This window comes from Labeo rohita, chromosome 20 (assembly GCF_022985175.1).
Source record: "Labeo rohita strain BAU-BD-2019 chromosome 20, IGBB_LRoh.1.0, whole genome shotgun sequence".
Lineage (NCBI taxonomy): Eukaryota > Metazoa > Chordata > Actinopteri > Cypriniformes > Cyprinidae > Labeo > Labeo rohita.
The window spans coordinates 4,162,753-4,384,840 of NC_066888.1; the positions used below are offsets into that span (position 1 = coordinate 4,162,753).

Sequence of the window (222,088 nt, forward strand, 5' to 3'; positions counted from 1 at the left end):
ACTTCACGTTTATTTTATTAAGTATACTTAAGTAAAGTTCAAGTATACTTTTTAAGTATACTTTATGTAGTAAGTATACAAATATCAGTGTACTAGTAGTATATTTTTAAGTGTACTATTTTAATACTCATTGGGACTAAATTGGCCCACTTTCTAGTATATAAAAGTATACTTTTAAGTATACTTCAAGTATAACAGTAGTAAACTTTGAGTACACAGCTAGTTTACATCTGTTGCACTGCAAGTATACTAAAAGTGAACTAATAGATATGCTGATAGTTTACTAATTAAATACTTTTTTATGCATTTTTAGTACACTTTGAAGTATAGTCTGAGTAAACTACTAGTTTTGCAGTTTTATACTGCAAGTACACCCATAAGGTTTTTTTTTTTTTTTTTTTTTTTTTTTTTTTTTTTTTTAAAGTAAATTTTAAGTCATACTTTAAGTATACTACTGTGTCTCCATTTAGGTATTAATTTGTATATATCTTGTTATATGAATATCTGAACATACAAAGCATTGTGAATATCTTAGTCCAATAGGTAAATAACATTGTCTTTGTTTGTAAAGCATTTTACAAAATTAAGATTACCCACTAACAAATAAGTGAATATAAATGGATATAAGGGCTTGAAAAGAATCTAGGCCTCAAAACTAGACACACAAACCTCAAGAACAGTGGCAATCAGCAAATATTAAAAAGATGAGCTCTTTACATCACAGTACAACAAATAACTAACAATAATGATAAAACAAAAACAAAACAGTTTAAATGAAGTCAGCAAACAACAAAACAATAATCCTATAACAGTAACTGGATAATTTATTTATGCTGCAATGCATGCTGGGAACTTACAAAGCCTTAAAATTTTAGCAATATGAAATTCTTTGCTCAGACAACTGTGTTTGACTAGTTGGGTCAACATTTGGGGTAATACTGTTGGTCTGACAAGGGTTTTATATAGTTTCAAGAAAATAGCATTTTTTAGTATTTGAGACTTAAAATGATTTGTAAAATGGAAAATACGTATTTGCATTTTTTACAGTGTGAAAGCATCTGTTTTGGTTTCTTCTTCACTTGTGTTTTGGAAATTCTGTACAGAAGATGTGTAATAGCATCTCTCGTGTATAACAATGAAAACAGATTCTCAGAGAACAAGTATAGCTCAAATATATTTAGACTTTTTCTAAGTCTAAGTCAAGTATACTTAAATGTCATTTTAAGTATATTTCTGATAAGTATATAAAGCACATTTCTGAGAAGTACATAAAAAGTAGACTGAAAGTATACTTTTCTATTTTTAGTTTAAAAGAAGTATACTAATAGCACACTTGAATTAACTTCTTTTTCGTAAGGGTAAACATGCATCATCGTTTTCAAAAGCCTCCGTTTTCACAGTCCACACTGCAACGCAAAAACGGCATTTTCAAATGTATCCACTTTGGAGAGCGTTTTCAAAAAGTGTGGACGAAAGGCAGAAACGGAGGGAAAAAGTTGCGTTTTCAAACGAGTGTAGACATGGCCTAGGAAGTCTCTACTAATGAGCTGATGATCTGAAACAGGTGTGTTTGATTAAGGAGACATGGAAAACATGCAGTGTTGGGTGGGGACATCCAGGAACGTGGTTGGGAGCCACTGGTCTAGAAGAGACCTCTGCTGTTACTTAATGTAATCAACAAATAGTTAAATACTATTAAATATAAAGAGTCTGTATAAGTTGTGTTCTTTTATTAATGTGTAGTGCATTTTTGTGTGTTTGAGTAAGCCTTTGCAAACTAGGTCAAACTACACATAATAAATTAATTAAAACCAAACTTAATCAAAAACTTTACCAAAATCTGGAAAATTTAGACTCTTATTTATTGGTCACTAAACCAGAGTTTCAAAGCTTCATGAATTTGTTTCAAAAGCATCAATCACTATTAAGTATTACTTTAATTACTTAATTACTTAATATTTTCCAGCAGCATTCTTATTCCCCCAAGAGACAATCAAGTGGTTCTGACTGTACTGAGGGCTGAAGTATGAACCAGGTATGTAATCACACCTAGAAATTTTCTGATATCCTCCTTTTTTAAAAAAATAAATTAAGTGACTTCACTGTAAATTTGATGAGCTTTAGGTTTACTTTGAGTCACCTCAGGTACCTTGAAGTCTGACATAACTGTTTTAATATACAGTATGCAATGATTCTAAAACAGTAACTGCATAAGGTAACATGAGGTTATTTCACTAGGAAATGTCACAGCAACATGATTGAAAATAGGGTTGAAGAGAGAATACATCAGCAGAAGCAGAATTCAGTTAGTGTTAGATTTTTCATATAATCCATTTAAAAGGTGCTGAATGGTGATGTTGGTTAATATTCTGATAAAAAACATTTATTAAAAAGTAAAAAGTGTTGCATGTTTTCCAATATCTGAAACCTTTCATACTTACTAAATAAAATGCTTTATGTGTTTAGATGAATTTGTTTTAACAAAAAGTAATAAATTGTTCAGCAAAAAGGACATGCAATTAAAACATTATCAAATAGTTCATCAATTTGATTTATTGGTCTGTTAAGACTTTATAATAAATATACACTAATAAAGTACTTACAAATCTTTAACAAACTATTACAGCTCATTTATAGTTTATAAATTGTATACATTAATATACAAATAGTGAGTTCTTCATTCATTATCACTGTAATTAACACAATTATTATTGTTTAATAAGCTCATAGTAAAACGATCACTATTTTACAATAATATTTTTTTAATTATAGTGACAATGAATGAACTCACTATTTGTATAGAGTCTTTTAATGTATCAACTACAGTTAATAAACTACTAATTAACTAAATACTAATAGTTTGCATAATATTTTGAAGTGATTTATTAGTATACGTCTTATAAAGTGTTACCACTGATCTTACCATACACTCAATTAAAACTAAATAACTTTGTATTTGTTTTAAATCTGGTATTGTATGATTTATGATATTTGTATGATATGTTTATTGTAAGATATTTTTCATTATTGGTCTTGATGTAGATTTTCATGTTCACAGTGATCCGAAGATCTCATTATTGAACTTGCAGTCAGTTACGCCCTCTAGTGGATTCATCTGCACAGCTCCGTCTCCGCCACTCACTGTCTGAAAGCAAGACTGATCAAAAAACAAGGTACGTGACGTTGAAGGTTTTTCCTGTACTTCCAATTACAAATTTGTCATGAAAGACCTTTTTAGTAGGGTAAAATGGAGCTAAAATATATCACAGTTTTTCATTAAAATAAATGCAATGCTAAGTTGCTCTACTTTTAGTAGCAAGAATAGTAAGTTTTCCTACTGCAGGATCCTCTAACATTATTGGTGACCATTTTATTTCTTTAACAATCATAATGCATTCCATTCCATGCCGCTACTTTACTCTACCTTACTATTACATGGTCTAATAAATAAATTAAGTGAATAAATAAAAAAATCTAATAAATAAATTAAGTGAATAAATAAAAAAAATGAATGAATGAATGCATAGTAAATGTGCATATATAAATATGCATGTATACAATACATTTAAAAAAAATTATTAAGGCAGCAAACTGCAAATTAATAACAAATAACAAAAAACATATACAGTAAAATAATAAAGTAAAAAATTAAGCCAAGTTATTTATCATCATAAAATAATGTTAACAAATTAATGGCTCTGTTTTATGTGATTTTTTGCAGATAATGATGTTAGGTGCAATTCAAAATGTGCCATGATAAATATACGCCGTAACATAACAAATCCAACTGAATGCAAATCCGACATAAAGGATTTGTGTTGTAAACCATATTTGTTTAATATCATCTAGATTTTGTTTTCAACATCTGAGAATAATAAGTATAGTAATGTAACATTACTTTTGTATATATGCATACTTTTTACATATTTTATAGGTTTAAAATCAGAATTCTGTAAAAAAAAAAAAAATCAAAATCAAATACATTGTTTTACTTAAGAGCTTTTTATGCATTAATTTTTCATGGCAAATACATAATAAAATAATCATTTAAATTGAGGATTGATCCTCTTGAAAGTATCAATCCTCTGTCTTCCCTTCCCTGCTGTTTTAATGAATGAATTTGCAAAAAAAAAAAAAAAAAAAAAGAAAGAAAGAAGAAACATAAGTTAACTGGCAGAATACAACAAATAATGTTATACAACCTATGTGGATAAGAGGGGCTACACAGTGGTTATTTATGTTGCTTTCAAACATTGTAGTTCAAAATATATTTTCTGTTTTAGACTCATGCTCCCCTGTTTAGTTTTTTGGTGTTAGTTCTTGCCCATAGCAGTAAAGCAATAGATGAAAAAAAGGGGGGAAAACTGTCACATGGTGGCAGAATACACACAGGAATTGATTCTGTTATTGCCTGCAGGGAAGTTAAACTCCATTTGTCATAATGTCAAGTTGAGCGCTAAAAATACACCACTTCAACATGACACACCTGCAAAGTGACCCCTTTTAAATGTGTTAGATCATTTAGCTCATTATGGGAGACAGATGGAGAAGCCTTTGTGTTCAGCCTCGCAGGAGCAGTTCTCATATGCAGCCCGTCTGAAATAACTGCGCTTTAGGAGGTTTGGCAGCAGGCGAGCTCAACTGTTCACAGTAGAGGTCACTAATTAAGTGATTTTCATATCTTACAAATAGCTTGTTTGCATCGTTTCATGATTCAGGTTCATATTTTAGGTTGTCCTAAAATAGCTTGGAATGAAAGCAAAAGAGATTTTTTTTTTTAATAAAATAAATAATTCAATAGATAATTCATTAAATTCAGTAATGAAACTATTGATGCTTCAATCAAACATTTAGACATAAAAAATACTTTTTTTCACATTTGATATATCAGTTTTTTCTGGTAATTTGCTGGTCTCAACATTATTGTTTTCTTTTGCATTTTTATTTTTGTTAGTCAAAACAATTTTTTTTTTTTTGCACCCTCAGATTGCAGTTTTTCAAATAGTTGTATCTCAGCCAAATATTGTCCTATCAAACCATACATCAATAGAACACCTATATTCAGCTTTCAGATGATGTATAAATCTCAAATTAAAAAAAAAGACCCCTATGACTGGTTTTGTGGTTCAGGGTCACACACAAATTAAAATTATATTAAAAAGTCCTTCTGTAAGCACAGCAGTAGTAGCTTAGAATTTTGTATGCTTGGTAGGTTTTTTTTTACATATTGATCATGTTATTGATCATGGACCTAGAAAACCACAAATCAAATATGAGATACACAGCTTTAGAGTTAAATGTTGTTCTTTTTTTTCTTTTTAAAGTATAACACAACAAACTTCATTGCATTCATGGAAGGTGCCGTGTAAGAAGAATGAAGACGTATACTAGAAACATGAATATGTCACTATTGCTGATCCCAAGAGCTTATGAACACAATGCGGCACAGCTTCTGTTCTTTTGATGAGTCTCTTACTCTCAGCATTTGAATTGTAGAATCATTTTCAGCATCGTGGTTGAGAATAAACAATGTCTCCATCTGTGTAAACAAAGCACATGTAAAGTAGCAGATGAATATGACAGCTGATTTAACCTTAGTCTGATCAGTAAGAGGGGGTGTGTGAAGTGTGCCTGGCTTAATCATGAATGCTGAGTGAAAAAGTGGCTGCACTGTGTGATGGGCAGTCAGCTGTGTAAATGGAGCTTATTTGATGCTTGAATTCACTCACGGAGAAGTATGCAGATTCTCATCTGGACAGGCCTGACTCCTGGCCAACGCAGCCAACCAAGACACCTCGTACCACACACCCCCCCATTATGAAGAGGCATTTGCAGTCAGATCACGAACTCACAACAAAGAGGGAATGATGTGAAATAGACGAGCCAGTTGTACAAAAAGTCACCGATGTGAACATTAGCTCAGAATGGGTGGAAATTAGAGAAGAGAAGGTGGTGTTACACTTGTGTTTATCAGAGTCACTACATGATAAAAACAAACATTCTTGTTCTGCTGTAATGTACAGGCATGTGCTTTAATAGTAATAGGATTTGATAGTTTCACATCATTACTGGCCACACATCAGTTTGTAAATTCACTAAATGAAGCCCTTTCAAAATGACAAATTTAACACAAAACAACATTCGATATAGTCAACATTCGCGGTGTCATGATAGAAGAAGAGCTTTTAGCAAAAGATAGCAAGTATTTCTCCATCATTGTCTTTCAAAAATAAAACATGTGCTGATATAAACAGACTCAGGGCTACGTTCACAGTACAAACCAAACCCAATTCTTTTTTGTGTAGTTGTTCACATGGCTTTTTACATGTTACCTGGACTCAGTCGGTGGAAAACACCCTTCCCTTTCCTTCATCATAACATCAGAGTTGAGATTTCTATTAACAAAAATATATTTAAAAATATTTTTGCACTCTTTTGTATATTACTTTACATAATGAAATCAATTATTTTATTATTCACGGCAAAGGCTGATAAAATAACTTAGAAGATAAATAAAAAATCTGAATGTTCTGATATATTAAAAATCACAAGAATTACAATCATAATCTGTTCACAACAAAATCACTTCAAAACAAAATTCAATTCACATACAAAAAAAGGCAAGAGAGGAGGTGAAAATATCTGAAGCAATGTGATAGTTATACGACAGCTATATCTGTAAAACCCGTATGTGACCCTGAACCACAAAAACAGTCTAAAGTACCACAGGTATATTTGTAGCAAAAAGGCCGAAAATACATTGTCAAAATTGTCGATTTTTCTTTTTTGTCAAAAACCATTAGGATATTAAGTAAAGATCATGTTCCGTGAAGATATTTTTTTCAAATTTCCTACCGTAAATATATCAAAACTTTTTTGATTAGTGATATGCATTGCTAAGAAGTTCATTTGGACAACTTTAAAGGCGATTTTCTCAATATTTCGATTTTTTTGCACCCTCATATTCCAGATTTTCTTGTATCTCAGCCAAATATTGTCCTATTCTAACAAACCACACATCAATGAAAAGCTTATTTCAGGTGATATATCAGCTTTCAGGTGATATATTAATCCCAATTTCAGAAAATTATGACTGGTTTTGTGGTCCAGGGTCACATATATGTCAAATGATAATAATTAGTTTTGGCCCACATTCAACTTTCAGTGTGTGAACGTAGCCTATTGTTTGCAGTCCAAACATCTGAGACCATAATGGAAATCTGAGATTTCTTTGTCATTGAAAATAAAATGCAAGACTTTGAAACAAAGAAAAATCATAACAAAAAACCTGAGAAATTATATTTAGTCTAGGTAAATGTCTAGGATAAATTTTTTCACTCACTGTTATGCTTATATAATTTGTTAATATAACAATAATAATGTGTTGATACCATTTGATTTAATTTATAACAAAAATATATTAATTTAGATTTTCATCAGTGGACTCAGATTTTTGGACTCAATGACTATATCAAGCGTACAATACATGCACAATAAAGCAAGACATGGTCCATTGGCACTTGGTTTTGCTGCTCTCATCCATTCTGTCAGTTTCTAAAGCATTCTGTACATGTGTATCAAACACAAAGAGTGATATGTGTGCTTATATGTGAGACAGAAATGTAAGGCAGAAAATGTCTTGCTGTGTCGCCTCTCTGGAGACAATAGGAGCCCTTGACCATCGTTACGACGGAAACAGCACAGACAATAACACTTAGTATTAGCTTGAATCAAATGTGGTACAGTATATCGTACATTGCTGCCTTCCACTGACTCTTAGAAATAACATTGAATGGCTTGACTGCAAGTAAAAACAGCTTAGCAATCAGAAAACACTGCAGATGGTTTGACCGATTTGAGTCGTAGACCAAAGGTGTAATTGTTGCCCAGCGGGGGAGTCTGAAGCTACCGCTGAGATTTCTGTCACCTTGGTTCTACTTTTTGACAAAAGTGTGAACAGCGTGTTGCCGCGTCCTGTTTGCCCTAGAACAGGACCAACTGCACTTCCTGCAGGCGCGACACACTGGCGCACAACATCATGATGATTGGGTGCAAGCCCCCATTACCCTTCTATCAGGAGTATGAGGGAGGGAAGGAAAGCTTATGTGTGTGTGTTGGTGTATCTGTGCCTGCCCGCAATAAATGAGCACTGTGCACCCATCCGTAGCGAACCTAATGGAAAAGCAAAGAGCATCATTACCTCAGACGATCCCTGCTGCTGTGCCTCCCCCCAATCACCATTCTTTGAAAAATATGGACTGGACACATCAAAATCCCTTTTCTGAAGGACACGCACCATTTAATGGACAGCTGATGGGGTGAAGCATCCTCAGGTGCAAGCTTGATTATCGCCTCAGTGCTTTCACAACTGCAAGCTATTTTGTGGCATTATTAACTGCATTATCTACAAACAGCATGCACATACTGGCTAATGTATCATCTACAAGCTTCTGAATTAAAACTTCCATTTGCTAAAAGGCTGATAAAATTGCTTGTAGAACTCTCGAGTGTTTGCGTTAAGGTAATAAAATAATGGGGCAGCAATAAAATACTCAATTTTATCAATCCAATGCACCTTCAGAACTTTTCTTACATTAATATCTTAAGGAATTCCCATGTCTCATGTTGTATTTTTTTATGATACGTCACAGTTTGGCCTCCTTTCAACTTGTAGTTGCAATAAAAACCATGTACCCAGGATTCACAATCCTTACTTGTCTGTTCCGTGGCTTTGGAAATACCTCTGCTGTTTCACTGTAAGCGAAAGCACAGATGAGAAGGGTTGATAACACCATCAAAGTCATTATTCCTCCTGCTGCTCCGCTGCTTTTCCCCTCCTCTTTTTTGCCGCTCACAAAGAAAGGCAGTCTGATAATCAAGAACACTCTAAATGCTCCTGGAGCTGATGACTGTTGTTTACACGTAGTCGTGCAGACTATAGACGGCCTTGGCATCTTGATTTCGGGTTCGGGATGGAGAATAGTACTGCTTGTCCTTCTCCAGGTTCAACCTGTCCGGCACCGACTTCTCTTGCTGACGATCGTCCGCTTGTAGCTTTTCCTGGTGTAGCTTCTCTCGATGCGACTGCTCTCGTTCCGGCGATTCAGTCTGACTCTGCTGTTCGCGGTGCTGCTGTTTTTGTTGGTTGCGGGTCGGCTGCTCCTGGTGCAGCTTCTGCTGTTTTGGCTTGTCAGGGTGGGACGAGCCCGAATCCAACGGACCGCCTCTTCTTCCAGGACATGATAAGCAAAAGATTACGCCTGCAGCTAAAAGAAATCCTGCCGACACAAATGCCACATACACCGCTGCGCCTGGCTCATACTTGCTGCTTTTGGGCACTTTGGAATCCATAAACGTAGTGATGACCTCATTGGTGAACCAGGACGCGGGCACCAAACACAGGACCCCTGCTATGACGAAGCAAGCTCCTGCGGAAATCGCCGTATGTCCCTTAGAGCGATAACTGCCACCCCAGCGAGTGCATTTCAGCCCTAGGGCGGCCAAACAGAGTCCCATTGTCGCCATCATGCAGGAAAGCACCATAGTGGTGCGTGCAGTTTGGAGATAAGCCGGCAACGCCAGCACCGAGTACTTAAGCGAGCAGCTGAAGACGCCGGTGCTGTACCAGGTGCAGTCCATCCACAGTCCCTGCATCTGCGAGATGGCAGTCATGATATTGGAGCCCACATCCGCACTCACCTTCCAGTTGGGTAGCAGCGTGGCCACCGTGGCACTTACGACTCCCAATACCGCCAGAATGAACGCGAACATTTGCATGGTGGAAGACGGCATCCTCGGTCCCTTCCCCCTGCGGCCGTCCCTCTCACCTTGCAGTGGCCCTCGGTGCGCTGCTTTCCCTATCAGCCCGGCGCAGGACCTGACAGCAGATAATTCCTCCGCACTGGCTCCGCAAGGCTGCGATAAAAACGGAATGAGAATTGAACTGAGCGAACAAGCGTGACGGTCTGACAGATGAGGCACGGGTCTGATGACTGAAAGGAAAAACCGCAATTTTTTCCCACCCTATCCCTATTTGGGACGCTTATGTTTTAGTACACCCTGAACCAGTCAGCGGTTTGGGGGGGAAGCGACTTGAAGCGGTTGAAAGGCTAATTGTTTTTTGACTTCGCCGCTGCAGAAACACCCTTTGGCATGGGCGATGCTGTTAAGAATGCACAAAAATGACACATAACTGCTGCAAGGTAGAAATTTAGCCAATTATCTGAGCTGTTTTGTCTGAGTTAATTGATTTTTTTCCTTATCTCTGTAAACCATTTGACAGCTTGGAAATTAGAAAGGGAATGAAAATTGCTCCTATCTTTTGTTGTCCTTCAAACGGTGATGAATCTCATGAATTGATCAAGACAAGTGCATTGTGAGAGTGCATTCCGTTTCATTCATCTCAGAACAAACAAAAACCTTTACTTACCCTTTCACTGGTGCACTATGGTGAGTCAAGCAGTTCTGAAGAGATTTCCTTTAGCTGCTGAAGAAAAGAGAAAGAAAAGAGAATTGCTGTAAAAACAAGCAAAAACTACAGTAAAACTGCCTCTTTCTCTTTCAAATAACATCTCCTTGGAAACCCAGCACAAGTCTGAAAGCTTTTCGGTGTCCTATAAAAGAACCCCCACACCTTCCCATTGTGAGTGACTGGATGTTTCACCATGTGATCAGTAATCACTGTACCGCTGGACTCCTCACTTGAAGGTCATTCAGTCAAAGAACACGGAGTAGGGAATGTCATTTCAGGCAATATGCAAGGAGATGTGATGAAGATAATAAATACCCTTTTTCAGCACAAAATACACAATGTGCAGCTGGAAAATCAATTCTTATTACATGTGGCAGGCAATTATCTATGGCTGCGCTATTATACGGCAAGTAGAAATAGGTTACTGGTGTGATTCATTTTTGATAAGTAGCAAAGGAGGAAATTGCATATAGCGTTGCTACAAAGAAATATGTTTTCTGTCACTCTTTCTGCTGCTGCTAAAATGGACAAAGACAGGTATAATCTGCAATAAACATTTATGTTTAAATCTAGTGCAATGCTGTGTTCACACCGGCAGCAATTTTACACTGGAGGTCACTGCATTGTTATTTACTAGTAGGCGTTCTTACGACTGGATTCTCTAGTGTTATTGGTGGACTGCACAACTGCCTTTTAAAGATCTGATAACAAATGAGATGTATTACCTGTAAAAAAAAAAAGCAGATATTCTATTTTGACAATGCATCAATGACATACTGTAATGCAGGGGAAAATGTTCGTATGTAAATTGCAGCGGTGCATAATACATCATATCATGAACAAGGTGAATGATTATTAATGCATGAACTCACTCATAATGCACATGATTTTTGACACCGTTTTCCAAGTATTATTTTTATGATGTTGCTATATGTGAACAAAGACAAATCATGTAGATGAATCTTGTCTATAGCATCTTATAGAAAATTAATCATAGTTTATATGATTATAATTTATGCTGTCTACTGTGTGTACCCTCCAAAACAATACAATTAATGTGTTTATGCTACCATTGTCAGTGTACTGTTTATTTGTTTCATCACTCACATCTGAACAAAGTGCATACTGCAGAGAACAGCAGCAGAGCATTATAATGTTGTGCAATGAAAAAAGAAAAAGAAAAACAGTAGGTCACTTGGATTTGTGGTTTATAGTAAATGTGACACTGCATAAATCCTTTGCAAGTGAAATTCAAAGTCTTTCTCATACTCCTTCTCATAGACTTTTCTGAAGGTTAGTTTAGAAATGTTTTGAGTTTAAGCACATGTGCAGAATGTCGGAGTCTATTTCGTTGAGTCACAGGACTGAGCATGTGTACTAGCAGCATATTTAGCCTCTAGCTGTTTGCAGGGCGTGGGAAGAGAAAATGGAAATTCACTTTTCTCATGGGGATGTTTTTCACTCAACTCAGATAAACATTTCCTTTCTTTTTATGGACGTCATATAATCTGTATTTTCAACACCTATTAAACAAAAAATGTTAAAGCTAAAGAAACAGCTGTTGAAAATTTGAAAAATAAAGATAATGGACTACAAAACTTATTATAACAGTTACTAAACAAATGCAGTTGAAATCATTTTGAGTAAATAAAACAAATACTCACCAGTCAGCAGTTTTAGTAAGACTTAAAAATTATGTTTTAAATTTAATTGATGTGAAAAAAATATATATATCATGACTTGCATACAGGTGACAAATATATAATCGTAAGTTTACTATGCATAACATTTTTGTTTTTATCCAGGAGCTGACATGTGAAATATACACTTATTAATAAATTAATAAAAATATAATTATTATATTATAACAAGTAAATTTGCATTCCACTGTCAGAGAGACCAAAATTATTTTATATTAATTTTATGTTTTTTGTAAAAAAAAAAAAAAAAAAAAAGAAGATTTTATTTTAATAAAAGTGATGCAAAATACAATTTAATTTCTATTTCAATATGTTTATAGCTGATAAATATTCACAAGTTACTCTTCATTAGCGGGGTGGCAAAAGGTTTCATTTTGGACTCTATTGATTTTTCATTTTTCTTATTAAGCACAGTGTAAAGACATGTCACATCCGCAAAACAAGCCATTTAAAGCTTTAATTATCCAGGATGTGTTTATATTAGTCTTAGTTTTTAGCATTATTTCCTTTTATTATTGTAAAATGAGTATGCAGTAAATAAATGGTTTTACATTTGTCAGAAATCCAATTTATAGATCTTTACATTAAATAAACATTAATTTTTTTGTTTACTTATAGGTCACATCTCATGCAACCAGTAAACCTAAATTAGTTTGTCTGAAATTTTTAAACGTCTTGAAATCTAAGGTGAATAGGGTCAGTAATGAAAGAGCATCTCACAATAGCGGCCCACAAAGCAGTGGCACAGGCTGAGGCTGTATATCTGTCATTAAACAAAGAGGGCTGCTTGTTCTAGCCGGTGGTGGAAGCACATCTGCACAGCCCTGCACCATCACTGCATCTCCACAGTCACAGACTCATTTGAGGAAAAACAACGCATTTACTTCCACTGTCACTGTCACCTACGGTCAGATGAGAAGCAGCATTGTTTGTACTGATCTTTAAATGTCTAAATTGTGATATATACCTACAAAATTCTTTGAGATGGTTACAATTAAGACATCTTACATCTTACCTAGATACAAACAGTACACTTCAGTTAAGCTGTATATATTTGTATATGGAAAATCTCAACTGTTCAAATGCTTGTATCAACGCAAAATGTAAACTGTACTGCTGAATGCAACCATACAGCATTTTTATAGTATTGACATTAACATAATGATTTTCTGCAAAGCTGCTTGTGCACAAATAAATTTGACTTGATGTTGGACAAACTTAAATCATGATAGTGTTGTTTGCCCATGCAAAAGTCAATTGGCACCACGATGTGAGCTGAGTGGGTTTTTAACACATTGTTATGTGGTTTTTAAAGGTGTTTGAATTTTTTTAACGTGTTGCTATGTGGTTTCTAAAGTGGTCTGAGTGGTTTGTGTAGACACAAGGTGTTCTTTTTAGCACGCCACTGTGCATTTGCTATCGTGTTCACAGTGGTTTTTAGTGCACAGAAGTGTTGTAGCAAAGGTGGTCTGAGCAATTTGTAGCGCACAGTGGTGTGATTGCTAATGTAAGGTGTTCTAAGTGTTTTTTAACAAGTTGCAATGCAATGGTTTGAGTTTATTTTATTTATTTATTTATTTTTGTATGCTGCCATGCTGTTTGCCAAGGCGTTTGAATTAGTTTTAAAAATCATTGTGGTGTTCAGCTTGATTTTTTAGTGCAACGCTATGAGTCTTTTTTCGCATTGCTAGCTGAATGCTTACTGGTCCAACCTCTCTTGGTCAACCATGTTTGGAATCTGCTGCATATCCAAGGCTGCATATTTGATTAAAAAAAATATAATAATAAATAAATAAATTCTTACAATTTTTACAAAATGTAGTTTATTCCTATGATAGCAAGTCTACTTTTTCAGCAACCATTACTCCAGTCTTCATTTTTACATGATCATTCAGAAATCATACTAATATGTGATCCTGGACCACAAAACCAGTCATAAGGTTCAATATTTTGAAAATTGAGATTTATACATGATCTGAAAGCTGAATAAATAAACTTTCCATTGTATGGTTTGTTAGGATAGGACAATATTTGGTCAGGATACAACTATTTGAAAATCTGGAATCTGAGGGTGCAAAAAGAAAAATCTAAATATTGATAAAGATGCTTTTAAAGTTCTCCAAATGAAGTTCTTAGCAATGCATATTGATCAAAAATTACATTTTGATATATTTAAGGTAGGAAATTTACAAAACATCTTTTTACTTTACTTAATATCCTAATGATCTTGGCATAAAAGAAAAATCAGTAATTTTGCCCCATACAATGTACTTTTGTAGTCCTAGTTCACATATGCTGATTTGCTTCTCAAGAAACATTTCTTATTATTATCATTGTTGAAAGCAGTTTTGGCTGCTTAATATCTTTGTGAAAACCATGATACACTACTATTCAAAAGTCTGGGGTAGGTAAGATTTTAACAAACAGACAGGGAAAAAAAGTAATTATTTTATTTAGGAAGGATTCATTAAACTGAAAAGTAACAGTAAAGACATTTATAATGTCACAAAACATTTCTATTTTAAATAAATGCTGTTCTTTTGAACTGTCTGTTCATAATAGGATCCTAAAAAACTAATGGTTTTATTTTGCATATTAAGCAGCAAAAACTGGTTTTAACATTGTCAATAATAAACATTATAAATAATTTAAAACTAATAATAATTAAGCACCCCATTATCATATTATCATATTATCATTATCAGAATGAGTTCTGAGGGATCAAGAAAGTAGTAATATTTGCTTAAAAATCAGCTTTGCCATTACAGGAATAAATTACATTTAAAATACTAATAATATTACTGTTTTTGTTGTACTTTTGATCAAAATAATGCAGCCTTCATGAGCGAAAGAGACAATGTGAAATCTCATATTGCACAGATTCCAATCTAGATGAGTACATTTTGCCTTTGACTCCACCTTAAAGGATAAGTTCATATCCAGAACAAAAATGTACAGATAATTTACTCACCCACTTGACATCTAAGATGTTCTTGTCTTTCTTTTTTCAGTCGTAAAGAAATAATGTTTCAGGATTTTGAGTTTTGAATTTCCAAAATGCAGCTTAAATGCAGCTTCAAAGGGCTCTAAACACTCCCAGTGGAGGAAGAAGGGTCTAGTGAAACAATCGATTATTTAAAAAAAAAAAAATGATAAAAAAAAATTGACCATTTATATACTTTTTAACATCCAATGCATGTCTTGTCTAGCTCTGTGTGAACTCTGTGTACTTCGGCTAAAGACAGTTAGGGTATGTCAAAAAACTCCCATCTCATTTTCTCCTCCAACTTCAAAATCATCCTACATCGGTGCAGAAGTACCAACCCAGTGTTTACAAAGTGGACAAGCAAAAAATATCAAACGCCCTTTTAAAAAAAAAAAGTAAAACAGCTATGTAGGATGAATTTGAAGTTGGAGAGGAAAATGAGATGGGAGTTTTTCTACCTACCCTAACTGTCATGAACCAGAGAGAAATCCTGAAATGTTTTCCTCAAAAAACAAAATTTCTTTACAACTGAAGAGAGAAAGACATGAACATCTTGGATAACAATGGGGTGAGTAAATTATCTGTAAATTTTGTTCTGGAAGTGGACTTCTCCTGTAAAACTTCCTAAATTCAGGCCCCTCCTTCAATTTGTTTTTTTTTTGTTTGTTTTGTTTTGTTTTGTTTTGTATGTTTCATCCACTAGACAAACACTTTAAGTCTGATAGCTTAAAAACAAACAATATTATTCAGTATTACTTCAATTAATATACTGTAAAAAGAGAGAAAGAAAGAAAGAAAGAAAGAGAGAGAGAAAGAAAGAAAGAAAGAACAAAAGAAAGAAATAAAGAATAGTAAAATTCATTGTCTCACTAACCTGTATGTCTTGACAGCTAATGCCAGAATATGCCAACACACTTACACATGTGCAGTCAGCAAGAGCACACACAAAGTGTGTGACGTCCAGGTAGTGGGCGAGAGGGGCACTCTAAGCGTGACACAGGGAGGACGTCAGGCTGAGCACAGCACATTCCTCGAGCTCCGCACAGGCGGTCATAGTGCCCAGCCTGACATGTTCCCACTCCTTTTACTGCCCCTGTCAAGACCGAACCAAAGCCAGACTCTGGACTAACACTTTCCCTCGGATATCTCCAGTTCTGGATGCAACATGTGTCATGTCTTTGCTCCTTGAGTCCAGAAGGTCCATGAACTGTGAGTGAGATCCAAACAAGTTGATTTGGAGAATGGCAAAGCTGAAAACCCAATAGCTCTCAGATTAGTTTTGAGAGAGAAAACTCGCAGTGGCTCTTGGCAGTGCCGAGTCTGTTCTGATTACTTCAACACTCAGTCAGTTGATTTCAGAGCAGGCAGAGGGCAGGGAAAGCCCAGCTTTGGGATCCGTGTACTGCGAGATAGAGCTCTCTACACTTCCCACGCTTTTCCATCATTGCTTGTAAAGATCCGTCCCCTGAGGAGTGTTTGCTCCCTTCCTCTGGCTGCTTCTGTTGATAAGGATGGAGTCTCATTCACAGTTGATGTGCTGGAGAGGTGGGCCGTCTTTATGGTCCTTCACACAGGTGTTACTGTGGCAACAGGAGATTGGGCTTCTTTGCAATTTCCCCAACATTCATTTTCTTTTTGCTCGGTGCTCTCCAAACATAAATTCAAATTATGCTTCGTAAAAGGCATACTTTGGCATTTCAGTTACTTAAAGGGGAACTTCACTTCCAGAATAACAATTTACAAATAATTTACTCAGTTACCCCTTGTCATCCAAGATGTTCATGTCTTTCTGTCTTCAGTCGTAAAGAAATTGTGTTTTTTAATAATTTTTTTCCATATAATGGACTTCAATGGTGCCCCCAAACAAGTTTAAAATTGTTTACTTCATTACTTTTCTCACTCCAAAAGAGTTTGTCCGTATGTCTTGTACATATTTACATCAAGTTTATTTTTTATATATCAGGATATGTGCATTGGAAATTGCTTACGTGTATGCATATGCCCATTTTGTGCATATGCAGCATTTATAGATGAGAACCCTGGTATACACTCTCACACACACACACACACACACAGACACATGGTGTTTCTCCATGTTTTATGGGGACATGTCATATGCGTAACGGTTTTTATACTGTACAAACTGTATTTTCTATCGCCCTACACCTACCCTACACATAAACCTAGCCCTCACAGGAGACTGTGCACACTTTTACTTTCTCAAAAAACTCATTCTGCATGATTTATAAGCCTGTTTCCTCATGGGGACCTAAAAATATCCCCACAAGGTCACACAAGGTTTGCTGACTTGTGCACTTACATTTACCCAAATGATTCCAAGAATGTTTTAATCCAGAGAAATAAGCTATTTTAATTATTGTAATGGACCGTGTCATTGCGTCGCCTGCCAATGACATCATACACCCTCGATTTTCTGGTTTTATTTTGTAGAAAACATGGAAACCTTAAAGATGATTTAATATGTAATGCCTTTTTTTTAGACCGGTGACGAACGCACAGAGTGGTATTATAACACACTCAAATGTATCTAGTATGATAAAACAGCTCTGTTTTACCTCACATACGTATGACCGGAAGGCGCGGAAGTGGTCAACTGTGGCATAATATAAACTCTGCTGTTTTCGAGCCATGTATCGAGCTCGTCCTTCATTAGCAATCGCTCCGGCGTCCCCGTTTCTCTTCCACAGCTTTCAGTCCCACCCTGCTTCATACTACAGGGATCTCAATAAGTCTTTAATACATTAGCTCATCCATGAACATAATTTCTGCCTGAGTCCCGATGGATTGCATCGGCTGTGGGGATTAAGACTACAACTCCCATGATTCCACACTCACTCACTGCATCATCAAGCTACTCTTTAGTTCTTTGTTTGTTTTGAAAATGCATCCTCTAGTGGTGAAAACTTACATATTGTGCCTTTAACATCCTGGGAGATAATGTAGTCAAGTGAAGGCAGAAAACAAGTAGAACTTTTCTTGATGGATCATGTGAGCTCTGCTGACCTCATAGTGGTGGCTGCTATAGAACCAGAATCTGTATGAATCAAACTTAACTTGTTCATGCTATTAAAAATGAACAATTTGTGTTGAAAATGAATGACTTCCAGTTGCTTAGTTGCTTCAAATTGCTGTCATTGTCAGTGAAGCCATATAACATTGCCAACATGGGTTGTGTTTCTTATTTGACGCTCATACACAGTCGACATTTTGCATCACAACAACTGCATTTCGTGTACAAAGAACCAAAGACTAAAACCTAAGCTTAGCCAAAACTTCACCACTATTCCTCAGCTGCCTGCCAATCACAATCACAGCTTCTGGGAATGTAAATCAAGCTTTTTTGTAGTACAGAACACCCCCTCCCATCTCTTTTCAATCTAAGAGACAAAGAAATGTGCTTTCAAAGCCCACGTACACAATGAACATCGCCCACGAAAGTCCTCAACAAAGAAATGTAGAGAAAAAGGGTCGTAATTATGACTCAGTTGAGCATAATTTTTTTCTGTTCATTTCTCTGTCTATTACTTTTAAAATAAGGTAGGTGTTTCGAGAGGCAGTAAGAAAGAGTAACTGAAAGAGTGATCTCTAAACCTTTCCAAAGACATGGCAGAGTACAGGGTGATCATTAAAAAAATAAATAAAATCTGCTCCATATAACTGCATATTAAATGCAAAGTTTTAATTGTCTGCAATTGTGTTGTGTCGGACAGCATTTTTGCTTTCATTACGGAGAGAAAACGAAGTTGCTGAAATCTTGTTTCTGCCCGTCTGACTGAATATGGTTTATGCTGTAGGTGATCAATATTTGCAAGATTTTCATGATATCAAGGCATATTATAGAACACAGTCTTTATTAAATATTAAAACAAAATCATTTTCACAAAGTATGTTTAGTTAAGTCATTTAGAGAAGTATATTTTTACAAATAAATTACAGGAATTAAAAATAGCCAAAACTGACAACAGAGCATATCAACATTCATATCTTAACAGTAATAACAGTATTTTCAAGCTTAAACTATAACAAAAACTTAAGTTTTTAACTTAAGGAATGTAAAACATGCCTTTGAATAATATTTATATAAAAAACAAAAATCACACATCACAAATGTGCCCACAACAATTCTGTAAGAAACATATACAAGCATAATTTAAACAAAATATTCTATATTCAGACTTCAGGTTTATCAAAACTTATCTAGCTCAGTGAAATCAAGCCATTTCAGTCTTGAGCTGAGAAAAGCCTTTGTCAAACAAGTATATAACATATACAGATGTAAAGCTACAGCATTCACTTACAGTGAAACAGTCTTTGCTCCTGTATTAGTAATACATGTGTCAGCACATACTGTATGGAATGCTCTGAATAAGTAAACTATGCTCTGAATTTAAGGCAGGATCATCCATTTGTTCAGCCACATAATGGCTCTGTCCCAAACCCTAGTGAGCTGACTACCCAGTGAACCAAGTGACTAACTTGGGAAACTCTTCTCAGTCACACATAAAACAAAAGGCCCCATTTGTCCACAACAGTAGGTTTCCATTTGTACATCTGCTGTAATGACATTGTTTTTAATTTTTTTTTTTTTTTTAATTTACAGAAACTGTCAGTGTCTAGAGATTAAAATAACTATTAATTATAAAAAAAAATAAATAAATAAATAAAAAATTAGAATTCCAAAAGTTTCATGTTCTGAATGTTCTTTAGGGATCTCACTCATTTTAAACAACAAATTTACTAAATTTATTGGATGTATTTATTTAATGACTTTTCCAGTCTTTCATGATTTACATGATTTTAAAATTTTAGTTTACTCACAATTTGACCTGATAAAATATTTCAGACCTTGGTATACCTTAAAAATGGATAAAAAGGATATAAAAAGGATTTTTTTAAATTAATTTCCATGAATTTTCCAGGTCTATAATTTTTTTTCTTTATATTTTCCTTGTGTGTGTGTGTGTGTAAACCATAGATTTTTTTTTTTCTTCCAAAAAATCATTAGGATAGTAAGGATCATGTTCCATGAAGATATTTTGTAAATTTCCTACTGTAAATATATCAAAACATAATTTTTGATTAATAATATGCATCGCTAAGAACTTAATTTGGACAACTTTAAAGGTGATTTTCTTAGTATTTTGATTTTTTTGCACCTTCAAGATTCCAGATTTTCATATAGTAACAAACCAAGCTTTTAGATGATGTATACATCCCAAATTTGACCCTTATGACTGGTTTTGTGGTTTAGGTTCACATATATATTATTATATATCATCATACATTCAAGTTTTTCCAAGACTATAAAAAACCTAGTTAAATTTAACTTTTAGTATATACTACCAATCAAAAGTTTTTTAATAATTAGAACCAAATCAGCATATTTTATTAATTTACTTTAATGAAGAAAATAGCTGCTAAAAATTTAGCTTTGCAATCACAGGAATAAACAACATTTTAAAATATATTAAAGCAGTTCTGAAAAAAAGAAATCAAATGTTTAATTTAATGTTTTTACTATAATCAAATCAAATAAGATCAAATAAGAATAAGAGACTTTTGTTTTTTTTCAAAAGGGAGGCAGCATAATTATAATACCTATTATGCATTAAATGGCATCCAGGCAGGCAGCTCACTAGATTTTGCAACAGAGCTGTTCAGACATAAGACTGGCTATGTAAAAGCTGTTCATATCAAGGCACGATAATCATGTTTTAGTGCATTTTAATCTTTATAGCACCAGCTTCCTCTACAGGGTGGGAATGGCAGCTTTTTGGATGCCCATGACCGTGTCGTAAAAACAATCCTCGTTGACTACCGAACCAAAGCTCTGCACGCTGTAGTCCCTGGCCAGCAGGGTGTTGAGGTCCAGACCTGGAGTGTCGTCCAGCAGAGTCACCTGACTGCCCTGGAGGCTGCTGGTACTGCTCTTGCTCATTCCTTGTGGTTCCTCTACAAAGTTCAGTCTCTGAAGTTGATCTTCCAAAGCGCTGGTCAGGGAGCACATGGATCTCTTGCTCAGAGTAGAGTTCTCACCTCTAGAGGGCCTGAGGGGGGGTTCGGAATGAGCGTATCCGTCATGCAGTCTGCCCTCATCTGAGTCTGAAACTTTTGGCCCATCTGACTGTGGCGGCAGCCGCTGCCAGGAGTTTGTTCTGAGCGCTCCTGGGTGGCTTCTTCTGGGGAAGGTGAAGTTAGAATTTAGATCTCTGAATCGTCGCTCAACTGGAGCCGTCCGCTTGGCATTCTCTCTCAAAAGAGTGCGGATGGCCCTCACCGCATTAGCCTTGTTCTCCAGATTACTGCACACAAAAACAAGAGGAGAGAACATTTAAAATCTGCATTTAAAAGCTTATAATAATGCAATAAGTCATAAGAAGAATATATATCCCATGGGAAAAAGGAGTGCGCTTAATTGTATTAAACATGCACTTGTTGTGTACATTAGATCTTGAAGTATGTTTTAAAAACTACTTTCAGATAAAATGTTTTTAATAAAAAAGGTTAACTATGTGTACTTGACACACATTTAATAAGTGCAATTTTTACTGTAAAGTACATTTTAAGTAATTTTGTTGTGCTTTGAAGTATACTTGCGGTATTCTGATGTTGACTAACATACTAAACCACATGTAAAGTACTTAATATGCGATTACATACATATTGAATATATTTGAACTACATAATTCATTCACAGGTGAAAAAAGTGCACTTCCATAAATATTTAAAGTGCTCTGTTTTCACAATTTCGCAATTTTGTACTTAATATACTAAAAATTATAATTTAGCTCTCCTTAAGATAATCTTAATAACATCGAAGTGTACTCAACTGCTATTTTGAGACCATGAATATAAACTAAAATGTGCTTTTAACATACTGTCACTGTATAACAGTGTATTTAGTTAACACTTGTAGTACACTTGAACCATCTTTCATACACTAGTACACTCAAGTGTACTACAAGTGGTAACTAAATACATTTTCTGTGCAGACAGTATGTTAAAAGCACATTTTAGTTCATATCCATGGTGTCTCAAAATTGCACATTTAAGTATACTTAGATGTTTTTAAGATTATCTTAAGTACTAAAAATCATTTTTAGTATGAGTTTAAAATTAGTGTGTGAAAATAGAGCATTTTAAGTACATTCTGAAATTGTACTTTTTATTCACAAGGGTTTTTATTTTAAAAACATTACATTCAGTTTGCACTTATGTATATTCTATTAAAATGTATTATTTCTGTAATAAATACCCTTTTAAAAAGTATGCTAAAGTGTACTTTTTTTCTCAAGGGATTACAGTGATTTAATCATGGTTAAAGGAACACTACACTTTTTTTGAAAACAGGCTCATTTTCCAGCTCCTCTAGTGTTAAACAGTTGAGTTTTACCGTTTTCGTTGTTTATGTTGACGGAAGTTAGCCTATTTTCAGGCACTGCGTGATATCATTGCGCCTGTTGCACTCATAGTTTCTTGATTATTATGCTGATCTATGCTAAGTTATGCTAGAAGTTCTACCGCCAGACCCGGAGATCGGCTGAATGGATTCGAAAACTGTAAAACTCAACTGTTTAACTCATTGGACAATAAGCGTATTTTCAAAAAAATTGGAGTGTTCCTTCAAGGAACATTTGAATATGTAAAACTCCCGTAAACTGATAGTTCAACCCTGACTGAATGTAAAACTCATGTAATAAATGAAATTTTATGTCAATTTTTTAATTTTTGGGTGAACTATTACTTTAAGAAGAATCAGCTCATGGTAAATAAGGTTGTACATTATTCATGTTTATTAGTAGTAGTAGTTGTAACTAAGTGTTTTTATTTCTTTATTTATTTTTGTCTTTCAGTATAGGTTACCTGCTGCAGAGCTGAAAGGACATTTCTGGTCGTCCCTCCACTTCAGACTTGGTGTGAACAACCTCCCAAACACAGGGGTTTTCTGAACCTGAAAGAAGAAAGCGTATGGAGTTAGAGCAAGTTATGGACAGGATTTTAATTTTGGCGATGTTTGGGTCTTTTAAAAAGGCTTGAGACTTTTTAGACACACATTTTTAAATGATTAACTTTGATGTGACATGTTCAAGTGGTTCTTAAAATCCTCCCTTTAAATACCATACTTCTCCTGGTCTGTCTTGGATCTACACTCTGACAGAAACTGAGCTCCTCTGTTTAATCCATGTCAAGCTCATGTTAGTTTACACAGGAATATCATGTTACACACACCTGCTGAATTTCCAGGTCGGACCTGAAGGGATGATACAGGAATGAGCCAGCGGAATTTAAAAGGATCCAGATCCACGGGCCGTGAAGAAGTCTAGTCGGAAAAACATACAAATATCTGTTAGCTGTAAGAACTTACGAAAAGCAACCAAAACATGGCTGTCAATTTAATGTGTTACTTAAAACACTATTAATCATGACCTCAGACCTGCATGGCATTCATACATGCCCTTTGTTGAAAGGTTTGAGGTCAAGAAAGATTTTAAGAAATTAAACCCTCAAAATTTTGACTTCTAAATCAGTTTTTTATTACGTCTATATATATATACCTCATAAAAATACATAATGTACCACATTCCGCAACTCACCATTCTTTTCTTTAACTTGCTTTCCCGATACACCAAAATGAGTGCTCTCTTGAAAACTGGATGTATAAAAAACACTGACTTAGTGCACTGACTTTTCAATATTATACGTATATTGCACAGCATAAACTGCAAGGTTTTTAGAGTTACAGTAAATCAGGTCTGACTTACGGAAGAGGGTGAGTTCAGGGTCTTTTCTCATGCGGCCCAAAGAGGGCAGAGGGTTTTGCCAGTGTGCTGAACTGTGAATGATGAACTCTCCCATGGAGATCTCAGTAACCTGAGACACAGAACAGCCAGGCTTGATATTGAAGTCATAAAGGGAAAATATACTGCATATTATATAGTCCTTGTATGCTTTTAAAAGTAATTCTAGGTATGCACCTCCTTTTCAGGGCCACTCTGCTCTGCTACAAGTTGGTCGAACACTGTGCCGTAGTCCTCGTAGATCTTCTGCATCTCATTTATGTGACTGGCCACCTTCTCCATAGCCTTCAATGCCTCTGCACCAGAAAAAAAAAGACCATTTATGTTACTAACTCACAGAATTCATAACTGCATCAGAAAGGAGACCATTTATGTCATTACTAAATCACTAAAAGTTTAAAGGCTGACTGAATTTAAAAGAATTTCTGAGTAAATAATGACAGTTTTTTCATTTTAGGTGGTCCCACACCTGTGAGGTGGCTGTGCTCGTCGCTCTCGGGGTCGGTGAGAGACACCAGCTCCCTCAGCAGCAGCGGGTACTTCAGAACTCTCTGCACAGGTTTAATGAGGTACGACTCCAGGGTGGACGAGTGCTGTTTGGTGGGGTTCCTTGCCTCCAGGAACTCTTTGAACGCCCGGTCTGTTTTTGCTGCCATCAGAAAAACCAGAAGAATTATATAAACCAACCTCATCTTCTTTTGGCTCAAGATGCTAGTTGAAATATGCCATGAGACATTAGGCTTATGTTTATGTTTTACCTCTTTCGAGAACTTTCTGCACCTTAATGTGATTGGCACAGAAGCCGCTGTAAAGCTTGAAGTGATCTGCATAGTATAAGAAAGATCCGCCCAGGGAGAAGAGGAGTTTCTGGATGTGAAATTGAAAGAGAAAGACTCAAAATGTGCCTCAAACTGAAAAAAACATCATTTATTAAATGTAAAACCAATTAATAGTCTAATTCAAATATAATGTCTGTATAGTGGACAGATTTTGTGATATTATGTCCAAGAAACGTAATTTTTGATTGGTAATATGCATTGCTAAGAACTTCATTTGGACAACTTTAAAGGCGTTTTTCTCAATATTTTGATTTTTTTTTGCACCCTCAGATTTCAGATTTTCAAAGAGTTTTCAAACAGATTTCAAATAGGCTTTCAGATGATGTATAAATCAGTTATGTGATTTCTAAAAATTGTTTTTTTTTTAAATATTATTAATTCAGTGTTTTATTTTGATTAGTAATTTTAAACTTTTTCAGCTGCTTGCCAAAGCAACATTACAAAATAAAAAGTTATTCATCAAATATTATGTTTCAGCTTTATTTAAAATAACAACAAAAATGTTTTTAATAGTTTTAATTAATGATAACGACACTGCTTGGACTTGACCCTTGCCCATAATTCTGTATGACAGACCTATTTATGTCATTGTGTTTTTTAATTTACAACAAAACATATTCAAAATGCCTGACAAAGTACTTCTGGAATATCTTTTATTCCAGGTGATCCAGATTAAGAATTAGTGATTTTATAGATAATAAAATAAAAGGGTTAATAATACAATCTGGCATAATTTCATCACCATATTTTACCTTGAGTTTCTCAGGGCTCTCTAGTGCATGGTACTCCGGTGAGGAAGTTGTCCTCTCTTCTAGGGTTTGTAGGAAAACCCTCTGGAAGTCCAGCATCTCTGGCAGGCTGCCAAACAGAGACTCCATCTGCAATTTCGAATATAATGCGCAAAAATTAGCAGGGTCCGACTCAGTTTAGTTAAGTATAACTAAAAGTAAAACACATCATATCAAAACATACCTCATCATGACTGAGGAAGGTTTCTCTTTGCAATGGCTTCAGATAGATCTCAAACAGAGACCCTAGGTCCTAAACAACGGGAAAGAAGTAATATGATAGTGTAAATACAGAACAAGGTATTACGCATTATTTAATGTCTCCATAAAAACAATAAAAACATTTAAAATACCACAGCTGTTGGTTTTGTACCTTAACGTAAGATTTCTCTGTGTCCACCAGCTCTTGAATGACCATGCGCAGGCGCTCTGTGACAGACATGTGACGGGGAGAGGATCTGGCAAGGACATTTTCATTGGAGTAAGGGTTCCTGTGGCTCTCCGGTACGAGAACGGAGCATCCAGGGAACGTCTGGTAGAGGTTACACACCGTCTCTGGGTTCTACAAGGTAAATGAAAGTAGAAGATCAATGTCCTTTTGTTCTTTGTTTTTCAACAGAGTGCTGCAGGGATGACACATTTTTGTATAGGGCAACAGGTTCCCTTAACAAAAAGCTGCCTCCCAAAATAAGCTCTGTGACCACCAAAATCTTGTGATTCTTAACATTATCAAGATAATCTTTGCAAATTAATTTCTATTAAAGGGATAGTTCACGCAAAAATGAAAATTCTGTCATTACAGATAATTACAGATAATTTACTAAGATAAGATAAGATGTTCATGTCTTTCTATCTTCAGTCGTAAAGAAATTATGTTTTTTGAGGAAAACATTTCAGAATTTCTCTCCATATAATGGACTTCTATGGTGCCTACGAGTTTCAGCTTCAAAGGGCTCTAAATGATCCCAGCCGAGGAAGAAGGGTCTTATCTAGCAAAACGATCGGTTTTTTCTAAAAAAAAAAAAAAAAAAAAAATTGACAGTTTATATACTTTTTAATCTCAAATGCTCATCTTGTTTAGCTCTGCGTGTACTCTGCGTATTCAGGTTCAAGACAGTTAGGGTAAGTTGAAAAACTCCAACATTTTGATTTTCTTCTTCAACTCCAACAAAATCGTCCTACATCACTGTTTTAGCTTTTTTTGTAAAGACCGTTTGATCTACTTTGCACGTTCACTTTGTAAACACTGGGTCGGTACTTCTGCAGCAATGTAGGATGACTTTGAAGTTGGAGGAGAAAATGAGATTTTCTCAGAAGTTTTTCGACATACCCTAACTGTCTTTAACTTGAATAAACAGAGTACACGCAGAGCTAGACAAGATGAGCATTTGAGGTTAAAAAGTATATAAATTGTCAATTTTTTTTTAGAAAATAACTAATTGTTAAGACCCTTCTTCATTGGCTGGGATCGTTTAGAGCCCTTCGAAGCTGCATTTAAACTACATTTTGGAAGTTCAGATTTGGGGGCATCATTGAAGTCAACTATATGGAGAAAAATCCTGAAATGTTTTCCTCAAAAAACATAATTTCTTTACGACTGAAGAATGAAAGACATGAACATCTTGGATGCTAAGGGGGTGAGTAAATTATCTGTAAATTTTTGTTCTGGAAGTGAACTCCTCCTTTAAGATATTTTTGATGAAATCTGAGAGCTTTCTAACCCTCCATGGACAGCAAGGGTCCAACCAAGTGGTTCAACTATAATTTTATGAAATAAACACAGAAATAAACAAAAATAACCTCTCGCGACCACAGCGTATGTGCACAAAAGTATTCTCATAGCTTTCGTAAAATTCAGGCTGAACTGCCGATGTCACTTGGACTATTTTAACAATGTCCTTACTACGTTTTGGTGCCTTGACCGCGGCAGGACCCTTACTGTCTATGGAGTGTCAGAAAGCTCTCAGATTTCATCAAAAATATCTTAATTTGTGTCTTGAAGATGAACAAAGATCTTATGGGTTTGGAACAACATGAGGGTGAGTAATTAATGACAGAATTTTTATTTTTGGGTAAACTATCCCTTTAAGGCTATAAATGAACTATAAGAGTTGCATGACTTTAATGTCACTGTCATTTACTTTACCACAATAGGTCCTATAAGTTTGAATTAAAATAGTTTGAAGAGGGTGAGTATAAATATATAATGATAATGATAATGATGTAGATGAGTTAAGTGTGGTGAGGTTTAATGTCCCTACAACCTCCATAGTCCCATTTAGCTACTTGTTAGCAAAACATTTGCTTAAATGTTTTGAACGTCTCTTCACACTGCTCAAACATACACAAAAACGGCATAAAAATATTTTAAAAGTAGTTTTTCCCTGAAAATCGTTCCATATGCACCTTACAAATGTGAGATCAAATGCCATCAGTTCTTATGTGTCCTGTCACAAATCAAGTTTGCATATACTAAAGTGTGAAAAAGATTTGAGCGCTAATGCAAAAGGGAAGATTATCAGCAAATAACTACATTTTCAGTCTATTATTCGTTGTATTAAAAAAGCAGAAAGAATGGTGTGGACTGATGAATTAGCACATTGTTTGCCTTTAAGCAAAGACACCAGATAGACATGTAAACAGCATTAAAAACATGGTTTTTACTACAGGGGGTCTTTAAATGGTGTGTTTCGATCTTTACACATTGACTAAATCAAACTCTATTAGAATGAAAGGGATTTTAACACAATGCCTGTGCCTTTATGAATAAAGCTCTCACCCGCATTCACTCACTGAATGCTGTATCAATGACCTGCTTCTTAATCAATACAATCCAGCACTGCTGGATAAAACACTTGAACCATTAGAAAAAGGCTCCAGCGGTGCCCGAGGGCAAGAAATGTTGACTCGAAGCTTGTCTCAAAAATGCAAACGCTCTCCTAAAGGCTTTATCTCCAGAGCGCATGTGGCTCCTTTCACCGGGGTGCATAAAAAACAGCATCACCGGTAAAAATTCAAGCCATTTGTCATCGTAATCTGTGCTGTCAGAGTGTAATAAAGTGCTGACAAACTGATAAATCCCTCTGGGCGGCTCTGCAGAGCTGCTCTCAACACATACAGGATGGAAAAACACCTACTATAAAACCCATATGAAATGATCATTCTTTTCAAAACTCAGTACAGTCATAGAGTGTATAATCATAATGAAGTGCAACTGAGAGTATTTGAAGGTCATAGGAGATGCGTTCACAAACACACTCATCTATTCTGACACACAATGCACAATCAAGTACAATCCACAGTAATTACAGACTACAGGAACACAACAGCATGAGATAAAACAGTCCAGGGTCTCTGTGTGCATCCGATAGGCAGAAATACAAGTTATATAACCATAGAGGTAACACTTTATTATAACTCTATTATGAGGGAGGGGGACTGTCAAAAGACAGTGAGTCAGGGCCCATATTTTCTGAGAAAAATATTGAAATGAGTTTCTTTCTTATGAAAAGATAATTTCTAAGAATTAGATTATTCTGTAGAAATTGTATGAATTAAATGTTTAATTCCTTAAAATTGTACACAAAATGTCATTGTAAAAACAAAAGTTTTTTAAGCATGAAGTTAAATATTTTTATTAAGATAACTAAGTTAACTCCATTTCTACCAGTAAGGATTAATAATATAAAAAGTAGTTTACATAATAATAATATACAATTTTAAACAACTGTGTTTAAGTACTTTTTTTTGATATATTATAAATATATATTTTCTGTTAAATAGTTAACAAGCATAGTGAAACTTTTTAACCAGTGCACAATGTTTAATCAATGTAAATGGACAAGTATTCCAGGAATAATACATTTTGTATGAAATATTACTTTTAAATATTTAGATAAGTGTTATTTAAGATGAAAAGATCCTATACATTCATATATGATTATATATGAAAATCTGTTTACATCTAAATTTCTGCCATTGCTCAGTAAAACAGAAAGTGTACAATCAACTCAATGTATTAACAATGTATTAACTAACATAAAAAAACTATGAATATTACATTTATTACACTATTTATTAATCCTTGTTCAAGTTAATAAAAATACAGTTGTTCATTTGTTTGTTTGTTCAGAGTGCATTAACTAATGTTAACGAATGAATATGAACCTTATTATAAAGTGCTGATAAATAATATAAAATGTAATTTATTATATATATATATATATATATATATATATACACATATATATATTTCTCAATGTACAGTCTAAATATGCAAGTTATTGTAATTAAATATCACTATTAAAAATTTAGAAGTTTGGAGTTTTATATAATGAACATATTATGAACACACACACACACACACACACATACACACACATATATATATATATATATATATACATATATACATATATAAATCAATTTTCTGAATCAAAGATCTGCCATTGGTTGGTAAAACAAATAGTCCTGCCCCAAATGCATGCAATCTACAGATGGCTTTCAGTTGACTCATGCTTTAAAGATATTTTACATAATGTATAATAAACATATTATATTAATAAATGTTATGTTATAAAGTGTTACCATAAATGTATGTAAACTATCACTATATAGCCACAGAAACAAAGACAAATGAGAAACGTGTCAGTACCAGCGAGACGCACTCACACCTCCCACACGCGCTCACGTCATCCAGCAGTCCCACCATCATCTCCTTGAGGGTCTGATGGAGTGATGACAGTGGGAAGAGCGCACAGAATTCCTCTTCGTCTCCTTCTGCACTGTTCTGTCCCACCACCCGACACATGACCTCTGACCTCTCCTCTATGCATGTACTGCACTATAGAAACCAAAACACTCAGTCTACTGCAGGGACATGCTAATCTCTCTCTCTCCACTGTCTTTAAGCCTGGATTAAATCTAAATGACCACATGCTGATCTGTTACTGACCTCCCATAAAGCAGGAGAGAAAGTCAATCACTCATTTTGTTCACTTAGATGTCATACTACGTCTAACCTTCATAAAAACAACAAAGGTCAAAGAGAGAAAGCTCAATCAACACGAGCTGTGGTGTTCAAAATTATGTTTTGAGACTTCATAACCTTTTATCTAGTGCTGTCAAAATAAGTGTGTTAATGTGATTAATTTTTCCATTTTAACAGCGTTAAAAATATTTAACGCAGTTAACATTCATCAGCGGAAGCTCTTAAAGTAATAGCAGCCAAATAACCTAATAACACAGCTGCTGTGATGTCTATTAATCAGTACTTTTTGTTGCTTTAAGAATTCATCTATATTTAATTTAGTATTTGATAACTGAAATTTCTGTATATTTCCTACTTGCTAAAGGGCACAGGTAAATAATGTGTTTATGTGAAGATTGTTTTAAGTTTATTTAAATTAGAAGTTTTTTTTTTCTCTAATAAATGTTCAAATTAATAGCTCTCAATTGTAGTGTAATGTTAAATGGTTATAGTCAATGGTTAAGTATAAAGAAAAAAAGTACAATTTCCTAGAGCTGATGTCTGTTGGTACCAGTGGTACCTTCAGTCATAAAAAATGTTTTTAACAAATATTAAAATATACTATCTTTATGTTTTTTTCTACATTTATTTGAAGATCGAATGTATAATTATTGCAATGTAAAAGTATATTTAAAAACTTTCACGTTTAATGTAAAGATGGGATTAATCGCGAATAATTTCAGAAAACAAAATGTGCGATTAATTAATTTTTTTAATTTTCTTTTTCTTTTTAAAATCTTCAGCATTTGTCTGAGGAACAGCAGGCAGTGTAACTGTTCAGGACAAACAAGGAAAAAAATGTGCAATTAATTAATTTTTTTAATCGATTGACAGTGCTACTTTTAACATATTTTATATACTTTTTTTTATGTATTGCCCTACAATGACAATTGTTTCAATCGGAGGAAATATAATTTTGATCAAACAACCAAAATAGACTGAAAAGGTCTAATGCAAAATGTTTCCACAGTGTTTAAAATATATATTTGTAAATATGTTTAATCAAATTTTATATGTATGTCTCAAAATAACTATGCATGGTCATAAACAGCAAAACACTAAAGTTAAAATGTTTTTTTTTGTTTTTTGTTTCTGTAAAAATTCTCTTATGCTCACCAAAGATTCATTTATTTGATTTGAAATAATAACAGTTATACTGTAAAATTTATTGCAATTTAAAATAACTCTAATATAAGTTATTCCTAAACAGCTGCATCATTACTCCAGTCTTCAGTGTCACAGAGTCCTTTAGAAATGAAGTTTATTTTACTATTTAAGAAACATTTATTCTTATTATCAATGTCCAAAATGTTATTTTGTATTTTTTATAATTTTTGTGGAAAACGTGACACACGTTTTTCAGAATTCGTTGATGAATATAAACTTCAAAATTTATTTGAAATAGAATTTCATAAACTTGTGAAAGTCTTTGCGAGCACTTTTGAACTTAAACTTGAATATTAAAAATTATAGATTTTTAATGCATGTTTACTTTTAATTCAAATACTGCCAAGCCCTACATGTCATGACATGCCAAGACAAACACATTTTACACTGTAAATCTGCCAATGCAATTAAATGCAAGTATTATTGTTTGCTGCTGCCAAGTGTGCAGTAAGACTGTGGAATTCTGTTGAGCACGTCTCTCTCCACCTCTGACCTCATAACACCGACCGTAATCCTGCTCACACCAGCCAGTCTCTCAACACAAGCAGCTCACACCTTCTAAATCTCTGACAGCACAGCCGCTCATTCCCTTGGCTTACCTTTCCGCCCCTCTCGCCCTTATCGTTCACCTCCTCCAAAGAAGGTGCCACGGAGCCCTCGGGAAATTCTTGCTCTTGAGCTGGATCTAAGGGAGAGAAAGAGGTGCAAAAGATGTTATTGAAAGAGTGGGCTGATTACTAAAGTGAGACGCGTTAAGTCACGGTGATAGAGAGTGAAATAAACACACTCAAGGCTCATTAGCTTAGCGCTCTCTCTCTCTATAGGCTGACCCATGCGAGAGTTTGACCTTTATTAACCGCCATTGATCTAAACTCACTAACTCTGCATGCAGGTCCACTTCAGCAGACCTCTTGTTTCTCATTCTACAAAGGTTGGCATTGCACCAAATGGGAAACATAATAGGTACTGAGTTTACAGTTAGAATAATGTTACAAACCCCCCTACAGGAAACACCATCCTGTAGGAAATAACAGTCTTGTTGTCTGCAAAGAGCCCTGTGGTATAATAGTTTATGTCTGGGCATTTTGACAGCGCCACGCTGTGAAACAAGCTGTCCGTCATTAGGTTCTCATCATAAAAACAGCGGGAGTTGTTTCATTGTTTGCAGTATGTATAAAGAGCCAGGGGCCGCCCGCAGTCACAGCCCTTTGCAACCCTGCAGGCAGTTTCTTCACTACTGCCCATTCAAACTGAGTAACCAAATACATTTTAAATGCTATTTGCCAAATAAAATAAAATAAAACGAAGCTGATTAAAGTTTACTGATGATTACTGTAGGTAACTGCATGATAAAGTAAAATGTTTTATTTAAAAAAAATGTAAACTGAGATTTCAATATTAATTTATTAATTTTAATATTTTTGTTTGTTTGTTTGAGAAAAAAGGGCACCGCTTGAGCCAGGACCACTGGTGCCCCTCCAAAAAATGAAATAAAATAAAATAAAAAGGCATACAGTGTGACACACTGGAAAAAGAATGCAGAAATACAGCTGAGGTCAAAAGTTTACATACACCTTGCAAAATCTGCAAAATGTTCATTATTTTACCAAAATAAGAGATATCATACAAAATGCATGCTATTTTTCATTTAGTACTGACCTGAATAAGATATTTCAATATTTCTTCATAAGAGAAAATAATAGCTGAATTTATAAAAACGACCCCGTTTAAAAGTTTACATTCACTTGATTCTTAACAGTTACCTGAATGATCCACAGCGGTATTTTTTTGTTTAGTGATAGTTGAGTCCCTTGTTTGTCCTGAACAGTTAAACTGCCCGCTGCTCTTCAGAAAAATCCTTCAGGTCCTACAAATTATTTGTTTTTTCAGCATTTTTGTGTATTTGAACCCTTTCCAACAATGACTGTATGATTTTGAGATTCATTATTTGACAACGAGGACAACTCAGAAACTCATATGCAACTATTACCGAAGGTTCAAATGCTCACTGATGCTCCAGAAGCAAAAACAGTGCATTAAGAGCCAGGGGTGTAAACTTTTGAACAGAATGAAGATGTGTACATTTTTCTATTTTGCTATATATATATATATATATATATATATAAAATATGTGTGTGTGTGTGTGTGTGTGTGTATATATATATATATATATATATATATATATTTTTAGTAGTGCCCAGAAGCTACGTACCTAGAAGACAAAATAAGTTAAATATACCCCCCCACGCCCAAGCTTTTAACGCATTGTGTACCTTCTGCATATGAGTCCTTCAAATGTCCTCAGTGTGAAAGGATGGATTTCAAAATAATACAGTCATTGTTGGAAAGGGTTCCAATACACAACAATGCTGAAAAAACAAAGAATTTGTGGGACCTTAAGGATTTTTCTGAAGAACAGCGGGCAGTTTAACTGCTCAGGACAAACAAAGGAACTCTTGAACAACTATCACTAAACAAAAAAAAAACACAGCTGTGGATCATTCAGGTAACAACACAGTATTAAGAATCAAGTGTATGTAAACTTTTGAACAAGGTCATTTTTATAAACTATTATTTTCTCTTGTGGACTATATGTAAACTTCTGATCTCAACTGTATATACCCAAGACCACAAATAAGAGTCAAATGAAAAATCTGTCACCCTCTGCAGGTCATGTATTTTTACTACAGAAAAAGCAGGGGACATGCAGTTTTATGTGCAAAGACATAATGGCAACATTCACTACTATTCAGAAGTTTGGGGTCAGTAAGATTGATTGATCGATTGTCAAATGAATACTTTTTTTCAGTAAGAATGCAATCAATTGCTCAAAAGTTATGGTAAAGACTTTTATATTGCAAATATATGTATTTCAAATAAGTGTTTGAAGATTAAATTGATCAAAGAATCCTAAATTTGTGTATCAAGGTTTCTTTAAAAATATTTAGCAGCTCAACTGTTTCAGCATTGATGATGATAATTAGAAATGTTTCTTGAACACCAAATTAGCTTACTAGAATGATTTCTGAATGATTGTGTAACAATAAAGACTGGAGTAATGGCTGCTGGAAATTCAGCTTTGCATTACAGGAATAAATTACATTTTAAAATATATCAAAATAGAAAAGCAGTGCATAATAAAGACAGCTGCTCTTCTACCTGAGGTCCACTGCTCCAGGTGAATGATGTTGCCATGAGAAGGTTGGGTTTGATCGGGTTCACTGAGGTCACAGTCTGGCCAGACAGAGCTCTGGTCGTCTGAGCTGTTATCCTCACGTCTGATGACAAGACTGAGTTCTTGTTGGCTGAAGAAGCTCTGCATGAGGCCGAGGTCGAGAGAGGCCACACTCATGCCATTAAGACTCAAGATCTCGTCTCCAGCTTTCAGACCTACAAAGACAATATGCATGCATACAAATAAATCACAGCAAAACCAAAAATAACATTTAAAATCAAGACATAGGAAATGTTAAAATATTACCTTCAGTAAACGCCAGGCCTTCAGGATGCACCTCACTAACATACACATGACTTCTCCTGGCACCATCCACATGACCTGTGACTGCGAAACCTGCAGAGAACCGTAAGATTAAATTAATCACTGCCAGATTTCTGATTAGAGTAAAGTAATATTCACCTGTGGATGAACTATTTATTTTCTTGCTGATTCTGCTGTACAGTAACTCACCAAAGTCTACAGTTGTGTCCAGACGGGACATGTTTATGTTCAACACATTGACAGGCCAAACTTCCAGTTCATCATAGACCTGTTAAACAAGAGCAGAGCATCATTGTTGCAGTGTGTATAAGAGGAAAAAAACAACTTAGACCAAGCTGGGACATGCTTATATTCTAATCCAGCTAGTTTTAGGGTGTGTTCACACTTGTAGTTCAGTTCGTTTGGTTCACAAAGAGCTCATAAAAGGGACTTTACCTTATCATTGCTCCATGTTTGCCCTCTGCTCATTTTGTTTTGGATACACCGCTTGTTCTCTTCGTGAAATCATCTTGTCATTACTTGCTGTTTTTGGTTTGTTTATAAGTATTAGGTCCGTGTTGCGTTTATACTTTATTTGAAACACACCAGAGTTTGCTTGGAAGCGAACCGAGACCCATCTTTTTAGCACCAGGATTCGGATGGCAGCGTTCACACTTACTCAAACGAAGCACACTAACAGATCAACCGCACCAGAGTTCATTTTAATCGAATTAAACATGACAAGTGTGAACACACCCTTAGATGGACAATTTTAGGCTGGTTCACAGAACAAACTAGTCAAAACAGTGTTTAGCTAAAAGAATCCACTTTATAAAGTGTGTTTTTGTCTCACCAGGTTTCTCAGCAGGTCTGTGGGCGCTGGAGTGCTTCTCTCCACATCTTGTCCCAAATGTCTCCTCATGTGTAGGCAGTGCAGTGCTGGGTCAAGTTGCTTTACCTATAAAAGACAATGATTTCCACTATTACATTCATTGCAAATGCATGACTTTGAATTGCTCATGTTTTTTCTGGTTATTGTCAGTTTAGGTCACTAGGTGTTTGACAGGTGACTGCTGAATTACCTTGCATGCCAATGACAGAACGTCAGCGACCAGAGAGTCCTGTTTGACTGGCACACTGATGAGCTGACTGTCCGGCATAAACACATACACCCGGCTTTCCAAACTGCAGTCCCATTGGTTACCTTCAGGTGGCGCTGTTGAATGCAGTTTGTTATAGGCGTCCAACTTCTGCTGACATCAGGCAAGAGGATAAGAACAGAAATGAAGAAAAAGAACAAAAGTGAGTTTAAGTTAGTTCTGCATCTTGCTCAGTATGAGGTATGACATTGATAATTTACATTATTAATAATAGTAATAATAATTCATCAACGCCCACCACACACCAGCTTATTGGTGGAAAGGAGAAAAAGTGATGAACCTCAACTCTTTTCGAAAGACATCCTGGGATTTTTAATGACCACAGAGAGTCTGGACATCGGTTGAATGTCTCATCCGAAGGACGGGACATTAGATAATACCAGTTGCTTTATATAACTTGTTTGCATTGTTTAAAGGATTAGTTTACTTCCAGAACAAAAATGTACAAATAATTTACTCACCCCCTTGTCATCCAAGATGTTCATGTTTCTTTCATCAGTCATAAAGAAATTATGTTTTTTTGAGGAAAACATTTCAGGATTTCTCTCCATCTAACTACGGTGCACCCAAGTTTAAACTTCCAAAATGCAGTTTCAGTGCAGCTTCAAAGGGCTCTAAATGATCCCAACAGAGGAATATCTAGCAAATTATGCAGTGAAATGATCGGTCATTTACTGAAAAAAACAAAAAAACAAAAAAAACAATATATACACTTTTTAACCTCAAACGCTCGTCTTGACTAGCTATGTGTGAACTGTTTTTTTTTCGGTCATGACAGTTAGGGTACATCTAAAAACTGCCGTCTCATTTTCTCCTCCAACTTCAAAATCGTCCTACATCACTGTTTTTACTTTTTTGTAAAGGGTGTTTGTTCTTCTTTGCATGTTCACTTTGTAAACTCTGGGTTGGCACTTCTGAAGCGATGTAGGACAATTTTGATGTTTTTGAAGGAGAAAATGAGATGGGAGTTTTTAGATGTACCCTAACTCTCATGACCAGAAAAAAACAGAGTTCACACAGAGCTAGATGAGACAAGTGTTTGAGAATAAAAATTATATACATTTTAATAAAATACAATAAGACCCTTTTTCCTTGGCTGGGATCATTTAGAGCCCTTTGAAGCTGTATTTAAACTGCATTTTAGTTCAAATTTGGGGGCACCATAGAAGTCCATTACATGAAGAGAAATCCTAAAATGTTTTTTCTCAAAAAACGTAATTTCTTTACGACTGAACAAAGAAAGACATGAACATCTTGGAAGGGGGTGAGTATATTATCTGTCAATTTTTGTTCTGGAAGTGAACTAATCTTTTAATTATCACTTAAAATAGTAAAAAAATAAAGTCTCTCTGCATTCAGTGTGTAGATCCAGAACCATGTTCTGTCTGCTACACCTAAGCAAAAAACTTTTTGCTGCTTGATATTGCAAACTGGTGTATCTTACAATATTATTTTAATATATTTTAATGATGAATATACTGGTTTGTAGTCCAAACAGGTTAACTGTTTACTGCACTTTGCTATTTTTCTCGTTATTTCCCAAGAACGGCTAATGAACCGGACGTCCTGAAAATTCACAGAAAATAGCTTACTTTCGTGTTGAAAAATAAGGTGGATATAAAATGATAAATGTTTTAACTGCAATGTGTTGCAAAATTAAATCTTGAAAAGTAAACAATCCTGTTTGGTCTTCCTTTGCAACTCTATTCTGATTCTACATCTATATGCATACAGATAGTACACTAAAAAAGTAAGATATAGTTTTGGGAAGTACCTTGATTTTGACAGTATCAAAATAGCATTTTCCAACAACAGTATTACATCACAACTGTATACTAAAGTATGCTTAATTGTTCCAAATGAACACTTGTAGTCAGTGTTGCCAAGTCCACTGTTTTCCCACGGAATTGGGCTACTTTAAGACTGTTGCCGCGGATTGTTTTTCATGTCCGTGGGTTGAAGTGATCCCAAAAATGTATCTATCCACTGGAATGGGAATTTTATCAGGGGGACCCTGCCAAGAACTGCATATTTTACCCTGTGATATGTGATTTTTAATGGGGGACCCCCCTCTAAACGTGATTGGGCTAGTTTTGAACTAGCAATTGGGTGGGTTTTGTTGTAAAACCCTGGCAACCCTGCTTGTAGTGTACTTCAAATGTTATAATATATTTTTAAAACTGTATCTGCAAATAATATAATATTTATACATTAAGCGTACTTAAGAGATTACACTGTTATGAATTTTTTCTTTTAAAAATGTCAAATTGAAAGTTTTACAGTACATTTTAAATCATGTTTTACTGATCTTTTGTCGCATTTTAAAAAACAAATATTTTGATGTGTTGACTAGCATACTAAAGCACATTTACAATACTTGATGCTTGTTGCTGAAATATAGCATTTCATTTTTTCAGCTGCCTTTTTAATAAACAAAGCATGAGGAAAAATCCACTCAATCTTTCCTGTCCTCTTGTTCTGAGCCAGCATGCTGGGTCAAAGCCAGGTGCCAGCAACACTAATATGGACCTTTAGCGCACTCCTTATTCTGTGAGAGGGAGAAAGGGGGGTCACGTCCCTTTTCACTGACTCAACTCACACAGCTGTCACAACAACCTGCTGATCTGTTGACATTATGCAGTGCAAACAGATCGGGGGTGGAGAAATGGCCAGAATGGGGGAGGATCTTTCAGTGCAATTCTATTGTCCTTCAGCTGCATCCTCAACATGGGGATTTGACATTGCAAGAGCTGTTGAACAATATAAGATGTCTTAACAGACTTTGGGGAGCTATTTTTAAACTGTAACTTGCTAAGGACAATTTACTGCTAAGTTTATAATAGTCAAGCTACCTAGCTTAGAGACGTTTATTTCTTTAAAAAAAAATAAATAAATAAAATTGAAAAAAAAAAAATATTGAAAGCAAATATTATAAAATAAAATAGATTTTAATGTCATTTTTTATAGAAACATGTAGGTTGTGTATTTAAATATATTTTAATAACTCAAATAATTTAACTTTACATTATATTATCTGCAAGTACAGTTTTCAACATTTTTTAGATGTGAAGTGCACACTTAATACAATTAAACACCTTTTTTCCCATAAGGGAAAAACAGAGAATGTGATTTTCACTTGTTAAATTACAATGTGTAGTCATTTTAAAGTGGTGTAATTACCTCTGAGCTGCTTTGTGTGGATGGGTGACCAAACGATCCAGAGGAATATCCTTCAAATATCTGCATCACAAACACACATACAGAAACATTAGATGCACATCGTAAGAACTGCATAACAGCATCCAGGCTAAAAAAAGCAACATGTTTCTATCTCCGTGCCTTAATTAGAAGCCATCAATTGGAGGCGCCAGCTTTGATACTATTCTGATTGTAGATCACAGCAGAAATAACCCTGAGGTTTTCTGGGAAATAATGAGAGGTCTGGAAGATGCTAAAATTATAGGTCTAAAAAAGCTGACAGATGCATCAGCCTTAATCATGAGGGCAGAGTGGGAGACACAGTCTCCCCTTACCCAAGACACCCGTATGCCCAAAATCCTTCTGCTAACACATAAACACATACTTATTATATGGATGTAGTATATACAAACAGACAATGGCTTGTCCTCTGCAGTTTATTGAAAAAGCAAAACCCAAAACACCAAAAACTGACATAAGCTTTGTTGTCACTATACACAGACAGCTAGCTACTTACTACCAGCCTAAGATGGATGGTTGGTTTTAGCTGATCTTCCAGCCTGGTCATAGCTGATTTGCAGGCTGGTTTTAGAGTGGTTTGGGAGACCAACTGACCAGCCTGTTAAAACTATTGTTTTAGCAATACCTTTCAATAATTAATGCAATAAACTAATTTTTGAAACTCACTTCCATCTTAATTTTATTTTTTTATTTTTTTCACAGATCTTGTTGAAAACTGGTGTTTTCAGTGACAAAACATTTGTCTGTCCACACTGAAACTGTGACATGATGTGATGCAGTCAAAAACAATCAGAAGATATTTAACATCTAACGTACATCAGATATAAGTTATGAGAAATACGATTTTTTTGAGTGGGATTTCACTACTGGTGGGTTGAATCAACACTACACCAAAAAAAAAAAAAACAAACACAAGAAAGCCCAAAGCTATGGAAGTCTGTTTCCGCTACTAAATTAAAAAAAGAAAGAAATTTCAACTTTTTATCTCACAATTCTGCCTTTTTTTCTCACAATTGAGTTTAAATCTGGCAATTCCAACGTTTTTCCCTGAATTGTGAGATATAATCTCACAATTGCGAGTTACAAAGTCAGAATTGCAAAATATACACTCAAAACACTGAGAAATTAGGTAAAAATTGTATAAACTTGCAATTGCGAGTAATAAAGTCAGAATTGCACTTAAAATTCTGTGAAATTGTCAGAATTACAAGATGTAAACTTGCAATTGCAAGTTATAGTCAAAATTGTGAGATATAAACTTGAAATTCTGAAAAAAATTAAGTCAGAATTGTAATTGCAATTGTGAGTTATAAAGAATTGTGAGATATAAACTTGAAATTCTGAAAAAAGTCAGAATTGCAATTGCAATTGTGAGTTATAAAGTCAGAATTGCGAGATATAAACTTGCAATTGCGAGTTATAAGTCAGAATTGCGATATAAACTTGCAGTTGTGAGTTATAAAGTCAGAATTGCGAGATATAAACTTGCAATTGCGAGTTATAAGTCAGAATTGCGATATAAACTTGCAGTTGCGAGTTATAAAGTCAGAATTGTGAGATATAAACTTGAAATTCTGAGAAATAATGTAAAAATTGCGAGATATTTTTTTTCTCAGAATTGTGAGAAACAAACAATTAAGCGGAGTAAATACTCTATGACTGCTAGTTGACATGTAGTTGCAAAGTCACTTATAGTCAGCAGAATGTCTAAAGCAAACTATCAAAATAAAGGATTACCAGCGAGTCTGGTGGAAAAGAGCTATAAAAAGTACAGAGGTAGACATCAACAAAACAGTAGCAATACCTGAACTGTTTATCTTAGTGACGGCATTTCTGACTTGACTCTGACTAAAGCATCTAAGCCCTCTGGAAACAATCACACCGCCCCCCATAACCCTGTTGAATCACACAGCATCAGACTCTACATCTGTGCAGTAGAAGCTGTCTCTCTTCTTTCAGACTGCTTCCAGCTTGCAGCAATTAACCGCATGTAGCTCATGGTAATTCCCGTCTTTGGAATCATGCACTATTAGGGCTGTTTTGACCAGATTTGGTCCATTTAAGGATGGATGATTACGAGGCTGGAACCGCTGAGCGATTGGCTCCAAACTCACGTGAGGCCGTCTACATAATCATACATGTGGATTTAGAGCTCATGCTCTGTGTTAACACAAAAGCCCTTCAGAGAAGGAATGCTGATCTGGGCTTAATTACAAAAACTGATCCAGAAACAGCATTTCCAAAACAGCCCCCAAACACTTTGACGGGAGAAAGGAACAGGACTGCTGTGTGTTTTCCTGCCATTTGACCTCCAGAGAAAGCTTTGATGAGTGAGTCAGTGGTTGTTTGTTTTATCCGCAGAGTGTGACAGTGTTTCCCACCCTGACACCTGTGGACAGCATTAACACACTACTGTGAGACTAAATGAGTAAAACAGGCCTGTGTCTTATATGACTATTCAGTAGTGCAGTCGTAAACGCAAGGCAGTGAACCTCAGAGTAAGACTACTAATCCGAAATCACAGCTCTTTTAGTATGCAATGATTCAATGCAATAAGAATTAACATTAAGTAAGGGCAAGCTAGAGAAAAATGATTATTACATTTTAAAAATTGATATTTTTCTTACAAAAACACATCGATTTGCTAAATGAGGCCTTTATTCACCCCCCCAGAGCCGTGTGGAGCACTTTGTATTATGGATGGATGTGCTTTATTGGAAGAGCTAAGACAATTATTAACTCTGATAACTCTGATTGGATTCTGCTGATGAAAAAAAGTCATGTACACCTAGGATGTCTTGACGGTGAGTAAATCATGGGCTAATTTTCATTTTTAGGTGAAATAACCCTTTAATTTCTTTGCGGCAAAAGTGTACGTCTTGATCTATTTCAGTCTTACCTGGGACAGGGACTGTCTCTTTTCCCGGTTGCGTTTAGTCAGACTGTCTAGACCCTTCTGTGAAGAAAAGAGTAGTCCTCGTTTGTTCCGCATGCCTCGAGGATGCGAACGAGATCGTCTCTTCAGGGTGGCTTCATCACGAGTGCATATCTGTACAGACACAAGCTCATTAAAAACATGTTTCATCTTAATGCTGCATCATCTTAATTTAATTTTGTGTCATGCCTTGAAGGTAAATTGTTTTAATGAGGTCTTTTTTGGTATCTTTCAGAACTCCCTCAAAGCATGTGACAGATCCTCACCAGAGCATGAAAGGACGAAACAGAGAAAATTCCCAGACGACCTAGCACCATTTTAGATGGGCGTCCAGCAGTGGCAAGAAGGCTTTTCGGATTGGGCAGCTCAGTGCCCTGCAGGCTTGCCAGGTAACAGCGCATGCGGAAGAGCTCTAGGTTAAACTTCTCTAGATTCTGTTCCCATTGCAGGATCTGTGGGCCAGAGATGAAGAAGAAAAATGCATTGAAATAACTTGAGAAAGCTGTAGAAATTTTGAATATTATAGTGTTACAACAACCCACAACATTGGCCGTGACTTATACGTAAGCACCCCTCACATTTTTTTAAGCATAAAAATCTAGAAATAGATAATGCAAATCAGCAAGATGGGAAGGGATGGGGGTCAAGTCTGAATGCATGTACTATATATTTGGATGCTCTGAAGGCACTGTGGTGTGGTTTCTGTTCAAACACCAACAGCAATGACTTAATTGCCCAATTTAGCAAACCACTCATCTGAACTACTTGGTCTCAGCCTTTAATCTTTCAAAACAAACCACACACATATGCATAAACATCACCACACATCCGTTTTGTTCCTCACCTGGCTCTCAATAGCCTTCCTGTTCTTCTGGTCGCTGATGACGGACAGCTGCAGCTCAGCCATCTTCTTCATTTTGCCATCCATGTCGATCTTCTGCAGGAGAGCTCTGCTTTGGCTCTTCAGCAAACGTAGAGTGTCCTCCTTCCCTTGACGCTTAGCTAAATGTGATGCGCTGGCAGAATGGATGGCCGTCACCCAGTTCTCCAGGTCTGTTTGGTTAGCAGCCTGAAAGAGATAGACATCTCCATATGCATTGCTGAGGCAGAAGACATGCTCTTTCTTGGGATGCTCAGGAACTGCCTGCACAATGCTGTCCTCAGCAAGCACTGCGTAACGTGGGGTGCATTCCTGCTCAGGGGAGGTCTTTCCATTGGATTCACCCAACAAAAGTGTACAGCCTACAGGAGAAAGGAAAACAGGCAGAACTTATAATAATGAAGAGGAAACATTATCCATTACAGCTAAATTTAATTGGTTGTGCATGTTTTACTTGCTTACAAATTCAACATTGCATTTATTGTCCACATGTTCTCAAGACTACCATTTTACCTTTGAGCGTGACCCAGTACTGCCTCCACTTGCGTCTTGTTACCAGTTCCAGTTTGCGGTCCTTGTGAAGGGTAATTAGGGGCTTAAAAGCCAACCAACCAGCCCTCCGCACAACACCTTGCTCCTTTTCAAACAGGAAGTCCATTTGCTCCAAGGAGCCCATTGAACCACTGCTGCTTTCTCCTTCACCCTCCCAGACCTGGAGACCATCAGCAGTTCCACTGCTGCTGCCAGTCTCGAGTCCCTGCATAAAGTTCTCATAGATGTTCTGCCTCAAAGCAGCACCCTGGTTCTGCTGCCCAAATGGGCCTGTTGAGGAGCCAGAGCAGTCCAACTGTGTCTGGGAGGACATGGGATTCCAAAATGGTTTGGATTCTTCTAGTGTTCCCCCAGCTCCACAGCTAACAACATCTGTAAAGTCCAGAGTACTAGGTTCCTGAGGTTGGGTAGACATGAAGTGAGAAGAAGATGGCAAATGTTAACATGTACATGTTTTACAAGGTTGACACAATGTTGTGAATCCTTTCACATCCTTTGCTCAGTCTTTAATCTTCCTAACAACTCCTAACAAATTATGGTCAATCCAACAAGCATGTTATTTCGAAACAGCTGTAATTTGTTGTTTCAGAGAGGTATGCCTTCTAAGAATACTTTACAGCATTGAAAAATGTCAAGTTCAACTAAAACAATTTTGCTACCAGAACACTGAACAGGAAATGAAATTTTAAGGAAGGCCTGCTCTGATGACAGATTTACACTAATCCCCAATACACACACAAAAAATTCTTACCTGCAGCCTTCGCTTCTTCCTGCTCAGACTTCCCGTCCAATCGCTGAGGCGGCGGATGCGACTCTTGAGCGAGTCTTTCCTTGTATTGCCATCAGGAACCGGTTTTCTGCATGGCAGAGTTTGTGAGTTGTAATTCTGGGTGTGTTGACTCTTATCCTGGGAGTTCACATCCAGGGACGAGGTCAGTGAGGCTTGGAGGTGAGGACTGTCCTCGAGCTGATCCGCCGCTAGGATGCCAACGGTAGGAAATGGCACAGTCATGTTGGGGTTTGTGTAAAGGTCAGATAATCCATTATGTTCCAAATGAAGGAGCACAGAGTCTCCAATACCACTGTCCTCCTCAGCTCGGTTAACATTGTACCCATTACTATTGCAGTCACTGCTGGCATACTGACTGCCATGAACCGTGGTTTGGCAAGTGAGGTTACCTATATGGTTCTCAGACGGTTCTGTATTGTAACCATTAAAACATCCAAAGTCCACAGTACGTGTGGATGAGAGTGTGGTATATCCACTACTGTTGTCCGAAGGTTGTCCGGTGGTGAAGACGTTATCACACAGATCTTCCGTCCCATTCCCCCAGGGTGAGTCATACCATGAGCCCTCAGAGCTAAGAGAACTTCCATTACTGGCCCTTTGGGTAGCATCAACGGGTCCACTGAGACAGCTGCCTAATGACAGCTCAACATCCGGCTCCCTTCGTGCATTGGTAAATTCTACCCTCAGACTTCCATCCTCACGAAAAAGAACTTTGGGACTGCTCTTACTATCTTTAAGCTCAGAACCGGTGCTCCTCATAGGGGCCTGGAGGCCTCCAGTCTGTTGTCTGTAGCCTACAAAGAATCCATTTCCTTGAAATAAAAGGTTGTCATAGTCTCTTTCGCTCTCTAAATGTATTTTGTCACTAGATCCCCCCCTTAATGCAGTCATAATGATGGGAGATGTGAGGTTGGCTGTTGTTGTGTGGTGATCCATTTTTGGCTTTGTATCCAGAGGTGCTCTCAGAGCTCCTCCACCAAGAGTGTGGAGAGAGTGCCTCCTCTTTAGAAGTGTGCAGCTTGAGGGAGCTAGACTTTCCTTTACCAGGGATGATGAAATTGCTGTACTGACTATCTGTGTTTCCCATTTTTATCTGTGAGGAAAATGGTAAAGAAACATCAAGGTCAAATTTACATATTCCATGCATTCCATGCATTTAACTTTCTATTTATCCATGTACCTACACATAAAAACATACGCTTTTAAAACAACAGTATTACATAGTAATGGAGTTACCTGTTATAAAGCCAGTTGTAAGAGCGCACAGTCCTTCATATTTCGTATTCCAATGCAATAGTCATCCTCTTTTCCTAACGTTGTCTACGGTTGACTTCTGTCTGCTCCTGCCTGGTGCAGCATCTGACTCTCACTGAGATCCTCCTCCCTTCACCGTCTCTCTACCACAGCTGTTCCCCTCTCTCTCTCTCCATCGCTCATCTGTGGAGAAACAGAGGAAGGGAGGGGCATGTGTCAGTAACACACAGTCAGCTCTTGTGTGTGCAGTCTGCAGTGGGAAGCCCCACTCCAACCCCCAACCCCAAATCTAAACAGACCTCACGCTTCTGTCCTGCTGCCACATTCCATGACGTAGCGCCGCAAGCTTTTACAAGAGCAGACTTCATACAACCTCACTGTTTATTTTCAGAATAGGAAATTCTTCACAATTTTCTTTATTTTTTGTCTGAACCATAATGGTTAAGTAACTCAATCCCTTCAAGCAACGTGTTTGGACTGTACACAAAATCTTTTGAATATGTTTGGGGTAGCATTGTTCAGTCTCAAAGCCAGAAGAGAATTTGCAAAAGATCCATAATGAGAATTTTATTAGTGGCAGAATGAAATTCTCCTGGCTGCTTGGGAATTCTCATATCCTGTGAACTTTACAGAGATTTAGGGGTGAGAAGGGACTTTGGGGCTCAGAGGCAGCCAAACAGTCTTGCCAGAGCAGCTCAAGAGGATATGGATAAGGAGGGGTCGGGGGAGGACTTAAGCACACACCACCCTAACCATGACCTCTAACCCTGGAGTGAGCACTGAATGCCGCCAACACCATCTTCTTTCACACGACCAAGCTTCAATGAAGCAAGGAACAGTGCACTTGAGATCCAGCAGGGAGGCGGACGGCTGCTTCATTATGAAAAGTACCAGCAGGCGGTGTGATGTTATGCTTCCAACACTGTGGCTTTGTATGAGACGGAACACAGAAGCAGCCAATAAGCTTTGTCGGTTCCAGACGCCGGGCCACAGAGGGCTGAACCAGGGCATTGTGGGATGTGTGTCCCGTTCCATTGAGAAAAGATGATCTGAATGGCAGTCGCTCACATTGTGAGCTTCTTTGTGTGTCTCACTGGCCATCTGCTGCCCCAAGGAGTGAGATCAGTCACCCTCGACCCGCGCAATTCACTCATCCCAAAAGAAGCACAAGACTGTGCAGTGCCAAACTTTACTAGAATTCAACAGACTGAGCCAAGAGCTACTATGTGATAAGTCAAAGGCACTTGTTGAAGGATGCATGTGTGGGTTTTGTTATGTATAGGTATTTTCCATCTGCTCTTGACACTGAACGTCACAAACCTTTCAGGAACTGAAATTGTGGCATATGTCTGCCACTTCTCATTCTTAGTTGTTTGGTTGTTTGACTTTAGAAGACTCTGAACATTTCCCATCAGTCATATAGACTGCTTATATGATACTTTTTTTCAATTATTGATCCAACTTACAATTTTTAGCTGATGTACAATGGTGAGAAAATCCCTTAGGCCTACACTCAAATGGTACAAAAACCATATCTAGAATAACTCATTCCCCTTTTCCACTAAAGCAGTTTGACTGTTGGTTCAGAGCCAGAGCCTAGTTTCAAATCGGTTCTTTGTCTTTCAACACCCAAAGCACCAGCTCGCAAACAGGAAAAGCGGTTCATAAGTAGCAACAAAACATTGAATTCACTGATGTAAATCCGCGAAGCCATGAACATCAATAGCAACGCAACATCAACCATTGTTGATATTAGGCTTGCTTGGGTTTTCGTCAGCGTGCACATCTGCTCTCCATTCCAGTATTAATTTCTCACCAATGAAAATGAGACAATAACAAAACAAAAACTCACTTTGAATGACAAAAACTTTTCGTCAACGAATAAAAACGAGACATGTTAGGGAGAGACAATTTGGGAAGAGATTCATTTAGAACGAATCTGCTGCGTGGTTAAGAGTTTAGATGTGCACATTAGAACTGTATCATAGCCTACTGATCTATCCGGTGGGACATAAGCTAGCGTACACTTGCTGCACATCTCATAAAATGTTCAAAAATGTCAATATCTTGGAGTAAGAGAAGGGCATGGATAAATTTGATGACACAAAAGAGAACTTCTGACGCACACACTCAAGCAGCGCCTTTCACACAGCACACGAGTACTCTTTTGTGTCTCATGAACAGAGAAATACACACAAAATTATACTGAATTGTCCGTTTTGACGAGTATTCATGTAAACACAGTCAATTATGTCTTAAGTGAGCATAAACAGTAGGGAGAATTTTGGATGTGTATCAGTACATTGTATCCGTGCATTCAGTTTTAAAAGGACGGCAGCAATTTAGTTGCTATTGTCTGTGGCACTGATGTTTACCAAGCAACAAAAGACAGACAGAAAATCAGTCACTGCTCTTGACTGAATCACTTTAGTAGCCCTAATACAGATTAATCTAAATTTAATTATATGAATAAATATATCTGCTTGAAAGAATAAAGAATGTGGTAAACAAGTTGTTATAAAGACTGCACAATTAGCCTATATAACCACGTTTCATTGAAAAGAAGACCATGTTCATATTTCTTTACGAGAAGTGATTTCAATTAATTTTAAAATAAAGGCATGTTGCATGTCACAGCAGTTAAATCTGTGTCTATCATGATAAAACCTTAAAATCAAACATACAATGAGTTTGGTAATTTTAGAGAAAGGCTTCATAAATGCATTACACTGTGACTAAACCCATTATTAGATTTTAGCTGACTACAACTACTGTAGATTTAGTCGACTAAAATCTTAATTGACTAAAACTAGACTAAAACTAAAAACAATTCAGATGACTAACATACTGTATGACTAAAACTAAATGCCATTTTAGTCAGAAGACTATGACTAAGACTAAATCAAAATTTGCTGTCAAAATTAACACAGCTCCATTCGCTGTCACGGTGCTCAGATGCCACGCGCCAGTCGGCCTGTGTGGTGCCGACACATCCTGTGCAAGCCCGGTGTGTTTGTGTTTGGCGCTGCCGAATTAGCTTTGCTGGAAAAGATGAGACGTATTCAGTGACCTAAGACCTGGCTCTGTGGTGGCTCTCTACCTCATGGAAAGGCAAACCGGTTCTTAGAAGGCACGCCAGTCAAACCAACTCCGAACCGACAATAGCACTGGCTCTGAACCAGCACCCAGTTCATGCTGGTGAAAAAGGGGTAATACAGACATGGGGTGGGCAAACACCCAGAATCCTCTGAAACTGTGGTGGTGAGATTTACACAGGCAAGTAGCATTCACATTTAATTTAAAAAGTATAAAGGTATAGTTACAAATTAAATACAAATTAAAGCAGGACAGTTTTATTGATTTATTATTTTCATTTTAAAGGATACCAGGTGCACATTCACATGAGCTTACTGTAACAGCCTAAGACAAACAGTGAATCCAGTCTTGCTGCTCTAAACCAATGAGCGATTATAGTTCTGCAGCCTGATATAAAACACGTGCACATTTACAAACACATTACACTCTGTAAACAGTGATTATGTCTTCCTGGCTCGAAGAATGAGGGCATTATAAAAGTATGTATTTTTATAAAGAACAACTCTAAGCGGTTTTGGGAGGGGTGGTTTTGGGTGGTGGAGGCAGCTGGCCGCCTGGAAGACCATCATGACTGGGCCTCTTGTTTGACCCAGCATGCCATAACTACCAGCACACCACGTTTAAGACAAACTACCACACCAAAGACAACATACAGCACCAAGGAGAAGGGACAGAGAGAAAGCTTTGTTGGTTCCAGGTGTTGGAGTGTGATCGTTTGATAAAAGCAAGAGGCTGGATCAAAGTAACAGACAGGAAGTGTGGAATTGCTCCTGCATACTTAGAACACACACACACACACACACACTTTGATTCCGAGATAATATTTTCTGAAACATAGGGGTATTTTATGTTTCATGGCATCGTGTAAAAGAAGTGTGCTTAATTGTACTTGTAGTGTATTTATTATTATTTAATAATATACTTAATATTAAAAGTATATAAAATACAAATACAAAATACAAAAAACTTCAACATTAAAGTATATTTTAGTTTACCATAAACCTTACATTCAGAAGTGCACTTTAACAATGAAAGTAACTATAAATTTACATGTAAAGACGTACTTAAAAGGGCCAAAAAAGCAATACTAATTTCATATTATTTCATTTAAAGGTGAAGTTCACTTCCAGAACAAAAATTTACAGATAATTTACTTACCCCTTTTCATCCAAGATATTTGTCTTTCTTTCTTCAGTCGTAAAGAAATTATGTTTCTTGAGGAAAACATTACAGAATTTCTCCATAATGTGGATTTCTATGGTGCCCGCGAGTTCGAACTTCCAAAATGCAGTGTCAATGCAGCTTCAAAGTGCTCTCAAGCATCTTACCTAGCAAAATGATCTGTTATTTTCTAAAAAAAAAATTTACAATTTATATACTTTTTAACCTCAGATCCTTGCGAACTCTGTGTAACCCGTTTTTTTTTTTTTTTTTTTCTCTTGTGTGTTTTAATTTTTCTGATAATCAAATACAGGCATTAAATATTTATTTATTTTTAATGAAATGAAATTTATTTGTTACCAGTTGAGTTTTTATGTTATTTCTGTTATTATAATTTCTGCATTTAATTGTTTAATTAAATTTGCCAGAAATAGGAATATTTAAAACCTACATTATACTGTACAAAAGTAATACAAGACTAATACATTTCTGTTACACGTTAAACCGTACTGTTATTTTGACAGGTTGCCGGTTAGTTTTTGTGTGTATGATGCTAACTTTCTCAAATGAAACGGTAAAATTTACATGAAGTGACTCTCACAGCAGTCTGGAGATGAAGTTCATGCGTTTATGTCGTCATATAATGAGACGCAGAGGCCGAAAATAACTGCGAAGCGTCACGTGTGCTTCATTATTCGTGTAGTAAACAAAGCTGCGTCTCTGCCATTCATTCATACAGAGCCAAGCAGAACATGGAGGATTCATATTTAAACCGTCTTGTTGCGTTTTAATATTCACAGACGTTAATCTATATTGCGATCTATAGGGGCCACCCCCAATATAATATCAGGGAAACACTGGTTAGGGTAGGTCGAAAAACTCCCATCTTATTTTCCCCTCCAACTTCAAAATTGTCCTACGTCGCTGCAGAAGTACCAACCCAGTGTTTACAAATTGAACGTGCAAAGAAGATCAAATGACCTTTACAAAAAAAGATAAAACAGCAATGTAGGATGATTTTGAAGTTGGAGAAGAAAATGAGATGAGAGTTTTTCGACATACCCTAACTGTCAGGAATGTGAGTTCACACAGAGCTAGACGAGATGAGCATTTGAGGTTTAAAAAATATATAAATTGTCAATTTGTTTCGAAAATGACCCATCGTTTTACTAGATAAGACCCTTCTTCCTCGGCTGGGATCCTTTAGAGCCCTTCGAAGCTGCACTGAAACTGTATTTTGGAAGTTTAAACTCTTGGGCACCATAGAAGTCCACTATATGGAGAAATTCTGGAATGTTTTCCTCGAAACATAATTTCTTTACAAAGAAAGATACGAACATCTTGGATGACAAGGGGGTGAGTAAATTATTTGTAGATTTTTGTACTGGAAGTGAACTTCTCCTTTAACATAAACATAAACTGTACCAGTTTTTAAGGTCCAATTCTCAGTATTAACTAGTTGCTTATTAGCATGCATATTACTAGCATACTGACTGTTTATTAGTACTTATTAGGCACATATGCATGACCATGTTATAGATCCTGAACATGGTTCTGGAACCTGAATCAATACCTAAACTTGTCAACTACTTTACTAACTATTAAACAAATTAGGAGTTTGAGGGAAAACAGTTAATAGTGAATATGTGTTCCCTAATCTAAAGTGTTATCATGTAAACTACAAAACATTTTAATTTAAATTTACATAACATGCAATTAAGTGTCCAAAAACATTACATTAAGTTTTTTAAAAGTATATTATTTCTGTAATAAGTTCTTTTTAAAAAGCATGCAAAAGTGCACAGCTTTTTCACTGGGGAAATCGTAGCATAATACAACACTATAGTACATTTTCATTTAAATTTAAAAAAGCAGCTGTGTCAAAAAACATTTCATTCGGTTGTTTTAAAGTATTTTATTTTTGTAATAAGTACTCGTTTTAAAAAAGTATGCAAAAGTGTACTTTTTCACAGGGGAAATCGCAGCATAATACAACACAAGGCAATACAGGAAATAGCTTTTCCATTTGCTTTGGCTGCTGTTACGTCAATAATGTCAACAATAATTGACAAAGAGATGTCATGGGCCAAGGTCTGTGTGCTATCAGACACAGCGATTACCTAAAGCAGCACCAGCATCAATACTAACTGAATATACTGTAAAAGTGCATCAAACTGCTGCCAATTTCCAGTAAACTGTTTTTGTTGGCGCTAGACAGCAGTCCAGTCAAAAGCAATTTGTGAGAATACGCCGCAAAAACGAGGATGGCAGTTTCCTTGAGAGATTTTGCTGATGTCAGACTAGTGAAGAATTTGTTTAGCTTTGAAGTTAAAGGTTCACTAAGTAACTTAAATTTTAAGAAAACATTGGGAATGGTGCTTGCCCATACAAAACTCACCACCTTGATACTAGGGTGGTATAGGTGGTTGCTAAAGTCGACAAGCCACACAATTTGAGGTATCTGTAGCATTTTGAAAAATACCACTACTAATTACTTTTACCTAATGTTTAAGTGTACATATTACAGGGCTCACTGCTTTTTTTTAAAAAGCACCAAAATACTTTAGTTCACACCAGAGCCGTGAACCGTTTGCTACTTTCTATTGCTAGTCACAGCAGGTGGTGTTAGTGAGAGGGACATTCTAATTCTAGAAAGCATGTGATTCTCATAAGCACAAGAGTTTCATCGCTATTTTTGTTCTGATTTCCTGAAAGAGAAAGGAAGAGACTGTGTGCAAGTGTAAAAAGTAAAAACACTAGCATAAAAGCTCAGACAAGGACTAAAAGGCATACAGTTTCATTAAAATGATCCAAAATACATATACATATCATACAATGGAAATATATAATGGTAGAAATAAATATATGGTAGAAGGTGTGTTGCATGCCTTTTCCTGACAGGAAAGCAGTTTTGTGCGTCACAGAACAATCCATAGCGGAAGGAAAGCACTGTAGGCCACTGTGAGCAAGCTCACAGGAAAACCAGGCCGAAAGGGGGTAGATATGGGTAGGGGACAGCATCTGTGTGCACTGGGCCATTTCTCATGAGAAAATGCAGGGATGCTTGGATAAGGCAGGTCTGGAGGGAACGGCACTAGGACACAGGAAGCCAGACTCGACCTGTTTCCTCCCACTTCCTGAGACAGAGACTCTTATAGCCTGCCTGTGGGCAGAAAGGCAGAGCGCTGCACTGGGTCAGCACTGGGATGGGTGTGTTCTTCCAGCTGCTTCCTCTGTTCTGTTTTGTAATAAACATTCAGCACTCAGAACCAACTGAACTAAATGTCTATGAGGAGTTTGTCTTGGTTTTGCTTCATCATTTCTGAATTACACAACTTGCTGGAATTCTGTGGGCATCGTAAGCATCCTTTATAGGATGTCAGTCCAAACGGCTTTACTATGGCAAACTAATGCTCTAGTCATCACCTACTTGCATTCAAAAAAGACCAAAATCTACAAATGTCAGTCAAGATCATATTTGTGACCCTGGACCTGGGTATATTTGTATCAGCTGCCAAAAACACATTGAATGGGTCAAAATTATATTTTTTTTCATGCCAAAAATCATTAGGATATTAAGTAAAGATCATGTTAAATATATCAAAACTTAATTTTTGATTAGTAATATGCATTGCTAAGAACTTTATTTGGACAACTTTAAGGCATTTTACTCAATATTTAGATTTTTTGGGCCCTCAGATTCCTGATTTTCAAATAGTTGTATCTCGGCCAAATATTGTCCTATTCTAACAAACCATATATCAATGGAAAGCCAGAATCAGAATAAATCTCAAATTCAAAATGTTCACCCTTATGACTGGTTTTGTGGACCAGGGTCTCATTTCAATTATATAGTTTACACCAGCATCATAAGTTTGGCTTCTTTAGTTCAAATCAGACCAAAATCATTTTGTACAGCTAATGCTATTAGATGATTTCAGTTGTAGAAACCACAGGATAATGATGTCCACTTAAGGGGGTCATCAGATGCCCATTTCCCACAAGTTGATATGATTCTTTAGGGTCTTAATGAAAAGTCTATAATATACTTTGGCTAAAAATTCTCAATGGCAGTGTAAAACACCCTTTTTACCTTGCCAAAATCAGCTCTGCAAAAATTTTCAAAAATCATGTTTTTTCATTGTGCATTCCAGTTAATCTCAAACTGCAATAACTAAAAAATACATCTAGTACAAAAAAAAAACACAACCAAAACATGATAACATAATAAAAAACATGATTTTTGAAAATTATCTGTTTATCTGTTTTTGTAAATAAACTTCATTTATAAAAATTAATTAAACTTTAACATTTTTGTAACTATGAAGTTGCAATATAGTATTTTTAAAATATATTAACCTTGAATGTAATATCAAAAAACACTACAGTAAAATTATAATCAACTACATTACATGTGTTTTAGTCAACATATAGTAAGTGTACTTCTTTAAAGCATGACAAAATATTATTAAAACATTATGATTAAAAATGTACATTAAAGTACTACATTTTCTTATGAATATACTTCCAAAAACACTACAAGTGCACATTTATTTTAATTAAATGCTCTCTTTTTTTCACAAGGGATCTCTTGACTTCTGACCACACGGCATTCTGTTTTCTGAGGCTCAGAAGACGTATACATAAAATGGCAATGTACGTAGATGTAGTTTTTGGATTATTCTCATGTTTTTGCAGTTTTTGCAGTTTATTGCAAGGCTGTATTCATTGGGACAGTACATTTTACTCTGGAGGACTAACATTTGGCCACTGCTATGTTTTAGCACCTGACTCGCACCAGCTAACCACACAAACACACAGTTGCTGCCCACTAATAGGCAGGATGCTGCGGTTACAGCCAAACCTAAGCAAACACAGCAACCCTACACCTTAAACAAACTGAAACACAAAAAACCAACAAACTCCAAATGCATCTTTCTTCAAAAAATTCCAAGTATTTTATTATTTGCTTAGATTTCATTACTAGTATTATCAATGGCCATTAATAATCAACAATAACCATGATTTGTTTTCATTAGTTGTTGCAGTGTACAAGTCTAAAGCTCTGTTTTACAGCTGGTATGTACATCCCTCTCAGGTAATCCGATCACAACTGATCAAGCAAAACATTTTGCTCTTTAAACCTGGTAGTAACATACGTCTCAAATGAGTCTCCTCGTGGTCAAATTTCAAAGAGATCTCTGATTTCATGAGTACATACATCATTTACGTCAGGTTATTGGTGCATGATTAGGCCAAACATCGAAAAAGTAAAAAACAAGGCACTATTCAAGCTCAATGATTAGTTCATTTGCTGTCTTGTGAGCAGTGATACCTCTGGAAATGCAAAACTGCTTTCCTGAGTCTAACATTACACCAAAGACAAATTTCACCAAGGTACGGAACTGAAATGCCCATTCTCTTCACCGATAACAGACCAGCCTTCCAAGTATTTCTCTCTCATACTGACAAAGAAAAGAGTTATTTCCTTTGGCCATAGACTGTTCTAGAGCCTTTTCCTGTCAGTGGGCCACTGACCAATCAGAAAGGGCCTTTTCTTTTTAAATGTCACATAAAAATAAGTCCACCCTTCCATGTTAGTTCCGGTTAGGTAGTTTGGGTCAAACATGCATGGGAACAAGGGTGGTGGACTATTCCTTGCAACACTGATGATGGCAGTTCTGCATCTTACAGGATTTATACAAGGTGCTTAAAGTACTTGAATTTGACTTTTTGAAATTTAAGGCCTGGAAAATCCTTGAAAATAGGAATATTCCTGAAGAAGTTCTTAAGAGTGCTTAAATTATTGAAAGACAATGTATCTATGAAATAAGTGTTTAATTTTTCATATATCTTTAATATCTTTTAATGACAAATTCACACAAATTAAAAAACAAAATACTTTTTTCACTTATTGCAGTTAATAAAACTAGCAAGCTAAGCCAGTAGTAGTACTGACAATTCACTGTTTCAAAGCGCTCCAACTGGATCACAAATCATTTGATTCAAATCAGAACTTTAGATTGCATATTACGAATCACTTGATTCAAACTGGGACTTCAGATCACGCATCACAATTCATTTGATTTAGATTGCGACTTTGAAGTAGGTTCACAAATCATTTGATTTAGGTTGGGACTTCAGAGTGCGTATCGCGAATCATTTGATTTAGATTGGGACTTCAGAGTGCGTATCGCGAATCATTTGATTTAGATTATAACTTCAGAGCAGGTACGCAAATCTTTAGCTTCACATCGGAAATTTGGAGCGCAGGTCGCGAATCATTTGATTCAGATTGGAACTTCAGTGCAGGTTCACGAATCATTTGATTCAGTTGATTCGATTCATGAATCACTTGATTTGATTTCAGTTAATAAAACTAGTAAAAAAAAAGTAACAAAACATAAAACTAGCAAGCTTAGCCAGTAGTAGTACTGACAATGTCCTGTAAACATGGCTGAAGATGCTAAAAGACAAATCAATTGAGTGAGTAATTTATGCTGCAACCACTCTGACTGGTTCAAACTTGTAACTTCAATCATTCATTTCAAGTGATTCACTAGCAAAAAAAACAGATCAAATTAAAAGAGCCAATCATTTTTTAATTTTCAACACTGCCTGTAATAATTTTAACTGATTTTTTCGAAACTCTGAATCATTGCGTCGTAAAGTGATTTACTGTTTCGAAGCGCTCCAACTGGATCGCGTATCACAAATCATTTGATTCAAATCAGGTTTACAGATCGCATATCATGAATGATTGATTCAAATTGGGATTTCAGATCATGTATCATGAATCATTTAATTCAAATTGGGACTTCAGATTACCTATCACGAATCAGTTGATTTAGATCGGAACTTCGGAGTGCGTTTCACAAATCAGTTGATTTAGATTAAAATTTTGATTCAGTTTATTCAGTTCATGAATCACTTAATTTGATTTCAGTTAATAAATCTAGTAAAAAAAAAAAGTAATAAAACATAAAACTAGCAAGCTAAGCCAGTAGTAGTACTGACAATGTTCTGTAAACATAGCTGAAGACTGTCGGTGCCTCGTGGACCTTTCCCGATCCCACTCTCTCTCCCCCTCATTTCTACTGTCCTGTCAAGAAAAATGGCAAAAAAAAAAAAAACATGGCTGAGGATGTGAAAAGAACAGATGAACCAAATAAACTGAGTGAGTCATTTATGCTGGAATCACTTTGAAGCTAAGCCAGTAGTAGTACTGACAATGTCTTGTAAACATGGCTGAAGATGTGAAAAGAGGAACAGATGAACCAAATCAATTTGAGTGAGTCATTTATGCTGGAACCACTTTGATTGATTCAAATTTGTAAAAACAGATCAAATTAAAAAAATTAAAAAATCATTTTTTACTTTTCGACACTTCCTGTAACGATTTTTAAAAGCACCTAGTGATGGGTGAAACTGAGTTTTTCTAAACTGAATCATTGCGTCGCAAAGTGATTCACTGTTTCGAAGCGCTCCAACTGGATTGCATATCAGAAATCATTTGATTCAAATTGGGACTTCAGATTGCGTATTGTGAATCATTTGATGTAGATTGGGACTTCGAGGTGGGTTCACAAATCATTTGATTTAGATCAGATCTTCACATATCGCAAATTATTTGATTCAGATCGGGAATTTGGAGCGTGTATTGCAAATCATTTGATTTAGACTTCAACTTTGGAGCAGGTTCGCTAATCTTTTGTTTCACATCGGAAATTTGGAGCGTGGACAATTAATTATTTGATTCAGATTGGAACTTCGGTGCAGGTTCACAAATCATTTGATTCAGTTAGGCACTTCAGAGCGCGTATCGCGAATCATTTGTTTTAGATCAGGATTTTGGAGTGGGTTTGCAAATATTTTTTCCATTTTTTTTTATTATTATTATTTAACAGTAGAAAACATCAAACCATTAAGGCAGTACAGTTACAAATCCCTTACAAAAATTAATCGTGGTTACATTGTTTGATAAGTGAGATCTCTGATTGAAGTCCTTGAAAATCAAAAAAGTAGTGCTTGAAAAGTCCTTGAAAGTCCTGGAATTTCATTTTACAGTATCTGTACGAACCCTGATCTTAAGAATTAGCTTAGAATCTCGGTTCTTCTTCTTCCTAAACAAGAACATCCACTAAGGGTTTAAGTATGCTTCATTTACTATGTTCTGCTCTGCCTAGTCACAGTTGAGAGTGCAAGCCTTTAAAAATGTCCTCCATTCATTGAGTGCAAATGGATGTTTGGTGTGCGCAAACTAGTTAACTTTAGTTTTTGAGCACTTGATACGCTCACATATGCACTGCTGTTTCCACAAACACAAAAATCAATTTGATCATGAAAATGACATCACACAGACTGTCAGCGAGCCAAAGCGAAAAAGAGACAAGGGAAGTATACGTTGGGCTAGTGAAAACTCATCTTCGGATCCAAAAGACACCTCTGTTGGTCACATGGAAGTTTGTAGAGTCAGCCGCACCCTTGTCGGCTGGTGCTCATTAAATGCTTCATTTCTAACGTTTACTGAAGTAGTTTTCACATTCAGTCATCCTCTTCTGCAAAAGAACCTCCTCTGGGCTGAAAGGAACATGTAAACAATCCCAAAAGGACCCTTCGCTCTTACATAACAGAGCTGCATATTGTGGTTCCTGTCTACACCAAAAATCTGATCTCACCACCGGGAATTTAGGAGGCGTGCCTCTTACACAACAGCACGAGCGCTGGACAGAATGGAAAATATTGCTGGAGAAAGACTCATAGGCATAGTCAGAGGAGAACACGTTGCATGTCCTTTTGCAGACTTCAAGTGTCCTGTACACATCCGAATGAATTACTAGGTAGTTGTACTTGCTAAAGCAAGTGTCACAACTGCACATAGTGTTGATGCGACATCCGCTTGAGAAGCTGACTTATCTTGTGATGCATGGAAAACTAAACTTTATTGTTAAATATAGTTGCAATGATGAGAAAAAGTGTCAGTTACAAAAAATAAAGTTGCAGAAATAAAGTCATTACGCAAAATAAAGTCTCATCATGAGATATGTAGAGTTCCATAGCAATGTTGTTAGATATAGTCGCAATGAATAAAAATAAAGTTATAATTCTGACTCACTTGACAAGTCATAACAACAAGATGCAATTATATGAAATAAAGTCAAAGTTATTTGATATGAAGGCTTGGCTTACATAGCAATGTTGTGAGATACAGTCACAATGAGAAAAAGTGGTAAATACAAGAAATAAAATTGCAATTCGAAGATACAGTCACTTTGTCATCATAATGACGAGAGATAAAGTCACAATTACACAAAATAAATTCGCAATTGTGACATTATTTGACTTCCATTGCAATGTGACACACTATACTCAACTTAAAACTACTTTAAACTAATCGTAATTTTGCAAATACAGCTTTTATGAGCATATATTGATTGAGAGTCTACATGTAAAATTTGTAACTACTCATTCATTATGAAATCATTTGTAGGGAAAATTGTTTTAAATGGTTAAAAAACACAGTATGCATCAACTACAGTTAATAGGGGTCATTAGATGCCCATTTTCCACAAGTTAATATGATTCTTTAGGGTCTTAATGAAAAGTTTGTAATATACTTTGGTTAAAAATTCTCAATGGTTGTGTAAAACAACACTCCTTTTACCTTGCTAAAATCAGCTCTGCAAAAATCATTATGTTCTGGTCGAGGCTGCTTTAAATGCAAATAAGCTCTGCTCGCCCCGCCCCGCCCCTCTCTTCTTGCTGTGGATTGCCGCGCCTGTTTACTTTAGCCGCATTTAGCCGTGTTTAGCCGCTAAATTTGCTAACTAGCACATTATTAGGAAAGGTGATCGCAAAGATTCATAAAAAAACCCTTATACTCACTTCTGCTGTAAGTGAAGCTGGATCACAAATGATTTGCGCAAACATAGACGGATATATGTAGATCGGGAGGCGCATTCCCTTCACAAACAAACGTAATCCACTGCATCTTCAGCAGCTCAGATGTCGGGAGTAAATGACGACCACTATGTTCATTATTACATCCAGCAACACAACACCTCAATCGCTCAATCAGAGATATTCTTGTCTAATTTACATCCCTGCTCTGGCATCGAAACAAAGAGGACGGACTCTGACAGCTGATCTGAGGTAAAACGCTCATGTCAATTAACTATCGTGGGAGCGGCTTCTGTCAGTGTGACGCCACAACGACAGGCATCTGAGAATGGCTCGATTTGAAAAACGGGATATTATTTTTACAGATTAATTAAAAACCACTGCATGGATTTTTATCATTACAGGGTAGATTTGTACATGCACTGCCAACACACATTAATGTTCAAACAACATGTAAAAGTGAACTTAGCATCCAATGACCCCTTTAAGAACTTAAACAAATGTAGGGTATAACAGGGTAAAAGGTGCCTTTGATATTATTTTCCTCGAAACCACTAGATGGCAGAAAAATGTGGCGTAGCACTTTCCAAAACATTCGCTTTTCAAGATGCACGTGCAAATTTGTCTGATCCTTGATGAAATTGCGGAAATCAGTGCAATGTTGATTTTTTAAATTGCGGAAATCAGTGCAATGTCGATTTTTTAAAATGTTGTAGATTCGCTAAAATTAATGCATGTATATTGAGAAAAAGCTGTTCACAAGCTGTTCCTCTCAGCGCATCCTCATCTGGACTAAATACAAGGCATATTCTTCTCAGCGACTTCTTCCAAAAACGAAAGTATCCAACGTAAAAACGTTGCTGAGTTGATGTGCGCATCAAACCAAACAGCGCATGAGCATGATCTAATTAGACGTAATGAGCTCAGAGGGGAAAAACAGGACATGGTATTGGTTTCATACGGATTACTTAAACACAGAATATGTGTTTTCGATTAAACTTGCTTCATTTAAAACTAGACATTTCAAGCTTTCCATGGATATAGCTCTCATGTTTGTGTGTCATGTATTCGCTGAGTTTTAGTTCATTTTAGTGACGCATTTCAACTGGATATTCACGGAGACTGAGAAGACTGAAAGGACACCCTGTATATTTTATTTATTTTAAAAAAACCATGAACATTTGTGGATATGTTGAGCGTACACAAATAAAAGTAAACATTCTACAGATTCAGGTGATGTATTACTTTTATGTGTCCAATTAAAATTGAGGGAGCAATTCAAGGTCTTTTTGCTGTCATCTGGAAAATATGCGAGTGCTCCCGCCAGGACCTTAGCCGACCCCAGGACGTTAAATAATGAAAGAATATGTAAAAGTATGGTATTTGGGTAAAAAGCACCCCTGCTGTTTTGGCTAAAAGGCACAATAATTAACATGATAATTAATAGAAGGCTGACTTTTCCATTTGTTGACATGACACAGTTTGATTCAAATGGTAAATATCATATGTTATGCTGGGTGTCCATCTTAGAGATAATCACCAAGTTTAAATGAAACCATCATATTTAAAAACATGATATTAATCATATCATATAATAAAATATAATTTATAGTTACTACTATACATCTATATTAAATTATTATGGGATCTCCTTCAATGCTTTTGGCCCCCTATAAGTGCTTCTGCACTTTTTACATGGAAGCCAATAAAATGGGCAAAAACATTCCATGAACTTACACTGAATGAAGGACATAAACCATATCCATGGACCAGACACTGATCAGGGCTGGGTCTTTTTTGACTTGGACAAGTAAGTAAACACCCAGAGCATCCAATTAGTAACACCCACAACACCCTAGCAACTTCTGTATGAGCAAACAGCACTTATATGTCTAGTTTTACTGTGAATTATGGGTCATAGAAGTTCACAGAAAGTCTTCATGGGAAAATGGGCTCTGTTTAATGCACATTAAATCCTTAATCTCGCAGGATTTCAGAGCTCCCAGTTTACCGTTCCACCATTTAAGACTATGGATTAACTAGGTTTCTCATAGATTTTAATCATTATTTAAAACAATATTCTAATGATATCTGTGATAAGAAAAACAATAATAAAGTGATTATTGCCAATGCACTGTTTAATGTAAGTGCTGATTTAAAACACCAGAGAGTAACTATTGCTGTGATTACCAGCATAGGCTAAAGACACTGTAATAATATGTAGTCTGACTAACTTGTAACCAAATGTTTGTGGTTTGTTTGAAAATGCTGTTGCAAACCCCTTTATTCACACCCTGCACTTCCAGCAAACATCGTATTTCCGCAGGCTGGCCAAAGCCCTGGTAAACACTTGTCTGGATGAGGGAGAGAATAAGAGTCGTCTGTCCTGGAAACTGCAGAGAAACGCTGCATGTGTAATTAAAAGCAGCTGTGGCTGAAGGCTGATCATTATACTGGGGGGAGGCCTGGGAAAAGTGGATGATGTCATGAGGAGCCCATCTTAAAACCGTTATATGTAGCATTCTGTGTTTTACTTAGCAGTTCGGTAAGGGATGAGAAAATGTTTCTGTTTATCACCAGAGGGTTGGAGCATGCTGGGAATAAAATCATCTCTTAGTCTGTGGTAAATCTCATTAGAGAAACCAGAGAAAACAAGCCGTTAAAATAGTGATGTCCTGTTAATTTTCTCTGACTGAAAACAGAAGCGTTTCTCTTCGAATTCGTAGTCATCTTTTGAGTTTACAGCAACTCTGAAATTATCTAATAACGAGGGGCACAAAGACGACACACAGGCGCACAGCTTTCCCAAGGTCCATTATTAAAACACAAGCGGGATGCTGATAAGATCATATTTTACATTTAAATAGCAGAGCGGCTGATTCGAGGTCCTTGAGTTTCCAGTGTGGTGTGACCACAGTAAGCCCCCGAACCACTCAGTGCCCCCCTCACCCAAATGGACGCCTAGACTAACCGACCTACGGCTCCCAAAATTACAGTCATGGGCACACAGCACTCCTCATTACTATGTGCTATATAACTAAATCTCCCCATTTCTTGGAAGCTCATGAGTCCGCGCGAGACAAGAACACCATAACTATACAGGCTGATGTAAATGCATCCATGTGTTAGATAATAAGACTTTGTCTTTACCATAATGACATAACACAGTATCGAGGTTTTCACTAAGATGGTAGTGTCTCCTGTCTGGATACGTGCATATCTATTAACGCTTTTCCACAGAGGCTGGTGCCAGATCTGGAGCCCAATTGGGAACCGGACTGCACTTTTCCACTCAAAAAATTCCAGATCCTGGTCCCAAAACCTCTTGAACAAGGAAACATATGACATCAGTAGGTGGAGCTTCCACTACAGACCGCAGTTTGAAAGGAATCATTTTTAAAAGCCACTGGAGTTCAGGTAAATTAACAACATTAACAATTACAATTAATATCTAATTTCTGCAGTGGTCGGCAGAAGAAATCAACGTTTCTGCAAGAGATAAAAAGCAATTCCAGTCGTATGTTGGTGATGTAGAGGGTTCTGCTCCTTGGCAAACGCAAGCCGGTTCTGAATGAGTGCCACTCTTGGCTGAGCACCAGCTCCAGCTCCGGCACTTGCCCCAGCAGAAAAGCAGTATAAGATTAAAGGTGATCAAATTAGTGTGAGAACGCAATGATGGGAGTGGAAGGTTCTGCTGGTGATCTAGTACTGAAAGTGTGCAAATTAAAGAACAGACACAGTTGGATCATTTCCATAATGACCAACACAATCTACCAAGAGCAGCACAAATTCAGCCAAGGGTTGCAAACAAGCAGAGCTGATAACGATCCGGTGCAAATAATCTCCCGGCACAGGGGCCAGATGAGTTAAAGAAGAAGTCCACTTCCAAAACAAAGATTCACATATAATGTACTCACCCCCTTGTCATCCAAGATGTTCATGTTTTTCTTTCTTCAGTCGTAAAGAAATTATGTTTTTGAGGAAAAAAATTCAGCATTTTCCTCCATATAATGGACTGATATGGTGCCCTGATTTTGAACTTCCAAAATGCATCCCAAATGTGGTTGTAAACAATCCCAGCCGAGGAACAAGGGTCTTATCTAGTGAAATGATCGGTTATTTTAACAAAAATAATACAATTTATGTACTTTTCAATGTCGAATGCTCATCTTGTCTTACTCTGCCTAGACTGTTTTTTTCCGGTTTATGACAGTTAGGGTATGTCGAAAAACTCCCATCTCAAGTTCTCCCTCAACTTTAAAATCGTCCTATATCGCTGTTTTACCTTTTTTGTTAAGAGTGTTTGACCTTCTTTGCATGTTCACTTTGCAAAGACTGGGTCGGTACTTCTGCAGCGATGTAGGATGATTTTAAAATGACTTTTGAAGTTGAGGAAGAAAATATGATTGGAGTTTTTCAACATATCCTAACTGTCTGCCAGAATACACAGAGTTCAGGGAGAGCAAGACAAGACAAGAGTTTGAGAATAAAAAGTATTTTAATGTACTTTTTGAATGAAAATAACCGATCGTTTCGCTAGGTACGACCCTTCTTCATCGGCTGGGTTCGTTTACAATCATTTGGGATCATTTGAAGCCGCATTTAAACTGCATTTTGGAAGTTCAAAATCGGAGCACCATAGCAGTCCATTATATGGAGAAAAATCCTGAAATATTTTCCTCAAAAAACATAATTTCTTTACGACTGAAGAAAGAAAGACATGAACATCTTGGATGACAAGGAGGTGAGTATATTATCTGTAAATCTTTGTTTTGGAAGTGGACTTCTCCTTTAAGACCTGCTTTTTGGTCATTAAATAAAGGTGCAAATAGCATATTGACCACCATAAACCTTGCATGATGCATTTAAATACACTCCTCCCAATAAATTGTGTGTCTGAAAGGGAAACTCCTACAAATGCCATAAAAATAACTGTGTCCACACCTTTTTATCATAAATTTTTTACTGCATGTGTGTAGTAAATCCTGACAGTAGTTTTGTAATGCCAAAAGAGGGTTCGTGCTGGGGTAAGCTGGCCCTAAATGTAGATTTACAATATTTTATAGTTAAAGAAAGAACATATAGCAGCAGTAAGTATAACTTACTGAGATGTCAGCAGTATTTAAATTAATAACTCTTATTTTGATTTAAAAAAAAGCATAGTCTAAAAGCATAGTTATGGTACAGCAGGCAGTGCAGCAAGAAATATAGCTATATGGTTTTCAAGTTAGGTCAAAATAAAACACAAGAAAAACAGAGACTTGTTCAAGTGCTTCAGGGATGACATTTTTATAGACCAAAACCTGGAAACGAGTTTGCATTTTAGCATTTCAGTTACATTGTCCTGAATTCAGGTGGTTTTTTGAATTGATTATTGGTAATGCAAGAATCATACATTTTTGCTGAACACAGAACTTATTTTCTGCAACAATCCGAAGGAAAATTTCTATTGGGTTTATGTAGGTGGTGCTAACTTCCGGGCTAGCCTACAAAAATAAGTCATAACCAAAGCACTCTATTCAAGACACATTTAAAATCATAAAGTACGTTGGTTAAACATCTAGGATTGAGTATCTTTTTAAACTATTTGTTAACATTTTACACTGTATGTCTTTAATTTGCTAAAAAGAATTGGCTCATAAGAGTCATTTGTTTGTGAAACTGACTACGCTGGTTGTTATTTGTTTGTCTTTTGTGGACTGTGATTATGTACAGGGAAACCATTCCCTTTCAAAAAGAAGAACACATGAACCTGAATAACTAGGAGGTTAAACAGAAGCAAAGGTATCGACTACTTGAACGCAAACTATTCTTGCATTCTGTCACATTTGCACCTTTTCACTTAAGTGGTTAGACTGGGTTTGGTCCAGACTCCAGAATCAGCAAATTCACCTTAATCCGCACATGCCAACAAATTAAAAAGGGGGTTCGGGTTTGCTAAGGACAATGTTGGCCCTGTTTGAATTGGACTAATGTGAATTCCCTTTCACCATGTGTTGACTTTCCACATACGATCCCCGCTGGATGTTCAATGGCTCTTTGGCTTCCAGAGCTGTGGGTGTTCAGCTGAGCGGTCGGGCACGTGCTTGAGCTATTTGGTTTCATACCGGTGTTGAATGAGAGGAATGGATAAGATGTCAGACTTTCTACTAAATACAGGTTTAGTTTGGCTTTAATTTAAGTTTAAGTTAAGTTTGCATCATTGATTCTGTTACTGTTTAGTCATTGTGTTAACATGACAATTTTATACCATTTAAAATATTTCAGGCTATTGTCTGCCTTAAAAAGCACATTTTAGGCATTTTATTATATTTTAAGGACCTGTAGGAAACATATTCCTTTAGGAAATACAAATTTAGTTGAAGATGTATAATGTGCAAACACCAAATTAGTTTTCAAAAATCATGATGCACTCAACTCAATTATACAAATTTTCAGTCACAAATTTAAAAAGCCACTCTGTTCTAGTAACCGGCCTCTATAAATTTTGGCAGCGCTGGTCTGAGGGCATGTGGTGACACTAATTGAGTTGAGCTTGGCTAAAATAAGCTGTGAAGATGTTATCACGCCTTCTCCAGTGTTGTATCGTCTCCGTGGCCTTTGTGCAATTACATGCTTCTGCTGGGCCTCAACAAGCGGCCCAATGTTGAGCTTGAGCCAGGCTTAGCGAAAAACAACAGAACTCAAGGAGCACCAATGCCTATCGCATTCCTCCATCACAAAGAAATTGGGTCTCTGCACATGAAAATGGGGGTTAATTAGGGAGAAAATCCAACAAAAATTCCATACCGCAGCAGTTCAGACAGCTGGGAACAGAGGGTCCTTCTTCCAGCCCACAGCACAAAGGCATCAAGGCACTTTAGAGGGTGGATTAGGGCTGAGAGCCCGCAATGACTAGCAGTGGAAAAATGAAAACAGGAGAGACACGTGATGCATGCCAGGTCCAGTCTCTATTCTGTTACTCTCCTCTCTCCTTTTTTCAGATAAAAGCCAAGCGGCATGGCAATAATTACCTTTTCCAAAGCAAAACAAACAAAAACAGCTGGCTAACCTAGTCAGCAAACATTTCACACAAAAAGCCAAATGTTTGTTTGATGGATAATTGGCAATTCATTCTGACCGGTCAGTTAATTATCCTCGCATCAAAAAAATAAATGTTCCCTGACGAGAAAAATCTTATACCTTCAGTTTCTTCAGCACAGGGGCTGTGGAAAAAGTGCATGCCACATTTTGCTAATATTTTCTTACATATATATGTTATAAATTCAAAACTTAGTATTTCCATTTCGCAAAGTAGTTTGTCCTGACAGCAAAGTGTTTTCAGATACAGTTGAGGTCAAAAGTTTACACCCCCCTTTCAAATGCATGTTATTGTTCATTTAGAATTGACCTGAATAAGATATTTCACATAAAAGATGTTTACATATAGTCCCCGAAAGAAAATAATAGTTGAATTTATAAAAATGACCCTGTTCAAAAGTTTACATACACTTGATTCTTAGTTCTTATCGAATGATCCACAGATGTGTGTTTTTTATGTTTAGTGATTATTGTACATGAGTTCCTTGTTTGCCCTGAACAGTTAAACTGCCCACTGTTCTTCAAAAAAATCCTTCTGGTCCCACAAATTCTTTGGTTTTCCAGCATTTTTGTGTATTTGAACACTTTCCAGCAATGACTGTATGATTTTGAGATCTGTCTTTTCACACTGAGGATATGCAACAAAACAAAGGATATGTTACAAAAGGCTCAAACGCTCACTGATGCTCCAGAAGGAAACGCGATGCATTAGGAGCGGAGGGGTGAAAACTTTTTGAATTTTGAAAGGGTAAATTTACCTCAGGGTAAATTTAACTCATTTTGTCTTCTGGGAAACATGTAATTATCTTTTGTAACCTCTGAAGGGCAGTACTAAATGAAAAAATAAGATAATTGTACACATCTCCATTCTGTTCAAAAGTTTTCACCCCCTGGCTCTTAATGCATGGTTTTTTCTTCTGGAGCATTACAAAATTGCTGAAAAAACACAGAAATTGTGGGACATTAAGGATTTTTCTGAAGAACAGTGGGTAGTTTAACTGTTCAAGATGAACAAGGGACTCATGAACAAATATCACTAAACAAAAAAAACACAGCTGTGAATCATTCAGGTAGGAACACAAGTGTGTCAATCAAACAAAATGCATCAAAAAGGGTAAGAGGATTATGATTTATTGTTGGGCATTTAATTTAGTTTAACAGCAACTGTACTGGGATTATAACAAAGACTCCAATACATTCATGAAAAAAATAAACAAATAAACAGTAAAGCAAGAAGTTGTGTATTATGTTACCGTGAAACATTTTATGACCTGTTTTTTTATGTATCATTAATTATTTAATGATTTGATCTGTCATACTGCTTCTATTGTAGCTAAACAGTTCATTGTTTTGTTTGATTTTGTGATCTATTGTAACATTTATATTTAAATTTCATTTATATTTAAAGAGCATATATTTTTTTTTTTTCACTTGAAGTCCTGTGGCATGACATGAATTTTTTAAAGTCTAAATTTTCCATGTAGCTTCTCAGTGAATATGAACTCATGAAATATGAATATTATATTTAAAAATATACTATTAATTAAATAAATAGTTCTGAATAAACAAAAAAGAAAATAAAAGCTGCGTTCAGGTAATTACATTTAAATTTAAACTACAATACATCTTGATTTAATTTCAGTTAAGCATTGATTTCAATTAAACATTAGTTTTAGTATATTCTGTTAAACTACTCCTTTTTAAAACAGTAACTTCTTTTTCACAAGGGAAAAAAACTTAAAACCTTGCCCAAAAGCAGACTAATTAAGGTGTGTGCTGTTAAATCAATAAGACAATGACAAACCCACTGCCCTTGCTATCAGTGTAATGTGACCTTTGCAGCTGAGAGCTCACAATGCTTCATTAGTATTCTAGCGGAAAGGCGGCATGAACTCTGTAGCTCAAAAGGTCATCAGAGAATGCCACATTATTATGAACAAGCAAACAAAAAAAATCAAAATAATCTAATTTTACCTTGCTTTAGAGAAGTAACCTGTTAGAAATGTAACAAATGCACACATTGTAAAATGCGATGACACTTATATAATGCCAATAGGCTTATTCCTGACCCTTCAAGTAGTCTTTGTTAATCGAGACAGGTCTGACAAGCACACTAGTTCAAACTGGTGGTTCATGACCCAAAAACCAACCGCTGTTTACAATAGCATAAAATAAGGAGAATATCCTTACCATTTATTTAGATTTTTTTAAACACTTTTTACACTTTTATATAAATCATTTAGGTAGTGTTGGGTTGCTGCTTGATGCCCAATGTAAAATCTGCGTCCAAAAGCAAAACCATAACTAATGAATTAGTAGACAGAGCTTAACTAGCAAGGCCATTTTTCAAGCAGTTATAATCATTGCCATGCGTGCCGTTTGCATGGTTGTCACATTCTCATTGGAAGACACTGTCTCGTTGACAGAAACTTTGGATGGAGATCATATGCACAAAGACATTACAAGCCCAAATGACGCCTGGACCTGAATTCAACCTCAGAAACCAACCTCAACATTACGTTTCTACACTGCAGCTCCATGTGCTTGCAATTTACCAACAATTATCAGGTGCATTAGCATCACTGAATAAACTTGGCACGCAGATGCCACACTTTCAAATGTCCAGGTGCAGTTACCTGGCTCTTACGCTCAATTGAAATCAAACAACAGAGCAAATTTGTCACAATCAAGAGATGAAATCAAACCGCTTGTAAGCGGTAAATTTAGTGTGTAGTGACTGCAGTAGGCATGAGGGTTCTGTGCCAAAAGAGAAATGAGAATGTGTCACGATCAGTCACAAGAACAAATGACGTTCACTGATGTCATACTTGGATTAATGCATCGTAAAAAGCCAAGTGTGAATATGCGTATGTGGGAATGTGATTTGAAGTCAGAAATTCAGAGTTTCCAGTAGGAACTTTTGACTAGAATGCCTACTTAAGTCAAGTTCAGACTCGGAAACTTGTAGGAACCGGAACGACCCTTACTACTGAATCCAAGATACCTGCTCAGTCCATCAACAGAAGTGAAACAGTAGTAATATATGTGACCCTAGACCACAAAACCAGACATAAGGGTAAATTTGTCAAAATTGAGATTTATACATCATCTGAAAACTGAATAAATAACCATACACTGATGTGTGGTTTGTTAGGCCAGGACTATTGTTGACAACTGTTTGAAAACCTGAAATCTGAGGGTGCAAAAAAATCTAAATATGGAGAAAATCACCTTTAAATTTGTCCAAATGATTTCTTAGCAATGCATATTACTAATCAAAAATTAAGTTTTGATATATACATTACAGTAGGAAATATACAAAATATCTTTATGGAACATGATCTTTACTTAAAATCCTAATGATTTTTGGCATAAAAGAAAAATCAATAATTTTGACCCATACAATGTATTTTTGGCTATTGCTACAAATATACCTGTGCTGCTTAAAGGGTTGGTTCATTCAAAAATGAAAATTAGCCCATAATTTACTCCAGACATCCTAGGTGTATATGACTTCCTTTTTTCAGACGAATCCAGTCGGAGTTATATTAAAGATTTTCCTGCCATTTCCAAGCTTCATCATAGCATGGGCGGGTGATTCTCTTCATCAGTCCAAAACAAGTCTAATAAAGTGCATCCATTCATGAGAAAACGGCTCCAGGGGGTGAATAAAGGCCACCTGTAGCGAATCGATGCATTTTTGTAAGACAAATATTAATATCTAAAAAGTAATAACCCCTTAAATCTGGCTTGATTAGCTAGGTCGTCAAGGCTGGTCGTACCCAGAAGCAGCGGGAGGATGACGTAGGACATGGTGGTGAGTCTTGTGAAAACATGTGTGTACAGGAGCAAAGCAAGCAAAGTTTCCTTACTTTAGCAAAGGAAAACCAGTCTCGTCTTGGTTTATATCAAAATTCTTCAATATTTTCCTTTACAAATCTTGAACTCCTCTACAAATTTTAAACTTCTAATTCATGACCGTTGTTCTGTTTTGATCTCTCCACGACGTGTTCGCGTTCGTCACTTCTGCGCAACACCAAAGTATTACGTCATCCGCCTGGAGCTGCTTTCGGGTACGACCAGCTGGCGCAAGCTAAATTAAAGTGATTCTTATGTTTTACTTATGGATACTTTTTTATTATGGATGGATGCACTTTACTGGACTTGTTTTGGACTGATGAGGAGAAATACCCATCTATGCAATGATAAAGCTTGGAAATGTCAGGATGATTTTTAATATAACTCTGACTGGATTTGTCTGAAAGAAGGAAATAATGTACACCTAGGATACATCATTACCAACTTCGACATCTGACTTCTGAGATAAATATGACAGTTTACAGTCAAACTCAGCATATTATGACATTTTACAATCTGAACAAAGCTACCAAATTGCGTCCAAACATTTGGAATAATGCACACAAGTTGTATGGACTATATTTAAGATATTTTTAAGGAGCTTGTTGGCCCCGGGTCACCATCTACTTTACTTCTATGGAACAGGCTTTTTTGGTAACCAAACAGTTGCTGGTAGCTATTGACTTCCATAGTATTTTTATCACTTTTATGGAAGTCAATGGCTCCAAGCAACTGGTTACTAAAATTCATTAAAATATTTTTTTTTCTGTTCAGCAGAAAAAGGAAATTCATACAGGTTTGGAACAACTTGAGGGTGAGTAAATGATGACAGAATTTTCATTTTTGGGTGAACTATCCCTTTAACTAGCCATTTTTAGAAGACTATCCTAAATATAGTATTTCTGATGCATACTGTCATAGGCTTAACTCCAATTATAGCTTAAAATATATCAGAGTGCACATTCCATTATGATGTGGCCGCTCTGATCAAAAACCCAGTTTGGTTGGATGCCGGAGGAGTGTGTGCTGGTGATTATGGGGTAGTGTTTCCATGACAGAGCCATTTTGATATAAACCTTCTGCTGCTGCTAAAGACGCTTGTGTACTGTTCTGAAATGAGCTTCCTCTACCAAATCCTAGGCTTTATTTGTGATAGAAAAGTCTGCAGCTGATGCTTCGAGCCTTATTCGCCTCAGCACTCTGGGAAACCAGCTGGTCTTTGGATGCTCTTTGAGATCTTGAGATCCATAACAAACACTATGAGGCGGCGACAACAAAGAAACGCACACACAGCCTGCAGATGGGGGGTGGTTAAGAGTCTTCAAGATACAATAAAAAGGCATGAAGACTCCTCATGAGCAATATGTGGCAGATTTCACACAGTGTAAATCATTAATAGGTCTGTCCTATTAACTTAAAGCCCTTGCTATTAAAGAACATATGGGAGGAGATTATACTGATCAGCATCACTAATTAGCTATCATTACAACAAACTGAGGAAAATTTCATTAATGCAGTAATCTTATTTAAAACTGAGGCAACTGGGGGAAGAACTGTGATATTTTAATCTGAGCTCTCAGTGATCTTTCTGTATATCTTATGAATGTAATCCTACTTTCAACAGTAGAAAGGTTCTTCATCATATTTAGTACATAAGAAGTTTGACTAACCAAGTGATTTGAAACAGGTTTCCCAAACACTGCATTTGGCCATTGGCTTGGAAAACAGATTTCTATGATATGATAATCAGGATGCTTAAAGAAATATAGCATTTAAAATTGAGAAAAAATACACACTTTATATTTAAAGGGATAGTTCACTCAAAAATGACATTTCTGTCATCATTGCCCACCCTCATGTTGCTCCAGTGATGAAACTCTATGAGTCTCATTCTTCTGTTGAGCACAAAAAAGATCTTAATATATTATAAAGAATGTTGACTACAAAACAGTTGACGGTAGCCATTGACTTACAGAATATATTTTTCCAATATACTGAAGTCAATGGCTACCGTCAACTGTTTGTTTCTCAACATTCTTCAGAATATCTTCTTCAGTGCTCAACAGAAGAATCATATAAACATACAAATACAAATTTGGAACAACATGAGAGTGAGTCAATGATGACAGAATATTCATTTTTGAGTGAACTATCCTAAAGTTTAACAACCAGAATATTTTTGTCTTCATTTTGAAAAGTAGGATGTCTTCCTAACCAGCATCCGTTTGGAAATATTGTGGTGCAGGTATGTTTGTGCTATCTTTCTTTAAAATAAAAGACACTTGGTTTGACAGTTCTAATGAAAATAAAAATCATACATTCTTAACTGTTGCTTAAGTGAGCAAATATTTTGGAACCACTGTCATTGATGTTTAATATTCTTAGAGTAACAGAGTGACGCGTTTCATAATATTGTGACATGCAATATTGTGATATATCTAACATAATATCTAATATGGTTTTTAGTTAAAATCCAAACTAAAATATAATCTAAAATATGCGTAACAAAATCTGTTACGCTCAACTTTGACAGTTTCAATCTCAAACTGCACATCATTTGCACTGAACCAGATATCAAACGCATCGCAGAAATACTAAGAAAAGTTATCCACTCACCGCAGCTGAAATGAAGACAACAACTGGACAGTTAATAATTGTCATAAGACAACACTATCTTTAGACAACAAAATCCTTCAGTGTGGCATTATGTTCCAGGACAAGTACATATCGTTCCCTCCTCGGGCGCAGAACGCCAAATGACCAGGAGCCAAAGCGCGGGCTGAAACCACACCTCCACCCTCTCCAAACTCTCTCTAAAACAGCCCAGTTGTTATTCACATTCCTGATTATGTTGTTCACTTATTATCCAGCTTTAGAGCAGTTCACGTGAATAATGTGACTACACGCACTGTTTCCATCCACTGTGTCTCAGCAATGTTCCATTGTTTTTATTATTCGCATCTTTTCATTGAATCTGATCAACCGGCTTACAAAATTACACTTTTTCATCGGACTTAACATTTTCGACTCTTTAGAAGTGATGAATGAACTAGTCAATTTGTATTGGATCTAGGGGATTGATTGATATCTGGCAGCAAAAGTTACTTTAATTGCCAAAAAAAAAAACAAACAAACAAAAAAAAAAAAAACCTAGAAATGTGTTAATGAATGACAAATGTGCAAAAACCAAGAGATGTTTTAGCATTTGTTGAATGAAAAAATATTTTAGTATTGTTAATATTGCTGAATAAATCTAAATACATGAAACCTAAAAACTACTTTATATATGTTAAATCAAGTATAAATCTATTTAAAGTTTTTATTTTTTTTATTTTTTATTTTTTTTGCAGTGTGACACATGGAATTACAATAAACACCCTTATTAATAACATTCGGGGAAAACACACATTAGCTTTATTAGAAATGTTACACTATATCATGGCAATTCATAACTATTTCACCTTTTTCCCAAATTGGTGGCAAACATTACACGGTCATTCAAAAGTTTGGGATCAGTAAGATTTTTAATGTTTTTGTTTGTTTGTTTGTTTTCCAAGAGGTTTCTTATGCTCATCAAGGCTGTATTTATTTTATTAAAAATACAGAAAAAAATATATTAATTAATATTGTGAAATATTATTTAAATGTAAAATAACTGTTTTCTATGTGAATATATTAAAATGTAATTTATTCCTGTGATGCAAAGCTGAATTTTCAGCATCATTACTCCGATCTTCATTGTCACATGATCCTTCAGAAATCATTATAATATGCATATTGGAATGATTTTTCAAGGATCATGTGACACTAAAGACTGGAGTAATGGCTGATGAAAATTCAGCTTTGCATCACAGGAATAAATTATATTTTAGAATATATTAAAATAGAAAAACATTATTTTAAACTGAAATAATCGTTTTTTTAGTTTTTTTCTGTATTTTGATCAAGTAAATGTGTGATGAGCATAAGAGAATGCTTTAAAAAAACATGAAAAAAAGTACCGATCCCAAACTTTTGAACGGCAGTGTATATGAATTTGTACCATCTCATATATATGTTTTCGTACAATCTGCTGGTAACACTTTAGAATACTGTTCTGTCATTAATGAATAACTACACAGGAACAAATGATTAATGCACTATTAACATACCAACTAACAGGAAACTCTGATTAATTAATTTTTTTCATATCTATCAGAAAACTACAAATAACTACTATATACAGGGTCATAATTAAAAGTGAAGATCATGGTAACCCACTGTAATGACTCAGCTATTTTCGAAAGAATTACTAATTACTTGGATTAGCTTCTTATTAGTTGTTAGATAGTACTGTAGTTAATAGAGTGCAAATATCGCATTACTCATGTGTTCATGTGTTCATGTGTGTTATTCACTAATGCACACCGCCACACTAGAACAATAAACACTAAAATAGTAGTACTGTATGTTCAAATTCATAAAACAGGCAAAAACTACTTTTCAGATGAATGCACATCCAGTCGACACTACTATCCCATGAGTTGTCAATAGCAATGATGCAAGATAACTGACGCTGCAGCTCACGTGACAATGACACCGTGACAAATGCAGTATGTCCGGATTACATTCATACTACACACATTCATTCTACTGTATATAGAACATAGCTGCAAAGGTTTCACAGTTCACAGTTAGTGATTACTTATTTTAAAAAAGTGCCTACTCAGAGAATATGTCAAGTTGGCGCAGCCTTTGTTTTTTTATAACTGCTTTTATAAACATTTCAAAGAAATCAGTCTGCCTTCCCATGACATCTGTCCCAAAGCCAATATAACCAACATGAGCTTGCCCAAACCAAGAGCATTTTAAAATTAAAGTTCTGTAATCATCGAAAGTTCTGTGATCATTTACAGAATTGTATGACTTATGAAGACGAAAATCAAATCTTAAAGTAGTTCTTTTTTGCCATGTTGAAGCTTAAAAGCATCAAAACCCAAATCACTTTTGTTTTATTATATAAAGTGGCATCAGTACTTTTTAAAATGTTCCCTGTTCGTATTCAGTGAAAGCAGTTGTGTTCAATGGAATTTGTGATCCATTATCCGTTATGTTCTTCAGTGTGTTCTTAAAGGAGAAGTCCATTTCCAGAACAAAAATTTACAGATAATGTACTCACCCCCTTGTCATCCAAGATGTCCATGTCTTTCTTCAGTCGTAAAGAAACTATGTTTTTTAAGGAAAACCTTTCAGGATTTTTCTTCATAGGCTGCTCATAGGTTGCAGTTGCAAATGATCCCAGTCAAGAAAGAAGGGTCTTATCTAGCAAAACGATGTTATTTTCATTTAAAGACATACAATTTAAATACTTTTTAATGTCAAACGCTCGTCTTGTCTTGCTCTACCTGAACACTGTGTATTCTGGTTCAAGACAGTTAGGGTATGTCGAAAAACTCTGATAATTTTTTCCTCAACTTTAAAAATCATTTCAAAATCATCCTATGTCGCTGCAGAAGTACCGACCCAGTATTTGCAAAGTGAACATGCAAAGAAGATCAAACACCCTTAACAAAAAAGGTAAAACAGCGATATAGGACGATTTTGAAGTTGAGGGAGAACATGAGATGGGAGTTTTTCAACATACCCGAACTGTCATGAACAGAGAAAAACAGTCCAGGCAGAGTAAAACAAGACGAGTGTTTGCCATTAAAAAGTATATAAATTGTATTATTTTTATGAAAATAACCAATCGTTTACAGCCGCATTTGGGATTGTTTGAAGCCGCATTTAAACTACATTTTGGAAGTTCAAACTCGGGGCACCATAGAAGTCCACTATATGGAGAAAAATGCTAAAATGTTTTCCTCAAAAAACAGAAAACAGAAAAACAGAAAAAAAAAAATCTTTACGACTGAAGAAAGAAAGACATGAACATCTTGGATGACAAGGGGGTGAGTACATTATATGTGAATCTTTGTTTTGGAAGAGGACTTCTCCTTTAAAGGCTGACTGTGTGCAGACGGGACATTCCACAGGTCTTCGTAAACACATATTAAGATATCTAATGTCTTAACAAGAGAAGCCTGATTTTAATTCCTACAAGACACGTTGAGCTTTTTAAAACAACTTCCAGACTGTTTTGTCCAAAAACACATGAACCCCTTTAAGAATGTTAACTACATTACTGCCATGTCTAATGGTCAACAACAAAGTCAAGCAAGCTTCAAACACATACTCACTGACTACAATGCTTATTTATCACTAAAATGGAGTAAAATAAAATATACCTATGTCAAATTCCATTTGTATTCTTTCAAACAATTATTGAAACATACACGCGGGATTGTATGATATTAGGCAGTGTACATCTATGCCAACATTTCCTCTCCTTAGTTTCCACAGGCAGTTTAATTCTCTGTCAACCCTTTGACCTCTCATCTCAAAGACTCAAACCCATTCAGCCAGCCAGACTATTAGGATGCATGTTGTCCATGCCTGACTGGGTAAGTCTTTTGCTGGAAATAGAGCATTGTTACTCCCGCCTTTGCATTTCTTTTTCCACTGAGGTCACGTCTGTTTAGAGGGTCGTCCTCATTCACACAGACACGCGTGTGTTTTGTCGTAGCCTCCAGCTCTAGTGGTGGGTGCTGATCACACAAACACCATTACACACGCCATTATTACCCCGGCCTCCCCGCTGGTTTGCCCGCATTGCAATCTCAGTGCAACATTTCACATCTCGCAGCTCCTTGTTAATGACAACAGCGATCGCTCTCACCGCCGAATCATAGCCGAGGGGCCCGAAAGTTTGAGGTCTCAAGTGCAGAGAGACATATAATCATATCATGCAATGGAAACAACATCAGACACCTCATGGGATACGAATCGCCTGCAGTAGATATAACCAATCAGCATTATTATTCATTTCACTCCACCGAGGCAGAAAGAAACTCATCATGAGCCTTATTGACACAGAGGATAAAGGAAGATTGAAGTTTACACAGTGGGATTTGAAGACAGATTAAAGGAAAAGTTTAATAAAGGCCCCAGAAGGGTGGGATTTAAAGAATTGGCTTCTTGTTCAGAACTAGTTCTATTAAAAATAATAATAAAAAACATGAGGTATGGTTCCATTAACAGTTTATAAGTGTATACATTGTGGACCAAATCCTAACATACTCATTCAGATAATAGTCTGAATTGTACACAACACCTAAAACAATTTTTTTATACCGCAGAATTTCCTCATTTTTTTAGATTTTGTATATCTAAACCAGAGGTTGCGCTAGACTTTAACATTGCCCGTCAGGGTCATAGAAATTCTGTCATAATCTATTATTACCCCTCATTTTAATTTTCATATTTTAATTAGAATAAAACATTTAATTGCTTTTATTTTTGTTTACATTTTAATTTTTAATCATGGACCTACAGGACGACAGCGCAGTGTTTAAAACCAACAAAATACACTAGGGCTGGGTAAACAAAAAACAAACAAACAAACAAAAAAAAGGATTTCTCGATTTTAATACATTCTTATTTTAATGAACCAAAATCTATTCTTAAATCACAATCAATCTTTTGGTCTATGCTGTCTTCAGTTGTTAAATAAACAGGGCATAGTGTGTCTTCCTTATAAAAATAGCTTAAACCAGCTTAAACCAGCATCAAAACATACCTAACCAGCATCCCAGCATCAAAACATAGCTACCAGCATATGCTGTGTTTTTCACCAGGGATTCCAAACCCGTAAGACCTTTGTTCATCTTCAGAACACAAATTAAGATATTTTTGATGAACTCTGAGAGCTTTCTGACCCTACATAGAGAGCTTGTTCAAGGTTTAGAAAGGTAGTAAAGACATCGTTAGAATTCAACCTTAAAGCTATATGAGAATACTTTTTGTGCGCAAAGAAAACAAAAATAACAAAATTATTTAACAATTTATTCTTTAATTTCTTTCACTGTTCTGACGTAAAACCTTGCAGCAACAAATCACATGTTTGAAATCATTTCCATCATCTGGAAAATGGCAACTGCTTCCACACTCTAAAAACTGCTGCATTAAAAACAATCCATCGCTGAGTAAAATATGGACAAATCCAGCAACTGGGTTGTTTTGACCCAGAGTGTTTAACCCAACCTTCTGAGTAGTTCAAAACAACCCAACGCTGGGTTTATCCATATTTTACCCAGCGCTGGGTTGTTTTTTTAACAGCATGTAGTATGTAGTTTCATTTGAGCTGACACTACCTTTCTAAACTCTTTGAGACAATACTTCCTACACTAGATGACAGAATACAGAATGTATAGTACACATAGTGTAAAAGCCCAGTGGCTACATTTATATGCAACCGAATAACCTGTTAGTAATCAGATTACTGGCTCAATCGGACAGAAAAGCCTTCATGTAAATACTAGGGCTGTCAGTCGGTTAAAATGTTTAATCTAATTAATCACAAAATAAATTTGACTGTGAAAATACCCACAAAAGATTATTTTTAAGCTATTTTTGTGTTAAATGGGAAAGTACTAGGCAGACATTGCAAATTGCAGCTTTAGAAAGAAATATTTTATTTGATTCAACATATACTTTATTACACATAAACATTTAGGCTGCAACGGTGTAACGTAAACTATGGAACATAAAAGAAGATCATTTGAGAAACATCTCTATTTTTATTTATATAATGAAAGTCAAGATATCCAGCTTTGTTACCAACTGTCTTCAAAAAACTTTTTATGTTCCACAAAAGAAAGGTTTGAAATTACATGATTGACAGAATGTAATTTTTGGGGGGTGAACTATCCTTTTAATATTATTATTATTATTATGATTATTATTATTATTATTACTATTTTATTTTTTAATGAAATGATACTCTAAATAAGAAAGCAAATCTGCCAGCAGGTGGCGGTAAATGTCTTTATGAGTCATTCACTGGATTTGATTGTTCAAACAGCTGATTCATTCAGGAATGAAGTAAATGGCTCTCTTTATAAATGGGCCTTTGAATCATTGATTCACACGATTTGTTCAAAACGCAGATTCGTTCGAAAACAAAACACCGCTGTGTTGCTCGGAGACGTGCAATAATTCTGCTATGGCTTCAAATGTAATATGTTCTCTGCAAAATTCAGCAAAAACACTTAATATAGTGTTTAAAATAACACAATATTAAGTTCTTATTTACTGAACTGTTGTATAAAACATTTAACAAAATCAGGGGACAAAATCAGTAAACCAAAACAGGAAAGTACTTTGCATGTGCAATGTCATAGAAATTGATGTTGTCTTTAACTTGCTTCGCCCCGGTTTTGTTCGGCACATAACGGTGTACCTTCCATGTTGGTGGCCATCGGCACCAGAGTACTGAAGTTTGAACGGCAGTCGGGCGCTGTCTATTTGGGACACATGCCTGAACCACTGCAGGCATCTCTTCTGTATTGCCTCTTCGTTCACTGACTGGTTGCCACAATCTTGATTAATAGTTTAGTTTTGGAGTCGGTTGAACAGAGATACGCTTTGATCCGTAGAGTAGAATCGAAATGATCATGTCCAGAAAAGGCGCATCTTGGTCACGATAGTGTTGTTTGCCTTGAGCCATTTGAGCAATGCAAATGCTGCAGCTGCAATGCAAAGCGCTGCAATCTTCTTTAAAGAAGAATACACTGAAAAGTGTATTATGGAACACACACAGCTAGAGACAAATGTTTATGGGAAAGATAGAATATTATAAGAAATATGCTATATGGAGTCTCACCCTTAACCATGGAACTTTTCCCATATAATTACAGAGCTTCAACAACAATTCCCTGGAAAACGAACAAACCCGTCACAGGCTTTTATAGTTTAGTTAGAATGAGCAACGGATTCTCTTATATGCTATTATGAGTCAAACCAGAAGAATGAGTGGTGAGTTTTCTGTGCTGTGGTTTACAATGAGTCACAGCTAAAAACCACGTTCCCTCTGAAGAATGCGCAGGAACCTCAACATCTCTCCAAAACAAAGTTTTCTACCAATGTCACATCCACAGAATGAAAGAGGAGGAACATTTACAGTAGTTCATTTATGAAGCTCTGGGTTAGTTTGTGGAGCTCGATTTGAATGATGCTCTTAAATGCTTACTGGAACATGGAACTGGGAAATGTCACAAAAGACAGTCTCATGATCAGAAATAGATTACTTTTATAAATACTTAATATACAGTTATGCAGTGTGGAAAGAACAGCTAGCCAGTAACTTTAAAAATTGTATGCTGTATGGGTGGCATGAGTCATTTTAACGATTTGTCTGTTTACACTAAGTGCAAACAGCCTGCCTTGTTAGCACAGGCTGTTTACACTAACTCCGCCCACTATTGTATGGGTGAGCCAGACATAATTACAAAAAGAAACCTGTCTGGTAACAGGAGCAGTGGGATAACAATAGCGGATGTACTTTTGATGCAAATTTGAATCCTCCTTTTTCCAATCCCATTCTTTCCTTTTAATCGCATAGCGTTTATTTTGAAAACAAAGAAAATATCCAGAAAGTGCAATTATTTGCCTAACAGGCATTTATTAGGCCTATAATTGATATGCTGTCCTTGTGATGATCAGACAGGCTGTGTACTGATTTGTAGTCTACTACAGTATAGGTGCAAACAGTCTTTACCGCATTTTAAGTGATAAATCAAACACATAAAATTTTGCTTACATTGATGTTACACTACAACACTAAAAAATATCCAGTTATACTTTATTTTAGGTGTCCTTATTACAGTGTAATTATAATTAAGTACTGTGTAATATTAATTAACCACATGTAATGCAATAAATAAATAAATAAATTCACACATTGGCCAAAGTTTTATGATTTATTTATTTATTATCCTCCAGCTCTCTATGATGTGAAATCAATGTAAACGCAGTCAGGTGCAGTATGGATAACATACAGGATGGGACAACATATTAAAATTTATGTTACTGTATATTGATCTGTGCATTAGTGTGAATGCTGCCTATTCGATCTATTTGATCCAACAATCAAAAAGTAATAATGCTGAGAAAAAAAAAATGAATAAATCACTCACATCCCTTGATAATGATAATGACACTTTTTATTTATTATTGCTTGTGTTGGGTTTCTTCGTTATTCTTTATTACTGTCTATTTGCTTGTATGTTTCAATGTTACAGTGTGGAAAATAGTTATTTGATCCCCTTCTGATTTTGTACGTTTGCCCACTGACAAAGAAACGACCAGTCTATAATTTTAATGTTAGGTTTATTTTAACAGTGAATGTAATCCATAAAAATGCATTTCAAAAAAGTTATAAATTGATTTGCATTTTAATGAGTGAAATAAGTATTTGATTCCCTATCAGTCGGCTACATGAGCTGAGATTAGGAGCACTCTCTTAAAGGAGAATTCCACTTCCAGAACAACAATTTACAAATTATTTACTCAGCCCCTTGTCATCCAAGATGTTCATGTCTTTCTGTCTTCAGTCGTAAAGAAATTATGGTTTCTGAGGAAAGCATTTCAGGATTTTTCTGCATATAATGGACTTCATTGGTGCCCTGAATTTGAACTTCCAAAATTCAGTTTAAATGCGGCTTCAAAGGGCTCTAAACGATCCCAGCCGAGGAAGAAGGGTCTTATCTAGCGAAATGATCGGCCATTTTTTTCCAAAAATAAATATGTGTATACTTTTTAAGCACAAAAGCTCATGTAGCACAGGCTCTGGGATGCGCGTCCACTGGTCGTTCTTGAACGAGTCGTCTTGGGGAGTAATTCATTCAGTCGTGCATGCGCAACATCCTATTAGGTTCTGTACTGGAATTAGTTCACCTGTTTCGAGTTTTCTGTTTTTTTTTTTAATTATTCGTTCATCTTATGGGGCTGTCACGTGATGCTGATTTTGCTAAAATGAACTAAATGACTCGAAAAAAGATTTGTTCATTTTGCTTAACGAGACTCAAAGGTCCGAGTCGGTAAAATGATCCGAACTTCCCATCGCTATTATGAATCACGTCTTCGATTCACCACAAGTTCATCATCTGTGTACTTTTTTGTATGGCGAAAAACTCCATGTTATTTTCTCCTACAACTTCAGAATCGTCCAACATCACTGTACCTTTTTGTTTGTAAACAGTGTTTGACTTACTTGCACTTTCTTAGTCTTTGGTTAGTCTGTGGTTCCGCCTACGTTCTGCATGACCTTTCGACATGATTCAATAGTAAGTGAACGCGTATCCCAGAGTCTGTGCTACACAAGCTTTTGTGCTTTAAAAGTATACAAATTTTTATTTTCAGAAAAAAATAATTGTTGTTCTGGAAGTGGAGTTCTCCTTTAAAGGGAGTGCTCGTAATTTCATCTTGTTACCTGTATAAAAGACACTGGTCCACGGAAGCAATCACTCGATCAGATTCCAAACTCTCCACCATGGCCAAGACCAAAGAGCTGTCCAATGAAGACCTACACAAGGCTGTAATGGGCTACAAGACCATCGCCAAGCAGCTTGGTGAGAAGGTGACAACAGTTGATGCGATTATTTGCAAATGGAAGAAATACAAAATAACTGTCAATCTCCCTCAGCCTGGCTCCATGCAAGATCTCACCTCGTGAAGTTTCAGTGATCATGAGAGCGGTGAGGAATCAGCCCAGAACTACACGGGAGGATCTTGTCAATGATCTCAAGGCAGCTGGGACCATAATCACCAAGAAAACAATTGGTAACCCTACGCCCTGAAGGACTGAAATCCTGCAGCACCCACAAGGTCCCCCTGCTCGAGAAAGCACATGTACAGGCCCGTCTAAAGTTTGCCAATAAACATCTGAATGATTCAGAGAAGAACTGAGTCAAAGTGCTGTGGTCAGATGAGACCAAAATCAAGCTCTTTGGCATTAACTCAACTTGCCGTTTTTTGGAGGAGGAGGAATGTTGACTATGATCCCAAGAACACCACCCCCACCGTCAAACATGGAGGTGGAAAATGTTTTTCAGGACAACTGCACCATGTCAAAGAGAAATCTTGGGTGAGAACCTCCTTCCCTCATTGAAAATGGGTTGTGGATTGGTATTGCAGCATGACAATGACCCGAAACATACGGCCAAGGCAACCAAGGAGTGGCTCAAGAAGAAGCACATGAAGGTCCTGGCATGGCCTAGCCAGTCTCCAGACCTTAATCCCATAGAAATCTGTGGAGGGAGCTGAAGGTTGGAGTTGCCAAACGTCAGCCTTGAAACCTTAATGACTTGAAGAGGATCTGCAAAAAGGAGTGGGACAAAATCCTTCCTGAGATGTGTGCAAACCTGCTGGCCAACTACAAGAAATGTCTGACCTCTGTGATTGCCAACAAGGGTTTTGCCACCGAAGTACTAAGTCATGTTTTGCAAAGAGATCAAACACTTATTTCACTTATTAAAATGTAAATACATTTTTTTTAATGCTTTTTTTCTGTATTTTTTGTTGTTATTCTGTCTCTCACTGTTCAAATAAACCTACCATTAAACTTATAGACTGATCATTTTTATGTCAGTGGGCAAACTTCATCTTTGCCTAAATTTGCCATTGAAATTGGTAAACACATCGACACTATGGACATCCCGAGATTGAATCCCATGCTTGAGGACCTTTTTTGATCCAGCCACACTCTCTCTTTCCCACTTCGCTTCCTGTCATCTCTATACTGTCCTGTAATAATAATAAAGACAAAACGCGAAATATAAATCTTGAAAAAAAAAAGAAAAAAAATTATAATCCAGGATGGTTTTATGATGTGTTCAAAAATTCAACTCGCCACTGAATACTTCAATTCATATAAATATTCCACATTTATGTTTTATTACATATTAAGAAGGTCCTGTTCTGCAGCGGCTATTGCAGAAGAATACACACACATGCACTATTACGAACGTGTAGACAGCACACTATCATTAAGTTTCATTGAGCTGGCCGCATATGACCGCTCTGAAGAAATATGGCCTCGCAGGACACATAAAAAGATGTAGTATTCCATTCTCCAGCCAACACAGACACTTTCGTCTGTTTACAGTAAGTGTCTTGCCTTTTCCCTGACCTCTGCTGTGTGTTAAACCGCTGTCTGTCGCGTAAATAGACAGTAACGTTGTTATTTTGAGCCCAGGAGACATGAGTTTACCCTCCCTTCACCTCACAAGAAACAATAACACGTTTTTCAGGCTGCCTCTTAACACTAGCTAAAGGCCTGTTTGCATCCCAAATCACATACTCTCTATTCTAAATAGCTTGCAATAGTATTAGTGTACCCCAAATCATTTGGTGAATTTAAAACGCATGCTAAAGGTTGTTTATACTTTTTTTCTGGTGGATTTTTGAAGTGTACATTTGTACTATAGAGCAGGGATCCTCAATTATGGCTCGTGAGACACTTTCCTGCAGAGTTTAGCTCCAGCTCTGATCAAACTCACCTACCTGTGATTTTCTAATGATCCTGAAGGCAATGATTAGCATGTTCAGGTGTGTTTGAATAGGGTTAGATTGAGAATCTTTGCTATAGAGTGCAAAAGTTGGGTCCTGAAAGTAAAATTCCCATTGATTTTCTCCATAGTGAAATTGATTTTAAACAGCAAACTGTTAAAAATATACCAAGGTTGTTCATCGATGGTACATGCTTTTGGTAAAGCCATCAGCCAACATTATTTAAACCTATTTTTTAAATAATTGTGTTCAACAATGGAATTCCTGTGGAAAACTACATTACCCATGATTCTACAGAGAAATTTCCACCAATCAGAGAGCTGCAACAAGCAATCAGAGAATGCAAGATGTTCATGTCTTTCTGTCTTCAGTTGTAAAGAAATGATGGTTTTTGAGGAAAGCATTTTAGAATTTTTCTTCATACAATGGACTTCAGTTGTGTCCCCGATTTTGAACTTCAAAAAGTAGTTTAAATGTAGTTCAAAGGGCTCTAAATGATCCCAGCCGAGGAAGAAGGATCTTATCTAGCGAAACGATCTGTCATTTTTTTCGGAAAATAAAGATGTGTATACTTTTAAGATCAAAAGCTCCTGTAGCACAGGTTCTGGAATGCACGTTCACAATGTTACATACTATTGAATCATGTCGAAAGGTCACGGCGAATGTAGGCGGAACTACAGACCCAGTGTTTACAAAGCGAACTAATCACTCCCCGAGATGACTCGTTCTTCGCGAGTCACATTAAAGATTCGTTCAAAATGAATGAACCGTTCAAGAACGACCCGTGGATGCGCATCCCAGAGCCTGTGCTATGCAAGCTTTTGTGCTTAAAAAGTATACAAATTTTTATTTTCCGAAAAAAATGACCGATCGTTTCACTAGACAAGACACTTCTTCCTTGGCTGGGATCATTTAGAGCCCTTTGAAGCTGCATTTAAACTATATTTTTGAAGTTCAAATTCGGGGGCACAATTGAAGTCCATTATATGGAGAAAAATCCTGAAATGTTTTCCTCAAAACCATAATTTCTTCACGACTGAAGACAGAAAGACATGAAGATCTTGAATGACAAGGAGGTGAGTAAATTATTTGTGAATTGTTGTTCTGGAAGTGGACTTCTCCTTCAAATCAACAATCTTCTCATTCACAATGCACCATTGGATTGTTCTTTTTCTCATGAAAGTACAAAGTCTCGTAAGTCTCGTTTTTTAGTCCGCTTTTCAAATAAATCAAATCGAAGTTGTGGTAATGTTGTGAATTACCTCAAAGCTGGTTGGTTCATGGATTGTAACTTCTTAACAAAGACTTCTACAAAAAATCCCTTTGGGAAAAATTCACCGGAAAAATACTTCTAGAACCTGCTGAAAAAGTGACCAGGCTCTGTTGTACTCCATTTGGGCTGTAATTACCCACAAACCCACTTAAATAAAAATGGTGATTAATTTGAGGTCAAAAGATGCTTTACTATATAGCAGTTTGTAAATGTACAAACCCCAAAGTTCAGAAAAATAAAGAATTACCTGCTAACATTTATATATAATTGGAACATCTGTCTGGCTAGATAACAAAAGGGGTGTGTGCTATCAAGACACAATTCAGCGTGTCACAATACTGACGTACTACCTCACTATGCATCTAAAGGAAAAGTAATCTCCAAATTTCCATCAGAAAATTGCAAGCAGCAAGTTATGTAAAAAGAACTCTTTAAAAAAAAGAGCTTATTCTTTTTAATAATTATTTCACAACTTAAAAAATGTAGTATGAATGTGTGCAGTATGTACATTTCCCGTCATCAGTCAGGTACATAGTTTCAATGAGTAGTAATGAGTAGTAGTATTATGAATCTATAGAAGTAGCATAAGGATATTCAGATGTCAAATTAGACATTTTACTCTATGGGGCCCCCTACTGGCCTTCAGCTGAAAGTGTGCAGAGTCTTCTGTTGTCATGTAAATCGGTGTCGGTGGAGGATAACGGGACAGCAGCCGGATTAACTCTCTTTGTGCTGGGATACAAAGGCCGGCAGCAGATGGCCGAGTGTGATCGGTGTGCTGGACTCTTCTCAAAAAGTTTCTGTCTGAGTATACATTCATACACTCATCGCTCACAGATGGCATGAGAGAGGACCCCAACTCTGTCTGGTGTCATGGTGAGAAAGACATTTTTGCATTTCTATTAATTTAAATCAAAGATGTTAAAGGGTTAATTTACAAAATGAAAATGAAATTTCTGATATTTTTACTGTGGTTTCATACTGATAAAGACTTTCTTTGAAACACATTATTTTTTCACCAAGTGTGTGCAAACACACAAGGAATTTGTTGTGTGTGTGTGTGTGTTTTTTTTAAAGATGCTCATTGTTTATGCATGCATGCATACATACCTATATAGATACATATCTGATATGAGAACAAAAAGAACATTTAAAAAGACAAAAAAATAAATAAATACAAACAATAAATAATAATAATAATGTGGTATGAAAGTGGAACAGGATTGGAAAGTTGTATATAGAGTAAATAATGCACAAATCATTTTTAAGAGCTTTATTTATTGATTAATTTTAACTTAGGCTTTTATTCACATATAAACAATGCTTCGTGCATAAACATAGATTTCATCAAATACTCAAATACTGGGCTGAATTATGTTTGTTATATTTATTTTAGCCCTACAGAAGTAAACCAGTTCTTTGTTCTTATAATGAAAACCTTGATCATTTATCTTCTGGATATGTTGCCAGCTCTATTATATTGTAAGCAAAATGGTTTATTCAGAACTAAAAATGTGTAAGTCTTTATTTTCGTTCCCACAGAATTTCATCCCACAGGCACAAAATTGTAAAAATGCCAGATTTTTGAAGCAATTATTTACAGATGTGATTTAAAATGGTTTCTTCTATATCTGTATGCATATTCATATATTTATTCTACTTTATTTTTATGTTGTCATTGTGGCATATTTTAGTTATTTCTTCGTTGTTCTTGTATATATGCACTTACTGTGTGTTCTGCTTAAAAAATGTGCATCAAGCATGTTTGAGCTTCTGTTTACCATATTTGATAAGGCTGCAACAATTCCTCGATTCTATTCGAGTATTCGATTTTTTAATTGCATTTTGATTGTGTCGAGTAATCGGCAAAGTGGGGCATTCCACATATTAAACCCATTTAAAAATTATAATAAAGCATAATGCTATTAAGAAATCATGAACGCTAATATTGAAAATAAATAAATATATGCTATGCAGGCTTAATATATGTGCTTTAATTATTTAGGTGTAGGTTATGCAGGGCTCCATTTACAGTAAATATTGCTACAGATCATTACGTCTGGAGCTCTTAAACTCCATCTCTGCTTTTTGAGTTTGGGTTTATCATAACGTTCATCTGGGAACGTTCATCAGATTTGTAAGGTAAATAATTAATAAACCTACACAAACAGAATGCATCATTACCTTTCTCAATATGCTCTGAATTTACGTTTTGATGTCCACATATTAAGAAATTACAGTGGCTGTAACTTTTCTATCCTAAAAAAAATTGTCAAATATTAAAGATTAAGTGGACATTTAAATTAAATGTTGTTAAGCCAATATTAAACAAGGATTAAATCCTTAAGTAAAGTGTAAATAAAACAACCGTCAGGCCCTTGGCGCCCTCTGCAGGCAATTGTTATAACACGTAATGTACATTAGCTCTATTGTTTATAATACATTATGCATTTTAACAGTTTTGTTCAATAAAACCATATGATTACTTGCTTTTAATACTTAATTTTAACTAATTATAATTGCGTCATTGCTATGTATTTTAAGTCATTTGCCTTCTACTCAACTAAGTGGATGCGTGAAATCAGATCCCATCTAGTTCACACGTCCTTAAACAGTAACCACAGGTATAGATAAGCATTAACACGAGCATATTTCACCAAGTTTGATGACCAGAAAGTGGTTAAATGGATGTGCTGAGCACTCCAATTCCTCAAATGCATCCTAGCAGATAACACAATTTTGAAAGAAAATTTTAAATCGCCATTTTTATTTCCTTTAGCACACCTTCAGCATGAATTACTCCCAAAATATAAAGTGAACATTTATACAGTAAAATTAGACATTTATACAAAAATGTACAATACCCAAGACGTTAATTTCCAGTTGTAAAAGGCTAAAATATGTACATCTAAAACAGACCATCATGTTAAAAACAGGTAAACAAGACACCTAAAAAGACCAAATACAAACAAGTTTAAGAATAGAAGAGAGAACGGAGATTTGTGTGTATAGTCTGTGTGAACAAAGGGTAATGTAAATGCAGAAGTGTGTTTGTCCACAATTTGGTGAAAATCATGTATAGACTGCATTAAATAGTCAAACATAGTGATTCAAAAATCTCCAAAACACCATTTCATTCAACGGTCTGATAGTAAAGCATTGCAGAACATCTACAAACACAAGCACTGTGTTGCATTGCAACATGCTTAGCATTTTTCTCTCACACTTTTCTTTATCAAAACACTGCATAATGTCAACAACTGACAAGAAATACATCTGTTATTTTACATTTGTTACAATATTCTAAACAGCAAAGGCAAAATGCAGTAACTACATGTTTCAGAAATGAAATACGACTGAAATTGGGTTTCTTGTCTTGTGACAGATGAGTTCTGTGCTCAAATTCAGAGAAAAGCTGAGGTCATATGATGTAGTCACTCTATTCTGCCTCTGCAGGCTATAGTATCTGTTTGAAGTGTTTCAGAGAAGCTTCATTTGCGTCCAGGAAACCAGCCCTTGATGTTTCCTGCTCTGTTTGTGCTCCTGTCATTGTCGAACAGGCCCCTGTGGTCGTCTTCACTCAACACACATCTGTTTCAGTTTGTTTTTTCCTCGTTGATCTCTGTAATCATCCTCTCATTTTCACAGGCTGGTCTCCGTGTACACAGTGACGGCAGGGAGCGCAGCGTTCGGGCTGAAGACTGATTGACGTTGAGGCTGAGTCTGAACCAGAGGTTCCTGGGCTTGCGGCTCCACGGCACTCTTGTGTTTCTCTCCGATCTCCTGCAGCAGGAGCACATTAGCATCTCGCCACTGTCTGTATTTACCAGCGCTCAGAGACGGTTCACTCAAGACCTGCTCGATGGCCTGTAGATCGGCCTCCTTCGCCTGAAATAAAACAGACATATGATGGTTTCTCCTGAAATAGATCTATAACTTCCAACTGTTACAGTGAAGCTGCTGTTTTTGTTTCATCAGTACTGCCCTCTAGTGTCTGTAGGCTTCAAATTATTAATATTTTAAATATCTTAAATACATATCTCAAATGGTTTTAATCAAGCATCTTGGTCCCCAAGGCTGCATTTATTTAAACAACAATACAGTAAAAACTTTAATACTGTGAAAAATTATTAGAATATGAAATAACTGTTTTCTATTTGAATATATTTTAATGTCATTTATTCCTGTGATGGTAAAGCTGAATTTTCAGCATCTTTGCTCCAGTCCTCAGTGTTACATGATCCTTCTGAAATCATTAAAAAAATCATAATATGGTGAATTTTTGCTGCCTAATATTTTTCATTTTTTAAACATTTTTCAGGGTTCTTTGAAGAATGGAAAGGTTTATTTGAAACAGAATGTTTTTTAACACATAATACGTTCTTAATTTTACTTTTAAATATTAAGTACCACAGCTGTTTTTTAACACTGATAATAGTTTCTTGAGGAGCAAATCAACATATTAGAGTGATTTCTGAAAGATCCTGTGACACTGAAAACTGGAGTAATTATGCTAAAATTTCAGCTTTGCATCACAGGAATAATTTTTTTTTTTTTTTTTTTTAATATTTCACAATAGATTGTGGTTGTTTTAAATTGTCATAATATTTCACATTATTACTATTTTTACTACATTTTAGAGCATAACAGGCTTCATTAAAAACATTTAAATTTTGTAGCTTGCAAACTCTTGATACATGATCCCAAAATGTAAATGTTCGTCACTGAAGCTATATTTAAGTAATTATGTTGAAATTTGAAAGATTTTAACAAATACATCTGGGATTAGTGTTGTTATTGCCAATTAAAACAACAAGTTTTCTGTTAGTTGAACTTAACTTGATATAAAATAAAATTTCATACATTAGATTTATAAATTTAACCTTAAAAACTGAAATATAAATTAGACATATTAATTTAAATTTACATTTTTAGTTAATGAAACAAAAAACCTAAAGCACTAAAATGACAAACTAAAACTGAAAAAATAAATAAATACATAAATAAAAAAAATAAAATACAATGCGTGATAAACAACAGTATATCCTGCAAAAAAACAATAAAATAACACTGAAAAAATTTGTTTGTTTACATAATATGTATATATGTGTATATATATATATATATATATATATATATGTGTGTGTAATATATACACAGTACACACACATATTATGTAAACAATATATATATATATATATATATATATATATATATATATATATATATATATATACACATATACACACACATGCATAGATTTATGTTATATAAATTATATTAATATAAATATATACACTTAAATACATCTAATTATTTTCAAAATATATACTGTGTGTGTCTACTTTTATATTCATAATAAATATACACAGTATACACACATATATTTTATAAACAAAAACTTATTTTGGATGCGATTAATTGTTTGACAGAACAAAAATTAAGTATGTTGTATCTGTGGCTCTTGCCTGTATGTCAACAGAGACATGACGTCACATCAGTTTGGTTTCCACTGTTTCTGTCTAGTTTTAAAATACAGGCTGGCTTTTTGTATGAACATGTGCAACAAGGAGACATGTTTATGTTTTTAGCTGAATCAAGACAACTACATGCTCAGCTCAATGTAAACAGCAATCATATTACCTCATATTCTATCTTTATTCAGAAGTTACTGGGTTTAGAGGCTCTATGTATGGCATTATGTCATCATGACAACAAAGCTGGAAGTTGTAAGTGTTTATTTAAAGTTCATATTAATAGATACAAATGACACAAACTGGTTAACAAGCATTTATCAGAATAATCTCATGTTAACATAATTTTGGGGCTTTCTAAAGTATTGAAACTGGAAAAGAATACAACTTAAGATCTATGTGCAGAAATAACTGACTCATCCCTCAGTTTCCTACACTTCCTTGAACGCAAACATCCCCCTCCCCTCTAAATTCTAACTACCACCTGCCTCTGACTGAAAATGCTGTACACGGTGCAAAACAGATCATTTGGTGAGTCAGTGTAGTTTCCCTTGATATCACAGCACAGACCACAGATAATATTCTACTTTAATGCACTATAGAGGAAGTCAAACATCTTAAACTGTTTGACAAAACTGCACTGACAAGAAGAGAACACAACCTTGCAACGCACCAAAATATATCACACGCTGTCCAGCTACAGGTCATGATCATTACTAAAACTGATCATGGTTTTACTGTAGTAAAAGTAACCGGTTTTACAACAGAAATGTTATAGCCCCATATTGAACCAGGAAGAATCTAGACCAGACCTGGGCATTGTACGGCCCCGTGCCACATCCGGCCCTCTGCCTATCCTTGACCTGCCTGCATGAGGTAATTGGTGAATTAAATGTCAATCGCAAATGGGTGTAATTATGTGCAGGAAATACAACTGCACTGCTTTTATTTTCAGAGTGCTATTATTATTATTATTATTATTATTATTAACGATTACGTCTGTTCGTGTAACCGTATCTCAAATATGTTCGTGATCATGTTTGGTCTTATTTCCTATCATTGCATGTTAAAAATAATGTACTTTGTTAAGCAGATGCTAAATGTGAAACTGCTGTCTTATTCGCATAGGCTAGCATTTTAAAAACAGATTTTATTTTTTTAAAAGCCACATCTTGTTGGACAACAACTAATAATGATCAACAAGCGGAATCAGTCCATAAGATCATTTTAAAACGTCAAATAGCCTTCAATTTAGAAGTTATAATTGCATCTGTCTCGGATGTAGACTGGTCAAAATTTATTTTAATAAACCGGAGTGTGCGTTTTTTATGCAGAGTGTGAGATTCACCTAATGTAGGGGCCGGAAAATAATTTTCCCAAGGGGCCACATGATAAACTTAGGGGGTTGCAGAGGGCCGGACCAATACACTTAACTCAGTTCTGCCCAATATATGTTATATCTCTTTATAAAAAAAAAAAAAAATAATAAACATTAAATGAAACATTACAATCAAACAATGAAAATGTGGAGCACATATTTATATTACTACTTAATGAACATTAACAAAAACGGTTAAAAAAAATATTGCAGTTTTCAAAAACTACCATCACAACTTTGTACAAAAAAAGCAAGTATTAGAAAGATTAGCATGACGCAGTTTCAGCGTTATGGACGTGACATTTGCAGTCAAAACCTAAAACATAAATTCTCACAGAATGTATTTATATCACAATACACAATATATTACAATCTATTTATATTTTTCTAAAACCCTGAGAAAAGTATCAGTATGAAAGCAACAATATTTGCCGAATGGAGAAAGGTTGGCGATTCACAACACATAGGCTATATGCCTTTCTTGTTTTCTTCAAGAAATTCGTTTTTTGTTTGAGGAAAATATCGAATTTATCCGACTACGGAAATCCGTATGAAATGCTTTAAAAACGGAGACGCCTTTAGAGAAAATGCAACCTTTATACAGATTACTTAATCAGGAGGTATTTGATATCGTTTTGAATTTGTTCGTTTTAAAGTAGACATTTTAAACTTTCTATATTTCTCATGCATGTAAGACAGTCATACGATGAGTTTCAGTTCTTTATTTGTGACGCGCTTCAGAGACAGACGGGAGAAAGCGCGTCCTGACTACAAAAGCAACGTTTCTTGTTATTATGAGTTTACAGAAATAAAATTAGTTTCATTATTAGGAAAAAAGCACGTGATCGCGCGGACGCTTCTCTGTCCTGCATTAGGTGAATCCCACACTCTTGACCGCATAAAAAACGCACACTCCGGTTTATTAAAATAAATCTTGACCAGTCAACATCCGAGACAGATGCAATTATAACTTATAAATTGAAGACTATTTGACGTTTTAAAATGATCTTACGGACTGATTCCGCTTGTTGATCATTATTAGTTAATTGTCCATCAAGATGTGGCTTTTAAAAAAATAAAATCTGTTTTAAAAATGCTAGCCTGTGCGAATAAGTGCAGTTTCACATTTTGCATCTGCTTAACAAAGTACATTATTTTTAACATGCAATGATACGAAATAAGACCAAACAAGACGTGTAATGAAGAAAAATATTTAGATACAAAGAAAAAAGAAAGAAAAAGAAAATCTCTTACGGCTGACGGCAAACTCACATTTCTTGAAAGCTATATGATCACGAACATATTTGAGATACGGTTACACGATCGGACGTAATCGTTAATAATAATAATAATAATAATAATAATAATAATAATAATAATAATAATAATAATAATAGCACTCTGAAAATAAAAGCAGTGCGGTTGTATTTCGTGCACACAATTACACCTATTTGCGATTGACTTTTAATTCACCAATTATCTCACGCAGGCCGGTCAAGAATAGGCAGAGGGCCGGATGTGGCCCGGGGCCGTACAATGCCCAGGTCTGACCTAATGCATGACAGAGAAGCGTCCGCGCGATCACGTGCATTTTTCCTAATAATGAAACTAATTTTATTTCTGTAAACTCATAATAACAAGAAACGTTGCTTTTGTAGTCAGGACGCGCTTTCTCCCGTCTGTCTCTGAAGCGCGTCACAAATAAAGAACTGAAACTCATCGTATGACTGTCTTACATGCATGAGAAATATAGAAAGTTTAAAATGTCTACTTTAAAACGAACAAATTCAAAACGATATCAAATACCTCCTGATTAAGTAATCTGTATAAAGGTTGCATTTTCTCTAAAGGCGTCTCCGTTTTTAAAGCATTTCATACGGATTTCCGTAGTCGGATAAATTCGATATTTATCTCAGAAACAAAAAACGAATTTCTTGAAGAAAACAAAAAAGAAAAACACTATGTGTTGTGAATTGCCAACCTTTCTCCATTCGGCAAATATGGTTGCTTTTATACTGATAATTTTCTCAGAGTTTTAGAAAAATATAAATAGATTGTACAAGTTATTGGTAATGAATACATTCTGTGAGAATTTATGTTTTAGGTTTTGACTGCAAATGTCACGTCCATAACGCTGAAACTGCGTCATGCTAATCTTTGTAATACTTGCTTTTTTGTACAAAGTTGTGATGGTAGTTTTTGAAAACTGCAATATTTTTTTTAACTGTTTTTGTTAATGTTCATTAAATAGTAATATAAATATGTGCTCCACATTTACATTGTTTGATTGTAATGTTTAATTTAATGTTTATTTATTTATTTATTTATTTTATATAAAGAGATATAGCATATATTGGGCAGAACTGAGTTAAGTGTATTGGTCCAGCCCTCTGCAACCCCCTAAGTTTATCACGTGGCCCCTTGGGAAAATTAATTGCCCACCCCTGATCTAGACTGTGTGTTCAGAATTCAGGTTTATAGTGCATTTGCAATATATCTTCTGCTATTTCTCAACATTTTTCTTGCAACATCAGGGTTTCTGCATGTTATATGAAGGTAAAGACCTTTTTAAGACCAAATAAAGAAAATTTAAGGAATAAATTGAATGGAACACTACATCATTATGGTCTCTAAATGTAAATGTCTAGTATTAACAACACTTCACTTCAGTCTTAAAACTCACTTAATTTTGTGCAGTTTCTCAGAGAAAAAAAAAAAAAAAAAAAAAACACTTTACATTGTCATTTTGCATCCTAAAATAGTTCAATTCCAGAACAAAAATGAACAGATAATGTACTCATCCCGTTGTCATGCAAAATTTTCATGTCTTTCTTTCTTCAGTAGTAAAGAAATTAAAAGGAAAACATTTTAGGAATTATCTCCATACTTCTATGGTGCCCATGAGTTTGAATGCAGTCTAAATGCAGCTTCAAAGGGCTCTATAAATGATCCCAGCCGAGAAATAAGGGTCTTATCTAGCGAAACGATCTGTTATTTTCTAAAATAACCTTCTTTCACATTCACTTTCTAAACACTTGGTCGGTACTTCTGCAGCGATGTAGAGTGATTTTGAAGTTGGAGGAGAGATGGGAGTTTTTCGACATACCCTAACTGTATTGAACTGGAACGCACTGGAAGTTACAGTACATGCAAGCTAGACAAAACGAGCATTTGTGGTTAAAAGGTATATAATTGTATTTTTTTAAAATGACCAATCGTTTCACTAGATAAGACCCTTCATCTCGGCTGGGATCATTTAGAGCCTTTTGAATCTGCATTTTTGAAGTTCAAACTCATGGGCACCATAGAAGTCCACTATATGAAGATAAATCCTGAAACGTTTTTCTCAGAAACCTATCTTCTTTTCAACTGAAGAAAGAAACACACAAACATCTTGGATGACAGTGGGGTGAGTATGTTATCTTTAGATTTTTGTTCTGGAAGTGAACTTCTCCTTTAAGTTAATATATCTTAATTTAAAGATGTTTAGATATTTGTATTGGAAAGTAAGATATTGAGGAAGAGAATGCTAAGCAGTGTATGCAACATTTAATGTGCACGTTTATTAATAAACCATATAAATCATAATAATGTGCCTTTAATTGCATACACAGCCTAATAAGAGTTCAAGTGCGCACAAAAAAAGCTTGCCACATCGCAGCGGCAGATATAATAATTACGAATGTGTCTGGTGCTTTCTCTGGTTTTTGTCTGAAGAGATGAAGTCAGCGACACTTACTCATCATGTCCACAGAAGTGATGCGCCCGTATGCGTTTCATACTGATTACATAATCTGAGAATATTTGTTTTCTATTTGAATAGGTTAATTGAAAAGTAATAGTTTCACTCTCTATAGATATATTTTTCATTTCTGTAAGGCAAGTGTATACAGAGTTTCAAAAGTGACACGCTCAAGTTCACAGAAATCGAGACGGCAGAAAGCGCATCCTGTTTGCTTTCATTATTTTCCAAAAGCGCAACGCTTTGTTGTTACTGTGAATGCACACAAAGAAACCTAGAGTCTTTACAGACTCAAAAGATCAGTTACTTTTATCTGTATGACCAAAAATGGAGTATTTTAAGAGCAAGTGACTGCACCAGTGCCTCCATCTGTCATGAAGCGAGCGAGCTACTATTCAGCTTCCACACTCCACACAGACACTTCAATAGCGCACATTTTTCTAGGTTAAAGGAGAAGTCCACTTCAAAACAAAGAATCACATATAATGTACTCACCCCCTTGTCATTCAAGATGTTCATGTCTTTCTTTCTTCAGTCGTAAAGAAATTATGTTTTTTGAGGAAAACATTTCAGGATTTTTCTCCATATAATGGACTGATATGGTGCCCCGAGTTTGAACTCACAAAATGCAGTATAGATGTGGCTTCAAACGATCCCAAATGTGGTTGTAAACGATTTCAGCAGAGAAAGAAGTGTCTTATTTAGTGTAACGATCGGTTATGTTAATAAAAATAATACAATTTATATACTTTTTAATGCCAAACGCTCATCTTGTCTTACTCTGCCTGGACTGTTTTTGTTCCCGTTCATGACAGTTAGAGTATGTCGAAAAACCCCCATCTCATGTTCTCCCTCAATTTCAAAATCATCCTACATCACTGTTTTACCTTTTTTTGGTAAGGGTGTTTGATCTTCTTTGCATGTTCACTTTGCACTGGGTTGGTGATTTTTGAAGTTGAGGGAGAAAATACGATTGGAGTTTTGACAAACTGTCTTGAACCAGAATACACAGAGTTCAGGGAGGGAAAGACAAGATGAGCATTTGAGATTAAAAAGTATTTAAATGTTATTTTTTTTAATGAAAATAACCAATCGTTTCGCTAGATAAGACCCTTCTTCCTCAGCTGGGATCGTTTACAATCGCATTTGGGATCATTTGAAGCCGCCCTTTTCACCATTATATGGAAAAAAAAAATACAGAAATGTTTTCCTCAAAAAACAATTATATGTGAATTGTTGTTTTGGAAGTGGACTTCTCCTTTAACATTAGATTGAGTGGCCATGTAAAGATGCTACTACATAGATCTTTCAGATGAAAACCCATATTTGTGGTCGATGAATGATAGGTGAGCCTTTGGATGTCCAATTACCACTTAGACCTGCTGTTAATGATCTGTCCACCATGGATGGCATGACTTCACCACTTCCTGTGATTTTTTTTTCTGTGACTAAGCGACTAATAAAATTTTCACTAAGCCTCTTCTCGTTGACACCGGTTAGATTGGTCCACTCAGCCCTATGTGAATTACTATTTTGAACAACACTTAAACAGGACACTTCCAACTTTGAACGGCCACACCAATGTCAAACTCACCTTTAAAGTGCTGTTTAAAGCTCGAATCAGGTGCAGTTTCTCATTAATGCTTTCATTTTTGCAGCGTCTGATGAAGGAGGACCTGAAGTCACGTTTGGTGGTCGGCTGCAGGGCTCCTGTAGGGGAAAGACTCGCCTGCTTGAGGTGAAGATACAGCATCTCCATCTCATCAGATGGGGGGCCTGATCAAATAATATTACAAGAGTATTTGGTTATGAACCAACTTTTTTCAAGTAGTAGGTTATTATGACTTTCCAAGAGTTCGCAATAACTGGATAATGATTTTTTTAAAAATCATATAAACAAATGGTTGATTTTTTTGGTCATTTAAAAAAAACTAAATGGCAGAAAAAAAAAACAGTTGAACGTGTTTAACGTGTCAAGAATTAGCATCTATATAGAGCACATCAAAAACAATCAACAGCAGCTCAAGCAACTGTGTCTTTTCATAATACTTGGATTAAAATGTTCAGTAAGGATTACTTTAACATTCTCTTTATGAACATTTTGAAGCTTATGAAGGTCTTAACGTCTTATGGGTTTGGAACAGAATGAGGATGAGTAACTGATGACAGTTTGCATTTATGGTGAACTATCCCTTTAAACAGTTATTTATTTCAGACTAAAAGATTTCATTTCAGAGTTCACTCACAGTCATTTCCTTTGAATTCCTGGATTTTGTGGATGGGGTCTTCCTCTGAGCTGATCTCCTGCCACGACTCACTGTCTGCACTCTGAGTCTCTGTGCGGTAACACACCGGAGAAACCAGCGGGATCGAGTCCTGACATGGAGAGGAAGAGGAGCGGGGAGGTGGGAGACAACCCTGAAACATCCACACACAAATATACACAAATTTCAAATATAATCAAATCAACCTTTCAAAATCCCAAAGGAATTAATAAAAAAAAAACAAAAAAAAAAAAAAAAAAAACAAACATTTATTTCAGTGAAAAAAGAAAAGAGAGAGTATATAAAGTATATAAGTACATAAAATGGAAGTCCAAAACTCTCAATTTCAACATTTTGAACAATATTCTTTCTTTCTTTTTATTTTAGAATTTTTTGTTTAAATACTTCTGATAATCAAATGAAGGCATTAAATATTAATTTATTTTTAATCAAATGAAAATTAAACCCTTTTATTTTTGGGCAAACAAACAGAGGTTTATTGTTAAAATTAATACATGGAAGAAAATTTGTGTGAATATTCTGTTTTAATAATAACTGTAGAATTTTTATATATATATATATATATATATATATATATATATATATATATATATATATATATATATATATATATATATTATATCATATATACATATCATATATTTGAATAAATATTTATAACTGTGATGTAAAGCTGAATTTTCAGCATCATTACTCCAGTCTCTAGTGTCACATGATCCTTCAGAAATTATTCTAGTATGTTCATTTGCTACCCAAAAAACATTTCCTATTATCTCCACTGTTCAAAGTGGTTTTATATATATATATATATATATATATATATATATATATATATATATATATATATATATATATATATATATATATATATACACACATACTGTCATTTTTGATTAATCTAATGCATCTTTGCTAAATAAATTTCTTTTAAAAAAATGTTACTGGCATTAAACTTTTGAATCAGATGCATATATATTCTGCCATTGCTTTTTTTTTTTTTTTTTTCAAACCAGGCATTACTAGCACACACAAACCACAATGAATACAAGAGCTAAATGCATACAGTTAACGAGTCCGGACAGAGTGTGGTTACTCACATGCAGAGAGCTGGGGGTCAGCTGATCCGTGAACTCTGCACACATCTCAGCTGTGTCTGCTTCATCCTCATCGTCACTTTCCTCACTGTAGCACTCTGTTTTCACACAATCAGAGTGTCAATACCAGAATAATGCAGCCATTAAAGCAGAAGGTGTGGCTTTGCTGAAACCCATGAAATGGATTGAAATAGACACTTGGTATTAACCAGGTTTCTATACACATATGCAGTGTGAATCTTTACCTCCATCGGCTGAGTCTGTGGGCTCAGGTTCATTTGAAGCCTTGATGAGTTTAGCCAGCCATCTAGGTTGAAAAGAACATGAATTACAGTAAATCTACTCTCATCAGGTCTGTGGAATAATTGTAATGGATCATCATGTGTATCCTCTACCCACGCAGTTTGATAGCAGCACACCCACAGCATTCTCTCAATGTTTTTTCCACTCATAGGCTTATTTCAGTATGTTTCAATAAATCTAAAAAAAGAAATTTCTACGTGTTGTTCCAAAACCATTTGATTTTTTCATTCCATGGAACAAAAAGGAGATATTTTGAAAAATCTCAAGGCTGTTCTTATTCATACAAAAACATTTAAAAAGTTATTAGTCAACACATCTGTCAAGTACTATTATAGGATTGTAAAAACTGGTTCATATGAATGATATGGTAAACTCACAGCTTTGCTAGAAATTCCAACTGAAATTTAAGCCATTCACTATAAATGAGTGGCTCGCTCATACTATAGACAGCACACACTATAATAAGAAATACAAGTTAAAGTTTACTCCAGTTGGCATCCACAGAGCAGTTTTTGGCTTATATCTCCTAAAATCTGTAAATAAATGGAAGATTTTTGGCCCTGCTGCTAATTATTACAAATTATATATAGTCTATTTTGTTTATCTATTTTTATTTTTATCTATTTTTGTGTTAAATGAGAAAGTATAAAGTAGACATTACAAAATGTAGCTTTAATAATAAATATTTTATTTGATTCAACATAGGATTTATAACAGATAAACATTAAGGCTGCCACGGCCTAACGTAAACTATGGAACATAAAAGATAATTTTAGAAATATCTAGGTATTTCTTGTTCATATAATGAAAGTTATGGTAACCAAAATTGCTTTGTTACCAACAGTCTTCAAAATACTTTCTTTTATGTTCCACAAAAGAAAAGTTTGAAACAACATGAGGGTGAGTAAATGATGACAAAATGTAAATTTTTAAACGTTTTTATTATTATTATAATTATTATTATTATTATTATTATTATTTAATGAAATGCTATCCTAAATACGAAAATAAATCTGTCAGCAGGTGGTGGTAAATGTCTTTATGAGTTATTGACTCATTCGATTTGATTCATTTAAACGACTGATTTATTCAGGAATTAAGTAAATAGGCTCTTCATAAATAGGCCTTTGAATCATTGATTCACACAATTTGTTCAAAACATGGATTCATTCAGAAACTAAACACCGCTTTGTTGGTCAGAGACGCGCAACAATTCTGCTACAGCTTCAAAGGTAATATGTTCTCTGCAAAACTGAGCAAAAACACAATATAGTGTTTAAAATATAACACAATAAAACTTATTTACTGAACTGTAGTATATAAAAAAAAAAAAAAAAAACACAATTAGGCTTGTGATAGATGGAGACAAAATCAGCACTCCTGTCATATTGCTCTTGCTGCCCATGTGACATTGTGTGAGATTCAAGATATTTGTGCAAAAAAATGCCCCTGTATATTTATAATATATATATATATATATATGCCCCTGTATATTTATAATATATATATATATATATATATATATATATTATAAATATACAGGGGCATTTTTTTGCACAAATATCTTGAATTTTAGGGCATAACTGCATTTATGGAGTTGTTACCCTGCATCATATTTGTCATATTTTTTAACAGTATGAAATATAAGACGATGTACAAGTCTGGAGGCTGGACAGTGTGTTAACTTTGTTAAAATATTTATTTTATTTTTTCAGAACTAATTAATTAAGTTAACACAACATTATTTATTTACTATTATATATTCTTTTAAATAAAATATTTATAAATTAGTTGCAATAAAGCACATAACTTTTTGGACACTTTCTACCAGCAAAAGCTAAACTGTAGATTTAGTAATGGATGTCTGCAAAACCCTGTATTTTCATCAAACATGCTCATTTGCATGGTGTGCTGCAGACAGCTTTGGTCACAATGAGGTGTCAAAGCACCCCGCCACACTGCAATGCAAACATGTCACGTTGAGCCAAAAACCAGACCCACATGGTTCACATGTATGCGTAAGTGCTACATGACTAAAAAAGGTAGTTTTGTTTTCATAAGTGTAGCATCAGCATGCACTTTATCTCTCACCACATTTACAAACACAGTAAATTGTGTCTTCTCACACTCACTTGTTCATGTCTTTCATGTTTTCAGCTGCAAAGTAGAGTGTCAGCATGTGGAGGTGGCTTGCTTTCATTGCACTGGAAAATAAGAATGAAGTGAATGCAAATTAAAACATAAACAACTCCAGCAGTTCTCAGAGATATTATCTTTGTGGATGTGTGGTTACGTGACGTAGTGGAAGCATTACACAAAACCGAAAACGTGTTCGACACCAAAGTTTGTCTCCTGTCTTATCTTATATCCAAACATAGTTATCAAAGTAAAGCAGAGTTACTGTATGTCCTTATGAAGGAAGTCTGTGAAACAGAAGCTCAGACCACATACTTAGAGCAGGCAGTTTCCTGTGCTCTAAGCACATATTAAGAGGGGTATAGATGACACACTTCCAGTGTGAAAAAAAAAAATCAGTTTTACAGCCTGACATTTCACACTATGCGCTCAAAATGCACCAGTCAAATAACAACCCTATAACCATTTTACATTCTCTGCAGAAAATATACTATTTATGCATATTAACATCTGATGTGGGTTGTTGCCTGCATGGTGTGTTAAAAGGGCTACAAAGCGAAGAAAACAAAGTGCATTGCAGCCATGGAAGCCAGTAAACGAACTGGGTGAGAGATCACAGATTCTACCCAACCTAAAAAAAAAAAAAAAAAAAAAAAACATAACTAACTTATTAAGGCTTGTTGTTCTGTCTTGTTGCGTGTTCTCTATCTGGCAACCCCAAAGAGCATTGAGTTTGGACTGCAGTATGCAGTATTTCAACTGCTAGCTGTCAATATTAAATATTGCACCTTTAAGTGTATTGCTGTGAAGCTATTCTGGTGTTGTTGGTGTTGCTGTGCAGGCCAAAAATTGTTTGTCTTGGTAACCTTCTAAATAGAACAACTTTTTGCTTCAACTCTGGAATGGCATTTCTTCTCTGATGATGTTTGTTTGGCAACTTGCGAAGAATATCTTAGTTTTACTGCATATCTATGGCTGCAGATGTTCTGGGTATCTAGGACACTGCTAAGATCTGAGAGACCATTGTGAGTGTATTCTGGGTGGTTGGTAGGATGTTGCTAGAATGTTCTAGGAGGTTGCAATGATGTTTTGTGTGGATCCAGTGTGGATCAAGTAGTTTTAATAATTTGTGTGGGTGCTGCATATTAACCCAAATGCTGGGTTCAACCTGCTGGGTCTATTATTGGGTTATTTTAAATATTTTTACCCAGGTGCTGGGTAGTTGTTTTCTAACAAAGCTACTAGGTCATTTGGGTTATTTTTGCTACACAACCGCTAGGTTAACCCTGTCTCTAAACACGTCAGCAGCAGACGCATGATGGACGCATGATCAAAACATCTTTTGCCTTGCATAACAAATTGATTTTATTCGCTAAAATACTGAATTTAATTTAACTTGATGTTAAAATATGCTCGCTAATCTCAGTGCTGTTTGTTTATGGGCAGGTTATGGAGTCAGTCACGACATCTTTCAGCTACAAGTAAAATGCAAAGCAGCGGTCTGAGGTTCACAGTTCCCCCGACGAACAGCAGCCCATCACTAGCTCAGATTTTAGCAGCACACCAGCACGAGAATCGGCAAGAAGGTGATTACAGAGAACGCTTGAATACACTTTAGTATGCTGTATTCACCCAGATAAATTGAATTTGTCTTATATTTTTGTCCATTTTTGCTTAATAATAAATGTTCACCTTTTGATTATCGCTGTTGCCTCTATAATTCTGTGGGTGATTTTAAATTTCCAGCCCATTTTAAGCCAGCAATATAATCATTTTTAAACAATAGTTTAGTTAAATAAAACAACCCAGCATGTGTTCTGTCCAATATTTACCCAGTGCTGGGTTGCCAAATAACCGAAGTTGGGTTGTTTTTAACCCAGCATTTTTTAGAGTGTAAGGTTGCTCTATGTTGCCAAGTATGAGCAACAGTTATAGCGATGTAGGCTGGATATTACAGCAAGCAGTAATGAGGCCACATGGTGCAAATAGGCATGTCCGTTTTTTTTTTTTTTTTTTTTAAACCACAAGCGGCCAAAAATCTCTCTAAATAAGGAAGATGAACTCACAACTTCTTCTTGCATTCGGTAGCTTGTTCTATGGTGAAGTCTCTCAGGTTGATGTAGCCTTCGGCCTTCTCTGCCTGAAAGGAAACAGAGAGAATTTGTCTCTGGAAAAAGACTACCCATTTAAGTTTGAGTTTAGGTGTTTTTTGGTTTAGAAGAAGGTGGATTGGTTTTTAAGCAGTGTTCATTGTCATGATTACTACACTACTTATTACACAACTAACCAGGGTTGTGTTACCCAAAAGCACCATAAGTCTAAGTACATTGTAGAAACCCATGGTCTCTACAATATACTTAAAGGGAAAGTTTACCCAAAAATGAAAATTGTTTATTCACTCTCAAATTCTTCCAGACCTGTATGAGTTTTTTCTTCTGCTGAACAAGAAGATATTTTTTAAGAATGTTGGTAACCAAACAGTTTCTGTTTTTTTGTTTTTTGCACACTGTGGTAATCAATGACTACCATCAACTGTTTGGTTACCCACATTCTTCAAAATATCTTCTTTCTTGTTCCACAGCAGAATGAAACTCATACAGGTTTGGAGCAACTTGACAGTAAGTAAATGACAGATTTTTCATTTTTTTGGGTGAACTACCACTTTAAGACAGCCATGCTTTTTTGAAACTTGGCCTGTAATTTGGAGCTAGTTTTATTCAGGATATGAGATGGCAAACTGAAAATGCTGTTAGTGACATTTCTTCATTTTGAAGTCACTCCCTTGTATTTCTTGCTCCAAATTAAAGCAGAATGAGAATTTTAAAGACAAAAAATATTCTGGATTTTAATTACTAATTAGATATTAAAGCAATAAGCTTCAGGGTGCTTATTGCTTTTATAAAACGCTAACGTAAAACAGAAGGTTTCGCAAAATAAAACAGAGCAAATAAAATGTAATGCAGTGTTTCCCCTGCCATTATATTAGTGGGACGACCCGCCCCCCACCCTCACGTGAATGTGAACTAGCATCATATACTGTATAAACAGAAACTTCAGGGCAACCTGTCAAAATTAAAGTACGTGTAACAGAAATATATTACTCTTGTATTACTTTTGTGCAGTATAATGTACATCTTATGTTTATGTTTTCTGACAAATGATAAAAATAAATATTACAAACAGATTAACCACTTAATTGTAGAAAAAACAACAGTATATTCACATAAATTTTCTTCCATGTATTAATTTTAACAGTAAACCTATGTTTTGTTTTTTTTTTTCATTAGATTTTTTTTCACTGAAATAAATGTTTTTGTTATTATACAGAGAGTAAAGTACCGGAAAAAAGTACCGTTGGGTACCAGCAAGCCCTGCCTCATCCATCAACCCCCCGACCCCCCGACCCCCCCACCACCCCCACCCCAAAGCTGTGAACGTGGGAGAAACACTGTACTGACACTGATAAAAACATTATTCTTCTTCTAACAAACAATGTAGTTCCTCAAAAACGGTTGTGGTTGCAACCATAGATATATATATGTAGATGCTCATTGGTGACTGTTTCTATGGGCCGCCCGCTACATTGTAATGGTCAACTTGACGTCACTCACCATAGTAATCACTGAATATTTTTAAAATGCCACAATCCTGCACAGCCGTTGGTCTGCGAACCTATAGTATAGCATGTCAAATTGACCGTTCCAAGATTGCGGACACATCTATGAGCCTGGAGTGGTCAAATGGGGCATCTATACATATCTATGGTTGCAACAAAGTGGTTGCTGAGCAACACACAGAAGTAAACAAAGGTGTATGTTTGTAATTTCCAACAGCTTCGAACGCAGCTCAACCAATCAGAACCAAAGACTGGAACTATCCGTTTTATACCAATTATATACTTACATTTTATCCTTAAAGCATGCTTAATGGTTAATAAACGAACATAAGAAATTATATTCTGACAATTAAAAATACTTAATTATCTTTGGCTAATTATTTATAAACATGAACTAGCTATATATATATATATATATATGGGTTTGTACAATGACTAATCTCACGTTACATGAGCTCTTCATAAACTAACTATATAACTACATAAATTATGTACTTGTCATTCGCAGCCAGATTTTTTTTTTTTCCTCAAATTTGTGGCAGCAGCATTGGTTTTTATAGCCTTGTACTATCATAATATCCAATTTTTTTTTATCAGAAAAGTGCGTTGTGAATCAAATGAGTGCTCAAGAGACTGTCTGTTCATTGCATACTCTGTATCAAACCCACAACACTCAATTGATATAGTTTGTTCAATATGTTTTGCTTCTGAATACTCATTTCCAACATAAGAGAATAGATGAACTGTCAAGACATCAACACACTTGTTCACATTTTCTGTAGCGAGGTCACACTTTATCAGAGGAAAACCACATAACTTACCATGTCCGATGTGTACCAGTAGAGTGAACATTTCTTGAGCACAAACCAAAATTTTTTCCACCTCCAGCCCAAGAGCCCTTTGCTCTCCTTTCTTTTGTACAACCAGCCCTGACAGTCGCCCTGGCCCAGGTCTTTCACTGAGACCCTTCTGCGGCTCATCACACCATCTCCTATAACAAACAAACACATGCAAATGAGGCAACAGCAGTCCCTCAGCAGTGCCGCTCTTACTTAACGGTACTCTGAAACATCAATAGCGAAGATAAAAGCATCACGTCTACATGATGCGATCAACAGGTTCATGATTATGTTAACACATCTCTTTCTACATTGTGTAACTGCAACAACTATAATTTGTCTCTGTTAAAAAAACGCTTTGTTTGGCTTACCTTGAGACTTCTCAGCAGCAAAGTCTTCTAGAGGGTACTGAAAGTGCAAGCGAAGAGAAGACAGAAGTGCTGTAAATTACGCAGTGAACTCAGCCATCAGCGCCCACAGCTCAGAGAGACAGCGCTAATAACACAGCTGCCTCTAAAGAGAGGCTTCACTTCCCCGTACCGCCACACACATGCCAGTAAGAGAGTTCAAGTACATGTACACACCAATACTGATATCCTCCCTCTCACTCTTCCAAGACGCACTCACATATGATGCTATATAGGCATGTACAGTAAACAGGGAAGTCCCACAGACTGAAGTTCGTTTTGAAGCTACAGTAATTGGACAGCTGATATGACGTGTAAAGCAGTGTGACATGTTATTCGTCATATTCCAAAACAGGTTTTTCCTCAGTTAGTTATTATCAGTGTTGGGAAGATTACTTCGGAAATTTAATAGGTTGCAGATTACAAGTTACCCTATTTAAAAAGTACAATAATAAGCAGTGCAACTTTTCAATTACTTTATTAAAGTAATGTAACTGATTACTGTACATTTGGTTACTTTTCTAAATTTCTAATGCTTTTAACTGTTAATTATTTTTAAAACATGCAAACCATGGGTTAACGTACAGTATCCTCAACACTAACTCTGTAACTCTTTTGGAATCCTTCATCACTTGTATTGAGATTATAATAATTTAATTTTAAAGCTCAGTTACCACACACACAAAAAAAAAAAAAAAAAAAAAAAAATCACACTTATTTTGAGATCATTCTGAGGTTAAATAAAGATTTAAAACCATAACAAGAAATAGTTTAATAGCTATAATAATGTTTTGCTATAACAAACTTTGCATAGTTATGACAGGAAATCCAACAATGGCTTTTAAAAAAACAAGTTATTCTGAAAAATAAAGCAAATACATGAATCCAAATAGGAAATAAAATAGTTATTGAGTAAATGTGTCTTATTCTGTGTCCTAAACTCCTGAAACAATGGTCTCATATTTTTTTCATATTTTAGATCAGTCAATGTAATTTATGGAGAAATCAATTAAATTCGTATGTGGATGTGTGTGAACAAAATTCAGATGTAACCCCCTTTGTAATTCGTATTATTTTTAAAAGTAACTGTAATTTAATTACATATTTTTTCGCAGTATCTGTAATTGATTACAATTACATTTAGTTTGCAATTAAATTACGTAATCCTGTTACATGCAACTAGTTACTTCCCAACACTGGTTATTATATATTTCATGAGTTCATATTCACTGAGAAGCTACATGGAAAATAAAAAATAAATAAATAAATAAATAATAAAAAAAAAAAAATCATGTCATGCCACAGGACTTCAAGTGAACTGCAGAAAAGCTGATTAAAAAGGTGAAAAACCTTAAATGGTTATTTACCAACAAAAACTTTTACAAATGTCAACTTCAAATCTTGATTTTTTGGTTCACATACATGATATTTTTCAATTAATCTCTCCAAAAAATTGATTTTAGATGATATTATAGTTTTTACTATGAGTGGTTCATCCATGTAATCGTTGTTATTTATTTATTTTTTTTTTTAAATAAATTAAATTATTATTATTTAAAAAAATATATAATAAAAAAAAAAAAAAAAAAAATCACCGGAATATCCAGTTGTGAAAATGACAGACGTATGCAATCATTAAATCCTGAGTTTTTTTTTTTTTTTTTTTGATAATCCAAATGTATGTAATAATATAAAAGAAACATCACAATCTAATGGCAGTTCTCTGGCAAACTAATTTATACATTTTCGTATGATTTTAATTTTTATATTTTTTGCAACCTAAGTTTGTTGACATTGTACAGATTTAAATGAAATTGCCAGCTCCTAAAAAAAAAAAGTGATGTTTTCTACTGAGATTGATTTGGTAGAAACGATCTGTCTTGATCTATACTTCAGTTTCATCAACTTTAAGCTTACCTGCTGATAATGGGTCTGACCTTTGTTATTCTGGAGTTGTTAGTTTCAGTTTTAAATCTATAACCTTGCTGGTTTATAATAACAATTTCAAAGCTGTGAATTTAAAGTAAAAAAAAAAAAATAATTCAGATAGTCTAGATACTCCAATCGAATAAACATTATTTCATTTATTCAACTACTTTGCAGAAGTTTCTAAAAGAAGGTTGTCAAAGTTAAGCAGAATTTGTATAGACAGATAAACATTCTGCTGAGTAATATGTAATATCTAGATGATAGGAAGTGGTTTATGATTGCCACACGAAAATTAGAAAAACTGATAATATCAGCTCAGAAATAACACGGAATGTAGAGAAAACAATCACACTCACACTGACTACATTAAAATATAACATTATTATAAGTCAGTAAAAGAACATAGTGGCTGGCCAAAAAAAAAAAAAGTTTATTATTTTATGATATCTTTGACATTATTTATACCAACTTTTGAACTGAAACACTTAGATTTTTTTAAGTATTTGTTTTATCTAGGCCTATTTGACAGAAATGCCTTTGGTTATATGGTTAGAAAGCAATTATGTCGTTAAAAAGAAAGAATTAATACGTGACATACTTGCACAAAAGGTCATTTCAGAGTCAAAGTAACTGTGGATCCCAAAAACAACAACAGGAATGAAGTGAACACTTACTGACTCTGTCCGGCTCATTTGATTCACTTCTGCTGCCTTCAGATAAGAGACCAGTATAAATATGTCCTCTACCAACTGAACAAAGAAAACAAGTCAAACATGTTCTAGTTAATAATGATAAAGAAATCTAAAAGAAATGTAATGTTTTGAAGCGTCTTTGCCTGACAAACTTATGATACAGTTAAGTTTGGTTTTCACTTTTCCTTTGTGTATTATGTGTATTTCTCATTTCTTTTCTTTTTCTTACCTGTAACCAGCATGTGAAAACCTGCAGGTACTTTATTCCTCTGAAAATCACCCTAGCAGACATCCCAGATCCTTCACAAGCTGTTTCAGTGTGTTTGTTTGTGAAGCGCCTCTGGACGTTGAGTTTGACTTGCACGAGCGTCTAATAACGCCTTTCATTTGCATAATTGATTTAATCACTTGCGTCTCTTCATCACGTCTTTTGTATTCACCTTCATTAGATTATAATCAGACTTCTTTCTGTCATTATATTCAAGTGTAATCTGATGGTTTGCTTTAAAGAAAGACTTGGGAAAGGTGCTTGTGTGTGTTGTTGTCAGATAAAAATCCTTGCGCTCCAGTTACCGACCACTGCGCGGCACTATTGCATTGCATAGAAGATGAACCTAAAAAACTTTTTTCAACATGTTATGCTTTGGAGTATATTTGTGCTACACAATAACAAAGTAAGGTATAGGCTCTAGAATAATGACAAATAAAAACGGGCGGAACTTTGTAGCCTGGCTGTCATGTCTAATTGGTCAGGTATGATAGGTTTGGACAAAAATAATCCATAATAATAAATAAATAATAATTGTGTGTAGCATGCTTTTTTTTTTTTTTTTTTTTTTTTTTTTGGCCTTTAGGCTTTTAAATGTGGCGTGTTTACATGTATATGTTACGTAGAAAACGTAGGAATAAATAGATTTAAACAATTACTTGTTTTGATAAACAAATAACTCCAATAAATCAGATTTCACTGTAACCAAAGAGCGCCCTCTGGAGGAAAAGCATGATAGAAAATATTAGATAGCAGACCGCATTTGCCCCGCACAAGAATCCATGGAATTTTTTTTTTAAGCATTCTTTATTAAAAATGTTTGACAACATACACGAGTATCTTATTGACCTGGTGCTGTATGAAAAAAAAAAAAAAAAAAAAAAAAAAAAAAACTTAATTAAAGACTTAATTTGAAAGTGCTGAGGTTAGTTTTCTGAAATATATCTAGTCAGAATAAAGCATGTTCTACTTATTAGCCATGATTAGTCAAATTGTCTTGGATCACTGGAATTTTATTGGATTGCTTTTCAGTAAATTCCGCTTCCTGTCATTTACATTCAAATCCATTTCTACTTCCTGTGGGGAGTGACCAAATTCATTAAAATTCAGCCTCATGCATTAAAAGGGAGCCAATTTAAATTGACCAAACCCTGAATCATACATTTTGAATTTTTACAAGAACTTTCTTGCCTTATAGATTCACCAATGTGCACATTTATTGCAAAAGGGATGTTCTTATTAAAAACTGTTTAAAAAATGTTTGTTTTTTTTCTTTTGACTGTACAGTATCCTTTCTTTTTCTCTTATTAAAAATTGTTTAAAAAAATGCTGGTTTGTTTTTTCTCTTGACTGTACAGTATCTTTTCTTTTTCTCATTTCAAAGAGCGCCCTCTGGAGAAAAACAATAGCTGACCGCATTTGCCCTGCACAAGAATCCATGGAATGAGAGGGTTTTTCCATTTATAGCATTCTTTATTAATAATGTTTGACCACATACACGAGTATCTTATTGACCTGGTGCTGTATGAAAAAAAAAAAAAAGAAGAAAAGAAAAGAAAATCATTTGACTGTTAATTTGAAAGTGTTGAGTTTAGTTTTCTGAAATATATTGTATATAGTCAGAATAAAGCAGAATAAAGCAATTTTAATTTACAAAACCCTGAATCATACATTTTGAATTTTTACAAGAACTTTCTTGCCTTATAGACACACCAATGTGCATATTCATTGCAAAAGGGATACTCTTATTAGAAATTATTTAAAAATGCTTGTTTGTTTTTTTCTCGATTGTACAGTATCCTTTCTTTATCTCATTTCACAGAGCGCCCTCTGGAGAAAAACCATAATAGAAAATATTAGACAGCTGACCGCATTTGCCCTGCACAAGAATCCATGGAATGAGAGGGTTTTTCCATTTATAGCATTCTTTATTAATGTTTGACAACATACACGAGTATCAAGTAGTATCCTATCTTGCTCAAAACTATGACTTGCTCTAGTGTTACAGTAGGTGGTTTTAAGACTCAAGAGTGTTCTTGTTTATAACAGTTTTTTTGCATCTGATATGGTTGAAATGATTCAAGCATGAATAACACTCAAGACCATTTATATGATCTAAGACAGTCAGTAATTTGCACAGTGAAATGTTAGTAAAGTAAGAAAGATTTCTGACCTTATTATTGTGCTACTGTAGCACAATTCAAGTCTGTTGAAAGCAGACACTTCACACTATGATATGGCAAAATGTACTCAGCAGGGTTCTGTGTCATTCAGAGTTGAATTTAAAATGCCTTTTAAATTCTATTTCATCTTCTGAATTTGAACCGAGGTAGCGAATGGAATGCAGAATTGTAATTTGAATTTGAACATGAATTTAAGGAAGTAGAATTAAAATGGAATTAGAATAACTGCTATATATGTAGTATTTAAAAATATTAAAGAAAAAAATAAAGTATAGCTTACGTATATACACAGTACCATTTAAAAGTTTGGGGTCTGTTAGAAAGAAGTCACTTATGCTTATCACAGCTGCATTTATTTGATCAAAAATAAAGACGGTATTATTTTTACAAAAAACAGAAACATTATTGCAACCTAAAATACTATTTTATTATATTTAAAAATGCATTTTTAATCTGAATTTTCAGCAGCTCTTCCTGCCATATTCAGTGTCATATGATCCTTCAAAAGTCATTCTAATATTCTATTTTGCTGCTCAAATAATTGCAATTCTCACAGTTTAAAACAGCTGCTTAATATTTAATATTATATGCTTAACCTATATTTAATATGAACAATATAGAACTATCACTTTTGATAAATTAAATGCATTCTTACAGAATGAAATAATTTCTTTAAAAAAATGTATATATTAGCTGACCTCAAACCTTATTGACCTGGTGCTGTATGAAAAAAAAAAGAGAGAAAGAAAATCATTTGACTGTTAATTTGAAAGTGTTGAGTTTAGTTTTCTGAAATATATCGTATATAGTCAGAATAAAGCATGTTCTACTTATTAGCCATGATTAGTCAAATTGTCATTGGAATTTCATTGGATAGCTTTACAGTAAATTCCACTTCCTGTCATTGCCATTCAAATCCATTTCTACTTCCTTTGGAGAGTGACCAAATTCATTCAAATTCAGCCTCATGCATTAAAAGGGAGCCAATTTTAATTGACCAAACCCTGAATCATACATTTTGAATTTTTACAAGAACTTCCTTGCCTTATAGACACACCAATGTGCACATTTATTGCAAAAGGGATGCTCTTATTAAAAATTGTTTTAAAAAATGTTTGTTTGTTTTTTTTCTCGACTGTACAGTATCCTTTCTTTTTCTCATTTCAGATATGACATAGCTTTAACTTACATAAGGCATATGTTAAAAAGTGGGAAATATGCTGGACCTGTATGCACAACATATGCACAAATTAAATAACTTATTGATGATACAGTTTGAAGTGAAAATCCTTCTAAAGACCTGATTTATCAGAGAAAGAGTTTTCAGTAGTGTCCTTAATGCTGATGAAACGTTAAATAAAGTAACAGGCGATTCACTGAGGATGTCTTTAATACTGGCCCAACAGATCCTCGTCTCAGATCCTGTGGAATATTCCGGATCTGAAGTAATAACACTGCACACGGATATGAAACAACCAGCAGCAACTCGTTCAGTGTGTGAGCAGCTTGAGTCGGGCGATCCAGCTACTGAACAGTGAGGGTTCTGAAGGAGGTCTCTTGGAAGATTTCCCTGATGACTTCCGAGCGACGGCCTCCTGGTAGGGTATGGTGGCGCTGTTGTGTAGGTCTGCATTGATGAAACACTGGCTGCCGCGGATGTGGTCGACCCCTCGGATCAGCTGGCGTTCTCCTGCGGGGCGGTAGGGCAGCGGGTAACAGGGCGACTCTTCTGAGATTGTGGGGATCTGTTCGTTACTCAGATACCTGTGCAAGATCTCATCACCTGAGGACAGATGAGACACATCATGTAAGGATGGAAACACATTTAATGATAGGTATTTACTAGGGGTGTAATGATACATGTATTTGTACCGAACCGTCACGGTACGGCATCTCGGTTCGGTGCATGAGGCCTTACAACGAATACAGGCAATTCACCCTCATTCCAGAAGGAGGTGCCCACAGTGATGCAACTGTTTGATAACTGCTGGCAGAAGAACAGCGAATGCCAGGAATTGCACACTTGAAAACAAAGCCCACTAGACAGTGACCATGTGCTGATTGTGTACACAACTCTCACTGACAAAGGAGTATAACGTTACTTTAAAGGCTTGCATAACTGTCTGCTAAATGGAGCTTTGTGCTCTTGTATCCTACCTCTCTCATTCGGCACAAATCCAAATATTCCATAATATTTCCATATTTGCGATGCATTCAAATGCTAAACTATTAGTTATTATGTAAATTATAGACTTTGTTCTTTAGTCACGTTCTAACGGTGACACAGTGAGACGGGCGCACTGATGTTTGGTTCACTGTATTTTATTTTGAAAAAGTACCAACTGCGCTGTCAAGTTAGCAATGCTAGAAGCCTGGAACTGATATGTTTTGTGTTTGTGCCGACGCGATTACTGCAACTTTCCTCATACTAGCAAAATCAACTTAAAAAACAAATAGAATGTCACTTTCTGCCGTTTGAGTTTCCTTTCTGTCACAAAACTGAACTGAAACTCAGCAAATATAGGCTATGTTATATCACAGTTTTTTCCCTTATCTAACAGTTAACTAAATTAAATATATTTCAAGTATTTATTCCTTGTATGTATATATGTACTGCAGATTTCATAGTCTATATATGACATTATTTTGATTTAATATTTAGTATTTATTTTTTTGTAATTTGTACTACTGTCTGTTTAAAATAAATGAAAAGAAACCTAGCATAGTAGATTTGTTTGTTTTTTTTTCCTGTTGTACTGAAATCGTATTGAACCGTGACCCTCAAACCGAGGTACGTACCGATCCGTGACATCTGTGTACCGTTACACCCCTAGTATTTGCCATAACTGAAATCTTTTGACAGCTTTTTCACTTTTTGAACTTTAGTCAGTGTGTGGTGTGTATGTTTGGGCATAAAAAAGATCTACAAAGTTACAAATCTTAAAGTCCACTCCAAAAGCAGATATTTTGTTTTTTAAAATATTCCTTTTCAAGAACTACAACAAACGGGTCCTTTGGACTACAGTGTTGTTTTCTGGGTGTTATGATGTCACAATGTAGCCCATTTGAATATCATTAAAATAAATCCCGCCTCCGCGATGCAACACAGACAGACGCTTCTGGGACGCTTCCATGAGCCGTGGCACGGCTGGTGTAAACACAAGCACTGACTAGAGTGGCTGCGATCAGCTCCGGTGGCCGCGTCAGAGCCATAACGCAATGCAGACGTGTGCAGTATAGGGGGTCAAAATACATGCTGAGACATGGCGGGTGTAAACACAAGTATTGACTAGAGTGGCGATCAGCTCCAGTGGCTGTGTCAGAGCTGTAATGCGCCGCAGACATATGCAGTGTGTGGTAAGAGATTTATTTATCATACAGTCTAGATAGCTTCACTTATAACGTGAGTGTTTTTTAAAATGCATAAACTTGCACTAGACTAGACTAGGCTAATCAGTGATTATGTTCTTTGATAATGTTAATGTTTTTTGCTCGTTTTCTGTAGCTGCTTATTGAATAACTAAGGAATGTAAACATTATAATTAGTAACTTACAATGTTTTCATTTAGTTGTTGTCATGTTAAATACAAATTAAGTCATATTAATAACATTTGGCTGCTTTTAGTCTTATGCTGGAGCTGGTTTCAGGCAATGAAACTAAATATGTGAATAAATAAATTAGCACAATATTATCATGTATCGGCAATCTCGCAGGCTGACGGTAGGACCCAACACTACTGTAACAACAACTATACCTTAATATATCCTTAACTATAACGTAGCAGACTGAACTTATTGCTTTGGCAAGGGGCGTGGGTGTACTGAAACACAGTCTAAGCTGTTTGCCAATCGCAACGCAGTGGGACAGCTAACCAATCACAACACATTTAGTTTTTCAGAAGGCAGGCCTTGATTAAACCCGGAATTAATCAAGCCATTTGTGGCAGACTGGGGAGAAAGATTTAGCAATGATGTAAATTGTGTGAGAAATATTGCGTTTTTCTAACCACCAAGCATGAGAGCATGTTCCAGTACACCCCCAAAATAAAATCAAGACAAGCATAATAGAACCCATTTAGGGACCTTGAGGGCAAAGACAAAAATGACAAAACCTTTTCATAATTGCAAGCTTTAATCTGATTGGCTGACTTCAATGGTTTTTGTTAGTTTGCCGGTTTTGATTGATTCTATTGTCCTCATTTGTAAGTCACTTTGGATAAAAGCATCTACTAAATGACTAAATGTAAATGTAAGTTTAAGTTACATTTTGGAATTTATGTGAATTCATGCTTAATTGTCTGGCTCTGCCAGACTACAGACTAAGCAACAATGTAAAAGAAAATTCATGATGCAACATGATGACTAGCTTTGGACTAGCTATGATAACATCTTTCATTCAGGCATTCTTTAGTAGCAAAAAGAAAACAACTCTGCAGTGTTTATAGTCTGTAAAAACATTGCACATGTTTACTGATGAACTATGGGTATACAGAGATTAGCCCTTGAGCTACTGACAAACAGAGGCAAAAATGCAACGCGAACTGCGTTCTCTGACCTTTGCCTGCTCCTGCCCATGTAATTGCGCTTGTGAAATGTTTACGCTGACAGCTGGGGATTAACTCGCTTCAGTGGTAGTTTACACACAGGCAGGTGTTGTGCTTACCTTTTCTTCCAAGAGCCCAGGGTCTGGAGGGGGAGTCCGACACGCCCAGGCAAGTGTCTACCGGCATGGACATGGGACGTGGCTTCCCTAAAGCACATGCACAATGAAAGAATCAGTCTAATTGAGTCTTTGAGCCATGCTGGCTAAGACATTTATTTAAAGGCTCAGAGTAAAAAGGATGCAGACATCATTGAACCATACAAGTCTCTGCTTTTATTTCTGTGCTGGTTTTATTTGATTTTGTTTTGTATACAATGCACTTAAATGCCACCTAGTTCACTATATGCAGAAAAGGACTGTGTTTAGAGAACTTTATTAGAAACTTATGTTCATGTCTTTCTTTTTTCAGATGCAAAGAATCTAAGTTTTTTTAGGAAAACATTGTAGGATTTTTCTCCATATAGTGGACTTCAGTGGGAGCCAATGGGCTGAAGATCCAAACTGCAGTTTCAGTGAATCTTCAAAGTGCTCTACACGACCCCAACCAAGGAATAAGGGTTTTATCTAGTGAAACAATGTAATTTTCTGAAAAAACTAACTTTTTTTTTTTTTTTAAAAACCGCATATGCTGGTAGGTATGTTCTGATGCTGGGATGCTGGTTAGGTATGTTTTGAAAACAGTTTGTAAATACAACAGTTAATAAACAACACATTAATCTTAAGTGACTTACACTGTCTGACTATAACACTATTGCCTGATTTTGCTCGTCAAAAATAGTTTGAAACAAGTCACAACTGAGCTGCTGTGCATCTCCATTCAAACACAGCTGTTTTGTTTATGAATGAACTTGCCTTTTTTTTACTAATCTAGCGAGTCAGTCACTTGCTTTATTTCTGAATGAATCAGTTGTTCGAACGAATCAAATGAATGAATGATTCAGTAGTTAAATCAGTGACTTGCTGCCACCTACTGGTAGTTTTAGTTTCATTTAAGTATCTTTTTAGTTAATTAAATCATTTAATATTTCTATATTCAAAATTTTATATTTAAAACATTAATCTCAACATGAATTTATATATTTGATTGCACTCATGCCACCTCTGAGCCTCATTAGACAAATGAAAATACACCTACAAGCCATTTTTGTGTTCTCCTGTGCCACCTCTGAAGTACAAATTAATTTAGTTAATACGGTTAATTTCATTTGATTGGTAACTTATTTTTATTCAACTTGTTGTTTTAATTAGAAATTTTAAAAATAAAATATATATATTTAAAAAAAAATTACATTAAAGATGACATACTTTTAATAAAGTTAGAAAATTGCCATTACAAAGGTAAAAACAAAATTCCCTTGTAAATCACTTTGTAATAGGAAGGCTAATTTTTGATCAGATTTTTTGATTATTGATTAGAAGGTGCTCCTGAAATTTTGTAAGTAAGCGTAGAGCCATGGATAAGACACTTATTCCTCGGCTGGGATCGTGTAAGATCCCTTTGAAGCTGCACTGAAACTGCAGTTTGGACCTTCAACCCATTGGCCACCATTGAAGTCCACTATATGGAGAAAAATCCTGGAATGTTTTTCTCAAAAACCTTAAATTCTTTTTGACTTAAGAAAGAAAGAAATTAAAATCTTGGATGACATGGGGGTGAATAAATTATCAGGAAATTTCATGTGAAGTGACCTTCTCCTTTAACTGGACAATCAGTCAGTAATGCTACCCAGATAACAAGGAACGTTCTCAGAATTTTGGTCAATGTTCTTGCAAGGTTCTCTCAAAATTATGAACAAACGTTCTTCCAGTAATGTCAACACTAAATGTTAGTATAACATTTGTTCAAAGTTATCTGGTCTTTAATAATGTTCTCAAAAACATTATTTATACATTGTTGTTTATAGAATGTTTTATTTCTGTAACATTTTAGTTGGATATTCATCTAACATTCTTTTTTTTTTAAGTTTAACATTCACAACATTCACAACACTTTCGTTCCCAAAAATTTTATTTTTGTCGGCTGGGTATTAATTTGATTTTCACTAACAACTTGCTTTAGCAATGACTCATTCAGTGTAATGAGTAATTCAGTAATGAGTTCATTCAGTGAAGGATTTGTCAGACTCATTCAAACCAGTAACTCGTGGTGAGTTTTTTTCTATTATTTATTATTAACCATTTATTATTTAAACTTTGCATTAGCATTTGCATTTGTTCATGAAGTGGACCAAACTGGCCATTCTGTTTGTTACTGCATGTAGCCTAACAGTTCAATAGAAAGACATTTTCCTATCACTATATATTTTTTCTGCTGTTCAGATTATAAACAACAAACAGATTTGAGAAAAACAAAAGTGAATTTTGCTGTCTGTCTAATCACGAGTTATCAGTGAGGCTACTTTGAAGATGTTACAAACGAAACAGGTACTGACCTCTAGATGGGGTCCGCTGTCTCAGCCGCGCTTGTGGGACGGCGACCTCCGTTGGGTTTACGCTAGGTTTGCTGTTGTAGTCGCTGATATTTGACCGCCGTCTACTAGCTAAATCCAAAGATGAGTTGGGCGACTCTGAACCTTTTGGTCTCATCTTTACACCTGCATATTCACTCGTCTCTGCATCCCTACACACATACAGAGATAAAGAAGCATTACTGACAAAGTTAAAAGAAAAGTGTAAAGTTTGTATTCATGAGTGAGGAAGACATAATTATGACATCAGGTGTGTTCAAGTCACTTTGCCCAAAGCAAGAAGGCAATGTACCTTTTCTACAAAAAAATCCAGCAAGTTTTCTACAACCCAACTTGTACAAAACGATGAATAAAGAACATGCATTATGATTGTTTTTGCTTTTTAAGCAATTCATGAAGGTCCTGTTAAATTGAATCGTTACTGTATCTATTCAGTCACAATTGTATTTGTACATGACACTTAGCTAGTTTTATTGTAAATGGGGAAAAAATGTTAATTTTGACAAATTTACCATTGATGCAGACACTGCTTTGTAATATGTCTTACACGTCCCCAACTCGAAAGCCTCCTTTCAACTCATAACTACATCTTTGTGGTGTAAATATGATCTTTTTAACATGACTTGAACACACCAGTAGTGTCATTAGCTTAGCAAATGCTAACATAAAAAATGTAATTAGAGTCTCCAGTGTACGTCACATAAAGTCCATTTTACATTGCAGTACGTTAAGGTATGTGAACAGTGCACATAGTGTAAATTTCGTTGTAGCACGGGGCACAAACTAACGCGGGGTTAGTTGTAACACACATGGTTTAAATATTTCCACACATGCTAGCATAACCAAATTTAAGGTATTCACTAGTTGCCAAAGCAACACTATACAGAGAAAAAAGTGCGCCAAAATTCAAAAGCCTTTTGAAGATATTGCCGAATATTTATTTTAACATAGTGAAAGTAAATTTCTGGCTTTAGTAAATTTTTCATCAGTCGCGCTGATGAGGAACGTTGTAACACTGCGTTACAATCTGCCCCGCTATTATTAAACTATGCTATTGTATAACATTAGCAATGTCATTTTCACTATTTACTTTTATGGATTTTAATAAGAAACCACAAGAAACAGGTGAATAAAGACTGACAATTGATGTTAAATGTTGAGAAATTATTATTTCAAGAAAAGCATTTTGGCTCATTTTTGTCTTGTGTTCTATGAGAGCTGTGTTTGGAGGCAGAGGAGTGTTTTTTGGAAAGTCTGAATGTGTTTTATCTATTTGTGCACATTGTTTTGAACTATACTGCATAGCTGTGTTTTGCGATCAGGGCCGTCCCCACGCATGGTTGCGATGTGTTCATTGTGAAACTCAAAAATTAAATCAGTTATTTTATGTGAAAAAGTGAATCATTTTATTTTATTGACAAAATATTTTAGTTTGTTGTGTATATTTTTATTTTATACATTTTAAACATTTTAAGCTGTCATACGGTCATGTTACAATGTGCCCCTCACATGTTACAATGTACCCCGCCTACAGGGCATGTTGTCACATATCACTTCCTTTCTTTTGAGGTAAATAACTAAAAACATATACATTGTAATTAAGAAACAAAGTGACATATTTGTACTAGACAAGTGTGAAATTTACATGGATAAAAAATTATACTCTGAACCCCACATGGATTTACACAAACTGAGAAATTCAAAAGTATTAGGTTGTACCCCGTGCTCCCCTAGTATCTGCATAGCGTACGACCAATTTTTCTAAATACTCTGTACGCTCAGTTTGCACATGCGGCTTGATTTTTTAAAAACTGTTTTCACAAGGTGGTAACTTCACCTGGCAGTGAGATGGACCAACAACAAACTACTGGAGACAATAATTCAAACAGCCACATTGACAAGCATTTGTGTGATGAAGAGATTCTCACAACTCTAGTTTAAATGAGTATAACACATTTTAGTCAGTCATAAATTCTAGAGAAAAATAGCGCAGACACTGGACAATGATAAAAACTGAAAGTCTACTTTGAGATAGGTGAGCTTAGAATTTATAATGTACTGCAAGGCAGCTCACTACAGTATGTTTTGGAACAGAGCCACAGAGTAATTGAGTTAATGAAGGAGATACGTTATCAGAGAAACACATACTGACCGTGGGCTATATGGCATGGAAGGAGGAGGAGGAATATAGAGATCTAAAATTGCAGGTTTCTCCGGACGTTTGATTTGCACAGGATTTCTGGATGGCTGGGCGGCAGGCACATACGATGGGCTCTAAAACAAACAAAATGATTAGTTCATTATTCTGCCCGGTTTAAGATATATTTACATATGATAGCTGTGAAAAACTAAAAAACCTGTGCTAAATTACATCTTATATAATCCTTTATATGAGATTAGTTGGATCACAGAGCTTATTATTTTCACTCTGAATCCATAGACCTCTGATCTCAACACCAAATTACTACAAGACACTTTGTATTGAAGTATTTTGCTTTATTTTGTAGGACTTGTCCATTTTTGGTTAAACGTAGACTTTCTTTAAGCCTTTAATCATAGATTTTGCTAGGGCAAGAATGGACTTAAACCCACATTAAGAATCCAAGATAATAGTCTTTACACTCAGCAAGTTCCTGTAAGGATTATGTGAATTACATAAACAGATATTAAGAAGCACATTTGTTGGCAAGCAAGGCTTTCATTTTTTGAAAGGTGCATTATGTAAACCAAGTTTTCACACTTTCTGAAATGTGAGTGGTGCTTGTCTGTGCAAAACTTGCCGCCGTAATGTTTATGCATTATGCATAGGTGCTATGGGCTTATATGTAGTTTGTAAAAATAAGTCACACCTCTCCTCAAATAACATTCATGTTCATAACACAAATCAAAGCACCTCTTTATCATGGATTTTTTACATTAATAATGTTTTTTTAGTGAAGGAAAATCTTTTTTTTCTTGAGCTGTAGCCTACAGTCTGACCTTTAAAAGAATAGCGAGGAGTTTGGGAGAGTCCATATGGACTAATATTAGCTACAGTATTTCTAAAATCAATGGCTGTGTGACATTTGGACCGGGAGTTTAATCAGGTGGAAACACACATCCTGATGTGCAACCCTGCTGCTGGTCCAGCAATCTTAACTGCTGTTAATCAGCACAAGTCAGCTGTGGAAGATGTGTGACATCAATATGCATTTTCAAAGGCTTTTTAGTGTGTGTTTGTGTGGAGGGGAAGAAATGTTTCATTGTTTTAGTTCTGCAACACCCATGCAAAGCATGTTGACCCATCCACTCATGTTGAAACAATGAAAGTTCATGGACTTTGTCCAGATGTGAAACACAGAGAAACAGTATATTAAACGCCTTACAAGCTGTCATTTGCATACTACTAACTACAAACAATCTACATTAGTATTCAAAAGTTTGTGTTTGGTAAGAATTTTAAATGTTTTTGCTCACTAAGTCTGCATTTATTTGATTAAAAATACTATAATGCTGTGAAATATTACTGCAACTTAAAATAACTGTTTTTAAATTGAATAGATTTTCAAATGTAATTTACTTCTGTGATGGCAGAGCTTGAATACTCCAGTCTTCAGGGTCACATGATCATTCAGAAATCATTCTAATATGCTGAATTGCTGCTCAAGAATCATTTAAGTAATTATCAATGTTGATGCCTGTGCTGCTTAATAAATCATGGTACATTTTTTGTACAAAAAGCATCCTGAGAGGCTGGACTGTAGGAGAATGAGGGCAGTACCTGGACGACAGGGGGTCTCCAGCGCATGTTCTTCAGCGGTGCGGGTGTGAAGCCACAAGTACCTGATGGTCTTTTCTTCACCATCAGTGTCACATTCTGAGGATCTCCTCTGAGCTTTTCCACCAGATTCTTCAACTGCCAGCCCACCTGAGAAGAAAGCAGTACATCTGCCTTTATTTCTTGTATCTACAATTATGTAACTACTCTCATAACTGTTTCTATATTGCTTTTAATTGCTTAATTTATTGTTACTGTGATTTTATTTCTTATAATTGCATATACTTTATTTTTTTCAATAAATAACTTTATTTTTCACAATTGCCACTATTTTTTATAAATGTGATTTTTGTCTCTACATGTGACTAGCATTTTTGAAAGTTATTTTATTTATAACAGATTTTTTTCTCTAAAAAATAAACTAAAATATACCTAATGATGTTGTTTCTACTGAAACTTGTATGTCATGTATTTACAATGTACATGTATTTATTTGTAATAATACAGCTGTAATTTAGTCAATTTAAAATGTGTTCAGTGTAATTGTAATATTAGATAAGACACTGTAGTTAAAAATACAATTAAATAATTAAAGCTGCAAGCAGCGTTGAAAGGGCCCTCGCACCTGGGCTCATCACCACCCGGTGGCTTTAGGAAAATATAACTGCATATTGTCATGCAGATGTCTTCAGGCCAGGACTCAGGCAGATTGGACGTTGCATATTTTACTTAGTATAAAACATGACATTTCCTGTTGCCAAAGGGGCCTATAACTATAACTGTATATTGTCATTTAGATGTTTTCAGGCCAGGACTCTTACCAAACATGCGAAGTTTGGGACTGATCGGACATTGCATGTCAAGTTAGTGTAAAACAAAACTTTTCTTGTTGCTAGCAGGTGAAGTTATGATTATGACAGAATATTGGCCTGTAGATGTGTTCAGGCCAGGACTGTTATCAAATGTGTGAAATTTGGGGCAGATTGGACTTTGTATGGCTGAGTTACAACAACTCCTGTTCCCGTGGCGAACCATCAAAGTTTGTCAGGCCGCCACGGACACACCCTCAAGATCTTCACAATTTAATATCACAAAGGCCTTCAGAGTAGACTAACCAAATATAATGTTGATGTCATTAAATCTCTAGGAGGAGTTCGTTAGAGCATAAAACATGCCACTTCCTGTTGGCAGCACGTGAATATGGGAATAGGGCATGTGTTCAGGAAAGGACTCTTATCAAACATGTGAATTTTGGTGCAGATTGGACATTGTATGCCTGAATTATAACAACGTCCTGTTTCATGGTGAAACATCAAAGTTTGTCAGGCCACCACGGACACGCCCTTTAACGAAAACTCAAGATTTTTGCAATTTAACGTCACAAAGGGCTTTAGATTAGACTGATCAAATTTGGTGTAGATCTGTTTAAATCTCAAATTTGTTTAAATACAGCGCCTGAAAATGCCAAAGACAGCACAAAACTTACAGAGAAAATTAAAAAAAACAGACTTCCTGTTGAGTTTCGGACTTCGTACCGAGGGACTTTTTTGTAGGTACTGGTGTGTTATATGTGTCTACCCAATTTCGTGCGTGTATGTTAAACATAGCTCGAGAAGCACTTAAAAATGTGATTCATTTTGGAGAAGAGGAAGAAGAAACTGAGTAATTCCAAAAGGGTCCTCCACAGGTGTTCGGGCCCTAATTAAATATATAACTTTTAATGTGCTGTATGTTAGTCAAGACAATAAAATAAGTATAGCCTACTTCTTCAAAACATTACAAAAGATCATTACAACAAAGATTTAACATGTATTTTAACTTTTAGCTAACTTATAATTGCAAAGTACATGTTTTCAAAGTGTAATTAAGTGTGTTAGGAAACATAGTCATGAAAGTGTACTCTAAGTATGCTTAAGTGGCCTTTCCTTCATTTATATTATGTCATCTGCAAGCACATTTAAAAAAAAAAAATTATAAAAAAATTATATATATATATATATACTACAGGTGTATAGTCAATACAATTAAGTGCACTTCTTTTTTACAAGAGTGGACTTTCATAGAATTGAAACCTGGAAATAAATAGGGGAAAGTTGATCCTACTGTAGCTGAGCAAATGTAGTCTGATTAGCTTTATGTTGTACAAACACAAATGGGTCGGCACCAACCCAATGCTTTCTCTGTAAATATGAGGTGAATAAAAAACAGCACTGATGCAAAACAATGATAAAGGTGTTCATAACAATATGGTTATCTAAAAGGCCTTTCAGCACTGCCATATCTCCCATTCTCTCCCATGGATCAGGTTTACTCAGTCCAACACAAAAGCTCACCATCTTGCCTCCTTTCACTCTTTTAGGACAGAACAATTACCCATAATCCTCCTCACTATCATGTGACAGATGGATGGACTCACCACTGTTTGTCTGTTGACTTGTATCACCTCATCGCCTGCATGAATCCTCTGAGTTCTGTCTGCTGGAGACTGAAGGGTGAAACACAGACAGACGTCATGAATCAATTGAAGCAATGCTTGTGAACTCTGTTTTTTATGGATCTTGGCAATCCATTAATCACAGGCTGTGGCTTGAATGATGCTGGACATTGATTCATTAGCAGCAAACAACAAGTCAAAGCGATCTGTTGTTCTGTTGACTCACATTTTCTGTGGTTCCGGTGATGACGTGCAGCCCATCGTAAGTGGATTTGATATACATTCCCTTTAAAAAAAAAGCAAACAATATGCAGTTGTTAAAGCAAAACAACACCAACCAGTAGAAATGTGCGAAAGCTGTTGACACTCACCAGTCCCTCGCCTGCTTTAATATTACTGATGGTGACTTCTTCCAAACAGGTCATTTGACTCTTTAATGGGTCAGAGGTCATCCTCATGGTGGAATCACAAATTCCGGTCAAAACTTGTGACTGAAATTAACAGAAAGAATAGTGTTATGGTATTTATGATTCATTTGGTCATAATAACAGGACTGCAGGAATTCGCAAGTGACTGATATGGACAATCCAGGCTCACTGAAAAAAAAATTATAGGGCTGCCCCCTAATAGTCAACTAAGTATTAGTCGACAAGAAAAGGGCTTGGTTGGCCAAAATTTTATTAGTCATAGAAAAAAAATTTTGAATTCCAAAGGAAGTGGCGAAGTCACACAGTCTGTGACGGACAGATCGTTAACGGCTGGTCTATGTGGTACTACAGTACATCGGGCAGGACATCCAAATGATCGCCTATCATTCATCAACCTTAACTATGGCTTTTCATCTGAATGTAGTAGCAACTTTACATGGCCGCTCAATCTAATGTTAACCTAGAAAAATGTGCGCTATTAAAGTGTCTGTGCAGAGTGTGAAAACTGAACAGTAGCTTTGCTGCATGACAGATAGAGACGCCGGTGTGGTCACTTGCTCTTATAATATTCCGGCATTTTTGGTCATACTGATAAAAGTAATACATCTTTCGAATTTGTAAATCTTTCGACTATACGTTAATTTGTGTACACTCAGAATAACAGCAAAACGTTGTGCTTTTGTAAAATAATGAAAGCAAACAGGATGAGCTTTCTGCTGTCTCAGTCTCCGTGAACTTGAGCACAAAACTTCTTTGATACTCTGTGTACACTACATGAACCAATTCGAATAGAAAACAAATATTCTCAGATTATATAATGCGTATGAAGCATGCATACAAGTGCATCACTACTGAAGTCAGTGTCGCCGACTTCATCTCTTAACCCGAAAACAAAGAAAGCACTAGTTTAGTAATAAATTATTAAAACGTTAATGCAGTCTCCTTGCTGTTATTCCCTGACCCATCATAATGATATTATTCGCCGGTGCGCTGTGGCAAGCTTTTTTTTGTGTGCACTTGAGGGCTTATTAGGTTATGTAGGAAATAAAAGGCTCATTATTAGGATTTATATGGGTTAATATACATGCGACTAATAGTCGACTAATGCTTAAAATGAATGACTACTAGTCGACCAGAAAAATCTTGGGCAGCCAAAATGTATTATTATATTGGTTCTTCCATGCTTCATGACACACACAGAAAAATATCCAGTGAGTGGCGCTAAAACTGGTTGTTGTATATAAATACTAGTTTGCAAATTAAATGTCCTGTGATTGGTGCTGAATGATTACTGCTTGTTTAAAAATTTTCCACTTCTCTACACTACCTGGTTGAAAGTAGCTATGTTTCCATAACCCTGTTTTTATGCTCATTTTTAAGTATTTCATCAGAAACGATTGATGGAAATGCCAAATTTGGGTAAAAAAAAAAAAAAACTAAATTCGCAATTTTTTTATGCTTGCTTAAGGTGGTTTTTACTTGTGTGAAAAAGGGTTGCAAGTAATGGGAGAATGAAATGCTTTTGCCAAATAAAGTGACTTTGCACAATGGGAAGGCATAATTGGACCTACCAGTAGACCGATACCATTGCAAAGTATCTGAAATGTTACAGTATTTCTAAAATTCACTGGCAAAGTCTGTTTTCAAAGGATTTTCTGTATAATTGCCTCCGAGAACTGTCTTACATGACTCAAAACTGCTGGCATACACCTCCGAAAGCAATGACCGCATTTATATTTATTGTGTTTCGTCTGCTCACTCAAGTAATGTATTAGTGGATTCTATTTTCTTAGTCATATTTAACGCCGGTTTGTTAGGAAGTGATGATTTTGTTCTCTTTGTTCTCTTCTCTTTTAACTCTCAGAGCAGACTGTTAGGTTTAGGGTTAGTAGAATAAGTTGGCATATACTTGCAAAGTTTAGAAGACTGTTAGAAGATATTAAGCAGACAGTCTACTAATACTCCAATGACTAGTTGGCATGCAGTTGCAGTTGTTACTTACTGTTAAGTAGAATGTCTAAAGTGTTACCCTCTTTTATCATGATTCATTTCACGGGACTCCTAAACATGTGCTTTGCATTGCAAGTACAGTGTTGTACCAGGTGGGCTTCCAAGCACGTTTACTATGTCAGAAAAGCCATACATATGAAAATGATAATGAGATGAAAATGTCAAATCGTATATATTATTTTTTTTTTACCTATGTACTGTCTACTTTGTACTTTACTATGAGGAGTATTGTGCAAGGAACTGTGCAAAAATAAAGCTGCTTTTCCACTATCGGGCCAAACGGTTCTAACAATGACAGCCTGGTCTCATGACGAAAATGTACCTGTTGGAACTTGAGACGCAAAATACGTACTAATATGTATATATCACTGCAGTTTCCAACAGGAATGGACACCAGAGGCGGTAAAACAGCGAGCACTTCTAATCATTTTCGTACACAGTTATAATTACAGCTCCATATGTTTCACTTTCCAGTGTTCTAACAAATAATGCTACCTATCAGAATAAGGTACCAACACTTGTACATAGACACTGCACAGTCAGACTGGAACTTTAAGGGATAGTTCACCCAAAAAGGAAAACTCTGTTTTATGTTCTTCCAAACTTACATGACTTTCTTTTGACATGACATGACATGTTTTTGTCCATACAATAGAAGTCAGTGGGGTCCAAAACAACATATTTTAAAGTGATATTGGAGTGACTAACTGATGGCATTTCTCATCATTATGGAAACTTGATTATTACTTATTCTATCCTGTTGGCCTTGAAGGCTGAGATACTATAAATAACATCAACTAAAAATTATAACTTATCTGCATAATACACACACTGAATAATAAGCTAAAATATGAGCATTTTGTATATTATGTGTATTTTAACATTCATTCCACTGCAATGCCTTGCCCTACAGACTGCCATTGTAAGTATAACCCAATTTATGCTTGTTTTTACAAGCTTGAAATTATTGTATTGCATCCGGAACATTCCTTTAATGGAGATTGTGAGATACTGTTATCTGCAACAGGACGTTCCAGTGGTTCCTGAGGAACTGAACAATAGAGTTGCATCTCCACACTTACAATGAACCCAAATGCATCACAGATAACAGCTGAATCTCTGACCTGAGAGACGTTTGCATGCCCGAATGATAAATATGCTGTGTGTAAAATAACTGACGGCAAGACTTACCACTTCTAATATCTTCTCCTCCATTTCAAACACTGCGCAGTCCTGCAATTATAAAGGGAGGATTCGCATGAGATGCCACATTACGTTGAGTTCCCACAGGAAAATATGGAATGGTAAACATGAAATCAAAATACCAAAGAAAATATTTAAGAAATGTAATATGAGGATTCGAAATATGGAATGTGCCGACAAGTAGATGGAGAACGGCCTATCGCCACTGTTTAATTATGATTTAAAGACACGTTTGACGGGATAATTGCTGCAGAGTTTGAGGGTTGTGGCGCTTGAGACTATGAAGAGCAAAAACATAGCTGAGACATCGATCATAGTTATGAGCCGCCCAACCCCACTGAGCTCCGGCTCAGTAAAACCATATGTTTCTCTGTGCTTCAGGAGACATCTGTGTGCTTAAAGAGTTCATCAAGACATACCTTAATGCACAACTCTTCAAAAGTTTGAAATGCTGTTTTTGAAAGAAACTCTTGCTTTTACCTTTGAAGAGGTTGCATGTAATTAATCAACTGACATTTTTACAAATGACTATTACTATTTTAATTAAATTTTGTTTACATTTTCGGTTATAAAACAAACAATCCTCCTAACCATGACCATATAGGCTGTTCACACAGGACACAGGTGTTTAAATGCAGCTAATAAATATACACTTTAAATATTTTTTATTTAAAGGCCTATATTATTTAAAGATCATTCAATCCTCATCAATAGTGACATTAAAACATATTTTAGGCCTAATATTAAAACAATGTGCATTGTGCACAAGTAGCACTCCAAACAAAGTTTAATTATAATTTTTTATATCAGTAAGTCTCAAGCGATATGTCTATTACTTTTTTACTAGGGTAGACATTTTAATTTAATAGGATTTAATGTATGTGTCTCAGGAAGTGGTCAGTCTGTTTTCTTAATGGTCAATCCAGGAAAAAAGTCAAATTCTGATTGATTTATTTTTATTTAAATAAATATATATATTTATTTTTATTTATTTATTTCAGTTTTAGTGACTTTAATACATTAGTACTTTGGCAACCACTATATTTTTATTTTATTAAAGTTAGTGTTTATTTTATTTCAAGTAACAAAAGTATTTTTATTTTCTGATTTTTGTTTTAGTTAACAAAAATAACTCTGGCAAGATGTGCATTACATTTAATTACCTTTTTATAAAAATAATAAATCAATTATAAAAGTAATTACAAAATTAATTAATTAATAATAATAAATTATTATTATAATACAGTTTTTAATGTTTTTTTATTAGTTTGATACAAACTTGGTGAATGAAATTGTGTGCATGTTGATGTATATAATTTGCTTGAGTAATGTCAAATAAATTTTGACTTTAATAAAAGTAGTTCATTTAGATGTTACCATTTTTTTTTCGGTGTGCATTGAATGCTTGCAAAGCTTTTATTATCAGATCAAAGCTGATGAATACAGTAACAAACCTTCTGGACGGTTGTGGTCAGTTCCAGACAGAGCTGAATGATCTTGTTTTTGGTTGAGGTGAAATCACTGACTCCTGTGAGTGGAGTCCTGCAGACAAAAACAAAGAGAACAAAGTGTAACTCATGCAAACGCTCATGAGATGTTCACACGTCCATGAATTCTGGTATGTATTGTTTCAAGCCCAAACATGCAGTGTACGTATATATGTACGTGTGTGTCTGTATGTCAGCAGTCTGCATGACATCACAAGGAAAGATTTAGGGTGTACTGACTGAACTCAAAAAACAAAAACAATAGTTGGTGAAACAGATGCCAGTAAAAATGTGATGTTGAAATTTATTCCCAGTCCTTTAAAAACCCTGTCAGCGACTTTCAAGGCCCTCTGTATTACATGGCATTTCTAGAATAAGAAAATGATAACCGAATTTTCATTTTTGGTGAACTATCCTAATATTTGATCCTAACATTTACACATTCTTTGCATAATGTTAGCCAAAGCTGTTAATTTAGCATCAAATTAAATCCTAAACATTCAAATAAATCTACATTTGAGGACATTCAAGAATTTTATTGAATAATAATATTAACAAGATGTTCTGTTAGCATTATTTTAAGAACATTACTTCCAACAGCCTTTACATGATCTTAGCCAAAGTGTCTGGAACATTCCTTGTAGGTGAAGTCTGTAAGAGAAAGAAAGAGTGTGCTTGTGTGTAAATCTCACATACCTGTCAAGCCAGGCCAACATGCCCTTGGCAGCCCCTATCAGCTCCACCACAGCGGTGAGGAACACGTTAGGTGGTTTGTTTGGACTTCCTCCATCATAAGACGGGTTTTTCCTGCGCTCTGACGCACAGTTGTGCAAGTTGTTGGATGCTGCTCGCATCTGACCCACCAGAGTCTTCAAGTTATCAGTCTCCACGCCACAGTTCTGCAATAACAAATAAGCATTTGCATTAGTCATTTTAGATTAAACTAGATTTTTACGTCTAAAGATGCAGTGCTAGGGTATTGGGTGTAACCAAAGTGCTATGAGTGTTTTTAGCAAGTTGCTATGCTTTTGCTAGGGAGTTTTGGATGGTTGCTTACTGAGAGAGCCCAATTCCAAGTTTCTATGAAAGATAGAAACAGAGAGAGATATTCTGTAGATACTGATTGTATACTTTAGCCTACCTTAGATTTAACTGTACATAAAGTGCAGTTTTTAAAAATATACTTTTAAAGGAGAAGTCCACTTCCAGAACAACAATTTACAAATCATTTACTCACCCCCTTGTCATCCAAGATGTTCATGACTTTCTGTCTTCAGTCGTAAAGAAATTATGTTTTTTGAGGAAAACATTTCAGGATTTTTCTGTATATAATGGACTTCATTGGTGCCCTGAATTTGAACTTCCAAAATGTAGTTTAAGTGCAGCTTCAAAGGGCTCTAAATGATCCCAGCCGAGGAAGAAGTGTCTTGTCTAGCGAAAAGATCAGTCATTGTTTTCGAAATATAAAAATTTGTATAAGTTTTAAGCACAAAAGCTTGTCTAGCACAGGCTCTGGGATGCGCGTCCACGGGTTGTTCTTGAACAATTCGTTCATTTTGAATGAATCTTTAATGTGACTTGGGAAGAACGAGTCGTCTCGGGGAGTGATTCGTTCAGTCGCGCATGCGCAACATCCTATTAGGTTCTGTACTGGAATTAGTTCACCTGTTTCGAGCGTTCGGATTTTTCGAGTCGTTTGTTCATCTTATGGGGCTGTCACATGATGCTGATTTTGCTAAAATGAATGAAATGACTCAACAAAATGATTTGTTCATTTTGCTGAACGAGACTCAAAGGTCAGAGTCGGTACAATGAACCGAACTCCCATCACTACTACGAATCACGTCTTCGAATCACCACAAGCTCATCGTTTGTGTACATCGGTTCAAAAAGCCAGAGTATGTTGAAAAACTCCATCTTATTTTCTTCTACAACTTCAGAATCGTCCAACATCGTTGTACCTCTTTGTTTGTAAATAACGTTTGACTTGCACTTTCTTAGTTTTGGTGCGTTCGGTTTGTAAACACTGGGTCTGTGGTTACACCTACGTCCACGTGACCTTCCGACGTGATTCAATAGTATGTGAATGTGCATCCCAGAGCCTGTGCTACACATGCTTTTGTGCATAAAAGTATACAAATTTTTATTTTCTGAAAAAAAATCACTGATCGTTTCACTAGATAAGACCCTTCCTCCTCGGCTGGGATCGTTTAGAGCCCTTTGAAGCTGCATTTAAACTGTATTTTGGTAGTTCAAAATCAGGGCACCAATGAAGTCCATTATATGGAGAAAAATCCTGAAATGTTTTCCTCAAAAACATACTTTCTTATGAGAAGACAGAAAGACATGAACATCTTGGATGACAAGGGGGTGAGTAAATTATTTGTGAATTGTTGTTCCTTTAAGATTTGAAGTACTCTACTTGTGAAATAAACTGAAGTTTAAAACTTAGGTTTAAATGGTTTGTTCAAATCCATAACCGTAACTATACGTAATAACATAAGTGATGCTAACAAGTACCACTAATAAATGCCTCGCTTATCAAACACTAAAGTGGTTTCCGTTTATGTATCTTCCACTTTACTGATATGAAATGTGAAGTATGTGGTATTTGTAATGTCATGTGACAGAGGCTACAGCTCCTGGGTCATTCTCACAACCTTTCCAGCTAAAAATCCCATCACATTCCATCGCACCGGTCAGAGTCGACACATGAACATGGTCACTGCGTGACTTCAAAGGAATTCCAGAAAGCCGTCTCTGCCCTAAACCCAGCCAGACACTGACCGACCAACCGACTGTCTGCATGGACTTAAAGTTGGCCAAAAAGTGCAGAGACTTTGGCCTGGTCAGCTACGATAACACAAAATACAGGTGTTTGGGAGAAATATTAACCTGCAGTGAGTTCAGAAAGGATGCAGGTGCTCTTCTGGAATCTTGTTTTGTTGTTTTTGAATTATAACAAAGCTTTAGCTTTGATGAGTTCATGATGGTTGAATTATTAAAGGAATGATAAAGGGAAATCCATCCACCAGATATTCATTTCATGCTGCCCTCCTCGAAGATGAGGAGGAATAATTGTGATAGAAATTAAAAGCAGAATCTCTCACAGACTGTAAGATCTAATGAATGTTGAATGAACATGCATTTAATTGTAACATTTCACCTTTAACATTGCAATTCACATGCAATTTGACACGCCAGTACTGCATGTGCGCAAATTTTGAAAGCAAATTACCAAGTTTTCATTTTGTTGTGAATCAGCCAGACAGATGTTAAGCATGACTCTGCCCTGCGGCAGCTAGTCTCAGACATCTGCAGCCACTAAAATCATAAATACAGACACCAAAATACCTGAGAGAAATTAATGAGAAGATCAGACAGGAGCTGAAAGAAAGTCAGAGAAAGTTGAAACCGCAAGACATTAAGTCACAAAAAAGAAATATAAAAAGTTCCATTTGTGACAAAGATGCTGTTGTGACATAGTTAAAATTGTGAGATATTAAAAGTCACAAATATTTCACATTTAAAGGGGTCCTATTATGCTTTTTCACTTTTTGAATTTTAGTCAGTGTGTGGTTCTTTTCAAGAACTACAACGAATGGCTTCTTTGGACTACAACCTTTTTTTCCCGCATGTTATGATGTCACAATGCGGCCTATTAGAATATCATTAAAATAAATCCCACCCACTGAAATTCAAATGGTTGGGGGTTGATTAACTAAGAAAATAATTAGTAACTTACAATGTTTTTATTCAACTGTTCTCATGTTAAATACAAACTAAGTCATATTAAAAACATTAGGCTGTTTTTGGCCTTACGCTGGAGCTGATTTCGGGCGATGAAAATAAGTATGTAAATAATTAAATAAATTAGCACGATAATAACAGGTATCAGCGATCTCGCAGGCTGACGATAGGACTCAACACTACTGTAGCGTATTATTTACTCACCCTCCATGCATATATGACTTCCTTCTTTCAGATGAATCCAATCAGAGTTATATTAAAAATTATCCTGCCACTCCCAAACTTTAGAACGGCATAGATGAGTGTTTCTCTTCATCAGTCCAAAATAAGTCCAAAAAAGTGCATCCATCCATAATAAAAAGTGCCTCACAAGCCTCTGGGGAGTCAATAATGGCCTCCTGTAGCAAATCGATGTGTTTTTGTAAGAAAAATATCCATATTTACAACGTAAGAATCACTTTAATCTAGTTTGCACTAACAGTTGTACACAGACCTTGCAAGGGGTGTGGCAGGACTGAAACACTGTCTAAGCTGTTTGCCAATCAAAACTACACTGGAACAGCTAACCAATCACAACACATTGTACTTTTCGGAAGGCGGGCCTTTATCAAACCCGGAACTAATTGAGCCATTTGTGCCATGCTGGGGAGAAAGGTATTGCATTAATGTAAATTATGTGAAAAATAATGCTTTTGAGACCAAGTAGGAGAGCATGTTCTAGTACACCCCCAAAACAAAATCAAGACTTTGAAAAAGAGCATAACAGGACCCCTTTAATATCAAAATTGAAAAATGCTAAATTACAATAGTAATAGTAGTTAAAAATGCACAGTACCAAGTCCCAGTTGTGACACATGAAGTCATATATATACATACTGTAGTTAAAACCATGAATCGCAATAGGTGCGCCGCGCACCTTTGCACTTGTGCTGATGCGGCTAGTATAAACCAGGCTCTACATCCAAAGTGATCGCACTGAATGCGCCTCTCTTTACATGATCACTGAATTCAGACTCCTGCTGCATCACACGCTTTATAGAGCGGCGCACACCATGCACTTGCACAAATGCAACCATGTTAAATTTTAACTATATAAAACATATTTTGCAGAAGGCATGAAGTTTTGGTGGGTGACTGGCATACATATGCTGGTAGGTATGTTTTGATGCTGGTTTAAGCTTGTCCTTTGCTGGTTTATGCTGGTCCTTGACCAGCAACATGACCATCTTAAACCAGCAAAGGACCAGCATAAACCAGCAACATGACCAGCATAAACCAGCAAAGGACCAGCTTAAACCAGCATCAAAACATACCTAACCAGCATTCCAGCATCAAAACATACCTACCAGCATACGTTGTTTTTTTCACCAGGGAAATTACACAAAATAACTGAGTTGAAATCATTTGCTGACAGCTTGGTTTTGGCGTCATTTTTGCGATAGGTGAGCTGAAAGTTTTGTTTTTGACAATTATTGATATTCACTGGTTTGGTTCCGATCAGGTGAAAAACCAAGGACTAGCAAAAGTTTGGTTTTTCAACTGACGGTTTAAGTTTTTCATACTTATTTTCACTGTAGCGCCCCCGTCAGGCCGATTGGGGTGAGCCTTGTTTATGTTGTAGGCAGTATGATTACTACCATACCTCCTAGTTTAAAGTCTCAACGACTAATGGTTTGATCTGCACAGTCCGTTTTTTACATGAAAAATTGCTGATCCGTGACCATTCGCTTTTTTTTTCAAAACGGCAAGATCCCAAGTACAAGAAATGTATAAATGAAACTGTTTTATGTATATATACATATCTGTGTGGAAACAGGCTTGGCCAACAAAGTGTCATTTAGAAAATACAGCTTCCCTTCCCTTGGTGGTCTTAGACTTTTGGACCCCACAAAAATATAAATAAAAAAATATTACTGGCTTCATTAGAAATTGCACAGACTCTTCTATCAATGGACATGCAATGGATTCCAGATGAAATGGTGTCCACGGATCACACATATTTCTGAGCCTGTCTTCTATTGTACTAAACTATGGTACTTTACCGCAGTGGAACCGAGCCAGAGAGAGTTGGGGAGTTAAGCACATCCTCTAACACTTCTGAAAGCGATTTTAAAAATAACCAGAGACCTAACAGATACACAGAGTTAAGATGAGGCCGAGTCAATCCGCTGGGCGGAAACTACTGGAACAATGGCGTGACATATTTTCCTGCACTAGCTGGACTGTGTGTTTGTCTGTATGGGTTTGTGTGTGCGAGCGCTGGGCAGGGGGCTCTCTGACAGGTGGGTGGGTCACATCTGTTTCCTGCTCTCCAGGAGATATCTTCCAGAACATACTACCCACGAGTGCTAGAGCTGACCTCTCACAAATTCAGCACCGCAATGTCTATTCCAGCTTTTAATGCTACCCTTCCTCTGCTCACTACTGCTTAGAACAGGTGATGATTAAAAATAAATGGAAAATGACTGAGGTAAATCTTTTCTCAACCACATCCTGGTGAACAGCCACCCGGTCTGACAGGTAGAGCTCCAACATGCAACTCCAAACCACAAAGTTTGCTGCAGGTGTATTCTTCCAATACAATTACAGACGGATGTAAAGGATTAGTTCCAAAAAACTCCAAACTCCAAAAAACACCATAAAATAAGGATACAATAATATTAGTAATATTACTGATATTATTATATTACAATTTTACACAAATTAAAAATAAAACACTAAAAACTTAACTTAATGCATTTAATTTAATACATTAACATTTAACATGCATTTAAACTGCATATAAAATTTCCATCCGTTTGGACAACACATTTTTAACATAAACTAATAAATATAAAACGTAATGCATATTTGTTATAATTAAATATAATGGATAAAAAAGGAAAGATTTCTGTAATAATACTCTGAAAACACAATAACAAAATTCATATATTTATCATTATTAAATGCAATTTCTTTCATTCTCATACATTTTTAACTAACTGATTTGAGTGTGTAAATCTTACCTGTTTCTTTTTATGTATTAATTACAATTACACGTTTATTAGTTAATCAAATAGATGGAAATTTTATATGCATTTCAAATACATAAATCAAAAATGTAAGCCTATTCTAGTGTTTTATTTATTTTTTGTTTAGACAAAATAGTATAGAATTATTTGAGAGCCAGATTAATCATTTTAAGTGAATTTACGCAACATAACATACAGTAAAATATGTACAATAATGTACAAAATGGATATTCATTGTAAGATTTGCTAAAGATTTTTTCTACTTTAAAAGTGGTAAAAAATTCATGTCATTTTTAAAGCTTTAAAACATCATTTTTGTTCCAAGTTAGATTTATTATATTAATAATTATATTAATTAATATTAATTATAATAATAATATATGAATTTAAATAATTCTAAGTGATCTTATGACCCCCTTGGAATTTTTTTACATTTATTGGTAATTTCATATCCATACATATTGGTATATATAATGCAAATATGGGTAAATTTAAATAAATATCTAATATTAAAGCTATTATACTAATATCTTACAAAGAAAAAGTATATCACAAATGTGTCCATATGGTTCATTAATTTTGCCTAACAAATGTTTGTACAACAGGTTTGGAAGGGGAAGTAAGTAATGATGTAACTTTAATTTTTTGGATAAACTATCCCTTTAAGACACAATTGGTGTTGTTAGATATTGTATACCCCTCCTTACTGAAAGTTCCATTTCACATACAAATAAACTGCATAGAAAACTGTCGATAGAACAGAAAGCATCTGATCAGTGCCTCTTTAGGTTGCAGTCTCCTATTATAAGGTCCTGTGTCAGTCTCCTGTCCTGACAGAATAGACTCTGAATGGACTCAGTGGACACTGTTTGTTCCAACTGACCCTCCCTATTCATATCCACCACAATGTTGGGACAGAGCGGCAGCTAGCACGGCTTCTGCGATAAAAATCAGCACTGTCTACAGCTTTGAGTCTGCTAACTGCACACAAAAACACACACACAAACAACCTTCTATACAGGCAGAATAGTTCCTCTAATCCACCATGTGTTTTTAAGGTGCACTTTATGGTCATTAATACTGTCTGAGAGGGGAAAAAAAAAAGGGAGCGGGGGAAGTCGAGAAGAAATCTTGGGAAGGAAGTAAGAGAAAACAGCTGATCGGAATGCTTAGGAAATCTCTGCTTTCCTGTTCACGGCAGTCTCCACCTATAACACAGCTCATGCTGGGGAGTAACTTCTCTTTCAGTGCTAGATAAGGGTGTGACAATGTTAAGCTACGTGTGTCCAAACAGTTCTTAATATGATAACAGCTTTATGTAACCTGATTGACACTAAAACAAAGCTCTTTGGAGAAACTGATGTGCTTGGCTTTCACCACTATGGCAATGCTGGGAATAGCATATTACGATTACTATTTCTGTAGCAGTTTTTCATCCAGTAGCATATTACGATTACTATTTTCATCCAGTTATGCAGTTTCCTGCATAACTGGATACAACTATATCACAACCACTTTAGTCCACTTCACAAACAGATGATTCTTCAGAGCCAATTCTTTTAATGAACCACAAAAGAAATCTGACTAAAGATTAACAGTTGACACATTACTGGCTTGAATTAGTGTGACAAACCGTTTACTGAATGATCAGATTGGCTCTTACATTCTGTAGTAGATGATGCTGTTGCTCAGCACATATGTACTGTGAATAGCATGCAGTCTTATTTATGGATAGCATATACAGTATGGGACATTTTACAGCATTGGTGCAAAGTCAGAGTTGGAAACGTCTTGAAAAGAACAAATGGTCTTTTTCCACAAATTTTGATTGTATGCAATTTGCATAATATCCAAAGTACACATTTCTAGCAACTGTGAAGTTAATTCTCATATTGTATATTCAGAAAGTTTTGGAATATTTGTCCTCTCCCCAGATTTGTTACTACCGAAACACAGTAATATATACTTTAATAAGAAGGGGTATATCGACCTATTATGATTTTATTTTCATCTTCCTTGTAAATATATATTTTTTCTATTTTATTAAAAAAAATTCAGAGGTAAATCAATAATAGTTAAAATGTACACAATATTTTGAGTGTGATTTATGAGATTTTTTGTATTTTGAATCCAATTGTTCTTTGTAAAAGGCAAAAAGTTGATCATACTAATTTCAAACTTAAGGACTCATTAGTTTGAATATACACTGAACCAAACACTATCATAACATCTTAGTTGATAATTCAGTACACTCTATTTTTGAAAAAACATCCCGTTTCGGTAGTGACAGCACATTTTCGGTAGTGACAGTAATGTTTTGTTAGCGACCACATCATTTCGCAGAATTTGTAACCCAGATACTAAAGCATACTAAAGTACTAAAAATTTGTTTATTTTCCCCATTAGAATGATGTGTTCTTTTTTGTCACTACCAAAACAATGATGACTTGTTTATGTTACAGAAGTGAAAATTTTATGGGATAACACCTGAAAAAAACAAAGATGTTTTCAAAACAAAACCTGCCCAATTGCTACTCAAAACTAAATACTTAAATAAAATAATAGTTTTTTGTCAGGATTCGCCTGGTAAATTCATATTTCATGAGCTAAATATGATGTTATTGGGGTTGCTTCAACCCGCGGACATCAAAAACAACCCGCAGCAACAGTGTTAAAGGAGCCCAATTCTGTGGGAAAACTGCAGACTTGGCAACACTGGTTGTTTCGGTAGTGACAATTTTAAATAGTTTTAAAGCTAGCTCAAAGATACTAATGATTACATGGTTAGCTAGCACAATTCTGAACAGTTGTACACATATAAAAACTAAATGTTATGGAATAACTCCCAAAAAAGTGTTTAATTATAGAAAAATGGTGTTCAGTAGAGACATTCCTTAAAGATACACAAAGATTTTTCATACTTTTGATCACATTTATCTCAAAATGATGGGGCCTATCTACTCACCATGTAGCTATGAGAGAGAGGGACACAGGAATATTTTCTGATTATAAATGTATCAGCCAATGGACTAAAACATACACCGTTTTGGTAGTGACATGAATAAAATGCGAAAATTATTTTAAGCTCATGTTCATAAGTTGAAATCTAGGGGTTAGGATTCAGCACAGCTACCTCCCAAATGCAAGTACCCTCTAAATCATGACATTATATATATATTTAGCTTACTGATATTTTAAATATTATTGTGGGTTTCAATAGATAGTACACTGTAAAAAACAATTTGTTGAGTCAATTTAAAATATATGGTAACCTGGCTGCCTTAAAATTTTAAGTTCAGTCAACTCAAAAAAAAGTTTATTCAACTTGAAATGTTAAATTATACTAAATGACAACTTAGATATTTGAGTTGAATCAACTTAAATTTTAAGGCAGCTGGGTTACTTACCCATCTGTTAAGATGGGTATAATTAGCAGACACAAATATCTAAGTTGTTACTTAGTACAACGTAACATTTCAAGTTGACTAAACTTATTTTAGTTGACTGAATTTAAAATTTTAAGGCAGCATGGTAACAAATTATTTTAAGCTGACTCAACAAATTGTGTTTTTTATTTTTTACAGTGTAGAAGTAAACATCTAAGATTTAAATACTTAAATGCTTTTTAAATCTATTTTTTAGTTGTGGGACAGCAGTTTGGCCCATATGGCCCATATATATAACGCAGCAATAGACCTAGGCTAAATACTAAAAAAGTAGGGCAAAGGTTAGCGCCTATATATATATATATGTATATATATATATATATATATATATATATATATACTTCCTGATGGAGACAAATATGATTGGACAAGGTTTCTCTGAGAGATCTGACTGGATGTATGGCAGGAAAAGGCATCTGATTGGACAGGAGTGATCTGTTGGGCAGCTGAAGTACTGACCAGTGCGCAGAGGAGATCCACAGCCTCCAGAATCAGCTCCTGATGCCCGACGCGGGTCATCGTCAGCTCCTCCAAATCCTGATGGGAAATCTTCAGAAGCTGCTCTCCACTGATCTTCTCTCTCTCAAAGTTGGGAATATACTGCTGGAGACTGTCGTCCAGCCCTGAGAGACAGACAGAAAGTGAAGGATGAGAGGCAGAACACAAAGAAACTCTTTCAGGGAGAGTGTGGATCCATGTGTTTTGACACCACAAGCGTCTGTGCAAACACTGAGACGTTGAGTCAATATAAGACATTTGCGCTAGCCTGGTAAGTCCCGCCCATCAGTATTTCTCATGTACAAGTGCCAGTTATCTGATCTGAGAACAGATCATTGCTATATAAGGGTAAACAAATAAAGCAAGACCTATGAGATCACAACATGACAAACATGTATGGTTTATGTGACTGGACTCCATGTGTGTGAGAAAATGCAGTCATGCTGTTATTAATTCAACAAACACACACACAACACACAGTTGTGTCTAACAGATGGTACAGCAAGTGTTTGCTGAAGAACGATGTCTGTTGTCAACTTTGCCTATTTTCATTGTATGATTTTCCAGTACAAATGATGGCAAAATTACACTTTCATACAATTTTATGTAATGCTGAGATGCCAAAATGAATTTTAAACATATTTAAGTCCTTCTACTTCAAAATTCAATGTTTACTTCTCAATCTAGCTATTTCTATTTCTGATTGAAAATATTTTCAAAATAAATCTTACAGCAAATTTTATCTTTAATTTTCTATGCATTTTACTACATTTTCTTTTTATCTTGGAGAGAAATGACCTGGACATGTTTTAAGATTCACCCTCATTTGATTCATTTCAACGCATTTCACCAGCAGACTAAAGACTTACAGTACTGTGCAAACCAAGTCTGGGAAAGACACAGACACTCTTTTTTCCCCCCTGAATATTAGCTGAAACTTTTTGTCTGAAGCAGGGGAGGTGAACTCAAAACACCCTTCTGTCCACTGTTTGCGAGGCTGCTGCATGAAAAGTGTCTCTTTGTGGGGGGTAGACGCCCCTTTTAAATCAAAGAGAAAGCGAGGAAAGGAGGCAAAGAGGGGTCAAAGGGCAAAGTTAGGGACTCCTGAATACCCTCCACCCTCAGCGCCCCTACTGAGAGACAACAGCTGCATTTTCTGAGCTCAAAAAGAGAGACACAGTGTCAATGGAACCGGCTGAGAAAAGCTGCCACATATGAGAAAGTGTCAACAATAACAGTTCACCATGTAGTGTGAGCTAACTAACATCAGCTTTTGTTATTGCTAATTCTTAATGTATTTCTGTGTTAAATAATCTGGTGAAGCTCAAGGGATGCAGGCATGTGCCATTCAGTTTGACTGACATGCACATTTGGTGATTAAAGCTCGACTATGAACTGTGGATGTCTGTAAACCAGTGTAGTGAAAAGGCAGGTTATGTCTGAGACAGCTTAGTACTTAGTAAGCTAAGTAAATCAGAGTCAGAATATGCTTATACACAAGGGATTCGCCTTGGTGAAGCTTCTAGTAAACAAATGAATAAATAATAGTAATAAACACAAATACAATAAAATACAAAATTAAAATAAAATAATAAAATAAAATAAAAGGATCCACAATTAATTATTTGACTAGTTTATCAACTCTTAAGAAAAATGTGAAAGTAATAATAAAATAAAGAAATAAATAAAAACAATAAAAGTTGTTACCTAAATGATTCACTGCTGTGTTTTTTGTTTAGTGATAGTTGTTCATGAGTCCCCTGTTTGTCCTGAACAGTTAAGCTGCCCACTGTTCTTCAAAAAAATCCTTCAGGTCCCACAGATTATTTGGTTTTTCATCATTTTTTGTGTATTTTAAACCTTTCTAACAATGACTGTATGATTTTAAAATCCATCTTCTCACACTGAGGACAACTGAGGGAGTCATATGCAACTATTACACAAGGTTTAAACACTCACTGATGCTCCAGAAGGACAACAAATGTTTTAAGAGCCAGGGGGTGAAAACTTTTGAACAGAATGAAGATGTGTAGAATTTTCTTATTTTGCCTAAATATCATATTTTGTCATTTAGTCCTGCCCTCAGAAAGAAGGGCCCAGAAGACCAAAATAGGTTAAATTTGCCCTGATCTTCAAATTCAAAAAGTTTTCACCCCCCACCTCTTAATGCATAATTTTTCACACAGTCATTGTTGGAAAGGGTTCAAATTCACAAAAATGCTGGAAAACCGAAAGAATTTGTGGGACCTGAGGGATTTTTCTGAAGAACAGCGGGCAGTTTAACTGTTCAGGACAAACAAGGGACTCATGAACAACTATCATTAAACAAAAAAAAAACAGCTGTGGATCATTCAGGTAACAACACAGTATTAAGAAACAAAGGGACGTAAAATTTTGAACAGGGTATTTTTATAAATTCAACTATTATTTTCTCTTGTGGACTATATGTAAACATCTATTATGTGTATTTTATCTTATTCAGATCAGTACTAAATAAACAATAACATTCATTTTGTATGATCTCTCTTATTTTGATAAAATAATTAACATGTTGCAGATTCTTAAAGGAGGATGCAAACTTTTGACCTCAACTGTACATGAAAAAAAAAAAAAAAAATCTGTCTCCTCTGCATTTCTATTTCCAGCTCTTCCAATTTTAGAGGTTTGACAGTCTCACGGTTCATAGGAGAAAGATGAAGAAAACAGAAGATAAAAGAGGATGTTTGTGGGTGGAGATCTGTTTACATGATCACTTGCTCTGCAAGCCTTCAAATTAAGCATTAAAGAGATAGTTTTCCCAAAAATGAAAATTACCCCATGATTTACTCACCCTCAAGCCATCCTAGGTGTAAATAACTTTCTTCTTTCAGATGAATACAATCAGAGATAAATAAAAAAATGTCCTGGCTCTTCCAAGATTTATAATAGCAGTGAATGGCTGCCAGATTTTTTGAAGTCCAATAAAGTGCATCCATCCATCATAAAAATTGTGTGTGTGTTTGGGGAGGGGGGGGGTGGGGGGGGGTATTAAAGGCCTTCTGAAGTGATTCAATGGGTTATAAATCTCTGTTATACTGTTACACAAAAAATACAAAAAATGTCATTCTAGCGGATGACGTAGGTGAACACGGTGGCAAATGCTGAAGCACAGTGGAGAAAGCCAAACAAGACACCAGTCATGAATTAGAAGTACAAAACAAGGATTTCTAAAGAAAGATTTCGATATAAGCCAAGAGCAGATTGGTTTTCCTTTGCTGAAAACAAAACTTGGTTCTCGCGAGACTAGCATTTTCTCATCTTACGCTGTGCCTAAGTCCTATGTCATCCGCTGAAACGCCACTCTCTCGTGAACCTACAGTTTTAAATGTAGATATTTTCTTACACAAACGCATCGATTGACTTCAGAAGGCCTTTATTAACTCCCCGCTGCTGTATGGAGTACTTTTTATGATGGACGGATGCACTTTACTGAATTTCTCTCATGAATGCAACGTACAACAATCATTGGAAGCTAGAGATTATGGTTCATAAAGTTTTAAATATGGATATTTTACTTACATAAATGCATCGATTCACTTGAGAAGGACTTTATTAACCCCTGGAGCCATGTGGAGCACTTTATATGATGGATGGATGCCCTTTATTGGATTTCAAAAAATCAACACCCATTCACTGCCATTATAAAGTTCGAAAGAGCCTCGACATTTTTTAACATAACTGAAACTGTATTCATCTGAAAGAAGAAAGCCATATACACCTAGGATGGCTTGAGGGTGAGTAAACCATGGGGTAATCTTCATTTTTTGATGAAGTATGCCTTTAAAATATAAAAAAAGACAAGAAAACACCATAAATACCTCATAAACATGATCCATTTGATTAATTTTACAATTCATTTTAATTATTCCATAGCAGTAAATGCTTGTGAAAAATTGTAGCTGTTATTCACTAAAAATCTTCTCTGCCGCAGAACAAGTAATGACAAACTGAATGATTATAAGTAAATAATAACAGAATTTTCATTTTGAACTCTTTAAGACAAACTATTAAGAATTAACGTTAAAAAACTGACAAAATATAAGTCCTAACTGAGCTGAACACTCAGCTATAGCCCAGTGGTTCCATGTGTATCTTGTTTAGAAAAAGGCCGCAGATATAAACACTTACCCTGGTGGGTGAATTTAGCAGACATAAAAGTATCTCATGCTATAACAGTTACAAAACTGAGAAAAAAGTTGGCTGCTTTGACTATAAATGCATGAGGTCTTTCTTGTGGTGGGAAACGGACACCGCAAAGCCCACTAATCGTATCCACCGACCCCGCTCACATCCAAATGACTAACAAGCTTAAAAGCGCCGTATTAGAGGGCCGAGGCACCCGAGCTTCAGTTACAAATGAGAGGGTAGGGTGTCTCTCTCTCCTCCACAGCCTGTCTTTCTCTCCCCGTCCCCTGTCCCGATGGAGTCTCTCATTGACAGTGCTGGCCTGCTGCCCTGAGAGAGCGGCACTGAGAAAGTCAGCGTGTGTACAAAAGGCAGTAGCAGTGTGTATTTCTAAAGCTTTCCTACTGGGCCTTTGGAGACCTGAAGAATGTTTATTGTTCTCCGTGTGCGACTGAAACTCCTCCAAGATTCCGAAACGGTGCGGAGCGTTGCTCTTCCACTCCATATCTAGGCTTGCATGAATCAAAGGCCATTCCATTTTTGCCCTTTAGTAGACTTGAAAGAAGGGAAATATGCAAACAAAATATTTTGTTCTAAAACAAAGCATGCATCATACTGAGGACTTGAATGATGTCACAGTCTGTCTGCACTCCTGCCGGATGAATTAGATCAGAATCCCAAAAATATCTTAAACTCTACAGTGACTGAATTCATTTATATCGCAGCCACATCAAAAGTCAGATAACTTCCATCAACAACAACACCACCAATGCATCCCTGGTTGCAAATCCAAGTTGTATTTGCATTAGGCAGCACAACAAAGAAACAATAAACACTTTTCCCAGGTGGCCAAAATCTCTATGCAAGTATGCAAATGAAGATGCGATGCTACCAAAGCTATGGAAGTGTGTGGCCAACTTACAAGTCTTACAAACCTCACTAATGGGGAAATACACCTGATAAACCCAAATGTCTAAGACATTAAATCAGAATATTATTGTTTGAGTAGCCAGCTATAAACATGAAAGTTGAGTGGCTCCAACTTAAAATAATTTGTTACCTTGCTGGTTTAAAATGTTAAGTTTAGTCAACATTTTCAAGTGGACTAAATTAAACATTTTAAGGCAGCCAGGTAACAAATAATTTTAAATTGATTCAACAATTTTTACAGTGTATTAATTTAACTATAGCATCTAAGAATGCATACTATAAAGAAATTATATTGAATGTGCACTTGTAGTGTACATCTAATCTTTTATATTTAAAAAAATGGTATTTGCAGATAAGATAATATTAATAAAATAAAAAGCCACTTAAGTGTACCTAAAGGCAGTCCACATTCATTACTGTTTTTTAAAGTATTTCATAATAATGTCAAATTAAAAGTTTAACTTTAAAGTAAGTGTACTTTTTACTTATTTTACTGTTAAAGCGCATGGACTTGATTATAATTTTAACTGTAATATGTTATTTCAGTATTACATTTAAACGTAATATATTTTAAATGTACTAAAATTCAACTCATCATTATACATGTGTAATTACAAATATATTTGAATTCATGGCACACAGGTTTGAATAGAAATTACATTAAAATATATTTTAGTTCACCATAAATGCTTGTAAGTATATTTGTCACTACACATTAACCACATTTTAATGACAATAGAAATTATGAAATTACATATAAAGATGTACTTTGAGTCATAAAAAAAAGTGAGTCATCAATGCACTCAAGTAAAAGTAATTGCATTTAATATAAATGTAATAGATTTCATTTAATTGTAAATAAATAACAAACAGGTTGTACTATATTATTATGTAATATGCATAATTTTGTAAGCCAACCACTGATATCTTACCCTATAATCTATACAAATGTTCAGTTATACATAACATATTATATGTTTTTGTTCGATCAGTTATTACAACTAATTACTACATGTGGTCTTTGCCTCAGAATTGTTGCCAGAATTGTCTTGTTTAGCTAAAACTATATGCCTTCACATAGTTGCAAAACACATCTTTTGGAATAATGCAGAACCATCACTGTTAAACTTAAAGGTATATTTTTTTTACCAGAATAGCAAAAGCCAATCCAGCTTTTTAGCGATAAGTAGCACAAAGCTATTTACTATTAAACACAGACTATTCTGCTTAGCTGGCCTTGTCATTTACTAGTGTATACATTGTTTAGTTAGCCTTCAGTATGGCCAGCTCATCACTGTGGACACGTGCTTAGTTGTCTGAGCTGTGAATAAGTGAAGTTTGGCACACATTCCACAGCCTGGGGGGTCAATAGAGGGAATGTTTGCTCCGCCCCTCCTCTCCCACCAGAAACAAGTGTTCGCATGGAAAGCAAGAGTGGATGAAAGAAACATTTGGTGCATTTAGTGTCCCTCTCAATGGTGACGTGACATCAGTCTTCTCCATCGGCAGGAGATGAGAGACAACAAAAGCAGTAGTGGGGGGTGGGGGAGAGAGAGAGAGGGATGGAAAAGAAAATTTCCTCCATCCAAACCCTCCAGAACTCAACAAAGTGCCCAGATAGTCATCTGTCGTGCTGTTCCTGAAACTCTGCTTGTGTATTCTGGGGTAATTCCAGCAGTGATATAACAGCTTCCTGTTTGAGAGTTTGAGCTCATTGAGACTCAATTACCCTGATTAAATTCACTGTCTGACTGCTCCCAAATGGTACCTGAATGATACTGTATATATAATAATACTGAATAAGAATGGAGGGATCATATAATAAAAAACTGGATTTATTTCATATGCGAAAAAGTTGACCAACAGAGATCATTTACATACAGAAGTCTTAAAGGTGCAGTAACACAACCTGATGCAAGATACCTTGACTAACATTATAAGAGGAATTTCTTGGGGAATTCCAATTAAGTTAAGTGGTGCTAATCCATAAACAAGTGAAGACCAGTGCCGGTCAGTGAGAGTACAGCAGTTTGCTAATAAGTCATCTTAAGTAAGTCATCACCTGCTGTAAGCAGCTGCAAGTCAAGCCGAGGCATTTCTCTCAGCAGTTACATGTGACACAGGAATGAGACAAGCTACATGAACTTGGAATGAACTGTAACGGACGGACAGACAGACAGACGGACAGATTGATAGACGTTTAGACGGTTAGACAAATGGACGGACAGACAGATGGACAGATGGACAGATAGATAGATAGATAGATAGATAGATAGATAGATAGATAGATAGATAGATAGATAGACGGTTTAGATGGTTAGACAGACGGACGGACGGACGGACAGATGGACAGACAGACAGACAGATGACAGAGACAGATTGATAGATCGACAGTTAGACAAATGGACAGACGGATGGACAGACAAATAGATAAATAGACAAATAGATAGACAAATGTTTAGACGGTTAGACAAATGGACGGACGAACAGATAGATAGATAGACAGACAGACAGACAGACAGGCAAGACAGATAGACAGGAAAGAAACAGATAGATGGACGGTTAGACAAATGAACGGATGGACGGACGGACGGACAGATGGAAGGACGGACAGATGGACAGACAGACAGTCAGAAACAGATAGATGGCCGATTACACAAATGGACAGACAGATAGATGGACGTTAGGCAAATGGATGGACAGACAGATAGACAGATAGATAGATAGATAGATAGATAGATAGATAGATAGATAGATAGATAGATAGATAGATAGATAGATAGATAGACAAACGTTTAGACGGTTAGACAAATGGACAGACGAACAGATAGATAGATAGATAGATAGATAGATAGACAGACAGACATGCAAGACAGATAGACAAGAAAGAAACAGATAGATGGACGGTTAGACAAATGAACGGATGGACGGACGGACAGACAGACGGAAGGATGGACAGATGGACAGACAGACAGACAGTCAGAAACAGATAAATGGCCGATTACACAAATGGACAGACAGATAGATGGACGTTAGACAAATGGATGGACAGACAGATAGACAGATAGACAGACAGATAGATAGATAGATAGATAGATAGACAAACATTTAGACAGTTAGACAAATGGACAGACGAACAGATAGATAGATAGATAGATAGATAGACAGACAGACAGACAGACATGCAAGACATATAGACAAGAAAGAAACAGATAGATGGACGGTTAGACAAATTAACGGATGGACGGACGGACAGACGGACAGACGGAAGGATGGACAGATGGACAGACAGAAACAGATAGATGGATGTTAGACAAATGGATGGACAGACAGATAGATAGATAGACAGGCAAGACAAATAGACAAGTAAGAAACAGATAGACGGTTAGACAAATGAACGGATGGACAGATAGATAGATAGATAGATAGATAGATAGATAGATAGATAGATAGATAGATAGATAGATAGATAGATGGAGGGACAACTGTCACCTCTGTCGTCTCTTGTGGTGGCGGGGCGGGGCTAAAATGTGTTTGTGTCTGCATGTGTGTATGACTCAGAGTCAACGATGCTAACAAAGACGAAACTGTCGTCTCCACCTGATACACAAACAGTCCGACCACAGTAACGCAACTCACTCATGTGTGTCAATGATTTGCAAATGAGTCCCGAAAGTACCTACAATACAACGATGAGAATGTGATACAGTGATGATGTCAGGGAAGCGGTGATGTGGCCAGGATGTACATTAGAGATTTAATCACAAAAAGGGAAAACATGTCTACTGTACTGAGTGAAGTGTGTCAGTCTGCTGAAATATGCGGGCGTGTTACTGCATGACTCCTGCTGATAACAGACAATCACATCAACAACTTCAGGCAATATGGCGTACTTTCAGCCGAACGTATTTCTCCACCTATTCCATTTGAATTGCACTGGGAGATATATATGCAGTGTGTTTAATGTGAAAGCAGCGCCTTTGTATTTAACTGAGGAGGGGACTCGTATTTGTATTACTAAGTCTAAAGGTCATTGAAACTGCAGTCACGTTTTGCTAATTATCCACAGATTTCCTGCAGATAGCTTCAAAAGCAAACACATATAGCTTTTATAGCTAATAAAATACATACCACGCTGCAATAACCTGGCGACAACGAGCTGGCGTGTGAATGGTTGGTGTAGCGTGACATAACAGGAACATAAAAAGACAGTAACGGCTCATGCTGGTATCAGTGACTCATGTGAACACAAGGCCATGCTTGAATCCTGGATCTGTGAAGTTTGCTGACCCGCTGGGAAACTAAATATGAGAACTGGTCTAGGATCAGCTACCTTTCCATATTATTAATAGTGTTTATTAACTGATCAAATAATTGCAATTTAGTACTTGCTGAGAAAGCCCCCAAATGAAGGCATTATTGTGGCAGACAAGTAAAGCATTGAACAGACAAAAAAAGTGATTATAAGTGATTAAGTAATATTTTGTGCTTTTTATATATATATATATATATATATATATATGTATATACATATTTGAACATAAGCAGTCTAGAGCAGTCTTTTATACAATCAAGTCAGTCAGTCTGTCTGAGCTAAACTTATGCCGCCGTCTCACAAGCTGGTTTTTGTAAGCCTCATTTACATAGTCTCCGATTGTTATCCATGATGGTGGATTATTTCTACAAAAATCAGGGCACAATGTACTCTGTTAACATGAAAGCATTTTCTACATGATGGTTTACAAGTATTTTATCTGTATTTTTAATTTTGCACAGCGCTGCGTCATGTTTTAACAGAAATATCTGTAAAATTATTGGATAATGTCCCGGCAGAAAATCACCAACACATTTCCCTTTTTTTAACTTTGAGGGTTAAGCTTAAACCAGTAATTAAATAAGAAGGCAGAGGTAGAAGTGTACTGAATTCACTTCATTTTATATGGAAACTAACCTTCTTTTTATATTGAATTAACCTTAATTGTATGCAATATCTACTCAAAATTCACTGAAAATTTTTAAAAGTGTTTGTTCAAGGCAATTGGTTACAATGATGCCTACGCCTATGGGTGAGACTTCCGGTTCATTAACCATGGTTGGGAAATAACGAGAAGAATAACAACATGCAGTAAACAGTAAAACTGTTTGTACTACAAACCAGTGTGCTCATAATTAAAATAATATGGTAAGACACGCCATTTGCAATATCAAGCAGCAAAACAATGTTTTGCACAGCTAAAAACAGCTGGACGCTGATGAGACCTGAAGCCGGACCCATAAAATTGACAAATGTCTGCATCCAATCTTACTGGAAGAATAAGATGGATAGGCTGATATAGACCTTATGTAGCTCCGCCCCTTTTCAGCATTGCACTCATTGTCTTCCTGTTTGTCTTTCCACAGCGTGAAGGTAAAATCGTACAAGTTTAATATTGAACTCCTCATTTTTAAAATCCACGGACATTTGTTATGACATTCGCTTCAAACATTCCAATGCACATGATAACTTTCGTTAAATCCACTTCTCCAGCTTATTAGTCTTCAGCAGTGATGCTATAGAGCTACAGCAAAAACAAAAGTTCAAAGACAATTTTAAAATTCTCAGTTTCTAAAAATGGCTGCGCACTTGTTTCTCTACAACATAAGTTCTGTACTTCAGTAAGTCAGTTTAACAATGGGAGCTGATCTTAGATCAGTACACATACCGTACAGACCAGAGTATACCACATCTGTTCACTTCTTCATTGTCTAACACAGCTTTTATTGTCTTAAACTGGCGTCAGGAGACATACGCTAGTCCTTCATTAGCACGAAAGGCCAACTTTTACCCAGAGTCTGAACAGCAGGTTTGAAACTTTCAAGGTGGTTCAGTTTATAATTAGATGCATCTGCTGAAACATTGTCTGTGTTTAGAAGTATGTGAATGGCTTGGACCCAAACCATCTCAGAAGTCTTTCACATCATCATTTCTGGTTAGCAGAGAATTATACGTGTTTCGTATTGTGGTGGACCTTGACGATTTACTCAAGGTCTCTGCTAAGTGAAAGTTTTTATGATGTTGTTTCAGGCAATTGGAACAAGATGGAGAGCAGAAACGCACAACTGAGTCAACAAAAACAAGCCACAAATAATTGCAAAGACTTACAGAATTAAAAATGTGGTAACGATCCAGGGATTGAAGTATTTTGTCTAACACAGATAAATGGCATTCCTAACTTCATCAGTCTTTCCATCACTATTTCTAATTATAAACTTCATATCCGCTATAAATCTTACAAGAACTGATGATGGATAAGATGGAAATGCTAAGCAGTCTGAATGAGAAGAGGATATCCAAAACTACCCATAATGATGTATAACAAACTTTACTATATTGAAATGGTACAGTAGCTAGAATAAGATCACAGTATAAATAAAATGAAAAACTATGAGACTTTAAGTGCTGAGCATGAAAACAACTTTCAAATGTAAATGACCAACCACAAGACGTCCAACCTACACAAAGTAATTTGCTTATGGAAATAAACGATTGACTGTTCAGAGGAAAAATAATATGGAAGTAAAAAATTCCATTGCTGCAATGCATCACTTTTTTGAGAAATGAAGAACTTGTCTATTATTATTGCTATTATAAATTTAGGTGTACACTTATGTTTAACCAGCATAACTTACAACAGCTGGTTTAATAATAATAATAATAATAATAATAATAATAATAATATATATATTAATATAATAATACCTGTTATTAAATGTCTCTCACATATTTGTTTTCAGAAAGCAGTGGTTTGGCAGAAGTTTAGTAGACTTTTCAAGCTGTCAAAGCTTTCCCAGTTTCGATCATGCTCAGGGAAAAATAAATAAACATTGAGTTTCTGTATTTGGCTAGGGATGTAGATGTTGGCTTCACAAACATTTACCATAGTAACCATATTTTCTGACAAAAGTTACCACTACTTACACTAAAACTGTGGTAATCGGTCATATTTAATTTAGCAATAACATACCGATATATAAATAGTAATATATATATATATATATATATATATATATATATATATATATATATATATATAAATAATACATATTCATTTTAAGAGCAGTTTATTTACTTAAACTGTTAAAACAAAATAAAATGATTTTATTATTTTATTTATTTATACAAAAGTAACACTCACTGTAAAGCAAAATGTGGGTATTATGTTGCATTTTGTAATGAATTGAAAAAAACAACGATGTATTATGTCAAAAGGGTTTAAACTGTAGAAACAAGAGTTCCTACCTCTGATCCAGTCCACAACCTGAGTCGGTGTCCACTTTGTTATCGGCTCCATTATTTTTTTTAGATATTCAGAAAGTTTCGGCCAAGTTCTCAAACTCTGTAAAGTTAAATAAAGTGTCCTACGCTACACTTGAGCGTCCTTTCTCATGTCTAACCACTGAACACTAATGATCAGATCACAGGAACCGCGCTGAAGCTCTACCCACAGACCGAAACTAAACACTCGCGCTCACAGAGAGAGAGAGAGAGAGAGAGAGAGAGAGAGAGAGAGAGAGAGAGAGAGAGAGAGAGAGAGAGAGAGAGAGAGAGAGAGAGAGAGAGAGAGAGAGCGAGCGAGCGAGAGCGAGAGCGGATCATGTTACACACTAACAGGTCAAATTTATATCGCTGCTAAATCGTCTGTAGGGGCAGTGCGGGTCAAACACATGACTCGATATATCCCAGACATCTGAGGTCAAATTAAATCTGTTCTAAACACACTATTTAACTGTTTGGCTACTTTTAGAATTTTTAGAGTCACTGTAAGTAAAAAAAAAGTGTATATCGTGTACATGGCATTGATATCAGTACTGTGTATTGGTACTGTATAATTAGGATGATTGCAGACAGTCTGGAATGTACAATCTACAGAAGGTATAGATTCTTTATTTTCCCCCTTTTTTATTAGTTTGTTACATTCTATACTGTAATAAAGTAATAAAAAAGGCGGAATAAAATGGCACATTAAGAAATACCTTACTTAATATATGTAATATTACTATACAGTATATAAATACATACCACTCAAAAACAGTAAAAACAGTAACATTTTGAAATATTTTTACTAGTAAAATGAACTGTTTTCTATTTGAATATTTTAAAATGTAATTTATTCCTGTGTTTTCAAAGCTGATTTTTTAACATAATTATTCCAGTCACATGATCCTTCAGAAATCGTTCCAATATTCTGATTTGCTGCTAAAAAAAAACATTTATTATTATTATTATTATTATTATTATTATTATTATTATTATTATTATTATTATGTTGAATAGCAAGTTCAAAAGAACAGCATTTATCTGAAATAGAAATCTTTTGTAACATCTTTTGTAATTGTCTTTATCATCATTTTTGATCAGTTTAAAGCATCCTTGCTAAATAAAAGGATTAATTTCTATATCCCCCCAATCAAAGAATCCTGAACAAATGTACTCAATTGTTTTAAAATTGATAATAATAACAACAATAATAATATTAATAATAATAATAACAATAATAATAAATGAACAGCAATTTAGCATATTAGAATGATTTTCTGAAGGATCATGTCACACTAAACACTAGAGTAATAAAGTAAAGATCACAAAAGTAAATTACATTTTAAAATATATTCAAATAGAAATTTTTAAATAGTTATTTTAAATAGTAAAAATATTTTAACATTGTACTGTTTTTGCTGTACTTTGGAACAAATAAATGCGGCCTTGGTGAGCAAAGAGACTTCTTAAAAAAAAATAAAATAAAAATCACTGTTATTATTTATTTATTGTTGTTGTTGTTGTTGTTTATCACAGCATCTCACTTTATTTACTAATTATTACTAATTGCCAGTTCGTGTTGTTGATAGTTTTAATTACAGGATAAAATACTGATCTGTTTAGGCAGAACAAGCTATTTTTTTCCGACATACAAATGAACAGGAGCTAAATACAGGTAAACATTTTTAATTATGTTCATAAACTTGTTCATAAACTTAGAAATAACTGAAACTGATTTTTAGACAGGTATGGATATTTGTGTTTGAGGTTTACGTGTGAATGTAATTTATTTTCTAGCACGCACTGCCCTCTACAGGCCAGTATTTAAAAGTGTAATAAGTAAACCTGCCTCTGATACATTGTCCATCAATGTCCATTTCTTTCTTTTTCTTTTTTTCTTTCTTTCTTTCTTTCTTTCTTTCTTTTTAAAAATAAAAGCAGACTTACATCGTCATTAGGTTTTTTAAAATATGTCTGTATAGTTTTTATTTTTTATTTATTAGTTTAAATAGCTAAAATAAAATGTTTTTTTTTATATTTATATTTTATTTCAAATTACTTTATTTAAAGTGTGCAATTGTTGTTTTAATTTCAGTTCTAGTTAATGATAATAACCCTGGCTCATAACATTCAGCGGTACATATTTAGGATAATCACTCACTGAAAAATGAAAACAAGCAATGTTTATTAAAACATAGTAACATATAAAGCACATGAAATTTGGCTTTTGTCCATTTTCAGAAACAATTAAAAAAGTAGAGCTATATAGCCAGGAAAACAATGTTATTGCACAACACATGCATTGGAGTTGTGCTCTTCAGAACTGAGCTGTGCCTCACATATGGCGCTCATCCACACCTGCTGCTCCTCTGCAGTGTTTGCCCGCAGCATGAAAGTGCGTTTACTGTCCTTTGGTGTGACGGTCCAGCCAAATGTCCCATCACCCTCCAGCATCTCCACCTTTGCTCCAACCAGATTAATGGCCTTTTCGGCGGACTAGGAAAAGAGTACAGTTCAGAATCATTGAAATTTTCAATGTGTACCTATGATTTGTGTTAAAACTGAAGCTAATTTTATAACTATACGAGTTAGGGAGCATCATCATGAGCAGGCGTTGCCATGGTAACATAACAACAACAATATGGCGTTTAGCAATTCAATCCAGTGGCATTTAATTATTAATTATTTACCGTGCAAAAACAGTTTCTTAGACCGCTTTCACAGCGTTTGCGCAGGTGTGCTGAAGTTAATACCGATAAGCTGATCACTGTTACAAGTTTCTAAACAGGGCTGCGAGGCTTAATGCGCAAATCGGCGTCATTCGCTCTTACCTTTTCATTAAAACCATAGACAAGCTGTCCATCTCTGACATGAAACCACATCATTTTCCAGCGCTTGGTGTAGTGAGTTTTCTTAAATAACCATCCTTTTTTCCGCTCGTCTTTTTCTTCTGGATGGTTTTCATCAGTTGTACCGTTAGAGGTCGCCGATTCTAAAGCCATTGCTCTGAGACGCTCTTATCACGCGCATGCGCAAAACAAAATAAAAGTCTTTTGTTTTCGAGATAATATAGTTTTGGTAGAGGGTAAAAAAATGCATCCATAATAACTTTTAATGAATATGCTGCTTTCGTTAAATAGTAAAACAACACAACATTATGCTTCATACACTGCCAATTTTAACATTTTAAATGTTTTTGAAGAAATCTCTTATGCTCATCAAGGCAGCATTTGTTTGATAAAAATACAGTAAGGTATTATTAAAAATAAGTATTATTGTGAAATATCATTAAAACAATGGTTTACTATTTGAGTTGCTTAATTATTTTTTTATTTTTATTTATTTTATTTTATTTATTTATTTTTTTGGAAACTGTGACACTTTTTTCAGGATTCTTTGATGAAAGAAGCATATCATTTATTTAAAATAGAAATCTTTCGTAACAACATATGTCTTTACTATAACTTTTTAAAATCAATTGAACATATTGTTGCTGATATGTATTAATATAAATTAATATGCATTATATTATTATGTATTCATATAAAAATAGTACATAAAAAGATACAAAAGACTTCTTATGAAAGATTGTTACAAAAGATTTTTGTTTTGAATAAATGCTGTTCTTTTTAACTTTAACCTATAATCATCAAAGAATCCTGAATTGTTTTTCCCAACAGTATAAAATATTTAAAAAAAAAAAAAAAAAAAAAAAAAACATACACACAACAAAAATGTAGTAAAATATAGTAATATTGTTAAAACAGTGGCTTTCTATTTGAATATTATATACGTTTTCTATTGTAATATAATCAATGCTGGAAATATTTTTGGAACCTTTTTACAGGACTCTTGTGAATGAATGAATGAATAAAAAGTTAAAAAGAACAGTGTTTATTCAAAACATAAATCTTTTGTAAGAATATAAATCTTTACTATAACTTTTTTTTTTTTTTTTTGCAATTTAACATATCCAAATTATATATAAAACATCATATTTCTGAAGGATCATGTGACACTACTTTACCATCACAGGAATAAATTGTATTTAAAGTATATTAAAATAGAAAACCAATTTTACTGTATTTTGGATCAAATAAATGCAGCCTTGAAGGACATAAGACACCGATTTTTTAATAATAAATAAATAAATAAATAAATAAATAAATAAATAAATAAATAAATAAATATTTCTTCCTGATATCAAACTTTTGAACGGTAGTGTATGTTAATGGTTAAATATGAAAACATAAATAAATTTTGACATTCTGATTTCCACACTTGGACGTCATTTCTATTCTCAACTCAAAATAGTTAATTGTTTATATATATATAATGTCTATTAAAGTTATTATTCTGAAATCACTGGGAATGGGAAATCATGGAAAAGTAAACAAACAAACAAACAAAAAAAGTCCCAAAACTTTCGTTCTACCCAGATACATCATTTTGAGGATACGCTTTAATTTGAAAGCAGAATAAAAGTCTTTTGTGTACGTCAGCGCTTGTTGTCCAGCTGTTGAGGAAATGGCGGCCGCAGCGATGGCAGGGGCTGTGGCGGATCATCCGCTCCTTACGGAGGCCAAAAAGCTGGAATATTTCTCCTCCATCAACTCCATGGCCCGTAAGATTATGGAGGAGAGGGAAAAGATAAAGGAGGGGTACGGTTCGGCTTGGGATCAGATGAGTCCGGTCGAACAGGACTCGGCGATAGACAACGGGATGATGGATCCGCGGATCCGGGCTCGGTACGCAATGCACCGGGTGGAACGAGACGAGGTGATCTGCTACCCGAAACTACTCATCCAGACCGGGCAGAAGACTGTACACTTCGGAGAAGAGGTGCTTATATTTGGGACTGTCATGTGTTAGAGCTGTTATTGTTAGTTTAGTGTAGACTTCTTGTTTCGATTTGCTCAAGTTAGAGAGGGTTTGTCAATACAAAACAACTACAGTATGACCTGAACAAACAAAAACAAACTTTCTGTCTGCTATTATTTCATGTTTTTCTTTTACTATTCGTAACATTTAATTGATTTTTTAAAAATATTCTATACCTGCTTGTTTATGTGTCAAATATGTAGGTGTAAATAAAATGGTTTACTAAACAAAACCAGCGGCTAAAAAAGTGAAGGAAGTGTTAACTTCAATAATAGTCAAATTTAAGTTAGTTTTTCACTTGTTAAACTTCTGTCAGAAACATAAAGATTAAAATTGAACATTCTCAGTTTTATTTGTTAAACTGTTTACTTTAATCTATATCAACTATTTGTTATTTATACATAACAAACTTACAATTTAATAATTTAAAATGTCTGTACATTAAACTGTTTACTTAACAAATCTTTGTCAAATATATCTAAAAATTAAACTTTGCTAAGAGTCGTTTTTGAATATCTACAGTTAAACCAAACCACTTTGGTTGTCAACAAAATAAATGTCACATTTCTTTAAATTAACAGTTAACTAAACAAATCACTCAGAACTGAATAAACTAAACGTCTGAGCCCAATAAAATTAAACAGTTTACTACATATTTATTAAATAAATCTGTGCCACGTCTTTAAATTCGTCTTTAAAAAAACTGTTTATCAAAAAATATCGATTTTTCTTTTATGCCAAAAATCATTCGGATATTAAGTAAAGATGTTGTTCCATGAAGATTGTAAATATATGAAAACATAATTTTTGATTAGTAATATGCATTGCTAAGAACTTCCTTTTGGATGACTTTTTAATTATGTATTTATTTATTTATTTTTGTTTTTTTTAGCACCCTCAGATTCCAGATTTTTAAATGTATCTCGGCCAGATATTATCCTATTCTAACAAGCCATGCATCAATTTCAATTTTAAATATATAAAATGTTTATGAAAGAAGTCTTTACCAAATATGGATAAATTCAGTAATTTACTAAATATCTATGAGGCAGTTATTAAAGAAATCTGTGCCACATTTGTAAATGATGTATTAGATTGTGTGATTTAATTGAATACTCCTGTATTTTTATTCCTATTCAACACAGAAATGGCAGATTAAAGAAATTATGTCACATCTTATGGCCTGTTAACATCTCTGTCTCTTTTATTTCAAGGACTTGACTTGGCAAGATGAGCACTCGGCTCCCTTCTCTTGGGAGACCAAGGTAAGTAGGGCACCTCTGCTAAAAATACACGTTCAATTTGCTATCAAAGTGCAAACAAATGTGATCCAGCCCATCCCTTCCTAACAGAGCCAGATGGAATTCAGCATCATCTCCGGTGCTCCAGAACCAGCCGTTCCCTCCACAGTAAACGAATCCAAACCCAAGCCCTCTCAGAACACCAAGCTGCCCAGCAATGACGAATCGTCCTTCTGGAAGATCAGCGCAGAGCGCTCTCGGCTCGAGGGTGAGAAGGCTGAATTTCAGTCTCTGACGCCCAGCCAGATCAAGTCTCTGGAGAAAGGAGAGAAGCCTTTGCCGTCGTACCTGAGGTCCGAGTCTGGGCAGAGGGAGTCGGAAGAAGCGCCGGCCCCGCGGCCGGTTCAACAGAGAATCACCAAACCTCATGCCCCTCCTCCCCCCATTCCCATCAGCGTGACTCCTGTGGCGATTAGCGTGACCCCAACACCTCCTGCTCCCGTGTCCACCTCAGAGGAAGGCTGGGAGAGGGCTCAGAGCACACTTCCTTCTGTAAGCACTATGGATGATGTGTTCAGTCCTGGTCTGGTCACCAGGTCTTCCTCTCAGAACAACAGCACAGTCAAAGATGCCGACAAGGCAGAAAGCTCACCCGCCTCCAGTCCTACCTTCTCACAGGTTAGGGGGAATTTCATCTTCATTTCATATAGTTATATAGACAGATGGCTGTACATGAGAAAATGTTTTGATGTTCTTTATATTTGTCTTTCTGTTAATTAATGCAGTACATTAAAATGAAATTCATGAGTATAATGATGAATGCAATATGTCATAAATCCATAAAAAGTCCACCATTTTTAAAATAAAGGTGGAATCTATAGTTTATTTTAATAGTCATAGAACATTTACATTACACAAAAGGTTCTTTAAATTGGAAAAAGAAATGCTTCTTCTAAGAACTGTTGACTGAAAGGTTCTTTGAGGAACCCAAAATAATTCTTCTGTGGCATTACTGTGAAATCCTCTTTTGGAATCTTTAAGAATTTTTAAGAATACACTACTAGTCAAAAGTTTTTGAACTGTAAAATTTGTCATATTTTTTAAATGATTCAAAGCCTGCATTTATTTGATCCAAAATACAGCAAACACAGTAATATTGTGAAATATTTTTACTATTTAAAATGACTGCTTTCTATTTGAATTTATTTTAAAATGTAAAAATTTACATTTAAAAAGCTAAATTTTCATAATCATTACTCCAGTCACATGATCCTTCAGAAATCATTCTAATATGCTGATTATTCTGCTATTGTTATAAATATTTAAAAGAGTTGAGTACATTTTTTTCAGGATTCTTTGGTGAATTGAAAGATCCAAAGATCAGCATTTATCTGAAATAAGCTTTTGTTATATTATACACTAAACCATTCAGAAGCTTGAAGTCAGTATCATTTATTTTTATGGAAATGGGGTTATGGAAATTAGTACTTTTATTTAGCAAGGATGCTTTAAATTGATCAAAAGTGATGATAAAGACATTTATATTGTTACAAAAGATAAATGTAAATCTATTTCAGATAAATGCGGTTCTTCTGAACTTTCTATTCATCAAAGAAACCTGAAAAATTCAACTCAGCTGTTAATATAAATAATATATGTAATAATAATGTAATAATAAACATTTTTTGAGCAGCAAATCAGAATATTAGAATGATTTATAAAGGATCATGTGACTGGAGTAATGATGCTAAAAATGTAGCTTTTAAATCACAGGAATAAATTGCATTTTAAAATGTATTTAATTTGAAAACAGTTATTTTAAATGGTAAAAATATGTCAAAATTTTGTTGTACTTTGGATCAAATAAATGCAGGCTCTGTGAGCAGAAGAGTCTTTAAAACACATTAAAAATCATACTGTTCAAAAACTTTTGACTGGTACTGTATATCAGAATATAAAATTAGAAAAAAAGCTTTATAAATTGATGTTCTTGAAAAGGAAACATTAAGTACTTTGGTGGAATCTTCTATTATTGTTAAAAATATCATAAAATAATATAAAAATAATGTTTTGTTAAAACTACGATTTATTATTTTTTAACGTAACAGAATGAATCAAAGTCATTTGATTAAAAACATGAAATTACGGGTAGAGAGGAGACACTTAAGACTGTATGTCAAGCTCAGCAAGACATAAAATATGAGATAATTTGAGCTTTTTATGGCAAAGTTAGTCAGGTCAGACTTTTTTTTGTGGTGTGGCTATAATGATATTAATTTTAATTAATTTTTGTTTTGTTTTACCAGGAAAAGCACATTGAGATTAAACATTTCTTTTACAAGAGCGTCCTGGCCAAAAATAAATAAATTCATAAATTAATCAATACCTTTTTTTTTTGTTTAAATAATCATTAAATAATAATAATTTAATTATTAATAATTTTTACTTCACAGTTACACCACATTCCATTTTCCAAGTTAAATGTAAAGGTTTCTTTTATTTATTTTTTTATTCATTTATTGACTTTTGACACTTAACCCACATTTTCTCTACATTTTTCTCCTACTAACATTTTATCAACTGACAAAACAAATTGTTGTATCTCCTTTTTTTCAGTTTAACACTAGCAGCAGTATCCTGAAGACTGGATTTGACTTCTTGGACAACTGGTAACGCTCGAATATCCTGAAGAACCCATTCCAGATCACAGGACCTACAAACACCACAAACCCAACACTACAGAACACTTTCCTTTAATGCTTTAGTAGTTTATTTATAGTGCATCAGTATCTCTACGATTGTATTAAAATCTTCATTTGTCTGGCTCCATCTCACTGGTTAAAAGTTACTGAATGCATGAGCTATGATACATCAGGTAGGATTTTAAACCGAGCACATGTTTTTGTTTCTTCGATTGTTTTCACACTTGGTACATCTGCTGAGTCAGAACCCATTTTCTCTACGCCTTGTTGGTCTGTTTTCCCACTATTACTGTTTTTCAGAAAACTTCTTTCACCATCAACATTAGAACCACCAAAAGCTGTTTATTCTGTGTATCCAGGCAACAAAGTTTCTTAAAGTTGCAGAACAATGTTTTGATTTTGTTTGGTGTTACTACCAAACTGGCACAATATACTTAATCAGTACCAGCCCACTTCTGGATTGCATTCACATCTACCAGGAACCGTGCTGTGGTTCACATTAAACGAACCCCAAACCCCTCCTTTGCGTGCAGTTACAGAAGTTCAAAAGATGCATTAATCAAACAAGCCAGACCTCGTGGTCAGTTGAACTCAGATCCACACTAGTGTGAATGCCACATCACTGTCACTGCCATAAATTTTGATCTATATTTATCTAGACCTCAATACTAGTGTTAAGATGCTTCACTGTACATTTATTGATAAGGACCTAAATGAGACACCGTAGCGCTAGCATGGTTTTGAAGAGATGACTTGCGCCTGGCTTGTTTTGTAGACTTTTTATATGCGTGCTACTTTCATTGTATGCTTTCAAGTGAATCATTGACTTTCTCCTCATTCTCCTAAATGCTTCCTTTCTTTGTCTCTTTCCTGTAGCCCAGTTCACCAGAGATGACTTAATAACTTAAAGCAATAGTTTAAATCTCCATTTGTTGTTAGGCCTGAAACATACTCTATGCAAGTACGCGAATGTGGGTGCAACATTAACCCTCTGGTGTTGTTCATTTGGGAGTCACAACTTCTTGTTGTTCACAGTCAAAAGTGACCAAACATCTGAAATGTTTTTTTCTTTTTTTTCCCAGTAAAATCAATGTAATATATTTTTATTTCATAATATTTTTTCTTGTTTTATTTTGTATTTTAACATACATGGTACTAATTAATATTTATGCAATAATTATGATCAATTTTTCCCCCATTGAAAATAATACAAACGCTTTTTTTTCTAAGATTTTAATATTACTTTTTAATTATGGCAATTATTTCATGTTAAAATAGAGACAATGCCCTTAAAATCCAATTTTTGAAGTCAGATTAGTGCCTGGTGGGAGCAAAAAAAGAAAAACATTGCAATTCCATGGTTTAGCCACTAGATTCATATACAGCTCTGTATAAAAGGTTTATAAATTCTCTTGTTGTTTTTAGACATAAAGACTTATTTTATTAGGTTGTGGATTTGGATATATATTTAGACATTCTCAAATAACGTTTTGTAAAAGTTTAGATTTTTTTTGTTTGAAATTTTGGTTTGAAATGTCAGTTTTTGCATTCATTTTACTACAGTCAAACCTGAACACAGAGATAGACATTTTGTTCAATCAAAATTCAACAAAAATGTAACAGAAACAAACAGGAATGCTTTATCAGAGGTTAATTAATCTGATTTCAACCTTATTTGAGTCTCCTGGCTCAGTTTTGCCATATTGTTACAACCACACCAGTTTATTTGCGTGTGTATAATAGTGTGTTGTGTGTTATGTCTGTGTGTTGAGTGTGTGTGTCTGTTTTGTACTGTTGATGTTTTAGTGTGTAACCCCTTCCTTGGTGTCTGTGTTTTTATAGCATTTTTGGCTGAATTATTGATTTTATATCATGCATTTGCAAAAACAAGCTTTGTGTTACAGTCACACTTGTTCATGTATGTATGTCTGCGTATGTCTATTTTAGAGATACTTTTAGATATTTTAGAGTGTCACCCCTTTATTGCTGTGCACTCTTTTTCTGTATCATGAATGATTTGTCGATTGTACAAAAAAAAAAAATTCTCTGTATTTCTGCATATTTCCCATTAATTTCCAATGGCAGTCACTGACCTGGAACAACACAAGTGTGACTATTTTTTTGTGCTACCATTTATCGTTTGCAAATCAAGTCCTTTGTTTTTTTTTCACATAGTGACTGTCATAAAAGTCATTGAGTTTCATACCATTCCAATGAAGTAGCAATTTTTACAAATTCGAAACCTTTTTTTTTTTTTTTCTAAAATGACCAAACAATACCAGAGGGTTAAACGGGTGTTATTGCGTTACTGTGACATTAGCAAACTCCAGAACTCAAGGGGGCGATAGAGTTAACTGAAACTGAATGTGCTATTGTTCAAGTAGCTAGCTCTAAACAAGTTAATAGTTAAATATTTTCAAAATGCTTGATTTTGGACGTGTGAAATCGACACTAGCGTTTACGTTCACGTACTTGTCTGATGTATGGTTCAGGGCTAAATTGACTACACTGTAAAAAGTTTTCACCAGTTTCAACTTACAAATTTAGTTAAGCAGTTAAGCAGCTGCCTTAAAATTTTAAGTTAAATCAACTTAAAAGTACAAGTAATTTAAACTAATAAGTTAAATCAACTTTAAATCACTATATTTTAGTGAGTTGAAATGACTTGTAGTTTTAATTTGATTTAACTTAATTTTAAGGCTAAACTTAAGTTTTTAAGTTGAGACTGGTAAAAACTTTTTACACTGTCAGGTTCAAGGGTAGGAATCATTTTTGGAGCATTGTTACGAGATGTTTTTGTTGAATTCGAAATGCGTGGCCTGGAGCCAGTATTTATGCATTCATATATCTGTAATGAAAGATAAGACAATAAAAGGAGGACACTCAAATCTTGTTGTTTTTCTCATTCTTCTCTTGCCTGGTAGGGGGCAGTGTAACACTAATTGAAAACAGAAAGATGGAGCTCTACTCATAAATCCCATGACAGTTTTCTGCTTTTGTCAGTTTCACTGCCCGCAGCGTTATTTATTTTAGTAAAAAATAACCATTGGATGTGCGTTAATGTAATTGGTCACATATGTGGCATTTTCAAAATGCTCTTAATATGCTTTATTTAAAGAGTTTATTTCCCCAGGCAATCATTTTTATTTTGGGGGATTGACGTTATAGCACATGTTTTGAAAAAGGCCTTGCTAGTTCCTGACTGGAAAGTAGTTTTTCCAAGAGGTCATTCAACATGCAGGTTTTTTACATTACATTAGTCTGATTATATCCATAACACAGTATTCTGGTTCCTGATTGTCTGCTATAATCTGAATTATAATCTGAAGGAGTTTTATAGGTGGATTAGATCAGTAACAACAACAGTAGACATCCACTGTTTTGTGGTTCTTTCTAATTGTTATTTGCCGAAGGTAGACATCTAAACTGTTTATCTGTTTCTTGTTCTGTGTAAAGTCTAGACACAGTCATCTGGGAGAGATTTGCTTAGTTAGACTTTCTTATGTAATGAACTGGATTCTTTTGGGCAAACCTCCATTCTTACATCTAACTCCCTTCCAAAAGTTTCCTCCAGAGGAAGCGAGAAAGAGAGAAGTGTCCTGTTTAGAGGACGAGAAGTCCAAATTCCTTCCATGTGTGGAGACAGAACTCAGCTGGTAATGAGACGTTCATCATTTTCCTGTCATTCGGCCACTATTGACTTTTACAGAACAGCATGTTCCCAAGGGACAAAGGCATAAAAAAACTTCACAGAAAGCTGAGTCTTGGGAAACAAAGTGGACATCTATTTAAATGTTTATGAAAGAGAATAAGCTGTGTCAGTAAAACTGCCATGTTTGCACGAAGAATGGAAGTGGGAGGAATTAAAAAAAAATCCTGCGTTTGGGTATAAAATTCTTAGGAAGAAAACACAAAGAGGAAGAGGGAAAGAAAAAGGAATCTTTCAGACAAGGTGAAAGGAGGAGGAGAAGTGTCCGACAGCTGCAGAGAGGGAGGAGGCTAAAACAAAACAGAGCTGTATAGAGGTGAACGGTAGAGCGAGAGCTAGAGTAGGTTGAAAGCGATGTGAAAGGAGGAGAGAAGGTTGCTGTTGAATGAACATCAGGAGCTGTGTATATATACAGTCAAACAGAGAGCTGGCTGAAAAGAAGAAAGGAATTTATGAAGTGAAGTGACTTCAAGTGGAGATGAGTCTAACAGTGATTCTGGCGGCTGTAGTGGGCTTCAGCGCTCTGTCTTCCTGTTACTCTGGCGAGAACACCACAAGACCGGCCATCACAACAGCTGATCTGTCTCAGGTTAAGTTTCTAGATTTACTTCTTAGGAAATTAACAATTTACTGTTTAATGGTGGCATTTTCTTTCAATTTAACTTTATACATAAACTCAGTTTTGTATTAAATCTTTGAAAACCTACCACGATGCTTATAGAATGGTATTCTTTGAAGTGCCTTGGACTATTATGTAACTAATTTGAAATACATCAAAATACCAAGGTATTACCATATGGTGTCATCACTGTATGGTGTTCTACTAGGGGTTACTATACTGCTTTAAAATGATGAAGCTAGTTCAATATGCATCTGCGTTTATAAAGTGAGAGCAAATGTCATTCATTTCTAGATGCTACAAAACATCCTTAGCAATCACATTCTTTAAGTACCATTAAGTACCTGGCCATGGCATCCAGTGTGGTTGTGCATGTGTATTTGGTATTGGGCAAAGGCTGGAATAAACTGAACAGATTTCAAACCACTAGGCATCATATATTGTATCATATATCATATATATTTGGCTATGTTGTAAATGGTTACAGAGGAAAATTGGGCATCATACACTTTATGACTAAAGGTCACCACCCTGTCCCGAACACAACAAACCCAACATGTGCCTAGTTGCTAGGAGATCGATGACAAATAAAAACATTATTTGATATCCTGCCACTGAAATGAAGTTTGTGGTCATCATATAAAAATCTTGGACTGCTCAAAATTTGCAGACTGGCTCTGAATTTTGGCAACTATATGGGCAAAGATATGGGCAGAGGTTGTGTAGTGTATTCCAGCCTTAAAGGAGAAGTTCACTTCCAGAATAAAAACTGAAGATAATTTACTCACCCCCTTGTCATTGAAGATGTTCATGTCTTTTTCTCTTCAGTCACAAAGAAATTGTCTTATGAGTAAAACATTTCAGGATTTCTCTCCATTTGGTGGACTTCTATGGTGCCCCTGAGTTTGAACTTCCAAAATGCAGTTTCAATGTAGTTTCAATGTAGCTTCAAAGAGCTCGAAAAGATCCTAGCTAAGGAGGAAGGGTCTTGCCTAGCAAACAATTGGTTATTTTCTAAAAGAAAATACAATTTATATACTTTTTAACCTCAAATGCTCATCTTAGCTCTGTGTGAACTCTCCAGTTAGGATAGGTAAAAAAATACCATCTCATTTTCTTCTCCAACTTCAAATCCATCTTACATTGCATTTTTTTTTGTAAATGGCGTTTGATCTTTGCATGTTCACTTTGTAAACACTGGGTCAGTACCTCTAAATCAATGTAGGATGCTTTGAAGTTGGAGGAGAAAATGAGATGGGAGTTTTTCGACATACCCTAACTGTTTTCAACCCGGAAAACACCGGAGTTCACGCAGAGCTAGACAAGATGAGCATTTGAGGTTAAAAAGTATATAAATTGTCAATATGTTTTTAAAAAATAACCGATCGTTTCACTGGATAAGACCATTCTTCCTCAGCTGGGATCGTTTAAAGCCCCCTTGAACCCACATTTGCATTTTGGAAGTTCAAACTCACAGGCACCATAGAAGTCCACTATATGGAGAGAAATCCTGAAAGGCATTAACATCTTCAACAACAAGGGGGTGAGTAAATTATCTGTCAATTTTTGTTCAGGAAGTGAACTTCTCCTTTAGGTCTTGTTTTTGACGGCGGTTCTGTTGTCATTTAAATCTACAGGTGAGATTCAATGAGGAGATGGTTGTAGGGCGAGGGGACACTCCTGACATCATAGAACCTGAACCTACCACTGCCGTCTCTGAAATGGAGAGCACCTACAACTACATCCGTGCGTTAACCAAACTCACTTCACTTATACACTTCCATCTGAAGAGCCAGAAATGCAAGCCAAAACCAATGCAATGGAATGTATATTTGCATATACAGTATTCTACTTGCAATAACACCCCATGTCTTTACTTGCACAAATGAAGGTGTTGTTTGTCCTGACATGAAGGATTGTAAATATGATAATACTGAATACTTTGGGTATGCAAATTATACAATGCAACTTGAACTCAGTAAGATTTTATCTAAAAAAGCTGCTACTCAAGAATTCAGTCTATATCTTCAGCTACCTTGTCAACCCCTTCCCCCTCCACAACATAGTTTCTTAATATTTCTATTCATTCACTGGTATGCAGCAGCATAGCTGACTAATGAAAGACTTGATTCACATTTGTCTATTTATACATTTTTGCAGTGTCTAGACTGGCAGCGATGGATCAGGCTATCCACAAACTTAATGTGGGACAATACACATTGGACATTAAAGTTACACAACTGTTGGAAAGAATGATACGACTTGAGAATAGATTAGGCGACACTGAAGATGCCATTCAACAAGTCTCGTCCTACTGCAAGGACAACCGCAAAGAGATCGGACGACTAGAGGGTTAGTGGCTTCTCTACTGTCTTTACATTTGGCTCATAGTTGTGGGTTATAAAGGGTATTGTATACAGTGGGAAATCTATCTGTGCTTAAAGAATGCACGTTTTCACTACTGAGGTGGGTAGTAACCCACTGTTCATGATGACCCAAGCCATAAGGCTATCTGGCACTAAGGACAAGTGGGGTCAACACCCTTTGTTGGACCTGGAACAACGTGAAATGCAGTCACATTACAGTCATAAATCGATCCCAATCCTAATGATATTCCTTGTCTCATGTAGCCAGACCATTGCCTAACAACAGGGGTGTCCAAACTCGGTCCTGAAGGGCCTCTGTCCTGCAGAGCTTAGTTCTAACTTGGTTCAGCACACCCGCCTGGACATTTCTAGTATGCCTAGTAAGACCTTGATTAGCTGGTTCAGATGTGTTTAATTGGTGTTGGAGCTGATGTCTGCAGGACAGTGGCCTTTCGGGAGAAGGACTGGACACCCCTACCTAATGACATAAGATCTGAGCTCTGTAGCCAATGAAATCGGCCTGCTCACTTAGTCCTTAGTCCAAACTTGGTCCTGGAGGGCTGGTGTCCTGCAAAGTTTAACTCCATTCCCAATTAAACACACCCGAACCAGCAAATGAAGCTCTTACTAGGCATACTAGAAACTTGCCAGCAGGTGTGTAGAGGGAAGTTGGAACTAAACTACACAACATTAGAAAGATCAGGCCCTTTCTAACTGAGCAGGCCACACAACTTCTTGTCCAGGCCCTGGTCATCTCCAGGCTGGACTACTGCAATGCTCTTCTAGCCGGTCTTCTCTCATGCACAATCAAACCTCTACAAATGATTCAGAATGCAGCAGCACGACTGGTCTTCAACGAGCCCAAAAGGGCCCATGTCACACCTCTCTTTATCACCCTGCACTGGCTCCCAATTGCAGCTCGCTTCAAATTCAAGACACTGATGCTTGCTTATAGAACAACCACAGGCTCGGCGCCCGCCTACCTCCAGTCATTGCTACCAATCTACACTCCCTCCAGAACTCTGAGATCCGCCAGTGAGCGATGCCTCATTGTACCATCACAAAGAGGCACAAAGTCACTTTCCAGAACATTCTCTTACACCGTTCCTGGCTGGTGGAATGATCTTCCCACCGCTATCCGGAATGCCAACTCCCTAACAACTTTCAAGCAACTGCTGAAAACCCATCTCTTTCGACGCTACTTGACTTGAAAAAAAAAAAAAAAAAAAAAAAAAAAAAAAAAATTTTTCCTTTTCTACTCTTTTCCCTTTCTAGCTTGTACTTATTTGAACAATGCCTGTTATATGGTATTTTGAGCACTTTGTAGGTCGTTTTGCTTCTTTAGGACAAATCGCTTGATGTATTCCCCACCTGTAAGTCGCTTTGGATAAAAGCGTCTGCTAAATGAATAAATGTAAATGTAAATGTAAACTCTGCAGGACACTGGCCCTCCAGGACCAAGTTTGGGCACCCCTGTACTAGAGGCTGCAGTCTTTAGCAAACTTGTTAGCGTGCCCACCTCCTATCCCGGAAACACCGGTTTGAACAGAGTAGAACCGAATGGGTTAACACCCGGAACCTTTTATTTCCTGATAAACTATTAAAGCTTGTGGAACAAAGGCTCTTGGAAAACCTGTAGAAATTAGCCAGATTAGGCTTTAGACTTTTCAGATTTAGACTTTTGTCTTTACTCAAGTGTTTCCAGTTTAGTGTGCCATATATATTAGACATTCAACAAACGGGTGTGGGTGGTCCGCGGGACTGACGTATGAGGGTAAGACTATTCAAACCTATTCCTAACCTATTTCTAAAATCAGAGCAAAATCAGAAGCTCAACCCCTTAAAAACAGCTCTAATCGTAGTCCTAGCCCTAAACCTCCCCTGCAACCTTTCAAAATTCAAAATCTGCCCTCCATCACTTCAAGTTAGGGTGTACTCACACTAGGCAGTTTGAACCGTGCCTGAGTGCATTTGACCACCAAAGCGCGGTTCGTTTGACTAGTGTGAGTGCTCCGAACCGTGCCCGGGCGTGGTTCGTTTAGCCGTCCCTGGCCCGCTTGGAAGAGGTGTGCCAGAGCACGGTTCAGTTGGACTCAGGCGCGGTTCGCATGTAGTGTGAGCGCTAACCGTGCTGGAGCATGGAACAGGATGCATCATGTCACGTTTTTTTCCGATGTACGGGAACTGTAGTCGGTAATCAAAGCTGCAAAGTCCTTGCTGCACTTCAGCTGGTACCTTGCAAACCTCCTCATACGAGCAGCACGACTGCGTGAAAAATTTTGTGCCACAAAAGCGATAGACCTGTTTAGCAACAGGCTGAGAGGGCTGTGGACAACCGCGGACCAAACGACTCAAAAGTACTATCCACAAAGTAACCAGAGCGATGGACTCCATTGCGTTCAGCGAGAGCGCCGCTCTTCCTGTTTATCCTGAAACCGTCGTACCATAATGATGTAAGCGTGCTCCGGCACGAATGCTGAAACCCTATGTGAGTGCAGGCCAGAGGGGGAGTGGGGAGGGGGGACAATCGTACTCGGGCCCGGTTCACGGCAACCATGCCTAGTGTGAGTACACCCTTACACAACCAGTTCCAAACTGAAATCTGACATTCTATCTCTCACCATAATCGCAAACTCTAACCCTCCTCTAGGCCCTAATATACTTTATGCGAAACTGAAGAACAAACTGGTACAACGTCATTTCAAACAACATGATGCCAAAACGAATTTCATCTGGAGTTCATTGCAGGTGTTCGAAACAGCTTGCCAAAACATACTCTCTGGAAAAGTTTGCTCTAGCTGATAAACACCTTCAAACAACCATTGGTCCAACTACATAATAGAAAGGTGTGCTTTAGGCTCCACTTTTTGACGTCAAGATCCGATTTATTTCTTCTGTACCGTCGGTCCAGGCCAGACTCAAGTAAAAACATGAACACACAGGAGAGCTTGTGCAATATATCCACATGATTAGATGATTTCTTAACGGCTGTTTTAGCATCCCTGATATTTTCATTTTGTGTTTATTTTGGTACTGAGAGGAAAGCATGCAGAACATATTTAGGCATTCACCTAAACACAGAAAAAACAGCGTAGGCAGTTTCGGAGTGTTGACAGTAAACCACTGCAAAGGTATTTGAAAATTATTTTTAACCCTAAGCAAAGAACAGCAGAGAACTTTGCCACAGAAACAATGGGGCCTCAACCCATTGATTCCCCCAGCCCCCACCATTTCACTAACAAGGGGTCCAGTCCTGCTCCTGGAGGGTCACTTTTCTTGTTTCAATCAAAAACGCTTGCCTAGAAGTTTCTACTGATCCTGTAGACCTTGATTGGCTGGTTCAGGTGTGTTTAGCAAGGGCTAGAGAGTGGCTCTCCAGGAACAGGATTGGACACTCTTGACCTAACCCAATCCTAACCCTTCAGCCTTACCTCCAATCCTTCCAGCCCTAAACTTCCAGACTTAAAATTCTAACTCCAACCTTTAGTTCAAACCTTGACCCTTTCATCTCCATTTTTAATTTGTCCTTCCAACACCCTCCAACCTCCAGACCTGGGGCAGCTGTGGCCAAATGGTTACAGAGTTGGACTTGTATCCCAAAGGTTGCAGATTCGAGTCTCAGTACCAGCAGGAATTGTAGGTGGGGAGAGTGAATGTACAGTGCTCTCTTCCACCTTCAATACCACAACTGAGGTGAGACCCTTGAGCAAGGTACCGAACTCCCAACTGTTCCCTAGGTGCCACAGCAAAAAAATAGCTGCCCACTGCTCTGGGTGTGTGTTCACGGTGTGTGTGTGATTGTTCACTACTCACTGCTCCAATTTCGAATTCCAATATGGGACCCCATACTTGGCCACATGTCCTTTCCTTTCCATTTCCTAACCCCAGTTTCCTACCCTAAACTAGTGTGACCATTTAGGTTCTCCATCTTTATCCAAGACACATCCTGACCAGGATTTCTATATTGCCTGAAATATCCAGGTTTTGGCTTTGTTTTCTTGTTTTCATACTTGCTGAAGATAATGATCGAGTAGTGAATAGTTTGACCAATAACATGCAGGCATTGTGGTTTGTGAGAAGGTGGGATCTACAGAGAATGGTCAAAGCGATGGAAATACATATACATGTTAGGTGTAACCTGGATATTTTTAGCAATACAGAAATCCTGGCCAGGATGTGTCTGGGCAAAAGAGAATGTACGGTCACCCTACCTAAACATTAATACCAATGCTACTCCTAGTTGTCGAATTTTAACCCTTACCTAAACTCTATCCCTATTCCCATGTTTTCCTAAACAAAACTTTTAATGCCAATCCCTAATTGAAATCTGAAAGTTATAAAGGAAAACCACACATGCTGCATATACTGGTTTCGATCTTTTGATTAGGACCTAATGCCTACAGAAACTTAACACTAAAATTGAACTGATTAATACTAAAGTTCAGGAGCAGAAAGGTTGTTGGTCCATGTACTACTTAGGGAAATCTTAAGATGACAGCAAAGTACTCTATTTGACACTCATTAACTGAACTTTGTGTTTTGTGTATTTTATTAAAATATGATGAAAATGACTTTGTGGTTCCAGGCTGCCAGAAAGGCCGTAAAATGGGTTACAAATGCTTCCTGGCATACCGCGTGTATGAGACCTATGCAGATGCATCCAAGAAGTGTCAGGAGCGGGGAGGACGCATGGCTATGCCACGGGATCGCAAGGAACAGGAAGCTTTGGCTGAATATGTGAAATCAGTATTCCATGGAAACTGGCCTGTTTGGCTTGGGATCAATGATGAGCGATCTGAAGGCCTCTATCTATTTGAGGACACAACTCGTGTCACTTACTTCCAATGGAGGAAGCACTTCCTGTCAAGCCAGCCAGATGGTGGGAAACGAGAGAACTGTGTAGCCATGTCCTCAGATGACGGAGACTGGTGGGACACCTACTGTGAAAGACGCATGTATTATCTGTGCGAGTTTGATGTTTGATATTTGATAAATTCCTAAATGGCTTATAATTAAGATTTTTTTTTTCATTTTTCTTTAAGAGCAGCTATTAACTGTTTTGAAAACAGTTGTTGCACAGGTAAAATTAGGGATAGTGAATTTTATGATCCCATGAAATGGTTTGATAAATACAATTTTCTTTCTGTTGACTTTCTTGTTGTCATATTGTAACGGGAAGTTGGAGCAGGATGTATCTAGTGCTAAACCTCCTGTCCCCGTTGAATCCCAAAGCAATTCCATTGGTTGAGACAAACTTTTACACGCTGCCTCACTCTAACTCTCTGTTCATGAAATAGTTTTAAATTACATATTCCACACATATATCACATTATATTACTAAAGCTAAAAATGGTTAAATGAAAAATGTCTAAGTATTTTCAGTTAGCCTTCAACTAGCAAGCAAAGTAATTAGCCTACTAGCTCAGCATAACACATCTGAACAGGCTTTGAGGAAGGGGGATGGGATTCTGCAGAGAAATCGCATATTGAGAAGAGAAATACGGTACATTTTAAAAAGCTTATATCTGCTAAAACTGAACAAACTTTACTAAAAATACACCAGCCTATAGTGTAGATGGCTTTATATGGCTAATAGACTAAAATGGCACAAAACTCCAATATTCATGGGATCTTAAAGCCAGTACTGGAAATATTTGTAATAGCAAAGGTTTGAAGATCATGGACAAATGACAACATACTGAAATGTAATAAATTATTTAATCTTTCTGATATTTAATGTTTGTATTATTCCAAGGGTGGTCTGCATTTGCCCTGGTTCTGACATTATATCAGTGCTTTTTTAGACGCGTGTTCAAAACCGTAACAGAAATTTGTTTTCTTCTTGTTCTTTATTGTTCTAAAATTCTTCAGAATTATGACTTCAACCTTCTATGTTTCAACCCTGTATTTGTTTTCAAAGCTTCAATCACTTGGCAACTATTGAAGCGGGTTTAAAGTGAAATAAGACTCTTGAGCTATGTTGAAAGGTGGATAACCTCTCATTCTGGCTGACATCCAGCTCTTTATTCAATGTGGATTTCAATAATCAAAGAAATTCCAACCTATATATATATTAAATCAGTTAGATATTTTATGTTTTTGTAAACATGTACCCTTTACAGTAAAGTGATTAAACAGCTTAATAGGATTATTTCACATTTCATATGTCTTGTATAACTGTAAAATTCATGTAAATGAAGTTAATAATCTGATTTCATTTAACTAAGACAATAGTTATTGTGTTATATAGAGGTCAGACAGGTCTGTGCAACTGTAACTCAACAGATGAGAAGCTGTGATGACCAGAGGGTGTAAATGCCCATCAGAAATGACACTTCATAAGTGTATGATTTTGAGTCAGATCTTCATCCATACAACCTCTGGGGGAGCTGTCCATCTGTGGAGCCAACCTACAGTATAGCAACATATTAAAGGCCTAAAATCAGTGACAGTGACTTCACACATACTATTTATTATAGACTAATGGAAGTCCTAAATACCCTGAAATTATATTTCCATTTTTACATTTTACAGATAAGTAAAATAAGGCCAAAATTTGCACTGGAAAAGAACAGACCTCCTCCGTGCCAAACTGAGGGTCTGGAATAGCTGATTTTACCAACTTTATTTTGGCCATTGTTCTAAGTGGAAGAATAAAATCTTAGTCTGGCACGAACATGATCGAGTATAACTTTTCAGGAACTAGAACTTCTTATCAGGAAGGCAAGGAAGCAAGTCAAGCAGTTTAACATACTAGAAAGACAACACATAAAAGACCTTTTTCTCCTGGACTTCTCGAGGAACGTTAAGAATGAGCAGAGACGGCAGCCAGGATCTGTGTAACTGATGGTCTGTCCACAGGGCTTTTACACCGGTAGGAAAATATCACTTTACCATCCTGGTCCAGGACAAAATTACCACCCATCTGAGAGACAGACAGAGAGAGAGGGCTTTTAATCCATTTTCAAGAGTCCTAGACTACAGGGAGTCAAATGTTTATTCTATCACTGAGTATTATGTAATGTTTGGAATCTGTTTTATAGACTTGGCCCATTCCACAAATAGCACAAACTCTTAAACCTATTTTTTCCCTCATTCAACAAAATCAATGAAAAAGCTCAGGATGTCAAACAAAATGCTATATCAGCTGTTTTATTTTCTATTGACTTTACACAAGGTTTATAATTAAATTCAGTTCTGTCATGACAACTCTCAAAGGGTTTAGCATAGTAATGTACATGCCAATGTTAATGTTTTTGGTCTTGGTGGAATAGATCTGCTATGCTGCTGCTGTGGCAGACCTAGTACTGAGACTTGCTACTTGCAATACATCCACAACATGATGCTGTGAGCTTGTAAGAAATATGAAATAACTCGCAGCAGATCTATACAGGTGGAGCTGGGGAAGATGAGGGTTTCTAAAACGCGCTGCAACTGCTATAGCAAGCATTAGCCAAGCATTTGAATGTTGAGCAGCAAGCTTATTGGCTGTTGATACAAAAAATAACCAATCAGCTGCCCCATGTGAATAATGACGATGTCATTATGTCAGATTAAGTTAGACCTATTGGACTACACCATCTATAGTTTCATGACAGAACAAAAATAAACAAACAATATGTGAACCTGGACCACAAAACCAGTCATAAGGGTCAATTTTTTGAAATTGAGATTTATGCATACATCAAGCTGAATAAATAAGCTTTTTATTGATTTATGGTTTGTTAGAATAGGACAATATTTGGCTGAGGTACAACTATTTGAATATCTAGAATCAGCAGGTGCAAAAAAAAAAAATAAATATTGAGAAAATCACCTTTAAAGTTGTTCAAATTAAGTGCTTAGCAATACATATTACTCATCAAAAATTAGGTTTTGATATATTTAGGGTAGGAAATTTACAAAATATCTTCATGGAACATGATCTTTACTTAATATCTTAATGAATTTTGGCATAAAAGAAAAATGGATCATTTTGAACCATACAAGGTATTTTTGGCTATTGCTACAAATATGCCCATGCTATTTAGGACTGGTTTTGTGGTCCAGGGTCACATATCAGAATTATTTACCTAGTTACTTGTCTTGGCCATGCTGTAGAAGGGGTTTAAATTATGTTACTTCTCATGTACATTTTTTAACAGGGTAAAATCATAAGAAGGTAACAGGCTGCAGGGCAAACTTATGCTTTTGGTAATTAGAATTTAATAAGATACATTAATATGTCTCAATTCTACTGCATAACTGGGCCAGCTTGCAAAATACAGCCTTGTTGTGTGATCTGAGCTGAAGAACTGGAATTTATGATGCTATTGTTGTGTAACTGGCCCTATGCAGTCTGGAATTCTTATTTTTACTGCCCTTATGTCGTAAAATCTGGGTAATAACAAACTTTAGAAAATAAATCCAACTCATTTCCCAAGTCAGAGTATTATTTTTTGTTCTGTGTTTACTGTATAAATGTTTGAACGTCACCTGAAAGAGATCATCGATGAACTGAGGTGGCACATCGGGTGACTGTCGGCTCCCCAGAATTTCAGAGTAGTGCAGCATTAACTTAAACTTCATCACCTTGCTGATGGAGGAACCCAGACCGAACGTTCGATACACCTGTGACCCGTCACAAACAGACCAATCAGCACAAATCTACACATATGATCAATATTAAACTAGTCAAGGTCAACTATACAGAGTTGGACATGACATGCGGGCTCAAAAATAATCACATAGTAATAATCATCAAGACAACATGGACATGAATTAAGAATTTGTTCCCACAACTTACTCATTTGTGCTCTCAATTTAGTTAAATATGGCCATGTTTTACTACTTCGTTCCCTCATTTTTATTTAACTCATTCGTAGATACTGAACAAATCATGTGCAGGGCTTAATTACAATTATAATTTAGCCAACTCTGGCAATGAAACACAAAAAACAAAAGAAAGTTAATTACATTTATATGTTACACTAGAAAGTGTAGGACATGCAGGAAAGAAGTTTTTTATTTTTTATTTTTTAAGTCATTAACATTAGTGACCTTATATGGAAGCCCATATAACTTTTTATCTCACAATTCTTGCTTTTTTCTCACAGTTGCTAATTCACATCTAATAATTCAGATTTTTTTCTTTCCTCAGAACTGCATGATATAAACTTACAATTTTGACTTTTCTCTCCTAATTGACCCTTCTTAAAAGTCACCCACCCATTAGTTACTGTTGCTATGTTTGACAAACAATGCCACTCTATCACTACACATCATGTTTTCATGCAGTGAAAAATACATCGTGGTGCAAAGATGAAACTGACAACATGCTAACAGACAAGACAGAGCAGATTACTTCTGGTAAAAAAAGGTCTTATCTTTAAAATGTTGTAATTTCTCAAGAAATTCAAACAATAAATACCATTTTGTGGCTCTTTAATGTGTCGTGACGAATCACTGTATTGCCTGTACACGTAAACCAATCGTCATTTCTTCTTTATTTAAAGCATGAAAAAACATGAATGAACATCAGAACGTATTTTATTTCAACCGCAGAAAGACAAAAGAAAGAAAGACCTTTTTTCAAGTTTAAGTCCACCGAAGGTAATCTACTCTCTTGTCTGATTTGTTTGTCAGACAGAATGGCCAAGATTTGGAAGGGTCAATTGCAAGGTATAAACTAACAATTTGAGTTATAAAGTCAGAAATGCAATATGTAAACTTGCAATTGCGAAAAATAGTGTCAGAATTGAGAGATATAACCTCACAATTGGGACTTTTTTTCTTGCAATAGCAAGTTTACATCTCACAATTCTGACTTTTTTCAGAACTGTGTGATGTAAACTCACAATTGTGAGTAACAGAATGAAAATTGTGAGATATAAACTTGCAATTGAGAGTCATAAAGTCAGAATTGCAAGATATAAACTCACAATTGTGAGAAATAAAGTCAGAATTGCCTCTTCACAAACATCTTGATTGACAGGTGATCTGACCAATCATAATCCCAAATCCTCCAAATCAAACCAATCATAATCCCAAATCAGACAGGATAGTAGATTAATTTGTGTGGACTTAAACTTGAAAAATTATGTGTATTGTCCTCTTTATCGACATGTTTGAAGTAAAATATGTTCTAATGCTCATTCATGTTTATTTCATGCTTTAAGTAAATCGGTTCGGTTCATCTGTCACTGTATTAAAAAGCCACAAAACGGTATTTATTGTTTGAATTTCTTATAAAAACAACATTTTAAAGCTGAGACCTTGTTTCATGGGTCATTCCACAAAATCAGTGCCTCCTCCACTTGGAAAATATATATATATATATAATTTTTTTCACATTTTTTCAAATGACAAGAAATTGTATTGTATTGTATCTCAGGCTATGCAATTTATTATCTCATGACTATTTTTCTACCTCATGTTTTGGTATTTTTTGTCAACCCTGTTATCGACACAAGCGTTACTAGATACTATAGTTTAATTAGAACTCATATGCCACTGAATGATAAAGGCATTAGCTCAATAATATACCGAGGGTGACCTTTAAAATGTTTGAATTTTACACAGACAATATTTAAAAACAGTCTCAAATCTAATCAATGTCATCCCTGTTACCCACATATCAAAACCTGTTACTCTAAAAAGTAACAGGTTTACAATAACAGGTTTGAGGATTTCAAACAAATTTGCTAATTGCTAGCCAATAGTCAAGTTCACCAAAGCACATATTGTACACTTTGAAATGATTTTACTTGTGGATATCGATTATATTAAATGTAAGAAATAACTGTTTATATTTACATTTTAAAAATGGTAACAGGATTGACATGGCATGATGCCCTCCTCAGTCAAGCCCCATAAATCATCAAAAATGAGAGATAAGAGAAACATGCATATGTTTTAAGTGTTGGAATCCTGGTTGAGAGATGATGTAACCTCCTAGAAATGATGTCACTTGAATGTACATTATTTTACAAGGGTTTTTTGATGAGGGTAACAGGGCTGAAATGAAATCAGGGGACACCAAAAAACGCATACTTATGCAAAAAACATTGCTTAACGACGAGACTATATTTAGAACAATATGCAAATGTGATTTTTACACCAGTTTGCAAATTAAAAGTACTGCTGAAAAAAAAAAAATCAAAGTGAGGGACAGGTCAAAAACCTTACCCTTACAGCATAAATGCTATTTAATTATTTATAAAATATTTACATGACTTTTTTTGATGTAATATTAATGAAAGCATACATAATGTTATGTTTTTATATTGCACATTTATTTGTTGTTATATTAAATCTATGTTTGATTATTTCTTAGGGATGCAAAAGGCACAGATTTTGTCAGTTGGTCCACAAAGTGAGAAACTGAGGGGCAAAAACTGTCTATTTTCTTCCAATTGAGAGTATATACCATGCAATTCTGACTTTATAACACTCAATTATAAGTTTACATCATGCAAATATGAGAGAAAAAGTTAGAATTTTAAGATGTAAACTCGCAACTGCCAGAAAAAGTCAAAATTGTGAGATAAAAATTCACAGTTAACTTTATTTTTTTATTCAGTGGTGGAAACTGGCTTCCATAACCTTATGATTAAGCAAAGAAAGACTAATGTTTTTACACAGTCAATAATCCTCACCACTCTCTCTGCATCCAACAGCATGTCAAATTCATAGCCTGTGTGCTCAAGCCAGAATGTTGCCCCTTCAAGAGAACCATACGAGACCATCAGCACCCGCAATGACTGAGCATCCAGAAGCTTCTGTATGAGAAAGAGCCAGAAACAGTGTTGATGATTCTAAGAACAGAATGATGCTGACACTGGAACATTCACTACTAAAAAGCAGCATAACATTTAGCCTGGCCAAGTTCACAGCTGGGTCAACAACCTTTGAAAGATATTTCCAAGCAACTGCCCATAATCAGAAATGGCTGAGGTCTGCTATTGACTCTACTGCAGCTGTTTTCATCTCCTTTAATGACAGGTTGTCTTACCTTGCTTTCTTTCAGCTCAGTCAGGTGGTCTCGTCATGGCTGTCATCCAAAATGCCGGAGCAACACAAGGAGGAGATTTTCTCCTTTCCCCAAATACTGATCCAGAGACACATTCCTACAAGAGTACAGGACACCCACAATGTATATTACAGTTCACACATGCCACATCAATTCAAGAGCTGGAATTCGAACTGAAACAGACTCATTTTACAAGATGTGGAATTAAATTTGAATTAGAATGACATGAAGGAATTTACTGCAATTAAAAGAAATTTAACAAATGACAGATAGATAGATAGATAGATAGATAGATAGATAGATAGATAGATAGATAGATGTGTATTTAGTACCTGACATACAATTTTTTTCTCAACTAATTAGAAATACTTCTCTAAACTAAGTTCAATATTTCCAATAATCACTGACATTAACATCTGTGGTAAATTATTAGCATTTAGGAAGTTTAATTTATCATTGTCCATAAAACTGACCATGACCAACTGACTAGTTAATTGTTTTACTAAAATGGTCCATTTTTTATATGTTTCCATATACAACTGTTCAAAAGTCTGGGATCAGTAAGATTTGTTTTCATATTAAATTAATCCTTTGATTCAGCAAGAATGCATTAAACTGTTTAAAAGTGACAGTAAAAACATGTATAATATTACAAAAGATTTATTTTTCAAATAAACAATCAAATTTTCTATTTATTAAAGTATCCTGAAAAAGTATCACAGTTTCCATTCAAAAATGAAGCAGCACAATTGATATCAATGTGATGATAATGAAGACTGCAGTAATGATGCTAAAAATTCAACTTTACAGTCAAAGGAATGAATCTGATTTTAAAATATATTAAAATAGAAGGTAGTTATTTTAAACTGTAATAATATTTCGCGGTATTACTGTCTTACTAGCTGTGCTTCATACATTGCCGAACTACTGACAATGGAAAATTGACCAAACTCTTTTTTCCCCCTCTAAATTTTCTCTCAAAAGACAAAAAATTACAAACGCCAAACTTTTAAATGGTAATGTATATATAGTTCACATGCATTATATTACTTCAACATTTCTGGAAATATGTCATATTGCATTGAATACCCTGTAATATAGTTTCTTTCTTTTAAAATTTAAACTTCAATCCTGCAAATTGAAAAACTGAGAAAAATATAAAAAATTTCAGGGTTGAATTTCAACAAGGTAATAAAACAATCATTCTCACAAGGCATGACATGAGCTTTCTGCACAAAACTGCTAGAAATTGTTTTCAAGCTACTATCCCAAACCTGCAAAACAACTGTACAACCTCTAATCATTTAAAAACATCTTATAGACTTTGAATATACAGTATAACCCGATAAGAGAGGCACTGATGTAATCACAGTCATAATGTAAAGTGATAAATTCCTGGAAATACAGGCCTTAATTTTGTTTTATCAGAAGCATTCTATCAGCAGTTCTGGATTGTGGCTTCCACTGAATATGGATAGTAATCATATTATGTGTTTATCTCACTCTTTAGTCTGGACGTGTATAAACCGTGTATCTGAGCTGAGTGTCTGGACTGCAGGACTCTGGGAAAGAACTGTGTCGCTCATCTGCATCTGAACATCCAGACGTTTCAAAAAACTATCCCACTCCACCTGTCAATCAAACAAACATCCATTCAGCACACTTAACTACTCAAACACCCTTAATATATTACCTACTAACATAAATACATTAAAACAAATGATGCATTTGAAAACAAGAAATCTGTAGAGGCCCTAACCGTACGTGGTGATTAATAAAATATGAGATGGGAGGAAAAAAGATAAAAATAAAATAAAAATCCTTCACTCGCAAAAGCACTGATATTCTTCCCAATTCATATAATCAAAGACATTGCTATGAGAGTTCTGCAAGAGTTTTGCGAGAGAATCCACAAGAATTAATAACGATATACTTTTCCTATTATATTATTAATGGTAATATAATTTTCCTCTTATCTATCTATTTTTATCTCTCATATCCTTTATGGGCTCTGTAGCAGTCATGTTAAACATTAAAACAATATAGTACTTACTTCCAGTTGCAGTAAGGCTTCAACATTATCTCGAACCTCAGTGTTTCTGTTAAATTAGGAATCAAATAATAGTACTATTATCAATTTATGACATTGGTATTCAATATGTAATGGATAATGTACAGACAACAGGTTGGATTATTTATTTATTTATTTTTTATAATGACCAACTGATTCTGTTTATTACATTGCTACTTACCAAATAAAAATTTAATTTAAATATTAATTTTATTGATTAATAATTATAGAATTTTAAGGATTGCCTGGTACAACGGTCAGTTAAACAGTTTATTATGCTGAATATTTGACCACTGAATGCCACGACCAACCACAATAAAGTATTGGAGAATATTTCATACTCACTGAAAAAACTGTTCCCATAAACTTTCTGCTTCCTTTTGGTTTTTCACACCCAGACTGAACGAAAACATATAATGTTTATTATTTTGCAGTACAAAGAAGTTCTTCAAATATGCACCACGACAATGTTTAAAGATAAATACACACCTGTTAAAGAACTTGAAACCTGCTGACATCAGGCCAAATAAAGGACGAATTTTCTTATCGGTAATTTCTTCCAAAGAACCACCTAAACAACAGTAGTAAATGAAAACAAACATTTTTCATAGACTCGGACTTTTGAACTGCATTGTGTATAACGTTACAACTGTACATACACGAATACACACACATCCTGTAACAATACATTTGCACACCAGGAAGGAGGTAAAAATTGTTTAGGATACCTTTGGCAACGTCCTTTTCTACATTTTCCAAAGCTGTTCTACCAAATCCGATCAGTTCTTTCAAAGCCTCTATAAGTGTGTTTTGGACCACTTCAGTAGACATGCTGAGCTTACTCACTCTGTACTGACAACCATTCATTCAGCAGATCAGGTGATGTAGCGATGACGGACCCTCAACGGTGATTGGTTTATCCTCAAATGCGATGAGAAAAGTAACGGCTAACACGTGCACTGACATTTCGTTCTCAGGGCAATAAATTATTCACGTCAAAATAATGACACTGAGAAATTTGAATAGAAATTTAATTTAAAATACACACTGAACAGATTAAATAATAAAAAGGCTACTTTGACTCATTGCATCTGCACTTAAGTGACAGCTTCCGGGACGCGTGGACAGTAGAACAAGCAGCATCTAGTGGCTGACTGAAATACTGCATACTACAATCCGTCTTGCCGATCCTGTTATATCGTAAAATATCGTTAAAAAGTAATAAATAGTTATAGTAAAAAGACATTATTTCTATATTTTTTTATTTTGGTCCACAAAATGCAGATCAAAACGGGATTAAACACAACAACAGTAGTTTCATTCATCTGATTTTATTGACTGTGGCTGTTTCAGCTAATTAAGATTTTCCACTTTCAAGTTTTTTTTTGTGCGTTAAAGAACCCACCTTTATTTCCCCTCATGGAAAACCCACTGTTCTCTTAATTCACAGGAAAATAAAGGAAATACGTCTTTGCCAAAAGCACCAACCATGACATGAATAGGAAAACAGAAAACCTACTTAAAATGGTCCCTTAAGAAGAAGTTAAAATAAAATTAAAGATTTATAAGATTAACGAAATAAGACTTTTTTTGCCTTAAGTCATCTATAGATTGAGGCGCAACTGTTCCCAGTGTTTAAGGTCACATCAACATCTTCCAGAATCAGATCGCACATTATTTAGTTGTGCCATTAAATAGAGACAACAAAGAATTATAAAGAAGCCAGTGTGGACAGTGAACATGGCAATGTTACCAACTTCTGTCTTTCAAACAAACAAAATAATCTGCAAACATATTTCCCCACTGCGTTCAAGTATTTAGAAAGGAACTCAGAGCTGAAGAATATTGCTTAATAAACTCTTCAAAGGACATCTCTGCAACAAGCCAATGATCAAAAATCAATGAAAAGCAACTGATCATTAATAATTTAATAAAGATCTTCTGCTACATTATCTTCTGCTGTTTTTCAACTTCTATTATGCTTGCATTTGCTGAACTTCAATGACATCATAAACGATAACACAAATTTATATTTAATTTAAAATTTGAGAAGATCTCTCTTGTCCGTGTTTGTGGAAATATAAAATATAAAATCAAAAAGAGAATTTACTGATATGTAAAAACCATGTCAAAGTGAGGACTGTGAGCAAAGATGCCCTGAGTAGAGACGGCCCTTTGTGTTTTCAATATTTAGATGGTATCTCAAGTTCAGGATTTCTTGGGACAGTGCGAAGACGAGTCTGTGTTTAGAACTTCAATCATGGTCCTCGTTAATTGGAACGTCTCTGAAACCGAAGGAAGGTTCTGGTACCAACTTGGCAAACTAGTTACAGAGACAGAAAGAGGAAAGTGTTAGTGGCTTCCTACAATTTTTAGTAGTAAGCATATGTGCATTCATAACAGTGATTGTGATGCTTGGCTAGGACTTAAAACAAGCACTCAAAACATTCAAAGTTATACCTCTTTAAGTTCATCCAATTCTTGACGGTCTTACTGAAGCGATCAGGACTGGCTGTAGTCATGGCCTCAAAGTCAAACAGCTGGGAGACAAACCAGAAAGAGTAAAGTATAAGAATAGACACTTGAGACCATGTGTCATGTTACATTATTAAATTCTTTACCTTTCCAGATGGGATTCGGCCCAGCACCTCTTTCCCGCTGGCCATCAGAGCTCCCATAACCACAGAATACGCCACAACACTGAAGAACAACAGCGATATTAAACATGCAAGTTTAACAAACACATTAAGTACAGTTATGAAATAAAATCTGCCCTTCATTGAAAACCTGTTAATGTTGCTTAAAGGAGAAGTCCACTTCCAGAACAACAATTTACAAATAATTTACTCACCCCCTTGTCATCCAAGATGTTCATGTTTTTTTGTCTGGTTTTTGTTTTTTGAGGAAAACATTTCAGGATTTTTCTGCATATAATGGACTTCATTGGTGGCCCGATTTTGAACTTCCAAAATGTAGTTTAAATGCAGCTTCAAAGGGCTCTAAATGATCCCAGCCGAGGAAGAAGGGTCTTATCTAATGAAACGGTAATCGGTAATTTTTTTTGAAAAATAAAAATTTGTATACTTTTTAAGCGCAAAAGCTCGTGTAGCACAGGCTCTGGGATTTGCATCCACGGGTCGTTCTTGAACGATTCGTTCATTTGAACGAGTCTTTAATGTGACTCGGGAAGAACGAGTCGTCTTGGGGAGTGATTCATTCAGTCGTGCATGTGCAACATCCTATTAGGTTCTGTACTGGAATTAGTTCACCTGTTTCGAGACTTCAGGTTTTTTGAGTCATTCGTTCATCTTATGGGGCTGTCACGTGATGCTGATTTTGCTAAAATGAACAAAATGACTCGAAAAAAGATTTGTTCATTTTGCTGAACGAGACTCAAAGGTCCGAGTCGGTAAAATGATCCGAACTTCCCATCACTACCACGAATCACATCTTCGAATCAACACAAGTTCATCGCCTGTGTACTCCGGCTCAAAAAGGTAGAGTATGTCGAAAAACTCTGTTATTTTCTCCTACAACTTCAGAATTGTCCACCACTGTTGTACCTTTTTGTCTGTAAACAACGTTTGACTTACTTGCACTTTCTCAGTCTTTGCTTTGTAAACACTGGGTCTGTAGTTCCGCATACGTGACCTTTCGACATGATTCAAGAGTACGTGGACGCGCATCCCAGAGCCTGTGCTATACAAGCTTTTGTGCTTAAAAAGTATAAAAAAATTTATTTTCCAAAAAAAATGACAGATTGTTTCGCTAGATAAGACCCTGGGATCATTTAGAGCCCTTTGAAGCTGCATTTAAACTACATTTTGGAAGTTCAAAATCGGGCCACCATATCAGTCCATTATATGAAGAAAAATCCTGAAATACTTCCCTCAAAAAACATTTTTGTTCACGACTGTAGACAGAAAGTCATGAACATCTTGGGTGACAAGGCAGTGAGTACATTATTTGGGAATTGTTGTTCTGGAAGTGGACTTCTCCTTTAATCTCTACGAGGAAGAAACTGACTGTACAATGCAATTAAATAGCAATTTGTTCATCTGAAAAAAAAAAAAAAAATATATATATATATATATATATATATATATATATATTTTTTTTTTATGCATATTTTAAATAGCATTTTTAAAATGCAAGCCAACAAATAAATGCAGGTAAAATAATAATTTTAACATGAAAGTAAAATAGTGTTTTTTAAATAGTATTTAAAATATGTATTTTAATCCATTAAAAAAGTTTACCTGCCAATATCAACAGCTGATAACACACACTGCCGTTCAAAAGTTCTTCTCATTAAGGCTGCATTTATTTGATTACTGTGGAATATTATTGCAATTTAAAATAGTGGTTTTCTGTATTAATATACTTGCAAAGCTGAATTTTCAGCATCATTACTCCAGTCTTCAGTGTCACATGATCCTTCAGAAATCATTCTCATATGTGGATTTATTATCAATGTTGTAAACAGCTGAGCTTCTTATTTTATTTTTTTATTTTTTTTGGACCTGGGATACTTTTTTCAGGATTCTTTGATGAATAAAACATTAAAAAGATCAGCATTTATTTAAAATAGAAACCTTTTCTAACAATATACACTACTGTTCAAAGTTTAAGGTCAGTAAATTGTTTCTTTCTTTCTTTTTAATTGATAAAAAAGCATTTCTATTTTAAATAAATGCTGTTCTTTTAACACTGATTATAAATCAGCATATCAGAATGATTTCTGAAGGATCACGTGACACTGAAGACTGGAGTAATGGCTGATAAAAATTCAGCTTTGCATCACAGAAATAAATTATATTTTAAAGAATATTGAAATTGAAAGACTTATTTTTCCTGTATGTTTGATCAAATAAAACGAAATCTGATGAGCTTAAAAGACGTCTTTTAAAAAAAAAAAGCATAAGTATAAAAGTATTAATTCAACTTTCTAAAACCCTAGCAACCACATATTTTACATTTTTCTATTGTTATTTTCATATATTTATCCTAAAACATCAATGCACAACTTTTAAACCATTTAAACATTTAGGCTTTGTAAAGGCAGTATTAAAGGTTTTTTGTTTTGTTTTTTTTTACTAGAACATAATTTAAAGGAAAAAAAAAAAAAAAAAAAAAACTTAGGTTTAAATTCCTGATTGTCATGTAGGCATTAATATTTTCTAAATGAGGTAATTAAATGGTTTTCTTACCTGGAGCCTCTGGACAGTGGCATGAGGTTACAGAAGTAATACACCAGAGAAAGAATTAAATTACACACAGCATCTGCGTCCTACAAAGACAGAGAGAGAGACAAAGGCAAAAAAATATTAATAACATAATAGTAAACATGTTACAGATGCATGTTTATTTATTTATGTTTCTTCTTGCTTTGTCATTCTCTGACTGTATTCTGTAGTTATTTAATTGGAGGATTGATTTTTCTAACTATTTATAAGAATCTAATGGTGGTAATAATAGCAAAAAATCAGCAAATTTGTCATTTGTGCATTTGGGAGATGCTTTTATCCACAGCCACTTGCAGTGCAATTAGTGAAAAAAGATTTAGAAAATGCATTTATTAAAATCATTTCAATTAATGATAAATGATTTTGCAGACACTGATAACTAAGATGAGAATTGTTCTATTTATATAAAATATTCCTGTGATGGTAAAGCTGAATTTTCATCATCATACTCTAGTTTTCAGTGTCACAAGATCCTTCAGAAATCATTCTAATATTATATTTACATTAAAAATGCACAGTGTAATTTACCACACTAAATTAATACGCTAAGCCTTAGTTTATAATCATGAAACTCAAATGCTGAGCAGTGATATAAAGATACAGGGTTTATGTGGGTCTCTCTGTGTGTGCATGTGTGCGTGTGCGAAAGACGAGACACCCAGCTCACAGAACTCCCATGATTCTCTGTGTAACAGGTCAGACAGGTGCAGATTCCAGAGCCGTGGGCATCGCCGTGAGACTGCGCTTACGTGACACTAAATTTACTTGCGTTGAGAGACGTGACTAATAAACACACGCCAGCAGTCACACTACAGGTTCAGCAGGAGACAGAGGAGATTGTGAAACCAATGTTCTGAGAAGAGCAGATACAGACAGCAGACAGATGTTAATCTTACCCCGAGTTCAGTGGAGAGCATCAGGGTTTTGCCTTTGGCAGTGAGATCTTTATATAGCGCTTCAATTTCTGACTGATACTGCTGCGTCCTCTCATCTGTGGTCTGAGTCTCTACTGAAAACAGCATGTTCCCCACTCTAACAAACAAACAACACAAAATCATTAGCAAATAAGGCCTGAAACTCTAATCAAGTACAAGCAGCCTTTACACATAGTTCGCGTTATGAAACATGTAGTCAAACCAAAAATTATATTTTTTATATATATATATATATATATATATGTTGAAGGTGTCTGAATAAATTTTGGTTTGACTGTATGAACTAAACTGGTATGACTACTGTCACACTTTAGTTTGGGGACCAATTCATACTATTAACTATTAACTACAACTTTTTCTTCAATAAACTCCCAATCTGCTGCTTATTAATAGTTAGTAAGGTAGTTGTCAAGTTTAGGTATGAGTATAGGATAAAGGAGTGTAAAATACGGTCATCCAGAATAAGGCACAGTCCTTTTTTTTTAACTGTAAAATAAATAAATAAATAAATAAATAAAGGTTGCTGCAGTTATTTATATTAGGATTTTTCTCCATATAATGGACTGATATGGTGCCCCGAGTTTGAACTTAAAAAATTCAGTTTAAATGTCTAATATAGCAAAACAATCTGTTATTTTATTTAAAAAAATACAATTTAAATACTTTTTAATCTTAAACGCTTGTCTTGTCTTGCTCTCCCTGAACTCTGTGTGTTCTGGCTCAAGACAGTTAGAGTGTGTTGTAAAACTCACATTGTATTTTCTCCCTCAACTTCAAAAATCATTTCAAAATCATCCTACATTGTTGCAGAAGTGCCGACCCGGTCTTTGCAAAGTGAACATGCAAAGAAAATCAAACAACCCCTTACAAAAAAGGTAAAACAGCAAAATAGGACGATTTTGAAATTGAGAACATGAGAGTTTTTCGACATACCCTAACTGTCATGAACCGGAACAAAAACTGTCCAGGCAGAGTAAGACGAGCGTTTTGCATTGAAATGTATAAAAATGTTATTATTTTTATGAACATAACCAATCGTTTCATTGGATAAGACCCTAATTCCTCGGATGGAATCGTTTACAACCACATTTGGGATCATTTTGGAAGTTCAAACTCGGGGTACCATAGTAGTCCACTAACGACTGATGAAAGAAAGACATCAACATCTTGGATGACAAGGGGGTGAGTACATTATCTGTGAATTTTTGTTCTGGAAGTGGACTTCTCCTTTAATAGCGAAGTTATATTATATTTCATGATATATATTTATATTATATTTTCATGTTTCAATAAACCAGTCAAATAAAATAAATAAATAAAAAGTTTTAATGTCACAACTCTACCACAAATTCTGACAGATAAACTCGCAACTGCAAGATAAAAAATCTGAATTGTGAAACTTAAACTTGCAATTCTGAGAAATAAAGTCAGAATTACAAGATATAAACTTGCAACTCTGACTTTAAAACACACAATATAGAGTATAACGATATAAACTCATTACAAGATTTTATTTTTTCCCCCTTAGAATTGGACTTTATAACTTGCAATTGCGCGTTTATACTTCACAACTCTGAGAAAAGTCAGAATTGCAAGAAAGAAGTTAGAATTGCAAGTTTATATCTCTCAAATCTGACTTTATAACTTGCAATTGAAAAAACAGTTCGAATTGTAAGAACGCTGCAATTACCTTTTCTACTTTTACTCAATGGCAGGAATGGGGTTCCTTAATATCGTTCAAGTTATCTCAGTCAAGTTTTTAGAACTAATTGAAGTAATTACAGTGTTGTTCTGTAAATTTACAAAATCCACTTATTTTGTAACAGTGGGTGATGTAAATTTGTTGCACTGACAAACTGAAAACTGCTTGTCAAATGAAAACAGACCTTTTGCTGACATTTCTTTAAATGTGACCACATCTTTACCATGGTAAAGATCTCTCCTAGGATATCATCTCCTTTAAAGGATCATGAAACCCTAGCATTTTTTGTGTGCACATATGTATTTAGAAACGTAGATGTATATGTAGATGCCACATTCGACCACTCCAGACACGTAGACGTGTCCACCATCTCGGAACGGTAAAAATCAAGTGTTCCTAGATGCCACAACATTGCACAGCCTCAGGTTGTAAAAACTGCCAAGATATAACTTTCTTAAAGAAATGAGATAACCTTTCACAGGTGAGAATGTGCTGGTTTATGTATTAACTCAATATTACAGGTTTTTAGACTACGGTAACTTTTTAATGCTAGCAAACGGCTTTGTGTTGTTGTATTTTGTTCCCAGATAGGACACGTACATCTGCAAGATGTCTGTTAAAGATCACTTGATCTGGAAAGTATCTGCTATGTACAAACATCTGCAGACGTCAAATAGACATCTCCAAGATATACCTGTACTATCAGGGTTAGTTTAGGAAAATCATCTGCTGACGTCTATTGCAGACATATATGTGACCCTGGACCAGAAAAAAAGGCTTAAGTCGCTGGGGTTTATTTGTAGCAAATAGCCAAAAATACATTGTATGGGTCAAAATTATTGATTTTTCTTTTATGGCAAAAATCATTAGGAAATTAAGTAAAGATCATGTTCCATGAAGATATTTTGTAAAATTCCTACTGTAAATATATAAAACTTAATTTTTGATTAGTAATATACATTATTAAGAACTTTATTTGGATAATTTAAAGGCAATTTTCTCAATATTTTGATTTTTTTTTGCACCCTCAGATTTTAGGTTTTCAAATAGTTGTATCTCGACCAAATATTGTCCTATCCTAACAAACCACACATCAATGGAAAGCTTATTTATTCAACTTTCAGATGGTGTATAATCTTGAAAAACTGACCTTTATGACTGGTTTTGTGATCCAAGGTCACATATATATATATATTCATACATGTGTATAACAAGTTGAAGTATAGCAGATGGTGTATATATAGCACAGCTAATGACGCTGTTTATATATTGATGTACCCAGTTCCTCATTGCAAAAAAAAACAAACAAACAACAAAAAAAAAAAACGTAAGCATGGTTTTAAAAATTTTTCATTTCACCACCACTACACTGCCTGCCATCAAAACACTGCCTGTGTAATAAAATCAACAAGGCATGTCATTTTACTGTCATTTTTAAATCATTAAGCAGCTGGTAAGTATTTCCATGAAGATATCACGAAACTCATACAGCTAAATAGATTATAACCAGGTCTCTCACAATTGTGTGATTAAGTGTGTCTGAAAGACAGAATCTTCTGTTCTCTAAAGCACCAAATGAATCATCACATTAATCATCTCCGCCTGCAGAAGCTGCATATGGAAGTCGTGAGAATAAAAATCATAGCTTGCTTCATCCCATAAACTGAAAACACATCAAACAACATGAACTGTGACACATAACATTTCAGAATATTTAATTCTCACCGATCTCCGGTGATGGTGATGGTAAAACCGTCATATTCTTTCCCAGGATCCTTCATACTGGGCACTTTAGAATTTACTGTGAAGCCGTCTCTGGTTTTACTGTTGAACTGCTTTAGATAGATAAACACACACAGAGAAGCATGTCAGAGAAACATTCTGTCTGTCTTCATGCAGTTTGTGACAACATATCTGTAATATTTTTAAATAAATAAATATGTCTACTAAGTTTCAAATGCCAAGCATAATCATAAGCAGGCAAATAAAATGATTATCAATCATTGCAAATGCATTTATCAAAGGCTTTCTCAACAGCTGTTCATATCGTTACTCACAGATCTGGCCTTATCCTAGATTACACACACTTACAATTGTCATGTGCTCAAGCTGTTACACGTGAAGCTGTTTCTCTGACTAACACTCATTATTGTTCTCTGAGAACAAAGATTTTTATTAGCATATGACATTGTGTATAAGAAAGGCTATGGCCACTGAATAAAAAAATTAATAAAAAAGGTTATTGCGACTTATCTCACAATTCTGACTTTTTTTCTCAGAACTGCTTGATACAAACTCGCAATCCTGCCTTTTTTCCCAGAATTGAGATATAAACTTACAATTGCGAATTATAAAGTCAGGATTCCGAGATACAAGGTCACAATTCTAAAAATGAAGACATAAACTCCCAATTCTGTGAACATATCAGTCTCTTTTTCCCCTCATAACTGGACTTTATAACTTGGAATTGCGAGTTTGTAACTCACAATTCTGAGCAAAAAAGTCAGAATTGCAACATACAAAATCGCAATTGCTAGAAAAAAAAAAGTCAGAATTGTAAGTTTATATCTCGCAATTCTGACTTAATTTCTCACAATTGTGAGTTTATGTCCCACAGTTCTGATTTTATATCTAGCAATTCTGACTCGCAATTGTTCGTTTATATCTCAAAATTCTGAGAAAAAAAAAAAAAAATCAGAATTGTGAGATAAAAAGTCGCAATTACCATTTTTATTTTTTATTCAGTGGCAGAAATGGGCTTCCATAAAAGGCCGTGCAAAAAAAAATTAAAAATAAAAAAAATCAACACAAGATTCCAAAATGTTTAATGGCATTATTTTAGAGTATGGAGTATATACACTATGGGTAAAAAGGATTTCTTATTAGTACTATTATTTATTTTTTCTTATCCTTACACCAAGGCTGCAATTATCTGATTAATTTATTGCAATTGAAAATAACCATTTTATTTTTAAATATATTATAAATTGCAATTTATTCCTGCAAAGCTGAATTTTCAGCATCATTACTCCAATCTTCAGTGTCACCGATCCTTCAGAAATTATAATAATATGCTGACCTGCCACCCAAGAAACATTTATCATCATCATCATTATTATTATTAGTAGTAGTAGTAGTAGTAGTATTATTATTATGTTGAAACAATCTTGATATAACAATGTTAAAAAAAACAATTTTAGCTGCATAGCTGTTTTGTAAAAATGTGGTGGGATACCAAAATAACAGTAAAGTAGGGCTGGCAAACGATTAATCCTGATTAATCACATACAAAATAAAAGTTTGGGTTTGCTTATTATATGTGTGTGTGTACTGTGTGCAATTATTATGTATATATAAATACAAGCACATTCATGTATATATTTAAAAGAAATATGTTATATAATTTAAATTCTATAAAAAAATTATAATAAATACATATACTTGTAAATACTTCTTAAATATATACAAGAATGTGTTTGTATTTATATATGCTTAATAATTACACACAGTACACACACATATATTAGGCAAACTTTTATTTTGTATGCAATTAATCATGATTAATCATTTGTCAGCCCTACAGTAAAGACATTTATAGTACTACAAAAGATTTGTGGATTTCAAATAAATGCTCTTCTTTTCAGTTTTTACCAGTGATAACAACAGTAAATATGTATTGAGCACTAATAATACTAATAATAATATAGCTTCTTAAAGTCAAAAACCAAACAAAAAAAAAAAACTGAATATATGTCGGACATTAATCACTGGTAAACTTCTAGGGTGCGAAATATGCATCTAGACCTAGAAAACAGTCACTGAGCTTGTCTAACCAGAAAGTTTACTTCATTGCATTCAACACAAATTATCTAGTTAATGATTAATAAACATATTAATGAAATGATTAAAAACACTGATAATCGACTCTACTGTTTGTCATGTTTAATGCTCTTGTTACCTTCATAATGGGCAGCAGATCTTCAACTTTATTCACATTTTCCAGAGCCTGCTTTACTTCCTGAAGCCCTCGTGGGTTATACGCCCTGACAGAGACAAAACACAAGTATGAAAATAATTTAAGTGTATTAATAATTTGACCATGAATAAAAGATAAACAGGATGTGAGTGAATGTATGCATGAACGAGGCAAACAAATAAAAATAATAATAAGGTGTTTGAAGAAAATAATGAATGAATTAATGAATGAATAAACAAACTAGGTTTATAACTGAATGGTGAAGTGTTTGAATAAATGTACAAAATATGTACACTACTGTTGAAAAGTTTAGGAACAGTAAGATTTTTTTTATTATTTTTGAATGCAGTTCTTATGCGCACCAAGACAGCATTTATTTGATCAAAAATACAGTAAAAACAGTAATATTGTGAAATATTATTACAATGTAAATTAATTATTTTCTAATTTAATATATTGTAAAATGTAATTCATTTCTGTGATGGAAAAGCTGAATTTTCAGCATCACTACTCCAGTCTTCAGTGTCACATGATCCTTCAGAAATTATTCTAATATGTTGATTTGCTGCTCAAGAAACATTTATTATTATCAATGTTGAAAATGTTGTTTAATGATTTAAATGAGATTTGAATGAGATGAAGAGAGCTGTGAATAATGAGGTGTGTGTAATTGAATAAATGAAAAAATTAACAAACAAATGTGTGAAGCTTTTGACAGAACAGATTATATAAACTTACCCATGATAAACCAGTATCCTTTCCTTAACGAAGCTGAGAATACTACTGAAATACTCCAGATATCTGATATTAATGATCTGCCCTCTGTGAAACAACAGAAAAACAATTAAACACTTTAAAACAACCATAGCAATAGAGTTTCAGGTCTGTTTCACACCACAAGCAGGCACTTATGTTGACAGATTAGCCTAGGGGTCTCAAACTCAATTCCTGGAACCTAAAATAAACATTATGTGATGAAAACCCTAAACAACTGTGATATATGACTAGCCGGTCTCTGGTCTGCTTTGCCGGGCGATTTTGAAGTTGGAGAAGAAAATGAGAAGGAACCTAACCTAACTGTAATGACCTGGATTATGCATCACAGAGACAAGACAAGATGAGCATTTGAGGTTAAAAAGTATATAAATTGTCAATTTGTTTAGAAAATGACCAATCAATTTGCTAGACAAGACCCTTCTTCCGTGGCTGGGATTGTTTAGATCCCATTTTAACTGCATTTAAACTGCATTTTGGACGTTCAGATTTGGGGGCACCATTGAAGTCCACTATATGGAGAAAAATCCTGAAATGTTTTCCTTAAGAAGCATAATTTCTTTACGACTGAAGAAAGACACACATGAACGTCTTGGATGACAAAGGGGTGAGTAAATTGTCTGTAAATTTTTGTTCTAGAAGTGAACTACTCCTTTAATGTTTACCAAAAAAAAAGCACTAAATGAGACATTTCACTTGTATGTTTTAAAAATTAGCTCGTAGGCCACATGAAATGAGGTGACGAACCAGAATTGAGTTCACAACAAAAGCAGAAGCAGTAGTTATAGCGTCTAAGCGCTTTTCACAAGACATGGTTTCAAAGCAGCTTTACTGAAAATGCTTGCTTCGGTGTTTCAATTAGAAAGTATTCTGATAGGAAGTAAAACTATTCACACTCTGTTCACGCTTGAGGTGTGAAATTGGCTGTGTCTTCTCTGTACAGAATCGACAATAATGATACCAATATTGGTATTTACAATATGTGACCCTGGACTACAAAACCACTCATAAGGGTCAGTTCTTTGAAACTGAGATTTATACATCATGCATGATGTATGGTTTGTTAGGACAATATCTGGACAATATTTGGTCGAGCTATTGTGAGGGTGCAAAATCTAAATATTAAGAAAACCACCTCTAAGGTTGTCCAAATAGAGTTTGTAGCAATGCATATAACTAATCAAAAATTAAGTTTTGATATATTTACGGTAGGAAATTTACAAAATATCTTCATGGAACACGATCTCTACTTAATATCCTAATGATTTAAAACAGATAAATGACCTAAATTAAAAATCGATAATTTTGACCCATACAATGTATTGTTGGCTACTGCTACAAATTATACCATGCGACTTATGACGTATGTTTTGTGGTCCAGGGTCACATATTAGTAATATCTAATATTGGTATGGTATCAAGGCTTCTTTGTACCAAGCAGCATTTTCATGGACGGCACACTGTAGGGCTGGACGACTTGGAGAAAAATGTATATTTTCGGATACAAAATGTTAGTATAGCTGCAGAAATTGGTCAACATTTTATTATGATTATTATTATTATATAATATTAATATAATAATAATAATATATTTTATTTATATATAGTAATTATTTTATATACTATTATTATACTTTATTATACATTATTATATTTAAAATAATTATTATTACTACTACTACTACTACTAAAAAAAATACAAATAAAAAGAAAATAGGAAACTACTATTGTGATATTTCACTGGAATAAAAAAAATATGCTAGGACAATTAATCGCAATTAATCGCATACAAAATAAAAGTTTGAGTTTGTCTAATATGTGTGTGTACTGTGTGTAAATATTATGTATATATAAATAAAAAATATTTACAAGTATATGTATTTATTCAAATTTTTTATAGAATATTTTGTACATAAATAACATTTCTCTTAAATATATACATTAATTTGTGTGTATTTATATACACATGACAATTACACACAGTACACACACATATATTAGGCAAACTCAAACTTTTATTTTGTATGCAATTAATCATGATTAATGTTTGCCAGCCCTAAAATATACACTCTAATATAATAAAATACAATTATTTAATTTTATTTATTTATGTATTTTTTGCCTTACGAACCTTTTTTTGCCTTTTTAACGGACAGGACAGTAGAGATTGACAGGAAGGCATGGGGTTGGGAACAGGACTGGCCACAAGTCGGGATTCGAAGGTGCCAGAGGCGCTACACAATTATTTCATTTTATATTACAACTGTAAAATTGCAGTAATAATATTTATGGTCATCTAAATTTAATGATTTTCAAATGTTAAACCATCTATTTTTTTCCCCAAATGCAAATAAAACAGAACCAAACTTAGAGTTCGGGTGATTCAGCATTTACTGTGAACTGAGCAAATTCGTGCATATATTAATTTAATTAAATCATTTGTGATTCGATAATCACACTAAGCCAAACTGCAATTTTGGTTTTATTTTACACACTGTACTATGGATAAAACTCAAAATTAACTGTAAGTTCTTTAAAGTTGGGTGGATTCTGACTGGCTGTCAGTGTTTTCATCAGCTTAAAAAAAAGTGATTCCAACAATATTGCTGTTCATGTTGTTTTCAGCATAGCTGTGGTGTGGAGAATTAAAATAATCATTAAAACTTAATGGTTCTGCTTATCGTTGGTGTGAACAACCCCTGTGAAAAGTCAAAAAGTTCTTATGTGATTAGGGCTGGCAGCTTTACAGAGCAAATGGCAGGTTGAGGGCAGATACAGCACCTGATGAGGTTAATGTGGTTGTTAAATCCTCTGCTAAGACTCCTGGCAGGCATCTGATCCAACCATAGCACAGGCTGGTCTGGATCTGCAATCCTGCTCACACCCGTGAAAACACACACACGCACACACAAAACAGCAAAGATCAATCAGCAAGGCTTGCTAACACCCTCCACAGAACCGTGAGAAGAGCTCAGGCACGTTGGCTGGAATCTGACCTTCTCCATTTCACTGCAATGTCAAACATGTCTCTCCACTGCAGCTGTCTGGTCTTCCCGTTGACTCGAACCTTCGAGTTACTCCAGGTGCGCTGCATGGCCTGCATCACCTCTATGGTGGCCAAACCCATCGCTACACCAAACACAAAATAAAAACAGACTACATTAAAATTGCAGTTCATAAATATGATGACTTGAATACAACTCTTCTATGATAAACTTTTTTTTTTCTAAATTACAATTAATTTTAATATTGTTTTTGAAAAAAAAAAAAAAGTTTAAAAAAGGGAACTGTTTTGATATTATAATAGAGAAAAGAAATCTCATAAAAATGAATGAAAACAATATTAAGTAGTTTGGCACTGGATTTTATTATTTCTAAAAATAAAAATAAAATAATAATATTAATAAAAAGTAAAAATAGAGTTTAAACCACTTATCACTCTTAAAAAAAAATGTTTGCCGAAAAAAAACCCCGCATATAACGGGAAATTATATCATAGTTTAAGATGCCTCATTCAGACCCTCATGGCTGTGTGTCATTTTTAATATATTTTTAATTAGATCATTTGACCTTTTAATGACATTACAAAAAATGTCATGTGGTGCAACTCCTAAAAATAAATTTTCAAAAAATACATTTTAAATAAAATATAAATAATAATATTTAAACCAGAAAATTATATTTATATGATTGTTCATGCATTCAAGGTGCAAATAAATTATGTTCTCATTTTTTATTTGAAGGCTGCACCACATGATCTAATATTTTTCTTTATTTAGTCATTTGAACTTTTCTTTCAATATTTGTATCACTATTATTTAATGATTTTAAAGACCTCTGACCTCGAATTAAAAAAATAATATATTTACAAATGCTCAATCATTAAGTTACTTTTACATATAAATTTCAGTTTTAAAATGTATTAATTTTACTAATACACTGTGTATATAATATATATATATATATATATGTATATATATATTTTTGACAAAAAATAATTTTTAAACTAAAACTAACTTAATGATTGTGTACATTAATGTTGGCTTTATTAATGTATTTTTTTTTTGCACCACATGATATTTGATATCCTTTTTATTACTTAGACATTTGACCTACAAAAAAAAACCCAAAACAATATATATATATATATATATATATATATATATATATATATATATATATATATATATATATATATATATATATATATATATATACTTTCATTATTTAGTGCTTTTAAAGAGCTCTGACCTCTGTGTATTCTGAGGTTTGGTAAGAAGCCTAATGTGTCGTACTGCATCAGTGCACCAAGGTGATCTGCTGTACAGATGAGCTTCTGAACTTCAGCAGAGTAACTGTCAAAGTTCTGAGGTAGAACATCTCTACAATCACAAAGACAGACAAGAAGGGAATAACTGAAAGTTACAACATGCAACAATATACAGATATATGGTTAATCATACATATAAATTGGATTCAAATGTGCCTATGATGCCAATAACAGAATAATTCTGATTCTAAACTCACTTAATATGAGGCTGAAGTCCAGGCTGTTCTTCATAGTCCTCGATGAGGAAGGGAAGATTTTTGGCCCAGTGGTTCTTGAAGTTTCCAGGCAAATCTTGATCAACATTATACTCCGCAACAGGCACATCCAGATGAGAGTGTAAATAACGGGAGTATTCTATCACATTAAAAGAGAAAAACAGAGGCATCTATCAACTGCAAACCATTTATTATTTAAAAACTTCATTATAACCTTTAAATTAAGGAGTGATATCAAATTTAAAATTATATTTTCCATGTAATATAATTACTATATTACGAATATACACACGCATTACTGTTCAAATGTTTAGTGTCAGTAAAAAAAAAAAAAAAATCTGTTTTTCAAAAAAATCTTTCATGTAAAAGCTGTGCTTTTGAACATCAAGAATGGACAAAATCACCAAAGAATCCTGGAAAAAATACCATGGTTTTCACAAAAATATGAAGCAGTACATCTGTTTTCAATACAGAGAATAATAAAAGAAATGTAAAAGAAGCATTGAATCAGCATATTAGAAAGATTTCTGAAGGATCATGTTACACTCAAGTGATTTATATATTTAAATAAAATGTATTTGAAATGTAGTAAAATTATGATCATTTAAAAAAAAAATGTTGACAACAATATATATGAAGAGTTTATCTGCAAAAACAGATAACTCCATTTTTATTTATTTTTAGATTTTTTTTATATTGTGCATTACAAGCAATATCAATCAAACTGCAGTGGGTTTGCTTTGATTAAGTAAAAATAACTTAAACAAATACAGGTAACTTACAAAATTAAAGTTCACTGAAAGTATGTTTTTTTTTATATATATATATATTAAAAGTTAATTTTATAGCAAAAGCAGATGCTCCAAAAGTAATTTTTGGGCAAAAATGGAGATAACTCCACATTTCATGTTTCAGTTAAAAAAAAAAAAAAAAAAAAAAAACATGTTTTTTTTGTGATCTCATCAGCTGTCAATTTAGACGCCTGACAAACGTTGTTGTGATCACAGATATATACATATCTGTGGTTGTGATCATAGACTGTATGGTTGTGATATCAGGGGTTCATCAAGTTCGTCAAAATTATCCATGCTCGATCACTTTTAGTCAGCTTTGACGAAATTCCTTTCATTTACTGCATTTTTTTTTTTAAGTGACTGACAGGCTTTTCACCTGACTTGAATACAAAGCACTGATTCGCTAAAATTGAACTGCTTCTGTTCACAAAAAACAAGGCCGCTTGTCATCACGATGCCTTAAAAGTGGACAATCCCAGCTTTTTTGACAAAATGTGTTTAGGTCGCGCTATATGTGGAGAACAATGCAAGGCACTCAGTATATTTTTTATGAAAATGGCATTTATTGTTTTTTGCAAATGAACTTTTTTTGGCAAATAAAGCAGATTTTGACCAAACTTCATATAGCATTGATGCATCACATGTGACCCTGGACCACAAAATCAGTCATAAGTAGAATGGGTATATTTGTAGCATTTTTTTCTTTTATGCCAAAAATCATTAGAATGTTAAGTAAAGATCATGTTCCATAAAAATATTTTGTAAATTCGCTACCGTAAACATATAAAAACTTAATATCTATAGTAATATGCATTGCTATGAACTTCCTCTGGACGACTTTAAAGGCAATTTTATCAATATTTTGATTTTTTTGAACCCTCAGATTCCTGATCTCGGCCAAATATTGTCCTCTCTTAACAAACCATACACCAATGAAAAGCTCAGCTCAGCTTTCAGGTGATGTTTAAATCTCAGTTTCAAAAAATTGACCCTTTTGACTGGTTTTGTGGTCCAAAGTCACATTTAGGAAAGATCTGAAATCAAAAAAAGATGGAGTGGAACCAGTTTTCATTTACATTAATGGACCAATTTTTTCTTCTAAGATGTATGAAACTGCTGTTGCAAGTGTTGCTGATTTATGTAACCAAGATAACACTATCTATCTGGCGGACACAGATACTGAAGCTAATGAGAACTAATGATCTGTCAAGAATCATTTAAGGTTTGTTAATTACTTAATGAAAATTATTATATAGCTCTAATTTCTCACCTCTGAGATATTTAACTTTGAGATACTCGGAGCTCGCTTTCTGTCCCAAGAGAGGGTCGTTGAGCATGACTTTAGTCTGAGCTTTAATGCCCTCGTAGAACTGGCCCATTGCCACGTGACTGAGACCCTTCATGTACTGACACACCTCATTGTAGGGCTCCAGCTGCAGACATCTCTGAAAGACAACGTGATAAAACACTGCTGAAACAAACAACCATGGGACTCTGAGCTCACAGCAGCAGACGACACAAATCCAAAAGTGCAATCCAAGCCAGAACTGTCAACATCTGACCAGAATAGCTCAAAAACAAGTTCGTTTTGAGAATCAATTCTTGAATTGAATAAAACGATAATAGGAAACAAATAAAAAAATACTGTGTTGAAAAAAAATATATATATGCATAAGTGACATAATGACGATGAACTTAAAAAGAAAAAAATCTACATGTTATTGACATTGTAATGAAGGACTTTGGGGTTGCACTACTCTACACAGGTCATCCTGACTGAAAAAAAAAAAAAGTCTACTTGATCTTAAAAAAAGAGTCAGCAAAGATATTTCCACATAACTGATGCAAGTGAATCCATTTAAACAAACAATCAGAGTTTGTAAAAAGAACTTACAGGAAAAGTTCATCCAAAACACTACTGAAACACTACTGAGTGTTGGGAAAAGTTACCTTTAAAGTAATGCATTACAATAATGCGGTACTCCCTAAAAAAAGTAACTAATTACATAACTTAGTTACTTTTTATGGAAAGTAATGCATTACATTACTTTTGCATTACTTTGTAAATCTGGGCATGGCTTGCTTGTTTGTTTTTAATATTAAAACTTATTTTTTGTGCATGAATGAAATGGTATTTGCAATGCAGAAAGACACTTCTTAATGTGTTAGAAGTTTTATGCACATCCCTTTACGTTAGACATTCAGTGCACAGAGCCCTTTCACACCAAAAGCCTCAGGCTGAAAGAAAAGTAAATTCACGTCTGTACAGTAGAACGCAAAAAAAGAAAGTTCAACACTCTTCAGCAATAAAAAAAAATAAATAAACAAAAAAAACAACAAATGTTACTTTATCTTGAGTAATTGTTGCTTTTTAGTAGAACTGGATAACTGAAGGTCAACAGCAAAGACACCGGTTAATAAAATGGGATTAAATACATAACTTTGGAAATGTATTTGCATTAACATATTTAATTATTGCAGGTTTGCATCATTTTCTAAATTTCATGTCACTGTTCAGGAACACTGAATCTGTTATTCTGTGAGTGAGATGAATTAATGCATGTTCACATTTATTCTAGAACTAAAGTAACATCTTACTCCCAATTTCTCTCAACATCGGGACAGGAGAGCTTTCAATAAAATTGGAAAAAAGTAACTGGCGTTATTCATTGTAACTCAAATATTTTCTTGTAAAATAAAAAGTAATGTGTTACTTTACTAGTTACTTCAAAAATGTAATCTGATTACAAAACTTGTGTTACTTGTAATGCATTACCCCCAACACTTTTTAAAGGAGAAGTCCACTTCCAAAACAAAGATTCACATATAATGTACTCACCCCCTTGTCATCCAAGATGTTCATGTCTTTCTTTCTTCAGCTGTAAAGAAATTATGTTTATTGAGGAAAACATTTCAGCATTTTTCTCCATTTTTCTCCCTTCCTTTCAAAATACAGTTTAAATGCGGCTTCAAACGATCCCAAATGTGGTTGTAAACGATCCCAGCCGAGGAAGAAGAGTCTTATCTAGCGAAACGATCGGTTATTTTCATTAAAAAAATACAATTTAAATACTTTTTCATCTCAAACGCTCGTCTTGTCTTGCTCTGCCTGAACTCTGTGTATTCTGACTCAAGACAGTTAGGGTATGTCGAAAAACTCTGATCGTATTTTCTCCCTCAACTTCAAAAATCATTTCAAAATCATCCTACATCGCTGCAGAAGTACCGACCCAGTCTTTGCAAAGTGAACATGCAAAGAAGATCAAACACCCTTAACAAAAAAGGTAAAACAGTGATATAGGACAATTTTGAAGTTGAGGGAGAACATGAGACGGGAGTTTTTCAACATACCCTAACTGTCATGAACCGGAAAAAAAAGTCCAGGCAGAGCAAGACAAGATGAGCATTTGACATTAAGAAGTATATAAATTGTACTGTTTTTATTAAAATAACCGATCGTTATGCTAGATAAGACCATTCTTCCTCGGCTGGGATTGTTTACAATCACATTTGGGATCGTTTGAAGCCACATTTAAACTGGATTTTGGAAGTTCAAACTCGGGGCACCATATCAGTCCATTATATGAAGAAAAATGCTTAAATGTTTTCCTCAAAAAACATAATTATCTTTTTATGACTGAAGAAAGAAAGACATGAACATCTTGGATGACAAGGGGGTGAGTACATTATATGTGAATCTTTGTTTTGAAAGTGGACTTCCAGAGTAAATACAACACCATTTGAGACACACACAGTCGATTTACCTTAAAGTTGCCGATGGCCTCCTGCAGGCTGCCGTGGTGGTACAGCATCATTCCTCTGAGCTGGAGAGACTGGATGTGGTTCTGATCCAGTAACAGAGCTTTCTGAAAGCTCTCCATAGCATTCTCAAAATCACCCAACTCCCTGAACACACAAACACACAACTGTGTCCAGAGGAACATTTGGAAAAACCGACTATTAAAATCATCAAGAGTCAGTAGCAACTCACCTGTAAGCCTGACCCAAGCTTTTATATGCATCTATGAAGTCTGACTTCAATTTGAGAGCTTCTTTAAACACCTCTATAGCCTCCTGCATGCAGAAAACAACATTTAAGTAATAATATACTACTGTGAAGCTCGTCAGTAATATAGTCTACTGTCCAGTGTAATATGATAAATCACTTTAAACTTAAAACTTTCTGCTGGTTTCAGGCCAGTTCTTGAATCAGTGCATTCTGGATTGGTTCTTACTTATAGAAAATGAATGCATTTGTGATAGAACTTTTTAACATTTTTTACCTTAAGGAGACCCCTGTGGAAGTAGGTCAGGCCTTTATACAGCATAGCGATGGGTTGGTTCTTCTTCAGCTCTAAAGACTGCTGGAAATCCTCCATGGCTGCCATATAATCCTGAATGACAATGAGAGAAAGGCAGATTTTTTTTTTTAAGAATTTTACGAAATTACAAACAAACCCTTATCTCAAAAGATAAAATTGGTTACTCATGAACCCTACAATTACAATTCCCTTATCTCCTTTTATACCACGCTGCAGTATTTTTTTTATTATTTACGCTTTTTCTTTTCTTGAATGGGCAAACAATATATTCAATTTACAATAAACAAATAAATGAAAAAAAGCTTAAAGTGGGGGGAAAAAGGAAATGACAGAATAAGACAGAATAAATTATTTACATTTATACAATGTGTCTTAGGACCCGCTGTAGTATTTAAAATGCATCAATCAAGTTGCTGTTCAACTGGATAATAAGAAACATCTTTGCTGTGCTAAAGCTTAAAAATATGAAGCTTCTGGACTCTGTACCCAAACAGATCCAGCGCTATCTGTCCCCTTGGGACATCATATAAAGTGATCTATGTGTACACTTATACAATCTATTCAAGCCAAAGTAAAAGTGCATTCAGTCAGATAAGACGGCTGTGTCGTTTGTGTACCTCTGATATGAAGAGCAGTGTTCCTCTGTGTCTGTAGAGTCGGGCTGAAGGCTGCAGTTGTATGGCTTTAGTCAGATCAGACAGAGCTTCACTGATGCGGCCCAGAGGAGACAGAATCTGAAATCACATGCTTCATTAATACCTACTTCATTAATACTAATACACTTTCTGTGAAGTATGTCAATCCCTCGTTCCTCACCTCCGCCCTCTGCTCGTACACTTCCGGTCTGTTGGGTTCCAGTGCGATCACTCTGCTCAACTCATACAGAGCCAAGTCTGCGTTCTTTATGTCCTTCAGAGAGAGAGGGTTCCCTTCATTTATATGTATAGTTATGACTAGAACTTTTTTAGTAGTATTTGATAAAGCAACATACATACACTACTGTTCCAAAGTTTGGAATAATTAAAATTAAAATTTTAAAATTCTCTTTGGAAGAAGAGGGTGGGGAAAAAAAAAAAAAAAAAAATATCGAAGAGGCTAGAGACGAACAAATCAAAGATGAAAATATTGCTGAGAACGAAGTAGTCTAAGAGGAAGAAGTCAAAATAGAAGAAGTCAAAGTGGAAGTAGTCGAATAAGAAAATGAAGAAGACAATATTGAGATTTAAGTAGTCTAAGAAGAAGAAGAAGAAGTTGAAATCGAAGAAGTTGAAGAGGGAAGAACCGTAATAGAAGTCGAAGCGGAAAGTCTAAGAGAACTTTGAAAAAGCTGAAGAAAAAAAATAAATACGTCAAAATAGTCTACGAAGAAGAAGCTGATAAAAAATAGAAGTAGTCAAACAAGTTGACGAGAAAGTAGTCGAAAATGAAAAAAAAAAAAAATCTAAGAAATCGGAGAAGACAATACTGAAGAGGTTGAAGCAATCTAAGAAGAAGTTAAAAAAAAATTGAAGAATTGAAATAGTAATCAAAGAAGTCTAAGTGGAAAAGGCAAATAAGACTAAATCGAAGAGGAAAGAGACGAAAAAAATCAAATACAAAATTAAAATACATCTCTTATATACCAAGGATGTGTTTATTTAATTTAAATACAGCAAAGACAGTAATATTGTGAAATAGTATTACAATTAAATGTTCTTGAATAACACTTTTTAATTTGGATACATTTTAAACTGTAAATTATTCCTGTGACACAAAGCATAAAGCAGCATGAAAACTGTAGTCTTTAGACTTATTATTATTATTATTATTATTATTATTATTATTATTATTATTATCAGTTCTTGTTTAATATTTTTTGTGGAAATGGTGATACTTTTTTCAAGATTTTCTTGATCAATACAAAGTTGGAAGGACAGTATTTATTTAAAACGAAATCTTTTGTACCATTATAAATGTATTTTACTGTCACGTTTGATCAATTTAATGTGTCCTTTGTGAAATGCTACATTTTCTATCATGCTTTGACATTAAAGGAAAAAATGTATTTAAAAAAAAAAAAACATTAAAATATTAAACAGTTCTTATAAATTACAACACTATTTTAATAATATTACTTTTTCACTGTATTTTTGATCAAAGAAGAGAAAAAAAAAAAACGTAAAAAAAAAAAAACAAAAAAAAAAAAAAAACTAATTATTCCAAACTTTTGACTGGCAGTATAAAACAAATGACTGACCTGCAGACTCTTTTTACCGTAAGCTATTCCCCGTCCATAGATGGCACTGACCAGCTCAGGATCTCCCTGGTGAAAGAGGACAGTTCTTCTGTGAAAGTGCTTATAACAAGTTCACTAATACCAAACAATCAACTTCTTGTCAAATACTGACACTCAGCCTTAGTTTGAGTGTTGATACTCTTTATACTCATTTAATTGTATATAACTGAATGTCCTGTGAAATGTCCTTACAACTTTCACTTCTGGAATACAGATATATGATATTCAAAGTAACCAATCCAACTGATTGGATCATACACAGTATCCATTAACAAGGAAACTACAAGTTAACCAAATGATTCAGCTTGTCATGTGACCTCAAAATGTGGCTCCTATGAGCTGACCTGCTCCATGTGAAACAGCCTATGTTGTGTTCACACCATGTCAGAAATTCTTTGCAATACATACTTAATGTAGACAAAACCACAATACAAGAAGTAATAGTTGCTGGCAAAATGGTTTTTAATCACTTTTTTTATATAAAGCGTATTTATTTTTTAAAATACGTTATCTACATCAAACTACATTTTATATCATCTAATTAATTCTCAATTAATCTTGCATTTTTAACAAATTAACAGTGAGCAATATGAAAAATTAACTTGAAATGTTACAAGATCAGAGCTGAGTTTACAAATAATATTGAGTTCTGTTAGGATGTGAATGCTTTTAACAAGTCAGAACCTTGAAATGACAGATTCTTTCATTTTTTTTTAATTTGGAACAATGAGAACTAAAAAAACATGCACAGAAACTTTAATTATGAAGCTAAATGAGTACAATGTTCATTTCATGTTGATTTTAACACTAAATAAACATTGTCTCATTATTTTTACTTGGTAACAAGTAAATGTATTAACTAACATGAACAATGAACAATACATTTATTAGAGTATTTATTAATCTTTGTTAATGGTAGTTAATGAGAATACTGTTGTTCATTGTTAGTTCACGTTAATTCACAGAGCATTAACTAATGTTAACAAGCAAAACTTACAATAATAACTGATTTTAATAATGCTTTAGTAGATAAATGCTGTAGAAGTTCTGTGTATTCTTAGAACATGTTAACTAAGATAGTTAACTAATTGTAATGAATAAACCTTATTGTAAAGTGTTATCGTTTACTTCAGTCCCAACAAAACTGACCTGTAGCAGTAAGGAGAAGTGTTTGATAGCTTCATCATAGAGGCCATTTCCAATGAGAACGTAGCCAATGGCTGAAATAAAAGCAAAACAGTGTCAGCGGATCACATCAACCAAAGACAAGTTCAAAACACACACTTGCCAAAGTCGAAAACAATGAAAAACACAGCTGACACACACCAAGTTCTTCATTGGTATTTTGGTTTTCCACAGCGAAAGGAAACCGACGCTGTTCGACAAACAACTTTGCCTGATTCTGTGGTGAAAGAAAGCGAGAAAGAAAGAAAAACATGTCAGGAAGTTTATCAACCTCTAGCAATCAATCTAACCCACCAGTGGTTACAAACACAATGTGAAGAGACCCACAATTACAGAGGATGAGAAAAACACCTTTTTTTGTGCTGGATAGGAAGCGTTTTGTTTTTGGCTCAACACTCTTCTTGTGTCATTTTAGTGTTTCAAGTTTTAAAGAGCAAGTGTTGAAGGAAATTCTGCCATCATTTACAGACCCTTACACACTTCAGTGAAAACTCAAAAACACTGTCCTTCAAAGGTACTTTTGTGTTTTAAAGAAAGTAAGTCAAAATGAGAGTAAATGAATAATGACAGAATTTTCATTTTGGCCTGAACTATTTCTTTAACACTGTGCATAATAATACAAATACAACATACAAGTATTTTCTCTGCGTTGAGTGAAAAGATTGACTCGCAGGGTGGATTGCTCCCCTCTTCACAGTCTGGATCCTCCAACTGCAGGATAGATGACTCTGATGGACCAAAACAAACAAACAAACAAACAAAAAACATTTACCGGATGTGACAGATAAAATGACTAACCAAATGACTTTGGCTTGAACTAAACATAATGAGTGTTGTTTTCAAAACAATAGACTGGATCATTGGTTTCTGACTGGTTTTGCTGTAAGTGGTGACCAGATACATTACCAAAAAAAGAAAAAAACTGTACAATGCTTATAAAATAACAAGTTAAAATATGCTGTCCTCGCTGGCTGCAATTGTATCTGTGGTGAATGTTTTTACCGTACGTTTTTAATGTTTTGTTCATGGATTTTAAAGGGATAGTTTGGGATAAATGACAATTTTGTTATCATTTACTCAACTTCAAGTTGTTCCAGACCTTTATGAGTTGCTTTCTTCTGCTTAGCATAAAAGTAGCTATAGAGAAGAATGCTGGTAACCAAACAGCTGATGGTAGCATTGATTTCCATAGTATGGAAAAAAAATACTATGTAACACAACGGCTACCGTCAACTGTTTGGTTACCATCTCTCAATACATTTTCTTTTGTGCTCAGTAGAAGAAGCAAACTCATTTAGGATTTTTTTAATAATTTATTTGATCCAAAGTACAGCAAAAACAGTAAAATATTAAAATATTTTTACTTTTTAAAATTACTGTTTTCTATTTGAATATATTTTGAAATGTAATTTATTTCTGTGATCAAAACTAAATTTTTAGCATCATTACTCCAGTCACATGATCCTTTAGAAATCATTATAATATTCTGATTTGCTGCTCAAAAAACATTTGTTATTATTATTATTATTATTATTATGTTAAAAACTGAGCTGAGTAGAATTTTTCATGTATCTCTGAGAAAGTTCAGAAGAACAGCATTTATCTGAAATAAAAAGCTTTTGTAACATTATACACAATACCATTCAACACACACACACACATACACACACATGACCTCTCATACTACAGAGATCATAGTGCCAACATAGACAAACTAAAATGAGTACATTAGATTCATTCATTATGGGTTACTAGTATTGTATTTCAAGGCTCCTTTGGATCAAAACACAATGTGAAACAGAATACCAAGACGGCAGAGTAACAATAGTTTTTGACACAATACCATACTTGCTTCCTACAGTTACTGTTACTAGTGAAAACAATGGACTCATGCTATTTGTTTTCATGGCACTCATATAAGTTACTTCAAAGAATACCAAGACCAAGACCAAACCACCATTGTAATGCCAAGCTACATCTGCTGAAAGCATTATTGAACTTAGTGACACTCCATAAAAATGTTCTTGCTGCATGTTTATATAGCAATAAGAAGGACGTGCATGAGGCACCAGAGTTTTGCATGCATGAGTTTCTATAAGCATTTTTAAGAGTTTCTGCACGTATGACATGAGTTTCTGCATGCACGATGCGAGTTTCTGCTGTATGATCAGAGTTTCTGCATGTAAGATGCGAGTTTCTCCTGTATGATCAGAGTTTCTGAATGTATGATCCCGTCAAGCTCATGTCACTGTAGGCGGAAGAGAGTGAATCAGATACACATATAGATCAGGACGTGGCAGAAGCTCACCGCAGTCCGCCGCATACTCCTCCCACTCGGCCGGAGAGCTGCAGCCGTGCTTGTGAAGGTCGCTGTTGAAAAAAGTCAAGGTGGAGAAATACTCGCTGGATAAAATAGCTCCGCATAAGTACAGCAGCGACAGAGCCGCCAGCACAACACCCCCGCCAGCAGGTGCCATGTTATGAGTAATGTTATGAGCAGGTGAGGAACGGTGCGGTCTGGATAATGTAGTTTAGTGGAACTGAATCCTTACTTCCGGGAGTGGCGACGGAGGACAAAAGAACTACATTTCCCGTCAGAAGCCTGATAAGCCCCGCCTCTTATGGAGGTTCAGGAAGCAGTAGGCGTGTTTTCATGCTGTCATATGGAGAATGGCACCGGGACTGTTTAAATGCGTCGAGTGCAACGAAGATGCAAACGAATTGCATCGAGATTACAGCAACGGAATACTGAAGATCACGATATGTGTGAGTGCATTATAGAGTTCAGAATTTCAAGTTTCGTTTGTTTCCTTTTGTTCTGTTGAGGTTAGCATGCTCACAGCTTAGGCCTGATATTATGCACACAGTGAAAAGCACGACTGTTTGTCACTCCTTTACTCGTTAATTTTATTTCTTAACTGTTCTTTTGCAACAGATACGGTCCCGTTGCAGATTACTGTTATTTAAAAATATAAATAAACAAATAGATAAAAAATATCTGCCGCTGAAAAACCATCTTCCACCAAATATTTGCCTTTGAAATATATTACAGGCTTTTTAATTGCTTTCGTAAACATAGTATGATATAAAACCCCCAAAAAATGTTTTATGAAAACTTATGCATGTACTAAATCATAAAATCAGTGTCATTCAAAATTGAAACTAACTTTTATTTTTTCCTCTGCAGGGTTCATGCAAGAAACCAGTTGACAAATACATTGAATATGATCCAGTTATTATTTTGATAGATGCAACTTTATGCAAAATCCAGGCCTTTAGACATATCCTCTTCAACACTGAAATCAATGTGAGTAAAACGTTTACACTTTTTAGGCATGCATACACTTTGTATACTATCTACAGAATACAGACTACATAAGTGTGACCCTGGACCACAAAACCAGTAATAAAGGTCATTTTTTTTAATTAATAAGCATTCCATCGATGTATGGATGGGACAATATTTGGACAAGATACAACTGTTTGAAAATCTGGAATCTGAAGGTGCCAAAAAATCAAAATATTGAGAAAATCGCCTTTGAAGTTCAAATGAAGTTCTTAGTAATGCACATCAGTAATCAAAACATAAGTTTTGATATATTTACAGTAGGAAAGTACAAAATATCTTCATGAAGCATGATCTTTACTTAATATCCTAATGATTTTTTGCACAAAAGAAAAATCAGTAATTTTAACCCATACAATGTATTTTTGGGTATTGCTCCAAGTATACCCGTGCAACTTAAAGATCAAAAATTTACGGATGATGTACTCGCCCCCTTGTCATCCAAGATGTTCATGTTTTTCTTTCTTCAGTCGTAAAGAAATTGTTTTTTTTTTTTTTTTTTTTTGAGGAAAACATTTCAGGATTTTTCTCTATGGTGCCCCCGATTTTGAACGTTCAAAATGCAGTTTAAATTCAACTTCAAATGCCTCTAAATGATCCCAGCTGAGGAAGAAGGGTCTTGTCTAGCGAAACAATCTGTTATTTTCTAAAAAAAAAAAAAAAAAAATATATATATATACTTTTTAACCTCAAATGCTTGTCTTGTCTCGTCTGCCTGAACTCTGTTTTTTTTTTACGGGTCATGACAGTTAGGGTTTGTAAAAAAAAAAAAAAAAAAAAAAAAAAAAAAAAAACTCCCATCTCATTTTCTCCTTCAACTTCAAAATCGTCCTACATCACTGTTTTACCTTTTTTTTGTAAAGGGTGTTTGATCTTGTTTGCGTGTTTACTTTGTAAACACTGGATCGGTACTTCTGCAGCGATGTAGGATGATTTTAAAGTTGGAGGAGAAAATGAGATGGGAGATTTTCAGCATACACTGACTGTCATGAACCGGAAAAAACAGAGTTCAGGCAGACGAGATAAGATGAGCATTTGAGGTAAAAAGTATATATAACATCTTGGATGACAAGGGGGTGAGTACATTACCTGTAAATTTTTGTTCCTGAAGTGAACTTCTCCTTTAAGACTGGTTTTGTGGTCCAGGGTCACTAATAGTATACATAGTATTGTATTCTAAACACTGCTTGTGTTACACTCTCTCTGTAGATCCACTGGAAACTGTGTGTGTTTTGTCTGCTGTGTGAGGCATATCTGCGCTGGTCCCTCCTGCAGGGGTCCCAGTCCAGCGATGACCCCGCTGATATCATCCGTTACACTAAAGAATGGGAGTTTTATTGCATGTTTGCACTGGCTGCACTGGGTAAATAATTGTTTGTTATGAAGTCAGCCACTGGTTAATTGGATGAAATTATTAAAATGGACCAGTTCAGTTTTTGGATAACAATGTAGTGTAGAGGTTATGCATTATTATGAAGGTATCTTGAAAGATTTAGGGGTTTGAAGTCGATTTTTTTTTTTTTTTTTTTTTTTTTTTTTTTTTTGTGTAGCTCGGGTTTAAGTATGATATGTGATCTTTTTTTTAAAGAAGTCTCTTGTGCTTATCAAGGCAGAATTAATTTGATCAAAAATACAGTAAAAAATAAAATTGTGAAATATTACAATTTAAAATGCCTCTCTTTCCATTTGAATATATTTCAAAATGTAATTTATTCCTGTGTGTGTATATATATATATATATATATATATATATATATATATATATATATATACAGGAATAAATTACATAAATTACACACAGTATACCAGTCAAAGGTTTTTGATTTTTAATGTTTTTTTAAGAATTCTTTTCTGCTCACCAAGCAATACAGCAAAAGCAGTAATATTGTGAAATATATTTACTATTTAAAACTGCTTTCTGTTTAAATGTATTTCAAAATGTAATTTGTTCCTGTGATCAAAGCTAAATTTTCAGCATCATTACTCCAGTCTTCAGTGTCACATGATTCTTCAGAAATCATACTAATATGCTGATTTGCTGTTCAAGAAACATTTTTGTTATTATTATTAATATTTAAAACAGTACTTTTTTTCAGGATTCTTTGATGAATAGAAAGATCCAAAGATCAGCATTTATCTGAAATAAGTTATGCATTACATTATACACTATACTATTCAAAAGCTTGGAGTCAGTATAATGTGGGTTTTTTTTTTTTTTTTTTTTTTCTAGAGTTGGCCGTGTTCTGCATAGGTGTGTTATTCATTCTCTGGACGGTGCAGCGCTTCCGTGGTTCCTCTTTAGAATTCACTCCGCTGTTGAAGGCGCTTCTTCTGTCCAGCTACGGCAAAGTGCTGTTAATTCCGGCTGTCATCTGGGAGCATGATTTCTCCCCGCTCTGCTTCAGCCTCATACGACTCTTTGTTCTGACCTCCAATTCCCAAGCCATTAGAGGTGAATATCAACAAACACCTACTTTTACTCACAGGCAGCCCAAAATAACAGTACACTCTCTTTCATTCACATAAACACCTAGATGCAATGTGAAATGTCCACATCACACTCACAGACCCAAAGTAAACACTTTCTCTCCCTCTCACATGCTCTGTTTTCCACACACATGCGTTCACACAGAGGATTGTATTGTTTAGAGTGGGTCATTGTTTGCGTAAGGTCTTCATGGGTGTGCTAACCGCCCACAGCTGATCCTGTAGTGTGTGCAGATGGTTTACCAACACTGTTTTTGGTAGTTATTTAAAGTGATAGTTCAGCCAAAATTGAAAGTTTTCTGAAAAAACTCACCCTCAGAAGATCCAAGATCTAAAAGAGTTTGTTTCTTCATCAGAATAGATTTGGAGAATTGTAGCATTACAGTATATGGGTGCCGTCAGAATAAGAGTCTAAACAGCTGATGAAAACAACGCAATAATCCACAAGTGATGTAAAAAATCCACAAGCTGCATGTTTGTTTTAAACAAACCCATCGTTAAGATGTTTTTGCTTTTGTTTTGTTTTTTTTAAACCGCTTTAGTGATTAAGTCATCTCACACAATCAGGAGAGAAATATGCATGTATTAAGCACTGTTTACAAGCAAAAACAGCCCAAAGCAGTTGTAACTACTATGTGAGTGGATTTTGTTGTGGGAGAACAACAGGGGATGGACTTGTTTTTTACTGGAGAAAGCGTTATTATGGATTATGGACTCGTATTTTGGGCAGAAGCAACGGTTCAATGTTAAAATTCCTTGATGGATTGATTACAAACATGCAGCTTTTCACTTTACAAAATGTTGATTGATGGATTGGAGTCGTGTGGATTATTTGTGGTTCATTGTGATGTTTTTATCAGTTGTTTGAAGTCAAGTTCTGACGGCACCCATTCACTGCAACTCATTTTGGATGACCTGAGGGTGAGCAAATTTTAATCTGGACAAAGCTAAAAGATTTTCTGCTTGTTAAATACGTTGTGTATTATTGTTATTTCAGTGACTTCCTATTCATGTCAGGTGGTGCAACCAACAGGCAGTGAAAAAAAAAAAAAAGAAAAAAAAGAAAAAACATAAAATAGGAAATTATATTATGGAAAGAACTCCTGCAAACCCTCATAACTCTTTGTCAAGGCCATTAAGTGTATGAAAATAATATATAATTTGACCTTTTCATGAAAGGACAAGATTTGACCAGGTTGTAAACTGTGTTGTGTGTAGATTTTGTTAATTTAAATCATAAAACAACAAAAGCACATCAAAATTACTAAAATTAAAGTGAAATGTAATCATTTGAAATAAAAGTTAAAAACAATATAAAATACTATAATGTTACACTAAAATTATTTTTCGAAGTTATACATACAATAATTTTTTTATTACATTTTACAACCAAACACTCTACCAGTCTTTCTACTTCAACATTTCATGTTTAATTCAGTGTGGTACTTGCCAATTCGTAGTAATTATTTGTCAAACTTACTAGCAGTTTCTGAGTAAAAAATTGATTCAAAGTAATAATTTTTCAGTATAATGCTAAATTAATTAACTTAATTAACTTTCGTAACTTAATGATATTACCTTTTTTTTTTTTTTTTTTTTTTTTTTTTTTTTTAACACAAATATCATGAATTAATAATTCAAACCAGCTTACTAAGAATGCATTATGAACTTGGCACATGTGTTTTCAACTAGATTTTAAAATACATTTCCTTCTACATGGACACTCGAATTGTGTTTTTTATGTTTCAGTGATTCTGAACTGCAGTCGGCGGCTGTCTCTCCTGTCGGTGTGTGGTGGCTTGCTGTTAGAGACCTGGGTTGCCCAGGCTTTAAAAACACTGCAAGTCTGTTCACAAGACTATCTGTCAATGCTCTAGACTAGAAGAACATGAGGACTTCACTCCAGGACTCTGAAATGCTCTATGAGTTCATGCAAACCTTCCTCAAGACTGCCGTCAGCAAAGAAAGTTTGCATTACGAAACTGTTTACCTTGTAAAATCTCAGATGTGAAAGTACAGACATGCTTGTCATTACTTCGAAGATGTTGTTTGATCAGGATGTTCTGTGCAAAGAAATTCATTGGCAAGGCCAAGTGAAACTAAGTGAGGTCATAAAGAGCAAATTGTTTTTCTTTACTATGGTTACCACATGATTCTGAGGTTTTTTCATGCAAATATGGCTGGTTTTACTCAGCTAACACCATTTAAGACCAGTATTTTGTCTTCAATTGTGAATTTTCCTCACACAGAAGGGCTAGTTTGGGTCCATGTGGACAAAAAGCGAGCCTGTGCATTTTGACTAAATCCTGTATGTTTATAAAGACTTTGAAAGCACAGCTTCACATTCCTGAGGTCATTTGTCAAATTCCTCAATTAGCTCTGCTGAGAGAAGATGTTGACTCAAATGTACTGCAGATGCCTGTGGACTAGTGTCGACACGATATGTTCACTTACTGTAATGGCCTGAACGCCGTCTGGTTTGTATTGGAAGGTTTATGTATGGACTTTCATGCTGATGTAATTTATCCTTGTTACGTAAATGTGAAGTGTGGGCCTTCAGTATGAACTTGTGCAACTTGTTCTGATAGAAACTCAGGGAGTAAATCGCACACTTCATTGTGAAACTGGATGTTTTGTAACGGTTTAGCTGAGGGGGATTGTGGTTATTAAAGGCTATGTGTTGATTTAGTGTGGTATTGGTTCAGATTTTTGTCTTACATAGTTTGTTATCAGTCCTCACATTTCATTGGAAGTTCAGTGTCCTAATTCAGTTTGTGTAAACTGAAGCTTTTTGGTATTTCATAACTTTTTAACCACTGTTTAAAAGTTGCACAAAGCAGTGCAACAGAGAAGAATAGTATACAGCATTTGGTCAAGTGTGAACTTCAAATTGATCATTTCCGTATAAGCAGCAAATATATACTGCTGAGGTCAAAAGCTTACATACACCTTGCAGAATCTGCAAAATGTTAATTATTTTACAGAAATAAGAGGGATTACACAAAACGCAAGATGGAAGAAAACTCTCCCACAAATTCTGTTTTGTGTTGTTTTTTTCGCATTTTTATGTATTTAAACCCTTTTTAAAAATGACTGTATGATTTTGCGATCCATATTTTCACACTGAGGACAACTGAGGGACTCATCTTCAACTATTACAGAAGGTTCAAACACTCACTGATGCTCCAGAAGAAAAAAATGATGCATGGGGTGAAAACTTTTGAACAGAATAAAAAGATATGTAGATTTTTCTTGTTTTGCCTAAATATCATTTTTTTTTTTTTTGTACTACCCTTCAGAAGCTATAGAAGATACTGACATATTTCCCAGAAGACAAAATGAGTTTAGTTTACCCTGATCTTCAAATTCAAAAAGTTTTCACCCCCCCGGCTCATAATGCATTATGTTTCCTTCTGGAGCATCAGTGAGCGTTTGAACCTTCTGTAATAGTTGCATATGAGTCCCTCAGTTTTCCCTTAATGTGAAAAGATGGATCCTAAAGTCATACAATCATTGTTGGACAGGGTTCAAATACACAATAATGCTGAAAACCCAAAGAATTTGTGGAAACTGAAGGATTTTCATGAAAAACAGTGGGCAGTTTAACACTTCAGGACAAACAAGGGACTCATGAACGATGATCACTAAACAGTATTAACAATCAAGTACATGTAAACTTTTGAACAGGGTCATTTTTATTTTATTTATTATGGTCATATTATTTTCTCTCGTGGACTGTATGTCTTTTATGTGAAATATCTTATTCAGGTCAGTACTAAATAAAAAATTACATGCATTTTGTATGATCCCTCTTATTTTGGTAAAATAATTAACATTTTGCTGATTCTGCAAGGTGAATGTAAACTTATGACCTCAACTATGTATGTTATATACACTATACTATAACTATATATATATATATATATATATATATATATGAAGAGTTCAGATGCAAAACCAGCTAAATCCATTTGACATCTTTAAAAAATGCATTTTTATCAGGCTCAGATGTATAGGTTTCTATGTAAGTGCTGGTGCTTCTAATTGGGCTGAGGCTGGTATTTTAGTGAGTATGAAGAAAAAAAAAGTATTTGATGGACGTATAATATGTGTCGAGAGCATTCACTCAGTATCATTATCTCATTTTTGACCAAGATGCCTTTTAGCTGGTTTTGCATCTGAACTTTTCATATATATATATATATATATATATATATACAGACACACACACACACCTAGTTTAAATGAATAACTTGAATATTGATTTAATTTAATAAAAAAATATTGTACATCAGCGTTGTTTTCCAGTGTACAGAGTGGAAATATACAATCCATTCTGCATATTTTGTCATCTGAACATTGTTATGACTAAACACAGGTCAGTGTGGAACGTCCACAAGTCAGAACAGGTTTTAAATATCTTTGGTACAGGTACACACTCTGGTATTTGTTGTTGTTCATGATGTAGGGTTTGGTTCAGGTCTGAAGAGTTTCTGTGTATCTGTTTTACAGGTCAGTATTGTTTAAGAGTAAAATGGCATGCTAAATAAGTCCTGAAATGAAATTATCCAATAAGGAGAGAATGTAGGGTTGGGCTCTTCTCAAAATTAAGGTCAATTAGTCAAGTCATTCTTTGAATACTGTATTGTTTTTCAGAATCTCAGGACATTTAGCACAAATTCCACATCATTCAGAAAGTACAAGTTAAAAAAGTTTCAGTCGAGAATACAAGTTTTAAAAAAGGAGTAGCAGCAAAGCAACCCCAAAACATCTTTGAACCTCCACCATGTTTGACTGTAGGGACTGTGTTCTTTTCTTTGTAGACCTCATTTCTTTTTCTGTAAACAGTCTATTGATGTCCTTTACCAAAAAGCTCTACTTTTGTCTCATCTGTCCACAGTATGTTCTCCCAGAAGGATTGTGGTTTCGTCACATATGTTTTGGCAAACTCCAGTCTTTTTTTATGCCTTTGTGTCAACAGTGGTGTCCTCCTGTGTCTCCTACCACAGCGTCCCTTTTCATTCAGCAGTCGGTTGTGTGTGCTGACACTGTTGTACGCTGTGTCTGCAGATCAGCTTGTATTTGTTTGGAAGTTAATCGGGGATCTTTATCCACCATTCGAACAATCCTTTGTTGTAATTTTAAATTAATCACATTACAGCCTTGACATCACTGAATTAAAACTGAATTAAAATTGCAATTCTGTCAGAAAATGCAACCCTTCTCTTAGAAAATTGTTGCAGTTGCAAATGTTTTGGTTTGCATTGAAACAACACAAAAAAAAAAAAAAAAAAAAAAAACTGAGAAGAAAAGTAAAATCTGACTCAATTCCACACAGAACCCAAAAAATGCACTGACAAATTATTGGCACCCTTAACTTAATATATGGTAGCACCTCTAACTGAAGTAACTGAAATCAATCACTTCCTGTAACCATGAATGATTTTCTTCTACCTCTCTACTGGAATTTTGGACCACTCTTTTTTTACAAACTGTTCCAGGTCATTCAGATTTGAACGTTGCCTTTCCCAAAACTGCTGTTTTGAGTGTGTTTCAGGTCATTGTCCTGCTGGAAGACCCATGACCTCTGGTGGAGACGCAGCTTTCTGACACTGGCCACAATGTTGCGCCCCAAAATTCTGTGGTAATCATCAGATTTCATGAGACCGTTCACACAATCAGGGCATCCAGTGCCAGAAGCAGCAAAGCAACCTCAAAACATCTTTGAACCTCCACCATGTTTGACTGTAGGGACTGTGTTCTTTTCTTTGAAGGCCTCATTTCTTTTTCTGTAAACAGAGCCATGATGTCCTTTACCAAAAAGCTCTGCTTTTGTCTCATCTGTCCACAGTATGTTCTCCCAGAAGGATTGATTTTGTCACATAAGTTTTGGCAAACTCCAGTCTTTTTTTGTATGCCTTTGTGCAGGAGTGGTCTCCTCCTGGCTCTTCTACCATAGCGTAACTTTTCATTCAGATGTGCGAGCTGACTCTGTTGTACCCTGTGTCTGCAGATCAGCTTGAATTTGTTTGGAAGTTAGGATTCTTTATCGACCATTCAAACAATCCTTCATTGTAATTTTTCATTAATTTTGCTCTTCAGTCCATGTCCAGGGAGGTTAGCTACAGTGTCATGGGCTGTAAACCTCTTGATGATATTGCACACAGTGGACACAGGAACATTATGATCTCTGGAGATGGACTTGTAG

At 35.2% G+C, this 222,088-nt stretch overlaps 9 protein-coding genes across 11 annotated transcripts; 3 read left to right on the plus strand and 6 right to left on the minus strand.

The window, feature by feature from the left end:
* Positions 1 to 8,269: 8,269 nt before the first annotated feature.
* Positions 8,270 to 16,645, minus strand: LOC127183035 (claudin-20). 2 transcript variants are annotated; one of them, XM_051138832.1, is made up of 3 exons: positions 16,032 to 16,645; positions 10,430 to 10,483; positions 8,270 to 9,915 (listed from the first exon to the last, which is right to left on the minus strand). In XM_051138832.1, the coding sequence occupies exon 3, from the start codon at positions 9,790 to 9,792 to the stop codon at positions 8,917 to 8,919; it is 876 nt and encodes a 291-aa protein (XP_050994789.1). In that variant the 5' UTR covers positions 9,793 to 9,915; positions 10,430 to 10,483; positions 16,032 to 16,645; the 3' UTR covers positions 8,270 to 8,916. The 2 variants fall into 2 exon arrangements, with proteins under 2 accessions (XP_050994789.1, XP_050994788.1); XM_051138831.1 differs by having other exon boundaries at positions 10,430 to 10,486.
* A 3,098-nt stretch (positions 16,646 to 19,743) lies between these two features.
* On the minus strand, positions 19,744 to 73,923 carry LOC127183018 (rho guanine nucleotide exchange factor TIAM2). Its single transcript, XM_051138804.1, is given in 26 exon segments — positions 19,744 to 21,480; positions 23,042 to 23,129; positions 23,408 to 23,498; positions 23,773 to 23,828; positions 23,941 to 24,049; positions 24,154 to 24,272; positions 24,446 to 24,625; positions 24,735 to 24,843; positions 25,568 to 25,693; positions 25,788 to 25,856; positions 25,977 to 26,165; positions 32,399 to 32,484; positions 34,959 to 35,189; positions 35,281 to 35,370; positions 35,488 to 35,566; positions 36,131 to 36,235; positions 36,360 to 36,530; positions 39,618 to 39,677; positions 42,556 to 42,705; positions 42,858 to 43,043; positions 43,436 to 43,833; positions 43,985 to 44,420; positions 44,775 to 45,689; positions 45,691 to 45,906; positions 46,050 to 46,250; positions 73,779 to 73,923. Coding segments are annotated over 24 exon segments (4,806 nt in total). The 5' UTR covers positions 45,901 to 45,906; positions 46,050 to 46,250; positions 73,779 to 73,923; the 3' UTR covers positions 19,744 to 20,927.
* Positions 73,924 to 89,594: 15,671 nt separating this feature from the next.
* LOC127183107 (connector enhancer of kinase suppressor of ras 3) lies at positions 89,595 to 154,896 on the minus strand. Its single transcript, XM_051138925.1, has 24 exons — positions 154,677 to 154,896; positions 142,265 to 142,428; positions 132,295 to 132,497; positions 131,566 to 131,653; positions 130,100 to 130,141; positions 126,842 to 126,961; positions 126,697 to 126,756; positions 126,453 to 126,521; positions 124,040 to 124,186; positions 122,432 to 122,553; positions 120,244 to 120,431; positions 117,872 to 117,958; positions 114,705 to 114,991; positions 110,987 to 111,127; positions 110,740 to 110,814; positions 108,101 to 108,137; positions 107,712 to 107,881; positions 105,341 to 105,414; positions 103,271 to 103,342; positions 101,081 to 101,142; positions 100,839 to 100,933; positions 99,703 to 99,874; positions 99,051 to 99,232; positions 89,595 to 90,750 (listed from the first exon to the last, which is right to left on the minus strand). The coding sequence occupies exons 1-24, from the start codon at positions 154,726 to 154,728 to the stop codon at positions 90,505 to 90,507; spliced, it is 2,955 nt and encodes a 984-aa protein (XP_050994882.1). The 5' UTR covers positions 154,729 to 154,896; the 3' UTR covers positions 89,595 to 90,504.
* Positions 154,897 to 156,907: 2,011 nt separating this feature from the next.
* On the minus strand, positions 156,908 to 157,707 carry si:ch73-111k22.3 (pleckstrin homology-like domain-containing protein). Its single transcript, XM_051139493.1, has 2 exons — positions 157,526 to 157,707; positions 156,908 to 157,190 (listed from the first exon to the last, which is right to left on the minus strand). The coding sequence occupies exons 1-2, from the start codon at positions 157,694 to 157,696 to the stop codon at positions 156,978 to 156,980; spliced, it is 384 nt and encodes a 127-aa protein (XP_050995450.1). The 5' UTR covers positions 157,697 to 157,707; the 3' UTR covers positions 156,908 to 156,977.
* Positions 157,708 to 159,186: 1,479 nt separating this feature from the next.
* Positions 159,187 to 166,406, plus strand: c20h1orf198 (chromosome 20 C1orf198 homolog). The gene is made up of 4 exons (XM_051138343.1): positions 159,187 to 159,536; positions 160,790 to 160,840; positions 160,928 to 161,494; positions 163,433 to 166,406. Exons 1-4 carry the CDS (start codon positions 159,222 to 159,224, stop codon positions 163,487 to 163,489), a joined length of 990 nt encoding a protein of 329 aa, XP_050994300.1. The 5' UTR covers positions 159,187 to 159,221; the 3' UTR covers positions 163,490 to 166,406.
* A 957-nt stretch (positions 166,407 to 167,363) lies between these two features.
* clec11a (C-type lectin domain containing 11A) lies at positions 167,364 to 175,942 on the plus strand. The gene is made up of 4 exons (XM_051138346.1): positions 167,364 to 167,816; positions 169,484 to 169,592; positions 170,007 to 170,198; positions 174,798 to 175,942. The coding sequence occupies exons 1-4, from the start codon at positions 167,706 to 167,708 to the stop codon at positions 175,193 to 175,195; spliced, it is 810 nt and encodes a 269-aa protein (XP_050994303.1). The 5' UTR covers positions 167,364 to 167,705; the 3' UTR covers positions 175,196 to 175,942.
* Positions 175,943 to 175,974: 32 nt separating this feature from the next.
* On the minus strand, positions 175,975 to 185,152 carry selenol (selenoprotein L). Its single transcript, XM_051138344.1, has 10 exons — positions 185,022 to 185,152; positions 184,783 to 184,864; positions 184,639 to 184,692; positions 184,276 to 184,321; positions 183,726 to 183,853; positions 182,205 to 182,319; positions 181,849 to 181,971; positions 178,688 to 178,822; positions 176,990 to 177,137; positions 175,975 to 176,622 (listed from the first exon to the last, which is right to left on the minus strand). The coding sequence occupies exons 1-9, from the start codon at positions 185,122 to 185,124 to the stop codon at positions 177,018 to 177,020; spliced, it is 906 nt and encodes a 301-aa protein (XP_050994301.1). The 5' UTR covers positions 185,125 to 185,152; the 3' UTR covers positions 175,975 to 176,622; positions 176,990 to 177,017.
* A 226-nt stretch (positions 185,153 to 185,378) lies between these two features.
* Positions 185,379 to 212,573, minus strand: ttc13 (tetratricopeptide repeat domain 13). Of its 2 annotated transcripts, none has more exons than XM_051139151.1 (23): positions 212,356 to 212,573; positions 210,681 to 210,775; positions 210,189 to 210,264; positions 210,012 to 210,082; positions 208,824 to 208,889; positions 207,404 to 207,496; positions 207,205 to 207,321; positions 206,549 to 206,659; positions 206,257 to 206,339; positions 206,030 to 206,171; positions 203,536 to 203,710; positions 201,454 to 201,610; positions 201,178 to 201,308; positions 199,923 to 200,055; positions 199,708 to 199,800; positions 196,891 to 196,974; positions 196,135 to 196,219; positions 193,902 to 194,008; positions 190,436 to 190,571; positions 189,504 to 189,583; positions 186,915 to 186,993; positions 186,754 to 186,833; positions 185,379 to 186,616 (listed from the first exon to the last, which is right to left on the minus strand). In XM_051139151.1, exons 1-23 carry the CDS (start codon positions 212,522 to 212,524, stop codon positions 186,502 to 186,504), a joined length of 2,478 nt encoding a protein of 825 aa, XP_050995108.1. In that variant the 5' UTR covers positions 212,525 to 212,573; the 3' UTR covers positions 185,379 to 186,501. The 2 variants fall into 2 exon arrangements, with proteins under 2 accessions (XP_050995108.1, XP_050995107.1); XM_051139150.1 differs by having other exon boundaries at positions 185,380 to 186,616; positions 193,902 to 194,011.
* Positions 212,574 to 212,598: 25 nt separating this feature from the next.
* Positions 212,599 to 218,568, plus strand: arv1 (ARV1 homolog, fatty acid homeostasis modulator). Its single transcript, XM_051139153.1, has 5 exons — positions 212,599 to 212,813; positions 213,235 to 213,354; positions 214,603 to 214,756; positions 215,624 to 215,845; positions 217,630 to 218,568. Exons 1-5 carry the CDS (start codon positions 212,718 to 212,720, stop codon positions 217,755 to 217,757), a joined length of 720 nt encoding a protein of 239 aa, XP_050995110.1. The 5' UTR covers positions 212,599 to 212,717; the 3' UTR covers positions 217,758 to 218,568.
* The last annotated feature ends 3,520 nt before the right edge of the window (positions 218,569 to 222,088 follow it).

Bases quoted from the DNA above. Each gene is read 5' to 3' on its own strand.
- LOC127183035 (XM_051138832.1), bottom strand. From the start codon at position 9,792: ATGCCGTCTTCCACCATGCAAATGTTCGCGTTCATTCTGGCGGTATTG.
- LOC127183107 (XM_051138925.1), bottom strand. From the start codon at position 154,728: ATGGAGCCGATAACAAAGTGGACACCGACTCAGGTTGTGGACTGGATC. The intron at 132,498-142,264 runs GTCAGTACTTCA...TTGTTATTGCAG, and splicing joins TGGATCTCCTCTGCGCACTG to AACTGTGGCGTGGAGACTGA. The intron at 122,554-124,039 runs GTACTGCCCTCA...TGTTTGTTTTAG, and splicing joins GGAGACCCCCTGTCGTCCAG to AGCCCATCGTATGTGCCTGC.
- si:ch73-111k22.3 (XM_051139493.1), bottom strand. From the start codon at position 157,696: ATGGCTTTAGAATCGGCGACCTCTAACGGTACAACTGATGAAAACCAT. The intron at 157,191-157,525 runs GTAAGAGCGAAT...CTCTTTTCCTAG, and splicing joins TCTATGGTTTTAATGAAAAG to TCCGCCGAAAAGGCCATTAA.
- c20h1orf198 (XM_051138343.1), top strand. From the start codon at position 159,222: ATGGCGGCCGCAGCGATGGCAGGGGCTGTGGCGGATCATCCGCTCCTT. The intron at 159,537-160,789 runs GTGCTTATATTT...TTTTATTTCAAG, and splicing joins CTGTACACTTCGGAGAAGAG to GACTTGACTTGGCAAGATGA. The intron at 160,841-160,927 runs GTAAGTAGGGCA...CCTTCCTAACAG, and splicing joins CCTTCTCTTGGGAGACCAAG to AGCCAGATGGAATTCAGCAT.
- clec11a (XM_051138346.1), top strand. From the start codon at position 167,706: ATGAGTCTAACAGTGATTCTGGCGGCTGTAGTGGGCTTCAGCGCTCTG. The intron at 167,817-169,483 runs GTTAAGTTTCTA...TTAAATCTACAG, and splicing joins CAACAGCTGATCTGTCTCAG to GTGAGATTCAATGAGGAGAT. The intron at 169,593-170,006 runs GTGCGTTAACCA...ACATTTTTGCAG, and splicing joins GAGCACCTACAACTACATCC to TGTCTAGACTGGCAGCGATG.
- ttc13 (XM_051139150.1), bottom strand. From the start codon at position 212,524: ATGGCACCTGCTGGCGGGGGTGTTGTGCTGGCGGCTCTGTCGCTGCTG. The intron at 210,083-210,188 runs GTGTGTGTCAGC...CTTTTATTTCAG, and splicing joins AAATACCAATGAAGAACTTG to CCATTGGCTACGTTCTCATT. The intron at 208,890-210,011 runs GTCAGTTTTGTT...CTCTTTCACCAG, and splicing joins ACTTCTCCTTACTGCTACAG to GGAGATCCTGAGCTGGTCAG.
- arv1 (XM_051139153.1), top strand. From the start codon at position 212,718: ATGGCACCGGGACTGTTTAAATGCGTCGAGTGCAACGAAGATGCAAAC. The intron at 213,355-214,602 runs GTGAGTAAAACG...CTCTCTCTGTAG, and splicing joins TCTTCAACACTGAAATCAAT to ATCCACTGGAAACTGTGTGT. The intron at 214,757-215,623 runs GTAAATAATTGT...TTTTTTTTCTAG, and splicing joins GTTTGCACTGGCTGCACTGG to AGTTGGCCGTGTTCTGCATA.